The sequence below is a fragment of the Aulonocara sp. 'chitande type north' Nkhata Bay genome, linkage group LG1 (assembly GCF_057382095.1).
Source record: "Aulonocara sp. 'chitande type north' Nkhata Bay isolate Kocher_YH1m ecotype deep benthic linkage group LG1, A_spYH_male_GT1.1, whole genome shotgun sequence".
In the NCBI taxonomy this organism is placed as follows: Eukaryota; Metazoa; Chordata; class Actinopteri; order Cichliformes; family Cichlidae; genus Aulonocara; species Aulonocara sp. 'chitande type north' Nkhata Bay.
In genome coordinates, this window is record NC_141344.1 from 30386854 (window position 1) to 30615760 (window position 228907).

A 228907-nucleotide genomic window follows, 5' to 3' on the forward strand; every position below is an offset into this window, starting at 1 on the left:
ACATATTGCATTTATTTACAATTAAAGACACACAGAGCAGAAAGTGTGTTACTGTTTTACATCCACAGACACAAGAAAAGAAGCAGGCAACATGAGGTCAAGTTATGGCAATTTTATTTGTGTATTTCAGTACATGTATTTAGATTAGTTTTTAAAAGACAAACAAACGTCCCAAGAAGAAGGATGGGGTGAAAGAAAGGTGGAGAGAGGAGGAAGAAACTATTGATGTCCTCAAACGCGATGCTGCTGGGTCAGTTCTTTCTCAGCAGTCTGCTCCAGAATCCCCTCCTGTCCTCGGCTTGCTTTTCTTTTGCCTTCAGTTCTTTTAAGGTTTTGTTGAGCTGCTCCTCGGCATCTTTAAATTTTTCTTTCAGCTGCTGTTTGGCCAGTTTCACTTTGTGTTTGAGGAGCTCTTTAGCTTCCTTTTTGTGCTTTTGTATTTCTTTAAGTGCGTCTTTGCAGTCTTTCTTGGTCACCACAGAGCCAGTCATTTCTTTCATGAATGCCTTCACCTCAATTTTCTCTTCTGCAAGTTCTTCTTGCACTTTCATCAGTTCCTTCTTCATGTTTTGAGTGTAACTCTTTGTATCTTCCATTTCTTTCTTTGCTTCCTGTATTTTAATTTTCTCTTTCTCCAACACTTTTTGAGCTTCCAACAATTCTTTCTTCATATTTTCAATCTCATTTTCTGCCTCATGTTTACGTTTTTTCTCCTCTTGAAGTTGTTGCTTTACATGCAGTAATTCCTTTCTTAGTTTTTCAGCTTCAGCCATTACATTTGCAGCTTCTTGTGTTGCCAACTGCATTTTCCTTTTTCCCTCTTCAAAAGCTTCCTGCACCTCCTGTAATTCCTGTATCACATTTCCTGCCTCCTTCATTGCAGTTAGATATTTATTTTTGGCTTCTTGTGCTGTGGTTTTCTCTTCCTCCAATGCTTTTTGAGCTTCCAACAGTTCTTTCTTCATGTTTTCATTCTCATTTTCTGCCTGTTGTTTTCCCATTTTCTCTCCTTTAACTTTGAGACCCACATGCAGTAATTCCTGCAATACTACCTCAGTTTCAAACTTTGAATTTTTAGCTTCTCCTCTTGATTTTTCTGCCTCTTCTTTTAATTTGACATTTTCAGCCTGTATCATTTCAAATTCTTCTTGCAGGTTAATCAGCTGTACTGAATTGTGAGGTGAAGCACTCGCCGATCCTCTTCTCGTTCTCCCTTGATTCATTTTGGCCTTTTAAACAAAGGAACCAACGTTTTGTAGAGGAGTGAAGTGAAGTTTTTGATGTTTTCTTCGTCAACTGTCGTTTGTCCTGCACAGAGATGCTGCTGTAGATGTGTCTCTAGCTGTGTCTGGATACAATGAACAATGCTGTAACTAAGTGCTTGTGTTGCACAGTTCTACTAAACATTCCATTCCATGCATGCTCCGCCCACATGGTCAGGAATGTCAGGTGCTGCATCACCAAATGCTGCTCCCGTTGCCTAGCAATAACAGCTGTTTACCTTTTGGGGTCTGGTTCATTATTTAATAAAGAAAACATGTCCAAGTATTGGGTGCTGAGGCTCAGCGCATATTCTAGCCTGCTGTGTGGGTGGGCAGCTAGAAATCACTGGTGGGCAACATGAGTGAGGAGAAAACTGGAGCAGCCAAGCAGGGAGCTGCAGGTTGCTGGTTTGAGTCTCTGTTCAGATGCTGGTGTCTCCTCTCTCTGAGATGTCTGCAAACGGTCCCAGATAAAACAATAAGGATAATAAACAAACACGTGACTAAAATAACAATTATGACTCTGATGTGTTTCATGTGTAGCAGGATGGCCTCTATACAGCAGTCGCTGCAAGCATCCACATCGCCACACTTACTTTTCTTTAAGCAGGCGTGCTGGGCTCCTCCTAAGGGAAGTTTGAAACTTCATTTCCTTCATGCTGGTGAACTTTTTACCAAATATTTTCATCAAACCTTCTCCATCACTGACAGGGATTGTTTGGATCTTCACACATCTCCACCAACCCTAAAAAATGAGTCTCACTTTGCTCATATAATGCCAGGAGTGTCTCCATATTTCACAAAAGTCTATGCAAACATGTAACAGTATCCCATATTCATAGAAATATTATTGATATTATAACAAAAGCTGTCACCAACACAATTGTCCCAAGTGCTTTTTTATTAGTTATTGCAAATGCTTGATTGCAGTTCTTGCTAGATGACAAAACCACTTATTAGGTTTAGAAGGAAATGACTTTTTCTACATGAGGTAAAGTTGGAGAGCTGTTTCCCCAAACTAAACGAAATCATCATTTAAAAAACTACAATCTGTATTTACTCTGAACATCTGTGTTAACATTTGAAATTGGAGACATGTAAGTGTAACAAACATGTTAAAACATAAGAAATCAGGAAGGGGCATGTATAGGAATTTCTTTTACTTATGTATTAATCACATTATTTTATTGTATGATACCTTGGTGCCACTGGATTTTAACATGTCTCACACTCACACAGTAAGACAAATGGTGGGGGTCTAGTAGGGAAGTTGGAGGAAGCAGACAACTCCACAGGAAGAGTCTTTTGTCTCTTTGAGGACTCTGGTAGGTAGCAAGGGAGTGTGAAAGGAAGTTTTTTGCACTGCATTTTAAAATGAAAACATATTGCATTTATTTACAATTAAAGACACAGAGCAGAAAGTGTGTTACTGTTTTACATCCACAGACACAAGAAAAGAAGCAGGCAACATGAGGTCAAGTTATGGCAATTTTATTTGTGTATTTCAGTACATGTATTTAGATTAGTTTTTAAAAGACAAACAAACGTCCCAAGAAGAAGGATGGGGTGAAAGAAAGGTGGAGAGAGGAGGAAGAAACTATTGATGTCCTCAAACTCGATGCTGCTGGATCAGTTCTTTCTCAGCAGTCTGCTCCAGAATCCCCTCCTGTCCTCGGCTTGCTTTTCTTTTGCCTTCAGTTCTTTTAAGGTTTTGTTGAGCTGCTCCTCGGCATCTTTAAATTTTTCTTTCAGCTGCTGTTTGGCGAGTTTCACTTTGTGTTTGAGGAGCTCTTTAGCTTCCTTTTTGTGCTTTTGTATTTCTTTAAGTGCGTCTTTGCAGTCTTTCTTGGTCACCACAGAGCCAGTCATTTCTTTCATGAATGCCTTCACCTCAATTTTCTCTTCTGCAAGTTCTTCTTGCACTTTCATCAGTTCCTTCTTCATGTTTTGAGTGTAACTCTTTGTATCTTCCATTTCTTTCTTTGCTTCCTGTATTTTAATTTTCTCTTTCTCCAACACTTTTTGAGCTTCCAACAATTCTTTCTTCATATTTTCAATCTCATTTTCTGCCTCATGTTTACGTTTTTTCTCCTCTTGAAGTTGTTGCTTTACATGCAGTAATTCCTTTCTTAGTTTTTCAGCTTCAGCCATTACATTTGCAGCTTCTTGTGTTGCCAACTGCATTTTCCTTTTTCCCTCTTCAAAAGCTTCCTGCACCTCCTGTAATTCCTGAATCACATTTCCTGCCTCCTTCATTGCAGTTAGATATTTATTTTTGGCTTCTTGTGCTGTGGTTTTCTCTTCCTCCAATGCTTTTTGAGCTTCCAACAGTTCTTTCTTCATGTTTTCATTCTCATTTTCTGCCTGTTGTTTTCCCATTTTCTCTCCTTTAACTTTGAGACCCACATGCAGTAATTCCTGCAATACTACCTCAGTTTCAAACTTTGAATTTTTAGCTTCTCCTCTTGATTTTTCTGCCTCTTCTTTTAATTTGACATTTTCAGCCTGTATCATTTCAAATTCTTCTTGCAGGTTAATCAGCTGTACTGAATTGTGAGGTGAAGCACTCGCCGATCCTCTTCTCGTTCTCCCTTGATTCATTTTGGCCTTTTAAACAAAGGAACCAACGTTTTGTAGAGGAGTGAAGTGAAGTTTTTGATGTTTTCTTCGTCAACTGTCGTTTGTCTTGCACAGAGATGCTGCTGTAGATGTGTCTCTAGCTGTGTCTGGATACAATGAACAATGCTGTAACTAAGTGCTTGTGTTGCACAGTTCTACTAAACATTCCATTCCATGCATGCTCCGCCCACATGGTCAGGAATGTCAGGTGCTGCATCACCAAATGCTGCTCCCGTTGCCTAGCAATAACAGCTGTTTACCTTTTGGGGTCTGGTTCATTATTTAATAAAGAAAACATGTCCAAGTATTGGGTGCTGAGGCTCAGCGCATATTCTAGCCTGCTGTGTGGGTGGGCAGCTAGAAATCACTGGTGGGCAACATGAGTGAGGAGAAAACTGGAGCAGCCAAGCAGGGAGCTGCAGGTTGCTGGTTTGAGTCTCTGTTCAGATGCTGGTGTCTCCTCTCTCTGAGATGTCTGCAAACGGTCCCAGATAAAACAATAAGGATAATAAACAAACACGTGACTAAAATAACAATTATGACTCTGATGTGTTTCATGTGTAGCAGGATGGCCTCTATACAGCAGTCGCTGCAAGCATCCACATCGCCACACTTACTTTTCTTTAAGCAGGCGTGCTGGGCTCCTCCTAAGGAAAGTTTGAAACTTCATTTCCTTCATGCTGGTGAACTTTTTACCAAATATTTTCATCAAACCTTCTCCATCACTGACAGGGATTGTTTGGATCTTCACACTCATCTCCACCAACCCTAAAAAATGAGTCTCACTTTGCTCATATAATGCCAGGAGTGTCTCCATATTTCACAAAAGTCTATGCAAACATGTAACAGTATCCCATATTCATAGAAATGTTATTGATATTATAACAAAAGCTGTCACCAACACAATTGTCCCAAGTGCTTTTTTATTAGTTATTGCAAATGCTTGATTGCAGTTCTTGCTAGATGACAAAACCACTTATTAGGTTTAGAAGGAAATGACTTTTTCTACATGAGGTAAAGTTGGAGAGCTGTTTCCCCAAACTAAATGAAATCATCATTTAAAAAACTACAATCTGTATTTACTCTGAACATCTGTGTTAACATTTGAAATTGGAGACATGTAAGTGTAACAAACATGTTAAAACATAAGAAATCAGGAAGGGGCATGTATAGGAATTTCTTTTACTTATGTATTAATCACATTATTTTATTGTATGATACCTTGGTGCCACTGGATTTTAACATGTCTCACACTCACACAGTAAGACAAATGGTGGGGGTCTAGTAGGGAAGTTGGAGGAAGCAGACAACTCCACAGGAAGAGTCTTTTGTCTCTTTGAGGACTCTGGTAGGTAGCAAGGGAGTGTGAAAGGAAGTTTTTTGCACTGCATTTTAAAATGAAAACATATTGCATTTATTTACAATTAAAGACACAGAGCAGAAAGTGTGTTACTGTTTTACATCCACAGACACAAGAAAAGAAGCAGGCAACATGAGGTCAAGTTATGGCAATTTTATTTGTGTATTTCAGTACATGTATTTAGATTAGTTTTTAAAAGACAAACAAACGTCCCAAGAAGAAGGATGGGGTGAAAGAAAGGTGGAGAGAGGAGGAAGAAACTATTGATCTCCTCAAACTCGATGCTGCTGGATCAGTTCTTTCTCAGCAGTCTGCTCCAGAATCCCCTCCTGTCCTCGGCTTGCTTTTCTTTTGCCTTCAGTTCTTTTAAGGTTTTGTTGAGCTGCTCCTCGGCATCTTTAAATTTTTCTTTCAGCTGCTGTTTGGCGAGTTTCACTTTGTGTTTGAGGAGCTCTTTAGCTTCCTTTTTGTGCTTTTGTATTTCTTTAAGTGCGTCTTTGCAGTCTTTCTTGGTCACCACAGAGCCAGTCATTTCTTTCATGAATGCCTTCACCTCAATTTTCTCTTCTGCAAGTTCTTCTTGCACTTTCATCAGTTCCTTCTTCATGTTTTGAGTGTAACTCTTTGTATCTTCCATTTCTTTCTTTGCTTCCTGTATTTTAATTTTCTCTTTCTCCAACACTTTTTGAGCTTCCAACAATTCTTTCTTCATATTTTCAATCTCATTTTCTGCCTCATGTTTACGTTTTTTCTCCTCTTGAAGTTGTTGCTTCACATGCAGTAGATCATTCCTCAGTATTTCAGCTTCAGCCATTACATTTGCAGCTTCTTGTGTTGCCAACTGCATTTTCCTTTTTCCCTCTTCAAAAGCTTCCTGCACCTCCTGTAATTCCTGTATCACATTTCCTGCCTCCTTCATTGCAGTTAGATATTTATTTTTGGCTTCTTGTGCTGTGGTTTTCTCTTCCTCCAATGCTTTTTGAGCTTCCAACAGTTCTTTCTTCATGTTTTCATTCTCATTTTCTGCCTGTTGTTTTCCCATTTTCTCTCCTTTAACTTTGAGACCCACATGCAGTAATTCCTGCAATACTACCTCAGTTTCAAACTTTGAATTTTTAGCTTCTCCTCTTGATTTTTCTGCCTCTTCTTTTAATTTGACATTTTCAGCCTGTATCATTTCAAATTCTTCTTGCAGGTTAATCAGCTGTACTGAATTGTGAGGTGAAGCACTCGCCGATCCTCTTCTCGTTCTCCCTTGATTCATTTTGGCCTTTTAAACAAAGGAACCAACGTTTTGTAGAGGAGTGAAGTGAAGTTTTTGATGTTTTCTTCGTCAACTGTCGTTTGTCCTGCACAGAGATGCTGCTGTAGATGTGTCTCTAGCTGTGTCTGGATACAATGAACAATGCTGGAACTAAGTGCTTGTGTTGCACAGTTCTACTAAACATTCCATTCCATGCATGCTCCGCCCACATGGTCAGGAATGTCAGGTGCTGCATCACCAAATGCTGCTCCCGTTGCCTAGCAATAACAGCTGTTTACCTTTTGGGGTCTGGTTCATTATTTAATAAAGAAAACATGTCCAAGTATTGGGTGCTGAGGCTCAGCGCATATTCTAGCCTGCTGTGTGGGTGGGCAGCTAGAAATCACTGGTGGGCAACATGAGTGAGGAGAAAACTGGAGCAGCCAAGCAGGGAGCTGCAGGTTGCTGGTTTGAGTCTCTGTTCAGATGCTGATGTCTCCTCTCTCTGAGATGTCTGCAAACGGTCCCAGATAAAACAATAAGGATAATAAACAAACACGTGACTAAAATAACAATTATGACTCTGATGTGTTTCATGTGTAGCAGGATGGCCTCTATACAGCAGTCGCTGCAAGCATCCACATCGCCACACTTACTTTTCTTTAAGCAGGCGTGCTGGGCTCCTCCTAAGGGAAGTTTGAAACTTCATTTCCTTCATGCTGGTGAACTTTTTACCAAATATTTTCATCAAACCTTCTCCATCACTGACAGGGATTGTTTGGATCTTCACACATCTCCACCAACCCTAAAAAATGAGTCTCACTTTGCTCATATAATGCCAGGAGTGTCTCCATATTTCACAAAAGTCTATGCAAACATGTAACAGTATCCCATATTCATAGAAATATTATTGATATTATAACAAAAGCTGTCACCAACACAATTGTCCCAAGTGCTTTTTTATTAGTTATTGCAAATGCTTGATTGCAGTTCTTGCTAGATGACAAAACCACTTATTAGGTTTAGAAGGAAATGACTTTTTCTACATGAGGTAAAGTTGGAGAGCTGTTTCCCCAAACTAAACGAAATCATCATTTAAAAAACTACAATCTGTATTTACTCTGAACATCTGTGTTAACATTTGAAATTGGAGACATGTAAGTGTAACAAACATGTTAAAACATAAGAAATCAGGAAGGGGCATGTATAGGAATTTCTTTTACTTATGTATTAATCACATTATTTTATTGTATGATACCTTGGTGCCACTGGATTTTAACATGTCTCACACTCACACAGTAAGACAAATGGTGGGGGTCTAGTAGGGAAGTTGGAGGAAGCAGACAACTCCACAGGAAGAGTCTTTTGTCTCTTTGAGGACTCTGGTAGGTAGCAAGGGAGTGTGAAAGGAAGTTTTTTGCACTGCATTTTAAAATGAAAACATATTGCATTTATTTACAATTAAAGACACACAGAGCAGAAAGTGTGTTACTGTTTTACATCCACAGACACAAGAAAAGAAGCAGGCAACATGAGGTCAAGTTATGGCAATTTTATTTGTGTATTTCAGTACATGTATTTAGATTAGTTTTTAAAAAACAAACGTCCCAAGAAGAAGGATGGGGTAAAAGAAAGGTGGAGAGAGGAGGAAGAAACTATTGATCTCCTCAAACTCGATGCTGCTGGATCAGTTCTTTCTCAGCAGTCTGCTCCAGAATCCCCTCCTGTCCTCGGCTTTCTTTTCTTTTGCCTTCAGTTCTTTTAAGGTTTTGTTGAGCTGCTCCTCGGCATCTTTAATTTTTTAACTGCAAAATGAACTGATGAAAACAGTACAAAGGTTAAAGTACCACATGTGCTGTACTGAAAGCTGCAGCGGTTTTATTGATAAAGTTAAAGACAAAAAAAAAACAAAAGGATTAATCACCCATGTAACTGTGTCACTATATATCAGCATTAACAGGACCTCAGTTTGTATCTCAGACCTGCACAGCTTCCATTTTAAACACTTGATGTACTCAGCTGCATAAAGAGCACGTTTGAGTTTCTCTAACACAATCAAATAAAACCTAATGAAGGTCAAAGGTCACAGTTTTCACAGTTTTTTGCAGATAGTGTGTTATTTACCATAAAGTGATTCAGAGTTATTTATACCAGAGTAACCAGAGAGGATCATATATTTTTAAATATATAACTTTCTACAGGACTGAATATAATATCGTTATGTAAAAGTCCGGAGCCTCTGGGGAGTATCCAAGTATTTATAACATTACACAAACCAAAGGTCTCCATCACAGTGCTCATGAAATGCTGGGTTTATCCATCTCCTGGGACGGGCCTACGGAGGAGTGCTGAAGATTTCCCTGTGAGGGAGCTGCTGGTGAAGATCATGAGTCCTGCTTGATCAATGCGATGAGCTTCAATGTTCCTGGTGTTTCTTAAATGATGCCTCTTTCAGTGGGTCAACAGAACTTCTGGCACAGGACAGCTGTGATGAAAGAAAGGGAAGAAGTTTCTCCAAACCTCTGGACCCAGGAAACCCAGCTTGGTCCTGATGGTCTCCCTCACTAGTTTCTCTCCAGGGTGAATGTAGCTGTTATACATAATATGGATTATTATTAAATAAAAAGAACAAATTAGACTACACTACTGAAACCTTCTGCTGCTGTTTTCAAAGTTTCCATGTTACTGGGCTGTAGAAATTTAAACAGTTTTAGATCCATTACACTCACAGTCTTAAATGTTAAAATCTCAAAGGACAGCATTATATTTTTGATATTAACAGTAACTCTGGGCTTCTGTGGCGTGTGTAGCCGATCTCATCGCTGTCTAAAATGGATTAAAAAAAAACAAAAGAAGTGCTGAATCCTTCAATAACACAGACTATTAGAGTAGCAGCTGTCTGTGTGAAGCACTTGCTGTAGGGTTGCGCCATGAATGTATTCAGCTGCCAACAAAAAGCAGGACTCAGTGCAGGCAACTGCCATGAGTCTGACGATGTTGGGGTGAGACAGTCTCCTAATAAAACAGAAACATCTCCGAATAAAAAACAAAAAAAAATCACATTTCACCACTGTCGCTAGCTAGAATGAATTAGCCAGACAAAAATAGTACTGATTTGGTTTCGTACAAAACTAGCTTTCCTTCTCTGATATGTAACTTTCACAACATAACCGCAACTTAATATAACACAACTGTGGCAGGCTGCATCCTCCTGAGGACCCGGCCTTCGCGGTCTACGTGGGCCAGGTCCTCAGAAGGTCGGGTAGGCTGGAAGTAAACGGCCGTGAAATTGGACGGTCTAGTTCTGATTAGCGTCACCGCTGTCTCGGTGGAGTTTAATAAACTCAGCCGTCTGCTCCTTGCTATCTAAAATATAACAGGACACTGGCGTAAATTCTCGACTGTCTCATACTTCTGTTTAGTCAGTTTTCTGTTTGACGTTTAGTCAGCTGTGTAAAAACCAAGGAGGAACCCACCCGGGGGATTAATAAAGTTTTATTTTATCTAATCTAATAACTTTAATCTCAGCCAAACCGATTTACTCACGAACAAACAAAACACTGAAAAAAGCCCAACAATAACATTTTTAGGTTGTCTAAGTGACTTATATATTACGTTTAACCCGAGCAGCGAAAGTCCGCGGTGATCTGAAAATGATGTGCCGGGAGTTGTGCCGTTCTCGGCGGCATCAGTGACCCTCGAGCTCCCGGCTAGCTATCGAGCTGGTGGGTAGCAGACGTCTCCGAAAACGTCAAAGCACTTTTGCAAATATGCGATATCTTGATAAACCGAGCAGATATTTGATGTTTGCACAGCTACTTTCTTGCCTGAAAATATGTTAAAAGTTTATTTTGTGACCCAGAAAGATTAGTAAGAGTAATTTTAAAACTTAGTAGCGGCCGCCATTGTTGGAAACTGGAGTTTGGCTGGGCCGCGCTATGAATTCTGGGATATGGTAGGCCACGAAGGACACACCCGACCCATCCTTCAAATTCGGGGAAAAGGAGGACGCATTTGTCGGCTGCATTCGGAGGAGTCTACGAATTTGGACAGCCTTCGGTGCGTCGCTATGACGTAATCGGTCTACAAATGCGGCCTCAGGAGGATGCAGCCCATGAATTTGGACACGACCAAAGTTAAACTTGGCTGTATCCCAATTCAGCGTCTGCAGCCTTAAAGGCCGCATTTTAAGGCCAATTACGTCACAGCGACACGACGAAGGCTGTCCCAATTCAAAGGCTGCTCGAAATGCGGTCCTCAAATGCGTCCTTCATTTCATTAAATTTTAAGGATGTGGCGGTGTAGACTTCATGGCCCAACATATCCCAGAATGCATAGCATGGCGGTGGGTGTGGATAATTTTGCCGGAAAAAAAACGGCGGAAGAGTGGCGGCCGAAGAGTAAACTTTTAAAAGTAAGTACCGAATATTATGTTACTTATTTATGTGCGAATGTTTAATAACGAAGAACATTAAAACATTACTGTTGGCCACATGTCGGCAAAGTTATGTGACATTAGCGATGTTTGTACTAACTTGGTTTTAAAGCCTTTACTTTAAAATATACGCCGTTCAATAGATGACCTTAATCTTACAGAGAATATGATGATTTCATGGATATTTAAATTAAGCACTGAGACAAATTTAGTAATGCCAACATATTAAAAGAACAATATTTGTCTCTCATATATATATATATATATATATATAACACAGTTATATATACTGTGTCAAAGAAAACTGTCTTTGAGTGAAGATTTAAGGTGACAGGAAATATAAATAATATAAATAAATGCAGCTTGAATCTTTACTGAAGCTCAGTATTTGAAATAGAGTTCATTCACTGCTGTAACAACTAATAATGATTGAAATTATAACTTTAATATTGGCCATATTATATTTACATTACTAAAGTGAGATGACTTTAGTCTCATGAACAACATTAGCTAATTGTTATTTACTAGGTAATCTTAAATGACTGTTCAGTACAGAAGTGAAGCCCAATAATCATGATTTCACAGTCAGCCTCAGATACTTATCAAATCAAAGCTCATGTACAAACAAACAAACAAATGAACAAAAGATTTTCTCCTTCATTTCTGTCAAACAAAGCTGTATGAAACGTTTCCAGCTGTTAGTGTCATGGTTGCTAGGCATCCAGGGCAGCGCGACGGAGGCTAGACCGTCCCATTTCACAAGCCTCTCACTTCCGGCCTTTAAGTACGCGGCTGCGCACTTTAAGGCTGCAGACCCTGAATTGGGATACAGCCCCTTGACCGTGTCCAAATTCATGGGCTGCATTCTCCTGAGGACCCGGCCTTCGCGGTCTACGTGGGCCAGGTCCTCAGAAGATCGGGTAGGCCGGAAGTAAACGGCCGTGAAATTGGACGGTCTAGCCTTCTGATTAGCGTCGCCGCTGTCTCGGTGGAGTTCTTGAGAACTGAGACCTGACAATTTTTTGTCTGATACCTGACAACTTTTTTCCTGACAACTGACACCTGACATTTTTTTGTCTGATACCTGACAACTTTTTTCCTGACAACTGACACCTGACATTTATTTGTCTGATACCTGACAACTTTTTTCCTGACAACTGAGACCTGACAATTTTTTTGTCTGATACCTGACAACTTTTTTCTTGAGACCTGACGATGTCCTAAAATGTACACCGTACTCCAGTCTCGGCTAGTTGTATCCCATTTTGGATGGAGAAGTAAATTGAAATCTCCTGCACATATACATGTACCAACACTTTCTGCGGCAATAAGACTGAATATCTCCTTAAAGAACCCTGTACTACTACCAGGGGGTGCATATATATTACACAGCGTGACGTCTTCCTGTTCCATTTTCCCTTTCACCAACACAAATCTTCCCTCTTTATCTTTATGTTCTCCAGTAAACTCAAAACCAACCTTGTTCGGTATCAGAATGGCCACTCCTCTTTTTTTGCCAGATCTATGTGAGGCATAATAAATATTTTTGAATCCCATTCTCTTCCACTTCTCATGTTCTTCCTTTGATATTGCGTTTCTTGTAGAAACGCAATATCAATTTTTTCCCTTTTTAGCTTTGAAACTATCTTACTCCTTATAATGGGATTCTTTATACCATTTACATTCAAAGACAATACCTTATAATACCGCATATGTTCTATGTATTTCCAACTTATTTTCCTGCACCAACATAACAATACTCCCAGCCCTCAGAACACATAATAAACACACATGAACAAAGACAGAACTTGTCTTAACCAAATAAACCAGGTCTTCCATAATGCTGGGCTTACACTGTGCGATTTTTTCAGTCGCGCGATTCAGCTCCTACTCAAACTGTACGGTTGACTCGCAGGGGTTAGAAGTTCATAGGTCACGATGCAGGGTCTCACACTATACGGCCCGATGCTCTGATGCAGTGGTCACACTGTGCGTCCATAAAATGAAGGTTATAACAGAAATTCTGTCGCTCGCTCTCCCTCTCTCTCTTTACTCACACAGACACACCACCAGAGATGGGCAGTAACGCGTTACTTGTAACGCGTTACTGTAATCTGATTACTTTTTTCAAGTAACGAGTAAAGTAAGGGATTACTATTGCAAAATCGGTAATTAGATTACCGTTACTTTCCCGTAGGAACGCTGCGTTACTGCGTTACTAAAACCGTGATTTTTTTTGCGAGAATGTCTCATGACAGTGACGTAAGCAAGTGCGACGTTGGTGACAGCAGCTGTGTGCAGATCAACAATGGATAATATATCGAGTGCGGGAGAGAGTATGAGCGTGCAGCGTTTAAAGTGTGGAAGTACTGACCTTACTTTGAGTTTGATTCCATAAAAAGTGACAAAAACATTAGCGTCCATCGTGCGTGGGAAGAAAACTTCTTTTTACAGCGAAAAAAAACCCTAAACTTCCGAGCAAGCACCGAGTAGCTACGACGTGATGGGAAACTCAGAGACACTCGCGCGGATTCTTCAACTGACCACAGCACACCTACACCAGGGTAACCCTCCGCCTACCCTGCTCCTGCTTTACAGGTGAAAATAGAGCAAAAGGACCGCTGAGTCTTTGACTTTATTTATTTTCTGCTGTGTTTTACTTGCATCTGTTTGAAAGAGTGAGTGAAAACAAAAAAAAAATTTTATTTTATGTGCTGGAATGTGCAGAAAATAGGTTTAAATGTTAAACTAATTTATTCAAGTCAGAGAATGTTGCATATAATTAAATGTTTTGCTTGATGCATAAAGTTAAAAGATTAAAACTGATAAAACAAGTTAAAAAAAGAGACTTTTCCATTTGATTACATTTTGTATGATGGATTATGTAGAAAAAGTAGAATTGGGCTGAAAGATCTATCACTTTATCACCTCTTCAGGTTGTAAATCGTGTTTTTAAAAAGTAACTAAGTAACTAAGTAATTAATTACTTTTGAAAATAAGTAATCAGTAAAGTAACGGGATTACTTTTTGGGGGGAGTAATCAGTAATTAATTACTGATTACTTTTTTCAAGTAACTTGACCAACACTGCACACCACCACCATCAACTTTGCTAAATTGCTAATGAAAAACATTGATCAGGCAGCTGTGATTGAGCAGCAATGTAAATCCAACTATTTTCATGGTTGTTGTGGTCGTGATAATTTTGTGAGGCCACATCGAAAAGGCTCGGATGAGCTTTCCAAAGTTCTACAAGTTGTGCCTCCATCGCTTGTGTCCAGATCACACGCTGCACTGCCATGCTGCGCCGTCTTTTTCGCTGACGTTTGTGTTTGCGCGTGCGCAGTGTGACAAACTGCGGTGACACCCGGTCGCGAGGTGACGACGGTCGCGAGGATTTCAAACAGGTTTGAAATCCTCGCGACCAAGCGATTGATGATCTGGAGCTGGTCGTGGGGTGTTAATCGCGTCTCGTTACCCCACGTATATTATACGATGCACGACGCACGATGAAGGCCAAAATCGGGCCGATCGCCAAAACGGTCGCACGACTCAAAAATCGGCTCAAAATCGGCCAAAAATCGCACAGTGTAAGCCCAGCATTAACAGCGAAACGGGGCCGGTGGGGCACAGGTGTTACTCCTCCGTGCGCTGGAAAACCTTCAGCTTTTCCCGTGCGCTCCCGCGTAGATCAGCGCGTCGCGGCCCAACCACGCTCGTCGGTAGCATACTGCTGATCATCTCCGCCGTAATGCCTTTGGGCTTTCTTATGGCCACCGGTCCCACCGTGTATCCGCGTCTTCTTAGATCCCCCGCAGCTTCCTCCGCGCTAATAAGACCATTCCCGAGTCAAAATGAACCCGTATTTTAGCAAGCGGGGTCTGGAACTGGATGGCGTTTTCTTTAAGTACTTTTTTAACCGGGCCGTACTCTTTTCTCTTCATTTGTATGTTTTCGGCATAGTCGTGATCAAAGAAAATCAATTTCTCCTTTATATATGCAGGCTTCTTCCATGCAGCGCGTAGGATTTGTTCTTTAATATTGAACTTTAAGAAGCGCACCACCGTTGATTGAGGGGGCGCCCCCGGCGGCAGCTGCACTCCCAGCGCCCGGTGAGCGCTCTCCATCCCTAGGTTCTTCTCGCTGCCCAAGTCCACGCCGTCCCCCAACTCCGATATCATCATGCTTTCCACATACCTTAGCATGGAGGTGCCTTCTATGTTCTCAGGGATGCCATATATCCGTATGTTATTACGGCGTGAGCGCCTCTCCAAATCCGTAACCTTCTCTTTGAGCTGCCTCTGGTTATCCAGCAGCTGAACAATGGCATCCCTCACTCCAATGTCCCATTTCTCCTTCCCTACCATGTTTCTTTCCATTTCTTCCAGACGTTTCCCCACCTCCTCGATCCTGCTTGTGGCGGCGGTAACCTGTTGATTTATCTCGTGTGTTAACTCGCTCATTTGGGCTTTCATGTCCTCTTTCTAACTTGTTCTCACGAGCGATCCTTCTTCATCTCTGCCTTAAGGTCTTGCATGTCCTCCGCCACTACTTCACTCACCACCTGTCTGAGGGGGCCTAGCGCTGATGTTGTGGCCTCTGCCGCCATCTTCTCGCCCTCTTGCTCGGAGCGTGTTTCATTTGTCTTACTCTCAAGTCGCGTTTCTAAGCTTCGGCCGGGGGCTCGTCCCTTCTTATTTTTATCTCCGCTCATTATTCTTGAGGGGAAAGTCGCTTTTAATGGATTATATTCTTGAATTGCGGATTATTTTAGCTATCGATGCAGGAGCTCCTGTTTATGCTGCTACTCTCGCCACCATGACACCGGAAGTCCCCCACTTTTAATTCTTAACATTTGTACTATTCTAAAAAATAAATAAATATAGGATTTAGATGATTTCCAAATTGTTGCATTTGTTTTATTTACATTTCATTCAGTTTCCAAATTTATTTGGGATAATTGTAATAACCCAATGAAAAGGTACGGAGCCAAAGAATGCAACAACACAAAGTGCAGTGAACACCTGCATGTTTTATATATTCACCAGACAGTTCATTTGGCTTGACATTTGGTGTTTTTAGTTAGTTTTTACTACAAAGTATTATATGTAAATGTTTCCATGGCTAATTGTCTTTTTTTGGAAAGTGTGGACAAACGCCAGGCAGGTTATGAACAAGGTGTGGTAGCAGGGTATAAAGGGCTCACAATTAACCAATTTGTTTGCTGGTTTGCTAGGAGAAGCCACTACTCTTCCATAGAGCGGCCATGTTGAGCTCGTAAATGAAAGCTTTGATAAATAAAAATAATAAAACTTGGGCTGTACTAAATCCTGTCTCTGCCTGCAGTGACTGGAGTCTTGATGCTCACTGACCATTTGACACAGAAGCATGATTAGTTGTTAACGAATAAGACCAAAAACAACGTTGCTTCATGGCACAAATCAAATGCAAATATAAAACGTGAAAATTAGAATAAGTGCAAAACTGTTCTAATATGGGGTTGTTGCTGTGGCATATAAAGCATGTTTTGATTGTAATTTATTTAATCAATAGCGTCAAAAACATAAACTAATCTATGGTAGCTTATTAGAGATTGTTAGCTAATTTTAGATTTCATTTTAGATTTTAGATTGGTGGGATCTCGCTAGCTGTGAGCCAAGGAGCTGATGTATTTTATTAATGTAGTTAATTTCCTATTCCCATTCCTGCTCTGGCTGAATTAGGTTGAACTCAAAACAGTCTGACCATCATTTATTTTTCACGCTTTTCTTTCTTTGAATAAAAGATTTTAAAGTAGTTTTTATTTTCTTACTTTGGTTTGTTCAGTCTCATGACTAGATGTAAACGGAAGACCATGAAACAATAACTAAACATGCACCTTATAAGGAGAATGGGACAATAAACAGAGGGAGAATGAAGACATAAATACACATCCAGGATAAGGAGGGGATGGAGAAACAGGCGGGAACACAGCTGGGACTAAACACACATAACGAGACAGAGAGGAAGCAAAACTGAATACACTAAACACAGGACAGAAGACTATCAAAATTCAACAGGAAACAAGAGGCACACACTGAGATACAGACTGACTAAACAGGGAGCAGGGGTAGCAAGAGGCACGACAGGGAAACAAATTAATAGACATGTGAGCTTGGCACAGTGACTTGGGAGACAAAAACACAGATACAAGATTTACTAAACACAAGAGAAGACTAGGCAGTGAGGGAGGGAGAACTATAATCACAAAGAACTGAAGGCAAACCGAAACACACTTTAGACGAAATAATAACGAAGAACCGAAAAACTACAACCTAACCAGAAACTAAATGATCAAATAAGAACACAAAAGTGCAAAAAAACAAAACAAAACACTAAATTTAGAATATTATTTCAGATGCAAAGCAATCCAAAACATAAACTCTGGATCACTGACTCAGGGCCATGACAAATAAAACCTCACAAGTTGAGGACTCACTGTCTTCCTACAGCCAAAAAAAGTGTTCAGTAGTAATCAGTAATAAATAATAAAATTATAAAAATTTGAGTTATAATACCAAATAATGATAATACTGATAAACTGTAATAACAGTGAATAAAAATCTTAATTACATCTCTGTTTTATTTGGAGTCATTGAAACCAGACTGGTGATGACTATACTTTATAGTCTTGTTATATACTTGTTTTACTAATAATACAGTCACTTCAGGCATAACCTTGATTGGCTCATGTACGATAATAACCTATGCCAGGTATGAGCCTATTCGGTGGAACCTGTCGATTTAAGCAACAGCTAAAGCTTGTGTATTTAAAGTTACTGCAAACCTGCCATCTAGTGATTGAACTCAAAAGTGCAACCAATCCGTATTTCACTGATAAAGGAGTGTTTAGTTTCACTAACACCCGCGTATAATTAAAGAAAGTTACAATTAAAGACAGATGATTTTACACAAGTGTTTTTCCCCCTCTTTCTTTATTTTACTTTTCTGTTTGGTCAGGTGGAACCTTTACACCACAGCATAAGTTGTTTCAGGACGGGATTCTGCCACGTACTCCCGGTAAACGCCAATGTTATGTGCGCATTTGTTTTTTTCGCCGACTGGAAACACGTTTATGCTATAAGTTTGTGCTTGACACGCCGGTCTCTTTGATTTAAACTTGAAGGTGTGGAGCCTGTCATCTGGTAAAAATGTCGGAGCAGTTGTTGCAGTGGTGTGTGGAACAGTTACATCACAAGTTTGGATTGGAGGCGGGTGAAGAAATCGTCCAGTAAGAAAATTTTACCTGCCTGTTATTACTGTCTGCCGTCTGGCTAATTGTAGCATCTGCAGATCAGCTAACTAGTAAGCTAGGCTGCGCTATGGTGTACTTATGTATGTATATGACGTGTCGTTGTCGTTTTTGATACAGCTAATTAATTGTGACACTACAGCTGTATGCCAGTGTATTGACTATTTAGTGGCTCACCGTGAACAAGCTGTTTTGGCTAAAAAGTCAGATTAAACCTTTTTCTACATGACAAGTGTCGAGTGGGACTTTGTGTCTTTATGTATTTTTATTTGTTTTAACTATTAAAAATCTACACACATGGTTTACGTGGTTTACATGGTTAGTGTATGTAAGCGAAACAGTGAACATAGTTTTCTGTTGAGAAATCATAACGTTTTTCATTTGGCAGGTAATAAGCAAATGATATGGACACTAAACCAAGCAAAGTTAGAGTCCACCCATCAGATCAACAGCCTGAAAGCTGATAGTTTATCATAAAGACAGAGATGAAGAACTGCATAAACGTGTACCCTAAAATAAGCAACTTTAACCAATTATATATGAAAAGCTTTTCGTGGACTAATATGGTAAATGGACTGGTATTTATATAGCTACAGTATATATTACTACAAGTTTCGTTCACCCAACCACACACACATTCGTACAAATGCTTTTTTTTTATACCTAAGCTCCTGATATATTAGCATACTTCTAAAATTACTGAAAGACACATATTTTAAAAGTAATTGATAATTAAATGACAGTTCGTCGCTATTTCTGGTCTTTTAAAATGTTAGGCAATGAATTTGTATAGAAACGTCAATAAATGAAGTTGTGGTGTTGTATTTCCAAGATATATTCTATCAATCGAGAAGGCTGAAGAGATTGAGGAATATGTGGGAGACCTCCTCCAGGGTACAGATGGGGAAAAGGGGCAGTTCATTAACGAGCTCCTCAGCAGATGGAAGAAGACTCAAAGACAGGCAGCAGATACCACAGGTCTTTTCATTCTCAAAGAATCTGTTTCATCACCAGGTAAGAAACAAATTTCATTCAGATAGACTACATAAAAGGAACTACAGTAAAAAAAAAACGCCTCAGTTGCTCTGAAACAACGTTGATGAAGGTAATTTTTAAAAATATTTTAGATGCACAAGATATGACCCGAGATACCCAGAAGAAATCTAAACGAAAAGGACGCAACAAACAGGAGGTGATGACCGTGAGCCAAGCAGAACCTGTGCCAGAAGCTGTAAAAACCCCCATTGATCTGATGAGGGTGAGTACAAATAATGCCACACTTTTGTTGTCTTCTCACCTGCTTTATGGAGATAATTTGTTACCAAATTGACAGAACTTATAAAATACCAGTCAGACGTTTGGACATGCCTACTCATCAGTGTGTGATTTTCTTCTTTCTTTTGTTTTATTTTAATTTAAAAAAAAATATTTTTTACATTGTAGAACAATATGGACATCAAACCTGTGAAGTAACTTAATATGGTAGTCAGATGGGATGGTGTGTCAATTCAGTGCATTCACAGCCTTTCACAATATCCATATCTAACAAAGACATAAAACTGCATTCATCAAAGCAACGGACGGATTTCCACTGGTGTAATATCCAGTTCAGTAATGAGCAGACTTCTAAAATTACTTGTAACTCTGTTTCTTGTTGTTTAAAGTAGTGGATTTTGCTTTTGCTATTCAGTCATGAAGGGCTGAGTCACAGACATGCTTCTTAATGTTTAATCATTTTTATCTTTTTATGGCCTGTTGATAGAATCTCGCTTATGGCATCCCAAATCCTGCTTTGAATAATTTAAAGTAAACTTTGTTTTCTCTTCATATATTCAGGTGATATTTCTGCGTTCTGATACAAAAAAGAATAAAAATAATAAAGAATCCTTAAAAAAAAAAAAAAAAAAGCGGGATCCAAACTTGTAACTGATATCAATATCATGTTTATTTGTACATGTCCTGTGCCATTTTTATTGTTGTGTTCATTTGTTAAACAGATGTCTTCCTTTCTACTTCTCTTCATTCAATTGTTCTTCAGGCCCAGGAAAATAGTAATACATCATCATCAAAGAAGAAAACAAAGTTTGTCAATCTCTACGCTAAAGAGGGTCAGGACAGGCTGGCTGTGTTACTCCCAGGTCGGCATGCTTGTGAATGCCTTGCCCAAAAGCACAAGCTTATTAACAACTGCATCACCTGTGGCCGTATTGTGTGTGAGCAAGAGGGCTCAGGACCCTGTTTCTTCTGTGGCAGCCTGGTACATATCACTTTAAGTCCTTAGATTGCGTTGTTGTTTTGGGGCTTTTTTTGTCATTCTTCTTGTGCTAAAAGTGTTTTCTGATTAAGGTCTGCACAAAAGAAGAACAGGAGATCCTCCAACGAGACTCCAACAAAAGCCAGAAACTAAGAAAGAAGCTCATGGGCGGTGAGGGTCTTAAGTAGTCAGGACTTATGAAAAGAAACTCTTTGAAAAGATCAACTGGTTTGATACTGTGAGTTTGTTTTTATTTTGGTGACAGACTTCGGAGAAAGAGAATATCTCTCACACCAAGAGGCCACGATGAAGGCTGGGCTGGAGAAAGCAATTCAGCACAAAGACAAACTGCTGGAATATGACAGAAATAGGTATCATAAAACACACAGTTAAGAAAAGAGCTTTACAAGAATGGATAGGTTTACTGCTCTGTGTGCAGTGTTTACACTTTAACAGGACATTTTGATTGCTGTTGAAGATAGTGATGAAAGTTGGTAATAACACTTCACTGCCTCCCTTTAACCCCAGTATCAGAAGAACACAGGTTCTGGATGACGAGTCTGATTACTTTGCCACTGAATCCAATCAGTGGTTGTCACCCAATGAGCGAGAGAAACTGAAGAAAAAGGAAGAGGAGCTGAGAGAGCTTCGCCATGCCTCTCGCAAAGACAGGAAGATCACACTTGACTTTGCTGGTAGACAAGTAATTGAAGAGGGAAACAACCTGAATGAGTATTACAACAAGTAAGATAATCTGACAGCACCTGAATCACAACAGCAATTCCAGATTTATGTTATGTGGTTGTGTTAAACAGCCAGACTTTCTGAAATGTTTCCAATAATTTGCAGGTTGGATGAGACCCTCAAGGCAATGAGCAATGAATCGGTGTCCAAATCACCAATGTATTCTGAAAGAAAGGGTGGACGGCAGGGCCTCAGAGATCTGGTGAATCCCAACATAATGCAATCTGCGCCAGAGGTAACTTGATCCATTCTGAACGTGGCATTTCTTCTTTAATCATTCTTCTTTAGTCATTTGTATTATTTTATAAATTCAAATGAAATATCAGTCAAATCCCTTGAGTTTGCTCTGCACTTTAACCCATCACAAAACAGTGAGCATTGAAACAGACTCTACTGATGTTTCTAACGAATGCCTATTTCAGTGGGTTGATGTTGGAGGGAGTGAAAGCCACAAGAAACCAATGGAGAAGGGAAAGAGTGCAATGGAGGACAAGGGAAGAGAAGAACGACACCGGTTGAGGCTCCAAGACAAAGAGCTGCAGGAGATGTCCGATGGCGGCTGGTGCCTCAGCATGCACCAACCGTGGGCCTCGCTACTGGTAAAGGGCATCAAGAGGTAAGGACTGTGCAGTGTGTGTGTGTGTGTGTGTTGTATATATGATAAACTCCTATAGACACTTGGGTTTTGGCAAAGTGTTGTAATATGTGACATTTTATGCGTGTATGCAGGGTAGAAGGACGAACGTGGTACACGTCACACCGTGGGCGACTTTGGATTGCAGCTGCAGCAAAGAAGCCCACCCCTCAAGAAATCGCAGAGGTGGAAGCTATGTATCGCCACATTTATAAAAAAGGTGCAGATGCTGTACAAAGGAATCATATTGTGAATACTAAAAATGTATTTCTGGTTTAAACAGATTTAAATATGGTGCTGCTGAAGATAGAAAAAAAGCTGCTACAAAATATAATGCATGGGTAATGCTTTCCTTGGCTCAGGAAAAAATTATATAGAAATATTTATGTTAAAAATGCCCCCAGTAGCTTTGTGTGGGCCCTCTTAAAGGCTGTTGTAACAACATTAGCGCTAGGTTTTGTAATAGCCCCTTTGGATCTTATTGCCAAGCTTTGGCCTTTCTCTGTGAAAGCTGTGAAAGGACATAGTGTCTTTAGGGCATATTTAATAAACTTTTTTATTGCACACAGTAAAGTATTTCTAGCAGAAAAGTATATTTGTTTAAATTTGCTAACAAGCACAACTTTCTTTTCATGGGCATGATAAAATGCTGTTAATAACATGTCATAATGGTATCATAATTTAGCGCTGATACAAGTAATATTAATGCTAAACTGGGCTCTGTCATGTTGCTGTCATAAAGTGATACTGATTGCTTTTAATTCCACACATTGTTGATTGAGTGATCCTGGTCTTATCTCCACAGGGCCCATGTTTCCTAAAGACTATCCCACTGGCTGCTTGCTGGGCTGCGTTAATGTGACTGACTGTCTATCTCAGCAGCAATTCAGGGAACAGGTTAGTGAAAGATGTACTTTTACAACCAAAAAAAAAACCAACCAAAAAGTGAAACTCTCAGGTTTCACTACTCTTAACGTTTTCCTTATGACCGATTGGTATTATGGGTTCTGTTTGAAGTCAGTCGTGGGTTCACAGAAACATGAAATGTCTGCAACTGGATTAAAGATGACAGCCTTCCTGTCATCATTTGTGCTTCGTTGTGATCTAAAGTAGTTGTACATTTTAAGTATAAATTAATTCACTTGAGAAAATGTCAATAAATTCTGGGTTTGTACATGAAAAAGGCCATATATAGGGTTTATGTATTTGTCCATGTGAGCCTTGGAGACAGTGTTAAAGTGACGCATCAAACACTTAACTTGTATTAAGTTAGAGACAAAGTTTTGTAATAAGTCTTTTCATTCAGAACTCTGTTAAATAATGACTCAGTTTCAGTTATAGCAAAAAACAGTAGTGGTTGTAAAAACATTGAGACTTCTCATTGTGTTTGAAATGCCCAGTGGATAATTTTGAGTAATAAGTATGATCTCAAGCTCTAGTCCTAGTATGTCAGTACTGTTTAGTGACTGTGTAGTTGGCTGTTCTGTGTAATTGTGAGTAATTTGGTGCAGTGCCACTTTCTGTCAGCAGAGAGCAGACTCCACCCTTTTCACAACACCTCCCTGCCAGTTTACAGTGTTACACTAGGGGCAGTATCCACCACAGAAACCAAATACAAGCTCTCGTTACACCAAAATACCTCCCACCAGAGTGGTGGTATGTACATTTTACAGTGGTACCAGTCTTTGTGTGTATTTCAGATATGTTCACAGGAGAAAGCGATTCTACTTGAAATGAAATCCCCACCCCTCTTAGCTCACACTGTTAGAGTGACTGCGAACATGTGATGTAGCAAATAATGCTGCTGCTCCATTAGTGCCATGGTCACTGTTGCCTTGTAGGACTAATAAACTGTTTACTTGAGCTTTTGCACCTAAATCAGTTGAATTAATTGCAGTGTTACCAGATATAAGCTGGAAAATGCACCCTACTTTCCATTACAGCATTATGTGGAAACAGAGTGGCTCTCCCCATTTGCTGTGAATGGAACACATTTAAACTTAATTGCATTGCCATCTTCATTTGGCTGTTTTGCCCCCGGCTTTGCAAGACACTGCTCGTCTCAAATCATTCTTTTAGAGACTATTAAATGTGTGTATTATATGTTATTATAACACTTCACCAAGGAACGTTGTGTTTTTTCCTTTAAATTTCCATCTTTAGGTACATGCCTTATTTGATTACATTAGTTACTTTTTATTCTGTACTCTACACCTCTACCTGGTATACTCCATATATATATCGTAACACACGGATACACTCGCATCCATGTAGAATAGTCTTGTTGAACTATTTAAGTGGGGGAATTCGTCAAATTCTACACATTGCATAAACATGCTCTCACCCAGCAAAGCTGCAAAACCTCTTGCACGTGTGCATACATGATCTTCTGCCATCTTTAGTGATAAACAAAAGCAGATCACATTTGGAAACTGCACAGTCTTAAAAAAAAGACTCATACACACAGAAAAGGCAATAATCTGCTTGTGGGTTGTTGTATTTCTGCACATCTCTGCATACACACACAGTATCTCCCTGCATAAAGGCAGTTGTTGTTTTGTTTTTTTCTGAGAAGCTGTGTTTTTGGTTGAAAGAAAAAAATAGCCTTAAAAATGTGTCCTGTTTCATGGTTGCATTCTGACTGCTGGGACCTGTAAATCTAAGGGCTTTCCCCTTTTGTACTCTGTCCTCATTCTCTCCTCCACCACTCATTCCACCCAGGGCTGTAAAATCATGTTTGCAGGCAGTGTGGCTGCCCTTTCATCCTGTGAAAGGGTGTGTGTATGTGTGTGTGTGTATGTGTGACCACTTGCACAGAGCAGCCATAAATAACACCCCCACCTCACACAAGGCCCCTCAGAAAAAAAGAAAGCAAGACACATGTAGAAAAAAAGTGAACCAACTAGAAAAGAATAGAAAAGAATAACAGCACCAAATGCCTAATGATGGTGCTGAACTGTTAGCTTTTGCCTATTGGAGTCGACATTTTGGAAAAAAGGAAAAGCCATTAATGGTTTAGCGTTTGAATCTTGATTCCTTTTGTGTAAGTAGAAGAGGGCATGTTGTGCTAGTGTATAGTAGCACATAGCTGCACTGCTGGGTTGGGAGAGTGGGTGAGGTGTAGGATTTACTGTCCTGTGCTGGCAGCTGTGGGTGGTTAAAAGGGGGGTGGTGAAGGACAGACAGCCATTATTCTTCAGGCTCTTCTAAATCTGTCTCTTCATGATGTATGAAATATTCAGGGAAAGTGGAATGTGGGAAGATCAGGAGAGCATGAGAGAAACACTACTGACTCACAGAAATGGAAAAAAATGTTTTTATTTTATTTAGCACAGGAGTCTTTATTTCTCTTAAGATAAGATAAGATAAGATAACTCTTTATTGTCATTGCACAGTCATACATAGTACAGTAGTACAATGAAATTGGAAAAACTGTCCTACGTCGGCACTACATATAACACAACACGACACGATATGACACATCACAACGTAACAAACAACACAACACAGTATATTAACTTAGTATAAAAAAGAAGAATAAGTGTATGTGTATTGCACACTGTTATTATTGCACATTAATTATTATTGCACCTTGTTATAAATATAAATATTATTGTTATTGTTTTAAACATTGTTACCTCCCCCTAAAAAGTCCAGGGAGGTATCCAGTCAGGTCAGCTATTTACATTGATCAGGGCTATTGCCCTGTTGTAAAAGCTGTCCTTGAGTCTATTTGTTCGGGACCTCAGCAGCCTGAACCTCCTGCCAGACGGCAGCAGCTTAAACACCCGGTGTCCTGGGTGTGTGCAGTCCCGTAGGATGCTGCGTGCCCTCTTGAGACAGCGAGTGCTGTACAGGTCCTTCAGGGAGGGAAGAGGATGTCCAATGATTTTTTGGGCCATGTTGATGACCCTCTGGAGTGCCTTTCTGTGTGCTTAAATGTCACTGATCGACGATTCTGTGTCATTGCACTCGTTCCTCTGTTGGGGCGCTATTGCACAACACCAAAACCCGGAAACCCTGCTGACAGACAGTGCAGAAAGACCACCTCAGGCAGAGCAGGATTTCCATCTGCTTGACTTGGACCAATTCTTTCCCTCATTAGAAACTGACTGGTGTATTGATCCGTTCTCCCTGTAATCTCTCACTCCTCCCAGCTTCCCATCCCCCCCTTAGTACTGATAATTGGCCAGCCATTATGATCTGTATTCTGTCTCTCCACTCCTACCCCCCAGTGCTCACTCAGCAATGGGTGGAGATGTATGCCTGACCTGCCTGCTGCAGAGGGGGGTTGGGATAGAGATGGGTATGTTACAGATTGAAAATGGGAATGTTTTTGCTGCAAAAGGCTAAGTGAGATAATTAAGCATCAACAGAGAGGTGCAGCCAATCTGAGCAGCTTTATAGGTGGTAAAAATGTTACAGATTCTTTATGTTGAGTAAAGCTGCTTTAAGTCAAAAGGAATTTCTCTTTTCTTTTTTCCCTTTTTTTTTTTTTTTTTTTACAACACATCCACATATGTGTTCTCTATCTCCACGAAAGCTTCTAGCACAGACAAAGGCACATCAGACCCCATGCAGAGCTTGAATCACACATCTACTTACTCCTGCAGTGAAAAAATTGATTGGATCAATCCACACTCTCATTTAAGGTCTGATTTGTTACCCTGTTTCAAAGACCAGATCACCAGCTGCAGAGATACATGTCTTAGTGAATACAAAAAAAAGGTCTTCATTCATATGATATGACTAAGAGGACAAGAAGTCAAAGTGGGCAATGTGTGTGAGGGAGGTTTGTACATGTATTATCTGAACAAAGAGCCCTACACATTTCCTGATGATAAAATATTAACATAGTAATCTGTAAGTTGCATCATTCTTTTTTTGCACAGTAATGGATTACTGTGGTATCTCAGATAAGCAAATGTTTTTGACCTCAGAACTGTTAACGGCTGGTATGTAACACATTTCCCAGCTCACGTACCTATCAGTTAAATGCATATTCGTGACATGACTCGAAACCAACTGTTAAAGTTTTTGTTTTGTTTTTTCTTTTGTCATTAATTCCACTTTAAGAGCAAAGAAATGTACCTTTATTTCACGAATGATTTATTTATTTTTGTTGTTAGACAAGAACAGGCTTTGATGTGTCACAGCAGGAATAACACAAGTTAAAATAATCAGGATGGTGGCTGAATTTCAGTTAGCTTCACTTTTAGGGTATTGATCTTGAGCATGCTCACTGTCACGCTTTCATTACTAGAATAAAGCAAATATTAATGTTAGAAGTTAACGATACTTTGCCGACATACTGAGTCAAAACTTACATTTGGGTTTTAAAAGGAAATGCAAGCACTGAAGTGAGTGCTAACTCAGGTGAAACTCTTATTTACAGCATAGCATGTAAAGATAAGAAGATTTTATATAAAAAGCAAGAATATAAAAGGATTTTCTTATGGTGTTCATCTGCTGCATGAATAGATATATATGTTATAGTATACCATCAGCATATATGTTTAGTTGACAACAGCGGCATATGCATATATTTATTGTTTGCATCTGAACACTAGTGAGAAAGTCAAAGAGCCATTATACCGCAATAATTAACAGTAATAAAAAAAAAAAAAGCACATACAAAATTAAGTAATTCTGGAATAACCCACTCAGCATGACACATATGACACAAAAACAAATCTAAAGTCGGAACGTGGTGTGAGCACTTTTTGACTAGCAGGTTCTTCCCAGCATCTTAGTTCTCCGGAGGATTTAGGCTGCCTCAGTGCCTTTGGCTTCTTCATGTAATCCCAGACTGACTCAGTGTTGATGAGATCAGGGCTCTGTGGGAACCATACCATCTGTTGCAGGACTCCTCGGTCTTCTTGTCACTGATAATTCTTTATGGCCCTCGCTGTGGTATGGTTGGGGTATTTGTCCTGCTGCAGACCTGCTGAGTTTAAGACGATCAGGTGTCTCTCTGAATATACTGCAGTACATCTTTTTCCCCCTTTTACTGAACATGGGTTGCTGAGTCAGATGCTTCACAGTTCAGATTTTACTGATCGCAGACTCATACTGCCAAAATAGCTGAGCGTTGTTCTATGTCTGCCTTTCCCGCTACCTTAATCTCATCTAATCTAATCTGCTGTGCATTGGTCAGTTAATAAAACGAGGCTTTAAGTTATTCTTCACTGTGGCTTCAAGCCTATTTTTGTGGAATTGTGTATGTAATCTTATTCTAGCTCAGTATATATATTATATATACTGCAGCTTGGTACATCTGTGCACACTAGCACATGTGAGATAACTGAAACCAGGCTTATACCACATCACACAGCTGCAAGGCTACAGCCACTTATCTGTTAAAAGAAGTGCTGGTTCCTGTGGAATTCCATTTGTGTAAGCTCTGCCTCTGACCTCCAGAGTGGAGCTCCTGTGCTTGTTAGGCCTGCTGGAAGCTCAAACTGATGCCTGCGTTTCCTTGTGTGGTAATGTGATATTTATATGCTGAAAGCCTTCCTGCCAGCATGCCACACACGCACATACACTCACACTCACAGGATATATTGGATGCATTCCAAAGGAAGGGAAGTCAGGCAATGCTGGTTTTTTTTTTTCATGCCCCTTTTCTCTGTAACATTGTGTGAATCCTTAGCAGTGGTTGCTTCCCTCTCTTCCTCCTCTCCTCCCCCCTGCATTATTCCATCCATATTTTTCCCTCTCTAACAGTATGTTTTACAGGTCAGTGCGGTGAAGTTGTGTGTGGATGCAGAGAATTCAGTTTACGCTCAGTAAACAGACATGCAAGCTCATACTCAATCATGCATCTTTGGGTCTTGCTTTTGCTCCCTGCCTCTTTCTGTGCAACCTCAGTCACACACTAACACGCTGACATTCCTCCCCTTCCTCCCTGTTCCTTGCTGGGCAGTTTGCCACGGCAGAGAGGTCAGACATCATGTGATTCTGCAGTGGTGTGTAGAATGCATTCAGCTCTGGGTCCCCAGGCACTGGATGACAACCAACCGAACCTCAGTCACAGGTTTTCCACAGCATGAAAAATACATAGAACCATCTGCCAGACTCGAAATGGCCTGATACACTGTTTAGAATTTCACTGCAGTCCACAGACCACTTAATTAAATGTCACACAGTTTCTACTGTTGGGGAAACTGCCTGTTAATACCCATTTATTATCTCTGCTTCTTCTCTATTTTGTTCTGCTCATTTAATAGGACTTGTTCCTCTCTCAGTATGCTGATCACAGGAACTCGGAACAATGATAAAGCCAATGCGAGAAATATTTCACGCAGCTCCCTTTTGATGGTTTGAAAGACAGCACCGTTGATGAAAATAAGTCAGAATCAAAGAGAGTAACTGAATATCAACTTACTTGAAGTCTTGAATGCAAAACAGGTTCAAATCCTTCTTTTCTCTTTAAAAATGGTGTGATGTGTTTTTGCTCTTTTAAGTCAGAGCTTTTCAACATATTTCTAATCCACAGCAGTCTTTTCCCTTTTTTGAAGAGATAAAATATCAGTGAAGTCCTAGTCGCTTCTAAACTGTAGTCTCCTGGAATATAAATGGTGAGGGTGTACTTAATTACATGGTTGTTTTTAATATATCAATGAAAATCCTCTGTGACCAACTTTGTCCTCAGTAACTGAAAAGCAAGCTCTGTTGGGTTGAGATCAGGTCCCTGATTTAGCCATTGAAAAATATCCAAATTTTTGGTTTGGGTCACTATTCGTTTGCTCTGTGAAGCTCTGTTAGATCAGTCTTGAAGCATCTGGCTGAATCTGAGCAGAGAGCATAGCCCTTACACTTCACAATTCATCCTGCTGCTTCTATCACCAGTCGCATCATCGATAAACACTAGTGACTCGGTTCCACTAGCAGTCATATATGCACATGCCCTTACATTGGTTCTGCCATGTTTGACAGATGATGTGTATATTTTTGATCATAAGCTGTTTCTTTCCTTCATATTTTTTCCTCCTGATCGTACTGTCACGGGTTAAGCTTGGTTTTTTCTGTATAAAAACGTTTTTTCTGGCAGTCTAATCTCACCTTCTTGTTCTTGAGTGCAGTTGGTGGTTTGGACCTTGTTGTAAACCCTTGGTATTTCCATTCATCGTGGTGTCTAATGGTTTAACAATGATTGCTTAACAATTTGAGTGTTCTTGACTTCATTAGATGCTTATTTATTAGTTTAGTTGTTTTCAGTGATCTTTCTGACACTTTGAATCAACTCCAGTTTCTCTATTTACATAAGGCGCACCAGATTATAAGGTGCACTGTCGATGAACGGGTCTGTTTTCATACATAAGGCGCATTAAGCGAAACAAAACAGTCAGATAAGTCAAACTTTACTCAACTCATTCTTCTTGCTTCCTCCACTTCCATACCATTGATTCATTAATGTTGAATTCTCTCGCAGCTGCTCTATTCCCATGTTTTTGCAGTATTTTAATAACTAACCTCGTATTGTGGATGGATTATCTGAGTTGTTCTCCTGACTGAAGTTTGGTCCGTTTACAGCATCCTGTCATGCGATTGCATTTGTCCTTAACCATCGGGAACCCTCACGTTAACTTTTATAGAGTGGAAAAAAGTTAGCGTTCATCCTCCAGCTTCACTGTGTTTGTTATGCTAACATAGCTGTGTAGCTAGCGATTACGTAGCACATCATTATATACCAGCTAGTCCAACTTCAGTAACCCTACAAAAGTCACTGCTGTTTAGTTTTCTGTCTTCATTTATGTTGGAAGTGATAGCAGAGCTGTACGTTTGAATTTCTTCAGAAATCTCTCAGTCAGAACATGGTACATCATGTTTAGGTGGAAACTAGCGAGCTAACTTCCTGCTAACTTCTAACTCTGTTAAATGTAATAAATTCTGTTTTCATGGATGCCTGGATGTTAAACTTAATTGTTACACCTGGTAAAGCAGCAACACTGATCATTTTATTAAAGATGAAAGAATTTAGACAGTTTTTAACTCTCAGTGATGCCGCAGTGTTGACTTTGGACGGAGTTTTGGACCCGGGTTACTCCGCGAGGCTCCTGACTACGGTAGCCGTAATGCTCTGACCATCCATCAAGCGGTGCGGCTTCATAGCTTACCAAAGTCGTACTAAAACATTTTTTGACAGATTTTTGAACACTGTGTACCACATAAAATCGGTTCAAGGTCAGGTAGCACAACCAGAATTCATACATAAAGGTGCCCTGGATTATAAGGTGCACCGTCGATTTTTGAGAAAATTTAAGAATTTTAAGCCTTAAAGTCTGAAAAATATGGTAATTTGTATTAGAAGAGTAAGGGAAGAGTCACAAGTTCCAGTGTCACAGGCTGGCAAGTGTCCATTTACCTTTGAGGCTCCTTGAGTGTAACAAGGTTCTAGGTCAAATTCAGTCACTTGACAGAAATCTGTTGTTTAAAAGATAAAATAAAATAACTGTTGCTATTTTTGACAAGTTGCATTTGCAAATCACTCATTTTGGCTCTGCAAACAGTTTTGAAATCTCAGCTGGAACAGAAACACCATTTTTGTTTTTACTTTATGAAGCAGTGTTCTGGCTCTCAGTTTGTACTCTCTTTGATAATGGCACCAACTGTGTTAAACAATGTTTGCATAAAACAAGACCTCGGTGGATGTTGATGTTGTGATCTGTTATTACCATTGCCGCAGGCAAACTTTACCCCCCATAATAAGCTTTAATGAAGCATAGACTCAATATGTTTGACATTTATCTCCCAACTCCACATCTGGTGTTTGTTGTTGATGCCCCAAAATCGCTCCTCATGAGGCCCGTGTCTGTGCCAATTTTCTGTTTTGGAATGGGAAAATGAATGAAGGTTGTGTGTTGTAGTCAGTAAGTACTTGTGCAAAGTCAGTGGGCGACCATGTTTCCCTGCTACGATATTATCAGGAATCGGAAGAGCTCTCAGTTTAATCATTATTCTTTATGCCTGTTCACATCCAAATGTGAGAACAGGCATTACTTCTCTCATTATGTCTAGCTGAGTTTGAGTGTTTTTGCCAACATTCCCCAGGCATGTCTATGCAATTCCTTCATGTCACACATGCCTGTGTGTGTGTTCACTTGAGAAAAGATCTTTATCCAGCCCAGCCCAACCCAGCGTCAGTATTAACACAAGTATCTCTTCTCAAGAGAGAACCAGAGAGACAGAGAGCGTGAGACTCTCTGCTGCTGCAGGGTCACTGATTACAAACTCAATTGTACTCCACTGGGCAATACGTCTGTTCGGCAACTTCCTGGTAGTGACAAGAGATAAATGGAAAGTAGGGGTGGGCATTTGTTTATTGTAAAAACAAATCAGTACTTACCCAGAGTTAATTTACAATGGCTTTCTCTGTCTGTTAAAACTGTCTCTTAAGTGTGGATATGATATTCATCGCATGAAGTAGGGATGATCTCATTTCAGTCGATCCAACCTCTGCCGTTTGCCATTTGGCTTCTCAGTTCAGCCATCCTTACAAAGCACAGTCACAGTACAGATAACATCTTTGCCACATGCCTGTTACACAGCGAGCTATTTTCAGACTTGGACTCGCTCCCATCTTGATGGAAATTGATTCTGTATCGGTCTGTACTGTTATGTTGGGTAACCACATCTAGGTTTTCTCCATGTGTCATCCGGAGTATTCGTCAGAATGTCTGTGACAGCTCATCTTTGGTGTATTTGTCTTTGGTGTGTTAATCTCACTCAATCAACATTTTAATTCCAAAACACAGGAACTGTGCTTTTGATATGAGGTGCTGTCGGTTTAAATGGCAGGAGGAGCGGGGTGATTATTTCCAATGAGGCTCTAGTGATATGTGCTGTGGGAGGCAGGGAGTTGATTGCCTGCCCCATACACACCACTAGGTACTCGTGTGTGATCAAGTAGAATTTACGTCAAACGTGACACGCCTTCGTGCTCAACTCATCGGCTTTCGGTTTTAAAGCCGACAACATAAAAGTACAGAATTTTCCTCATAATTTAGCCTTAGTAGCCACAGACACTATCTTATTTGAGAAGGTTTTTTAATAGAAAAAAAAGGCAGTTCACTTGTTAATAAAGCTATTATGCAGATAAAATGTGCATGGAGATTTCAGTTTTCCAGTGAAGCTTTCAAACTCAATTAAAGATCGGTTGGTTTCACTTAAAGTGGCCTGGATGCTATTGCAGTTGCTGTTGCAGAGGCCCAGGTTGTGCTTAACTGGACTCCTCTGTTAGTATTATTTTTTTGTGTAAACAAGATACTATAGCTAGTCATTGCATTAGGGGTGAAGGAAGATGAAGATGAAAGCATTGATAAAAAGTGTGAGTTTACTGATTCATGCAGTTTCTAATGGAGACATGAAAACAGGGGGGAAAAAAGTAGGCCCAGTGTCATGTTGTTTTATGTTTTTCTTGGTGAAAGAACTGAACAAATAAGATGTATAGTAGATAGATTTTTCTTAATATTTAAAAAAAAGAACAATCAAGGCTGGTGTCATATTAATATAACAAATTTCCCACGTGTGGGACCAATAAAGGTTGTCTTATCTTAATGAGTCATAGAAGTATGTTTGTGCTCTACAGTGTTACTGCTGGAATTATAGAGTGTAGTGAGCAATGGCAGTCAGACGTTTGTTTCTTTAAATCTAGTAACGCAAAACATAAATCTGTTTATGGCCAATCTAGAGGTCTACTTTGTGAGAAAATAACTATTTTCTGACACATGTACATTTAAAGAATGGTAAGTTACATGTAAACTGTTTCCTTGACTGGAGAGGTTTTATCACATTAAGCTCGTTTTAGAATTTGGCCAAAGGCCTTCATAGATTGATCTCCTGTTTCTGTATTTTAGCTTACATCAAGAAATAAATGTATTCTGCAGTACAATGGAAATCCAATATTCAGGAATTTGCAGTGTTACTCCACCGCCAGCCGGGACTGTTTCATTCTGCTGCCTTTTCCTATATTTAGTGATGCTTGTTGGCGCACCCACTCCACAAGCCCTTCTGCCATTGCTCAAGAAGCAAATATGACACGATTTGCTGTTGTTGGCCAACTGTGTGAAGTATTGATTTACATGTCAGACCATCCTTGGAATGTAACCGTTTTTGTGGTCATTGATGCAAGAATATGACGCAACATAATTACATTTTAATAGTGATGTTTTAAACAACACATGGTCTGTGCGGAGGCATGTTATCACCATGAGGAAAGAATCTTTTCTTCCATTTAAAAGATGACCTTTTTTCTAAGAGCTGTTTTGTCAAACTGTTTGAGTCTAGATGTAATAATATTGGAATTTCCAAGTTCCAAGTCCAAGTTCAACTTTATTGTCACTTCAACCATATACAGTTTAAAAATACACAGTGAGGCGAAACAACGTTCCTCCAGGAACCAAGGTGCTACAAGACAAGTTAGTGCAAAAAAATAATAATATATAATATATCTAGTAATAATATTGTGCAAAAGAGCATTTACAGGTTGGTGTGTGCGATGGTTTGGTGGTGTAGGTCAGTGTGTTTGCGCTTTGTGTTGGTTAGTCAGTCCAGTCTCAATGTTTTGAGGTATTTGAGTTAAGCTGAGTGATAATGTTAGTGTATGTGTGTGTGTGTGCGTGTTTATCAGTCAGTCCCTTTTTGCTGAGGAGACGGATGGCTTGTGGAAAAAAGCTGTTGCACAGTCTGGATGTGCGTGCCCGAATGCTTCGGTACCTTTTTCCAGATGGCAGGAGTGTAAAGAGTGTGTGAGAGGGGTGTGTCCGATCAGCCACAATGCTGGTGGCTTTGCGAATGCAGCGTGTGGTGTAGATGTCCTCAATAGAGGGTAGAGAGACCCCGATGATCTTCTCTGCTGTTCCCACTATCCGCTGTAGGGTCTTGCGGTCTGATATGGCACAGCTCCCAAACCAGACAGTGATGCAGCCGCTCAGGATGCTCTCAATAGTTCCTCTATAGAAGGTGGTCAGGATCGGTGGTGGAAGCCGGGCCTTTCTCAGTCTTCTCAGAAAGAAGAGACGCTGTTGGGCTTTCTTGTGCAGGGAGCTGGTGTTGAGGGACCAGCCGAGGTCCTTCTCCAGGTGTACACCCAGGAATTTGGTGCTGTCAACGATCTCCACAGAGGAGCCGTTGATGCTCAGCGGTGAGTGGTCGCCTCGTGTCCTCCTAAAGTCAACAACCATCTCTTTTGTCTTGTCAACATTCAGAGACAGGTTGTTGTCCTTACACCAGTCCGTTAGTCTCTGCACTTCCTCTCTGTACGCTGACTCGTCGTTCTTGCTAATGAGACCCACCACGGTCGTGTCATCAGCGAATTTAATGATGTGATTTGAACTGTGTGTTGCTACACAGTCATGAGTCAGCAGTGTGAACAGCAGAGGACTGAGCACACAGCCTTGTGGGGCCCCAGTGCTCAGTGTGGTGGTGCTGGAGGTGCAGTTCCCGATCCGTACTGACTGAGGCCTTCCGGTCAGAAAGTCCAGGATCCAGTTGCAGAGGGAGGTGTTCAGGCCTAACAGGCTCAGCTTTCCGATCAGTTGTTGGGGGATGATCGTGTTAAATGCTGAGCTGAAATCTATGTACAGCATTCGGACGTGTGAGTCCTTCTTGTCCAAGTGTGTCAGGGCAAGATGGAGTGCAGTGGAGATGGCGTCGTCCGTTGAGCGGTTATGGCGGTATGCAAATTGCATTGGGTCCAGTGAGGGGGGCAGCAGGGTCTTGATGTGTCTCATGACGAGCCGTTCGAAGCACTTCATGATGGTGGGTGTAAGTGCGATAGGGCGGTAGTCATTGAGACAGGACACAGAAGACTTCTTGGGCACGGGGACGATGGTGGTGGCCTTGAAGCACGTGGGGACAACGGCACTGCTCAGAGAGATGTTGAAGATGTCGGTGAGAACATTTGCCAGCTGATCAGCACATTCTCTGAGCACTCTGCCTGGGATGTTGTCTGGTCCAGCAGCTTTACGTGGATTGACTCTGCGTAGAGTTTTCCTCACCTCAGCTGTAGTGAGACACAGGACCTGGTCGTTCGGAGGAGGGGTGGTCTTCCTCGCCGCCACGTCGTTCTGCCTGTCGAACCGAGCATAGAAGTTGTTAAGCACATCTGGGAGGGAGCCGTCACTGTCACAGGCAGGTGGTGTCGTCCTGTAGTTAGCGATGGCTTGTAAGCCCTGCCACATGCGTCGTGTGTCGCCGCTGTCCTTAAAGTGGTTGTGGATTCTCTGGGCGTGTGCGCGCTTCGCCTCTCTGATGGCCCGAGAAAGTTCAGCCCTCGCTCTTCTAAGCGCCACCTTATCTCCCTCTTTGAAGGCAGAGTCTCGGGTCCTTAGAAGTGCACGCACTTCCGCAGTAATCCACGGTTTCTGGTTGGGTCGTGAGATGATGATCTTGGAGACAGTGACGTCATCGGTGCACTTGTTCCTAAAAGCTAAAAGGTTTGTGTCTGCTGTTCAAATAAAGATGCAGTTTTAATATTTAACAGAAAGTTGGATAATGCACAAGACAGAAAGTTATCGTCCGGATTTGTACTCAAATGTTTACTTTGTCTGGGAAAACATAGTTTTATCTAATATGTTTGAAGTTTAATCCATCATAAATAAGTGATATAAGAAGCTGGCATTTACATAGAACATTGTGTAGTCGCAAAGCTAAGTACTGACAAGGTCCTGTTGAGACTACAGAGAAAAGTTATGGCTCTTTGTTGATTTTCTGTTGTTTTTTCATACATTATCTCTGCCAGCCAAAATTGGTACCAGTTAGGCTATATCAAGAGCAGGGCTGGGAAGTAACCAAGTACAAATACTTCGTTTCTGTACTTAAATGGAGATTTCAGGTGTCTGTACTTTACTTTTGTATTTATTTTTCTGACAGCGTTTTTCTTTTGCTGTGTGCATTTTCACATAAATATCTTTTTGTTCCTTACATTTTCAAAACAGGCTAATTACGTTTGGCTTAAGACATTTGAGGGGAGTTGTTGTTTCACATCACTGCACGCTTTTAAACATCAAACCGATTTGAGCCTGAACAATAACACAGGAAAGGCAATCCTAATGGTGTATCAATCAATCGCATGCAAAGAGATGAAAGAGGCAAAACTTTGTAAGTTATGCATAATTTATATCGCCATAGTTACAGGTTAAAGTGGGCTGATGTTTTGTTTTGTTTTGTGTAGATGTCCATAAGCCATGGTACCGGTACTTCAGCATCTAGCTAGCCCTATGGAAAAGGAGTGAGAATAAAAGGAGTAAAGTTCTTAAAGTTTAAGTGACAGGTAATTTCAAATGTAACATTTCTATCAGCTCAACAAATATTAGCAAACGTACAAACTTTTTCTGTGCAGTCTGTCGCACACTGTGTCTGTTGATTTCTCTCTAAGATGTAAGAAAGACAGGACACGAGAGACGGGGAATAGAAAAGAGCTTATATTTAAAGATATTCAATTCAGTTCGGTTTTATTTATATAGCGCTAAATCACAACAACAGTCACAACAACAATAATACATACAGAGAAAAACCCAACAATCATATGACCCACTATGAGCAAGCACTTTGGCGACAGTGAGAAGGAAAAACTCCCTTTTAACAGGAAGGAAGCTCCGACAGAACCAGGCTCAGGGAGACTCAGCCATCTGCTGCGACCGGATATGGATTGCTCAGTGGTATTTGATAAACTGGGAATTTAAAGATTCATGTAAAGTCCTGGGTTTGTTTTCAACCAGATCTTGGCTTTGTATATGATGTGAAGTTATGATTTTTCATATTGTGAAACATCCTGCAAAACAAATTAATGTATACATAAATACTTTGTGCTATTTAAATTGGATTTTTCTCAACACAAAACCCCTCGAAGCAGTAGTTGTTGTGATTTGGTGCGACATAAATATAATTGAATTGGATTGAAATGGAGATTGCATGAAAATACTCTGCAGTGTAGTGCAGGATAAACAGGTTAGCTTGTTGTACTCTGATGGATTTAAAGTGAGAACAGCGTGTTGGTCTCGTTCAGAGTGTCTGATGTTCCATGGCCAGAGTTAGGTTACATAAAGTGTAGCAGAGATGAATTTCCATTTTAGCTAAAGAGGCTGAGAGTCAGTGACTGAATTCTAACTTCACACCAACTGTATACTGTCGAGTATAAAACCAGTAAACAGTATACTGGATGGATGGAAATCGGCCAAGACAACTCACGAAACATCTGTTTACATGTGGTTGAATTTAGATGCGTAAATCCACAAAGAGCAACAGCAGATCACATGAAAAAAGAACACTTGAATTGCCATCAGGATATAGTTTCAAGAAGGTCTGTAGGTGATAACTGTCCCTGTATTATTGTCAGCTGCTTATGTGCAATGCAGAAAAATGTATAGCAATTGCCTAATCTTTTTTTTTTTTTCTTTTTTTTTTTTTTTTTTTTCTATTAAAGCAAAAGATAATTCAATAATGCAAAGAAACCTAAAGTATTAATTCCATCTCTTAGCTGTATTTAACCACTCAAAAAATTTGGATTACTTGGAAAAGGCTGTAAAGATATAAATTGAAAAGGGGCTCCTATTCAGCACCCTTGTACCCTCCGTTAGAACATATCAGTCGGATCACCTTATCTATTGTACGGTATAGTACTAACCCATGGGCTTGGAGAAACCTAAAACATGCCTTTGATAAGAATCGAGGGTTCTTTTTGTGCTCCTTTCTCAAACCATGCTTACTGCCAGCTTTGAAGGAAGGAGGGAAGAGACAGTTGTTTCCCACAGAGGCTGAGTGAACACAGATGGCAGGGCTGCACCCCGACGTCAGAATATCAAAGCAAATATTCACCTCAAGAGACAGACGTGTTCATAAACTCCCCAGTTCTTCTCAATTTCCACATTATGAAATCAAATGCCCACTGTGAAGTGGTTTGTTACCTTACTTAAAATACAAGCATTTTTGCTGACAGCACCTGTGTAAAGGAGAGGTGGATTTGTGGCACCGATAAAAGGAGATTGTGGTGGAAAATAAGAAGTTTTAATGCCTTAGATTGCCTGGAATTTTTCTTTGAAGTCGAGGGTTGAAGGCAGACATAGTAATTGTCTCCAGGGGTTCGTGTGTGTGTGTGCGTGCGTGCATGTGTGTTTTAAAGGAAACCACCAAGTAGAAGCGCTTGCCATGAGGTTGTCTGATAATTATAACATCCACTTTTTCCATGTTTGGTACTTGCAGCTTCTTAACTGCACTGTTAAATGCATTGTTTTGTATCTCCACTATATTTTTCACTGCACATTTGAAATAACTCTATTTTTCAGTATTGCCAGAGTCCAGCAGTCATCAAACAGAAGCTTGACTATGAGTAAAAGAGAGGACCCTTTTTCTTGGAAAGTTCCAGCAGTTTGTATTTTTGAGTCTAAAAGGCTTTGACTGTTGTGAGACAGTCTTGTTTTCCTCTTGCCCAAAGGCCTCCGCAGGAGGTGAAGTCATAAACAAGGCTGGGAAAGTGGAACTGGGCTAAGTGAGGAAGTCTGTGTGAATCTCACTGCAAAAACACATGACTTCACTACACCTGTCAGCACTGGAACTGGCTGAAAAGCCTAATGTGCAGCTTGCCCTTTACCAACATTTTTATTTGCAGAGCTGAGGTATTTGCTTATGAGTCACAAAGGTAGAAAATTGATAAATACCTTTTGCTCCTTAGTCCTTATGGGAAATTTCAATACTGTGAAATTTCAGTACTGGGCTGGTGACACCTTGAAGTTATTTGCATGAAAATAAAAAATGAGTTACTGACTGGCTGAGTTGATTCTTGAGTCAAAACCACAAAACCACACAATTAATATAGTAAAACCGTGCATAGACTTTTGGGTAGAATTGAGATATAGCCCATTTTGCCGCTGCATCTTACTTCCCCAGTCATGGGCTAAATGCAGTTTAATTCACTCTCAGAGTGCTGGAGTTAGGCTTTGTCTGGGTTTACGATGCATTTTCTGTCCAGTGATGACAAAAATATGTTGGCTGCCCCAGGTTTAATGGAATTTCACAGTAACGCTGATGGTTTGATTAGAATTGAAAATGAATTTTAACTTAATTTATGGCAAAGTGCAATCTTATGTCTGACCCTGCATATCTCGTGAAACCGGAAGTATTTTTTTAGGGTTTTTTTTTTTTTTTAGTTGAACACTGACTGACACGGGGGCAGTAATTGGAAAATCGTGGCCTTGGTGCCGAGCTTCTAATAATGAGACATGTCTCTTGCGTTGAGGATATTAATAATGTAAAAAAATTCAGGAGCCAGTGTTGGACACTCCTGGATAATTAATGTTCACTCTCTAACTTGACACCAGTTGATTCTGTAGGTGAAGGAGTATGCTAAATTTTTAATCATCACCATGCAACTCTGTGCCTAAGCTCCACTGAAAGAGACTAAATGAGCTGCAGTAGCTGGTATCGGTTTGGGTTATGAGCAAGTACGATCTTAATCCTGTGTTTTGCACAAGCTGAGGGCTTCTCGTTTTAGTCTTGACAAAGGTTTGAGAATTATTGTTCTGTAAGCAAAGGTAAAAACATTGATCGTTATAAGGTGTCAGTTCATAGATTAACTTGCAAGCTGTTCAGTTGATCACATTATTTCCTCTTAAAACAACTCTTACATGGTTTTAACATAGCTGAAAGGATTTGCTGCTGGTACAAGTTAAGTAGTTGAAACCTGGGTATATTTGTCATTGGTAAAAAAGTAAACAAAAAAAAATTTAATTAATTAATTAATGACAGTTATACGTTTATCAAAATAGTTGCTGACAGCCAACTGGGATTTATTGGAAAAAATGGTGGCTGAGAGTCAAAAAGACAACTGAAATGTATGATGTCTGCAAAGAGGCCACAGGCTACACTTACATGTGCTGTGCAATTTGGCCGCTAGCCAAACTCTGGTAGAGCTGTTTACATGTACCCTTGATACCATGCAGCTGAGTGACTTTGTTACCATGAATAAACCAGTTAACACAATATTCCTATCCACCTGAGCTGTTTAGCCCACAAATGGCTGACCTGCAGCTCCTCCCCTTTGTGAGTGTGGACGCTTCATCTCTTTGCTCTTGAATGCTTTGCTTCTTATATTGATTTTTATTGATTTTTATGCTGATTTTTTCCCTTTTTTCCGTGTGAGCTTACCTGCGATAACTTCTGGACACTTGTAGATCATTAGGACTAGAGTGTTCTTAACAGAAACAGCAACATTTTATGGTTACCTTGTCCTCAGCGCTCCGTGTGTCTGTGGCCTAGACACAGCTGAAGCCTGATTACAGCATCTGGGCACCGAGCAGCCTCAATAGCCTGGAAAGGTGCTAACCGCTAGGCTAACTAGCAACAAGATGCCTTCCCTCTCCACAGATGACTACCACAGCCTCCTGCAGAAGATTGCAGTACTGGAGACAAAAATTCATCGCTTAGAAGTAAACGTGGAGGTAAATGGACTGTGTGGAAATGAAACAACCTTGCCTTTGATTCAAAACAATGGCGATGAGCAAGCTAGTACACAGCTAAGGAGCACAGATAACATGACCAAGAAAGTAGACTCTGTGCATTATTATAAATCCTCAAGTGATAATCTCCCCTTAGACTGTCTTGGTGCAAAACCAAGACATAAATCATGTCTCCTGGAAGGGGGAGGACGTATCACAGGCAGGGCACAGCGAGCTGAAATCTCTGAAACCGACTGGCCTTCACTTCCTACGAGACAGAGAAGCTCTTCTACCCCTATATACGGGAGGAAACAGGACTGGACAACCGTGAATAGGAAGGTTAACAACAAACCTCCAAAACAACTGAATGTGAAACTGCAGAACAGATTTGCTCCACTATCAAAGGACCCTGGATCTATATCGGACAACCATCCATCTAAAAGCAGCGAAATAAGGTCTGAAAATCTGTTGAAAAGTGAAAGGCCACAGGGAAAGCTAAAGGCTAGGCCTGAAACTCTGATTGTGGGTGACTCTGCCGTAAAGGATGTACAAAGGATGTGCGGTAAGAACACTAAAGTCCTCTGCTTTCCTAACGATATGGTCAACAACCTGAAGGAGAGAATTCTTCAAATTGCAGATGAATATCCAACTGTGACAAACATTGTTCTGCATACAGGGTCAAACGATGTGTCCAAACAACAGTCGGAGGTTCTGAAACGGGACTTTACTGGATTATTAAATACTGTAAACTCTCTGAATGCAGCTGTATTCATCAGTGGACCTGTACCGCCGGTCAGAGGAGGAGACGAGAGATTCAGCAGGTTGTTTACACTGAATAAATGGCTTATATCAGCATGTGCTGACCACTCAGTGCACTTTATCGACAACTTTAATATTTTTTGGGAACGCAGGCATCTGTTCAAAGCAAATGGATTTAATTTTAACAAGTCAGGGGTGAAACTGTTCACCTCCAACTTGTTTTATTCCATACGTCATCCATCCGTGCTTGGTGCCAAGGCTGAGATAAACGAGGAGTTATCTCATAAAGAGGAACAAACAGTACTCCAAGAACAGACAAAGCCCAGCAGAAACCTTGAGGAGGAGCTCCATTTGCCCCCACCCGGGAAGAGCCTCAGAAAGGAGAGACATCCATGGCATCTGAGGAAGAGCCTCAGAAAGGAGAGACATCTAAGGCAAGAAGAGGGGTCCCTATTTGCCTCCAACTCTCTCAACAACACCAACGACCAGGACAAGGGACCACGACCTTCCCCAGTCCCCCAAACCCCTGACAGGCCATCACCCTCCTCCCCCTCCCTTTCTCCCTCCTCCCCACACCTGAAATTCACTGAGGAGATGATGGAGCGGGTCAATGCTGGGCTCAGATCTACCCCCCGTCCCAATCCCTTTTTGTCCCCCATAAACCCCCCACCAGAGCGGCCAAAGGTTTGCCATCGAGCCCCACCCTCAACAGAGCAATCGAAGTCACATTGCCCAGCCTCGCCCCCCTTAGTTCCTCTTCATGCCCTGTCTCCGCAGTCTGATGCGTGATGTGTGAAGGGTCCGGGCTGTGAGGATTATGGCAGTGATGACTTTTCCCAGGAGAAGCTGGGACCCTGTTTACTAGAAGGTTTTAAAATTTCTGTACTTTTAGGTGACAGGAGACATGTGGCCTGGTCAAAACACAGAGAGCTGCACTCTAAAAGATCTTTAAATATAGTAAACATACCTTGTGTGCCACAGACTGCTCCCAAACACGAGGGGACAAGTAATACCTCTAAAACACTTAAGTTGGCTTTATTAAACATTAGATCTCTAGCTGGGAAAACATTTTTAATTAATGATTTAATCACTGAGCACAGCCTTGATTTTATGTTTTTAACTGAAACTTGGTTGGACCAAAGTAACAGTGGAGCTGTTGTCATCGAGACGACCCCTCCTAACTACAGTTTTATCAGTGAGGTCAGGGCGAGCAGGAGAGGAGGAGGGGTTGCTGTCTTATTTAATGAATCATTTCAATGTAAGCAGCTATCTCCTGGAAGTTTTCAGTCTTTTGAATATGTGGCTTTACAGCTGAAGGCCCCATCCAAAGTTGTGTTTCTTAATGTTTACAGGCCTCCCAAATACTGCACAGACTTTTTTAATGACCTCAGTGAACTGCTGTCTGTGATCTGTGTTGATTTTGACTGTGTAATTATTGCTGGGGATTTTAACATTCATGTGGACAACCCTCAGGACAAAGGGACTAAAGACCTGAGTAACACTCTGGGCAACTTTGGGCTGACTCAGCATGTAACAGAGGCCACACATAATAGAGGACACACTCTTGACCTACTGATCTCCAAAGGCCTGAGCATTTCAAAGGTTACTGTGTCTGATGTGGGCCTGTCTGATCATTACTGTGTTTTCTTTGAAAGTAAAATCTCAGCCCACACAAATATATCAACAACAGTGATCACAAAACGGTGTATAACTGAACACAGTAGTGCAATTTTTAACCAGGTCTTCCCATTAACACCTGACCTGCCCAGAGGGTCAGTCAATGAGCTCGTCAATAGCTTCAATGCTAACATGTTAAATGTAATGGACACTATTGCTCCCATTAAGGTGAAGGTTATCTCTGGAAGGAAAAAGTCTCCATGGAGAAACTCCACACTGGTGAAAAAAGAAAAAAGAGAGTGTAGGAAAGCTGAGCGCAGATGGAGAAAAACAAACCTCCAGGTTCATTATGACATTTATAAAGAGAAACTTCACAATTATAATTTACAACTGAGGAATGCAAGGAGGTCCTACTTCTCTGACATCATCACTAAAAACAGCCATAATGCTCGGGTCTTATTTTCTACAGTTGACAGGCTAACAAACCCTCCTGTGTCAGTGGCAGCTGAACTTCATTCGACCATGGCCTGCAATGACTTTGCCAAATTCTTCACTGAAAAAATCCAAAAAATTAGACAAGCAATTGGTACATCAACAGCAGATCCAGGATATGTACTGTGTCCACCAAAAAACTGTTTAAACACCATGAAACAGTTTCAACCTATTAACAGCAAAGACCTGGAGGACATCTTAGGTCAACTGAACTCCTCCTCCTGCTGTTTAGATGTCCTGCCAACAAGTTTTTTCAAAAAGGTCTCAAAGACTTTAGAGTCAGACCTGTTACAGATCGTCAACTTTTCTTTATTATCAGGTGTGTTTCCAGAATCACTAAAAACTGCTGTAATCAAACCTATACTGAAAAAGGACAATCTTGACAAGACACAAATGAACAACTACAGGCCGATCTCAAATCTCCCGTTTTTAAGTAAGATCATTGAAAAAGCAGTTTCTCAACAGCTCAGTTACTTCTTAAAACAGAATAATTGCTACGATGCCTTCCAGTCAGGTTTTAGACAGAACCACAGCACTGAAACCGCTCTGACCAAAGTGTTTAATGACATATGTCTGAATACAGACAGTGGAAAAATGTCAGTCCTAGTTTTACTGGATCTCAGTGCAGCATTTGATACAGTTGACCACAACATATTACTCAAACGACTGGAGAACTGGACAGGTCTTTCAGGAACTGTACTAAACTGGTTCAAAACATACGTAGAAAACAGGAAATACTTTGTATCAATAGGTAACTTCACATCTGAGCAGACAAGTATCACATGTGGAGTTCCCCAAGGTTCCATCTTGGGACCCCTTCTGTTTAACATCTACATGCTCCCACTGGCACAGATTATAAACAACAACAAAATAAACTATCACAGCTATGCAGATGACACACAAATATATATCACAATGTCACCAGGAGACCGAGGCCCTGTACAGGCTCTTGGTAAATGCATTGAGGAAATCAATGACTGGTTGTGCCACAATTTTCTCCAGCTAAACAAAAACAAAACTGAGGTAATAGTCCTTGGCGCCAAAGAAAAACGATTACAGGTCACCAGAGAACTTCAATCTATACATCTAAAAACCACAAACCAGGCGAGAAATTTGGGTGTAGTGATGGATGCAGACCTAAACTTAGAAAAACACATTAAGACAATAACAAAGTCAGCTTACTATCACCTCAAGAATATATCAAGGATAAAAGATCTGATGTCTCAACAGGACCTGGAAAAACTAGTCCATGCATTCATCTTTAGTAGGCTTGATTACTGTAACAGCATCTTTACAGGTCTACCTAAAAAATCAGTCAGACAACTACAGCTCATTCAGAACTCTGCTGCTCGAGTCCTCACTAAGACCAAAAAAGTGGACCACATCAGTCCAGCTCTGAGGTTCTTACACTGGCTGCCTGTCCGTCAGAGGATAGACTTTAAAGTTCTGATGCTGGCCTATAAAGCTCTGAATGGTTTAGGACCAAAATACATCAATGACCTCCTGACCCAGTATGAACCATCCAGATCCCTCAGGTCATCTGGATCCGGTCTTTTATCAGTTCCCAGAGTCAGAACCAGACACGGAGAAGCTGCATTCAGCTTTTATGCTCCTTATATCTGGAACAAACTCCCAGAAAGCCTCAGATCAGCTGAAACACTCAGTTTATTTAAATCCAGGTTGAAGACTCACCTGTTCTCAGCTGCATTTGAATAAAGCACCAAATCCACACTTTAAGCTTAAATTTCAAAACTTACATTTAACTACTGATTTTATCTACTGTTCTGATTTTATCTGTTTTGATTTTATATACTGTTTTGTTTGTTTGTTTGTTTGTTTGTTAATTAGTTAGTTAGGTTATTTGCTTGTTTTAATCAATTTTAAATCATGCTTTTTATTTGTTCTTGTTTCTAATGTCTCTGTAAAGCACTTTGAATCACCTTGTTGTTGAATTGTGCTATACAAATAAACTTGCCTTGCCTTGCCTTGCCTAATGTCTATTGATGTAGCCACTAAATACAAAAAGCCAGCTTTTTAATGCAATAACATCTGTTATTATATTTGATGCATTAATAAGTTTGCATAAGTGAATATCAGAACTGATGTACAGGAAGGAAGAGCTGTAAATACAAAATGCTTGGTGTGTGAACTGTAGTTCTCATTGTGAAGGCTGCATTGATACATTTTTATATTTATAAGGAACATTTAAGACATGTGCACTTATTGCTGTTTTTCACTTTCAAACAGAAAAGCTGTTTCATTCATTCCAGTCAACACCTCTTTGTTGCTCTTTCATCATTTTAAGTTTCTCTTAATGAAACTCAACACTTCCTGCAGATGTTTAACAGTAAATGTGATGTGAAAATATTTTTTTCTCCTCAACTGCTGGAAGGTTTTTAATGTCAAACAGATGAAGGCGCGACTTTGAATTAACAGCAAACGACAGATGGTGGCAAATCAGAAAACGTGGAGGATCCCTGCTAAACTACCGGAGTCGTTTTTTGTAAATATTAAAATCGTCTCAGTCTTTGACGGCAGCAGCAGCTAAACAGCCGCACCTCATTGCTGGTGCTTTACTTCAACAGTGATGTAGATCTTTGCTGAAACTGCTGTTGGGTGACTTTTTAGTTTGATGTTCTAGCATTTTTTGTGAAGCGCTTTGTGATATTTATCTTGGAAGGTTCTGTGGAAATAAAATTTTACTAGACTGACATTTTCTGAAGTTGCCCTTTGTCACAGGAGATGGTTCATGTCCGCTACATTCTCACTGGTAGAAATTCGCATTCTACTTTGGTTAAGGATGCTGCCTAAATAGTGTGCAGAAGGCAGGACGCATAACTTGTTCACTGTGAAATGATAAAACCATTACATCTGTACTGTGGAGGTGGTGGGTAAGGAACAACAAATGCCCAATGTCCATCCACCTCCTATAAAAAAAGTAATATCTAGAGAACTTCAGGGCTGAAATGCCCTGAAAAGGGGTCTTTTCATGTTTAACGTAGTTGGATGCGCTTGTGAAAAGAAAGACTTAACCTCGATATAACTGGGGTTTAACTTAAACTTTAACGTTGCATAAACTATCACATCAACTTCAACTTGTCAGCCCTGCGAACGACCACTGCACCTGGCTCAAACAGTCTCTCCTCCACAGATTCCTCATTTATAAAGTGATCTATGAACCCTAACATTATGGCTAATAGGTGTAGTCTCCCATATCAATGCAGCTTGCCAATATTGAAGAACCATTTACTACCTAAGAGGCAAAGAGTGAAAGCATGTTCTTGGTTTTTAACATTAAATTTATTGTTGTAGACAGGGGCAGTACAAAAGTGACCTCCTGCAGACTGCTTTTAAGCTTACATGTACTTGGTTGCCATTTGATTAATTGGTTCTGTCACACACAAGCGCTAAAACTTTACCTTTAAACACCTATTTTTTAAATACAGCTCCCTGGACAGTGTTAAATCTGGTATAGATGTTTATACGTGTGTCTAATTCATGTAATGTTTCATATCCAATCTAGAATTCACTATCAAATTAAACATGTTCTGTCGACTTGTGAACTAATAAATAGAAGAAAATATCAAGGGCCATTTTCTGCTGAGCTGATTATTCAAACACAGAAGAGAAAAGCGATGTGTGAACATCTTTAGGGCTTCATACCTTCGATGACAATCTTGCCAACACAAATAAGGCTGCATGCCAACTTTGCGGGGAGAAAAAAAACAGGTTACCTTACTATGACAACAAAAGTCTATGCTCATGAGTTTGCCACCCAGTTTATTGGCAGTGGAGCGGAAATTAGTGCATTTCTGCATAGAGAAATGGAGCATTGCCAGCTTTTCAGTCTTATCTGAGCACCTATTGTTCTCAGTTGTTAGAAGCTTGTAAAGAAAAATTCCATTCATCGCTGATAAATCAGATTTACAGGCACTGCTATGCAGCTCATCAGTTACAGATTTTAGGATAGAGACAGAAGTAGAGTCACATTGTAAAAGTCCAAGTAGCACCAATCTCAGTGATTGCTTATTGATAGATCCTTTAAAATTATTTTGAATTTATCACATTTATGTGGTTTTTTTTTTCTTCATTAATGAACTTTTTGAAACAGAAATGTAACAAGACGGCATGAAAACAAATTGGCACCGCTCATGATGTCATTCAGTTAAAGCAGGAAAATGTACAATTGTGTGTCTGTGTTTGTGCAGTCATGTCTGTGCATTTTGTTGTCTTTGAATGTCTGTGCTGCCTGCATGTGCTCTGTTCCTGTGTTGTTCGGCGATGGAAAAACAAATAACACACTTAGTGCGTGTAAAAGGCTGAAAAGCAGTTTGAGTACAAGTTTCCTCGGGGCAGCTGCATTTGTTGGCGGGTTAATGAATGCCAGAAACATGCTTGTGTTGTTTGGGGAACACAATAGATTAAAGAACGATTGGCAAAGGATTGCTGTTGCATACAGTTCCCAACAACACCCTTTCACCTCCCACATGTAGCCCATAGCTCAGAGACAACCCATCTGTTTCTGCATTCCCAGGGTGAAACCAGCCTTGACAGAACTGGCTAAGCAGTATTTCAAAAGTGTCCTCTCAGGGAAGACGCAGTTGGTTTTGTGTCGTTCCCTATCTATCAGAGTCTCCGCCTCTGTATTCTTATTATCTGTCTTTCTTCCCGAATCGTATTCCTCATTTTTACTCTCTGGTCCCCCCCCTTCCCATTCCCCTTATTCCACCCTCCTCATTTTTAAAAGCCACATGCTCCCAGCCCGTCTGGCTCAGTTGCACCCTGCCAATGAAGGGCTTTTTATTGGGCTGAGATTGAGTGCAGCCAAGCAGGGCCTGGCTAGGGCTGAGGTAGGGGCCAGCCTCGCAGTCCCCCAACCCCTCCCCCTTTCACTGCACAGCCCACTCCACATGCCTGTTCTGGTCTGGCCCTGTCGCCCAGAAGGAGATTACTTGTCTCTGCTGCCCTTAATTGCCGACAGCAGCTGAAAAGAGCCAGAGAGAGGGAGAGAGACATTGTAGAAAGAGGAGAGGGAACAGTGTTGGCTTGTTGAGCTGTTACTTGACAAGCTTGGGCTTAAAGGTTTGTGTTCCTGCTGTCAAATCCTGACTCTGTTTTAGCTGTTTTTATTAAGATGGATGTTGTTTACTTAAATACCGATGCTAGCTCATGGTATTAGGACTGTATTTTGAATAAATAGTACAGTATATCGAACGCAGATGACTTGTTGAGGAAGGAAAGCTGATAAAGTACGCATGTGAAATATAAAACTCATAAACCTCAGTCCATGTTACATTAATATAAAGATGTGTGGTAAGAGCAGTGGGGTCACCGTGTCCTCTCACTGCCCTCTAAGCCAGTGTTATTCTTTTATGGCCAAAGGCTTCCTTCCAGCAGACCCTTTTTACTTTTTCCAATGAACTTGTGAATTTCATATTATTGCACTTGGTTATTGTTGAATCCCCTCCGGCTTGATCCCAGCAAATTAAATAGTGGGCAGTTTATTGAACTGGCAGTCTCTGAAGAGGCTGTGATGCTTTATGAATTTTTCACCTCTTCATTTTGCTGTTTAGTATGTTGTATCAGCCTTCATTCAGCTGTGCTCCTGTTAAATATTTTGAGTCCATATTTGCAGCATGTTGCCTGCTTAACTCCCACACATCGCACTTCAGCATGTACTTCCAAAGCATTGCAGTATGTCTAGCTTGCAAATACAAAGGTGTGTGTGTGTGTGTGTGTGTGTGTGTGTGTGTGTGTGTGTGTGTGTGTGTGTGTTAAGGAACTCTTGGTTGCCTTCTGTGTGCTCTACGTAAAAGCCATCTTTTACCTAATTCAAAAAAAGCATATTTCTAATAGTAGAAAATTGTCTCAATGGAGAGCAATCCCCTGTTTCCATTATATTTGTCAAAAAGCAACTCTGGACATCATCTGTTTAAGCAGTTAAATGTAAAACTGCCATCAGGAAACATCTGAGGGGGAGAGTGTGGTTGCTGGCTGTTGCTAATTAAGAAAAAAGTGTATGATGCTGTACTGAAAGTGTCCTTGTGATTATTTTGGTTGCTAACAGGTTGCCATGGATTGCCCGTAGCGTGGAAAATGCAGACTTGTCTACAACCAGTAACCTGATAATCGCAGAGAACTAGAGAAACAGTGAACATGCAACTTTTATTTTGAAGGTGAAATTTCTCACTCTCTGGCTTGGTTCACAGCTTTACATTTTACAAACATTGCTTAGTGTTTACAGACAACATTGTGTGCTGTCAACTACTAACCACAACGCTCGCAAGAAAGTATTCTGTGCACTACCAGTTTTTCTCAGCAACCACTACCAACTCGTTCGCAAGGGTAAAATATGCATTCCTAACCAGAGGTTGCCAGCTGTCATCAACTGGTCTCTAGGTCTATGTAACTCATGCTTTTGCCTGCAAACTATTGGGCGAAGATGTATATAGAAGGATTTAGGAATTACTTGCTGTGTTGTACCACTTGCTCAAGAAGCTTGTGCTTTAATTTTGGTGGGTACAATTCTAGTATTTCATAATTCTGTGACTTAGCAGTGCCAATATCTGTGTGTGGGTAACACCATATAGTTTATGAATGCAGGTGGCTATCAAAGCTTGCTAACCTTAGCTGATATCTTAACAACCTGTCATCCAGATATTATCATTTGTGTCTCCAAAAAAAGAAAAACCAAACATGGCATCAGTTAAGGATACAAAATGTGGAGTCCAGAACCTTCTGGGTTATTAACATCACACCAGAAAACTTTCTTCCATGTTGAACACATTAAGCAAAGCAAAATGGCTGCAGTTAGTAGCTTCAAATGAACTGTGAAGATGTGAGAGTGACATCATTCTTGTCTCTGAGGGGGAAAAAAATAATAAGTACATTTCCCAAAATGTCAAGCTGTTGCTCTAAGAGTGCTAACCAGATGATTGAATTATGCACACTCAGTCTGATCCACAGCTAGGACAGTGGAGCTGCACTTTTGTTGAAACACTGGCAAGAATTATCATCAGTTGTCACGCCGACAAGGTCGAGGTGTGTTTGCATCCACCTTTTCAAAGCAGCGTGGAACGCAGCCATGCAGCGGACGTGCACTCCGTGCGACGTTTGTGACAGAGCGGAAGCGTTTTGTCTCACGATTGAGTAAGCCAAGTAAATTAGAGATCAACTAGTGATACACAATTCGAGCTGAGGCATTTGAATGCAGCTGTACACACAGGCCCTCAGATCTCTCCCCATGTCGAACACATTAGGCAGTCTACCCAGAATGCCCAAGGGCTGTAAGCATGACCTACCATACTAACAAACTGACTCACTAACAAACGAGTGTGCCACTGCGAGGTCACGTGACAGTCATCCACGGTTTTTTCGTGTAAATTCACTTAACAGTTTCCTAATTCAATACCTGTGTTTAACTTTAATTGTATTTGTAAGCAGGTCCACTCAGACTACATTAGATCCTTCCTGATGAATATGGAGGGCTTTAGAAAACCTTCTTGTCACACAACCACAACGTTTCGTGCCCTTTTGATTAACGTGGAATGGAAACAATTAAGTGGGGGAGGTAGTGAGGCAAAGCAGCACATTCAACAGCTTTAAATGCTAATTAGCTAATGGAGGATGAAAGAGCAGGCAACTGGCAGGGTCTCACATGAGCACACTCGAGCACTGGCTGCAGCTAGGCTCGTTTCATCTGAATTCAGACCACCACCATTTTGTTTCCTTGAGTACAACTGACAATACAGCCATCTTGTGTAACGAGAGATTTCTCTTCTTTTTTTTTTCCGTAATGATCTTAAATGCCTCTGTGCTTCTTTCTTCCTTTTGAATCTTCTCTTATTCCCAATTTTTATCTCTCACTTCTTAGTTGTGATATATTCTTCTTTTATCTGCCACGTCTTATGTAATTATTCGAAGATCACAGAATATTCTCACAGGCGTTGAAGTCAAGTATAGTTTTTCTTTTATGTGCTTCTTATGCTGCAGGCAGCCCACTTATACACAGAGATAACTCTTTTCACTTGTGGCCCAAGTCACATTGTTCATCATGCTGTTAAAGTGATTTTTTTTTTTTAGATTATTGCTCCTTGTAGTCTTACTCAGACAAAAAAGAGCAGCGTGCCTGCACAGTACTTTGCATCTGCTGTGTGAGAAAGTGGTGTGTTAACAATGTTAGAATAGCGAGGAAGACTACCTTTCACAGGCTCCATTATTGAAGGATTTTGAAGCTTGTTTTCCTGTTAATGTGATAATGACCACTGCAAGCATGATGAATGCGCTCTCTTTCTTCTATACAGTTTTATTTTTGTCTTTGTAGCAGCATTTCACAAAAGTGATCTCAAGGAACTTTGTATTGTTGGTAAAAAGCTGCAGTATTAAGCCATTTTCACACATGCAGTGCAGCCATGAAAGTCTTGCAGAAATAACCTGATGAACACAAATGTTTAATGTAGCTCCGTCAGACATTAAACGGCCTTTAACCTGCCAAGTTCGTAGTCCGTGTAACTGATGTGCACAGATGAGAGCGTGCCTCTAGGCTAAAGTCTGTTGTGTTTGCAGCTAGTGAGTGGTTGTCCTGTGTTCTGCCTCCTGCACTCTACCCAGGCAGCTCTGTCGCCTAGACTTAATGGATTTTGCAAGTATAAAAGTGTAAAGTGAGGGAAGGGTGTGTAAAAGGCTCTTCTTATGTTTCAAGGGTTTTAATGTGTTTAAGAATCATTTCTTGAATTTTTTAAAATTGGCGTAAATATTGGACTTGGAGGAGCTAGTTAGAGTGATTTGTTTTCTGATGTTCACAAATGTCAAAGGGAACAAAATTATGAAGTTAAAAGTTTCATGTCCAAATAGTTTCGTACATGCAATAACACTATAACTAAAACTAAACAACAAAAGGAATATGAAAACCCAAAAAACTGACAATACTGATTTTTGGTGCCTTTTGTTTTCACATGGACGATTCAACCATAAAGCTTTAATTGTAATTGGTCTCCTCAATGGAACCATTACAGGAAAATAGTTTGGCAGGATTTAACTGAGACTAAGAAGAAGTTTCCTTTGGCTGCTGCTTACTTCCTGATATAACAGTGTCTCTTCCCAGTCTCAAAACAGGGATCTTCCATGTGTTAGGTGAGTGTGTTAACCACTACTGGTAGGGAAATGTTGCTTACTTTGATCCCGTCATAGACAGTAAAAAAATTAATTTTAAAAGTGTGTGGGCCCACCTACAAATTTTCATTGATTGTTTGTTCACAGTCAGACCCTCCTCTCCTCATCATATTCAGTTTTTTGATCACCAAGATGGCGATGGCTGAAGCGCTTATCTCAAGGCCTAAGAACACAATTTCAGAAACCCAGGAGTGACATCACTGTAGCTACGTCCATCTTTTAAACCCCACTTAGTAAGGTTGTTGCATGAGCGTAGGGAACGCCTAACTTCAGAACTCAGCTGTATCGAAGGATATGATGAAGTCCAACTGTGCAGCGTTTGAAGTTTTTGCTCTTTTAATTTGTTATATAACTATTTGTGGTTGTGTGCAAAGTGATGTATGGGCAGACTCTAATTGGAGGACTGTTTTCTAAATCTTCTAAAGTAGAAAGATGGAGTTTGGAAAACAGTCCTGGTCCAGTAGCCAAATTACACATTAGTGATGTATTTCAATTTCCCTAAGAATGATGATTTACAACCATCCTATATCCACTATTTAATATTCCATATTAAGGAACCGTAGGTATTTTATATATAGAGATTTTTTTTAATGAAAATTGCTCATTATTATTTATTAATATAATTTATTATCATTTGGTTTTGTTTTATTTTTCTGTATGCTTCACATTTAAGTTTACTAGTTCACACCACAAGACCAAGACGTTCTGAATGTGCCTAAGCCATCCCATAAACAAATCAAAGAAATGAGCTCCAACACCTGTGCTTCTGGTAGTGAAGGAACGTCTTTGGCACACAGGAATAAGCTACCAACAATTTCCATTGTTGGTTTTGATGTATCTCCAACCTCGTCCCCTCGTTCCCTCCGCCTTGTTTAAAACCTGCAAAATTACAGATAATTTTGTTCAAGGACAGTCAGGAGAATTTTCCAATGGGGGAATCTAATTTAATTGGAATCACTGTGTCATTTGCCATAGGAAGGGAGCAATCAAGGGGCTCTTTCAGGAGTGTTTACATATTTTATCACTCAGCCGTGAGTGAGATTCAAGTCGACATGGGGTTTAATCAGAAATAAGCATCTCTATCATCTGTCCTCAGTTTGCAGGGACCTTACAGATAGGTTGCAGACTCTGTTGATTTCCTTTAAAAGCCCCAAATTTGTCACAACCTTCAGTGCTCCTTTGAGGGAGATAGAGAGGCTGTGAATAAGAGAGGGGGGGAGGAAAAAGCATGCTGTCATGAAAAGAGCTGCTTCCTGGCTGGCTAGATGCAATCATGGGCACTATCTGATAGTGCTGGAGGAAATTGGATGAGCTGAGAACTGTTGGCTGCCTGTGATGGGAAAGATGACTCCTTTGTCACTGTGTCAGTCAATTCCCTACTCTCACCTGAGAGACTAATCAATAACAGAGGGAGAGAGAGAGGTTTTCTCTTGTCTCTTGGCCTCTGTATGCTGTGGGCTGCTGTCACTTATAGGCTGTAAAACGCCCACTCTTACACAGGAATGTGAGACAGATAAATATGTTATAGGTGTGTTTTAAATTCGATGCATTTCTGTAGATGTGGAAGAATGTGTTTGATTTTGAAATTCGAATTATTCCTTGTTCTCCTTATTAATAAATGAACACAAACATTGTATACATGTTCCTTTCTTTCTTTCTTTTTTTAAATTGATATTCATTATTTTCTGTTGAATAGTATGTGCACACAACACTGCGTCTGAAAAAGGAATTTCTTACCGGTTGTCATATATTTTGAGTCGTCTTTACTGCTCACAAGTGCTGCAGCTGCTCTCATTAGCGACTGCATCATTAGTTGTGCAATTATAGTGCATAAGACCCAGCGAGACTCATAACTATCAGTTGCTGTCAGGCCCGTAGTATTACATCAGGCACGGAGGACAGTTTGCACGACGTAGGCGTATAAACAGGGACTCGCTGAATGATTCATAACTGTAACGCTGTCATGAGCGCCAACATATTTTCTGTGCACAGTATTGACATGCTAGTCCTGTGTAAGACGATGCTAAACTGTTCTTTTCATTATCCCTCCCCCCACCATCCCTGCAGTTCCCTGATACCTGTGAGGAGTCTGCTTCTCCATTCGTCTTCATCTGCACCAACCCCCAGGAGTTGCTCGTGAAATTCCCCATGAAAGGGAAGCACAAGATCTGTAAGTCCTGCTTCTTTCATGTCCGGGGAAGTGGAGTGGATGAAATTAGCCTGAGCTAACTAAGAATTGCTTTCTTTTTTTCTTCTTCTTCTCCTTTTTAAAAAAAAATCATCTTTAGTATGTATGTTTACACCTATTCATAAAAAAGACAGGTGAAAGTGATAATGCTACACAATTCACAACTACTATATTGTCATTAATAAAAACAAAATTACACACATGGACACAAAGCTCTCACACACACACACACACGCAGTTTCTCTCTGAGAGCCATCTGTAAAGACAGGATTTTGCTGTCAGGTTGCCTGGGGGACTAACTAGGTCTGGATGTGCAATGTTGTTGCTGTATTGTGTGATTTATAAGAGAGCTCAAACACATTTTCCCTCTGCTGCCATAGCTGCTACTGCAAAAATGATGTACCTGCAAGCTCCTTTGTTAATATTTCTAAACCCTCTAAAGACTTGAGAGGATTGTTTATGCAGCTGTGCCTCTCTCAGATCGTTTGATATCGACGGAGAATTCTTTTTGAGATTCTTGAGGTAAAATGTAGCAGGAGCCATGACACCCCCCCCCCCCCCCCCCCCTTTTCCCTACAAAACTGGATATGATCGCCTTGTCTCGGTTTTTGTGAACATAATGAGCAGTTAAAAATGGCTTTGGAGGTGTAGCTCAGACCTGAACATCAAAGGATTAAATGAAATTCTTGTTAAGTAGGATGTCAGCAGGTCTTAAAGAAATTATTACTGGTCTGGAGGGTTTTAAAAGTCTACTTTTTGTACTGAGTACTTTTAAAGCTCTTTTTTGGGGGTTGTTTTGTTTGTCTTTCACAATTCCGCACTTTCCTGCCACGTGAAGTGGAAAAAGGCTCGTGTACGCCTGTTCTTTTATTTTAATTTTCACATTTCAGTGAACCTAAACTGATGCTCTTGAATAAAAGGTCGAAACGTGCTGACACGTTGTTATAGGCTTGCTGATGTAGACGCAGATTGGAAAATCTGGTTCTGCATTATTTAAACTGACTGTAGGTTGTTGTTTATGAATCAGCAGTTTTCTTTTTATTGGTGAATAAATAAATATGGCTTTGTTAAAGTTCCCTGCTGGAAATTATAACCACTAATAGATTTCATTTTCTTAATTTTAACGGTACCTGGAGCCAAGTTTTTTTCCTGCTACAGCTGCATGCACACATTTGTGAACAGTCTGAAATTGCTAATAAAATATAACCTGAGCTTCGTCCAAGAAGATACGAAACCAAACTCAGAAGACAGTCATGACAAAATGGCCAAAGCATGTCAGGACTTGGATTTAGAGATTTGTATAATGTAGATATTTCCTGCACAAAAGTGAGGAGGAATATTTGTCCTAAAAATCTTTCAGTTCATCGATATTTTTGGGACGTCTTGATTGAACAGACCTCTTTGGGTCATGCTGCAGTTTTTTTTTCTGGTTTTATTCTGCCGAGGTTTGTTCTCAGCTTCATCCCATCTTACTACCTTGAATTTCCCTCTGCTGCTCAACACAAATGTGACTGTTTTCCATTAGAAAGATGTCTTCAGCAGCTGCCAGCAACTTGTTGAGGTCTTTTGCTTGCCCCAGTTTCCTTTAATGGCCTTTTTGCATGCTGTTAACAGTATTTGACTCAAGCAACTTTTGCTCCAAGCTGTGCTTTATTCAGAGAAAAAGCAGCCTGCGTCTTTTCCATTTTATTTGTTCCGTCCTTAACATCCGTCACTGGATGTGTGTGTCAAACACTGAACGTCGCAGGTCTGAATAATAATCCATCACCACATCCTGCTTCTTACAGAAGACACACACTTTAGCAAGCCCTTAACCTGTGCTCTGTTTTAAGACGTTACGATTCTGTTACCCATAAAGAAATGTCTATTAGGTTAATTTTATGTCGTCATGTCTTTACCTGCTGAGATATTTGACAGTGTAATAGTCTGTCGTCAAGGTCCCTTCCTGCTTTGTTCCAGCCAACGCCTAATTTGCGATATCTAGACTATCTAAACAGTCACAGATGTTTGATGACTGTTTAGTCCAGGAACATTAGCACACTTGATCTGCCTTATCTCAAATCATTTTCAAAGACCCAATAAGTTATTTACATTAATATAACCTAAAAGGGGCACAAACATCAGGTAGTATCAAATAATGTCAAATAACAAAATGTAAGTACACAAAAGTTATTTCATCGTTTACAAGATCACTTTACCTCTCTCCTAATTACATTTTCTCCTTGTTTGCAACACAGAGTATTAAAGCCACACATTACTGGCTCATGTTATACTCAGTGTAACAAGATGCTCCCAGCTGTGCATGTTAGCTCAGTATTTTAAATTGGTTATCTTGACCTACACAGTCCCACTTGTGTTATCCTTCTGTCACCAGCTAGCTTTTCACTCTGCCGTGCTCTTGCTCTCTCGCCCCTTCTTCTACCTCAATTCCCACCACATCTCACGGGTCAGGTCATTGCCGCTCATCTTAGTCGGCGGGGTTTAGCACTAGTATTTTTATTTTTTTGCTCCTCAAGCAGTTTACGCTGACAAGATCTGCTTGTCACTGTTATTGCCGGCTATGTCACACCTCATCACAATGAGCAAGAAAAGGGATGAACAGCTTTTCAAACAGCAGTGCTGCTGCTGTCTTACATAATGGTTAAAAATTATTTCTAATAAACTATAATGTGCTGCAATGTGTCATTCTGTATATAAAAATGAATTGTTGAAACTGATGGATGGACTCTGCTATCAGTACTGTGGAAATATAGCTTGAATGAATGTCAGCCAGCTTGCAAAGGCTGCTTTTCTTTCTAAAGATTCCCATTTTTTAGGAATTAACTGCTGAAATTTTCTGCCAGGCTCTGTTAGGGTTTATGTTGAAATATATGTGCAACATCTATAGTCCCTTTCATGGAAACAGTAGTGATCCCATCCTATTAAGACAGCTAAAACAATTAAATATTATCATCTTATTGCCGTACAGGATTTTTTCACCAGGCAGTGGTCATTTAGTTCTTCGTCATTTTTGTGCTCTTGCCTACATTTCATGTGATTAAAATGCTGATATTTGTCATATCTGCAGGCCACATGGCAAAAGCTAGGGCAAGCCTAGCATATCCAAATACTGTACACAGGAACGATATTGGATACGATAGCCGATACCCAAATCAGAGATTGAGATCGAATCGAATTCTGCCCTTTTCTGCAGCCAGTTGCATTACTTGGTATGTGATGGCAATACGAGATGCAAACTCAGTTGATTAGTCATTACCCTGCGGAGGAGTCTGTGACATTTAAAATGATGTACAGTCAAGACTCACTCATGTAATAAGGGATGTGCATTAAGGTTTATGGTCACATCCTGTGTACATTTGTATCTGTATGTGTGCGTCTTTGTGAGCTGAAGGTCCGTTTGGGTTTTGAAAGCTATTTGACTCTGTGACATGAATCCAGATTTCCTTCTCCTATACCTCATGTAGATAACCTTCTCTCCCCTATGTTTTTTCTAAGCCTGACATCCTCTGAAGTGGCTACGTACACAGCGCTGGAAAAGTAAAACACAGACCATATGCCGCTCTACTTAAGACATTTAACCATACAATGCTTGATAAATCTAATATTAACTGACAGGGGCTTGTCTTAAACACTTACATAAAATAACCCAGACGTAAACAAGGTAAAGGATGTGAAAAGCAATCATAATGTTCACTGGGTCATAACAGCTGGCTGTATTTCAGCATTATAAAAAGAAATAGAACAAATGCCACTGAACAGTTTATTATCTCGTAGCACTCAAGGATCCATGCAGGAAATCTGTGTTCCTGCAACTGAACCTCAAGTCAGTTGGATTCATCACAAATAGCCACCAAACAAGACTGATTTAAGAATCGTAGGTGCTGTAGCCTGCTGGAGATCTGAACTATTAGTCTGCCTGCTTTCATGCACAGGTAGTTTGTGCCCTTTATTATCTTAAACTCTCCATCACGTCTTATATTGTCAGATATATTGACTGGACTGCCTGAAGCTGCTACTTGAGTTTTTGCAGAACAAAGTAATGAGATACAGGGTTGACCTTCCTATTATGATGCATCCAAAAATGTAAAATTCAGTTGCTTTCAAGCAGGAGTACATTCCCAGTGTAACGCTCCATGAGTGAATCACATGGCTTTAAGCCTTTGTCTAAGAGTTCTCAAATAAGAGAAAAAAATGTACAAGCATTCCTATATTCATCTGACTTGAGCAATGATTTAGAAGTGCAACAGTTGAGGATCAGTGTACAGAATCATTCATTAGCTCCAGGCAGCGAATGCCTTGTGTTTCCATCTTGCATTAATTTGCTTGCTTCAAAGAACCGCTGGCTGATTGTGCTACAGTGTGTATTTGTTCTACTGGGATTCTTGGACTTTTATTCAGCATACTATACAGTACTGTGCAAAAGTATTTAGCCACCCCTCATTCCTTTGTACTTTGGTTTAAAGAAGCAAAATATATAGTATTTATATTGCATTGGTCTTGAGCAGTAGCTCTCAAGGCTTTCTGAAGGTGTTTCAGTTATTCTTTGGACATTGGCTGCTCTTTCACTTCATTTTCAGTCAGTAATTTTTTGTTTTTCCACTTAACACTGACCTATGAATCATTCAAACTTGAAATAGACATCTAACTAAAGTACGATTCACTGTTGTGTCTGCAAATAACAGGCAACTAACAACAAACCAATTTTAATTTCTGTCTTTAGGCACTGATGCAAAAACACATAATTTGTTCCCATTTCTTTTGTTGAGTCAATGAAAAAAAATAAAACAGTTTGACAGGCTTAAAATGGTATTTTTGGTCTAACAGGATGAACACTTGACATGTCTCAGCAGGGTGTCCTTTAAACAATTGGACGAACTGGACAAAAGAATTGGCGACGTAAAAACTATTAACAGCATATGAACAATATCTAAAAGTCATGTCCTTAAAAATTATGGAACAATCCAGCAAAGACCTGACACGGGACCTGAGACATGCATCTGGCTCTGGAGTTGATCTATCTATTGAAGCCTCATCAGAAATTATGAACACAGATGATCCACCATAAAATACCATCTGAAAAGATGGCATTGGTTCCCAAACAAACTGCCAATGCAGTAAAAATATACCTGATAGTGTCCCACTGTTTGTTTTTCTCTCAGTCCTGGATTGGCCTCCCCAGAGCACCGTTGAAGCGGTATCGGATCTTCTTGACAGAGGGCAGAACAAAAGGCAGCCATACAAAGAAGAGCTTTTAATGTCCTACAAGAAGCCTGGAGAACTATTCCTGAAGACTACTTAAACTTAAATACTCAAATATTAACTTTTAAGCTTGCTGGAACTGTATAAACTTTGTTTTTGTGTTATGTCCCACATGTTTCCCTTTTTCTAGCAAAATATATGAATTGAGGGAAGGTTCCAGTCTTTTGCTTAGTATTGTATGATGGAAATAATTCATTTGCACATAAGCTACATATGCAAATGAATCTCTGTAACCACATGCAGTGTTTTGGACAGTACAGAACCAAAATGCAATTGTTCCTTATTAGAGATGTAAATAATAGTCCTTTAACAGCTTTTAAAGAGCTCTTCATTCACTTTCCACTGAACATAGAGTAACTTGTGAACATATGACTCCACTGAGTACTTTGTGAACAAAGCTTATCTTCTGCTGCACAGATTAGTCACACTGATGGCTCTCCAGCAGATACAATAGAGCTCTCTTTTGTTCAGGTTTCTCACGACAAGAAAGGAAGTCAAGGGTATAATTGCCAAGATGAGAAATTCAGCTTCGACACCAGGTCACGATGGAATCTCAAGTAGTGTAATTCATTGACATATATAATCTGAAAATCGCTGGAAACTGGAGTCTTTTTTTCCCCCCGAGGACCTCAAGGTTGACAGTGTAGTTCTTCTTTAAGCCTGAAGTGCCGCCAACATTTTCTTTCATCTTTTTTAAAAGCCCTCTAAATAGTTGGAAAGCATAATATCACAGCATTACTTTTATGCTGACATTATACAATAAAGCAATTTCGCCAAAGTATTTAGTAATATTTTTCTCTCCAGTGGACCATTGATAGAAACTATGATAAAGATGTTAACTTAAATTGTTGAATGCTGATGAAAACATGCACTCTTGAGAGATGTTATTAATAATTATAATACCACTGTTAGTTATGCCTTTGCCTTTCCTTATGAGAAACAACCTTCTCATAAGGAAAAATCAGTGGTTTTCCAGTGATCGCACTGAATTCTTTCCAGTTGATTGACAAATAGTTGCATCTGATCACCAGACAGATTGCTAACACGCTGTAATCAGTGCAACTTGTCCATAAACTGTCTGTTTGCAGACAAGCTGACCTGGTATTTGCATTATTATTGCAAACTATTTTTTTAAGCAATCCTTTCAAAGGCAGTGAGCTTGTAAGGCTATTTCCTGTCTGAAGAATTGTGCTTGCAGCACAATGTCAAGCCACCGGTTTCCCTAGATTGGATGTAGCACTAGATCCTATTGGATGTCTCGAGTAACTCGTGGTTTCAGATAAGCTTACATTAATCACTCTTGGAAAGGTCTAACTTGGTATTTCTTTGTCAGCAGGGAAAATTAAATTACTTGAACACACGTGCTGTAAAACACTGCTCGGATAATGATTAGTCCATCAGTTTACCTCTGCCAAAAACACAGGTTATTGTTTATTCCTTTTCTCTCCCGTGTTGCCTTTTATTTTAGAAGAAAACACAACACAGTTGAGGCTTCTCAGTTTACTCTGCCTGTAATCAGTTGGGTTTTTTATGCAGAGGACTTTCCATTCGTAGTAAGTTAATACAGCTCAGCTGCACCAGTGTTGTTGCTGAGATTATAAGTTTAACTACTATTTTACTTCTGATATTCAGTTAAGTGAATTGTATTAGAGATGGTACTTCGATTAACAGTGTATGTAACACTATCCCACAGAAACGCATAATATCCCAGTAACACACAGACGGTACTTTGTTGTGTAGTAGCTCCATTGCATGTTTATCATATGATTTGTCTCCAGGTTGCTCTGTAAAAAATGCAGAACCTATTAAGTACTCTTGAGGGAATTGCTTAAAGCAAAGAAATCCATATTTACATGTTCTGTGTAACAGCCACAAGCCCGGGGACTACACATCAAAAATACACATTTCTCATTATTTATTTGCTAAACATTCAACATCTCACTTCCTGCTCTTCTTTCAGTGTGATTATAATTTTCTGTGTGCATACATTATTGAGCTCTTGCAATATGTATAGCCCATAATCACTCAGTATGGAAATCACACAACATATACCCTGAGAAAATACTGCATCTTAATTTTGTTCTACTAACCATCAGCTACACTGTTACCTTGTGATTACTGTTTTTGTTTTAAGTGTGAAATCACTGCACCATGGGATTGCAAATTACCTAACAAATGTCCATCTTTTCTCTTGAGATAGTCGTGATTTTCTCTTTTTTTCTCTCTTCTGTTTCTCCCTTGTGCTGTTCTTCTTCTTCTGTCATCCACTGCTGGGAGACAGAAAGAGGTTAGAGCAACGGAAGTCCTTTTTTGGTTATTTATTCATGGATTTTCCATTTAATATTCATGCCTTTCTCAGGACTATCTGGGTGCAGAAGAGAATTTGCTGCCTCGGAGGCTGCAGGGGCCAAAAATCGGGTTTCAGCTCCAATGAGCCCAGCAGATGAAGGGGAAAAAAAGAGAGAGAAGGAGATAGAGAGGGAATGAGCAAGTGGGGTTTCATGTGTTCTCTAGTAAATGAGAGGCAGGCCTTGAAGGTGACAGGCTGTGTTTATTACTGATCTGTCAGCCGGTTAATGGGGAGAGTAGAGGAGAAGAGAGAGGAGGGAGCTGAGCTGCTGAGTAGAGACCAGAGCACACAGACATGGGAGCCAGAGAGAGCCCCAAGCAATAAACTTTGCCATGCTAGATCTGCTTGTCCTTACAGATTCAGTAACAACACTCCTGCATGCTAAATTAGGAACTGTAAATAACTGAATGAATAACAATGTGTTTTTGCATTGTTTTAAAATTGGGATGTTTCAGTAAAGTAAATGAACACTGGCAGAAAGCTCTGCGATCAGTCGTTTCCAGACTATACTTAGTCAAGACTTTACACACAGAGGAATGTGTTAGCTGGCATCCAAGTCAGTATGAAGAATGAAGCATGGCCTTCTTTTTTTACTTGTGTTGGGAAAGGATTACGCGTTTTTTCTTTGCTCGTCTAAACTCACCTGACCTCCACGTATGTTTGACATGTAGGTCTGCACTGAGTTTGGTGAGCATCTTTTGCCACCTCTTAACTTTATGAGCTTTCAGGGATTGATTGTTATGCTTGTTATGCACATTATGATATTACAAAAGCCTAACAGACTACAGTGATAGTGATGGGAGATTTTACCTAAAATCCATATTACAGTGATGTAACCGTTACATAATTCACTACAAAATGGGTTTTAATGTGTATATTTTTACATTTTTACAGTGCAATAAGAAAACAAAATTGACTTTGAGCCCAACTAAGTATTTATTTATTTACATTTTGGCTTAGTATCTTAAATAGATTTGTTTTACACCCCAGTTAACAAAGGTTATGAGGATACACTAACTGGGCACGATAAGGCAGCTACAGTAGTTGCAGATTGGCTGACTGCCTGCGTGAAAGATTTAATTTATTGAATATATCGACATGAGTAAAATTAGGTCGGTTAGAAAGTCATAATGTTGATTAATGGAGTTATTTGATTAATTGCCCAGCCCCAGTGAAAAGAGCGAGCGATTCGTCTTGGTGCTGACAGGATATTGAAAGGATGTCTTTACATTTTGAGACACGATATGTTGAATATTTTTTTACTATGTTTGTTTCCCTTCACTGAGTTGAGTAAGGGAAAAGATGCTTTGAAGTAGAAGCCAGATCTTTGTTTGGAAAATTAACTAAGAGCGTATTTTAAAAAAAAAAAAACATTTTTAAATATTGTGTAGCCCCAGCAGGACATGCTTTGCCTCGGAGCTTTGTAGCATTTGATTGCAGTTGAGCTCAGAGGTTTTATCAGCTGCCCTTCGTAATGAAACCTTCTGGCTTTATATTTTACTAAAGGGTGAAAAGGCAGTGTAAAGAAATTGCTCTTTGTTGTAACAAGAGATTTGTCTTTTCTTATCTTAACAAGCATTGTTGCCTTTATCAGACGCCGTTACAAAATACATATCAGTCAGCATTTGACGTGCTACTGCTGTCTTTAATGTCACGTCGCTGTGTGTGCAGCATCCTTTCTGTACAATTCATATGGCTGTTTTTTTTTGCTACTGTTATTTTAATCTTTACAGTGAATGTGTGAACACACCATATGTGGCACTGGTTTGAACAGCTTGTATCCTTGTCTGTGTGATAAAGGCATTTGAATATACTGCACTGTGTCCTTCATCGAGATGCATCGAGTAGTTATAGATTATCTCTGGATCAAGTTCTGATGGTATCTGAGAGGGTGACACTTAAAAAAATTAGTTTTCTCATCAGGTACGTGGCAGGCGGGAGAGTAATACTTGTACCTTACACTCAATTCCAAATTAGAGGTTTTGTAACCAAATTATTTTAATGCTACAAATAGTCTTCACTTTTTTCCAGGCGAGAAGGGAAAAAAAAAATTATTTTTTCACATGGCTGCTTGGCTCATCACACAGTTGGTTTCAATCTTACCTGCGGCTTACAGAGAACACAGCTAATTATTTATGCACAGTCTACCCAGATCCAGGGTTTCAAACACGCGGCTACTCATCGACTTAACAAAGCAGCAAACTCAACACACTTTCTTCTGTGTCTCCATTCGTGTGCAGCATTTATATTACTTGGTGAACACACTATACATTAATAGCACCTTTTTCTAGCTGCATTGTAAATATATAACACTCTAGTACAGATTACTTATTGTGAAATGTATAATTCAAAAGACCGGTTTAAAACATCTGGCCTTCTTCTCCATTTAAGCTCCACCTTTATGTTGTGTGCCCTCAGTTTTGTGTTTTCATTCCCACATTTCAATCGGTGTCAGCACGGTGGGGGATGGGGGGTAGAGTGCAGATAGATGTGTTTTGCGATGTAATCAATGTCCTTGATTAGTGAGCGATTACTCCCGTGTGTGTGTGTGTGTGTGTGTGTGTGTGTGTGTGTGTGTGTGTGTGTGTGTGTGTGTGTGTGCATGAGCAGGTATGTGCACGCACATTTGGCTCTGTGTTTGTGTTGAAGTAATTACGAGCGGTCTGCTAGTTAGCAAGACTGCAGTTGGGCTGCGGCCCTGATTTTGTTTATTTGTCAGTTAAGGAACTAAAGATCAATGGGTGGATTATTTGCACAGTTCGAATAGCTGATCGAGGTGAGGATGTTAAACTAGACATGGCCAATAAGCTGTTGGTGAGTGTTTACCTACCCAGCTATGTGTTTTTACATTTTGATGTTGCCATTTCGGTCAAAGAAAACATTTGAAGAAATGAGTTTGAACATAACAGGAACTGTAATAACGCTGTCTAAAATTAGAGCTGATCCATTTTATCTTAGCCAGTTAGTAATGTATCATAAATCATGAATAATTAATGAGTGTATTCAGCTGTTTGCCGATGTTGACCTTGCTTCACAATAACAGCATCAACAGTGAACATTCAGCTGTGCGAGATGTGGTCAAATTAAGCTTGTTTGATTGGGGTCACTGTAAAGGGAGAGTCAAGGGAAATCAGTTTTAGTTCAATTATTTAAATATATATATATATTTAAAACTCAACACTCCCCTTTAAGCAAGCATTTGGCTACAGTAGGAAGGAAAAACTCCCTTTTCACTTAAAGGAACCTCCAGTAGAACCAGCTCAGGGAGGGGCAGCCATCTGCTGCGACCAGCTGGGGGTGAGGGGCTGAAGACGGGATAAAAGACCCACTTTGGAAAAGAGCCAGAGATTAATAATAACTACTGATAATCTAATGATTGCAGAGTGGTGTATAAACACGTCGTAATCTCATCAATGAAGTAGCCTGAAAACATTTAAAATTCTACTTTATTAAACTTCCCTTTTTGAGGTGATGAAACTCAATATATATTTAATAACTTGAGCCATTTTTAAAAATAAGCCCCACATAAAAGTATATTTTCAGACTACTTTTTTATTAATGATCTACTTTAACATTAATATTATAGCATCCAAATGTGGTGTGTCAGGGAACTTCCTGGCATGCAGTAGAAAATTATGGATGTTAGCTAGAATATTATGCATGCTCTCTGATACTGATCTGTACTGTGCCGGTCCCATTATGCTGGCAGTTCAAATGCTGACTGTGTGTTTTATTTCCCCTTCATGTCAGAATAGCAAAGCTGTAACGCTATCAGCGAATTGGGTAGCGGGATTAACTGTCAATCTGCTAAATGAAGAAAGGAAAGATCTCTGAAGTATTGCTGATGGTTGTCAAGAGTCAGTAATCACTCCTAATAAGGCTCTATGCATGAATAATGATTCCATTTAAATAGCTGTAATTGCGTATTCACTTTAAGATGTTAGTTAGGTTACTCGTGCCTGTCTGAAGTAATGGAATTACAGGGATACTTCGTTTTTGTGTAATTAAAAAAAATCTAAGCACTTCAATTCACGTATAAGTGTAGGTCCAAATGCACATATAGCATATAATTTACCCATTTCCTTAATTGCTTTTTCCAGTTTAGGTTGCAGGGAGGCTGGATCCTATCCCAGCTATCAAGGGTAAAAGGTGGGGTACACCCTGGACAGGTCAACAGTCTATGATAGGGCTAACACAGAGAGACAAACAGTCATTCACACCCACGCCCACAACTCCAGCCAATTTAGAGTCATCAGTTAACCTAACAGGCATGTTTTTAGACATGTTTTTAGACTGTGGGAGGAAGCTGGAGAATCAGAAGAGAACCCACCCAGACGCAGGGAGAACATGCAATCCGACTTCGACTCATGCCAAATTCTGGAGGTTTGCTATGTACGGAATTTCAGACTTATGAAATCCATTTTGTTAAGAGGTTTTTATATTGTCAAATAAATGAATGCATAAAAAACGGAATGTACTTTTTAAGAGTAAACTGTATGTGTTATTAAATGTTTATATAATAGTCTTACAGCAGCGTTAATATCCTGGGTCTCCCTGCAGCACTTTGTAGCCAGATGTTATTATATTGTTATGTTTATGTTAGGCGGCCTTGAGAGAAATATTGCGTTACCTATTAATGTAAAGACAGACTTGTGAAAAGCACAGTGGTATTAGTGTAAACACTGACACTCTGCTGCTACAGAGCTATCAACATTTCTTTCAAAGCACATCTTAACTAATGTGATCATCTGACTGCGCTTGCGAGAAAACATCAGCAGCGGTAATTCCCCTCAGAGGCGGCTGTCAGCTTTCCATCATCTGTCACTGTTTTCACTTTGCCTGTTTTCGAAAAAGCATTTGATTCTTGTAGTTTTCCTCTCGCTCTGAAAAGAAGCAGACAGATGTAATAGCCATTAGCCTCGGGGAGAGACGGCACAGATGTGTCAACAAGGCTTGACTTTTACAGTCCAAGTGAAGTCTGAGCAAACAGTGGCTGTGTAGAGGCCTGTGTGGTTGAGCAGTGATCCAGGGACACGGTTGCACGCCGTTGCCCCGGGACTCCAAACAGACCGTGACTCTAGCTCTCATTATAAGAGTGGGTCAGACCACCCCAGTACGGAAAATAAATAATGCAGGGGAAAACCTGAGTGCTGCCACCTCATGACAACATCGATACAACCTCGTCCTTCACGGAGAAGTGCTTCAGCTCTTTATATACTCCTGCTGTGAGCGGTATTTTTATACTCTCTGCATTTTGCTGCTTCTGAGAGCGTTTATTTTCTGATTATCATCACACCTAACTAATTTGTTGTGTCTATGAAACAACACTTAGAATTTCCTCACGTCCTAATTGATATTTTGAGCTTGCTTAAACTGCGTAACCCCAAAACACACAGTCTAAAATTGCATATTGCAAAGAGAAGAAGCAAATTTGTAATTTACTAGCTGGAGTAATGCAGTTGTTGCTTATTATTATTTTTTGTTAATCGATTCATTGTTTTAAGCTCTGGTATCAGCATGTGTCTGCTATTTGGCAGATCTAAATATCTGTCTTATATTATCTAAATCCGCTCATTTCATCTTCTCATTCTTTCTCATGGCCTCCAAAAATCCTTCAAAAAAGGAAAAAATATCCAATTCTCTATCTTAATTTGATCTCAATTTCCTGTAGCTGTTGCAATGCAAAGTCTAAGATGAAAGAGTTGAAATTCTAATTAAGCTGTAATGGCAGCAGCAAGTTGATATCTTTCCTCCTTCTACATTTCTCCCTAGTCAGTCCTCACCCTCCATGTATGTTTAGCTTGATCTCTTCAAATTTATTTCCTACTTTGTAACCAGAGGCAAGAGCCCTTGACTCGCTGCCCCCACAGCCGCAGCCAAGGCAGCCATTTAAGTTGTGATTAAAAATTAATGGTTGAGTGAGAGGCAGCAGAGAGGGAACAGGGGAGGGCAGAGAAAGAAAGACACAATACTTGAGCATGAGGATCGGCTTTGGAGAGGGGAACAAGCCCGAGCTGCAGCTGCTCCCTGATAGAGGGCTGCAAGGTCTTCTCACAACTCTGCTGTGTTTAACTGCTCTGCTCACACCCCACCATGAATATTGCATTACCGCACTATAGGGCTCCTTGTGTTACCCCCACTGAGTGCTGAGCAGTTGCGGCCACGGTGCAGAAGCATCCGAGTCGAGCCGGCCCCCACTGCGAGAGGGGCCTCCACATTTTGTTAGACACACCACACAAACCAGACCAGCTTTCACGCCACATAATTGGCAGACTGATTCAGAGAGAACCCTGCCTCATTACATGTCACAAGCAATTATAATAAGTGCAGAGACAGAAATATTTGCTGACATTTAAAACCATTGTTACTGTTTTCCTTTGCCGTCAGATCTTTGATGAAGCTTGGGGTTTTTTCCATTAGTATTATTTCTAGTGACTGAGCAAAGGAAAGCAGAGATTTCAGGAAACGCCAACATTCAGCAGCCGTAGTTATTGAAAATGGTTTTATCGTGAAATGTTTTAGCTCTCTGTTAAAAGAGAGCTTTCTGAGCAAGGTCAGTGAAATAAAGGGCAATCAACTGGAGCCTTGGCTAGCAATCTTGGTGCACCAATCTTTCTCTCTGGCCATTTCTTTAAAAGCTAAACAGAAATACCATGGGACCACATGGGGTCCTGACCTTGACTACACCAGATGATGAGTAGTGACACTTACATCAGGGCCTGGCCTTTTCTTCCTTCTGGCCTCGTTTTCAATACCGTTTCATTACAGCAGTTCTCAGAGTGCATTACCCACTAGTACATGAGCTCACTTCAGCACAGCCAGTGTTTTTCCTGTGCAGTATAGCCTCTTTAGGATTGCAGCTCATAGTGTTTAAAATATAATATTTATATATCCACAGTAGTATACAAAAGCCTTGACCCATATATTTTACCAAGAAAATAGGAAATAGTATGTGGAAATATAATATTTAAGACAAAAACAGAGTTTGTACAATTCGAACAAGCTTCAAAGTCACTATTTAGTAGAATCTTTTTTCTTCAACACAGCTCGAACTCTTATTCAATTTTCTTGTCATTTCTTTAAGTTCTCTTCAGGATTAGTTTACCAGGCTTCTTGATTGGCATTCAAAGCTCTTCTTTTGATGTTGTCTGCCTTTTTATTCTTTTTTAATAATGTTACATTATTGGGGAGGCCAATCCATGACTAATAGTGTTCCATTGTCTACCGAGGTATACTTTTACTGCACTGGCAGGGTGTTTTAGATCATTATCATGCTGATAAATGAAGGCGTTGCCAATCAGACAATTCCAATTTGGTATTGCACTTGGATCAAAGTCTGTTAGCTTTTGTCTGCTTTCATAATTGCATCAATTTTGACAACATCCCCAACGCCACTGTCTAAAATGCAACCCAATGGCAGAGCCTCCACTGTGTTTTACAGATGGACGTAGATGCTCACTGTTGTACTTGTCTTGATCTTCACCATAAATACATAAAATGAGAGTTTGAACCAGAAATGTGACCTCTGGATTCACTACCCCAAAGGACATATTGGCATTGATTTTCATTCAAGGTCTTGTATTTTTTTTTGGGGGGGGGGGGGCATACCGGAGCTTTTTCTCCATGTTTCATTTTCACTGAGACCAACAGTAGATACAACTGAAGGGTTAGATGTATCTCTTAGGTCCTGTGTCAATTTTTTTTTTCATTTTTTAAGGACATAACCTTTAGATACTAATCTAGTATAGGTAGCTTTTAGGCCTGCAGCTTCTTTTTCTTTTAGTGTTTTTGTTTTAGCTAATAGCGCTTTAGGAATCAACTTGGTGGTGCAACAATACTATTTTGTGTCTGTCAAACTGCATGATCTTTTTTTAGATTCAGCTAAAGAAATGGGAACAAATTTCATGTTTTTGTGACAATCTGCAAGCAACAAAGTGACTAAAGATACACCACAACAGTAGTTCTTCCTTTGAGTTAGGTGACTGTTTTATGCCTGAATTATTCGTAGGTGGGTGTTAAGTTGCTTAACAAAGACTTTCTTCTGAAAATGGTCACGTACAACAACAACATCGTTGAAGAACTATTGCTCAAGACCAGAAATGAGGGGTGGTTCAAAACTTTTAGTAGTAGTGTGATGCATGTGCGTATCTCCAAATAGATAACCAGCACTGGCTCTGGTTACCTCTGACCTTGATATTGTACTTCTGACAGTTAGAGATATCTTTACTTTTCGAGGTTCGTGTGTTTCGAGGAGTACACACAGCAAAACAGGCACTCAGTGGTAAGTAGAGAAAATAATACAACCTTAAATAACAGCGGAGACTCTCAGTCAGCGACGATGAAAAGTCCATATAAGGTAGGTGTATAACATAAAAACCAAAGTGTTCTTTTTGTTTTTGTCTGACAGCAGAGGAAGTGTCAATAAACAGGTTATAGGCTGCATTCCAACTTACCTTTTTATCTTGTTGGTGTCTTTTATTGTCGCTTTTGTTTTGTCTGCTTAATGTATTCAACTCCCACATCTATTGATTCCTTTTGTGTGTTGCTTGTACAGTTGTATTAACCCTAATAGCTGCTAGAATTTCTTTTTCAGGCATATTCATATGGCAGCTAAACATGAGCATCTTACAGGAATAACGCTTTCAAGTCTTTGAGTCTTTTCTCCCAGAGAAATAGGCTCCTGCTCTCAGGCGATGTTCTCTGGCACCGTAGCATAAAATATTGTTCTTTTCTCGATCGTAAATCAATAATGTGACTTTGAAAATGTGTTTAAATCATTATGTACTCGTGAAAGAAGTTCTAAATTGTCTGTAAATATTAGAGAACATCAGACTAAATCCTCCACTCTGTAGAAGTCGTTTGTTACGTAATCTCACTGCGAGCGCTGGTGCATCTTTCTTTTATTGTTGTGCAGAAAAGCAGTGTACAGAAAGGTGTCTAATCTCAGCAAGATTGAGGTATGGCACCAGTGAAAGTGGATGTCATCTCAGACTGTCAAGTCTAAGGTGTAATCAGATTTGTAAGATGCTCTTCCCACCTCCTCCTCGTTGTCACCCACCTTCTTGTTGCTACACTCTGTTCCTTCATTCCTTTCCACACTTCTTACATAATTTGTTAATTCTGTCCCATTTCCTCTGCTGCTGCTGCCATCGCTGTTCTTGCTCTAGGTGCTATTTGCAATGCTAATGAGGCGAGGCAGCAAGAAATGGTTTGTGGGGAAAAGAAGCTGCCTGGAAACACGGTGCAGTGGTGTTATGGCTCACTATGCCACACAGGCAATATTCTCTTGGCAATATATTATTGCATACATGTTGTCATCATGTAAATTTTTACTAGATCTCATCGCATGATATGAGAGTGGTCACCAAATCTACAACCTCTTGAGTGATCAGTTTTGTAATGAGGTGTGGAAGTGCAGTACCAACGTTTTGTTTATGCAACACAAGAAATAATGGCTCATTGAAAACTCCAGCATACATCCATAATCTAAATTATTAATAATGGGAATGATTTCTCAGTCTTAAAATTGGTTGATAGTTTATTCAGGGAGACTAAAGTATGCCCGTTTATAATGAGAAGAAATCTCTACAGTGTCCTTGGTGTCTGCTGGAATAAGTAAGGTAAAGAATCGCTCCATTGGCAAGTTTAGCAGCTTTGTATTCCCATCCATCCGTTACTGTGAATGAATGAAGTCCAGGCTCTAACCTAAATTTTACGCCTTTCTGTTCCCATCATTGTGGCGTGCCAGACGAGCAAGCAAGGAACCACTGGTTAATTTCAACCCATGTCACCACCAGGCACCTTTCAGTAGTGAGCTCCCCACTTATCTGCCTCGTGTCTGCGTGATTGAAATTACAGTCATGGCAGCAGCAAATGCAAGTAAATGGATTATTGAGCAACTGTAAGTGGCTCACTCTACTGAGCTGGCTGTGTGTGCGCTCTCTGGCCAGACATGAAAAATCTAACAATGGCAATCTGCTGCATGTTCCAGAGTACAGAGGATACTTCTTTTGTGTGTGTTTCAAATCTCACACACAGATAGATAGATAGGTAGTAGGGGTGCAACTCGTATCGATATTGAACCGTTCGATACAGTGCTTTCGGTTCGGTACGCATATGTATCGAACAATACAACATTTGTAATTTATTTTATCAACTTTCCTTCTGACGATGCTGTCTGTGTTGAGAGCTCAGTGGATCTGCGTTCGACTACTCCGCCTAGGCTGCACTGTCGAGCGCAGATCCACTGAGCGCAGCGCAAGCTAGCGAGATAGAAGCTAAGCTCGTTGCAACATGGCAAATTGAACCTCCCCCACCCTCATTCAGATCTGGACTTGGGAACTATTTTGGTCTTCATGTGACGTATGACCCTGAAGGTAAGCGCGTCATGGACAAAAGTAAAACAGTATGTCGGATGTGCCACGCAATGCTCAATTACATTGATGGGAACTACTGCGTTAGCGCAGTTTGCTCGCTAATGTGTTGACGCAGTCCAGCCCCACGCACGGGGCGATCCGTGGTAGCTCGTTAACGGAGATTTGCAGTGTTGTGGCGTTAACGTCATTTCAGATTAACGCTGACAGCACTAGTGGGAACACAACGAATATGACTGCACATTTACTCCGACATCATCCTAGTACAAAGACAAGTGGAAGCAGACAAAAAAGTTTCGGGTGTGTTCATTGTGGTGGGGCCAGGTTTCACAATGAACTCACCCGAAACTCTGGCTGATTGGGACCCACACCCAGTTTCACACCTTGGCTCAGGCGATTAGAGGATCATCAGGGGGTCCTTTTGTCCCTCTGTGGGGGGTTACTCCCACTAGGTTTATATCTGGGACTCTCCACCATTTGACCTTAGAACTGAAGAAGCTTCTCGGATGAGAGGTGAAACGTCTTCAAGCAACTTAAAGAAGTCCAGACGCTTTTCTTTGCAAGCTCCTTTGAATTCTGTGTATCGTTGCACCCCTTATAAATAAATAAATAAATAAATAGATAGAGAAACATTGTTCTTAGATAGAGAAACATTGTTCTTTCTTAGGACCGTGATTGGACAGTAAAATGATGTTCCACTTGTACTCTCCCAAACCAGTACTAAAGTTACAGCTGGTTACAGAGATAAATCACTTGAAAGCCCTCAATGAATCAGTGAAGCACCACATAAGACTGTAAAAGATGCTTCTGCCAAACTGTGCTTGTGCATTTCAAATGAGCCATATTTGAGATAGGGATGCACTGATACAGCTTTTTCCACTTCTGATCTAATGCAGATACATTTACTCATACTGACTGTAGCTCTGATACGTTTTAAATGAGTAAGCTGTAGTCCTCACTGTGCCTGGACGTCATTCTTTATGTGGAAAGCAATATCAGACTTTACTTAGACATCATTTTCATGACTTTATAAGGTAAAATAAATACATCCAAGAACACAATTTTACTGAACTGGTATTTATTTATAAGATTATAAATTATGACGTGACAAAATGAATTAAAAATAAGCTAATGTATTCACTGGATTTATATCCACTAGTGTCATTTCAGCCCAGTGTGAGTTTTTAGACCATAGCTGTTATTTACAGTAACGCTAGGTTCTCCTTTTCCTCTCAGTGTGAGTGCACGCATCTCCTTTTACTCCATACTGAGCACACACAAAGCATGTGAACTCCATGATTTCATGAATAAAGAATCCCAATATAAGGGATAATAGCAGCATACCATTTCCCTGGGAACATAACTTCTTCCACAGGAGCTATACACTGTGATATATATTGTTTGCTGTTGGTGAATAACATAAACACTAACTGTCGAGGGAAAAGTCAAGGGACTAAGTATCGCATTGGAATACTATCTAATAAACTTTCAACACTTGTTTTGTTGGGCTCCATGATTATGGCCCTAATGAGTCTCACAATTATTTTAATCAGTATTGGGATCAGAATCAGATCGAGAATTATTCGTCACCATTGTTGACTTTGGTAACAAAAAGATGTTTATTGCTTTTCAATTTTGTTGCATAAATGTGTTTTTAACGTAGCGTTACTCGTACAGACTAGTCCAGGAGACTTGGAGATGCACGCCGCAGGGAACAGCTATGATTGGAGCATGCAGGCACGTGTTCGGGCACTGATTTATGAAGCGCTTGGTTTGCTTTCGCTTTGCGGTCTTTTGGTGGAGCACGCATTTTTAACATCACTCGATCACGTTCGTTTTACTGTGGAAAGCCGAAATTGTGATCAAGATTTCAATCGATTCATTGTGCAGCCCTGCTTTATTGCACCCAGATGCTGCGTGTGTGTGTTTTACATCAGTGTGGTGTTTAGTTTATCTGTTAGACTTGTTCATGTCAGTTTAAATGTTAAAAACTGTCAACAATCTCACTTTTGGCAAAGCCAGTATATCATTTTTGTTGATCTGACCAAATTGTCTTATCTCATTTTTTTGTTCTTTCTTTGATTGTTGTGTAGGGCTTAAAAACAAAAGTGTAATGAACTGGATGTTTGTACTGGGTACGCTAGAACGAGAGAGGAAAGGAGGGAGATAGTGGCAGTGAGGGTACGATGGTACATTTACATTATTGTAGCAGCGAGTGGATTATGGTCTGCGGACTGCGCTTGAAAGGAGGATTAATCTTACCCCTTTTTCTGAAGAATAACAGAGTAAAAAGACTATTGATTTTGCTTGTATTTGATTATATTTGCCTTCAAGCCTCCTTGGACTCGCACAGCTTGATCGATGTCAGTTTTGTTTCTGTATGCGTCGTGCACGACTCCGGGGGTGCTTTCATTGCCTGTGGTGTGTCTGTGGAGTAATGTGAGTTTCTCTTCTATGCTGTTAGTTTGTCATTAAACCTACGATGGTGGTTTTTCTCTTCATTTATTCAGTCAAAATTAGAGTCAGCAAACTGTTGCTTATACACATCCAGCAGTTATCAAAGCACTTTGCCATTCATGTGGAAATGCTCCGGTCTCCCAGGGGTACTCTGTTTTTGAAATGGCTGTCTCCACTATGTTCCCTAGCTTGTCACTTAATCTGCTGGCCTGTCATTTGATGGATAATATAGAGTATACAGTGGGTTTTAAATCTTTTTTTCTAACACCTAGGACTGGAAATTATGAATAAACTGAAACTAAAGTCACTAGACAGCGTAATAGGCAGCTGAATCTACTGGAACTGATGGGCCATAAGTACAGGTGACCCATTTCAAATGGTTTTCACATTTTCATCTGACACCTTTTCAATAAAAACATTCAATAAAATATCAAGCTTAGTCACTTGAAATTGTGGCTACATTTAATATGAAGATCTAACACTGTGATATAATATATTAGAGAAAAAGTATAACAGATTCCCTTTGAGCATTTGGAGCCCTAATAGTAGGCATTTATCATTTAATGTGTCTTCTTTTTTCTTTTTTTGTGATATTGATGTGTATGTGTATCATGCTAGTTGAAAAATTGCTGCTTGCAATGGTGTAAAAAAATGAGTAGAAAGGAAATAAAAGATGGAATATGTGAACGTGTTCTAGTCTTCAGAAAGATCTTTCTAACATAATGAATGTCAGGGTCCTGGGTCTCCTGACCCAGCGTTTTAGTTCTTTGTGATTTTTGTATTATTGTACTTGGTGTGAGTTTCTAGTTTCGATCCCTTGCCCTTCATGTTTCTCTGTGTCCCCTCTGTTCTGTGTAAGTCTGTGTCTGCATGTTTGAGTTCCCCTCTGTGTCTCTCGGTTCTTAGAGTCCTCTGCCTTATGGTTTATGTCTCTGTTTTTCTTAGTTGCTGTCTCCACTGTGTCAAGTTCGCGTCTCTGTGTGATCCTTCCTGTTTTACTTTGTAGGTCCGTGTCTTATGTGAATGTGTCCTGCTTTGCTTGTCTCATCAGTTCTAATTTCCCCCAGCTGTGCCCTCCTTCTGTGTCTCATTCTCCTCGTTACTTCCCAGTGTATTTAGTCCCTGTGTTTCTCTGAGTCAGTGTTGCGTCGTACCCTCAACAAGCTGTGTGTGTTTTGCCTCCGTGTTACCAGTGTTTTGTTTCCAGCTCTAGCTCCAGTTCAGTATTTCTGCTTCAGTGTTTTAGTCCACCAGCGTTTTTGTTGTCCTTTGGTGAGTTTAGTTTAGTAAGAGGTTTTCCCAGCAATAAAGCTGCGCTTTAAGTTGAACTTCTGTGTCTGAGTCCTGCATTTTGGATCCACCACTCCTGCTTGCCTGCCTGCCACACAGCCAACCATGACAGAACGACGCAACCATCAAATGGATCCGGCGGACTCACGGTCTCAGTATCTCGCGCAGTTGTGGAATTACTGCCGGGAGGTAATCCACGCTGAGGACACCCCCAAGAGACTCCTTCAGGTGGTCTTTTTCGACAACTTTTTGTCTTCCACCCTCTGCACAGCTGGTTTTTTGGACATTAACGGATTAAAACAATTAATAACAGCTCTGAGAGCCAGGATTTGCTTCGAACTGTTTGGCATGGGCGGTCCAGGCAAGGTAGAGTCAGCTACCCTCCTGGAAGCCCTCGCTGCCTGGTATTCTCAGCATCAGCATCTGTTCCCATCAAGCTTTATCACTAAATCATTCCATCCTCCCTTAAGAGAGGGACTGCATCCTCGTTGCCTTCACCCCAGTACACCAGTGTCACCTGTGTCTCCAGCAGCTCAGCTCCCAGTGTCGCCTGCTCAGCAGCCACTCTCGGCTCAGGCTCCTGTGTCGCCTCTGTGTCAGCCAGTGGCCTCCATGACTGCTGGCTTAGTGATGACTTCTGCTGGAGGGTCCGAGGGACCGCTCCGGCCTTCGTCTCTAGTCTCCGCTGGAGGGTCCGAGGGACCGCTCCGGCCTTCGTCTCCTGTCTCCGCTGGAGGGTACGAGGGACCGCTCCAGTTTTCGTCTCATGTCTCCGCTGGAGGGTCCGAGGGACCACTCCAGCCCTTGCTTCATGCCACGTCAGCTGGAGGGCCCGAGGAGCCCGTCCAGCCTCATGCCACGTCAGCTGGAGGGCCCGAGGATCCCGTCCAGCCTCATGCCACGTCAGTTGGAGGGCCCGAGGAGCCCGTCCAGCCTCCTGCTGCAGCTTCATCATCCTCGTCTGGTCCAGCTTCATCATCCTCGTCTGGTCCAGCTTCATCATCCTCGTCTGGTCCAGCTTCATCATCCTCGTCTGGTCCAGCTTCATCCGAGTCTTCGTCCTCGTCTGGTCCAGCCTCATCAGAGCCTTCAGCCTCGCCAGGCCCAGCCTCATCAGAGCCTTCAGCCTCGCCAGGCCCAGCCTCCGTGTCTTCATCCACGCCTGGTCCAGCTTCTGCCTGTGCCCCGCCTGGTCCTTCCCCGTCTGGTCCTGCCCCGTCTGGTCCTGTGTCCACCGGGCCTCAGCCAGTATGCTTGACACTGGAGCGCCGCCGCTGCCTTCCGCGCGGCCGGCCCCCTGAACTGCTCCGTCGTCTCCTTCGTCGCCGCCGCTGCCTTCCGCGCGGTCGGCCCCCTGAACTGCTCCGTCGTCTCCTTCGTCGCCGCCATTGGCTTCCGCACGGCCGGCCCCCTGACCTGTTTGGACTCCTGTGCTGTCGGCCCCCTGGCCGGCCCCCTGAACTCTTCTGTTTTGGCCTCCTGTGCTGTCGGCCCCCTGGCCGGCCCCCTGAACTCTTCTGTTTTGGACTCCTGTGCTGTCGGCCCCCTGGCCGGCCCCCTGAATTGTTCTTTTTTTTGGGCTCGTGTTTTGTTTTGGGGCTTTCTTGTGCTTTGGTGTTTTTGTTTCGTGTGCTCTCCTTCTGTGTCTCATTCTCCTCGTTACTTCCCAGTGTATTTAGTCCCTGTGTTTCTCTGAGTCAGTGTTGCGTCGTACCCTCAACAAGCTGTGTGTGTTTTGCCTCCGTGTTACCAGTGTTTTGTTTCCAGCTCTAGCTCCAGTTCAGTATTTCTGCTTCAGTGTTTTAGTCCACCAGCGTTTTTGTTGTCCTTTGGTGAGTTTAGTTTAGTAAGAGGTTTTCCCAGCAATAAAGCTGCGCTTTAAGTTGAACTTCTGTGTCTGAGTCCTGCATTTTGGATCTACCACTCCTGCTTGCCTGCCTGCCACACAGCCAACCATGACAATGAAAGCGCCAGCAAATACGTGACTAAGCTTTTATTAACCTCTAAATAATCTTCCATGCTTCCATATTGGGTGATTTAATCAAATGTCAGTCCAGAAATGAAAAATATTTCATTTATTGTGCTGTGGGACCAAGAACACCTAAACACGTGGATGGTTAAGGGGAGTTTGTGGTTTAGAAAACTCCAATAAAATGTATATTGCTTGATGATAGCGGAGGCAAATATGGAAAGATGTATGATTTGAGATTTGAGTCAGCTTCTAGTAGAAACAGTGGCAGTGAGGTCTCTTAAGCTTACAGGAGTAGGGAAGGAAGTGACTTTTTTTCTCTCGCTTCAACTGGCTCTGCAGCTTTTCACTGTATGAGCTTTTAAGTCTTTATCGCTCTCTTTCTCTCTCTGCCTCTTCACACTTCGCCTGAGAGCACCTGAGCTTTTAGGAAAGGACACATATATATATATACACTCTCACAGACACACAAAAGACATACACACCAACTCCAGCTGAGCTCCCCTGCTTATAGTGGTGTTACGACTGCATCTTCCTCCTTCAGCTGTGGAAATAGCCTGATTACTGATGGCTGGGAATGGATTTGACCCAACACCGTCAGGTTGGCTACTGAAAAATATCAGTCAATATAATGTTGTTAAACTACATCTTTATGTCTTGTCTTTCCTTCTATATATATGGACACATTTGGAGCAGTTTTTCCAGTTCTAAGCAGTGATGCCAAGCTTAGTTAGCAAGTTGCATCCATACACTTTTTTGATACACTGCACAGATAATCCCTAAACAAATAAAAAAATTAGAATTTTACTCACTAAAGATAGACCACAGATCTTCTTTTTTAAATTGCTGTTGGTGCTGTTAAGAACAAAACAAGCCTTATTACTTTATAGAAAATGTAATTAAAAATGCTCCAAAAGAAAACAACACTGCAAACATTGAACATGGTAGAGAGGAGGGGTACCAACGCCTATAGCTAACTACCAGCCTTTTCGAAACATTAGTCAACTAAAGCTGCCGCACACCTGAAACCGATAACTTTGACCTTTTAGTACAACTGAAATTAGTAATTTATCTAAAAAAGAAACATGGAGCCAGTCTGGAGTGGCTATTTCAGGAACTGGTGTGTTTTGTGTTTTTAACCCTGATGGTTGGTGTTTTCCTTTCATGGTGATGTGCACCAACTGCCCCTTACTGATGTTTGTTTTGTCATTTTTGTGGATTCACTTTGACACCAACAGCAAAATTCAAAACCTGACGTTCTGATTAGAAAGGCTGGTCTTAATTAGGTTTTGTATTTTGTGTATTTTAATAAAGGAGGTCCTAACTATATAAGCCCAAATCATTAAAAAAAAAATTCACTGAAGTATGCTTCAGTGTAGGAAATAAAAGAAGAATTGCCAGAGCATATGTGACAAAGACTGCTTCTGAAACCATTTCCTCCTCTGCTGTCTGCACTCACATCAAACAGAGCTGCTTCCTCAAAGGTCAAAATCAGCTTTGCATCGCCTTGCTACTGTGAAATCTTTCCCTTTTTATTTTATGGTTTAGTTACGTTAAAGCAAATGTGAAACAGTGTCAGATTCACAGAGCAGCCAAAACAGAAGGGCAAGAGTTCTCTGAAAACTTAAACGTATATGTGTGAGTTCACACAGCTTAACAGTTTTGACAGATGACACTGAACGAAATGATCACAGAAGGCTGAAATAATACAGCATTTTATTATAGACTGATAAAATGTATGAAGTTCAGTGAGGACATGTGAACTAGAATATTGGCACACAAATTGATTCAATAGTGGCTGAGCTGTAAAACTAGGGGAATCTCATAGGAGAAAAATAGAAGCGCATGATTGAAATAGTCTGATTTTTAGATTTGTCGCTTGCTAGTCCAGCCTTACACCCAGTCGTTCTCTCATCTGCACCCAATTCCCTCAAACACGCTGCTTCTTCTTCCTGCTAATTATCGAGTGCACTGCCTTATTCCTCTAGCAGCTTGTTAAGCTCTCCAGGAGCACAGTTGACCCACTTTACATGCAGACCTGTAGGCTAAAGCCCCGCTGATTACTCCTTTTTTCTCTTTCCTAGTGAGCTCCACAACACTCTATATATTAGACACAAAACCTGCATTTGAGGTACAAAAAAGAAAAAAAACTGCAAGGGGAAAGCGCAATGATATATAGCCATATTGTTCATAGCAGAGCAGGTTTGTTACAGTGTGCTGTAGACATAAAAATAACAAGAGAAAAAAAAGGCACAAGCACTCTGTTTGTAAGTGCTTGTGCCAAATGCTTCTGTAATAAATCACTGCAAAAAAAAAACCTTAATGCTGAGGTGCAATGGATGAGGGACAATTATACCATGCCCTGTTTTTTCTTTTCACAATGCATTTTTAGGGTAGCAGATAGGGCTGTTCGATATAACGATATATATCGGATGATGATATAAAAACGTCTATCGTTTCATTTTACGCTATCGTTTGTTTTGTGCTGTCGCAAAATAAACTGTTTACGGCAATAATTTTTCATCGTTTTGATGGTCACTGTAGTGGCTATATTAATTTCCTAAAGTTCTCTCTTTCTCTTATATTTTATGTAACCACACTACAGATGGACAAGCGCCTGTTTTTATGTGTTGTCGTTAGCAACAACGACGGTAAAACCATCACGTGTCCGCTTGTTTATTTTCCACATAAACCTTTCACAATAAAGCTCAAGATCCTGTTGAGACTTTTCAAAATAAACTGAATCACATGAAAGAGTATGCAGAATATGATGATGAGAAGCAAAAAAGGAGCCGTCAGGTGCTAAAACATAAACCTTAGACTCAAACGTTAGAACAGGCTTTTCCCCGCAGCATGCCGTGTAATAAATACTCACAAAGAAAACGGCGGCCTTTACAACTTATGTCTAAAAATGTGTAGTTTAAAGCATCGCTAAAACACTCGACTCCAGATACACGATGCCCAGCTGGAAACACTTCACCTTACCCAAGATTCACAGAATTTACAAAAAATGTAAAAGATTTTGTGATTTATATCGTTATCGGCTGATAGATGTTTTATATCGGGTTATGAGATTTTGGTCATATCGCACAGCCCTAGTAGCAAATATTTTATGATACTGTAGAACAAATTAAGTTAAACTCTGGTGATTCATAGCTAAGATTTGAGGCCAGTTCATGGTTTCCAAGTCCTCGAGCTTCTGCGGGTTCGCAAAAAGAGAATTTCTTATTTGCTGAAGTAAAAAGGTCTTGGGATGTCCCAAAATCTGTGACTGCAAAGGCTTGGCAGCTCAACAAACCACTAGAAAAAGCCCACTGGATGCTCATTTCACGTGCTGTATGTTTACTGTATGTTCTGTGTCCCATTTGAAGCTCTTATTTAGACCACCTCCAACTTGTTGCCTTCCTGTTTTATGTGTACTCGCCTGCATACACATATACCACTGTAGAGCAATAGAAGTGTCTGCGATCATTCACCAGCATGCAATAAACATGCACTGGCCTTTAATTTAGTTTCCACTTCAGTTATGATGCACAACCCAGTGGATGAAGCAGCTGTGATCCTGCTGGGAACTGAACTAAATAAAGGTGCCATAGAAAAGGTCTAACGCTGCCTGTAGTTGATTCATCCACCATCGAAGTGTTTTATTCATGAAAGCATTAACGTAAGTCAAATCTGTCGTTCAGTTTTAATAAAGACTCTTCATTCTTCAATGTAAGCAGTAATTATCTTGTGATGGACATGAACCTAAATTGTATTTATAGACATTAAATTTCTGTGGCCACACGGGCATTAAAAGTAACTGAACTAAATCACAAATGTGACATTTTTATGGCTGGAGACACACCCTTTACCCAAAACACATTTGTGGCTGTATTGCACTGCTTTGATCCAAGTGTGGCATTCCACTGTTTAAATGTTGAGCTTTCATTCCAAATAACAAGTCTATCATTTTGCATATTTGCTGTAGTGAAACAAATTGCTTCAAACTTTGGTGCCTGACACCATTTAGTTGGGTAAGATACATCTCAAATGGCAACTAATCTCTGATATATATATATATATATATATATATATATATATATATATATATATATATATACACACATACATACACACATATGTATATGTATATATGTATATGTGTATGTGTATATATGTATGTATATATATATGTGTGTATATGTGTATATATAAGTGTATGTATGTGTGTGTGTGTGTGTGTGTGTATATGTGTGTGTGTATATATATATGTGTGTGTATGTATTAGGGGTGGGGGAAAAAATCGATACTGTGTAGTATCGTGATATTTTGTTTGCTAATAATGTATCGATACAGGGACAGCAGAAATCGATATTTTGTTACAAAAAAGTTTTTGTGGACTGGAACATGCTCTAACTTCAGAGCATGTTGATCCTTTTTCTGAGCAAGAATCCTGACACTGTCCAAATGTGTTTAACTTTTTTTTGGCAGCAATAAACATGTTTTATTTTAATTAAGTTTAAAACTTTTTTATTTAATATAAAATTATATTTTGTTTTCATTTACTTTCAAATTCTTCAGTTGCTAGTATGTATGTGTATATATATGTATGTATATATATATATGTGTGTATATATATGTATATGTGTATATATGTATATGTATATGTATATATACATATATACATGTATATATTAGGGGTGCGACGATACACAAAATTCACGGTTCGGTTCGGTTCGATACTTTGGTGTCACAGTTCGATATTTTTTCGATACAAAAAAAAATGTTCATGCCTTTTTAATTTGTCATTTATTAAAATTATAAATATATATTTTAACTCAAAAGTACAGTTTTTAAATTTAATGTTGCTGAAACAACAAAGTAATAAAAAAATAAATCTATCTGATCGAGAAATCACTCATCTTTGGAAAAGAGAGTTTATTACAGAGAAATGGCTCTTTCCAAAATAAAAGCTGTACTATACGCTTCTTCTGGGCTATATTCTCAGCAGCATATTAAACATATCAGGTCCCCATAAGGAGAATCATGTGCTAACGGCTGTCTAAATGACTCGGGTAAAGTTTGTAGCATGCGTGCTTGTTGTTTTTGTCTGCTTCCACTTGTCTTTGCACTAGGATGATGTCAGAGTAAATGTGCAGTCATATTCGTTGTGTTCCCACTAGTGCTGTCAGCGTTAATCTTGTTGAAATGATGTTAACGCCACAACACGGCAAATCTCCGTTAACGAGCTACCGCGGATCGCCCCGTGCATGGGGCTGGACGGCCAACACATTAACGAGCTAACTGCGCTAACACACTAGTTCCCACCAATGTAATTGAGCATTGCGTGGCACATCCAACATACTGTTTTACTTTAGTCCATGACGCGCTTACCTTCAGGGTCATACGTCACATTAAAACCAAAAGAGTTCCAAACGCCAGATCTGAATTAGGGTGGAGGAGGTTCAATTTGCTATGTTGCAACGACAGCTTAACTTCTGTCTCGCTAGCTTGCCCTGCGCTCAGTGAATCTGCGTTCGATTACTCCGCCTAGGCTGCACTGTCGAGTGCAGATCCACTGAGCTCTCAACACAGACAGCATCGTCAGAAGGAAAGTTGATAAAATAAATTAAAAATTTTGTATTGTTCGATACATATGCATACCGAACCGAAAGCACTGTATCGAACGGTTCAATATCAATACGAGTATCGTTGCACCCCTAGTATGTATGTACAAACACACACACACACACACACACACACGTATGTATGTGTTGTTCACACTAGAAATTAGATATTAGATTTCAAAAGACAAAAAAAAATCTAAAGTAAAGCACAGGCAGCCCATTTGAATTCGAGCTAATCTCTTGTACTCCCCTTCCTTTGCCACTAACTGCATCAATATTTACACATCAAAGTAAACAGAGACAACAGTGCATCTTATTAGCACTGTGAAGTAAATATTAGTGTGCCCATCATGCTCGGCTCAGGCACAATAAAGCCTGGAATATTCAGCAGCAATTATAAAAATGCTTGCTCTGCTGATGCTGCCCGAAGTCCCGTCTCAATGACGCTTCCTTTCTGAAGGTTACACCGTGTCCAGTGGAACTGAGGATCCCCCATTAACACCGCTCCCTGTAAACGCATCGAGTCGTTTTGAAAATTTCCATCATTAGCCTTACCTCCTCTGTGCCTCCCCACCCCCACTCTTAAAGAAAGAAAAAAAATCAATAGCATCTGCTACCCTACAGTTAAGCCTGCTTCGTTGCTGAAGGAGACAAACTGAGGGGGAGCTAAATTGATTAAGTATCCGTCTATTTTTAGAGATGATCCTCAGTTTGTCCACGTTGATGAGACAGTAAAATATAAAAGATGATAAATGCATTCACACTCAGGATTTCTGTATAGGTCATTATTTGCTGTAACTTTGCGATAAAATAAACATGAGCGTGTAACCCGTGCCTGCCGCAGCTTTTGAAATGATGATGAAACGGTGTCGGCACGCCTGGTGTCTGTTCACTGAGCGTTTGTCACATGTCTGCAGTGCTTGTGGGTAATTAGCATGTGACACGGAACATTGCTAAACTAACAAATGATGCAAATAACAGAGCTAATTTCGTGTTGTGGCATATTTGCCATAATTATCGACTCCGCCCACCTCTGCAGCCACCCGTGCGCTACTGAAATGTTAGACCCTTTAAGTATAATCATCATACATGTGACAGCAATCTGTTAATCAGCAAAGGGCTCTTACTTCCTTCAACCCTGTGTGCTCCCTCTCTCAGCTGCCTCTCAGTTTATTTGCTCTCCATATGTTTGAAGTGTTCCTTTGCATGAATTGCAGAGGGAAACAGTGGTGGAGGAAATGTTTGTATATTTACCATATGTTCAAATAACACCACACATTTCCCCTCACTGTTGGGAGACGTTGGGGCCACGATATTAATGAATCTTGCACAGAATATGTGCACACCTTATTTTTGCACCACTGTGTGGATATATTTATTTTTGGATGGATTTGCCGGCGTGCCGAGTGTCAGCCTGCACACGTGAAAATAACGTAGCTCAATTTCCATTTTTATGAACAAGCCTCTGTCAGGGAGACTGATGGAGAGAGATCTGCTGGATCAATGTCATTCTGCCTCAGGCATGCCAGGGAGCTTGTCCACTTCTTTAGACTGTCTTCAGCATAGTCTCACACACACAAGTACTTACACCTTGATATTCATACTCCCATTTTTCACAAGTTCACATTCTTCTCTCGCTATCTCTAGCACGTGTGACAGGTCCATACGCAATTTCTCAGCTGCGTAGACACTCAGCTGTAACCTTGAGTTGAATGATCGGTTTAACCAGACTGGAGGGATTCCTGATATTAGAGATGGGCGCTCGAGCTCAGTCGTGAAATGAGTTCAAACTTGACGCTAAAGCGTTTGTAGATAAATGCGACTAACAGGGTTGGTCGCATTTAAAGCCTCAACTGTTGTTGTTATTGTCAGAACTTCTCCTCTCACCCACACATTAACACACACATGCACCAGTTGGTGCAGGCTTTTGTCCAAAGTAGTAAGAATTATGTGCAGTGGGAGTGTGAAGCACCAACCCTGGCAGCGCCTGTGCTCTTCTCTCCCATTTGAGCCGTGCAGCACCACATGGAGCACACAGATAGATAAATCCTCGAGCGGTGTAAGATTAATCAGAGAATGATGGTGGCTGTTAGACAATGTCAGGCAAATAAAATGTGTTCCCCTGATTCTTGTTGATGGCAGTGCAAGAGCACAACTTGCCAAATTAAATCCCCTCCAGGCTCTTTTTGATAAACAGCATGAAGATAGTCTGGCAAAGTGTTAGGTCTTTGAAATTGTCTGTCAAAAGAAATAATTCATCCCCGTCAAATGTCTTGTCTCAGACATTTGAAGCAGAGGGTTTTGTTCCACTCACCTACTGAGGATTTTAAGTATTTGAAAGACGTCAAGTGTGCTGCAAAGAGCTTCATGCTAAACATTATGCAGATATCATATAATCCTGTGAAAGGACCCCGGAGACACATAGTGTGATACTACAAATAAAAAACATAAGGATATTAGGTGTAAAGCTCAGCAGCTAATGCACAGCCTATTTGCCCATATTGCAAAAAAAAAAACTATAATGGTATACATGTTACTAAATTATTTAGTATAGTGCATTAACATATCTATTATCCGAGCAAAATCAATAATGTACTTGTGTTCTCTCTGTCCATTTGCTCCTTGTTGTTGGTCAAATCCTCCTCAGTCAGAAGAGAAACACAAGATTCATAAATGGTGCAGATTTATGGAACCTCTAAGACTGAACCCTAACCCTGCTCTGAGAAAAAGTAATGAAAATTAGAAAAGGTAATTACTTGTTCTGCAAAAACATTGTTTAATGAACTTAGAAGAACTTGTTTTCTTTAAGTGCAAGGCTAGCTCTTCATCCCTTTATTCTACACAAAGCTGATTTTAGAGATACTGCACAAGCATGAGATTGACATCAGTGTTATCATCAAACTCTTGGAAAGAAAGCCAAGCGTCATGCCCCCCAAAAATGGCTTAATATACCGATATGTATACAGAGTATAGCTCCGTCTGTCTATTTATACAGTGAAGGAAATTGCATTTGTGGGTTGAGCCTCTGTTACCCCAGGTGCAGACAATCAGGTGCCTGATTAGCACTTTTTAGCGATGAGCCCACATTCTGCCTACAGCAGCTGGATCACAGGGTTAAAGTGTGAACAAGATACCGAGCTCAGAACAAAAGGTAGTAGCAGAATAAAATGTTTGGCAACGGCAAGTTCTTCATGGGTGTAACCCACATACTCAACTCTGCTGCTCAACCCACAAATGCAATTTACTTTACACCATATATATATATAGATATATATATCTATATAGATATATATAAACACATTGGTGTATATATATGAATAGTTATGTCTCTGAGTGGCAGCAGTGAATGGCCTGCCTCACCGGTTCCTTTCCCTAGAGATGAGTCTTGTACTTGAACTGACTGTTAAACAACAGGCACTACTGTACATCACTGTGCAGGAACAAAGCAATGCACAAAGCTTCCCATCTCCTGACCTTAAATCTAGTGTGTGTGTGTGTGTGTGTGTGTGTGTGTGTGTGTGTGTGTGTGTGTGTGTGTGTGTGTGTGTGATTGTGTTCCTTCCACCGTGTATCAGAGTATGTGAGGAGAGAGTGCCTGCAGGGGTGTCAGCGGAGGTTTAAGATATTCAGCTTGCTGTCAGCACCGACACATTTCTCCCTCTGCACCGCTGCACAGATATGCAAATCCAGCCTCCTCAGAATGCAGAGCACCAGATCAGCTTCAATTTATTCCATTCTGCTCTCTCTGCACTCACCCTCCCTCCTTCCCTCTCCGCTCTCGCCCCTGTCTCTTTCTCTCCCCGTCTCCTCCTCTTTCTAGCTGTCTCCATTCTGTCTTTGGTTTTCTGTTTGGTCTTCTGTTCATGGCATATGCCCTCAGTGAGGAATTGAGGGGGGATTTATTCTGAGCAGCTTCCAGCCTAAGCTTGATGCAAAGAAGCACATCATTCTTTCAATCTAGTACAACAAGAGGAGCCGGATTGCTTGATTGTGTGCGTTTAAGTACATATATTCTCACCTGTGCATGCATGCTTGGATATGTATGTTTTAGCGTTAACGACTGTGAGCGTTGTGCGCATGCAGCAATCTACCTCTCTTTCGCTTAGTTAATTACCAGCAATATAACAGCAGTGGCCTACATTGCAAGTGGTGAAACACAATTAGTCAGTTGCCAAGCCGCTCTCAAAAAGGCTATCTCACCAACACACAGTGTCATCAGTAATCTAGTCTCAGCATAATCTAAATGCCAATGTCTATCCTCTGTGATCCATCCCCATCCCGCACTACATTTACATTCTAATTAGATGTGGCCAAGGCCGCTTTATAAGGACCCTCTTTAATAACATGGCTGTATTCACCTTTTCAGAGTCCCATTGCGGCTGTAGAAAAGTAGGCTACACTTTATATTTTGTCCCTTTGACATTGTGGCTAGTGAGGATTTAAGTAGCTTTTCAAAGCCCTTGGCACATGAGTGTGTGTAGCCTGACAAGAGGTTTTCGTGTCTCTAGAGCATGAATTATAAAAAGAATTGTAAGAAATGTAGATTTGGTGTCAGCGCAGGCATAAAATGATAAGACTATACACATCGGCTCCATTTTGTCCATAATTAGGCATAAAGAACATTTAATTGTAGTCCCTGCAGAATCAGTTATATTATTTATTTAAGTAAGTTCTTGACTCTTCTTTCTAATAATGCCAACAAATTTAAACTGGAATTAAAGATTTCATTAGTAATCTGCTGGAAGCTCATTTTTAAATTCGGTGATTCATTTCTTGACCCATTAAAAGTTGTTTAAATGTTAAAAATCTTTATATGAAAGCAAAACATAGCATTTTCTCCTTTGCAAAAAACAAAAGAGAAAAACAGGTTTGCATATTTTCCACAGTTTTTCTTTCTCACATGAAAGTATACAACGAGAAATAGTACACTTAAGTCATAGTCGGAGGTAAAAGACTAAATATTTAGCAGCTTTTTAAAAAAAAATACATCAGTGATTGCTTTGCTTACAAGTTATTTCAAATTGTCCAAAAAACATTATTTTAAGTTATACATACATCAGATATAATAAGATTTTTTAAAGTTGGGGGGAAAACTCCCAAAAACCAAATTCTTTGGTTTGTTTGAGATCGTGGTAGCACTTGGCACCGTATTTTCACGTCAGTTTAAATAGTGTAGGTTAGATAAACTCCCAGTCTTCTCTCAGCTTCAGTCTGGGGCTTTAAGAGAAACATGGAGCCTTTTAGACACATAATTGTGTTATCCTTAAATTAACACTGTCTGTTAATGTTGCAGACGGGCAGGACTTGATAACATTTGCTGCCCTGCTCCAACATTAGTGATGATTATACCGACAGCTAATGTGGCTACTGGGGTAATTGCTAAAAGTTAAATGGCTAATGTTAATGTGAGTGCCGGCCAGGTTAACACTGATGAAAACTCTTCAATACTTCATTGTTGTTGAGACAGGAGCTTTACTGACCTCTGAAATTCCTCCTCCAGTGCTGCCAGTGTTATGAACATTAACTACTTAATTTATTAGTGAGGCAAGGTGCGTGGCTCTCTGTCTGCAGCAGTGTCATGTGAAGTTGTGTGTCAGCTGGAAGAGGCGACGACAGCACTGTTTGTATCGATGTTGATGTGAATGAGTATCTAATCCAATCGATTAGTGTTCAAGCTTCACTTTTTCTTTCACACTATTCGAAAAAACTAACTTTAACATTTAACCAGTGAGTCATCAAAACATAAACTGGGGTTGATCTAATCAGTAATTCAACAAATTGTTTCCCTTTTTTGCTAAAACGAAAAATCTCAAAGAAACATCTGAATCCATTCACTGTATCAGTCTGGCCTGCTTTCACTGTTAGCATTTAGGTGTTTTTTAGCAGCTCTTTTAATATGAAAATTGTCCTTCCTAATTTGCTGAGACTTGACAGCTGTTTAAACAACGCGCGGTGACAGGGCTTTCAGAGTGTTTGGATATAGCTGCCTGTGTTGGTGTTCTGGTGACAACGCATTGCTCTAACAAGAGAATTTGATAGAAGCTAATGTGAAAAGAATAAAACATCTTCTGGATGACTGCCCTCATTTTCACTCTTGTAAATGCTCTCTCAACAGTGGCAAGCCTGATTTCCATTTTGAGCTGGCAATAGGTGCTTTCACCAGCTGTGGGAGAAGATTGGTGGTTTTCCTTCTTAACTGTATTTCTAATTACAAAAGTCATGTTTAAAAATGAACAGCAATGTCCTTCTTGGCTTTGAAGTCAAATTATTCGACACACATCACAGCTCGTTTTGAACCAGTTGAAATGTGATGTTAGTGTCTTCTGAACAGCACAAACGGTAAGAGGAATTTCTGCTCTCGTCAATTAGTGAATCATAATTTTGAAGTGCTGTCATTTTTCCAAATCGCTATTACACTTTGTTTTACTTTCTTAAAGCGACAGACCACTCATTACCTGTCCTTATCTGGTGTAGCGGACATGACTATGAAGCTGCAATACAATAATAATAATATGTCATATTGGGGCATTTGCAGGTAATGACCAGCAGTGTTTTTATCTATTCAGTACTTCATTACACTTTGATACTCCTGTTATTTAAGTTTGGAAATCGTGATCACTGTCTTCAATTTAAATATGATATATATATATATATATATATATATATATATATATATATATATAATATAGTCTGTATTACAATATGACTTCTTTGACTTTATTAGTACAGAAATGCATTTCTTTTGTATTTCTGTAAGCCTTCACATGTCAACAGCAACCGGGCTTAGCTTTCTACATGTAAAGGCTTAATCAAAGGTGGAAACATTCACAACCTATAAAAGGTGTTTGTAACTTTAAGAAACTGATTTGGTTTTTAATTCAGCTATAAGAAAAATGGGTGGTCCAATATGGCTTCTAAATTCTTCGTTAGGTCTAATATGACCTTTATAGATTACAGTGTATAGTGATACAGTGGAAATGGAAATAAACAACAGAGAATAATTATCTTCACATAATACATCTCATATAGCTCATGGTGTACCGTATTTTTCAGACTATAAGGCACATTTAAAATCCTTTAATTTTCTCAGAAATCGACAGTGTGCCTCATTTATGAATTCTGGTTGTGCTTACTGACCTCGAACCGATTTTATGTGGGACACAGCGCTCACAAATTTGTCAAAAAATGTTTTAGTACGACTTCGGTAAGCTATGAAGCTGCACCGCTTGATGGATTGTCAGAGCATTACAGCTACCGTAGTCAGGAGCCTCGCGGAGTAATCTGAGTCCTAAACTCCGTCCGCTTCAGGTCCCAAAGTCAAACGAACACTGCGGCATCACTGAGAGTTAAAAACTGTCTAAATTCTTTCATCTTTAATACAATTATCAGTGTTGCTGCTTTACCAGGTGTAACAATTAAGTTTAACATCCAGGCATCCATGAAAACAGAATTTATTACATTTAACAGAGTTAGAAGTTAGCGGGTAGTTAGCTCGCTAGTTTCCACCTAAACATGATATAGCATGTTCTGACTGAGAGACTTCTGAAAAAATTCAAACGTACAGCTCTGCTATCACTTCCAACATAAATGAAGACAGAAAACTAAACAGCAGTGACTTTTGTAGGGTTACTGAAGTTGGACTAGCTGGTATATAATGATGTGCTACGTAATCGCTAGCTATACAGCTATGTTAGCATAGCAGACCCATTCATAGACAGCGCGCCTTATAATCTGGTACGCCTTATGGTCCGAAAAATAAGGTATTCTTTAATTTAACCAGTTGAACCAGTCTGTCAATTTAAATATATAATGAGTAGCTTCGATAAAATTCTAACTGTGGCTCTTTCTTGTAAAGCACAAAGCCAAAATGGTAAAGTTGGTTCAAGTGAGTAAATTTGAAACTCTAATTTGTTTAAGCTGCATCTCAGGGTCTTTAATTTTCTCTGGGATTTTAGTCGAAGATTAAAGAAGACGTTAATGCTTAGACACAGTTCTGTGGGGGAATGCTAAATAGATACATAAAACACAGTGAGCCCCTGTCAGTGATCTTACAATTTATTTATACTTCAAACAAGAAGTGACACAGTCTGCAGAATTCATTTTATTTTCTTCTGCGGCACTCATGTTGTCTCCAGCTGACTTTCCTTTGTTTCCTCTTGCGAATGAGAATCAGAACCCTGTGGCCCTGACAATATTATCTACTTGAAAGGAACACATAATAAAACCATATGCTTTATTTTACACCACATAAAACCTCAATAAAGCTCACTCCAAAAGGCAAAACGAAGTGATTAAAAAATCGAAATGGAATTGGTCGAAATTTTTTCCAAAGCTTTCGTTACCAAATTCAGAGCTGTGTTTGCAGACTCCTTTGTCTGTTGGTGATTAAAGGAAATAAGTTATTGTGAAGTAATTCTCAATAACAAACAGCTCTGCAGCAGGCACAAACTTACACTGCCCACACATGCTAATCTGTGACGGTCTGATGGTGTTTTCTGGAGGAACCTGCTCAATCTTTTGTGGCACATTAGCCAGCCAGCTCTCAGAAAGTAACAAACCTCATTACAGGCTCCCCTGTAATTGTGCTTGAAAAACCGGCATTATTATTTCTTTGAAACCAGCGGCGTTAAACTAACGACGCGTCAGTTAGACAGGTCAGGCGTCAGCAGCGCTGTGGCAAAGTAGGACATGTAATGCACGCCTTCCAGAAGGAACATCCATCTGCTCATTCACTTTTATCAGCAGGATATGAGGTGTGAGCAAATACCAAACAAAACAGTAAAATTCTGGAGAAAGAAAAACACTCCTCTGAATCTCTTCTTGTTCTTAACAATTTGCCATTTGGTGTGAAAGACAGTTGCAAAGTTTGTAAAAGGAAAAATGAACAAGATGAACTTCATTAATGCGTAAGCTGTTACAACACATGTTTGGTTGCTCAAAATTCCTTTGCAGTCACTTTTTCTTGTTCTGTTTTGTGACAGTAAAAGGTGAAGAAGAGCTTTTATATCTTTTATCGAAGAAGTGTAAAACATTTTTAGAGGCGTTCGTAAATTGTCATACCAGCACACCAGATTCATCACCTGAGCTATTTCTTTATTTTGATTTAAGCTACATCCACACAGGGAACAGTTTGCTACTCGTGCATCGCTTTGAAGGTGACTGTCAGCTCCCACTGGACTTTCCAGGCTCCAGTTGCCTAGGTAACCCTGTAACATACCACACTACCTTGTCATATGTCAATCAGTGATATCCTTCGCTGTCATTGGTAGTCACTTCAATCGCTCACCTTGAAGCTGATAACAGATTAGCTTACACGCCCCTAGTGTTCTTTTTATGTTTTTCATGTGTGTTTGCCACTTCACTTACTTTTTGTTTACTTTTGTTTGTGTGGATGCAGCTAAGTGTAAAAAAATGTGTAGTAGTCTCAGGCAGATATAGAAGTTTTCAACTTTGAGAATATATATTTTTTCCACGGCAGTATCGCCTGCAAGGCATCAAATTAAACATTATTTTCATCAAATGTGGAAGAGCAAAAAATTAGTGAATGTTAATTTCCTGAGCTAATTTGGCTCCAAGCAATTCCTGAAACTTTTATCATCTGTCTCCAGAGGTTTGAATAGATGCAGGGAATTTGAAATTCTTTGTCTGACAGGATTTAAGCTCGGCTCTACTGGTTGTCCAGTTTATCAGAAGATTAAGCTACATTTTGGACGTTCTTTATCATTTGTCTTTGCTGTGTGAATGTAGACGAACGGGGAAGGAAAAACAATCACTAGAACCACGATTACATAAATGATGCGTCTAATGAGAAGCTTGGAACAGGTTGGAACATGTTATAAGATTAGATCAAGATAAGATTAACTTTATTTATCCCCAAAATTGGGAAGTTATTGCGTCACATCAGGCTAACTATTAAACATATCATATTACAAAAAAGCAGACAGCGACTTGGATGAGGAGGAACCAGGTCATATGAATGACACACTAACAAGCAGAATGAGAGAAGATCAATGAGATTTAAAGCACAGGGAACAGCTGATTGGCTCATCAACGGCAAGCAAGAACACAACTAGACCAGAGTGATGATAATAGTTTGATGTAAAGTAAAATTATTAGAAATACATTCACGAAATGTAACTAATTTCTGCCATTAGTAAAACTTTAGGAACAATTCCTTTGTGCTACAACAATATTCATATATCATAATCGCACATTCCCGAGCATTTCTCTTTACTTGCTAACAGTTACATGAACCTTTTTGAGCTAACGGGTCTAAAGCAAGGACAAGAATGTGTTAAAATTAATAAATGTATTCCTAAGATCTAAGCACACACATTTAGCAGGCTGTTTATGCGCACTGTTTTCTTATAAAGATAGCACTCATTGTATGCTAACGTGCTAAAAAGGTAACTGGCTTTCAGAGCTCCTCAGACTCCTCAGATTGAAGTTACCCTGTGATACATGCGTATCCAGTCATTTGCCCTTTTCCTAATAATTTCCAGGGACAGCTTCTTAAGAGTTTTTTGTGTAAATGTCTTATAAAACGTTGCCTTGCAAAATTTGTACTTGATCTTGTAAATTAGTAAATTATAAAGTCTTTATTAGGGACTATATCAGTGTTGGCGATCTGTATTTAAAAAAAAAGAGGCCTCACTTTTTCCTTGTTGGAGGAGAAAACAGCTGCTATTGAAAAGGCGATGTTTTTGTACTTAATTCAGTGTGAAGTTTTTAACTATGATATCACCTTAATTTGAAAAGACGTTAAAGTGAAATGTGAAATATGCAGCATTGATGATGAGTACTCTTTGTCGGACAACCCTGAAAGCTGTGAAAACTGAACCATGGTCTCGTTTTCACACGCGGGATCGCCTCCGTTGTGTAATCAATATGTAGACTGTGTGGCACAATTGTGTCAATGTTACTTCAAGCTCACACTGTTAGACTGATTACTCCCAATGGGCCTCTTTCCCTAAAAGTAATGACACTTTTGTATTGTTCAGTTTTGGGGGTGGGTTAAAACTTGCCATTATTACAGATGTTTGTGTAGACGTCTGCAGAGACTCCACCTCTGTCTCAGTTTAGTTTAGCTCATTTTTGCTGAGTTGTAGTTTGTTTGAAGCAAAATTCTGCTATAAGACATTTTCCAAAGGCCAGGAGAGTCAACAGATGTCTTATCTCCCGATGCAGCCCTTTAACGACGAAGATGTTAGGATTCAGCACTTTCAGTTTTTGTCTGCTTATCTTGAAGTTTGAACTGTTAACCTGTGGGGCCAGACGGATGCCGTTCCAACCGTCTACTTTCAGTTTGTCAGAGGATGTCTTCATCACTCAGTTTGTAACGTTGAGAAACTGACAGTCATGCTCGCTTTCCGCAGAAGCTAGCCAGGTTTGTGTTTGAGTAAAAATGGGAAGAGCTCCAAACTGTTTTTATTTTTTTCCTCCAAATTCCTCACATTGCTGCTTTTGCTACTGTTTATGTTTGCAGGTGAACTGTAACACTTTTTTCAGTGCCGGCAGCGACTGAGTTGTTCTGCTTTCAGAAAAGAAGCAGGAGAAGTGAGACTGAAATTGAAAACAATTTCCGAACAAAACCAGGACTGATGTGCAGCGATATTCAGGTTCCCCCTTCATCTTTTTACTTTAGGTTTCTGTATCAGAGTGACACAGCTGGTAGTACACAGACATCCGTCTTTGTTCTGTCAAATGCAAGAAATTGGAATTTAGACTCACCTTACAATGGCAATCAGTTTTTACCCTGCAGCTTTAAAAATTAATATAAACTTAAGAGCTCTAACATGAGGGAATGCTCAGTATTTATTTGTTTTGCTTGAAATGTTAATGGAGCTGTGTGATTGTGGATGACTAAGACTGGCCACTGGCAAGTTTGAAAATTAACTGGCAACACTCTAAGTCTCCCTGTTTGGGGCCATGTATGTGCTTAATAAGCAGCTTTTTAGTGCTTATCAATGTGCAGCATTTCATATGAAAACATATGTTGTACTATCAGTAAGTGTATTTCATCTCTAATCTTATGAATGAACATTTACAGTACTGTGCAAAAGTCTTAAGTCACCATTCATTCCTTTATATTTTGCTTGGAGGACGTACAGCGTATAAGGAAAAGCAAAGTTTGTACATTGATTTTGAAAGTCAGCATTCATTCTCTAACAAAGCCTGAACACACTCCTGATTACTGTGGATCATTGCCACATTGAAAAATGAAGGGGCTGTTTGATAAGATCCCCAAAACCACTGCCTGAAATGCAGACCTGAACCATTACAGAGCCTCCACCATGTTTTACAGATAGCTGTATATACTCACTGTTGTACCTTCAGACATATTGAAGATGATTTAAATCAAATTTGGATTCATCACCCCATAAGACCCCATTGTCTCTTTTGGCCCAGATCTTGTCTAATTCAGGGTATTTTCTCCCTGTTTCCCTTCTATAAAGCCAACCTGAGGTCCTTTGTGATGATTAGATGGATAAGATGAAGGGCCAGATGTACCTCTCAAGTCTGTCAGGTCTTTCCGCTTTCTTAAGGACATGACTTTCAGAAACTGTTTACTGTTCTGCTATAGATATATATTTTTAGGCCTCCCACTTCTGTTTTTTCCACAGTACTGTATGTCTACTTATAACCAGACTCTATACATGTACATGGTGCTTATGAGTTCCAGACTGGGGTTTTTAAAGACATACAAAATTGTATTACAGCAAGATCGCGAAATTATTTAAACTCTTTATTTATACTTGTTCTTACAATTGAAACTACAGCACAACATTGAAGAAGAAAAGGTAAATGGAGCAGTAACAGAGTCTGAGCTCTGTTTTGTGTGGGATTTTCGAAACACCGATATGAATGAGCTATCATCATGTCCTCACTACATTCTCCCACCAACCAGCAGCACCTTTGCTGTCCCTGCCTTGTCAGACACTGGTTCTCTAGCGAGTTGTGACGAACTGTCATGTGCGTGACTAAACCGGCTCAGCAGCCCGCTGTTGGTTGGAGAAATCACTCAGCCATTACGGCCCCTCAGTTTCTGTGAAAACAGCTTCAGGCAGGAGATTTGGACAGACCAAGAGATAGAGAGAGACTGTTTTCACTGCAGTGGGAAGCATGGTTGATGCGTCTCCCTAACCCCTTGCAAACAGCATGCCAACACAAGTCTGAAACAGCACCTTCTCTATCCACTTGTAAATTCACCAGCTCGGCAGCACAGGAAGGGAATGTAAATTAGGTGTGACTAACAGCAAGATGGGAATCCAGGCAGTTTTTCCCCTCCTCTCTTGCTGTTCTCCCCTGGCTACTGAGGGCTTTGTACACATCCACTTTCCTGCAGTGCTGCAGGCTGTCAGCTTGGTTTCACATGCAGAATGACTTGAGCTGGAGGTGCATAAGCTGAGGCCAGATATGGTAAAGAAGATAAAAGGGCAGATCTGCTGAACTGGAGTAGCATGAAAAAGGCTACAGGATTTGTGATTAATTGGGTGCCCTTTTTCTCCTTCTTCAAAAGCCACTGGACCAGCGTCATACTTACTGAGATATGGGAAACACCACTGCCATTTTTGACTTCCCTAAAACATTTGAGCTTTGTTAACCAGCTCAAATCATTTATGTGTGATGCAAAACCCAAAAATCAGCCAAAGATGCAGTCAAAGAAAAACAGCCAGGCAATGACGGAATTATAACAACCAGATTGAAAACTATTAAAAAAAATAATGTTCATTGATTACTTTCTGGTGCGTGAGTGCACTTACAGGCTGCACTATTTTGGCCCAAATCATTGAGCAACAAACCATTTCAGTGATCAAGCAAAAATCCCCTCTCAGTGCAGGCAGACGCAAGTTTGCCCCTCGTAGCGATGCTGGTGACTTTTCCTTTTTCATATCTATGTTGTTTGATTGTGATCAAACAACAGTTTCTCGTAAACCCAGTGCAGTTCTTATCTGGCACTGTTTATCCATTTGCTAAACCACGATAATTTAAAGGAAAGACACAGTTTGACATCTTCAAGTTAAAAATTGAAAGAAAAATTAGGACTTTTTTTGTCATGTTAGTCTAGAAGTTTTTAACTCTTTGATAACATAAAGTAATAAAGGAGAATTTTGGACTTTACCCTGGATAACGCATTGGTACCTCGCACATGTTCAAATCACCTTGCGAGGCAGCTGGATTCGATCACATAGATCACAAGAGAGTCCTTCATCCCAAGGCTCTAGCTCTGTGTTTGTGGCTGAAACCCGGTCAGTACAGTCCAGTCAGCTTTCAGTGAGGAACTAGTGGTCAGTCAGTTCAGCCATGTTTTAGGCGCAACAGCAGATAAAAAGGTTCCTCCAACCATCTATTATTGTAACTTGCATTTGGCTGCAAATGACTTTATGTGGGAACATCTTACAAAAATGATATCAATTGGCTAATGATAAACTTCATAGAGTTCAAAGTTACTCAAACTTTTGGATTATTTTTGATTTTCCTGGCTTCCCGCGTCGTCTGGTTTATTTCGTTGACGTCTCGCGTCAGGGTAACATTCAAAAAGAGGGCTGGGACTTTTTATCTTGCATAAAGTGACTTAACAAATGGGTTACTACTAACGAGTTCAGCAACATTTAAGCTCTTCAAATGGTCCTCTAAGAAGCTAGATTTAAAAAAAATCCAGTTTAAAAATTGTATTTTTGTTTTATCCTTTGTGCTGAAAACATACAAAACTGTGACTCAGAAACAAAGATTAATATCCAACCATGATTTCTGTGTACAGTCACAGCCCCGCTCTCCAAGCACTATGCCTGTCATAGACTCTGCACTGGTTATGGTGAGATCCCAGTGGGGAGGAGATACTGTTGAAGGTGTTATATTCAATCACAGCGCTGATGGTTTTCCACTTTCCTTTTCAGCGGTGTCATCGTTTGTAGGCATAAAGTAATTTCCTCTTGTCAAACTGTCTTCATAAGGTGTGTCAACATGTGGTTAATGTGTATATGCATAGCTGTTCTAAGGTTTATTATTCAGGTGCACTGGGATCTGTGTGTAATAAAAAGACACAATAAGAATACCAAAATCAGCCTTTTTTTTTCTATCTTTGAGTGCGTAGGCAGTTACTCTCACAGAAAGAGAAACAGCAACCAGCCAATTATTCTTGCGATTATTATTGCAAGGGAGCGGATGGGCCTGCATGTTATTGATGTCAGGAAGGATGTCAATGGACCTCCATTTCAATCCAATAAATACTCTTTGCACTGCTGCCCCTGGATTTTCAAGGGGGGTTATGCAAGAGTGCTTTCCATCGACGGTGAGCCGCGTTCTCCCATTGCGCGTAATGGGAATAGTATGCACGCAGTCATATTTGTTAATACGTAAGGAAAGTATCCAAGTGCGGTGCGTATCTGTCTTTCTGGCACAGTATGTTTTACAGGGCTGATGATGGAGCTGGCCCTCTGCAGACAATCGGTGCTTATTTTATGGCCTCCTCCCCAGCTGCAGCGTGTGGGCAATAAACCTTTCTCCCGCAATCTCCAAACAGTGCAGCAATCAATGGGAAATTATCTCAGCCAATCGATGGGCCAGGCTTTCTGTTCCTCCCTCTGTCTACCTCTCCTGCTGTCCTCCTGTATGTATCCCCTTTCCCCCGTACACCCACCCTCCCCCCACACTTCTCCTCCTCATCCCTTCTGTCTCATTTTTGCTGTGTCTCTGTTTTTTCCACCCACTCCCTCTCCCCCAGCCCCCACCCCCCCAGCCCCCTCTCACTTGCATTTCCTCTAGCTCTCTCAGCTCTGCTGCGCCTATTTTGAAATGCGACAGCTCAGCAGCTCCATTAACAAAAGTCGCCTTCACACATGGAGCATGTCACATTACCGGACTGACTTTCCTGTTGAATATGAGAGTCGAACTTGTTGTGAAGCCCAGCGTCTGTGCTCCTTGTTGCCGTCCTTGGTTTTCTGTGCCCAGTTGCATAAAACGATGTTATTTTTCCATATTTCGCTTCAGGGTGTATTTTAATAGGTTTACAAAATTGCCACTTCTCAAACTCTCAGACTAAGTACCAAGTGGTTTCCAACAGCTAGTCTAAAAGCAAAGTAAATACCGAAGGGTCAAAGAGTTTTTAGTTTTTTTAGACTTTATTCTTCAGATTAACTCTTGAAGGTACTGATGAAAAAATAACTTTTTGAAAAGGCTGAACTGAACAAAAGAAACAGCTTTCATTTTCCTGATTTTATAATCACTATATTTATGTAGGACAGCATGGGGGCAAGGTGATTAGCACTGTTGAAGGCCCTGGGTTCAAATCCACCACCACGCTAGGTGTAGAGCTGTTCTCCCTGTGTCTGCGTGGGTTGTCTCCGGGTACCCCGGCTTCATCCCACAGTCCAAAGAGGTGAGGTGAATTGGTGTTCCTAATTGCCCATAGGTGTAAATGGTTGTGTGTCTGTCTTGGTGCATTCCCGAATAAGGTGAAAATTCTGAGTTCCCAGTCGGAAATCTTTTGTGGAACTCAACTTGGAAAGTCGAGTGGGAAATCCGAGTAGACCATCATACCCTGAGTTAGCAATCCAAGATGCTGACACTGAATGTAAACAGTAATCTTTGGATCTGTACTCCCACTGCTGTGTATTTTCGACTGACTTGATAAGTCACTGAACACACTGACCAAGCTTGATCCGTGAATGCGTTTTTTTAAGCACAAAATAGAAGTATATGCTGTGTTGCTAGGGTTACGTGCATGGCCCTACCTTGCCAAGAACCAAAACAAGTCCTGGAAAGCACCAACTCTGGAATGACGTCATCTTGAGTCCCAACATCTGAGTTCCGACTTATCTAGAACGCATCACCTGGGTTAGCCCCGCGACGGACTGGTAACCTAGCCAAGGTGAACCCTTCCTCTCGCCCTGAGGTAGCTGGGATAAATATAAATATATTTGGATATATTTATATTAACACAAGATCAAATGAAGAGCTCTCCTCAGCTCTACAGAGCTTTTCTTTGATATCTTTCCCTAAGAGTTTTGGTTTTCTCTCACCTTCTCTTATCAGAGGTTCTATCACAGCACTCTACTGTGCTCAGAGAAAAGGCTTTTGAAAACAGATTTAAGCTGTTTGGCACATCCATTTTCACACAAACTCTGGAGAATATTGGGAGAATCGCAGCATTACATTTCTAAAAGTAAATTTTCAGCGCTGCTTCAGACTCATTCTTACTGAGAATTCTCCTTTTGGGTGAGCCGAGGCGACTGTGGACACAGCGTGTGCAAGATGAAGCACAAAATACACCCATTCACCACGAACTGTCTAGTTAGGTGAAGTGTTCTCTCGTGAGCACAATTTGACATCGCAGACTGTGAGCTTGGTGGTTAAAGCTGTTTACAGGTCTGAAATTGTCTTTGGTAAGTGGAACATAGCAGAGCATTTATCAGCCAAAGGGCTGGATGGACTCAAAAACAAAGTGAAGATTGAATTGACAGTGACCAGGTGCCTGTATTTGTAGTAAATGCTAATCCTTCTCCGTGTCTGCTGGAGGTGAGGTGTGAATAGGACCTGTTTGCCAACACATTCACCATAACACCTTCAGGAGGTGATATGTCAATGCCGCGTTGTCACCTTGTTGCACTGAACTCAGGTGGCTTAAAGATTCATTAATAGATCCTCCCGAAGTTGAGACCTTAAGACGATCTCTGCAGCTTAAGTGTCACGTAAAGAAGCCCACATTTTCTGAATTAAACTGAGTATTGGAGCTTTTTTGAATAACCTGCCGTCTTCGACCTACTACTGGTTGACTCAACTGTTCACAAAATAAATTAAAATGCAGCACACTGGCTGTCCTTAAAATTGCATAACTAGTCATTTTATAAGGAAACCCAATGCTTCCCACAGATTGACCTCTTTGGGGTGCGGTTGGGTGGTTTGTGTTCATCAGGCTTCCAGATATTTGGAGTCAGCCAGCATCGCTCCATCTTTGGTTTTAGATGAATTAACACAGGTTGGAAAACTGTTGTTGTAGGCAAAGAGTTTTAATCAGCTTGAATAACTCTGCCTCGTCTCTTCTGTTAGTGTGCTACGTGCTCTGCTCCATCCCTCCCCCTCTCATACACAGTGACAGCCATAGACTGAAGTCTTTGGACAGCAGAGGAGAGAAATTAGCATGACTATGCAGTACTGTGAAAAAGGTTTGAGTCACCCCTCGTTCTAAACTTTTTGCTAGGAAAATGGGAAGTAATTGAGGTGCAGTTATTTTTTTGAAATGTGGAAACATGCATGCTAATGCAGCATATAACACAAAAACAGAGCTTGTACAAATTTAACAAGCTCGAAATTCAGTATTTGGTGACAGCCTGAGCTCTTTTAAGCTAGCTTTCTTTAAGTAGTGTTCAGGGATATTTCTCCGGGCTTCTTGAAGGACATTTAAAGCTCTTCGTTGGATGTTGGCTGCCTCTTGTTGTGCTCTCTGTCAAGATGATCCCACACTGCTTCAAAAAAGTTGAGGTCCGGGCTCTGGGGAGGCCGATCCAAAAAGACTGATAGTCTTTGTATGATTTTTAATGCTATGGCAGTGTGTTTAGCATCATTGTCATACTGAAAAATGAAGCTTTTGTCAATCATATGCTTTCCATTCTGCATTCATAATTACATAAATTACATAAATTTTGACAAGATCGCCAACACTACTGGCTGAAATGTAGCCTAAACCATGACAGAGCCTCCATCAAGCGTTATTTACTGTTGTTACTGTTGTTCCTCTCTCTGATCTGAATTTAAAAAAATAAAATAAAATTCTTTTGCTTAGTTGTCTGCCATGTAAAGACACAACACTGGTCCAAAGAAGCAATTTGAAAGACTTTCAGAAAGCCTGGAGAACTGTATGTGTTTTTCATTATGACTAACAGGATTTTATGACCTATCACTTTTAGAGGGTGTCAGGGTGGGGGCTTTGTTTTTACGTCAGGTTGCCATTGTCACCGAGACAAAGTAACATGGACAGTCTAGTTAACGAATGCTTCAAGTGCTTGTTTCGATATCATGTTTGTTTCAGTAAAAATATACACAAATGTCACTGTGTCAAATTGCCAGTGGCGATTTTTCCTCGATTTTGATCCCAGCTGTCACTCACACAGCACTAAAAGGAAGTTTTTGTGATTTTGTTTTGTTTTTTTAAAGGCTGAACAAGTCAGAGAAGTTGAAGTGCTAGAGAACCCTTCAGGGAAAATAAAGTCTGCTTACGCTGGCACAACACCGCTCTGACTTCAGCTCTTCGGAGTTCAGCTGCCATCTCGATATTTTATGGTTTAGTCATTGCGCTCTTAACATCTAATATTTATTTTCCTCCTAAAATACATGCTACAATATAACCACTCTTAGACCTCGTCTGCTGGATGGCTCAGAAAAGCCTTTTTAACTTAGGCTGCGTTTCTGTGTGGGTGAATGTATCATTACAGTAATCTTGGATAACCTTTTGGCAGCACTCACCTAACAAAATTCCAGGGGTGTTTCCACACCTAAGCAGCACTCGCTCCTGGCAGAACAGACACACACTGACAGCCATTCAGAGAGGTTTGGAAATGGTGAGCAAACAGCACTTCTCCTTAACACCTTATTTATGCTGCTACTACCCACAGAGTTCAGCCATAACATGACAACATGAAAAGAAAGCATAAGTGACAACCACCGCCCCTGCCTGTCACACTTGTATAATTTTTTCCCCCTGCCTCAGCCACCGGGTGGGGGGAAAGCAGTTAATGTCGTAGTTTGACAAACAGGAGGCTTGTGTGAGGCTGAGAGACGCCGGGTTATTATTTGCTTCGCAGTAAGAGACGGGGTCAACAAGGGGTATGGAAAACCGGCAGAGGTTGTCCTGTGCAGAATAGGGACAGAGCAGTAGACCGCGGGCTGTAATAGAGAAATTCTGAATGTGATGAAAATTCGGAATGCCGCTCTGACAGACAACAAGTTGCACTCACGATAGATTAGGAGGTCAGCTCCGGTCAATGGCTGCGAGAGTTTTTGTTTACGCGCCATAGCTACAGGCATTGGTATAAATAGCAACTCGATAAAATCCCTCTTCAACATTCTCAGCTGTTTCATCGGTGTAAACAGTCGCAGCAGAGGTTCCCATGAGTTTGGTGAGCAACAAGTTGTAACCGTGGATCTACAACAAAAGCGGCTGCCTGTGTATGGTTTTACAAATAGAAGAGCATTAATCAGCAAGTTTGTGCAGGTGCTGCTTCAACTACCAAATCCAAAAGATTACCAAGAAATCCTTCACTGATGCATTCTTGGCAGATTGGAAGACATGCACAGACATAAATTTGTAATATTTATTTGTTACTACTGACTTTTCATATTTCCTGATTTCCATTGACTTCCTGCTATTCTGTTTGCTACTGATATAAATTCTGTCTTTCTGCTGGAGATAAGACTGTTTGTGCAGATGGACTTAAGCCAAGCTGGGTGTTAGAGGTGTCGCACAAGGATCAATATTAGCCTCCTTACTTTTTACTGCACACATAAATAACTTTTATTTTTCTGCACACTGCAGTATCCAGTTTGTATGCCGACTGTTATGGCAGTGAGGATACAGGAGTTGTAGAACAAAATCAACTAAACCAAGCTAGTGCTGCAGGATCAGCTCAACTAATTGCATAACAACAACATGATAATGAAAATTTCCATTAAATTGTCAGATGATGTGGTTCTCCAGGCTCATCCCGTTATTTTCCTCTAAGCTCCTCTTGGGCTATCTTAGGCCTGACTTAGCTGTTGTAGAGCCTACGATGCAGCCTTGCTAATTGGCCGCTCCTAGTTGTGGTCTTTTTCTTTCTGGTTCTTACTGTCTCTCTAAAAATGCAAAACCTGTGAAGGCGTAAATGCACAGAAGGAAATGACACTGCTGAGCAGGTGAACCACAGTAGTTTTGCTGGCAGTGTCGACCTGACATGTAGTTACTCGGGATTTGCACGTCAGGTTACTACCCGAAGAAGTCTGAATTAGTCATCAGATGAAAAGATCTTGTGCCAGAGTTGGCCAGGCTTTTTTTTAATGTAATTTAGCAAAGTCTAATCAGTCCTACCTGTCCTTGAGAGCTGTGCATATTGAGGTGAACCCTCAGTATTTACATCCTGACGCCTCGTCATGATTGTACACCAGGGCAATGATACGAATCGCTTCTTCTCTTTCTGACGTGTGATGTGAAGGAGGTTTTCTTAACTGAGGAACCAGTAATATGACCATGCACACCAGTGGTTTTGCGCTCTAGTGAGCCTCAACTTTTCACTTTACATTCGAAAGATCCCCACTTTGAGACCAGGAGGAGACACAAACAAGCTAGTGTGATCAAGACCATATAAATGTTAGGGTTGCATCAGGAAAGACATCCAGTGCTTAAAAAAAAAATCTCTGTTATACATCCAGATGCTCATCCACTATGGCGACCGCTTGGAAAATAATGGAGCAGAGCTGAAAGTACCTTCTTCTGTTCACCTGATCGTTTGGAAACTCCAGAAGTTTTCTGCTTGTTTTTTAATTGTTTTTTGTTTTTTAGCGTTGTGACGATTTCTGTCAAGAGGGCCGATCTTGATCTTTAACCTACACAGGGTTTAACTGTCCAATGAGCCTTTAAAAATTATGAGACTATACAAAGTGGCTTTAATTCTAAACAGTTATTACAATGTTTATATTAAACCAATTGAATTAAAGCGTGACTGGTTCATTTTAAATGCACTGTGGTTGTGAAAGAGAGGATTATAGGAAACTCCTTTACATTTCAGGTAGTGTTAGATCCATACACGTACTCCTTTTTATCAGCTTTGTGTGTTTAGCCATCGTTGCTGTTGAATTATACTGAATCCAAATCAGGGCTGTATATGTATATTAAAAGGCTGTGGGCTAATCTCTCTTTGTCAGTGAATAAAAGGTCTCCTTGGTCTTTTTTCCTCATCATCTCACTGCCTCCGTCTCTCTCTCGGCTTGTCTTTGTGCATCTACCCGAGTCCGCCTGTAATCAGCAGGCCTTGAGCTCTCAGAAAGGTCACCCTGTCCCTTTGATGGTGTTTTGATTCATCCCTTCCTCTTTTCTCCACTCCCACCCTTCCCTTTCACCCCCATTTTTTTCTCACAGGGAAACTGGAGAGCCACTACCACCAGGGTGCCAAGAAGGGACTGGTCCCATCAGCTGCAGATTGACTGTAAAGGAGAAGCTGAAGAGGTCAAAAAAACCAACTTCTTTCCCCCCACCGCTATTTTTGCCAGGAGTTTCCAGAGCTGACATATTATTAGTATCAGTTTGGTCTTTTTTTGAATTCCTGGTATTTGTATTTAATTAATCAATCCTGGTTAATTGTATAGAATACAAAATTGTACGATTACAACTTTTGTGAATGCATAAATAATTTTCTTTCTTGTTTTAATTAAAGAACGCATTTGGCAAAATGGAAAAAGACTCTTTTGAAATGTTTCAATGATGCCATTTTCTCAGGGTGCAAGAGATCATTTTCTTTTTTTAATGTTTTTATTAACCTGTCTGGTTAAATGAGGTGACAGGGGAAAAATGAGTTCAGCTTTATTTTTAGTTGAGAGCATAATAACCACAGGAGAAATGCGGTTCATCTCTTCTCAACAGAAGCAAGCCTGTCATTACCCTTCTCACACCTAAAGCCTCATCTAGACCAACAATAGCAGTGTTAAAAAAAACACACATACACAGAGCCCTCTCATTAATTTCAATGAAGCCGTTTCATTGGCACAGCAGGAGGAAAGGCAGAAAAATTGATCATGTTCCTGCAGCGTGATCTAACATCACCCAGCAACACACTGATTAGACTAATCAAATATACAGCTGGTCCACGCGCTGTAAACTTGAGCATTGTGTCAGTTACTTTGTTTCCCCCGCAGTCTTTAAATGCACAGAGAGAGTTATTGCTGCCGCGATAACCTTTCAGAGTCCCTCCTCAACCCTAAACCGCCGTCTGATAAGCCCTCAGACTCGGCAACTCATTCAGCTGCTCGGATGGTATTTCGTCTCCTCTGCCGTACCTGCAGCAACATGCCCGCATGGAGGAAAACCCTTGGAAGCAGGGGTATTTTCAGTCATAACACCACAGATTAGCTGGCCTGTGTCTGTGCTCCCAGCTCACCACACGACTTTAAACTAGTTTTTAAAGATTTTTCCCCAAAGTCAACACCTTTTTTTTTTTCCTTTTCAGTTGATTGAACGATAAAGGTAAGAATTTCTCGTGGATCTGGTCCGTCGCACATCTTCTCTTGCTTTAAAAAAGAAAAACACCAAATCTCCAGCGAGCCTTCCAGACCTGCATGCTCAGACAACTACCACTGAAATCATTTGTTGAGTTTATATTCAGGCACACATAAAGTCTTTGACACCTCTGTCATTAAGTGCTGCTGTGACAGGCTCTGATTGATATTTCTGACATGCACATTTCTACCTGCTCTTGAGCTGCTGCGTGTTTACTTCCTTGTAAATGTGTTGAGTGGCTCTTTGACTAAGCTGTTTCTTGCCCTGGGGCGTATTTCACCGTGAAAAGCATAGCATGAATCACCAACACACACACACACCCATCCCGAGTTGTTATGTTTTCGCCTGTGCCTGGCATTGTAATTCTCCGTTGATTAGCTTAGATTTACTCTTGTTTGAGTTGCAGATTAGCTACAACTCTCTGCTCCACTTCATTCAGAACGAGGAGGCATAATTGCACCAACCCTCCCAGTAATCTCCCACCCGGAGAATGTAAGAGGCCTCTTTTGTAAAGTTTCTCAATAGGTGTTTTTTCAAGAGAGGTTGCTTAAGAATTTACTATATTCATCCTGCAGTGAATCAACGATGACAGCTACTTGCCCTGTGGGTGGCCTTTTCTTCTGTCTTCGGGATCGGGGACATTTCTTCGGATGAGAACAGACATCCAAGTTCACATAAACAAGGGCTCTGTGCTGCTACGCTGCACAATTAAGCGCATGCAGTTTTTACTAAGCCTCTTTAGATAAACACCATGAGATCATATGCTGTTGGTTTTTCGTGCACAAAAGATGATGCGATGTGTGGAGGAAATGCTCGAGGTGATCCATTTTATATAGTAAACCTGACACGAAGTCGGAGCCACGGTGAACTGCAACAGATGAAAGTGCTGGCAGCAAATCATCCGGATTTTAAAGTGTCTGTAAAGTGTTTTTTCTCAAAGCATTTCTAAACATGCTAGTTTTCTCTAGAAAGCGTGACTTATTTCTATTTCCACACAATCACAAAACTATTTTAGTGAGTGGGAGTGGGGGTGGGGGGGGGGGGGTGTCAAGAACTGGAGAAAAGTATCATCAAGAAATTCAAAGAACAGACAAAACCAGACAGAAGCAAAAAGTTTCAAAGATCCTTGATAAAAAAAAAAGACTAATGATACCCCAGAACCCTGAACGGGACTGAACTGTGAGGTTGCATACCAAGAAAAACTTCTACAGAAGAGACCCCCTCAAGCAACTTGAACATAATTCAAAATACAAGTATGCTGAGGACAACCTGGAGAAAGATTTTGCGTACTGGAAGCTCATCCTTTGGTCAGATGAGACGACACTAGAGCTGTTTTGCCACAGAGAGGCTGTTTGTGTTTGAAATAAAAAGGGAGCGGTGAACAATGCAAAGAGCATCATCGAAGCGAAACGTGGTGGGGGTGTTATGATGTGGGAGTGTTTCAGTGCATCTGGAACTGGGAATCTCGTCAAGGTGGAAGGAATCATGAATAAAGAAGGATATGTGAGATTCTGAAAGAAAACCACAAGTTTCAGCAACAAAACTGTGTCTGTGTTGTCGCTTTGTCTTCCAACACGACACTGACCCCCAACATGTGTCACTCCTGGTCAAGAGCTACCACCAGAAAACCAAAGTGAATGTTATTGACCGGACTGTCAAAGACACAGGTTCATACCAGACCATTGAATTTGGAGGAGATTGAGAGATTCGCCAAATAAGAACGGGCTGGGATTGCACAGGAGATGTGTGTCTGACTTTTGTCACACATGCGTATCCTTGTGGTTGTTTCCTAGCTAAGAGGATACACAAATGACTGTTAGCATCAGGGGAGTTAATCATTTTGTCTCTGGTAGTTTTTGTGAAATTATTTTGTTTTCAAAGTAACATAATGTCAGTGATTCAGCTTCTTCATCACACACCAACCACCCTGCTGTTAATTCTGCTGGTGAACAAGGGAGAGGAACTAATCAGAGTAGATGAAGCAATATAACAAGCATGGCATCATCCAATTTTGAGCACCACCTGTTTCAGAAGCAGGAACTCCAAGTACAATTCCTGCCACCCTCCAACTTTGATCCGTTTAGCTGAAGTTATAAATTAAATTAGACATAAATAGGATAACCTGTTTATTTGTCATTAGGGCTGAAATGATGCCCAACTGAATTTTCTAAATGAAAAGAAATGTAATTGACTCCTTTCCAACAGCATGCCCTCCTCACCGTCGAGCCAAGTTTCCAGTTGTAGAAGCAGCAGGACCTTTGTGTGCTTGCTGAGAGACTGATTGGTCTGAGGGCACAGGGTCCCATCCTCCACCGCCACCCCCATCCCCACAGGCCTGGAAGAGGAATTAGTGCTTCGCAGCACTTCAGAAGAGGTGGTGGCAGGCTGGGGAACAATACAAACCCGGTAACAGCTTATGGCTCATCCATCTCATAATCTGTCATGGATCGCTGCCTGTCAAGCCATGGTGGTTGTACAAAAGGAAATTTTGAGGAATGAGTGGGTCAATATTTGCTCATTTAAGACAGCTTGACCGCAAAATCTGACGCAATGGTCGCTCGTTACTTCAAAAACATCCTGGGATTTAAGACGGTGTTTTCATCTCAAGCCATCAGGACTTTCAAATGGTTTGTGTGTGACTTGAGAAGCCAGATGCCACTTGAAGATAGATCTGTAAGCTTAATTTAGCACATTTGATGGTAGGGGAATTATGTTTGGAGGGAGTTTAGCTAGGTGTTTCCAGCTCCACTAAGCCAACTCAGCTGTAGCATCGTATTTACTGTGCAGCCACTGAACTTCTCATTTAACTCTTGGCATTTCCCAAACTGCTGCACTATTAATTTCTATAGCTCATACCCACTTGTTCACAGTCCTCACAGCTTTTTTTGTTGTTGCATGAAATCCCATTCCTTCATCACAACTGATGTTGATGCATAAACTAAAAGAGCACAATTGCTATCTTTTCCATTCAGTGTAGAATCTACATAGTCCACAGATCTAAGGTTGGGCCCCATTGGAGGAGGGAAGGCGCATGAGTCTTTTGAAAGCTTATATTCCCTCAAGGGCAGTGAGAAATACACACAGTGGGAGCGATAAGAAGTGGATCTCTTTATGTGACCACAGCTCAAGAAGAGCTATGACCTGCTTGCACCTTAAAAGATGGGCCACCGTAAATGTTCATATCAGATCTATAAATTACCTTCTCCACAAATAATCCTGATCGGAGAAATAAATAAATAAAAGAAACTATCTCAGATTCCGAAAGCCTGCTGACCTGACTTCCAGGATTCACAAAGGGAGTGCAGTTGCATCAGTTCAATTAAAAATGGATTTCCCATCACAAACGGCTTTCAATTGCTGGCCATTTCTAAAGATCCACTGATAAGAGGTCAATTTAATCCCTGACCTTTGACCTTGCTGTGCTCCTGAATGAGATGGTATCTGTAGTGACACAAATGGAGTAGGTGATACTTAAAATTATGGCCATGTTGATTTTTCTCAAAGTCAATCCGACAGAAGCGCCGAGGGAAATTGCTCCAAAACTCCAAACTAAACAGACTCTGGGGTCTTTAAATCAGAATAAAATGCCCACCTACAGAATCCCCCACCAAGAAGTCTTCACAGCTTTTGGGTCTTATTAATTCACATAATGCCACACTGTAGACATTACTGTAGACCGTCTATCTTCATGGCCTCCTCTGTCAGGAGGATTAAATCTCTGAACATAGTGATTTGTAAAGCCTTAGACTCTTGAATATGTAAAATAGTCCCTTCCAGGCTTCTGTTTTCTCAGGAGCAAGCACTGTAACAGATACATAACATGATTACTCTGGATTAACTATTTGCATATTGCTATATGATAGACAATAAATACAAACACTTTTTTTGCCAACAGCTTGTTTGTATAAAGAGTTGCAGATGTGTGAGAAAACTGCTGCCATTTGAGGACACGAAAGATTAAAACTTTTAGGAAGGGGGGGAAAAAAATCGACTGTCTTCTAATCATCAAACTGACAATAAAGCTTTTGTTCTCAGTCTCTTACATGCAAAGATGTCTTTTGCAAATGCCTCATGACTGTGGTATGATTTCTGTTTGACTAATTGGGTCAAACCCCAAGTTTGTCCCAAATTAGATGCTTCATACAAATTTAGAACATGCAGTAAAAGATGTCATTGCTTTCATGCTTGATCTCATTTTGCTTGTCAGAGGAGGGGTGCGTTGCTATGAGCGCAATCTAGACAAAAGAGTACATCTTTAACAGTCTGAACCCCCACCCCACAGTTTCCTTTGATTGAGCCTTTTTATGCATTATTTAGGTCATGTATTTGACCTGAGATTAGTCTAGGAAGCAGATTGGTCTTACAACTTTGCTTTAAAATAATCTCCCCAGCATAATATATCTCATATTACTTTACTGACGTCTATGTTCATTATGTTGATTAATTCTTGGCTCTTAAGTGACCTTATATTCAACAAGGGTGATTTCTCCTCGTCTTAATGTACTTTGTTGTCTGCATGACTCCAATCCATTACACGACCTTCGCTGATGGCTACAACCAGACAAGTCAGGTCATCAAATCCCAACAACTGCAACTCATCTTCTGTCCGTCTCATTCTCTCGCAACGCGGGGTTCGCTCATTCACTGCTTCCTGTGAAAAAGAGGAGTGTACATAACGCTGTAACACTTTATAATACAGCCCCCAACTAAAAGCATAATTACCCTGTAATTCAATGGCATTTCAATGTACTTTATGTGAAATAAGAAAGTAAATATATTTACCTACAAACACTTAAAGGTAGGTAAACTAGAAAAAGAGTTTCACAAGTTTTACAGGAAACAAAGAAATGATTATACTGTAAATAATTTTAAGTACTGCCAAATTTCTTGGTAGTTTTGCTGAAAAACAAACTATATTTCCCCATCTTGTGTTGTTATAGTAATACTGTAATAGTGGTATTACAGAGGAAAAGAAACATTCCTTTCCTGTGCAGTCCTTTAAAAGTTATGTTTGAACTGTGAAAGAAAAAATATAAAGTTAGATTTACATAAGGTCACACAAGTCCGCAAAATGTGATGGCGTTTATTTTTTCATGTAACTTGGTGAGACTGAGAGTCCTTTTTCATATTTGGATTGTACAAAAGATTAATAACACAATATCCACCCTGCACATCAATATAATTAATATTAAATAAAGATGTAAAAGGGAAAGCTCCATAATACAGCCTGCCCCTTGAAAAGTACAGCGTATTTATAAAGTAAGGTGTCGAAATATAGTTTGTTTATATGTAAAGTTAGCATAGAAGGCACCTTAAGGACAAAGGTCAGTCTTTCAAGGACGCCCGTTTTGGACTGAGAAGACAGAAGGTTTGAAAGAGGAGTAAAGGAGACCATCTATGTCCACCGTGAACGACCATCATTAAACAGAGGTGTCGGCTTACGACATCAGCTATGAGCCACCTGCAATGCAGTCCTGAAATCCCTTCCCAGGGGTTTCAACCCCCATTCACACCTTGCCTCAGGTAACCTCAATAGTTTACGTGATAGTGGGGTGGGGTAAGGTCTAACAGAGGTTTCACCTGTCTGCCCGGGTGATGGGGATGACCCACGGCTTTTTTGACACCTCAGCTTACGCGACTACTCACAAGATCAATAGTAGGTTAACGACCCTCAGGACCACCTCCAAAGAAGACGGCCTCCTCTAGAGGTTTATTACACGGGACTGAAAAAGCCTCTTGGATTCCTCCTTTTCCAAGCTGTGAAGGCTACCACGACCTGGATGACCAAGCGCCTACACAGACAGAAAGAATGGATGGTTCTAAAGAGCTCGCTGAGTTGGAAGATGGTGCTGTAATAGGATATCACCATTACAGCAAGTCAATTTGTAACGTTTCTTCACTTGTCGATGTTCCACCATCAGCTGTAAGTGGTGTAATTCCATACCGGAAGTGTTTAGGAACCACAGGAACTCGGACACAAAGTGGCACATCATGTAGGGTTACAGAGCGGGGTCACCAACTGCTAAGGCCCATTGTACATAAAAGTCACTAATACTCTGGTGACTCAGTAAGTGCAGGGTTTCAAATGTCATTAACATCAGCACAAAAACTGTGCACTGGGAGCTTCATGGCACTGGTTACTATGACGGGAGCAGATCCTGTAGGTGTAACATGCTTTTGTCCATATAGTTTATATGGGTACAGATAGAGAAAATATTATGCATACACTTAGAGGCATAAAACTGTGGACTAGAGCACTTTTTTGTAGTCTTGCCTATGGCTAATTACAGCCATTTTTACACTAGACCCAATCTCCGACCTTTGTGGGGCTAATATCCTCAAAGAAGAAGCTGGTGTGCTGATGGACGCAGCAGATTGCTGTCCCTCCCTGAGCCTGGGTCCTGTTTAAAGCACTTTCTCTATTATTGTTGGAATATAAAGAGCTTTGAGGTGACTGGTGTTGTGATTGGTGCTATCTAAATAAAACTGAATTGACTTGGATTAATAAAAACTCTCACCATTCCCGCCATCGCCATTTTCATTTGGTGCTAATATTTTTTAAGTGGTACTAAACACAAAGTACAGTCAAAGACGATGGGATTGTAATGGTTTCGTGAGGAATTTAATTGTAAACCAAATGAAAGATTTCAACAATGATGGCGCTGAAAAACAAGGTTATTACCCTTCATTCTCAAGGGGGGAACGAATGCCTGCATGTAACAGATTCTTGTAACATTTCAGTCAAAGAAAACAATAAACAAGTTAATGTCATGCACTAGAAAAAAAAAATCAATCTGAGCAGATGTAAATGTAACAAGATTAAATCAGCAGTGTTAACAGTACATGTCACATTTGTATCTTTACATTTAGACTTAATCTGTTCAAAACACAAGATGTTATGTAAAAAACATTAAGCTGAGATACCTTGCAATTTAAAAGATGTATTGTTAGCACAAACATTAATGATGGGACATTTCAGTCTGGAGCAAAGTGAGGACTAAAATGTGAAAGCATTAATGTGTATGACAAAAACAGTCCATTCAGTAGGCTTTGCCTTTTTAATTTAGGTAAGGACGATACATTTTTATTTTCTGTGACTGTGTTATTTCATGTCATTTTATTCTGTTGCATCAGTTTCTTCAACAAGGCTGTTAGCTGATATGGATTTTCAAACATGTGCTAAAGAACAAGTTTCTTACAGATGGGCTTTGGGGCTTTACAGTTTCTTTTATAGAGTAATGGAAAGATGATCACATGAATCAAGCCAGCCCCTCTGTGATTCCACATGGCTGGCTGATTAACCCCTCTTCACTGATGGAAAACACATGGCGTCCACACAGCTTGTTCATTTCAGGTTTTAGCTGGTGTGACGCTAAGCAGCGAGAGCACTTGGTTTGGAGCCATACAGCCTTGAAGGGCAGCCTTCATCAGAAAGCTGTCCCCCTCCGGTCCCCACTGGCCACTGACTGTTATTTAGCTTTCCAATGGAGGCTGGCTGTTCCCTCGGGAGAGCAAGAGTGTGCCTGCCAGCAGGAATGCATTGGAGGCAATAGAGGAAGATGGAGGATGGTAAGTAGCTGCTGCCGCTGTGTTTCCCTCTGTGTGAAAATGAGTCCATTAATTCAGCCCCCTCCCCTGCCTCTCTCCGAGCCCTCCCTGTGCCTGTTGTCTCTGTTTGTTAGCGAGATGATTCCTTCTGTCATGTCAAAGGCAACATTATCATATTCTTGTTGCCTGGGAAACCAGCACTGAGCGAGACAACGACTTAAAGCCTTCGTGGTGTTTGAAGCTGGTACACATGAAAGGTTATCCGTGGATCTGGGAGAACTGGATTCATGACATGTCCAAGGGTCTTATTGTTGGAATCTTTTCCTTTGCCAGCTTAATGTTTTCTGAGAAACTCCCCGTCAGTTGTTGTTATAGATTCACTTCAGCAAAATCTGAACCCAGCTGGCAGTCACTAAGGTAACATGTCCAATTTGCCTCAAGCGTGAAGATCAAGTTTTTGCCTCCGTGTTGCTTTCTTGTGTAGAATCACAGTTTTTACAGATTTAAAAGTGTTGTCATTCAACAAAATGCACATTTGGTTCCCCTTTTTTAAAACCGAGTTAGAGTACATTCATCATGATGCGTCAGTGCTGCCACTTTCTAACGACAAAACATCCCTATGGGCTTGTACAGGTTGAATAAGTCACATACTAAGTGTATTTGATCATTTATAAGCCAGTTACGTGAACATTTGGGTTGCCAGGTTGTGACAAATCCCTTTGGTCAGTGTTTACCCCTGTCCAGACTCCAGAGTAACACCTGCTTTATTGTTTTAGGTAAGCTCTTTAGTTCATCAGGTAGACCGCTCCACTGAACTGTTCAGCCACTTTCCTTCTGGAAAAGGCTGGTAGGGAAAATATGAACAATACTGCACTTTTTAAACATGTAACATTCCAGGGCAGACCAGGATTACTCTAAAAACCATTTATCAGTTTCCCCCCTGCAGATCTGATGGCTTATTACACGGTGATGAATCCATATGTGACTGCCTAATAATAATAATTACTAATTCCCTAATGAATTTTTTATACACAATTAATTCAGTTTTTTTTACATGGTCACTCCAAGCTCCGTTAATAAGTGTTGGTATGTGTATGTGTGTTATTACTCTTTAACAGGCTAAGTGTGATTTAGTAGTTTTTAGAACAACGTTTACCAGCAAAATCTTGAAGTAATAATTTTTTGAACTACTTAATCAGTGTCTCATATTGTTGTCAAGAAAGTTTGGTCCATTTTTCTCTACAATGTCCCTTTAATTCACTGAGTTTGTGGGCTTGTTTTCACCATGTGTTTGACAGTTAGTATGAGGTGTTTCTGTTGATTTGGTATTTGCTAAATATGCCGCTGTTCATTACTGAAAAACTCTGGTCTGGATACTGTTTGAAACATGTTTTACACATTTAACATGCTAACTGAGGTCTCTAGAGGCTGAAATGTACCACCTGGATCCCCCTCCCCCGTTTTTACAATTTCCCTGAGCATTGTAGGGTCTGACCTTGTGATGAATTTGCTAGGACGTCATACTACTTAGAAAATCGTATCTACACACACCTGAACCCCTCAGACCAGCAAACTGCTAAAACATCTGCGCTTAAAGAGGCAGTCGGATTTGCTGATGATTACTTCAAGTACATTTGATTGGCAGTACTTGTTTGAGACTGACCCTCTTAATTCCTACGGAAGCAGTAAGGGGAGCTAGAGTCCTGTCACACGACTGATTTAAAAATATACCTATGATGTTGACCTTTTGATAGGCCAAGAGTAACTGGCATATTTTTCGGAGTGTACTGACAATATCATTAGTTGTGTCTTATAAACACATGATGAAGGCCAGACAATTTATGTCTGACTTCCCATTATCACACAGTCATCAACAAATCATCATCATCAGATTATTAGCATTTCACACAAAAAAGTGGTCTATTGTCTACTGTTTGGTATTTTCTAATGTTTTAGACACTTTTATGTGAAGGCATTATTTAAAATATTTTTAATGTCAAATCACATCATTTTTAAAAAAAATGAAGAGTCACTTAAGTGAGTAAACTACAGACAATTTATGGAGGATTATTGGTGTCTTTTCTGGATCATGGAAGGCTGCATTTAACATTTTGATGTTTTGGGCTGCTAGTTGCATTTGGTAATTGTGCTCTGTCCTACATTTAACAATAAATCTGAAATCGGTGTTATTTATAGGAAAGCAGTATTATTTATAGATAGCTTAAAGAAGCCTTACTCCATTATAAGAACTGAGAGAGGAGAAGATTGAACCTATGACCTCAGTATTTTTTAAAATCCTGGCTACGGCCCTGTCTCTGTGTAAAAACCACAGCAGCGGCTAGAACTGAAAACTAACACACACACACACACACACACACACACACACACACACACACACACACAGAGACAGTCACAGTCCAGGCTGGTTAATCCAGTTCCATGCATTGTACCTGACGTATCCCAGTCCATTCCGAGAGGAACTTCTCTATCCTGGATTTCCTAATCGCTGCTGCTGGTTGGCTACATTGTATCAGTTCCCACACGAAGAACCAGCACGGCGCTCATCCAGAGACGGTGAATACGGAGGAATTAACCTGGATTGAAAGCTATTTGCTGTGGGAATAATTGACAGAGGGTCGCTGGAGAGGACCGGACTTGTGTCTGGCTTGAGACGGCACCGATAAAAATGCGCTCGGGACTCGGCTGTTTACGCTGTGGACGGTATCTCGAAGTGTGATGGCAGAAGTCCAGTGAATCGCTGGCCTCCCCTCCTCTCTTGTGTTGGATGTCTTGGGGAGTGCGCTGCCACTGCTTTCTGGTGCTTCAGATTTTTTTTAGAGGTTTTCTTATAAGTAAAGCATAATTACCGTTGATTTGTTCTTTTTATGGAGCATACACCACCATGGGCAGACCACGGTTTGGAATAGGAGTGTCTAGCTAAGTCGGTAAGTAAGTACATTTTTTTTCTTCTTTTTTTCTTCTTATTGTTGATAGTGCTACGAGTCGTTAGCCATTTAACGTTAGCCTTGTGTGCATGGCAAGCTGGCTAGCTTTACGTTATGTAGCCAACACAGCATGCAGCAGCAAGCAAGCTAGCCAAGGCTGACTGCACTCTGAGCTCATTGTTTGTCTGCCAGAGAGCTAACGTTACACTTAGATTAGCTCATTACACCGAGCTAAGTTAGCTCTATCTGCTTCTTGAACTTCAGCTAACGTGTGAAAGTGAAGCTGGTACCGTAACCGTTAAAGCACTGCTAACAGATTCTTTAAGTTGAGCTCACGGGTCGTGACAGTTACCCTCGGGGACTGCAATATTTATTAGCCCCAGAATACACTTGGCTGACTTCACTAATAGTTTTTGTTTTTAAACGACCCCCCCCCCCCCCCATGTTTGGAGATAAAATATGGATCTGGGCAGATTTGAAGCTGCAAATTCCGCCAGTGAAGTGACCACAGTGTTTCCCAATCTGGGTACCGGGGACTCCCAGGGGGTCTCGTTAGTGAATTGCGAGGGGCACTTAAGTAGACATGAAAATGAAAGCCTGATCTTTTAACGTGCTACTAGTGATGATTTAGAGCAGAGTGTGAGGATCTGTGTGAATCTGTTTGAAACCACACGTATACTGGTGTTAACACACACACACACACACACACACACACACACACACACACACACACACACACAGAGCAGTGTAAACAAGTGCTACAACTCTTGTTACAGGTTGTGGCTTCAGACAAAGTGCTCTGTATTACAGCTAAAAATTTTACAAAATGGTGGATCATGTTAATATGTAGCTATGGTAAGGACTTCCATGGAACCCCCCCCCCCCCCCCCCCCCCGAAAAAAAAAACAAACTAAAACTAAAAAAACTAAACAAGTCACGTTTTGTCAGCTCATGTTCTTGGGGGTGTCCCATCTCAGTGAATTGAGTCATTCAGCTCAAGCACAAGATTTCCTTTTTAACAAGACCACTGTGGGCTAACCCTGTGCTCTACCCCATGGTCTGTGCTGCTCCATGGACTGTAACAGGACCACATTAAAGACTAGCAAAGTAGTCTCAGTCTAGTACTTAGCTGCAGGTTAAAGTGTTCAACATATTCATTAGTCAAGATACAAGACTGCAGTAGTGTTAAATGTATTTTTATTTATATATATCTCAAAAATGCTCCAGTGTGCAGAATTTTATTATTTTTTTTTTTAACAGCATGGGTTCATTGGGAAAAAGTGAGACATGGTTTTAATTGTTGTGCAAGCTTGCAACATAAACGTGTCACAGGCTTTGCACAATCCTGCTTAATGTGTACGATGACCTAGTGCTGGCAGTCAATTAAATATGATTTGTTGAGGACATTTGTCATTTGTATTGCACATTTCTGTTTTTGCAAGCACAACCGCTAAGTGCTTACAATACAACACTCAAGGTCTTCCATGTGGCATGCCTAAGTGTAAGGATATCTGGCGTGGGTGGATGATCTCGCAATGAGATATTTGCAAGCGGTTGCAGAACCCCAAACTTCAGATATTATTACAGAGTACTCGAGGTAGATGGATAAGTAGGTGAAGCTGATGTCATTTTCCAATAATAGGTTATGAGATTGAAGTACAGAAATGAAACAAACTACAATTTGTCCACCATGAAGCCTTAACAATTTAAATTTAGTGATAGAAGTAACTATCTTCTTACTTTAAGAGCGAAATGCTGTCTGAGCCATCGACTGTACCATCCACCCAAGCCGTAAATGAGGTGAAACCAATGCAAATGAGTGGAATGAGTGGTTCTTTTGTTAATGAAATGTATTTGTTTACACAAAACTACTATAGTTGACAGTAACTGAATACTCAATCATTAAACATGTCACTGGTTTCTCAAGAGCCTCAGGCATTCCTGGCTAATGCTTCATTTACTATTAAATCAGGTTGGATACATTGTCTCGCGAAAACTCTGGACACCATTTGAAGACACTTTTCTGCACTGTAATATTAAGCTACTTTGGAATAATGTGCATGAAGCGTTTGTTCCCTATTCGGCAATGTGGGACGTGTTGGAAGTTGTTTGAGTCCAGGCCAGTCTGCAGCAGACCTGTGGTTTTCTCATACCAGCTTTTTGGCATAGAGGTGTAAGAGTTCCTCATTTAAGACTTGGTATGCAGTCATTAAGGCCTGACGGGACTTAATGATTTCAAGTGACTTATGTGAAATAATGTCAAGTCAATAGAAATTCACGCACGTGACCCAAGGCAGCATAAAATGCATTCGTTCTGAGGTTTAGTGACGGTTCATATTATTTTCAGTGCAACTAGCCAAATAACCTATATCAGAGCGGGCAGCAAAAGGATCACCTTAACCAGACTAACATTAATTTGCTAGTGGTTCCAATAAATGATTGAGGTCTTTTACGCTTGCTGGAAGAGTGTTTGGTCACTACGTATTATTACCGACTTGTTTTGTATTGATTTCTTTTTGAACACTTTGTTTTACCTAGAGGTTTATTACTCATTCTTCTCATGTCTTTGTCACATTGAAATCAATACAAAAGACGGTAATATAACAGTGTTAAGCCCAGAGGATTTGCCCTGAAATTGAATTCATACATGTGAAAGCACTGGTGTCCCTTTTAATAATAGCAATGTTTCCACAGAGCAAACATGTCCTTTGCTATTTTTTCTTTTGGTGGACAAAATTGAGCAATTTCACTGTAAGGCATAGAGCTGGCATAGCTTTCATTCCAGCTCAGTACCTTTTCAAAGGCAGTTCCTCTCCATCTGATTACCTTTTCTTTTTTTCTTTTTTTTTTAAGTAGTAATTTGTTTTAATCATTATAAGGGTGTTAGGATCCTTGTTATAGCATGGCAGATAGATTTTATACAGTCTGACAGACCATAGCTTGTGAAGTGACTGAACACGAGAGCAACGCCACTTGAGGAAATTCCCATTTCCTTATTCAACAGTATGATGTCCTTGATAACTCAGCTGCTGGTATGTAATGTTTTTAAAGGACAGCAACTGGCTGTAAAAGTTACTAATGTACGTGATGGCACTGGGCTTTGGCTCAGATTTGTTTTGCGTTAACTGTGACCAGCCTTTCACCTTTTTAAAAATCTGTTGTGCCTCAGACTATATACCAAAGAAACACTGTGCAAGAAGAGCATTAAAAGTGTTTGTTTTGAGGTCCAGGGCATTAGATTAGTCCAGGACAAGGGGATTATGTTGGCTTTGTAAGGCTGCCGTCATGTTGTGGCCACACACCAGCTGATAGCAAACTCAGAAAGGATTTAACCTATATCCTCAAAGGTAGCTGGTCATTTGAAGGCTTACGGTGCCTTTTATTTTCAAACCACTTGAATTAAGCCTTTTTTACAGGTGCACATATATCCACATATTCAATTATACTCCTGGGTTTTACATTAGCAATGAAATGGATCATGAGGAATGAGACTCATATGGATTCCAGTTCCCTTTGTGAAGTGGCGAGTGCTTTAATGCAGTTAGTGTCAATAGGCAGGTTGTGATTAGATGAAAATCTTTGTACTTTAAAACATACATGCAGCGTTTCTCCAAGGTTAAGATTCTTTTGAAGCGATCCACTCTGAGTGATGGGGGGATGGGCTTATTGAAGCACTGCAGGGAAGCTCTAACATGGAACGCTTGAGTGCCTTCAGAAAAACAGCATTACCTACATGACCTGACCTCCAAATTGTAGTCAGTAATTGTTAATGCAATATAGCACTTGGTTAAAATAGCTACTTACCTACCTACCATAGTGCATACTGTGTTCCATTGGAACAGCTAACCTGCAGAGGTGCAGCTTTCGCTATTTCCTTTGCATGTGCACACAGTTGAAAAGGAGTGAGGGAGACACCTGGGACTTCATTTCACACTTCTAGCATGAAGAGAAAGTAGCATATGCTTTGGTAACCCAATATGTTCTGATGGCATATTTAAATCCTTTTTTTGGGGGGACAACAACTTAAGAAAACGGTTGATTGTTTATATTTTTAGCCTGTGCCGCTGTGTGTTGCACACTTGGCTACCTGTGAATTTTGACTATGCTGTATCTGCTTGTAACAGCTGACTAGGTCTGCAGTGAGTTCAGACTTTGATTAAACAGTTCCTGTAATCAATCAAGTGCTCCGTGGAGTGTCCTGTCTTGTTTTCGTAGCTTGTGGAAAGACAGGTGGGTGGACGGTTCAGAAGTGCTTATGTAATTTCCATCATCTTTCGATATGAACATGACTGTCGAGATTATAATGTAAAAGGCCGCGGCAAGGCTTAAAAGCTGCGCTACACCTGAAAACTGCGAAATATTACTGAAATGCGTAATTATGTAATGCAATTATTAAAATGGTGGGTTTTTTTTGTGTTTTTGTTTATTTTTTTATTTGCTTGTTCAAGCATAGTAAATGCAGGACAATGGAAACTGACAGTCAGAATAGATGGCAATATTTATTGAGCCATCCATTGTGTGGGTGGGCTAGGGAAGCTTGTAGTGGGGGGAAAATGTGCCTCATCTGGCCCCCAAAATAGATTTTATATATGAAAACTGATTGTGGGATGTTGCCGCCGTCTCTATTTCCTGAGGCTACCATTTTGTTGACAAAGTTGAGGATGTGACAATTGTCGTGCGGGCTGTAATGTTGTATCAGAATATGCAGCTCTGCTTCAGGTTTTGCAGCTTTCATTGGATTTCTCACTTGTGAATTGCCCATTACAGCGGGGGAGGGGGGGGGGCACTTTGAATGCTTGTTGCACAGCTGCTGTTTTGCCAGAAACCAGTGATCCATCTTTTCCTGGGATGTGAGCCCAGGTTACACTCAAGTCTCTCCCACACAGGCTATAAAGATATTGTCAGCTTTTGTGGCGCAGCACAGACTTGAGTGCTGCAGAAATGCTGTCTCATTTGCTTTTGGTTTGAAGTATCGTCCCGTGTGATTGTAGAAAGGAAAGCCACAGCAATTATGGGGGTCGATTCAAAAGGATAGTTGTGTTTCTGTTATTACAAAACCTTTGGGGTTTTTTACCACACCATTGCATTTAGTGCTGCCTTCACTCCTCCATTCATAAGCAGTGTGACCTCATTAATCAGTGGTGCATCACTTGTTCCTGACAGTGGTTATCTTTTCGCTGCTACATGCACATCTATAAATGGTTGATTAAAATAGTAAAGAAAATGCTACAATATAATATTATTTTTTTTCTAAGTTGCTCTACAGAACATACAGCGTATCCATTTTTTGACGCGAAGCAATTATGTCTTTCCCAGATATAAGCTCGCTTTTAGCTGTAGGAATGTCATGGTCTTTTATGAAGATATGTTTTTGAGTTGAGCTTAGTGTAGAGCAAGAAAGGTCTTTGAAGTAATGCGCGGGAATTCCTCAGAGCACATCAATAGTGTAGCGTGGTGGCAGTGAGTGGGAGGCTCTATCCCTGTTGCCCTAATCATACAGCAGAATCCACTGTCATCTGTAGAATCAAAGAGAAACTGTTGTCGCTCTCAGATGACACCAGCCTTGCTTGTTATATTGATGAGTAAATGAGAGAACATCCACAATTGCTGCAGTCTAATGTGAAAAACACGGATGATCAATTGGAACGGCAACCACTTTCAAAGAGCACCATTTCCTTCGTCAGTCTAAAACTGTGCAAGTGTTAACAGAGATCTACTATCCTGTTTCATCCCTCTGCCCGGGCATGCATGGAAACAGATGTATAGAGTTTTAATGTTGTTTTAGTTTGAAACGCATTCCCATCAAAGCGGCTTCGGTTTAAAGCCCACCAAAGGGTTGTCGTTCGAGGTGCACGGCGATCATGTCCAGTTCCTTTTTACTGTGCATGGATAAAGAATTAACTGGGATTAAAGGCTGTAGTTGTTTGATTTTTGCAGGGCTCAATATATCATGGGGCTAGTTTAGTAGGCATTATGTATTTTCAGCTGTTCAGTAATGAAAACATCACTGAAGAATTTAGTGCTGGATCTTCGAGCAACAGTAATAGGCCAGGTTTTTATTTTTGCTTTAAATTGTACAGTGATTTGAGATGTGCTTTACACTTGCGTTATCGGATAGAACAAACTGGAAATGGATGTATTGCAGATTTATTGGTGTTGGTGTAAATGTTTAATGTGTTGATATGAATTGTTTTTTCTTTGATAGAATTTAATACAAAAAGATGATGAGTTAATTTAGAAACGTGTATTATTAGACAGCTTGTTGATTAGAAAAGTTTAATGTAGTAGTTAAAAATTTAAAAGGAGCTTTCTTGTGCTAATTGACCGATATCACTGTTGAAAACCTTTGTTGTCTAATGGCTCTGTAACACTAGAATAAAAAATTAGGAAAGCTGGCTTCTTGGTCAGTGGAGTCCAAAATCTTAGTGAATCCATTGACCTGGTTTGCTACTGGTGACGGATTTCAAGTACTTGTGGCGACCACTTTCTGCCAGGGTCGCCTTTGGGGAGGGAACCTGTTCACAAAAATTTGTGTTTTGATTCAGACTGACTGCAATCACTCTGAGATTAGCAGAGGTTTGGGAATAAATGCTGTCCAATTTATAGACACAAATCAATTGCCAAAAAATTCGCAATTGATCGGAGTCAGTCTGTGCCGATGAGTTGCTTATCTGTGATGCATTGTTTTGCAATAGGAGACGGCGCTCAACTGGTTGTCATCTAGTTGCGAAGTGGTTGTAATCTGGTTATATTCTCATATAAAAGCAAGGTTGCCAAACATCTATCATTTTGTAGTTAAGCCCCGCCCTGCCATAACTACTACATCATTATTCAGGGGGAATTTCCAGTCTTGACTGGACTTTGTTTAATGTGATTTCTTTGTGTATGTAAACAGCAACAGATTTGCGATTGTTACAGATTTCTTACAGTGATTCACTATATTATCGTAAAGAGATTTCATGTAATTGCCAGCTTCACCCTATTTAATCACAAACTGATAACAAACTGGTTCTGTTTCATTGCTGTTTTATCACCATCTTGACACACCAAAGTCGCTTTGAATAGTGGTTACAAACCTAGTCTCCATCTTTGAAGCAGTTCATTGCACAGAGACCCAGTCATTTTTATTTTTTGGTGCTACAGTCTCCCTCCACTGTTTTCTCTAGTGTCACTGTAGCATAAAAGTCAGTATCAGCATTGGTTCCAAAAACCCAGTATCAGATGGGCTTTACAAAAAAATCCCAATGAAATCAACCAATCTTCTATACAACAGTCAGCTTTGGCACGTAGTTACAGGAAATCTTATTTGGGGCCTCAGGCTTCAACAGTACTAGTTGTTTGGTTACCCTGGGTGACCACATTTGGATCACTTCCAACTATTTTGTGTAGTCTGCTGGCAGTTTTTGTTAACTGGCACACTGATTCTTATGTCCTTTTTCTACCTAGGCCAACCAGATTGGGGCTGTTGTGTGCTGTTGTCAAAATATGCTTAGGTCTATGATAATAATCAAAACACAAAACAAGTAATGAACAAACATCAAACAAAAACAAAGGGGAAATCAGATCTGCAACATTGTGTTGGTTAGCAACATTATTTTGCGCTATGGGAAATTTATAATGAGACTCTTTGGCTGATAATAAGTTTATCAAAAAGATAATCACCAGATTACTTTGTGTAACCAAAAAATCTGACGGAAAGCACCACAAAATGCAAATGAATTAAAATACTAAGGCCAGAAATCAGGAAATTTAAATCTAATCAGCCTGCAGGAAGTCATTATTATCTGTCCCTGTTCATTTTTCCAATTAATCTGACAAGACGCTGGAACAAATTCACTTATTTGGACAGCAAATGTAGGTCTTACCCCGATAAAACTGTGTTATGCGATTTCACAAACGATCAAGGAAGATCAGTGGAGAAACCCGGTTACTCTCAAGAGTAGAGATCCTATTTAAGGTCGAGATTGTGGGCAGAGAAAGCAGTTAATCAAAAACACGCAAATGGAGCAGCACTCGTGCATAGTCTCGCAAGTAGTAGCTCTTGTGGCTTTAACATTAGTGGTTTGAACTGTCCTGACTGGTTTGCAAAAAAATATGGGTGTGTAATGTTTCAGTCAGCTGCTTAGGGCAGATTTATGCCTTTGGATTAAGATGCAGCAGTGTGAGGTTAACACAGGCTGTAAAGGGTTCATGGGAGTAATGGAACAGCTTAGTCTTCACCATCATTTTCTATTTCTTTGAGAATGTAAACAACATGGACATATTTGCTCTTTCTTTTTTTTTTTTTTTTTTTAAATCACGTAAGCACAGCATAGCAAATACATGAAGGTAAATGATATTACTTGGTTGGGAAATAAATACACAGCATGGCACAAAAATGTACAACACATCCATCTAGTGAGGTAGCAATGCCACGACAGCCAACGGGTTAAAATCCTACGCTGAACCATAAATCACTTCCCACGCCGTAGGCATCTACAAACAGGAGCAGAGAAACAACTCGCCAGAGAAGCATAAATTCAGCTTTAGTGTTATTAGTAGCGAAATGAAATATTAGGATGCTCCAACGTGTGAATATATCGGACTAAATATACTGCAGCTAAAAAAGAGCACACATGGTCTGCATATTGTGTGATTGGTTGTTTTAGCTTTTACTTGTAACATACAGTAATCTGCCGGAGAAAGCCTGTTTGCTTTGCATTTTAATTTGGCAGCCGCTATAAAAGAAAATTGATGATGCTGGGGAAAAGGGAGAACAAACAGGCATGGGGAATAGGAGAGGTAGATGGAGAATTGAAGGAGAATCATTTGCATTGGTGACAACACGAGGACAAAGCAAGCAAACCTCAGCTCTTATACTTTTCTAAGTGATGGTGCGTTTGAGCTCCGACATAGCTGAGTTGCATTTTTGGAGGCGGAAACACATTTCCTTTAATGGATGACCAAGTGGTCACGGTGGCAGCAAATGTGTAAACAAGGATGTCAAATGTCCAAATAAGGCGAATGTATTTAAACTCGCGTTCTAAAGGAAAGCTGGTCTAGACCTCTGTCACATGGTCCAGCATGGAAGATGCACTGTAGCTCCAAATATTAAAAACTATATTAAACAGTATTGTTTAAGGTTAATACACAGTGAAAAGTGGGACCACTCGTTAGCTATAACCTATTATAGGTATTGTGTAATAGACAAGTCAAAGAAAATGATTTAATGTAGCTATTTTCCCCATTACAGAAATGCAGCATAGAATGCATTTCTTACCTCGCATACGATTTCCAGCACTGCAAACATTGGTGGTGATAGAGTGTGCACCTTAGGCCTTACTGTCAGATGTTACTGCCCACGTTTCTGTGTGTGTTTTTATGAGCAGTTGCGTTGTGAGTCTTTATGCTTCAAGTACAAAGTTAAAGTGCCCTTTAAAACAGAGGCAGCCTATTAATTTTCCCCAAGGAGCCACATGAAAAACTGGGACTGTTGTGGAGGGCCACGCCAATAAGCTTATAAGAGATACAATTAATATTAAGCAGAACTTAGTGTAGCCTGTTGGTCCCAGTTTCTCATTTGGCCCTTTGGGGAAATTGATTGCCCACTCCTGATTTAAGATGTGATTTTTACATAGTGTGCTGCAGATAATTTGTCAGCAATAGATTCCACGCTGTCAAAACCAGTTCTCTGATCGAGAGTGAATTGGGTCCAAATTATTGCTTACTCTTGATTCTTGTCATTTTTTGCACATGACACTTGTGTCTCTGAGGGACAGATCAGTGCAGCATTGATTGTGGGTAGCCACCATGTTAGAGTGACAATGCCATTTGAAGCCTCGCTTGTTGACTCGGCCCCTGTTAGGCAGCTGCTGGAAGAGAGGCAGGCAGTTATTTGAGGTTAATGGTTGTCCTCAGCCTTTCTCTAGTTGGACATTCACATGGCAACACCACAACTGTCTATGGTACAAACAGTAGTGCAGTGTATTAGTCACTCACCACTGGCCTGCTGTTTTCTCATAGTTGGACTTTTGACACTCTGTAGGAGCGGTTATGCCAGTGTTCACTGTGGTGCTGTTGTTGCTTTATTACTGATTTCTATTGTTCAGTCATCCTCAGTGTAGTAGGTTAATAGAAGATTCCTCGTGGAATAAACTAGTATAAAAGCCTGAAAGGTCCAGAGAATTTGCGAGTAGATACCATTAACTTGACTGAATGCACTGTGTGCAGATGGGTATTTCACTTTTCACTAAGAATTTGTTGGAATCCTGCCTGGTGAGCTGCCCGTGCAGGAATGCATGTAATAAACAGTCGACAAAAGACTCTAGGGAAAAAAGTAGTGTCTTTATCTTTTCTGCTGCACACACACACAGACACAGAGAGCAGTGTTATTCAGGGACTTTCTGCTCTTTAGCCCGAGGCCATGTTCCTTTCACATCTCTTCCTTCTCCCTCATTTGTCAGTCAGTATTTAAGTTAATAAAACAAGCTTATTTTAGCTCGCACATTTCAGCTCCTTTTTCAGTTTACATTCTGGGTCGAGGAGGAAAACCTTAATATTGATTGATGGGGAAATATCATATATCGGCTATTCAAAATAATACTTTAACATTTCAGTCGGTGCAAAGCGCTTCAGCACTGTCTCTCACTGGTATATGCATACTACACCTGATTTAAAAAAAAAAAAAAAAAAATAGTAAGACATTATAATTTTGCATTCTTACTTGTGCACCTTTTCTCTTGTGCTTTTTTCCTAAAGTTTTCTCAGTTTCAACCTGAAACCTTGATTTTTATCTTTAAAATGTTGGGAAAATACACAATGTTCATTATTAGTGATCTGAAATTAGTGATCTCAGGCATCTCTGTGTAGAATTTGTGGATCGGTGTTTTGTGGATGGCTTCCAACTACTGCTCCGTCCTTACAGGCACCTCGCTTGACGTGTCAAACTAAGAAAGTCCAAAGTCCATGAGGCTCTGCTGCAGGAGTGTTCTTCCAGAATGATAATTGTGACATCTTAAAATGAGGGTCCAGATTCTCTCTTAAGTAGTAAACCACGTTGAGATCTGGTGACCATGATGGTCATAGCATGTCAATCACATCATTTTGCCACCTATTGAATATTCAGTGAGACCTCGTGCTCTCTCAGTGAGGCATTGTTATCTTGGAAGAGACCACTCCCATTTGGATAAAGTGTTTCATAACAGGATAAAAGGTAATGAGGGTTAGCCCACACGTCTACATTGTGATGAGTGACTCATCACTTTTTTCCTGTTCTCTATAAACCATTCTCATGCCTATGGTTTTTGCAACACTAAACACACTTGTGTAATGAGAGGGTTAAGCCCTTCAACCCTCATCTTGAAATCCCTCTGTATGTAATTGTTATTCGACTGTTGTTACTGACAGTATGATTGTGCCCTGCATTGGAATTTTCAGCCAACTGAGAAAGAGTTGGTCCGTTGTTTTTTGGTACTTGCTGCATAGTCATCAGATATTCGCTGTTGGCAATATTTACCCAAACATATTTACCCAAGTTTTCCATAGATGTAAATGCAGATGCAATTTCCTGCCAGTCTGTGACTAAAGCTCCTCCCCGCCATTTTACTGAAACTGAAGTCTTGCAGATTAGCAATTGCAAGTTTACATGAAAGTGTTTGTGGTAGCTGTGATTTCTGTGTACTGACTGTCCTCTGATTTAAAAGTGTGAAAAAGGAAATGTGCAGCCTTAGTGCGTGCAGTATTGTCTAAGTCAAGAAATCAGTCAGTGATCTAAATTTGATGACTGACTAAAGCCTGACAGCAGATACTCGGAGTAAAGTCTCAAAGCGAGGAGGAGCTTGATCGTATCACTTTGACTAACCACCTCAAGCTTCAGCCCTGCTTTGTTTGATTAAATTAGCCATTCTTCTTTGCTTTACTACAGCTAAATAATCAAAAAGAATAAATTGTGTGTGTTTTCTGAAACACCTTTTCTTGAATTTAGTGGAAAATGTCATGATGTCAAGTAAATTTGTGAGGGAGAATTCGTGAGGTCATATGGAAAGATACCCAAGGTGCTAAGGGAATCCAGCTACACTAGGTTAAGTAATAATATGTTGAAGCTGGTCTCTGTTGATGTTCCAAACAAAGTTCTTATAAGGATGTCAGCCACTCTGTAGCCAACACTTAACAGGAAGTTATTTTAAGCTTAGAAGACAAAGACAATACCTTGACGTGTCTGTGAAGGTTCTCAGTCATCCAGGTCATCGTAGTCAAAGGAGCTTGCAAAAGAAAAGCGTCTGGACAATACCTTGACTTTCTCTTGTCAGTGGGACATAAAAAAGAATCACCAGACAAATTTGGTCAAAACAGATTAAAAGGTTTCGGTAGTGTGTACACAATGTTTAACCAGAGGTAAATGAAAAATACACTGGCCTTATTGTGACAGCATAGCTGGCACAAAGCTTTTGGGTAGTAGGGACCATCATCTGTGACATTACAGAGTTTTTATTGCGTATTTGTTTTGTAGTGTTTCTTATTCTCGCCTTAAAGGTTAGATTAATGTGTGGGGGTAGGTATTAGTTCATGTAGTTCACATCTGTGTATGCACTGTGATCATTTTATTTATAGAGCACTAACCACCATGGTTTGACTCTGGGTTTAACAACATATTTATAGTTTAGTATATGGAAACATTAAGTTTCCACAGGTCATGTGCATGACTTGTGTGCCTTATTGACATCACCCCACTTTGAAAGCTGCTGCTACAAGAAATTAAATATAGAATTAAGATGCTTTGTTGTCCTAAAGGATTGCTGGGTGTATCCAGTGTATATCCAATGCTAAAGGAGATGATAAAGAAAGCACTGAATGACCTCTCCTTGCATTTTGAGATTTCAGCCAGCTCTTAGAGATTTCACTTATATATTTCAGGGTCATTTCACTCAGTGGGCAGACTCCCTAAGCAAAATAAAAAAAAGAAGAAGATAAAAGGCTGATTTCCTACTGCTAAAGCCTGGGTTGTTTATTTTCAACAGCTCACTGACTCAAGTTTAAGACCATCTCTAAAAAGCCAACAAGGTGCTGAAAAGAAAATGCCCATTAAACAGAAATCATACCCCATCATGTCGAAAGCAACTGAGCACAAGTGAAAATGATATTGAGGAAAAGGGCTGATGTCTGTGTGCTTACCAGTAGATGTTATTAAGTTGTATGGACTAGTCCTCTTGATAAATGTTATTAAAATACTGAAATGCTGGTGCTCTTGGATACACTTTCTATCATTTGGCCTTGTGTGCATTTCTCTACTGAGCTCCTGTTTAAGTATTTATGGTATTTGGATTAAAAACACTGCCAATCAGGAAGTTGCTTCCACTTAATGTTTGTTTACTTTTTTTTTGGTTTTGAATATGTCTATTTTTGAACCTCTGTTGATGGACGTGGATCTTTTGGTACCTAGTATGACAAAATGTCATCTTTTTCCACTTTGATTGTCATGTAGGAACACTATGTTGACAGCAAAGTAAGACAGATAGTCAAGACCAGACATTAAATTCAGCACAGCAAACACGTAACGCGAACATACCCTGAGGTTTTCATTTTACCAACATCGCATATCTTACTTTGGTGGGGTTGTAGATGTCGACCTAAAGTCAACACAAAGCACTTCAAGAGCTCTCTTATCTACACTTGTTATTCTCTTTCGTCTGAATAATTTAGTTTCGTTTAATGAGTTTGTGCTCTACCATTGCAATAAGCATTAGTAAACCAGTTTCATTTAGAAATTATTCAAGTGATAGCAGTCAAAAAAGATATGTCTAGATTGCACTTGATTTTGTCTAGTTTGTGTTTGATGTACTCGATAATGTTGCTAAGCAGCTCTTTGTAATGTACTACTTGATCCTTTTTATCTCACAGTCTTGCTGAGTGGTTGTCACTTGCCAACAGTCTGTCTGTAACCAAATTAGTTTAGGCTTGATAAGACTACCAGAGCTGTGGAATGAAATTTCATACTCTTTGTTGAATTATCTTGAACCCCTATAGAAAGAAGACCGTTTTGTGTCAAGGGGAACCTCTTCATCAGCTCTAACTGATATTACCACAGAAGTTATTGCTATGGTCCCTTCTGTTTCAGTGTTTAAACAGCTCAGATGCTAAATATACTGTTGCATTGTAATGCAGATGGCACCATCTTTTTTTTCTGTTTTGGCTTAAAGGGCTCCATCGAGTGTTTTAAGTCTCACTACCTTGTGGAGGAATGTAATGTTGTCGAAGTCAATCATCATTACCACAGAGGAGATGTTACTCTTAAACAAGGCAGTTTGTCCTGCAGTATTAACATTCTAATTTTACCGCTTTGTCCTTGTTCGTGCAGTCTGTGTAGCTCTTTGAAGACTGATAAACAAAGCTGTGATTGGTTTTATTTTTTATTTTTTCCACTGACATTTTAAGATATTGGAAACAATTCCACCATGAGTGTTGTGCACATTTTTAATAAAAGGAGAAAATAGCCTAGATGTCTTTGTGCAGCTGTTCTCATTGACTTGTTAGTGTTGGGGATTGAACAGATATATCAGCTGTTGGTGATTCAGAGTTCGCAGCTGGTAGTTTTTAGGCGTTAGAAGATTTTACATGTGTGTTATAAAAAGAATTGAAAGTTGAATTGGGCTGCTTTATTTTATTAACTGTTTAGATTATATTGTTCTACCACAAAGTGCTGGTTAGTGGAACATATCACTCAACCCTGTTCTATATGAGGCTTAATGCTAAGTAGTTATTTTTAATGAAATGCAGAGTATTGGTTTAGTGTGTTCTTTTAAGTCATAAGATGTTCTTTCTATCTTTCACTGCTAAATAGGTGATAAAGCCCCTGGTGTGGTATTTGTGACGACGTTCCACTTTCATGTTGGTGTGCAGAGATGACAGGCTAGATGAATACTTGTCATCTTGAAGTGTTCCTGTGCCCCACGCGCAAACATATAGATGGATGCAGTAATGTATTACTAAAAATTCCTTAGCAATATCAACCCTAAAGTCTCTCCACTGGGAGATTGCGCAGTCAGTGTGCCTATTGTGCAGCTGGCCATGGATGCAAAGAAGAGTGCCATAGTAGATGCCGCGACTGCCGCTACATCAGCTTCCATTGAGACAGAGTGCCTCAATTATAGAACGGAGAGAGCAGAGATAATTAGAAGTGTTTTGAGAATCTTAGAGACTAGCGTTGGTAATTCAGAAATCATGGCATAGTGGAATGGCTCGGCATGTTAATGGAGTTGCTCTTGTTTCTGCTCGAGTCCTCTTTGAGCAGAGGAAAAATCAATATGGCTCTTTGTCAGTGTTTTAGGATTGGGGGTTTCTTACTCTCTTGCCAACGTGTGCGTGTTCTTTTCGCTCTCTGCATCAGCTCTAACCACAGACAAGCCACAGTGTGAGTATTTATTTCTTCTCTTAGGTGAGTCTAATTTCCTTTTAAAGTACCCACCACTCTTTGACTACTTGACAAAATTCAGATGATCTTTTAGTGCATTTTTATTGATGTTTTCTTTGCCATGAATAGCGGTGAATAGTGTTAACACTGTGCTGAGGTTATTTCTAAGAGCATTTCACTAATACTTTGTGACAGGCAGAAGAATTTGATTTACTGGGGCAAGCATTTCCGTTATCAAATGACCGTAAACGCACTTGATGTTCTGTAGCTTTGAATCATCTGAGGCATATGTTTATTTCGAATAGTTCAAGCCTGATATTTATCTCAATTTGATTACAATTCACGCAGAGTTGCCTTAATCTGTCAAGTACTTAAACCTCCAGATCAAGGCTTTATTCTTTCTTTTAATCTATTGATATCACTATCAAAGGAGGGGGAGGGGCGTAAGCTGTAAAAATGCAGCACCTTATAAAAATTAAAGTAGTTGTTAGCCCCGTCTGTTGTGCCATTTTTCATTTCTTTAATCTGGCAGCTTTTGTTGTGCAGAGCGATCATCTCAAAATGCTTTGTTTAAGCATACAACATAATTACAGAGGCTTCACTAGGCAAGTAGATTTTTGTATAGCCCCCAGCTGAATCCGTTGGCAGTTACCATTTCCCCACTATTAGACATGTCACTTCAAGATGTCATCTTTTTCCATCCATGACATTTCCCCTATTACTGCAGTCATCTGCCTTAAATAGATACTACTAACAATAAGGTTTTATAATTAAGGAATTTGGTTTCTTCTTGTAACAGTTGCTTGAAACGTTTGTACTGTTACTGATATGAGTGATTGTCACTGAAGTTAGACTGATTTGTAAAGTTACAACAATGCAGAACTGGCATGATGTTCTGTTGGTTTGGTTATCAGCTGTGAGCTAGACACTCAGAAGTCCATTCACATTTCCTTCTGGAACAAAAATGCAAGAGCTTTAGCGAGGCACACGTTGGAACGGTTTGACAACGCACCAGTGCAGAGTTGGTCTTCAAAGCAGGGCGAACACTATGCCAATTTTATTAATCATGCAGGATGTATTAACTCGCTGCCAGAATCTGCTGTTTGTGTGGTCACAGAAAAATAAGCCTGCCACACATGGAACTTACAATGAGAGTGAACACTAAGCCTGGTCAGTTTTGTCCCAGTAATAATGGATCACTTAAGTTAATTATGAATGTGTTGCTCTTGTCGGTATATTTTGTGATATGCCAAATATTCAACTTTCCTCAAGTGCTTATTAACAAAGACTTAATCTGACTGGTGGCAACATATTTGCATGTCTGCATTCATCAATCAGACAGTAATTATTAGGAAACCTTCAAAATCTCTCTGGGAGTGATTGCAGTCAGTCCAAGTCAGACTGGGAAGGGTTGTTTCAGGTGACCTGTGCAATCATCTTGCAGAAGTGGTCATAAATAAAAGGTTCAATAGTTTTAAATGATTTTTTTCCTCCATGTTTTGCTCTGACATCTACAATAAGTCGCAGCAAAAATAAAATGTTGTCTCCTGGAATCTGCAAAGGCTTGTCTTGGTTTTTGTGCACGCTTTAATACACCTGCTCGGATACGGTGCTGAGAGGGTGTAATGTCAAGACGTCAGTTTCCTAATGCATCTAACCTTTTCTGTGAGCAAATAGTTTAAATGTCAGTGTAGTTGATCACATAATAGATTTTATTTATTTAATATTTCAAAACAGTCTGTGGGGCAGCAGAGGTAAATATTTGTAGTCGAGTTTAACATTTACGTTGGCATTTCAGCTGTGATCAAATGATGACTGCGTTGCCTTATTTGTCCACCTTAGTGTTTATGTACTGATGTGACATTGATGCAAGATGTAAAAGAGTGTTACTTCTGTTCTGTCACCTAACCCATTTTACTGGAACACTACTGTGGACAATATACCTTTTAAAGCGGCGTTGTGTAAGAGCTTTAAGTTTTGCTGCCCAACAGCAGCTCTTCTACATCTGGTTTGGTCTGAGTCATTGTTCTGCCAGTCCAGAAATCGTGGAAGACTACTGCAGAAAAGACTGGAAGACTTTATATTAAGAGGTTATAGAGTGTTGAGTATAATGTATTAACTCATTCACTGCCAGCCATTTTCAAATCAGGTAACTCCCCACTGCCCCACTGGGTTTTTGAGCATTTTCACTCATTTTTGAAGAGCCACAGAAAACTGTGTGTTATGATCATATAAACGCTGAACCTACCAAAATGAAGAACAGACTCTCTTCTTTCATCCAAAAAAAAAGCTTGTTTCTACCATTTTCCATTCTTTAGTAATCAGCTGTAGAAGAGAGGTGGGTTCCACCAAAAATGCCTGTTTTGACCAAAAAAAGGGAGAAAACGAGCTTTTTGTGAAAAATACATTTCAAGCAGAAAAGTGCCTTTGACACTAATATTTCTTGCTTTGTGACACCTCTAACATATAAAATAGTTTTTCACTTCTATAAAACAGAAATAACACTGAGAAAGGTTATGTTTTATCAAAACAATTTATTTACAAATATATGAAAAAATCAAATTCACTGACAAGCTGCCCGAGGTTGTATTCTGGCCCCTCCCATTGAAAAACGTAATTGACGTCTATAGACGTCAATGGCAGTGAATGAGTTAATTAAAAAAAATCAACCTTTTAGAAATGGGAGATTGTAAAATTTATCTTCACTCATATGGAAGGCAGCTGTCTAGTGAGCCTCCATTTGCTTAGCATTGTGAGTTACTGTTGTTGGCCTCTTTACTGCTCAAGATGCTGGCTGACCCACAGACTCCTGATTCCCATCACTTTGATTGGCTGCTAGTGTTTATTTTTTGATAATCAGCTCAAGCACACAATCCAATTACACAGAGGTTAGTTTGTGAATGCGCGCCCTGAGTGAAATTAAGAAGATCTGAGAACATCTGTAGGCGTTGGGTTTTAACCCCCCCACCTCCACCCCTCTGCCCAAAGTATCCATAATGACATTTTACAAGACAAAGTAAGCATTCAAGTTGGTCTTCTTTTGTCATGTTGGGCTTCTACTAGCAGTTAAAGCCATAAGATTTGGGTTTTTTTTTTAACACGCCGCAGACATCTAAACAAGGCATGTGAATATGTGACATATCACACCAATCAGGGCTGAATACATCCGGTTAAACGGTTGGGTTTCCCTACTATTATGACAACAGTTTTTTAAACAATTCCCAGATCAAATGGACAAACAAAACTGTGCTTGATGTTCTCTACTGTTTGTTACCACATTCGTTACAGCAAATGGTGGAGACAGCATAGTCAAGTCAAAAATCAAGTTTAACTCTGGTTAATAACAGTTACATTTGTTACTGTTACTGCTGTCTGAAGATCCTCGAGTAAAAAAATAAAAAGAGTCTTACACAACCACAGTGCACTAAATTGCCATCTGAACAAACTAGAATGAAGATCTGGCAGATCTTTCTGAACCTACCTGGATATTAAGAATTTATTATATTTATAGCTTTATATACCCGGCCAGTAGCTAAGCCTTGAATATGGAAAGATTAGAGAATGCCAATGCTGAAGTGGACTTTATATTCAGCATTGAATAATTAGTATTTGTTTATTTACACAAGGCAAACTGTCATTGCAATACTAAATTATGTTATTGCAAATCAAAGATTTTCCCTCGGATGTGAAGCTAGCCAGGAGCATCGACATCACTAATAAGTGGACCTATACATTCTGTGATATGGGGGGCAGCCAATTACCATTACCATTATTTTTGCACTGGATTTATGTGCCATTGTTTGGTTTAATAATAATTTAGAAGAAGTAAGCATGCAAATGAGTGTTTATTTGCTATACTCTGCTTCTGTGTTACAGTACAATCAATTTCAGCCATAAGCTAAACAGCACAGTGGTGTTGCTAGGCAGAATATTAGGAACAGATTCTAAGGGAGCCTTGTTACTGTTTATCTTATTTCCCAGTATTCTTTTTCTTTTCTTTTTTTTTCCTGTCATGGACAAATTATTTCTGCCTATTTCAGAGAATGGTCAGCTGTTTCCGAATATATGTAAACCTTGACACAGTTTTTGTTCAAATGTAACTGCAGTTACAATGTGTGGCCCATCCGTTTTGCTCTTTTGCCATCAGAATTATTGTCTAAAGGCGAAGAAAGATGCCCAACGGATTTACTTTACCAAATGGACCATCCCAGCCTTGCTGTAATGGTCTATTTGATTCACCTTTTATTGTTTATTTTATTTTATTTTCACTTTGCTAAACACGGGACAGACTTGACTGGGGAAAAGGGTTGAGCCCTCCATGGAAGATGCTCCTGGAGGGCTCAACCTGAGGGCTCCCATTCTTTCTTTTTTTTTTCAAGAGCCAAATGTTGTTGGTTAGCTGACTCAGAACCTTTTTTGTGCACAGGTAGCGGTTATTCCTCCATTATATCTTGATCAGCTGAGCAGTGAGAGGGTCTGTAGTTTATTCCAGCTGTGGATTTTTCTGTGAGTCAGCATTGTGCAATCAAAGGAACTGCAAAACCCAAACTGCAGGCACAACATTAAAGGTGACCAGTTAAAAGTTTGGGGGTTTTTTTCAGAGAGAGAGAGAGAGAGAGAGCTTGGGCTTGGCAGTATATAGAGACCTGGCCATTAGATGAAGGGAACAGTGGTGCATGATCACAGGAGCCTTTGCAAAGGAAACAAAATTGCTTTCATAGCATGCAGTCAGGTGAAGACAACTCTCCAGGAGGTTGGCATATCATTATCTAAGCATAGCATAAAGGGAAGACTTCACAAAAAGAACTGCAGAGGGTTTACCTTAAGGTACAAACCAAGAGCCGAAAGACCAGATTAGACTGGACATGGCTTCCAGCGGTACTGGGTCACTGGTGTTTATTGATGGTGTGACAGATGACAAAAGCAGTGGGATAATCCAGAGTGTACAAAGAAAATACTGTCTGTTTAGATTCAGCCAAACGTAGCAAACTAGATGGGACGCTACTTCACAGTACAGATGGAAACTGACCCAAAACACTGTGTAAGCAATCCGGGCGCTTTTGAAGGTAATGAAGTGGAATATTCTTCAATAGGAAGTCAGTCACTTGATCACAATCTAGTGGAACATGCATCTCGCCTGTTGGAGATAAATTAAATACAAAAAGACACCTGAACTAAAACACACAAAATAAAGGCAGTTAAAAGAAACCTCAGAATAATGTTGGTTTCAGAGTAAAGGCAGTCCTCAATTGTGATTCCTTCCATTTGTTTAATTATATTTGAGCAGCTAAAAGTGGGTTCAGCAGTCATTTTAAATGGAGCTAGTTGCTGGAGACTTTTTCCATTAAAGGAAACATCTTGTTATTGAACTACTGCTGCACAATAGAAGAAGCAGGCAAGAAGTTACAAACCATCAAATTAACGATAGCACAATTGGAAGACTGCAATCCAGAAACATATGGAGCAGCCAAAGCATGTGAAAGTCAAACAACGCTAAATGTAAAAGGGGAAAAGCAAAACATTGTGTTCAATCAATGGAAAAAAAGAGAGAGTTCTAATGTAATATAGATTAACACACTGTTACACACCCAGATCACTCAGATTCCTTCTCTTAATTCATTTTAGTTTCCACAATACTGTAAAAGTAATATGCATACACATTTTGATGCTCCCTTGTTTTGGGTCATTATGCTCACTGCATTTTGTTCACCTGTTATACAATTTGAAACTGAGAATTAAAGCGGCAATATGAGCAATTTTAGGATGTGGATAGTGGAGCTGAGTTTTTTTCAGTTTTGTTTGTTTTTTGTCAGCTACACGAATGAAATATGAAGTGAATGCGCATGGTGCATTTTCCTAGCACAAGTGCTACTGGATATCCCTCACTGTTCAAACATTCAGTGCTTGATATAGAGAGTCACAGCTATGCAGGGAATGCATTTGAGATTTTGCAGGTGTTCTTCTCTGTGAGATATGGTAAACCAAATCTCTCCTCCAGCCCTGCACGACAATTTAGAGCAACTCTGGAGAAACATCTTTCAGTCCTTAATAAGATGTGGTGCACTGAGTTCAGGATGAGGTAATAATCATTATGACTAAGTATGCACCTCAATTAAAAAAAAGGAAAAGAAACCATTATAGCATTATATAAGCTTTTTTTATTGTTATTATACCAGGAGCTGCAACAAACGATGCCCTGGGCCCCACTGGTAGTGCTATTAAATATGTGTTTATCATGGGATGCAATAATCTAAATGAATGGGTTTTCGTTGCCATGTGTCTCAAGGATCTCTGGGTTTGTGATAGTAGGATACAGTAAGAAGGTTCCTAGCAGAGATAATCATGCTTAATTTAAGGGCACGTCTCATTTATACCTTAGCTGAGTCCTTATCTGGCTGTCTGTGCTATCAAACAATAATTACCTGCTCTGACTTTTGATTTAAAATGTGTGACGTCCATTGCCGGCTATTTTTGTCAGATTTTGGAGAATTACCCTCATTTGAGCCCTTAATAGTGCAGTCATATTTTCTCTGTCAGGTACAGGTGGTAATAATAGAGTCACTTGTCATATTTCCCATTGTGTCTGTGTGTTATTTTTCACCTTTCCATTGTATTGCTTCTGTCTGCTACACTTGGTAAGCAAAAAAAGGGAAAATGAGGCTGGCCGGTGCCTCAGTAGTCATTTTCAGAGCCTTGTTTACAGACACATACTCTAGCAGTCACATGTAGAAAAACCACATTATGTCAAATCTGAATTAGCTGTGTTCCACATGAAATAATCCAGAAATCACAACCCGCTGTCCTTTTTCTACACTCTCAAGGCTAAATCACCCCTACATGGCCTCGAATAGATAGCTGAATGAAACTGGATCTGTGAAGAGAAGAGAAAAAAAAAAGGGGGTGGGAGGAGGCTGGGGGTGCAAGCACTGTGGGAGTTACACAGCCTGCATGCCTTTCACTCAATGGGCCACTCTTTGGGACATTTCCTCAGTGCAGCTTTTTCAAAAGGGGCTTGCACTGCAGCTCCAGCAAAAGGGGCAGTACAGTGGGTCAACTGCCACTAGAGTTACAACCTCTCTTTTGTCGAGGTGTTGGACAAATTAGACCTCACAACTGTTTACCCAGTCATATAGGGACAGCTGCATCACTCCGCCCCTCCAAAACCTGCCACTGATGGTCGTTCCTTTGGGGAGCCATCTGTGAGGAGTAAGCAGCGATCAAATGATTGCTCAACAGTTTTACCTCCGTCACTGCTGGGGGTGATCATTTAACAGAACGAGATGTGTGTATTGTGTGATCCAGCTGTGATGTTTCCACTGTTTTTCTTGATGGAGCTAAGTCAGGGTACATGTTAAAATGAGCTGGTAGGTGTAAGTGTGCACCAGCATCTGTGCTGCATCCTTTAGATTTTTTTCCCCCCTGAGGAGGGTGTAACTGAACTTTATAAATATAGTCTTGTGTGGGTATGTGTCATAACTGGATAATTTGGTATAAAGAATAATTCTTTGAGCTCTTCCATTATAGAAACATTTATTTCATTTAATTGTACTACCAGCAGTAATGAGGCAGAAAATATGCTAATATCGCCATGTAATCTCTTTGGGTGCTGTCACAGTTCTTGGTGGATGCCACAGGATTCAAATGAGCCAAATACACATGAGTAGAAGTCCAACATTCAGATGTGAATTTTAATTATATTGGTTTGTGGTTTTTAAAAAAAGTCTGCATTATAAATTTATAGGTTTTATGAATAAAGTAAAAGTAAAATGCTTTCTTGCCATTTATTTTTTTTAACTGGCAGAGTTTGATATCTCTAGTAACACACTGTGAATGATGTCCTTGATTTTCATCAGTTCTTGACTCACCTTTATAGAAGCACTGTTTAATACCAGTTGTTCATTTACGCATTGATTGATTGATTGATTGTGAAAAAGGTTTGCTGAATCCGTATAGCAAATTTTATTCTGGATTTTAATCAAATTTTCTTTTTACATTTTTACTCCACTACTACTACTACTTGCATTTACAATATACATAAATTTTCACAGAACATCCCATGCAACATTTACATCTGTTTGCTACACGACATATTGCTGCCGACCAAACTGCAGTTGTTGCAGTTTGCATCTCAGCGACACATTTACATTTCTGAGAAGGTTAGGTCCAAGCTAATTTGACTGGCAGATAATTAGATGTAGCTGAAGCATAATTTTACTATGAAATGTAGCAGAAAATGAAAGCTAATCATTTTGTAGACCCACCTGACCGTAAATAGTTGTAGCAATAAGCATCAAATTTAAAGGAGCACTTTAAGCAGGAATAGATGTTTGGGACATAAGCATGAAATTCAACATTATATTATAATGATTATAATATTTGACTTCCTCTGAGGATATATTTTTATGTGATACAATACTAAGATATTTTAATAGCCTATAATATGTAAACACAATCTGTATGAACTCATCATTATTTACTTCTATTATTAGCATTGTTTTATTTCTGTTATTTTACACATATCTCCATTCATTACATTAGTATTACTACATAGCTTCAACTTCATGCTGACCTTAAGTTGTGTTTCTGCACCTTAGTTTTAGTCACTATTGTTAATCACCATTTTCATATAAATGTAGTCATACATAGCCCCTATATACCTGTTGCTAATACTGAGCTAATGGCAAGTTATTACTTTAGTGTCAAAATACAACTACCTAACTGTAAAACTGTGTGAAGCTGTGCATTGGTTAATTACACGGAGACATCGTTGTACTTTACAAAGCTCCTAGCAGACTTTCAGTGTTTCTTATAGTAAATAATAACCTCTTTTCACAGTCGCCCACTCACAACAAGCACGCTAACAGCTTGATTTTCACATTGAGCTCACATCTTTTTTTTTTTCTGAAACTCCAGAGGAAAAAACAAGAACCAAAAACTTGTATCTTTATACAAAAAGATTTATATAACTATCTTACCTTTTTCAAACCCAGATTTGAGTTCTGTTTTGAGAAAAGAATTTTTAAACATTCTTTTCTGACCATTTTGTTCTGCAGTATGTCCACAAATGGATACAGCTAAGATCTGTTCAAGAATGTCATATTTATTTGCCCAAAGATATATAAAAGTGATGACCTTTAGGCTACATTGTGTAAGCAAATACAACAAACTGGTGTTCTCCTGAGACGTACACTGGTTCATTCATGCTTTTAAGCTCCTCTGTTAGTTCAAGATTACCATTGTACTATTGAGTTGAAAAGGCACGGCTTCATAAACCATGCTGGGGAGTGTGAGGCCAGCTACTTCTTATTTATCAGCAGTGGCACTATCAGCAGTGGCTTGTGAAAAGAGAGCCAGTCATTCAGAACAGTGGGGCCACCTTGGCTGTCAAGGCAGGATTTAGGCTACATTTCCCATGGTTGCCATGACGACTGTGGGAAGTGATTATGAAGAGAGGGTTTCGAGCAGCGCTGTCACACCAGTGGGTATTACCATAGTGGTTTGCACGGTGATCATCAGAGAATTACTGGCTCATGATCAAACGATTTTTTTTTTTTTTTTTTTTTTGTATCCACTGTTATTTTTGTGTCTGAAATATGAGATTAATGTATGTGTTTTCTTGCTTCTGTTTTTTCTAGGGTAAAATGTGGTTAAATGGGACAGGAACAAGTAGACCGTGAGGATTCTCTAACCCTTGCCCCTGTGTCCCAACCGTCTAAGAGGGTGTCGGACCTCACTGAGGCAATCCTGGGCCGTTGGCACTAAAATGTCCCTAAGTGGTGGCACTGCAGGCGGGAAAGGTGTGGACTCTAATGCGGTGGACACTTACGACAGCGGGGATGAGTGGGATATCGGTGTTGGAAATCTGATTATTGACCTTGACGCTGACTTAGAGAAGGACAAACTTGAGATGTCTGGCACCAAGGACGGTATGGCGGCACCACCAAGTGCAGTTGCGGCATTGCCTGACAACATCAGGTTTGTTAGTCCAGTGTCTGGCTCTCAAGGCAAGGAAAGTAAATCCAAATACAAGCGCAGTAAGAACTCTAAAGACAATAATAACAAAGCTTCAGCTGGAGATGGGGGTAAAAAAGAAACTACAGGGCGGACTCAAGGGGAGCCAACAGGCACAGCAGCAAGTGCAGCAGCTGCTGGCAACAATTCCACCTCTGGGAAGAACATGGAAAAAGTGGGAAAAGCCTCCAGAGGTGTTCTCGGCGGTAAAAAAGAGAAAGACGGGGCTAGTGGGAAAAGCAAGAAGGACAAAACAGATGGCGCCCCTGTCGTTGCAATAGGTGTCACAGAGAAGGACGTTGTCTCTCAAGCCCAGGTTGCTTTGGGAAATAGTCGTAACGCATCCTTTGAGAACACGCAATCAGCAGACTTGGCAGATGCCAATCAAATGGGGAATATTGCACTTGAACCTGTTGGGATAGTACCAGCACTGACTACAAAAACTGAACCAGAGGAGGTGGAGAATGGTAATGGAGAATGCAAGACGTTAAAGAAGGTAAAAAATGAAAAGGTACGTTTTCCTTTATTTTTGGTTTTAACTTTGCACATATCTGTTTGGCATCACTGGATTGGGTTATATTTGTCCTTGTGAAAAGAATTTTTTAATTTCTCGTTTTAGCGAAATGTACCTTTGACATTAAATAAGTTGTTTTTATTCATTAGTCTCCTAGAAAAAACAAACATATTGGCATACATGTTTTTTTTTTATCCTAACTAAAGCCTGCTAAATTTGACAATATTTTCTATTTCTATCGAAATCTGTGTTGGCAAGAAGAATGCTCGCCTTGTTTATAAGGTGAAAAGTATCTTTGAAACAGCACTGGCTTTATTTATCATAGAGAAATAAAAACAGTAGTGCTTAATACTGTAGACTTCTGGAAATTGTGCTCATAAGGGCCTGTTGCTTTCTGCAGGCTTGGAAATGTACATTCCCCAAAGCAGTCTGACATGTGATGCAGAAGAAAAGACCAACTGCTGATTTCTCTTTTATTACCATGCGATGAGAAAGGGTACCCTTGATGTATAAGATGCTGAGTCCAGCTACAGGAAATGGCCCACACAGCAGTGTTTTTTTCCCCCCTGTTCTTGAAAGCAGGATTGATAATTGCCTGCTTATTTTAAATGGTTATTCCATGTTAAAAATAAATGCCAACAAGCCTCAGTTGAAATCAAAGGTATTATGTGCTTCACATGAGCCAGTAAAGTACCAGTGGCTGACTAAAATGTAATGCACACTGTCACGCAAAACCATAACATAATCCCTGTGAAGTGAAGTAAATGTCAAAATTTCTTCTTCGTTTTTTTATTATTCGCACAATTTCAACGCTGACATTGTCATACAGGAACAATATAAAGATCCGTGTAGCTATTCACCCACACTTATCTTGTTCACTCATAGAGTTGATCTATCACTGTCTCTATTGTATGCCTCATAGCAGCCTTTTCATGCTCTTGCAGTATAAAAGACAGCAGAGCAGGGAGGTGCTGAGGACTGTTTTTGTCTGTCATCGTGTTCCATTCTTAATCCCACAAGCCCCAGCAATGCCTGGTGGAGCAGTGTGTGGGGGAGGGAGCTGGTGCAAAGCACGCCTTCATCGTTTTTCCTGCTGCTCTGAAAGTGGCATGGGGGATGGGCTGTAAGGAAGCCTGTTTGATTCCTTAAATCCAGGACACCCAGACATGAGCACAAGCTGTAGAGCTGTCGAGTGCCGCGAAAGGAAATTTCAATGTGAATTCTGTAATTGCGATGTATTTCGAATGAAAAGGTTTCGTGAATTGGTTCACTGCGCTGAATAAAGGAGAGGGGTCACAACTGCTTTTAAATATCGATCTTGATTAAATGTATCCATGAAAGTGTGATGGTGGAGGAAAGAAAGGGATGTGATTGCGTTGCTGCATTCATCAGTTTTGGCTTGAAGAGCTGTTTCATTTGGTGTCCAATGTTTAATGGATGTGTTTTTAAAAACCACACACATCAAAAGTGCATTTACCTCAAAGAATAAAATCAAACAAAAGCTGCTTTCAGCCCTGCTCTTCAGCCCCGAGCTTTTCTAGGACTTAACCGATAGAGACACAAATGTGTGACGCCGCCTGACTGGAAATTAGCCAGCCTTTAACCTGCTAGCTCTCTTAATACAAAGTTGTTTTGGATTGATGTGTGAATAGCACAGCTAATATAATAACTGTAAAATAACCATTAGTGATTACTAGTTCAAACACATTTGAAGTAGGCTACAACCTGCTGTTTGTTACATGTAAGTAAGGACCACTTCAAGGAATATTTTATTCGCTTTTTAAATATTTTTTTTAAATGTATTTATTTTATTGATTTCCTTTTGTTAAATAGCTCAAGTTTGCACTCACTGGTCAACTCATTAGGGACACCATCTGTTCCTAATGCCTGATTTACAGCTTTGCGTTAAATGTACATGTCGCAGTGATGCAGACCTCGACAGTTGCGATAGGTCTGTTTGGCAGTAGAAATGTTGCCATGGGCGGCATGATGGTGCACTGATTATCAGTGTTCTGCACAGCAAGGAAGTTCCTGATTCCTGCAGAGCTTGCGTGTTCTATTCAATTCAGTTTTATTTATACAGCGCCAAATCACAACAACAGTCGCCTCAAGGTGCTTTATATTGTATGGTAGACCCTACAGTAATACATATAGTGAAAACCCCAGCAATCATGTGACCCCCTATGAGCAAGCACTTTGGCGACAGTGAGAAGGAAAAACTCCCTTTTAACGGGAAGAAACCTCTGGCAGAATCAGGCTCAGAGAGGGGCGGGGCCAGCTGCGCGATCAGTTGGGGTTAGAGAAGGAATACAGGACAAAAGACATGCTGTGGAAGAGAGACAGAGATTAATAACAGGTATGATTCAATGCAGAGAGAGGTCTAATAACAGAGGTCTTCCTGTACCTACATGGATTTCCTTTGGGCAGTCTACCTAAAATCCAAAGGCATTCATTACCGTGTATGCGAGATAAATAAAGTGCTTAAAATATAAAGAAGAAAGCTGTGTATAAATGTATAATTAATTTGAGTGGGAAGATTAGAAAAGTGCTAGATAAATGCTAGTGCATTCCTTTCCATTGTATGTGGTGTAAACACCACAAGTATTGATTAGCACTAGGAGATCAAGCTTGAACATTATATTGTGCATTAGTTTTTATTCTGTTAGTGTAGACAATTATGCCTTTCTCATTTTCATGGCTCATAATCAATCCTTATGTAGACATAGAGTTGGTTTTGAAATCTTTTCTCTTTACTGGCTTTCAGTAAACCTAACTGTTGATCAAGTACCTCAGAGATGTGTGGTTCGTGTGCAGTAACTTTTGTGTTGGTGGTACCTGTGAAAAAGTATCCACGCAGATGCCAGAATGCCAAATACCCCAGCAAACATTGCCCAGAGCGTTGCAACGCGTGTGCTGATTTTTCTTCTTCTCATAGCGCATCCTGCTCCATTTTTTCCCCCATGTAATTGAAACGCATGGTACAGGTCATCTACACAAAATCCTGCACGCAAATGCAAGTAAAAAAGGTTTACCACAGCATAGAAACCATTTGTAACACCCAGGAACTGAAAGACCTGATTAGACCTGACCTTTGCCACAAAATGACTCGTAATAGCCCAGGATCCGAAGCGTACATCCTCTCTCAAATATGGTGAATAACGTATTATAGCATGGGCAAATATAGCAGCTAATGGAAACTAATAGGACGGCACTTAACTGTACAGATGGATAATGACCTGAAACATAACAGCCAACGCAACCTGAGAGCTTCTTTGGCAGAGAAACTGAATGATATTAAATGGCTGCTCCAGTCCCCAGACCTCAGCCCAGATAAGCATGGTTTTCACTAACTGAAGACTAAACCAAAGGCAGGAAGTTGTAGAAACAAGCAGCGAGTGAAGCTGGATTCTGTAAATGTCTGGCAAAACGTTTTTTGGCAGTCACTGAGAAGTATTAAAAACAGTGCTTAGATTTATAATCACATTGGTTTGTCCATAATTCCATAAATCACATCTTGATTGCTTCATTTCAAATCCACTGTGGTGGTGCACAGAGGCAAAATTGGAAATAGTGTCAACTGTCCAAATATTTACAGACTTGAGTGAATTTTGGATGCTGTTTTTGTTTTTTCATCGTACACAAGCCAATTTCACCAGCTTTCAGCGTCCACTGACGACATTTGTTTTACTGCCTGTGAAATTGATACTAAATCTGATGGGGGGGGGAAATATGTGAAAAACGACCACTGAACTGACTCACAACTCCCCTTAGTCATCACAAGTACTTGCTTATCCGCCTTCTGCACACTGTTATTTAATGCCTTCCCTTTTTACCTAATCACATCCAGAAGCTTTACAGGGTAATATGGCATTTGTATCAAAGTCTGAATGCTTTTTGTATATAAATGTTATGCTTGAATGTGTATATTATGTAGAGTTTAACCATAGAGCAGATTCTTAGGAAGCAAATTTGGATATTTGTCAGCCTAGTTACAGCTTGTCTGAAAGATCTAGTTTAAAAGATCTTGTATGGCTTATCCAAGCATTAATCAGTATCTGTCTCACTAGTAATCTTGTTCTCCATGGCAGAGGTGTAATAGCTTGGCTTCATTGCCTATGTCCTAAGTTAAAGGTCCCCAAAGCCTTCTCTTTGTCTACTTCCTTTGTACAAGCGCTAACTACCTCTGAGTGTGTCTCACTCTCCCACCTCTCATTATACAAACCTAGAGGAGTGAGGCATTCGTCAGCTTCCTCGATGTGCCACCGACCTTGATAAATGGAGCAGCTCTCATGGAAAATTACATAGGCAATGCTACTTTGAAACGTGGGCAGAAAAGGGAAAGACTGCACTTGAATGAAAGAGCCCTGAATACAGCTCTGCATTCCTGTTGATGTCCAGCTCGGTGAGTTCAGGGATATCATGAGAAGAAAGGCAGAGTTCTTTCTCTTTGCCTGTGCCTGATGGACTGTTGCTCTTGTGTTACGACTCATTCCTTTTGAGTAGTGCCAGGGATTTTAAAGGCTGTGGAACAGAAGGAGGACTGTGATTTATTTTGAGAAGGGGTACGAATTACACCAACAGGCTCATTGCAAAAAGAGCCTGTTAACTTACCCGTTAATGTTCTGGTAAAGCCAATTGTGTATGTATGAGGAGAATTAATCCTTTGTTAACAGAATAATTCCCTTTTCTGTCCTGTGAAAAAGTGCAACTGTGCATCGTGCTGTTCTTTATTTTCCCCGTTTTTTCAGAAGCGTTTTCACGTGCAGGATTGAATGCTACAGGAGCTTTAAATACTTCGATTTACAGTGTGGTTACGTGACAGATCTTGTGAACTAATTATTACCTTGCACTGCTCAGCTGACTAATCTGTCTCAACTTAAGATGTTTTCACACATGAACTACAGAGAATTTTGGGAGAATTGGGTCAGGGAATTGTCCACAGTCTTTACTAGCATGTAGCATATAATAGGAGATGGTCTGCTTTATTTGTGCCCTTATTACTGGAAATACTGTTTAGTTTAGGCAAGGGAGTTGCTTGTTTAAAGCCGGAGGAGACAGGACACCCACCCACTGTGAATTTACCAGACAATTACCTGCGACGTTCTCACTCGGGTGCTCTAAGACATCACAGACTTTGAACTAGGGAAGTGGCAGGTTAAAGATGGTTTAATTTCTACATTGACTGCATGATCTCAGTTGGGTAGTGTCTCAAGACGTTTATGGGTTCAGTCTATGTTTGTAAAGCAGTTACAGTAAAGAAAGCAGGAAGCAGCTAGCCAGAAACTTGGCATATCTCAACATGGCGTGCAATTTCATCTTAAAAATATGAGGAAACTGGATGGGGGACGGGCAGAGGCAGACCTAAAAAAAAAAAAAACATTATCTGCTGCAGATGAAGAGTGTCTGAAAGTAATGTCCATAAGAAAAGGAAAAAAAATCCAGAATGAGTTCAAATTGCCATTTATATAGGGAGGAGGTCAGGAGAGGCGCACAGAAGTATCTCCAGCCATCTGTCATGGTTTCAGCCAGTGGTCTTGAGTGATCACGTCAAAGCTGATGGAATAGTGCCATCAGATTTTGATCTACCATGTGGAAAGAATCTAATAAGCAACAGCTTCATTTATCAGCATGACAGTGATCTAAAACATACTGCCAGTGCAGTTAAAAAGACCCATTTCCATTAGTACCTTCTTGGATCGACTTGCCACAACTCGCCACCACTTGACTCGGATCGAATGGTTTTCCATTACAATTGAATACCACCAAATTGTTTTTTGTATTCATTTCCCTCTTTGCCGGGTTTCAAAAATGGCGGTTTTGAGTTTCGTGAACGAGACAAACTCATTACTCAGCGAGCGACGCCACTGACCAGCCAATCGGTGGCATGCAGTCTAACAACATCACATTTTAGCACCTGCTCGTATCGCTTGGAACCCCGACCGAGCAGGTACTATATTAGCACCTGGTACCAGGTACTGTCACCTAATGAGAAACCCTGAAAACCGTGGTGAACCGTGCTCAGTCGATCCAATTAGGTACTAGTGAAAAAGGGGCTAAAGTATAGATGGAAAAACATTACTGAAGCAGTGTGAGAACAGAACAAAAAGGCAGCCAACATCCAAAGAAGAGCTCTGAATGTCCTTCAAGAAGCCTGGAGAACTGTTCCTGAAAGAAATCACAACAAAGCTGAATAAGAGAGTTCAGCCTGTATTGATAAATAAAGGTGGCCATGCCAAGTACTGACTATCAAACACTACATATTTCTATATATTGCTTAGCAAAATATAAAGAAATGACTCTGTTTAATCATCGGCCTTAACCGTGCCTTTGTTCTCAGTAAAATGATAGGTCATGTTTTTCCTCATCTATTTGAGTGATATATAAAATGTATGCTCTGGAAAAAAAAAAAATCAAATTCACATTCAGACTCTGTAGTCACAACTGGTTTTACATCCAGCACAATCATATGAGTAATGTTGGAGTCTACAGAAACTTTCACAGTATGTCGTAGTATGGAGCAGCTTTAGTTCATTGTGCTGTGATTCCTGCTCACTCTCTTTGTCTGTCTCAAGCATGCAGCCTCAGGGAGTCCCTTGCTACAACAGGAAGAAACCATTTGACCATTAATTGTTTTCTGTGTGTGCCGTTAGCTGCGGCCTTCATTGTCACATGTAATGCTTTGAGCTTGTTGGCAAAACAAAGCACAAGACTGCCTAAAAAATCAAGGAAGTACATAATGAACTTGTAGAAGTTTTAAACTAGAATGAATGTTTGTTTTTTTGTTTTTTAAGAAATTGAAAGCCCCACAGATTTAATTTTACATAGTTTCACATCCATGTCCTGGGGAAATTCCTTTTTGCTGCAGACTATGATGAATACCAGGCATACCACACATGTTCAAGGCTTACTGTATACGATCCTTTTCTGACATACCAGTGAAAATTAAAAACCTAGTATATCTCAGAATGACTAGTGCAGTCACAGCAATGCAAAAAACTACAGCAAAACACACGTAATGTGTTTTTTGATGTGTAGGCATTCAATATTTTAACCTTAAAACACTGCAACAGGATTTTAAATGTATATTTACTTTTACACCTAACAGCTAGTATTTTACTGTTTCCTTTAGCATACTTATGAGATTAGCAGACTAGAGCAGTTGTTAGTAGATACTGAGGACGGATACTAAGATGAAAATAAATTTCCATCTCAAGCTGCCACAAAACTTCCACACAGCTTCCAAGATTGTTGGCTCACTCTTGTCATTTGATACAAACCCAAAAACCTGCCAAGCAATTTCAATCTTTTTAGGCATCCAAATTGTTTGCACTTGTGGTATTTTTTTTTCTCCTTCTGCTGAAAAGTCTTCATCTTTCCAAATCACTTCAAGTGTCTTACATGATGTACATTGGACCTCAGTGTAATATGATTTATGTGGAGTGATTTTTAAAATATATTACACTGTTTTTTTTGGGAGTTGTTTAAGTGTTATCTCAAAAACCTCCTTGGAGTAGTTTCTTTATCGTATTTTCATCACAATGAGCATCTGTAGGGCCTGTCTGAGCAGATATAGTTTTACTTCTGCTATGCATCACTGAGTCTGAACATTGCTATATGTGTTGCTCATCATCTGTAACCCAAGAAGACTGCATTAGAGAATTGTCACTGCGCAAGCCAGCATGCATAAACGATTCTTCCACACCAGACCACTGATTCACATATTTAGCTAGGAGAAGAATGCTGTAGCCCACAAAGTTTATAGTCATGTTACACAGGAAATCCTTGTCGAGAGGGACCGCAGACTTTCTGTTTGGAAATATTTGATACTGGAAAGTCTTTTCCAATTCACAAAAACAGTCTGTGTTCACCTTGACCTTAGTGAGTGTTGAGTTTGATTTGTGTCCCATCTGTGTGCTTACTGAACGCTGTTGGGATTTGTTGTCACTTTTGATATTCAGGATGGGGAAAGACTGACTTTACCGTAAGCGCAATCAGGAGTAAAGAAGACTTTGAAAGAGTCGTGGTTGTTCTTTGTAGATCAGATTCTTTAAAAATGAGCCACACCGGCAGGTTTTCATCAGGTTTTTTCAGGTTCTTTTTCTGTCTGCAAAGTGCTCTGTTTGGGTCATTTGTATGGTCGTGTTGAACCAGGAGATTTATAGATACCTGTCCCAAAGGAATTATAGTAAGGTATACAAGTGCAGGGAGCAGTGGATAGTCTGGATAGACAAAAATGTACTTTCTGTACATTTCTGACCAGGAGATTGTTACAGTGTGTGCAGGCGAAAAGAGCTTTAGCTTTAGTTTGGGTAAATGTATTTAGCATCAGGTTAATTGGGGAAAAAAAGGTTCTGTTTGTTTGTTTTTTATTTTGTTTGTTTAAAAAGAGAACTCTTTCTCTCTGACACAGTGCAGCACAACCTTAAAAACTTCATTAAGAATTAATGTGAATGTTTGCCACAGGGAGATGAAACATGTGAGGAGTACTTCAGCAAAAAGCAATCACAGATGTGTCAAACAAAGCCCCTATCACGCTTTGTCTCTTCTTTCCCTGTCTTTCTCTTCCCTAAGCTTTCTAAGAGGTGTGTTGTGCTGCGTCTGGATCAGCTTGCTGTGAGGGAAGTGTGTGTGTGTGTGTGTGTGTGTGTTGGGGGAGGGGGGGATGGGTAGCTAAGGCTTGTACAACTAATTCAGCTCATGAAAGACTTATGCAGCAAGAGCAGCTGTCTTCCATTGTCGGCCTGCAAATTTCCAGCGTGCCTCATTTCGCCTCTCAATGCGTGAGTAGCAAGAGAGAGCCCAGGAGGGGAGAACAGAGAGGAAATAAACCAAAATAAGAATTGGGGGGGGGGGAACACAAGCAGGCAAAGAGGAGGCAAAAAGTTTCATTGCACCGACTCGGTGTATACTCAGTTCTGGGTTTCTCTATTAAAATGTCGAGGGGTGAGCTGTGGTGCCATGGTCTAATAATAAACCATGAACCTATTCAGACCCAAGCGTGCAGTATGTAGACAGATAAAAAAAGGGCTCTGCTGTGGTGAAGAGGGCATATGAGGGGTAAGAGGAGGAGGCGTTGGTGGTGGTGGGGTTGAAGAACTGCCTGAGATTAGCAGAGGGGGGAGGGAGGGGGGGCTGAACGGTGTTATGAATGGATAGAGTCTTTAACTCCACAGCTCACTGAATACTTTGTCACAGGCTGCTGCGGCTGTATGTGGAATGAGAGGAACTGGCTGAGAGTTCTCGGATTCCTGAATCCTTGAGGCATGTGGTCTGATTAGCAGAACAAAACCCACACAGTGGGGAGGAGCAGACGTGGCTCCCCCACCACCGCCGCCCCATCTTCCTTCGACAGGAATTTTCTCCCAATGAGGAAAAAGGTGGCTCGCAAGTTTGTACCGACTCGCTGTGTTTGTGGAAGAGTTTGCAGACTATGTTTGGGGATTTCTCATTTGTTTCAGAAGGCTTTGTTTCTCTGCAGCCTCTATTGTTTTGACCACGTGAAAAGAATTTTCACCTTCAAGTCATTGTTCTATTGTCGTCCGCCCCTCATATTTGGTGAAGTTCGTTAAAATGATTATCAATAGCGAAACAGGTTTGACCATGAAGCACATTTGATGAGAAAGTAGTACAGGAGATTAGCTGCTTGTGGAACGTTTTTAGTGTGACAAAGAGGAAGTTAACAGCAAGGCAATGTTTGAGCAGGAGTGTTTATAGAGAGGATTACTTGCTTCTTGCCACCCCCCCTCCCCCTCCCCTTTACTCTCTTAAAGGGATTGTTTGCAGGCAGTTTGTTAAACGAAACGAGTGCAGGGGGTTCACGTTTTCTGCTGTGAAATTCTTCACCACATTGCATCATCCCCTTGTTGCCATGTCTCAGAAGTTCAGATTGCCCATGCAACCGTTAACTTTTCACTTAACCACTTTTTCCGAAGGCAAGACGTTTAATAGCACATTGTGGTTACACATGAGATCCAGAAAAATCTAACGTTTATGAGGGTTTATCGATTTTTATATCGACTCTGACCGATATAGGATTTATAAGACAGATACTGATATTTAGTGATTTTAAAAGTTCAGTGTATTGGCTAACACATAAAATATAAACATGTTTCCCTGATATATATATATATATATATATATATATATATATATATAGTAATTTATGAGTCCTTACTAAGATAACATGACAGTGAGGTTTAAAAGTAATATTGTTTTATTGTCACAACAAGTTGCAGATGACCTGTTTTACACTCTGCGTGGATCAGCTTGTTGTTGCAACATAAATACTCAGAAAGTGCTTGAAAGACAGTCATAAATGCTATTATCAATAGATTGGCACATGCATAATATTGGCTGTTATATAAGCCCTGCTAAGATATTAGTCGGGTTCTAGTTGAGAGGAATTAAGTATGCAGCGACCCATTTGAATAGACTGATGTTGCTGTGTTTTAAAATCATCACAATATGATGCCTCGCTCCCCTTCTTTTCGGGTTATCTTCTTCTGTTAGACTACATAAACCAACAGCCAGCTGTTACAGAGTAACTAGCACAGTCAGGAAGATACACTCGACCCAGAAAGTAGTGTAATTTCTTCCCATATTAAAAGCGATTTGGAAAGAAGAGACAGTCGGAATTTATTTATTTTTACATATTAAAGCTCGCTACTGTTTAGACAAGTCAGACTCATAACACAGCTCTCCATACTGACTGTGTGATTATCTGTAATTGTCCTAAAAATACCACTCGACTGGTTGAATACCCTTTTGGGAAAACAAGTATGCACGATTGGTATGGCATGCTTGTACTGTTTAAGTTTTGGGGTGCAGTTTTTTCAGAGTCTTATTTAGCGACGCAGAAGTATTCTCTGTTATTTCTGTCAATAAACCCCATAAAGCCATTAATACGATTTGTTCATAAAGCATTATTGTCTCAAACTCTGTTTCTGTCCAGCTCTGGTCAGAATAAGCCATTTTCTATCGCACTGACACAAGACACATGCCATTGGACTAAATGTTTATGTTTGGGTGTGTAAGATATTTATGTCGTTACAGTCTCTCCTCTTAGTGTCAACTCTGGTTGCGCTCACGTAGGCTTGTCATTTTACATTCTGTTGTAAACCCTCGCAGAGGTAGACAAGTGAGCAAATACACATAATGGCTAATCCATTTTCCTATCTGTCAGATGATGTTGTTTGGGGGCGTTGGATTGTTTTCTCACTGAGGAGCTTCTCCCGGTTTATCCGTCTCCTTACATTTTGCTGGATGTCAAAAGGCTATCTGCCCAAAATAGAGCAGCAGTTGACATTTCAGCACGAGAAATCGGAGAAGCCAGTCAGATCGTGTGCTTGCCCTCCTCTGTGCAACGTCGTGCCTGAGAGCCAAACGGAGAGGTCAGCCTCGAGAGCAAAGCTTTTATACGAGCCTTTCTCTAATCCAGTGACTGTCATGCCCATTTTAATCATAATTGAATATGGTCTGTTTAAAATAACAGCTTCTTGTATATCAGTATAGAAGTCTTTTGATTTCATCTGCGAGAAGTATACTTTGGAGGTTTGGTGCGTTGTGCGTGCGAGTGTGCGTGCGTGCGTGCATGCTTCCAAGCTTGGAAGTACAGATCTGAGATGAAAGGATTTTCTTTCCCATTCTAATCCACACAGACAGCTAGGCCCTTGTGATTATTCCCGCCCCCTTCTCCACACTCATCTCTTTGAATACTGGGCCTTTCTAATTCACCCTAAAAAGGGTTTCAAAAGGGGATTATACTGCTGATAGAAATTAAAGGGAGAACACGTCCGTCCTTTAGGACCAATGTCAAACATTTAGGGGTTAACAGATTCCTTGCACCATACATATTGAAATGATTTTGGAACTGGTTTATATTTAGCATTGTTTTAAAATACTAAACTAATGATGTAATGTTTCAGTGTTACTAGCTGTTAGTGAAAAATTCCCAGAATCTGGAAATACATGTACTTGTCTTTATAGGTGTAGAAGACTCAGTTGTACGGAGAAATAAGACTGTCAGTATAGTTGATTCAGGAGTCGTCGTTATGTTCTGGCAAATTTGAAGAGTATATTTTTGTTCAGCAACAAAAGGAGTACGATGTCAGTGTTGAACACATGAAGATTTAAATATGAGGTAAAGTATCTTGTGGCTCACTGACCTGGGTCTCACGCCAACAACTTAATCTATGTCACCTCTAAAGCTCTTAAATCCTCACCCTGGCCTAATGCTCTTTAAGAGAGAGCCATAAACAAACAAACTATATGTGCATTAATTGTGCAAACACGGCTGGGTTGTACTGTTCTCCTGCCCTAACTGTAGTCTTGCTTTGCTGCCAAGTCCATCCAACCTTGATGGCATGTAACTATTTGACTTTGGCATCAAATTGTCAGTCACTGTTTGTGTGACATTTTAAATTTATGTAGCTGGCAGAAGGGCCAGAGGAAGGGGCAAGGCCATTAAAATAACACTATATAGTATATATATATTTTAAAAGTTCTAATAAAGTTGTAACCATTTAAAAGCAGCTGTAAGTTACAAGTGACTCAAAAGTACATGTTCACCTCAGGGAATATTTAGTGTTATACAAGAGTTATAGTGACAAAGTCTGGCTTTACTGGATGGGGGACTATTTAAAAAGAATTTATAGACTGAAGTTTAAATAAATATTACATTTGGCACTTTATACCTTTTTAATATTTTCTGCAAGTTTACTCTTGCATTCGCATTCTTTCTCCAGAAAGTCTTCTCAATTTTGTGCACCTGCATTCCAGACTTCGGCAACCTTTGTCTTATAAATTACTTGAATGTCCATGATTTACTATATTAAAAACCTTAAATGCCATCAGTGATAAATGTAGGTTGTCCTCTGGTTATGCCTCTCTCCAACGACTGGCTGTGTGCCAGTGGCTTTTATAGTCTCCAGTGTATGATGGTTTGATTTTCTCATGCTGTTTCCTTTCCTTAAACAAGAGTACCACATGCATCAAAGTCACCCCTGCCACAGCAGAGTCCTCTTATGAATGCTGATACGCTCACTAGAGACTGCATCAGTGTCCTTGAATACAGAAGAATTGCATTATCTTTTGTAGGAAGAGAAAGGGTCCCCTGTCAAAACGTTGTTCATCCTATCTTGCCGTGCTCTTCTCCCATCCTTATTCCACATCTGTTTGGTTAGCAGTCTGTTTCATTCATATAATATATTTATACTTGAGTCACAGGTAAGACTGTGATACTGGTGGCGCGGTACGTCTGGAAATAATTCACCCACCATAAACAATGAACTTTTAGGAATCTTACCATTGGCTGATACACAGGAAAGCCTTATTCTGCCCGGGGTCAGCACACTCATTTATACAGAAAGGCATTTTATTGTCCCCAAAACACAAAAAAGGAATGTGTGTGGACAAGGAGGAAACAAGAACCACCTGGAAAAAACGCAGTCGGACGCAAGGGAAAACATGCAGCCTCCACAACTGCCCTGCGTGCTCGAAACCCTTATTTGTTTTGCTGGAAACCATGGCGGTTCCACCATGTAACAACAAATGTAATGTCATCAGGCAAAACACAACTTTAATCTGATGCAACCATTTTTCAGCAATGAAATGCTGTGTCATTTGGCAGTTAATCAGATATGTGCACATGCAGACTACTAAACTGTACTTTTTACACAACTGAGCTGCATGATGAAATGTTGCATCGTTGAGATTCACTGAATACTTGATCGATCAAGTCACATTGTCTTTCTTGCAAACAGCTTCCTTTTAGATTAGTGTTGCACCATTTGAGGAGGAAACATTTGAGGAGGAAAACATAGACTTTGCTTGTCACTTGAAAACAGGTCACAGTAAAGATGTCTTGTTAATTTGTAGATCTCACAAGATCCTATATTAATAGGGATCTGAATTAGGGCTGCACGATTTTGCATAAAATGAGAATCACGATTTTTTTTGCTTAGAATTGAGATCACGATTCTCTTTTCCAGTATAAATATTTATTGCACTTATTAGCTGCACATCAACTTCGTAACAGTTGAGACTGAACATAAAAACAATAAATGAACATAAAAACAACAAATGTCTCACGTTTTGTTGTTGCCGCAAAATGTTGTACTGCTTGAAATTCCGTCTCCACCGTTGCTCGACGCTGCGTGTATAGAGCAGGTAGTGCAACAATAGAAAAATAGTTGCGGGACGGCACTGTGTAGCGTTTGTCTAGGGTGTTGATCATTTTCCTAAATCCCTCGTTTTGCACAGTGTTGATGATATCTTTGGTCAGGTGATAAGTGATAGCCTCCGTAATTTCTTTGTGCCTGCGGGAGTTCGACGGGTATAGGGAAGCGCTGTATAAGGTTCCCGTTATTGATGTTTGGGTGGTTGACCGGGACGGATTTTCTCCTGTCACTTTCTCGTCATCCCTGACGTGTTCTCCGTTGTTTTTTCCCTGCTAATTTTAGCATCACACGGCACAGCTTCTGTATCACGTGGTATAAGGCTCCGCCCTTGTCATTTGTTGAGCAGGAAGAGTGAGCGCTTGTTTTCATGCAGATTACGTCCCGGATCAAAATGCGGTACAATCGTCGTCGTCTTTTCTCTCTCTCTCTCTTTTTTTTTTTTTTTTTTAAATCGTTGTCATTTGGAAATGAGATCGCACATAAGTATGAATCGAGATCGCGATTTTCTAACGATTAATCGTGCAGCCCTAATCTGAATGCAATGGAGCCATCGCTTTTCCACTATACCAGTTTCAATGCATTCTGGGAAGCCATGTTTATATCATCTTACAGCTTCTTTTGACGTATTTGTGCTGTGGCACAGTGCTCTCAACTACCCTGCTCCTTTTTGTGTTTTTTCTTAGAGGATTTGGTGAGCACATTGGCAAACCATTGCAAATTTCATACATCTTAAGCATTTCTTTTTACCTGGTGAATACAAGAACAGCAACCTTTTTCTTTTTGGTCTGTTTTTGGTCTCTACCAAATCCTGTGGGAAATTCCTGGTTCCTTAGCTGCTAAATGCTCCACTATATCCACCAGATGGTTTCTACCTGTAGCTTTCTGTCTTCTGTTTGATGCTGAACAGCTACTGTACAGTAAGTTTTTAAAAGTGAAAACACCAGCCTGCTGGGGGAAAAAACAGTCTTATGACAGCTTTGTTAATGAGCTGCAAGTTATTAGAAAGCTAATCAAGCTACAGATTTAGGCGATGATCCATCTGTGTGGGTGATCCTTTTTTATAATTAATGTTGTTTTCAGTGTCAGTTGTTTCACTTCTAATAAAACAATGATTAAATGTAAAATCTCTTTATACATGGGGTATTTTTTGACCTCATCTGTAGTCCTCCTTGTTGCATATTAGGATGCCATAAATCAAGCCAGAAAGACATTTAGCTGGTTTCTCCATTTATCAAATGGTGCTTTATTGAGACACAGAGTTCGTGAGCCATTCAGGGCTTCTTGTGTTAAAAATGTATTATTATTCTACTCCATATTTTTCCATGGCACCAAATGGACAGCTGTCTAAATAAGCACAATTTATACGACAGTTAAACAATTCTAAGTGCATTTCTTCTACACCGCACAATCTTAAAAGGTCCTTAAAAGGTTTAAGTTTGTTGGTGTGGTAGCAAGAAAAGAGAATGTGTGATCGGATCAATAAAGGTAAAGTTAATATGGAAATGAGCTCCTGATTGTTGTGGAGGCTGGGGAGTTGTATAGTCCTTGACTCGCACATTCAATTATGTTTTGTCCATCTGGAAGTCTAATTACATTCAGTCCTGTCCATTAACCTCATGTATCCTTGAAGAGTGACAGATTTTGATGTTAAATCCAGTTATTTATGTTGTCTTTCACAATTAATGTTGTTCTTTTTTTTAGTAGCTACATTTTTTTTGTAAAAGTCCTGGGAGTTTGTTTTGTGCTGAATGCGGCTTTTAATATACAAAAAATATAATGTCTGAATTGACTGACTTTGTACAAGCTGTGCATGACCATTAGACTACATGAGCTGGTGTGTTTCATGGTCTAATTTAGATGAATTCCAAATCTGTTACCTCAGTGTATCCATGTCATTTTGCAGACCAGTGTATATACAGTGTATTAGTTCTACAGTTGTTGGCTGCAGAGTTTTACTGTTCTTTGACGAGGTCCAAAGTTGGCATGGAAAAACCATCAGTGACTCGTCAGTGGAGGGTTTTTTCTTTTTGAAGAATTTTAAATATGTACTTTTGTTTAATTATTAATTTCGATCTCATCTCTCTCTGGTGTTGACCATGAAATATTAAGCATCAAAGATTCAAACTACATTAGAAATACTTGAAAAGCTTATAAAGGCCAAATATAGCATAAAAAACAGCACTTTGCCTGGTGTCCTTTGGCTGACATATGTAGGAAAAAGTAAAGTTTTCTGATTTTTATTAAATTACTCATTTAGATTAGAATCCAAACCCTTTTCCGACACAGGGTGCATCACATCCCAGACTTTATCTATTAAGTCCAGCTTTAGTCAGAATTAACTGGGGAGTGGTGCCTTCTTTATCTTTAGAATATCCTTGCAGTTCTTCAAAACAATCATCTTGTAGTGAGTTGAGCAACTTGTAAAGAGATGTGCGCAGCCGTATCTTAGCTATGCTTCATGCAGGTCAGACTACATGTTGAAAGTGATTAGGGATGGGTATCGTTTAGGTTTTATCCGATACCGGTGCCAAATCGGTACTTTTGAAACTGTGCCGGTGCTCAAACGGTGCTCAAACCGGTGCTTAAAGAATGGAGAACACAAAATTGGTCCAAAAACCTCTCATGTTCAGCTGGTTTTTGTAAAAAGATAACAATGTTAGCCTTTTCTGCAGCTATGGGGCATATATGGTATCACTATTGGCTGGAAGCAGTGCTTAAACAATGGAAAAAACACAAACTTTGTCCAAAAACCTCTCATGTTTAGCCGTTTCCCTCTTTTTCTTTGGTCATTTTAGCCTTTTTGGCCAGGGTGAAGGGAGTATCTGCCATCAAACAAGAAGACAGCCGCATGTAGCTATGATGATGTTTGCTAGTTCACCTTACCTGCATTAATGTAATAACGTGGTTAGCCTACTCAACGTAAATTACACACGAACAACATTAAGCTACTCACACAGAGAAGAACGGCTGCTGCTGCCATCATCATCCTCATCATTTCTGCTACACTGGCAGGGCTAGGGGCCAGGACTCTCCTCTTCGTGTTTTTGGGGATGTTGCTAACTCCGGGTCTGATAACAGGCACCACACCCGCAGTAGATGCGCTCGGTGTGAGGTCTCGCAGCAAGCTATCAAATACAGCGCATTTCTTGGCTTTAAAAAAAAAAAAAAAACCGCTATGCATTGCCAGGTGTTTCATCGGATTTGAGGTGTTACCTCCTTTGACAGTATCACAGTATCAGCTTAAAGCACTTGTTGCAGGCTGCTGAGTTTGCATATTTTGCTGTGAAGTACAGCCAGACTTTTGACCGCTTCGCCTTGGACATTTTTAATCTGTAGCTCTGCTCTAAAAGAACGTACGTACCTGGACCCGCCTACTATCCTCGGAAACGTAAAATGATTGGCTAGAAGTGTATCACAGCTCAGGAAAAAAAAGCACCGAAATAAAGCACCGAAATGTGCGCTGCTTTTCGGTCTGGTTACTACCGTTTATGTCAGAACCGGACACCGGTACCCATCCCTAAAAGTGATGCATAAATCTGTATGTAAAGTTACCGTAGCAACTTTTCCAGAAAAGTGACGAAGGTGGTTATTTGTAGGTTGAAGCCAACACATTCAGGTGCTACCAGATTAACTGGAAGGAACGTGCACAGATACATGGAGTACATAAGTCACACTGTGTTAAAAGGTATTTAACTCACGCCTCCGCCTCTTAAGATTGTCAGTATGAGAGCAAGTCCTCAGGATAAATAAAGATGGAGGTATCATCTGTGTTTATGGACAGCAGCTGCAGACAGGGCGGAGGGAGGGTGGAGGGGAGGACTACAATGATTGCACTGACTGTTTATTTTTATCAGGGCATTAGCAGATTAGGCACTCAAACTAACAAGGTCATCAAACTGATGGCTGAGAGTAGCAGACCTCTGCTAAGCGGCTGGCCGAGAGGGGAGATTTGGTGCGATATAGTGGGTTTCACTTTACTCGTGCTCTCTGGCCATCACCAGGGACTGACTTTATTAGTGCTTTTAATGATCTGAAGGGCACAGAGATATAATTTGTTTAGAGATTCCCTACAAGCAACCGCGGTGCAAAAGCTTTACTGTATTGTGCTGACACATTGCCACATGTTGTTAAGTGTCTTAGAAACATTCGAGGGGTCAGTCTGCTTTTGTTGTAATGTTATAGGGCATCTACTGAGTAGCTTTAAACCTTTTCAGACAGCTTTCTGAATGATTTGCTAAAGAAGATTTCATTTGGTGTTTAATTCCTGAAAAGGTTTCTCACTTAACTCTCTAGATAATACCAAAGGCTTTTCCGAACTATAAATATCAAAACAGCTCACAGACGTGCTGTGATAATAAACAGTCGGGGTAACCTCCCCTGCTATCCTCTTCCACTCGCCTGCATTTTCAGCAATTTCCCCCTCTCCCCAGTGCCGAAATGTTGTGTGATGCGAGCTATAACAGTCATTGTCCCTAAGGTGTATTAAGGTGCAGAAGTCTATAGGGTTCTGAGGCTGTGGTGCAGGAACTATTGGCACTCGGTTACAGTGCACATCATCGTCCATTAAGATAGACATGGTTCAATGGGGCAGCAAGCATTAGAGGTCAATCAGAGTAGCAAGCCCTTCTTAAAGTAGCAGCACGAGTGCAGTTTGAGCACTCTTTGCCAAGCAGAGCACAAAACACTCCTTCTGGTGTACAGATTCTTTCTACTCCTACAGTATGACCTTTTACACCTTTATTATCTACTTTTTTAGCTGAGCTCTCTATCCCAAAGGTGTATTAAGGCACTGTATTTTTTTTTTTTTTTTTTTTTTTTTTAGAGAGCCAATGGATTTTAGGAGCGTGTTGATAAGCTCCCAAAGGTTCTCTACTGACTGCTGTGTAGCTACCTTGAGTATTTGTGTAGAATATTGCAAAATTCAGCCTAATGTATCACCTCGTATTGTAACTTTCTTTATGACAGGTCTGCGGTGTACCAAGTGTAATCTTCAATTGTTTTTGTTTGTCAGTATAAGTAGCATAAGATAATGGAAAGCAATTTAGCATATCCCCTATTGTTTTTCTTCTCTCTTTTTTTAACTGTAAAGTGTAGTTATTGATGTGTGGCTTAGGATTGTCTTTCTAGTGTTTGGGGAAGACACCACCCACAGCAAAGCATCAACACAAGGGAAACAGAGACTAACAGAACATCTATAAATAGTTTGAGGTTAGGGGCTCTGGGGAAATCTCACAGCCTGAATAACAACTTGTTTTCCTTGTATAATATGTGGAACTAGTAGTATGCCTTTTGCTACTTAACTGGATTGTATGTCTAGGAGCATTTATTTTTGCTCAGCCTAATGCATGCTGCATTTGAGCATTTGAAAGCAGGATAGTAAGTACCCAAAGCTAGCGTTTTGGTCACAGCTTTCAACATTGTGCTGAGTTGTAAACATTATATTACAAGTACACTGCACAGGTTGCTAGCTTCTCTTTCTTTTTTTCCTTTTTTTTTTCCCTTTCTGGGCTGATCTCACAAGCTTGTGTTTGGCCAGAGGCTGACTCATTGGTATTTGGGTGGGAATCTCGGTGGCTGAGCTGTTGATGACAGCCTCTCAGTTTGTTGTCAGGTTTCCCTTTGCTGTGAGATAAGATTTATGACTATGGAGAGGGTTGGTGAGAGAGAAATCCTCGTAGGCTCAGCTTAGCTTATCTGGATTTCTGCTCCCAGCACAGCTTCTCTCGCTGTCGGGCGCAAGTGGATGACCTTGACAAGAATGTGGCTTATTTTTGTAATAGATACTGTTGTTGTCAATTGACCTATGGTCAGAACGAGGGGGATGGGAAAAGAGAAAAAGGAAAAAGAGATGATAGTTTTAATCTGCCCACATATTTACAGTGTTGCAACAGAAATGAATAGCAGTAGAGTTACTCATTTAATCAACTGTTAACAGAAACGGGAAATAACAGGTGGATCAAAGAATAAAATGCTTGTTAGAAGTCATGCTGGTACAGTATGCGGCACTACAGAGAGCTTAAAACATCTTCCATTTACTAGGATAGCCTAATATCACATATCATTTATTTGCCTCAAGGAGCTTTCCACTTTGTAGAGGATACAACAACATTAATATCCTCAATAAGTTGAGTTATTAAGTGTTGCTCATAATCTAGCCACAAACGACTGATTTAGAAACCACAGATGATCTTATGAAACAACCAGCCTAACAAAGAGAATAGTTTTTGTTGTATAGTGGACAATAGTTGCATTTTACCCGGCCATAGGCATTCAAAACATTTGGCTGTAGTAAACATAAAGGGATATTCAGGTTACCCTGCCTCTACATGAGGGCTTTCATTCCTCATACCAGCCCGCCCCACTTATGCACATAACCCAACCCCCACCACGTCCTCTAACAAACAATACCAGACCTAGGCTCAATGCAGCTAGCTGAACCAGAGAAGAGACGAAGGAATTAGGTTGACAAGGTCAAGCTGAACCAAGACAAGAGGATGTTAGCCATTCAATCAACTAAGCATCTGGCCCGCCTGAGAAATCTCTGAACTAAATGGGTACAAATGATTCCCCCACAGGGATGTAACAGTTCAGACAAAAAGATTGTGTCCTCATTACAGTGCAGTTGGACAATCGTTAGATCCTTAAAAGGTGGCTCCTCATTTTAATTTCCGCTTGTTATCCTAAATTGTTGTCCAAAGCATGACCCAAGGCTTTAATGTAGACTCGACATATTTAGACCACATGATCAACAGATCAGTTATATGTTTTTATATTTTCTGCCTGTTTAGACAATCGGATAGCATTTGGCTAGTCAACATAACACAGTCTTCAAGATAGCTTGTACTAAAGAAGTAAGGAGCCACAACCCTGTGGTGTTATACGGCAGCTGATCACAGTGTTAAATGGATAAGACTTTTTCCTCTGTGTGACTTTGCTTTTGTGAACAAATTAGGCCACTGCTTCATAAGTGAGCAAATTGGTAAGCTCTACTTATCCTGGCTCAGTCCTCTACCCTGCGGTCCCTATGTGCCTTCTGTCTTTTTATATCACTTTTACTTGCCGTCATGTAGCTGGTAGCAGTGGGAACAGTCTCCTGACTAATGTATGTTGTCCTTTCATCAGTGAGTGCAGATGTCTCCACAGGTAAGCCTCTCATGCTCTCACAAGAGGTTTCTCTCTGACAAAGCTTTGCATGCCTTTTTTTTCAGTATAATCAAAGGCCTTGGTAAAATAGTAGCTCTGATTTGCAGCATACAGCTATAATTTGTCACACTGAAAAGATGTTAAATTTGATTACCACTGAAATTTATACAAATGCGAAAGCATTACATGTCATTCTAATAGCTGAGCTGTATTTCACAGCTGTGGACGAGGGCTTTGAGATGAAAGTCGACTCGGTGCTGCATATGAAGCTGGTGCCTTTAAAGACATTTTTCATGTTTATGACTCGTCTTTAACAGTTCCCAAATGTGGCAGCGTTGCATCATAAAAAACGAGCCGTAATATTAAGTGTTAAAATCTGGGCTTGCTTGGATCGGACCTCGAATCACATTTTCTTTGAGATGTTTACAAATAAAATGTTTGGAAAAAGGAGTCTGTTTTCTTTTTAGGCTTCTAAGCTGAAAACAAATGAAGTCCAGCTTCATTCCTCTAGTGTGCCGTATATTTAAAAAAATGATGTCACTTCTGTGCAAGGTGCAGGGCTGTAATGTTAAGGAGTCATATGGCAAGACAATAACTGTTTAGACTGAGTTCCTGGCTCACTCATTATAGCGCCAAAGAGCTTGTAGGTCATGGGTGACCGACTTCATCGCAGCTTTGTTTCCTCTCTGTATTATTTATGCGTGGTTAGTTTTTCCTGAAAGCGCAATTAGCAGCTAAAACTGAGAAGAGTTGCCTAGAAACTGAGTGGCTTTTGCCAGCTGGTGGTCTACAATAGATGTCAGATGTTCCTGTTTGTGTTTTCTCTCTCAGTTTCTGCGATTCATCTGAGCTTCAAAGAGAATGACAGTGTGGTTTTAGAAAAGGAATTAGTCCAGTGTGCAGTGTTTGAAAACAATTGGATAGACCTTCAGGACTTGAAAGGGAATCCAGTCATTTTATGTGTCTTTTTCTTTTGTTGGTATGTGTGTCTCCTGGCTGTTTTTGAACAATTTAGTAATCTAATTAGATGAGGCTTGAGGATTTGTTTTCAATTGTGGCTTAATGCTGATAGCCATGTTACTTCAATGATCTCAGTAATGCAACTCGCTCTCTAAAAGCCGCCCAGCGACGGTATGCTGATCATTAGACTTCGTATACCCGTCGTCTTGATTGGTTAGAATTTAAATGCTGCTGTTCTTAAATTCATTATGTTTCGATTCGACAATGCTGCGCAGATTACATGTCCCAGTGGAGGAGCGTAATCTCGACTGGCCTTCGACCTCAGTAACTCACCAAAGATGTTGACAGGCTTTGCCCCTGGAGTCAAAAAGAATTACATAGTTGAAGCCGGCTCACTTAACTTCGCCAAGCTGAGAAGTCAGCAAAGACTCCTTTTTTTTTTTACTTAATGGTTCATTGTCAGAAAGAATTACATGTTCTTCTTTCAAGACAGATTTTTTTCTCTCCCTTTCTTTTGATGTCGAAAATGATGTTTTATTTCTACTGCTTTAGTAGGCTGGAAATTCTTGGGGGTTATATACATCAGTCACTGTTGGTGACTTTAGGTCTCAACGTATTCACCAACAGCATTTGTAACTATGCACACGTTATCTCGCTTACTACTTTCCACTTTCAGAGAATAATTCAAGTTTCTAAAATGATACCCCAGTAATGATGCTATCATGTTATACCAGTTCAAAACTCAATATGTTGCTAGGATACATCATGATATCTGCTAGAAGTGAAGAAGAGGGGGCAAAGTCCCAAAAGGCAAAAAGAACGTCTTGTGTATTTAGTCTGTGCTTCGAGATGTCAGCGTTTGTGTATTATCATTATTCTCAATTTTAATAACGTGTCATTTAAATTAATTAGCTCTCTGCTCTCCCCCACTGTCTGTGTGGTTTGCCAATTTCCCACTCTAGGTCAGTTAACTTAATTTGACTTTGCCCTCATTCATTTGGTAAAAATATCATCACAAAGAGTCATAAAGTAGTGATTCTGATTGGTAAAGTTGGGGAGGTGGGCCGTGGGGGTCCCTTGACCATTAATAAAATAATGAGATTTGTCACCAGTGTACCAATCAGGTATCACAAGAGGAGGTGATGCTGTGTATTACCATATCAATATTTTTCTCCCGCCTTCACTTTTCGCACAACGGTCTCCTTGGGTTGGTGTAACACAGGCCAGCTGGCATAAACAAAATTGCAGCAGTGCGGCTTTCACTTCTTCTGAAGCACTGCTGCTAATGTTAGGACAGAGAATGAGAGACACTAGGGAGTTTGTTTCCCTCTTCCAGCATGAACAGAAAGTAATATCTACTTCACTAAGTCATTGTTAAGCTAGCTGACATACTATCTACTGTAATATACTGAACATAAGTGAATTTTTCCTAAATAACTACAGTACGTGGTAATAAAATTGACCACTTCCTTTTTCTTTTTTTTTTTAAACTTTAAAATTCTACTAATGATTTCAGGTTGCTGCTTTGTGTAAAAACAGTTAATTACTAACAAGATATGTCAGCTGACTGTATGTTTACTGCTTATTTCTAAGAATTATGTAAAAAAAATTTTTTAAATCATCTACATTTCTGTCAATGTTAATCAACCTCCCACTGACACAATCTGCTTGCATTTCTTTCCTCTTTCTTTTGTTGTGTGCAGTACCTACTCATAAAGCTTTTATAAAGGTTTTTTTGTTTTTGTTTTTTTTTAAAGAGGGATACGATAACCCACTCCTGCCATCAGTCCACATGATTCAGTATTCACAATCTCGCCTGACTCAAAGACCCTGCTTCTAACGAGGGTTACGCTGCTTGTGTTTTCTCGCAGACACTTAGGAAGAAAAATCGCCAACAAAGTAAATTGTGTGATTTAGCTGTCAAGCACATTGAACTGTTGTTGCACACATGATTCTCTGTGACCTGCTTGTACAAGTGGGACAGTAATGGCAAAAAAACATTAACAGATGTTTTTGTGTGTACAAAGAGACATTTGACTAGGCTTATATTGATTGAGTATATTGACAATTAGCTAAAGTGTATGGATTTGAAGACGTCTTTTTTTTTATACACAACAGCCTGCAATCTGTAAAATCCTTCCTACGTCTTCTCCCAGCTGACTGTATATCATATTTAGCTTGGTCCGCTGTTACGATCTGCTGCCATTTATTCATTCCCGTGTGCATCAGCAGTGTCTGTGACCCTCATTTTAGCAAACTGCCTAACAGAATGGGGAAAAAGCATGTTAATGACAGCAGCTGCAACATGACAGCTTTATTGACCTTTTAAAGGAAATGTTAAAAGAGAAAGTTACCCATCGGCCCTATCTCCCACTGGAGCTGATCAGATCCTTTCTCACTGGCTGCTGTCAGTGATCATAAGTTAAAATGAAAATACAGGCTGTCCTTGTAGCAACTTTAACGTTACTGTCACTGGGGCATTTTAAAGGATCTCACAGTCGGGGGTTGTAGCTGTTTTACTTGCACTCAAGTGTCTACAGTTATAATAGTCAAGTGTGTGTGTGTGTGTGTGTGTGTGTGTGTGCCTCATCACCGATTATAGCCAAGACAACTTAGTCACTATAATACTGCAGTGTAATCCTTTTAATAATCGCCGCCCAAGCTCAGTGCTCAGTTTTTTTAATCCCAACTCTGATAAACAAGTTAAAGCTGAAGTTAAATGCGTCCAGTTAAAAGTGCAGCAAGCATCCATCTGCCACAGCTGATTTATTGTGTGAACACTGGAAATCCAGGCAGAGTTCCCCTTAAGTCAGCACTCTTGAAATATGCACAAGAGCAGTCCTGGATTTTGGGGATTTTTGCCAGCGAGTTAAACATTATTATTGCCAGTTTTGGCTTTCTTGTAGAGCTGGCACAAGGTTTGAGTTAAGAAAAGGTTTGCGTGACACTTGAGCGTTGTGGTTTTTTTAGGAGAGATTTCCAAATCCTTCTGTGAAGTCTAGCAAGGAGGGAAGAAATCATAGAATTTAGCATTGGCTGAGAGTCGGGTAGAGCCTTGTAATCTGGCAAGTTATGTAGTTCGGTTGCATGTGGGGTTTTTTAAAAGGCTGGACACAGGGCATTTCAGTGTGTGGTTTTGCATTCTCCAGCCTCAGAGAGAAAGTACTTTTGTTCACTCATCCATAGACAGAACCTGGAAGTGGAGAATTATATTCATGCACTTTCAAAACTGCTCCAGTTTCCACTGTGATTCTGCTTTTTTTGTTTAAAAAAATACAGTTACCTAGTAAATGTTTTTTTTATTTTTATTATATAGTTGCATTATACAGAGTGGCTCATCACCTGCTGTATGTTTCTGACAGTTGAAATGAAATACTTTCCCTCCCCTGCTTGGTAACAGAAAAAAATTAAGCCAAAACTCATCTCAGCAAGGTTTTACTTAATCTGAAAATATAGCACGAGACTGTGGAATTAGAGCAGGGCGATATGGCCAAAAATATTTATCACGATATATATTTGAAAATTTGCGATAACGATATAACCGACGATATAATTGATGCGAGACAAAATACAACTCCACAACATTACTAGCGCAAAAAGACAACCTTCCATTTATTTTCACTTAAACAAGAAGCTGGTTTTTATGTACATTAAAGCTTTATAAAAATGTAACAGTGCAAATGCAAATTCCTTGCTGAAAGTTTAACCAAAAGGCATTTCCAGTAGAAATGGGCTGACATATCCTGAGCATAACCATGTATAATATCCACTGAAGTTAAAAAGAGGTGCTTTGCAACATTAAACTGCAGTGTGCAGTACGCATTTTTCGGACCATAAGGTGCACGGGATTATAAGGCACATTAAGCGAAACAAAGCAGTCAGATAAATCAAACTTTATTAAACTCATTCTTCTTGCTTCCTCCACTTCTGTACCATTGATTCATTAATGTTGAATTCTCTGGCAGCTGCTCTATTCCCATGTTGTTGCAGTATATTAATGACTAACCTCGTATTGTGGATGGATTATCTCAGTTGTTCTCCTGACTGAAGTTTGGTCCGTTTACAGCATCCTGCCATGCGATTGCATTTGTCTCTAACCATGAAGAACCTTCACGTTAACTTTTATAAGTGGAAAAGTGTTAGTGTTCGTCCTCCAGCTTCACTGTTTATGTTATGCTAACATAGCTGTGTCGCTAGCGATCACGTAGCACATCATTATATACCAGCTAGCCCAACTTCAGTAACCCTACAAACGTCACTGCTGTTTAGTTTCCTGTCTTCATTTATGTTGGAAGTGATAGCAGAGCTGTACGTTTGATTTTTTTCAGAAATCTCTCAGTCAGAACATGCAATATCATGCTTAGGTAACTAGCGAAACTAGCGAGCTAACTTCCGCTAGCTTCCTGCTAACTTCTAACTCCGTTAAATGTAATAACTTTTGTTTTCATGGATGCCTGGAAGTTAAACTTTATAGTTACACCTGGTAAAGCAGCAATGCTGATCATTTTATTAAAGATGAAAGAATTTAGTCAGTTTTTAACTCTAAGTGATGCTGCAGTGTTGTTTGACCTGAAGAATACGGAGTTTAGGACCCAGATTACTCCCAGATTTAAGAGCATCTTAGTCCGACAAATACGACAATAACAACGGCCGCTTGCATGTTCTGCAAAAAATGTGCTTTGTCGTGTATCTGACGGACAAACACCAAACCAGTTCCACATCACGGAAGTTGCACCATTTTTACAAACCAATTCTGGTTCATCTGTTTCACTCAACAATCGGCCATGTGCGTATGAAAACAAAGGCACTGCGCATGCGCGTTTTACTCCCATTCTATCGCGATATTTCATTTTCCTATCGTTGCCTAACATTATACCGGTATTACCGTGAACGGTATAATATGGCCCAGCCCTATGTGGAATTCAAGTTCATTAATGGAAATTATAATTGTTCTGGGAATCACCAGCAGTCAGTGTTCTTCATACAAATAATTAGAGAGGTACAATGATTAAAAGGCTTCTGATACTCCTAGAAACCAGGGGAATCCTTGAACCCCACTCTGCTGTGACACTCAACCTGCGTTTTCCATAATTCATTACTAGAGCCTTTCATTAGCCTCCTATAACTCAACACATGCACAAATGCACGTCGTTTTAGCTAAAATAATGTTGTTTTCAAATATGTAGAAAAATATGAAGAGAAGAAGGCTACAATCATTATTACTTGTTAAATTGAAAAGGATTAATTGGACATTTGTATTCCAGAATAATGGTTTGCAGGACTTGTATGCAATATAGCAAAGGTGGGTCAGTCTGTATGAGTAAATAATTAATAATGAAGTGGCTGATTAAAGCACATGTCCCACGAACTGTTTTATCAGTCATTTTTACTGCAGGTTTTAATTGTGTGGACCTCATAGTAGTTTCATTGCGATAAGCCGGTTATTGCCAGACCATAATGTGGTCGACTAGCTTTGGCCAGAAATGTATCCAAGATGTCAGCTCCTAAATTGTGGACACAGTTTAGGAGCAGTTTGAGAGTTGAGTCCGTAGGCCGTGCATGAACCTGTTTATCACCTTTCACCGTTTGCTGTCACTCTGAGGGAGGGTTTATTGTGCGGTCTTGTCTGCAGCCCTGTGCGTCTCCATAAGGCCTGAGAACAGCGTGCGGTGACAGCTTGGGTGATTACCTGTCCTGTCTCATTGTCTCAGTTGGCCTGCAGCTTGGCCACATCATGCATCAGAAACTGACACACAGTGATTACTATGTCGTTAGCCCTGAGAGTCTGTCGCTCTCTGCACTCATTAATTTGCTCTTCCTCTGAGCACTGGGAGAAATGGACTATCCACGCTGATTTCACTAAACCATGAAATATAAAGCTTCTATGATGACATGTCTTGAGCTAATGTTAGATTTCATTGAAGACTGTTTGGTTTTTAAAGCACTCGATTCACAACAGAGCGCGAGTCTTTATTTTGTGATTGATGCACTTCACACAGAATAATTCATAGTGTGCATTAGGGCTGGGCGATAGTCCTCAAATCAAAATCACGATTAATAGAATGTTTTACCCCGATTTCAATTAATAAACAGTTATTGTTACACACGCATCATAGTCCTCATAGTTCACTATGTTTGTACTGTATACTCAACTGCAAATGCTAGGATACTTTTTAGCTAATATGATGCACTCCTGGTGGTGGTATTACCTTCGGTCACTAAAGCAATTTTTAGCACAGCTTTCTGCTTTCTGTTTAATGTTGTCTTTATTGATGCCAAAAATGTATCCGAACAACAGACACAGCTTTTTTTTATTTGGCACAAACGGCTGGAGTTGTTCCAACTGGCTCAATGTTTGACTTTCATTCAATGATGTTTCCGTGTCGCGGACTGAATGGGAAAGAGTCACGTGACAACTCTTTGTAGTATGTTTTAAAGGGGATAGTATATAATGGGGCAAATATTAATAGAGTTTAAAAACAACGCCAGCAAGATTCCATCAATTTGAGGCTCTGAATGTTGGTTCATTTTCTATTAATTGTCCAGCCCTAGTTTATATTTTAAAAGTCCCCCTTAAAGGCACAGAGACATGGGGAAATGAAAATGCTAATGGTTTTAATTCATGTTTGGCACAGATTTTTCAGTGTTTTTTGTGAGGCGAGTTATAAAAGCAGTTCAACTGTGATAGCCCAAAATGCAAAAAAGCAGAAAAACATAGTGGCATTTGCAGTAATTGAGCATCATGGTGGTTTTGGATGTAACCCCCTCATTTCATGAAGCATTGCTGGCTGTGAAAAGCTCTACCTAAGTAAAGTGGTGCTTTGAACAGCATTCAGAGCATGATCAGTGTTGAGAAGGCATTATATTGTTTACCGTGGTGAACACTGTTTAGCACGGTAATATTCGATTTGAACAAATGCAACATTTGCGTGGTACCATGGTAATATCAGCAGCAAATGTAACTGGATAAAAAGCATCGATGTGGCTCATGTCATTACTGTTGCGGGTACTTGTTTGAAAAATTACACTAAAGTAGGATTCATCATCTGGAAACGATAAATGTTGGTTTTGTGCTCGTCCCTTTAGTAGAGTTTAGTTTCCCAACACTTCAGCTGTTTCATTCTCAGATAAAATGGTGGACGGACATCCCTAAGATGTAAGCGGTAACTTCACCATCTGCAGCACCGACTTGTTGTAGTTCTCTACATCGTTTTCAGCTCGGAGCAGTAAGTAGATTAGAACAATTATTTAAAGGGTGTACAGGCTTATAATCCAACGTGTCAATTGTTGTTTTGTCTTCTAAGTCTAATAGGATCCAGCATTGGCAGCATATTCCCAAGCACTGAGTGGTTTATGCCCAATTAATAAATGTGCGGTGCTGGCTGCGGCGTGGCATTCCTCCTGCAGTTCAGTGCTAATGATTTGGAGCGCTTTAATGTCGACTACCTTGAATAAAGAGCGCTAAGCTTGGTGTCACTCCGGCCCTTAAATCACCATCACTCTTCCTCTGTGCCTCTTTCCCACCTACACATTTTTCAGCCTGCAGTTCTCTCTTCCCCTCAGATGTTCTCATCGGCTCCCTCCCTTGCTGTCCTTTTCATTTTCCTTCTCCGTGTCGGCCCACTGTCTCTTCATTACTGTCACAGAGTGTCAGAACAGGTGGAATCAATTACTGACCCCGAGCAGCCCACTCCTTTGCCACAACTAGCTCTTTAATTGAGGAAATTAATGAGTGATCAGTCTGCGAGATGATTTGGTGTCACGAGCGTCGCTTCGCAGTGTGCGAGGGAGGAAAGCTCGGGGAGGGATTGTTTGGCCGACCTCGTATAACAAATACGGTCCTTTTCAGATTTCCACTTCTGCCTTCCCTGCCTGCTAATCACCACTGAAGCGAGGAAAAACACAGCAGTGCATTGCTAACTGCTGCATCACGCTTTCTGTAACCAAGCTAGCTTTTAAAGTCCACTGAAATACCAGAATGTCCTCGATGCATTCAGCGCTTTGTTCACTTCCTCTCATTGTGGCATCCGCTGGTCTGAGACTCAACATCTGGCCCGTATCTGTTTAGAGAGTGGTTCTGAAGTGTGTTTCTATTTCTCTGAACCTCCACTTCTTCCTTCACAGATGGAATCTCCTGTCTCCACGCCAGCTCCACCCCCCCTCCACCTCCTGGCCACAGTAGGCAACAGTGAGATTGCCTCACCATGCGAGCAGATAATGGTGCGCACACGCTCGGTGGCGGTGAACACATCAGACGTGGCCCTGTCTACCGAACCGGAGTGCTTGGGGCCCTGTGAGCCTGGAACCAGTGTCAATCTTGAAGGCATAGTGTGGCAGGAAACTGAAGACGGTAAGTGGAGCAGTTTAACGTGCTGCTTTGTAAATCTCTTCCCTTTAAAACAAATAAGCTGTGGATTGTGGAGTTAAAGAAAATAGGTAAAAACATATGGGATAGGTTTTCTTTCTTCCTTTTATTTACAAAGCCAGAGCAGCTATGTGTTTGCATATTAACATCAAAGAGCTATTGGTTTTTCAAAGCTTTAGTGAATCTTCTGTCATTTAAAAAAAATCATCTTGCTGTCATTACTGTACATATTTGCCTCCTAAAATGTAATTGGATATGCTCAGACAGCCTCAGGAAATGGTTGTTGTTGGTGGTACTAATGCGTGCTTTACCAGCGCACATGCTGCGTAATATTGCCAAGAAGAATAGTAGTTGGCAGGCAGTTCTTAGGTGGCCTTGATTTCTTTGTTTTTGTTCGGGAGGGGGGGGGATATTTTTCTTTTTTTCTTAGTACGCAGACAGAAGTTTGTTGCACAGAGATATCTGTTCTGCAGCAACATGCCTCAAACACAAAGCACTTTTTCTTTTTTCCTTTGTTTTTTTTTTGTTTTCCGCAAGCCTGCCAGTTGGGAAAATAGTGGGCTCCTTTTCTGCAGTGCAGTCCGAGGGAAATCTTATACACTCTGAGTTTTCCTCCCTTTGATCGAAAACCTCATACAGCTCATTTAATTTTAAGATGTATCACTATCACACCATCAGGTTCTGCTGGTTCTGAAGAACTGCCCCCCCCCACCCCCCACTTTATTTTTTTTCCTTTTGTGGATGTGAAATAATGCAAACACCTAATCTTCAAAGCAGCTTGCTCTCAGTCTCTCTGCGGGCATGCTGAGTACAAATCGCCCACACATCCACAGAGCTGTTTGTTGGTTCGCTTGGAGGAACCAAACAGGGAAAAAAAGGTCCCTGCCTCATCAACATTCCCAAAGCACAGTCCCTGCTATTGAGTGGCTTTTCTCCCCTCTCTTTCCTCTTTTTTTTTTTTTTTGATTTTTGCTCTGTACTGCAGCTCTTTTCTGTTACCAAGCATCCAGCCAGTCGCCCCTTGACTCTTGTTTCCAAGCAAACTGAGAGAGAGCGAGTGCAAGGCAAGGGGGTTATGGCAGGGTGGGGGTGGTGGTGCGGCTGCGAGGGGGAGGGGTGGACAAGGCTACTTCTGTTAGTGACACAAACATGGCTCCGAGCCAGCACCAGTACTATGTTTGCGCTCCCTCATTCTCTGCCTCCCACGGAGCGGTTGAGCCTCCCTCTCTCGAGCGCGCACGCCCTGCCCCCTTCCCTTTCCCCAACTGAGCCTGTCCTTTGCCTGCACTCCGCTCTCTCAAAGCTGCTATTTTGGCTGAAAGAGGTAGTGGTTTGGCCTGATGGATCTGTGTTTTCTTCTGACTCTACTCTATCTGGCTCAGTGGGGAGGATGTTGGTGGGAGCTTTGAGTGGTTTTAAAAGCGGCGTGGTGGAGAGTAGCCGGTTGGAGGGCGGTTTGGGCAGACAGCAGGTGTAGCGCACAGGTTGTTGTGGCTATCAGAGCTGTAGACACCAGCAGGTTTTCGAGGCATCAACCCACTTCCTTTGCTTTGAAGCCATTTTTTTTAATTAAAAAAAGAAAACAAAAAAACTTAAAGGTAGAAGATCAGGTGAATATCATATAAAGGATAAAGCAACGAGTTTGATAAAAATAGAGTGGCCCTGTAGTTGTCTCTTGCGCACTCTTTTTGGTATTTTAGAAATGTATTACATTCTTTGAAGACAGCAGCTTGTTCACTGCTGACTGACCCGGCCCCAGCTGGTGTGTTTTTAAGAGAGAGCTGCGAGCTGTGGCTGAAATGCGCGCCGTTTCTGAACCTTTGCTTGGTGTTAAATTGACAGATATGCAGTAAACCTTCAGTGTAGCAGAGATAATAGGGGTGAATCTGGGCTGGGTCTTGCAATGAGACATTTCTCAATATCCCCCATTGTACTGTGCACACTACATTAAACGACACAAAGACGCGTGTTGCTTCTACATCATTTTAATGGTACGAGCCACCCTCACCCCCTCGACAGCCCACTGGCTAGTTTTAAAATGAAAGAGACCCAGATGCCGCTTACATCAAACTGCTGTTCAGCTGCGTTTCCCCTAAGAGAACGTGGACTTCTTGCACCGTGTGGCAGCCGAACAAATGAGAACCAAATGAGGGAATCAGGCGAATCCAGGCAGAGTACCAGGGAAGAGGCAACAAAACTGAGGCCCCAAAGACGTAGCAGAGGCATTCTGATTAGCAGTGAAGTTGAGCAGTCTCCCCCCACCCAACACACACACACACTTCTCTGCATGACAGAGAGCTGTTTAGGCATGCGCTGCGTGTGTGTGTGTGCATGCATGCGCGTGCATTTCATTTGGCATGCCATCCAACAGCTGCTTCATCACCTCCGCCTTTCTGCCTTGTGGGAGTAAATGAACAACAGGCTCCCAGTAATTGTCTGTGCCTCACCCAAGTCAACATGTGCCAGTGAAAGAAACGGATGAGGAGGAAGCAAGCAACAAAATGTGATTACAGGAGCTGCACCTTTAGGTCAGCGGTGACAAGAATCTTGGCTGATGAGGGCCGGGTAAATTTTTCATCCCGCGTAATGTGAGCTCAGATGTAGCCGGATCTGGATTATGACTGGATCTAAACGGAAGCCTTAATGTAACTTGGATTTCAAAGTGACCAAAGTAACCCACTGTGGCTTTAAAAAAGCACCCTTTACTGCATTTAGGACACACAGGATGAAAATAAATGGATAATATGTGATAAAGTGAGTCTGTGTCATGCTGTCAGTCTGGGGGTGAGTGAAGTGTAGACAGGAGGAAGGCAGAAACGCAGAGCCGTGGTATTTTAAGGCCCGGCACTGACACAAATCCCCTCGGCGCAGACGAGGCAGTAGCAGCTCCCAGGGTCGTGTCGGCAGAGCAATGGGCCAACCCCTCCCAGGCTTAGCATGCTGATACCTCCAAATGCCATCTCTAAAATGCTGGAGAAGTTGCTCTTGAAACGCAGCCCAGAACGCCTTGGCTCCTGCCCCAGGGCAGAGGGAACACAGAAGGGGGGGCCCTTTGGCCAAACACCGCAGCTCCATGCCAGTGCCAGTGTGGCATTCAAACACACCAACCCTCCAGTACACAGCAGGCTATTCCCCAAGCTGGTCCCACAGCTTCTTGAGCTGCCTAATAGAGAAATAATACAGGCTGCTTGTGATAAATGTTTGTCTCTTGGATTATTTATGCAGCGCACATGATTGCAGCATTGCGAGCATTGGCTTTAGCACAGAAGTTAAAAGCCGTTTGGCATCTTCATGGAATGGAGGTCAGTGTGAAACGGAGATTTCTGTATAAACATTTGAGAGATGCCTTTTTTCCCCTCTCCTTTATTTCTCCGACCCTGTCAGAGAGTTGAAAAGGGGAATATTGTATGAAAGGAGTACTTGGCTCTATAGTTAACTTGCCAGTTATGCTTCCTTGCTCCTTTGAAGACACCTGTCAGTGGCCTCATTGAAATGTTTTTACAAAGGCGAGCGGTGGCCGCTCTCCGTGAACCCACCTTAGAGGCTGTCCTTGAAATGAGAGCGAACGTTGTCAGGAGGCCTGTAGCTGTCTGCCAGGCCAATGAGCAAGAAGGACACGGAGTGAAAAATCAATCAGAGAAGACCAACTTCTGTTAGCACTAAAGGCTCCTTTCAGAGAAAAGTGTAGAAACGATACTTATTTTTCTTTCTGCAGCCCCCATGCAGTACATTTTCATTTGCCAGTTCCTTAGTCACTTCAGTTTCCAATCCACCCAGCCAATCTTTACCCTCATCAGTGTTCACTGTGCAGTAGTGGAAGTGGCCAATTTCCAGGGGAAAAAAGGGAAAGAAAATAACACTCCCATATTTAAAGAATTTGCCAGTTTTCCTAAATATGCTGTTGAAACAACACTCAGGGAACTTTAGCCATCGATGGCTCGTCATTGTCTGACGGAGCAGGCTCGTCTTGTTAGTCGCTAATTTAGTCCCCCGGTGGTGTTAACAAGATGGCGCCCACGTGTGAACCCAAATCTCTAAAGAGAGAGATGCTGGTAACGGCTCCTATTCTTACTGGCTGACAACTGCATTTTTTTAAGCACTTAAAACCGTCTTGAGTCGTAAATCGTGTGCCTGGAGGAATTGAAGGCTTCGCCACTGGCTGTCATAAGATATCATGTTTGCTATATACACATCAAGGAGAACTTGAGTAACACGCCTTTGGCAGGCCCGTATCTTAATCTCAACACCATCTCCTTTAAGGCAAAACACCAGAGGAGTTGTTTTAAGGGTGACTGTTTTTTAATGGTGGCATTTAAGGAAGCTGGGATTGTCTTCATACACATTATTTCCAGTAATAACTGCAGTTGGTAAAGATGTCAATTTTCTCCCTTCCTCTGGCTGTTACAAGCTTTGCTTGTTTGTGATCTGCTCATCTACTCCCTCTGCAAGAGTAAACATGCATAGCTGCTTGGTTTTTTCCCCCCCTTCTTAGGGAGGAAGAACCTGCTGCATGTGTCTGATAATGTCTAGCTGTGTGGAAAGCATACTAATGCAACCCTCCCTTGCCTCTCAGTGCTGTGAGAGAATTGACCTTCTCACAGGCTGTTATTCTTGTCTGTCGAGAGCGACTTCTCACTTTTACCTCTCGCGAACCGGAGGCTGAACTTTTCAGAGGACTCACTTGAATTCTCTGAAATCTAAAATAAAATCATCAAACGTAGCCTCGTCTGAACCGCTAGTCATCTGTAACTTTTTCTTCTCAGCTTAATGTCAGCAACTTTTTTTTCTCTCCCTTTTTCTTGTAACAGGGCTTACGACTGCAAAGTTTACAGTGTTCAGTTTCTTCTTTGCCAGGAGCTTATTGCACAGAGGATAGTAGAGATGCACAGAATTGACATGAATGTGTTTATGGTGTTTGCTTGTTATGGACAAAATAGCAGATGTAAGAGGGTCAGTTCAACTGTGACTGCCACTGACCTCTCGCATTTCAGGAATGAGGAAGTGTCCCAACTCCTTTATTTAGTGTTTAAACTTCCTGTTTACAGTTGCATGGTTGTAGTCATTGCAGGTCAGACTGGGATAGCTGGATGGAAATGAGACTAAGGTCTCCCAGATCTGTACCGAGGTCAGATTATATTTACATATTGTATTCATGGTCACGTCTGGTTACAGCACATTAGGTTTTGTTTTTATTATGTCACACTGGACTGTGGGTGAAACAGGCCAGGAAAGTGAAAAGAGGCTGGTTCACTGGTTGTTGGTGAAGATTATAGATTAATATTCAGCTGAGGATGTGCTTACACAATGAAGCATTGCAATAGTTGTTAGTTGCCTTTAGAAATACTGGACAGTTAAAAAACTGGATCACTCGGTTGAAGAAAGCATGAATCTTTTCATAAGGAGAGGCTTCTGGCGGTGACCTTGTGACGAGATGCAAACTTTAATGCTGTCCCCTTCGGGAGAGTTGTAATATTAGCTATAGCTTCCAGTTTCTTTTGGTTGGCAGATGCAGTTCAGTAAAGAGAAAATGTTTCCTGCATGGAGTTGGCACACAACAGGGTTGGGGAAATGGTGATTTTTCAGAGAGACATGGCTGCTGAGTTGTTCTTCTCTTCTGTTTTTTTTGATGTGTTGAGCACCACAAGGCAAGCATCATCGAGTTCCATTATATTCAAGAGAAGGCAGGCATCTCTACAGCCCAGTATGTCCCAAACTGGACAAGTCACCCCTAAATATTGATGGATTCTGGATGGATCAATTATACTGTAGCCCCCCCCCCCAAAAGAATGTGTCAGTTTGTATGTTTCAGTGTTTCAGACAAATCCTACAGTTGTTCCCAAATTGCTGTTTGCCCAGCATTTAATGCAAAGGTCAGCCTTAGGAGATTTTGCTCTGACACTGACACAAATGGACAAGCTCGACTTCGTTTTATGAGCCGCACCATGAAAACGGGCTGTTGGAAATGCACTCCCGACACTTGAATGCTCAAACACTTAATTTGTCAAGGTTACAGTTATTGCTCGCGGCAGCACACAGCTATCTTTTATCTTCTCTCCGTAATGAACACTGGCATTTTCTCTCATTGTTCTCACTTTCTTGTCTTCATGCAACCTTGATAAATGGTGCTTTTACTGCACAGAAAATGGTGAATGTTCTTTTTTTTTCTTTGTTTTTTTTGAAGTTCTACATATTTGTATCCAACTGTTTGAAAAGGTGATAATTGCAAGTGCTGGTAATTGTTCACATAAGTATTATTTTTATTTTTTTTTAGGGATTGCCTGGCTTTTAAACTGAAATTCCTTTCACACACTTAGACAAACAGAACCCTTTAATTTGGTGTTTTGGGAGGGGAGTCGTATAACATCGCACCCAGTCATTACATTTTCAAAGATAACAAAGGCATTTTGACAAGGTCAGTCAGTGAAAATGCCGTTAACCCCATTGGATTCCTGTTGAGATGGGGCAAAGCAGGGGTCAGCCAGTGAACCCGTGGCCCTCGCAGATTTCACCAGCAGCAGAGGACCTGATATTTTGGCCCCACTGAGGCCTAATGAAATGTGTTAAGTGGTGAGGAAGGGAGTTTGAAGGCAGGGGTAGGGCATGGTGGACACCATTGCAGCACACAAGCTAAGCAAAGCAAACGGGAAAGTTTGGCGCTTCAGTCGGGGTTCTGTTTGTTGTTCAATAGCATTGAAAGGAAATGAGTGGTGAAATTACAGGTCAATTCCTCTCATTAATGTGGATTTCACTCTGCCATCCTGAGTGACCCTATTAAGGTTGACAGGGGGAGGGAGGGGAGTAAGAGGGGGAATTGCAGGAAACCATGTTTGCTCCACATAATTTCAGACCCTTTTCTTCCACCACACAGCAAGCCTCCCTTTGAAAACAAATCCCAAGTGAACTGCAGTTTCAAAGTGCAAGTTGTATTTTTTTGATCTTTGAACACCAGTCTTGTTTCTTCCCTCGAGACAAATCCAGTGAAGGAAAGAAGGGGGGGGGGAATTGTTGGCCCACACAAACACTCATCTGTAACTCTGTGTGTGTGTAAACAAATGATCACGCATGGAAAGTTCTCCTTGTGTAATTTGCTTTCTGCCACAGGGAAATTTGTTTGGGTTGTTATGTCGAGGGCTTTCCGTGTTTAGACAGACATGACATTGACATCTTTGTCCTAACGGCTTCAAAATGATTCCAAGGATGAAAGTGTGCAGATAAATTCAAACAGCTTTTCAGTTCCAGCTTTGAAACCTGATCTTGTTACATACCCTTGGGCATATTTTTGATATGGCTAACAAATTCAGTGGATTTCGAAACCCCTGTCAAAACTTTGAGTAGCTGAGTTAAAATTACGCAATGTAAAGTGTAATAAATGTTAAGCATTAAAATGAAAGCATGAAGCATCAGATTTTTTTAATAACCTGCATAAATATAAATTTTCTCAAAGATGGAATAGTTGTGCAATCAGCTACTCATGCCATCAATATACAATAACGGTTGCTTAATGAAGTGTAAATGTCATCTACTCGGTAGTGCAGGAAGAATTTAGAGTGTTGCTCATAAAGTATCATCTACAGTAAATAATTACCAGGACGGAAGAAATTTTGAAACATTTGCAAGATGACAGTTGTGTAATAGAATTTTTAATCCTTGTTGCTTTTAGTATGGGGCAAACCAAGCTTTGTTTATCTCTGACACACTGATACTGTGGAGCTTGCAACTTTACTTACCAAGCTCTGATACAACTACTGAAGTGTCAGCACTGAAAACGTATACCAGTACTCCCCATGATGAGGAGTGAATTTTAATTACTTAGTAAGCAGGTAATACTGTGTCTAATTGATGCACAACATACACACGTAAAGTCTTTTTTTCCTCTTATTTTGATAAATGTTTCAGCACAACTTGTTTAAATGTCCTTGAGGTGTCCCAGATAACATTCAAGGAACTACGTTATTAGCATTCAGAGTAGGTTAGAAGCAGATATCTGAGCTGACCCAGAAGCCAAGGACCGCTGACAGGATTACAGGGTTGCTTGGCTTCAGCATGGGAAAGCAGCCAAAAGGAAGGTACCTCTGTGGGGGAAAAGAGACAACAGCAAACATGGATTATACAAAAGGTCACTGTCACTGACTCTGAACTATTGGAGTACAATACACTAATGTGCAAAAGTCTTAAGCCACCCTTCATTTCTTTATATTTTACTTCCAAGTAGCCAGATATAATTGTTTTGGTGTGATTTTGAGCAATAGATCTTTCAAAGTTTTTCTTTGGGCACTGGCTACTTTTTTATTCATTTTCAGTCTAGTCATTGTAACTAATCATTGTTAGAGGAATGTTTGTTTTTTTAGTTAGCCACTTAACAGTGACCTATTCAGGCAGTAAAAAGTCGCCTAACTAAAGGAATGACAGATAACTTGGCAAAGATTTTTTTTAATTTTAATATCCTTAGATACTTTGTAAGTAGCAGTCCGTAAAAATCAAACAAAACTTGTTTTCATTTCTTTTTAGAATGTATGAAAAATGTTAAAGATAACAGTGTACAATACATAAAATAGTACTTTTTGCACCAACAAGATGATTTTCAAAGAGCTATTAGCTGAAAACTTGGAATATCTCAATGTGGTGTTCAGTGAGTCCTTAAACAAATCTGAGGAAACGGACAAGAGGAGGACTAAATAAGCAGCAGGCCTAAAAAAATTATCTGCATGTTGTACAATATCTGAAAGCCATGTTTTTAAGAAATAGGGAGGAAAAATGCAGTAAAGACCTGACATAGGACTTGAGAGATGCATCTGGCCTTTCTACTGTTAACTGAAGTCTCATCAGAAATTATCCCAATTAGAGCTGGGCGATATGAGATTTTTTCATATCACGATATGTTTTTTTCATTTCAGGCGATAACGATATCTATCACGATATAAGCCAAATAACTATATTTGTAAGATTTAAATGTGCCGTTGCTCACAAGTAAAATGTGAAATAATCAGCAGCTTGTTTTTATTTAAATATTTATTTCCCATTATAAGTTCAACAGGGTAGATGTACTTAAGGAACATGAGACTTTTTCAGATAAATAAAGGCAAATATTGCAAACTACACAAAAGGCAGCTGCTAAAGCGTTTAAGTTTCAAAATAGAACAAACGAAACAGACTAAATTGTCAATTCCACTTAGAAACAAAATATTAATTCTAAAAATAAATCTTAGTTTGTTTTACAGAAGAACAGACAAAACTGACTAACTTTTGTCAATATCAAATAAACTGAGAACTAAAAGGAAATTCTCAATCTCTCCTTGTTGTATAGCTTAGCTTTTCAAACAGTTTTAACAGTTACTTTAGTCTGACAAAAGCCGAATGACGAATTAGCGCTTCCAGTCAGAGACTGAGGCTATGTCCACACGTACACGGGTATTTTTGAAAACTGAGATTTTCCGTTTTCGTTTTAAAAAATAATCCCGTCCACACATAAAGGCAGAAATGAAGGAAAACGCTGCTATGAACATGCCAAAGCAGCAGGTGGCGCTAGATTCCTAACCGTGCAGAAATGTTGGCCAATCAGAAGTCTAGAAGCCTCGGTGGGAAAAAGTAAACAAAGCTGGGGCATAGAAGCAGAACCGAGTCGTATGTGTGGACGGACAGTAACTGTGTGTATATGTAAGCATTTAAACACTGCAGAGAGTAGAATTAACAGTAACAGTATTGTAGAAATTAATTTCACCGAAACAATAACGCGGCGCACAGTGTGACGCATGCACCAGTTTATTGTATTTCCAGACTTGCTTTCGGCACAATTTACAGTGCACGCTACTCTGTTTTTTGTCAGACTTGAAATAGCCGAAATACCTTCACACTACGGAACTTCTATGGCTCTTCCGTTCGACAATCTCTCCGGCATTGGAACCATCATCTGTTTTCTCTTCGGTCACGCTCGGTTGATTTTTCTAGTCGGCACACTCATTTCCTCCATTACCCGCTGGCTGCTTCCCAAACAAACACACGTGCGGCTTGGCACTTGTGCTGTACGTAACAAGTCACGTGACGTGACGCTGCGGCTGTGATTGGTTCGGCTCTGCGCTACTTAATTTGGATTGGCTGACCTTTTTTTTTTTTTTTTTTTGAGGACAAGAGCGGCGAGGTCTATCGCGATAGCTTAATTTCTCTATCGAGTAAAAGTTATATCGCGATACATATCGTTATCGTTCTATCGCCCAGCTCTAATCCCAATGAAAGGGTGGCTGTCAAGAAGCCATTCTTTAGGAAGGGAAATAGGGAGAAACGGCCAGGTTATGCCAAATTACACAAGAACTCTACTGAAAATCTGTGTCAACAGGTCTAATGGAGTGATGAATGTAAATTTGGACATTTTTTATTTCAAATCAGTGTTACTATGTACAGAGGAGGTCAGAAGAGAGGTGAGTGTCTACAGCCACACACAGAGGAACACCTCAACATTACTGAAGTAGTGTTGGATCATCTTGACAAAGAACTGAACAAAAGGCAGCCAATATCCAAAGTAGAGCTGGTATTAAGAAATACCAAGAAAGCTTGCCTAAGAGAGTTCAGGCTGTGTTGAAGAGTAAAGGCGCATACAAAATATCGGCTTACCAGGGTCATACAATTAAAACTATCAAGTACCTTAGGCTTGATGTAGACTTCTGTGGGAAATCTGCATCCTAACCTTCTTAGTAACCAGAAACTCCTTTTATCTGGTGCACGTCAGGTTAAATACAAGGTCGTGACGTAGGGTTAAAATGGGGTTCTGGTAGATCTGATGTAGAAGTATAGTTCACGTGTTGCTGTGATATTGTTAATGATGCTGTTTGTCATCACTGAAGGAAGCATACAATGATAAACACATTCTTTATGACCCTCTGACACTTCCTGTTGCATCCCCAATAGATTTCCAGAATGTTTTGCATTTTATAGTATAATTAAGGTATCAATTGACCCTTTGCTCTGACCGCTCATAATATTTCTTTCCAATCAAATCGGCAAGCTATTTAGACTGCAAATGCAAATTGATCACGCCATCTATTCTCATCACCCGTCCTCCACTTTGCCTACACGAGGTTAAACATTTGAAACCCTACGCTGTGATCTGCTTTTCACTGGCTGTCACATGATAGCTGTAGCTGAGGGAAAGATGGGGAAATTCCTGAAGAAAATCTCATGCAAAACAGCCAGTGTCAAATAGATTGTGGCTTAAGATTTATTTTCCAACAAGACAGTGATGCTTATCACAAGATAAAATGCGGCGTGGAATTTCTTCAGAACAAGATTGTCAAAGACCTTGATAACTGAGCTCAGACCTGAGTTGTGATGGAAAACCTTTGTAGTGGCTCAAAAATGGTTTAAGAGATACCACTCATTCACTTTGATTGAGCTCGAGTAAATCTGTGTAAAGCTTAATATATGTGTCTCTTTCTCTTCCAGGCGGTCGTGTCAAAATTCTTATTGACTCAAGCAAATGGCAAAGAAATGTGTATCTGAAAATGCTTTTTTTCCCTTTTAAGTGTCTCAATCAGTGCTGCTGGCATTACTAACACTTAATTCCCTCTTAAGCTCATGCATTGTTCCAGCGACTGAAGACACAGTCAAACATAAAGACCAAATGCTAATTTTAAATCATTTAACAACTCGTAGTGTAATTTCTAAACCCTTCTCTAGAGAACGCCGGGAAGGCTATATCCTGCAGATCATGAAAGGCCACTCATTCATTTGCCCTGCCTTGATTTACATCCTGCCACGACCAGCTGCCAGAGCCATTTTGTGCTGGAGTGTTTGGAGAGCTTAGGGGGGTGGGGAGAGGGTGCTGTTGAAGGCGTTTCAGAAAGGGTCTGGGTTCTTTTAATGTGACAGAAATCTGAACTGGAGAACCTCTCTTTACGCAACACACAGACACACACACAAATGACATTTGCAGTTGGATCTTGCCTGGACCCAACATTCATGCTTTTGAGCCATAGATTGAAGGAAGAGACTTGTAGCCAAGTGTCAGCAGGTTCCTGTAAACATATATAAATGCCTTATACACTCGCTGCTTTATGCCAGAGGCAGCAAGAGAAAAATGAGGTCTGAACTGTGACTTGAACTGTGTGTGTGTGTGGGAGGGGAAAAGATTGTAAGCCAGGGATGGTTATACCATTGAAAAGAGGAAATGAGGGTGAGGGTGAAGGAGAGAGGGAAAATGGGGTGAGCAAGAGAGGTTTCCTAAGCTAATAAAATGTTCGGAGGGATGGAAGCTGCCAGCCAGCATTCCTGTGCCATTAGATAAGTTAGCTCACTGCAGCCTCCAGTTTCTCTGCAGTGCTGAAGTGGCAAGCTGAGGTCACCAGCAGAGAGAGAGGGGGGATGGTGTGGGCAATAAATTCAGAATGTGTTTGTGCACAGTCGTTGCTCCTGAACCACTGTAGCCGTTTGGTTGATGATTCACTTCTGAATTTACGGGTCAAATCTTCGGATTATCCTTCGTTTGCCTGCCGTCGCAGCGTCCATTTAAAACGACCTTCAACAGGAGCCGCCGTGTGGAATGTGGCTTGAATTAATATGAAACGTACTCCCGCAGTTAAACATCCACGTACAAGGATTTTAGTTAATGCAATCTTAAATGAATCTTAATTTTATCTCTAATGTTAGAATCTCTCATTTTAGACTGTAAAACGTGAGCTCAGGTGTCACACTTAGCACAAGTGGGATCGTGTAGCTCACACCGAATGCTACAGTATTCACATGAGCCAAATAGGCAACGCAGAAGCTTCTAAGTGTGACAGATTGCTGGAATGCCACTGAAGTCAAGTAGCTTTCTTTGCACATTGTCAGAAAGAGCCATCCTCACTGAAATCTGTTGAGCCCAGGAGCTTGTTGCTTGTTTTTCATAAGCTGTGGTACTGCCTCTACATTCTCTCCAAGGTTGTAAATTTTTGGGCTACAAAGCGAGATAGAAGTTTTGCCGAAAATATTTGCATCTAAGTAATTGTCCCTCAGGGAACTCTCTTGTACTTTGAGATGGCTTATTTAAATCGAATGGGTGTTGTGTGAGTATTTCCCGGTAAAATCTATGCGATCGTTCTCAGCGAGACCTGCTGCAAGTGTCTATTTTTACAGGTTTTACAATACCGACTGCAGCTGAGTCTGTTCCAAGTCATTTAGAAGATATCAGTCAGTCTTGCCCCCACGGCTTTACTGTGTGAAGAAGATTAAAAAAAGGATCCTTTGAATTGTAAAACTGTCTTCCATATGACACCCTTTAGCGAAGATTAACACAGTGCATTATGGCTGTAGCATCATTTTCCTTACATTTTGCTGTTATGTAGGGACTTCGCAGTAAAATATTCTGTTTGGTATATGAGCTGTATTTTATCCACTTCCTTTAATATATTCTAATAGGTGGTGTAAGATAAATATGTAAATCTTTGATCCTTTGTTTTACAGGCATGCTAGTGGTCAATGTTACTTGGAGAAACAAGACATATGTGGGCACCCTGTTGGACTGTACACGGCATGACTGGGCTCCCCCGAGGTAAGATGCATGGCTCTGTGCAATTCTTTATTATTATTATTATTAGAGAAAGCAGGGTTTGCATACTATTACTTTTACTCTCCAACATTTGGTGCTCGGCCTCTTAACCCTTTCATATTCTGTTTGATATAAATGTGCTGTAGCAGAGTCAGGCTTGAGGATATAAAACCTAATGCATCAACTTGCCATTGGACCTACAAGTACATGTTAGTCCTTACGTTGAGCCTGGAGAAACAGGATTCATTAGCAAACAGCTGATGTCCCAGGAGGCAGTAGTAGAAGATACAAAGATACTCTAATTAGCCAGATTGCAGAATCCACTCAGTGAACTGACAGCTTTTCCTCAACGCTATAACGTTCTTTATCACAACGGCTGCAATTTCTTAGATCACTGTTATGTGGGTGGTAGCATGAGGTGTTGTTGTAATTTCTGGGTATTTGCCTTTGTTATGCAAAATACACAGTGTGTGGATTGTACCAGGCACACTCGCTTTCATTTGAAACACCTGCACTGTATCTAAATGTAAATATAAATCTATATTTGAAATGCATGGTTAAGTGCAACAGAAAAAAATCTAATGAAATCAAGGATAAACCAGTGCTAATGGAAAACAAGAAGAGGCTGTATAATACTAATGTATCACAGTATATTACAATAATGCTCAGTACATGTTGTTTGCTGTGCTGCATTTGGACTGAGATAATCTTGCATTTGCAGCACGACCACATTAGGGACAAGCCATGAATAAATCAGAAAGCCTTTAACAGACTGAATGTAAACTTGGGCTTGTAATGTGTCTAAATTCCAGTACCAGTCAGTCTACCGATATATTCACATCCCCTGCTGAGGTTGAAATTTTTTTGGAGAGACTTGCAGGGGAAGCTGTGAGTCATACCAGCCCTGTGTCTGACTTTGTCACAGACTGCTAACCTTCACTGCCGTGCTGAAGATAATTGCATTACTGTTATGGAGAGATAAGGCCAAACTGCTATTTTAAGTATTTGAATGACTGCGTGTTTTGATTACCAAAGCAGCTCGAATGTTCATGGCTGTCTTTTCCAATGTTGCTTACATGTCTTTCATTAGGAATGTCATGTTGCTTTGTTTAAAGTGCTTACTCACTTGTTCAGCACCAAATATCAAGTTTATTATGTTACAAGAGGAAAAAGAGGGGGACAATAGTGTATCTATTTTAGTATGAGTGACATTGTTTATTGTAACTTTAACTCTCCGCCATTATTGTCCGTGCCAATAAAGTTATTACCGATGGGACTAGATAACCTTGTATATGACATTGCAAGTGAAAATATAAACAAGTCATCCTCATAATAGTTTTAATATTGGTCTGGCCAAGCACAACCCTACAGCTTGTTTGTGGAGAGATTAAAAAAGAACAAAAAAGAAAGCTTTAAAACCATTGCTTTAAAGGTCCTTAGAGAGCATTACAGTTGCCAGAAACTGACCCTTTTTTCCTAGTAATGAGGGCAACAGCGGTTTGCCTTCCAGATACAAGTGTATTTATCATAAAATCATTTGTGACATCTTAATTACACACGGGTGATTTCCATTAAGCGAAAACAACTGACTGCACCGCTGATGAGATTTGTCATTTTTCTTGACAGGCTGTTCTTGTCATAAAGCCAATTATATTTAGAGTAATTTAATGGTGTGAAATAATAAAATGAAAGTTGAATGAGGTATTGATTGAAGTAGTATTATTAGGTTTCCACAATGTTAATTTTCAAAAATCATTAGTCAAATTTCCTCTATATTATGTACCATAATGTTGATAATTGGCACTTGACAATACAAATCTAAATGCGATCTTTTAACACTGTTGCAGGTTTTGTGAATCCCCTACAAGTGATCTGGAGATGAGGAATGGTCGCGGTCGGGGTAAACGAATGAGACCGAATAGCAACACTCCTCTCAACGAAAACAGCAACTCATCAGACAGCAAGGGCACCACCAATAATAAGACACGCGCAGCCTCTAACAGCAAGGGTCGGAGGGGCAGTCAGACACCATCAGAGCGCCGTACCCCACCAAACAGCAACACCGAGGACATCAAGGCCAGTCCCTCTTCAGCCGGAAAACGAAAGACCAAGCCAACCTCAGACATGGAACCCAATTCCAGTTCAGAGGACACAAAAGGCAACAAACGCATGCGGACAAATTCCAACAGTGGAGGGGTGGGACCTACAGGCCTTCCTATCCCTTCTATTAAGACTGAGCCACTTCCACCTCCCCTCGATCGTAGCTGCCCTTCCCCTGTTCTTATTGACTGCCCACACCCTAACTGCAACAAAAAGTACAAGCACATTAACGGTCTCAAGTACCACCAAGCCCGCGCTCACAATGATGATGACATTAAGTTGGACTTAGATGGTGACAGCGAATATGGGGAGGACTCAACTCTCCATCCTGAACCAGGAAACTGTAATGGAGCATCTATCTCTCAGAAAGGATGCCTGTCTCCAGCACGTTCAGCCACTCCAAAAGGCAGGAACTTTGATGCTCAAAGTCCTTCTCCATCTCCTGGCAAGTTTGGTTCAAAACAGAGTAAAAAGAAAATTGCTGAAACGGATGCTGAAACAGGCGGTACACCGATGGATGGGTGTGAGGATGGGCCTTGCCTCACAGATGAGGCTAGTAACGATGGTATAGATGATAAGAGAGGATCGGAGAAGTCTAAAAAGGCTAACACAAGTGCAAAAACAGATAAGAAAAACTTGAAGTCACCACGGCCAATTGGCCCTGGCCCAACAGCAACCCAGCAGATTTACTCTTTTCCTCCTGGAAACCCAAATTCTTCCCCGGGGCTTACCCAAATGATGCAAGGAATCCCTAAGAGTCCCCAAATGAAAGGCACACAGCCTAAACCCCCTGCCATTGGAGATCCTGCCTCCAGTAGCTCCAAAGACAAGAAGAAGAAAGACAAAAAGAAAAAAGATGGTGGAAAGGAAGCTGATAGCCCCAAGCCTCCAGGAAAGGGAGGAAAACTGGAGGAAGGAAAGCTTCCGTACTCAGAGCCTTGCGATCAGGGGAGTAAGGGGGAAGGGCTTCTTAACGGCTCGTCAGAAACTCATCAAAGTCGCTTGGCCAGTATAAAGGCTGAAGCTGACAAGATTTACAGCTTTTCTGACAACGCCCCAAGCCCATCCATTGGTGTTGCCAGTCGAATAGATGGTAGTGGGATTCCACAGACTCTCACGCCACTTCACGTAGTGAACCAGAATGGTGCTGACAACTCTTCAGTCAAAACCAACAGCCCAGCATATTCAGACATTTCAGATGCTGGTGAAGATGGTGAAGGGAAACTAGAAGCTGTTAAAGTCAGGACAGAGGACCAAGCCATCAGGGAAAGTGTCAAAAAGGCACTGTTTCCAAATCAGACACCCAACAAAGATTCTCCTTACTATCCTGGGTATGACACTTATTACTCACCCAATTATGTCAACCCCAGTCCTGGTGGGCCCAATCCAGGTACAACAGCTGCCGAAGGTCAGGTAAAGATTAAAAGGGATGATGAGCAGGATCAAGTTGAGGAAAAAGTCAAGGTTGAGGTTCATGAAGATCGCAAACCTGACAGCACTGCTCCTGCACAACAGCAGCAGCAACCCTCAGTCATCCAACAGCGATCTAACATGTACATGCAGCCTCTGTACTACAACCAGTATGCTTACGTCCCTCCGTACGCATACCATCCTGATCAAGCCTACCTGATGAGCACCAACCCAGCCTACCGGCAACCGTATGAGGAACGCCAGCGACAGATGGCTGAGCAGCATCGTGCTGCTGAGAAGAAGTCAGATGTGGCCATGAAAGAGCGAGAATCTTCCATGAAGGATGAGTGGAAACAAAAAAGCCTGATGCCGCCAAGCCTTTCCAAAACCCCAAGTCAGTCAGACCTTGGAAAGGCGCAGCAGCAACCAAGCAAATCCAGGGATTCCCCCTCTGAGCCGACCTCCAAATCCATGGGAACCATAAAGGGGGAGGACTCAAAGTCCCAACAACCCGAGGGACTAAAGATGAAGCTGACTGAAGGAGGTCACCATGGAAAGGAAGATCCCAAGCAAGCACTTGAATCCAGAGGTCAGGCAGGGCTGGAGCAGGCCATGTGGTTCAGACAGGTAAGTAGCAGTCCAGTTCAACAGTGCTACAATATGTTTGTAAAACTGTTTTGATAATGCTTTGTGAGGTATGCACCACTCTAGTATGGTGATAGTGATTTTACATGACTTGGAGCTTCTTTTCTGCCCCTAGCAGTACCCTGAGAGCCAGAAGTCTCAAGCAGAAGATGAGCACCAGCAACAACATGCTCGATGGAAAGACCGGGAACATGATCGTAAATTGAAGGATGAAAGGCCCAGGCCCAAGGACAGTCAAAGTGGGCCCAAGGAGGACAGCAAAGAGAGCAGTGATCCCAGAATCACTTCTGAAGATCATCGTGCTATGAGCAAAGACTCTCGTTCTAATCCCCACATGCAGTTCTCATCACCACTAGCACAGCACCAAGGCTACATGCCCTACATGCATGGTTACCCCTACGGACAAGGCTATGACCCCAACCACCCTGGATACAGGGGAATGCCTTCGGTCATGATGCCGAATTACCCAGGTATGACCTTGGATTTCTTCCAAATACAAGCAATTATGAAATGTAGCATGAAAAAATGAGAATTTTTGCTTGTTTACTTTGTGATAATGCAGTTTATATAAAGATTGTTGGCTGAATCTGTGAGGGTTTCTGATTAGTTTATTCTTCTTCTTTTCCATCATAAAAACAGCACTTTTTGTGTTGTTTCACTGGTAATTGTGGTAATATTTAATAGGTTCATGAAATAATTGCAGTCCTTTGGTACAGTTTGTTAGAAATGAAGCATGGCAATGGAGTAATTTTCAAGGCAATTACATGATTTAAGTCAAAGAATGATTCTACTCCCTAAGAGGCTATCAATAAAATTACATGTGTTGAAAATGGTGTAGAGTGGGGAAAAATTGCATTCACTTGATTTTGCAGGATTGCTTGCACTTATAAATACTAGTAGCATGGTTGAATTTGTGTTAATCCACACATTCCTGGAGGATCTGATGTAAATAGCCCAAATATTAGTCTTTATGTAGAGTAAATAAGAGTAGTGTTTTTATACCAACCTGGATGTCAGTGAAGAATACGGATGAGAATTGATAAGAATTTAGCGATTCTGATTCTATTATTGATTGTCTTTTGGGTTCTCATTCGCTCTGTTTTTAGAGTCGCCACCAAAATTACATTCATGCAAATGTATTGCATGCTGTGGGTCAAATGTTTGTGCGTTTTTGTTGAAGCTTTTACTCTCATTGCTGTGATCAGTGTTGGAGTCGTGACTCAAAGTCATTATTACATTTTATTTCTTAAAAGTAATGCACTACATTACTTAATTACTCCCAGAGAAAAAGTAATTTGTTATACTATTCGTTACATTACTTTAATGTCACTCTGTAAAATAGTTGAAACCCACCGTTTTATAATCACCATTTAACAAAATAAACCTGAGGCTACAACCCCACACACCAATGAGAACATGGACCTCTAAGACCTTTCTCTTAGTAAAAAAACAAAGCTGACCGCACAAAGCACAGAGGAAAACCAGCACAAAAAGCAATCACCGCACTGATTCTGCTTTGGCAAGTGCAAGAACCAATAACTGGGATCGATAGGGAATAGCCAGACTAACAATTCCAAGGAATTGGTCTACTGAGAACTAGTTTTCTATGAAAACCGGTTCTCGATTCCCATCCCTAGTGAAGAGATATGTGAGCTGTGCAACTAAGTGGTTAGTTACCAATGTGTAACTATTACTTTGTAATCTTAACAGTATTTATCTTAATTTTGTATTCCATATAAACCTGAATATGTGGATCACTAATCTTCTTTGTCACTCTCAGGTTCTTATCTACCTGGAGGTTATCCCTTTTCCCCATATGGGAGTAAAATTGCCGGAACCGAGGAAGGCAGTGACAAATCTCGTGCTAGCCCTACTGTCACCAAAACGGCAACAGACTCGAAAGCCCTGGACAACCTACATCTGCATACCAGCCAGTACAAGAGCAAATCCCCCACAGTAGGTGACAAGCCACCCCACGACAGGGAAAGAGAGCAGGACAGGGGAGCTTCGGGAGACAGGGATCGGGAGAGGGAGCGAGATGTGGACCGACCGCGATCCTCACCCTCCCAGCGGATCATGCCCTCTCACCACCACCTGGGATATCCCCTGCAATATGACCTGTCCTACGCCACAGGTAAATCAGTCATCCCATTTCACTGTAGATACAATGTTCACTTCTTTCAGATGCAGCAGACTGTTAGAGTAAATTAAACATGTGACCATCGGGTCTTCTAAAAACGAGCATAAGAAGGAAATATACTTTAACTGCTTGTCAGCCATCAAGCAGCAACCCCTTCCTTGTACCCACCACCAGCAACCGACAGGGAGGCAAAACACAAGCCTACCGAGAGCAGCATTTTCAAACAAATGCAGGTGGCAGATAATGTGCGTCACACAGCAGCTCATCTTAAAAAAGCTCAGGCAGCAAGTTAGGAGTACGTGCAGAGATGTAGAATGTCATTTAAAAGTAAAACTGTATGTTTCTTTGTCATGGCTTTATATGTCATGGCTTCCAGAAAGATGCAGCAACCTGTAAAAAAAACAAAACAAAAAAAACAAAGCCCTCACTTCTCTGTTGCAATCTAGTCAAATATGCAGCACTTTTAGCCTCTCAGCTCATCCATTCCTAAGTAGGTCCTCTGAGGACAACTGGATCATGGTGTTGATAATAGAGATGTTGAATGAGCCCAAGACACAAGTCCACTGCAGACTGCACTGACATCTAGTGGCAGCTCAGTCAAATTACAGTGAATTTGACAAATGCCTCTGTTCTTCCATTGCAAATGTGTTGCCTGTATTAACATTAAGTACAGTTTTAACAAAAAGTTTTGATGTTAAATGTTTGTATCAAGCTTCTTTAGGATGGAGTCACTGTTAAATGGGCGACCGTGGCTCAGGGGGTTGGGAATCGCATCTGTAACCGGAAGGTCGCCGGTTCAATCCCTGGGCCCTCTGTCCTGGTCGTTGTGTCCTTGGGCAAGACACTTTACCCTACTTGCCTACTGGTGTTGGCCAGAGGGGCCGATGGCGCGATATGGCAGCCTCGCTTCTGTCAGTCTGCCCCAGGGCAGCTGTGGCTACAACCGTAGCTTGCCTCCACCAGTGTATGAATGTGAGAGTGAATGAATAGTGGTATTGTAAAGCGCTTTGGGTGCCTAGAAAAGCGCTATATAAATCCAATCCATTATCATTATTATTATTAAATTGTATCACATTAACTCACAAGTGTTTCTACTATTTTGTCCACCTCACTTATATAAATAAGATACCTAATGCATAATGCACCAGAGTTAAACAGCACCACAAATTACAGCCTTTGTGATCAGCAAAACCTCAAGTAGAACTGAGTTACAGATGCGTGTAAAGTATTTTCTCCACACACTTTTTTTAAAATTGAAATATGTGTAAATAAATAATTCTTTTCTTTGTATCCTTCACAGGAAAACCTGACCGTCACACCTCAACCCTGCAAAGATTCATATGACTGGATCACATGAGAACAAGATCTCCCGGGTGTTACCTTTTAGACATCAGTTGAATGGTGTTTCTATCTATATTTTTTAGTTCTTCTGTCCCAAGGAAAGGCAGACTGTTGTTGCTGTTGTTGTTGTTTTTTTTTCTCCCTCCCCCTCCTCTCGTTAAAGACCCCAAATTCTCCAAACCTTGGTCTGTACCAGAACTGATAATATAACCCAGGTTCAAAGCCATCACTCTGCCCTGTCACGCAGAGGAAACACCAACCCGCTGATTATCTAGTCTTTGCACTGTCAACAAATGCAATGCAAAAAGAGACTATTGGACTGCCAGAACAGCTTTTTGTTGTTGTTTTTTGTTGTTGTTGTATTTTTCTCCTTGGACTGCATTGTTTCTTGTTTTGTTCTTGTTTTCTTTTTTTTGTCACATGCAGAAAGAAATTGGCAGGGGATTTTAGGAAGTTGGGTGGCTGATGGGAAAGAGGGGTCAAACTAAATTAAAGACTGTTTAAAAAGAAAAGAAAAAAAGAAAAATGATTTAACGTTGAAATTGTTTTCAACTCTGTCTTTGGCTTCTCGTATGCCATGAAACAACAGTATATCCTTAACTTGACAAATTGTTGGCTATATTTCGTGGGGAGAGGGAATATGGCAGAAGCTGCTTTCATCAGAGACTTGAGAGCCTGAGACTGAAGTTTTTGTTTTTTTGTTTTCAACTTTCCATCATCGTTTCCCCATCCTCCTCGAACCCTCACGTCGTGTTTCAGGGATGATGTCGTCATGTTCTGCGAAGGGACCGCGTACACCTCAACGGAGAATAAACACTATTCATGTTTCCTTCACTTCTGCTCCATATCATTGCGTTCATCTTCGAATGTGTCTGATGCTGGTATCGGTCCGTCATCTTTTCCTCACACCGCAAAGGGGTCGCCTCCGTTTTTGCCACTCACTCAAACAGTGAAGCCACATTAGCGAGCAATCCGTTCACGGGACGCTCCGTCGTCACGCTCATCGGGTTGCTGGTGTGTGTTCTGGTGTTTTTGGTTTTTTTTGTTTTACTGTAAGATTGTGCTTCTTCAAGCTTGTCAAGTTTTGATTGTTTCCTGTAAACAATGTGAAAGTTCACCCATGTATTTTTCTGCTGTAATATAGACTTTTATCCTACTTTTATGTGCATAAATGTTTATATTTATCCCAGCACGCAACTGCTTAAAAAACTGTTAAATAGCTTTCACTGCTGCGTTTACCATTATGCGCTCAGATGGTCACTGTTGCTGTGGAGTTCCTGAACGTCTTGTGTGCTTCTTTATTTGCCCCCACAGGCTTTGCTTGACCTTAAACTTGGTTCACATCTCCACTCATCCTAACCGAGCAATGCGCAGGTTGATTCATTATAGACTTCTGAATTGCTGTCTTCCAGCTCCAAAAACAACAGTTCACGAGTTATTTCCGGGACTTCTTCAAATTTGGCCGCTCTCCCCTTCAGGGTCATTCCCTGGTGCACTTCTGGGCTGCTTTCTGCAATGCTTCTGATTTTACAACATTTAACATTAGGACACCATGAATTCCTGTCTCAGTAAGGAGTTCTACTGTAGCATGCTGAGGTGGAAATAGCATAACCTGCTCTGGCACCCAGCGCAATCCCTTGTTGAGAAGATTTGGCTCCCTGCAGCTTTTTCTACTTCCCCCAAAATAAAAATCAAGTCAAAGGGTGACTATTTTAACACATCGGTGAAGACCGCACGGGCACAAGTCTGAGCAGGAAATAAAGAAATGAATAAAAAGCAGCCATGCTAAAAGCCCTGCAGTGCTGTACAACAACATGACCTTGATGGGGAGATCAGGCAGAGTTTCACAGGTGAAGTCTTCAAACTCTGTGGTTGTACGTTGCAGTGACAACAAACTGGAACAAAATCAAATGTCATTTTTAGGTTAATATCCAGTGTGAAAAGGCTTAAAATTTCTCTTGGTGCTTCGCTTGCTCATGTGGCTTCACCTTAACACACATCCACCTCAGATTCTTTTTTAGCTTGTGTGTATATATATACACACACACACACGGTTTTTTGTTTTGTTTTTTTAACTAGCAGCTAGCTTTGGATTAGTCTAAAAGTGAGCAAATGAGTCTGATGCCTCTGACAGTAGTTTTAATTGTTACGTTGTTGCCTATGCTGGAAGGTCAGTTTATTAGCACATTAAACAGAAGAAAACTATTAAAAATCCAGCTGTTACTCTTACAAGCATGAACCAATCAGATGTTCCACAAAACAAAACCAGAAGTGTGAGCCAGTCAAAATGTGGAGCAACACGAACATCGTAAACTAAAGCGAAACGGGAGTCGGGAGGCTCAAAGCTGCCCAATGAGCTCTCTGCTTTCCTTTCAACCTCTTAACACGTGGTCCCCTTCTTCTTTTTAATTTGCAGACGTGTCCTCTTGTACCAGAGTTCCCTCTTGGCTTTATAGTACAGTTCTCTTATACCTCAGGGGTTGTAAGTGAAATTCTATACACATGCTACTTGCATAGATTTGAGAGGGATTCGGTTTCTCTGTGTTGGGGGAGGGGCACATTATCCACTCTAGGCTGGATTTGATGTGCTGGTTCATTCAGGATAGGGCATTGTTAAAGGTTCAATGTGGGCTGTGGCTTATGAGCAGTCTTAATGTTCCTCTAAAGGATTATAATCTGAGTGGAATATTGACCATGTTGTCATTAAATCTAATTTTATTGATTTTTTTCTTCCTATTTTTTTTTGGGGGGGGGGGGTCTATACTTTTAATGTTCCTATTGTTGTCGTTTCTGTTTCTCTCAGTAAATACTCTACATGGTCAAATCCCTAAACCACCAGTTAACGTTGTGTCTAACACCCTCTGACGTCGGATGTTAGCTGCTTGTTGAGACACTATTCAGTTACCAAACTGCATCACTTCATTCTGAGGTTCTTGGACATTCCAAGTAAATAAGTTGCCAGTGCCCCGTCTAATGGAGGCTTGCGAGGACGGTATATATTTTGACTTTTTACGCATTTTCAAGAAGAATGGCTGACATGAGTAAGCTGAATGTGGTGGTGTTTGACGTGTACTTAAATCTGTAAGGGTAATCTAGGCAGCTGTGATGTTGTCATTAAAAGTCAGTGGGTTTTTAGTACCAGCAGGCTGCATACAGTACATATAGTTTTATCAAACAATGGTTGTGACAAGTGCATTTGTTCTCTCTCTGAGAGTAGTAATGTTATCTCAGTAGTAAGCAAAGCCCAGTGAAAATCATATATACTAAAGTGTATGAAAAAGCCAGAAAAGTAATGTTTTGCTATCAACATATTGGAAAGTGCTTGGCTCTTGTATTTTGCAGGACTGTATTTGTTTCATGGTGAAGAGTATATTTATTGGCCAGCAGTTGTCTCAATTGGTGCCTAGTTGAACATTCTCCTGTGAAAATGCAGAGACACTCGCTCGTTTGTCCTTTCCCGACCCCGCCCACTGTCACGCAAACCGCCGCCAACCCGAACCCCATTCCCACACACCCCTTTTCCCAAAAGTACCACTTCTGGTGCTTGCAAGGATGTTTACAATGTCTTCATTTTCTTTCTGTTTGAGAAATTCAGATCTCTGTCCCCTCTCCTCATTTCTCCCTCCCTTCAGGAGTTTGTGTAAAGTGTACATTACCATGGTTCTTTTTTATACAATACTCTGTAACTTGCCTTTGTAAATTTGGGCTGGAAAAAAATAAATCTTTTTATGAGACAATCTGTCTTGGGAACTGTTTAATGGCTCGTGCTTGGTGGGTGCTGTAGATTTAAGCTGATAATACAGTTAAAATGGTTTTGTATTTATTGTTTACCGCCCAGGGACAAGGTTGACTGTAACGCAGCGTTCCAGCAAAATTCCTTTTCAACCTTGAAAGTCACATCATCGGAACAGGTTTCCTTTTGTCATTTTTACCAAGTCTTATTTCAGATGAGAGTCAACCCAATAGGTCACGTAATATTTATATCCCATCACAAAACACAGAAAGTCCCCAGCATGTGTATGGCAAGTGTTTGAATTTGCACGTAAATTGATTTTCCCATCCTGGGAGAAAGAAGTCTAAAAGTCTGAAAAACCTCTTAGCCTGCAGAAACTGCACCATGGCACACAGCCACATGAGTGCAGTGTCTCTAAAGAGACCACAGTCTGTCTCAGTGGGATCAAATGTCAGATTTTTGCCTCTTTCTGAGTTTTACAGCTGACTCGCTTGCACTGCATGCTTGAGGAGCATACATACATTTAACTGGAATATATGTTATGCTCCTCTGGGAAACACTTGCAAGCTGTCAACAGTTGAGTCTGTTGAGAGCGTCACTTTGCATATGTGCACACAGTGCTCAAACTTTATCTGCATCTGGTGCGACATCCATTCGTATCAGGCAGTTGGGATATTTTTAGCTGCCCCTAATGCCCCTGAACTGACAGTACACTCTATGCAATAGCATAATGCAACATCAGTGACAGAGAGTGATTAGGCCGGGGATGATTTTGGTGAGTGTAAATGTGAAATCTGATTATCCTCCATGCTCTCAGCTCTGCAGAGGGAGGAGGGCTGGAACTAGAGAGAGTGAGGCTGGAGGAGAGATTCAGAGGGAAGGAGGGGTTAAGTTACCAATGTGCTGAGCCAATGGCTTTTCCACAGAGCAGCTGGCTGGCATCAGGGCAGGACAGGCCGCTCAGAGGAAGGATACCTTGAGGACGACTCACACCCGCTAACTGTAGGACATTAAAGGTGACTTCTAGGAGGTGTTCATGGGATGCACTATCTACGCAGCCAGCCCTAAGGCCCTGCCAGCCGACGAGGCCCCAGGCCAGGACAGATACTATCCGGTCCCCCACTACCGCCACCCTCATGGTAACTGCAGTCAGAGGATAGCAGCCAGCAGAGCCAGGTCAGTGAACAGCACACAGGAAGTGTTTTTAGGATGGTTACACATTCAAGAACGCATCCCATCCATGCATACATTACAAAAAGAAAAAAAAGATCACTGTTTTAAACAGCAGTAGGAAATCAGTTTTCAATTTAGGTGTTTTTGCTTCTGCTTTGAAACGTGAATGGCAGAGGAGAAGCAGGGATGAAGGGATCACCACAAATGTGTCAGCAGTTCAAGTTATGACATGTCTATGATAAGTCAATTAGTCATCACTGACACCACAAAATGTGTGATTCAGGGTTTATTTGTGCGGCACTGTCAACTTAAAACGACCCAACTCAGTAGCAGTGTTTGGACTGCGATTTCAAAAGTTAAACTCCTCAGTGCAACATCCTCTCTGGAAAGTGTCTCAGTTTGACCTTAGAGCTCGGACTCAGAGCACTTAATGCACACAGACAGCTTGATGCTTGAACCTTTACTGTTTGTACATGTGCACAGAAAGACGAGGGACAGCGGCTAAACCCCTTCAAACATCCTTAAACGATTCTCCTTTAAATCTTCCACTTGATGGTTTTGCACCAGATGACACATTTGTTGCTTCCATATGAGTGCAAAACATCTGCAATGTAACAAGGCAGCCATTACATGTCAGTTATTGGTCGTTTACTATGAATGTAAGTCTGAAACAGCAGTCTGATAATTTGCAGATGATACAATGATACGCTGAATAATCTTTACAAAGTTATTTAAAAATACTTCTGAGATGTAATTATCTTTTTATTTTATTCCATGGATAACGTGGCCAATAACTAAGAGCTGAGACATTGCCTCTGAGTAACGCTTTATAAGGACATTATACACTTTTAAACTCCTCAGCTGGAAACGGAAACATGTTGTTAACGTATAAAAGATAGAATGAAAGTCACGACCCCTCCCCCAGTTAAAAAAAACTATCTAACTAGTTTGATCTTTTACGTCATGTTTTTAATTTCCGTTATCTCTGCACGTGCAAATGAACGAGCCGCGCTGTTCTGAGCGTCTGCGAGGGGAAAAAATAGCCACCGTGTAATCCCCGGCTGCTGTAAACAGTTAGCTAATAGGTAAGCTCAACCCACCTCACACTCGGACTCACTTGTGAAGACGCTGCAGCTCAGCCCTATTTCCCTGCTTAAGCTTTAATTATTGTGGCGGGAAACTGGGTGCTTTTGTTAGTTTGTCGTGGAAAAGCATAAAATAAAAAAATGAATTTGACGAGAAACACCACTAAGACCTGAAGAATTTAGTGGAGCTACTGGAAAACAACAGAGGAAAAAGCGACAGCAGCCTCTGAGCTACAGGTAGGAAACCTTATGTAAATCAAGCTAGCGAGAAAAAAACAGCAATGCTTCCGGAAATGACTTTAAAAAAAAATGCACCCGTGATGCCTTTAGGGATTTACTGAGGAATTTAGAGATGTCGATGGTCTGTATGAATAGTTGCTGGTCGTGGAGTTTACCAAAATTTACTTTTTTTGTTGTGTTTTAGTGCCCCTTATAGCCTACTGCATGTCTATTTGTATTCTAAATTTGAACGCTTTCTGCTTTTATTTTGAAGGGCCCCGGTTATTCAGATATTGTCTTGTTTAGCTTCACGTCGTTGCTGCTTTCGGGAATACTGTAAAAGCGGCGTTTATTCCAAGTCAGGCGCTGAACATGCGGATATACTTCACGAATATAATGTGAAATCCTTGAAGTAGCCACTTAAATTGAAAAATATAAGTAAAATATGAAGTTATTTTCAAAACGTGTTTACAAGCCCATAATCATCATGTTTATTACTACTAAAACTGAAGGTGCTAGTGGCCTATCGATTTGCCACGGCATACCTACACTAAACAAATAAATTATTAAATGGGCTACTAACTAGAAGTAACTAGAAACCTTTCAACAAAGCTATTAATTTCCCCTTCCTCCTCTAATCCCATTAAACCAATCACTCTGCTCCATTAAGTCTTAGGTAAGATGGACTTTTGAAGGGTTGTACTGCTTTAAAAACATACTTCTGTCATCAAAGGTTGTTTTGAGGTACTTGCACAATGGGGAGGGTTTCTTTTTTCTTTGTCTGGTCTCAAGCAGTGTAGGCCAGAGTCCAAAGGCTGTACATGTGTTTCATAGACGGACTGATTCAAGGACACAAAGAAAACGAAAGAAAATAATAATTATCCCGTGCCATGTGATGCACCAAAGCTCTGCAAACAAATATCCCTTGGGTTAGCGTTTTTCATGAGTAAACTCTTGGTTGACTTGCTGTACATGAGAGAAAGCTCCTGCTGGCAGCTTCAATGTCCCTATAAGAGGAAGTCACCTTCAGCGTTTGTAGACACATTAAACCTTTTCTCCTGCATATCCACTGTAAACAACCCAGATGGTTTATTACTGACGCATCTAATCAGAGACAAAGTTCTTGGTTTAGTAGCCTCAAAAATGAACGTGACTTTAGATTGTAAAAGAAATTTGGAGGTATTTTCCTTGGTGCACTGGTCTACAAGGAAGCGAGAGGTGGAGAGAGCGCAGGGACGACCTCGGTGATGAGCAACCTTAACAAGATTAGAGTTTATTGGATTGAGGGATGTCTTGTGACAGCAAAAAATGTCCAGACACAAAGAAGGACATGGAAGAGGAGAGGTGAAGAGAAGAATGGCTTTCAACTGAAAAACATTCATGCAAGAAACAAAGAAAGTGAGACAGAAGGAATGAAAGTTGGCCTAAAGAAAGGCCAAAGGTTAGAAGAGACCCCAACCTTTAGTTTATACATGTGTGTATTGTCTTTATGAGCACTGGCGTAAGATGATAGGTGGGACGCTGCTTTGTTAGCTAAGTTTGAGGCTCAGTGTGTTTAATGAATGGGCCATGTATTGTTTGGCCTCATAATCGTGGTACAAACTCTAAGTTACAGCAGCGTTGACTCCCTGCCCAGCTCCAACAGCAGACTGAAGTATTCATCACAATGCATCACCCTGTTTTGTTGAGAAAAATGCAAAACTTATACTGTTGGAATATTTAGCCAGCTCTGTATTAATTATGTATTCATTCGTGGCTCCATGGGGACATCCAGCCATCTTTGTGGAGGCAGAGCACGGGTAGAAGAGGAAGCCTGTTAAATCATTTTATATGAACTGATTCTTATCTGAACCGCGTCATATAAAACTGAAAAGCAGCAAATTCGCTTTGTCATTATCTCATGAATTATGAGCTTTGAGAGCGTGTTCCTTCACATAAACAGACTACGTATTGAACTTTCTCATCAAAAACAGGAAGGATTCATTATCAGATAGCTTCGAATGATGCTCCTAGTCTTGAAATACTGTGACAGAGCTCACCAGGCTGCTTCTTTTTTCCAGCAGCATTGGAGTTTAACATAATGAATGAGTGTCTCACCTCTTATTTACCTAAGAAACTGGTCAGCCTGGTATATTTTGTTTCAGTTTGCTCTCCTGGATGACATGAACAGTCCAACTTTAATCAGAGGTTTAAGTGCGGGCAATAATTTTCCAGACAGACATGCTAATATAGCCAGATGACTGTGAGAAAATCACAGGTTGTGGTGTATTTGACGCAGCATTCATCGTCTACTTCCAGGAAACCCACTCAGACTAAATAAAACCTATTTTAGATGGCCTAAACATCCTCACGATCAAACTCACAGCGATATAAAGTTGGTTTATCTCAGGGCTGTTTGTCTTGGTCATTATGATGCATTTCTATAGATGTTTTATACAATGTCTAGACTGTAAGCCCGCAGCTTGTGAATGAGTTAGTCTTACCTCATGTGAAAAGCAAATGTGAAAAAGAATTGCAGCTGTTAGGTAAAAGGTCCATTTATCTATGTATCCACTGAGTCAAGTTTATCTCTTTGCAAGCTGATTTTCAGACTACAGCAAAATGAATTGAAACAATAACAGTGTGTATTTCTTTTCAAAGTAGGCCAAATAATATATAAAAACATTTAAATAAAGATGCAGAAACCTTCACTTTTTGCATTAAACTTCTTTGGGTTTTCACAGCACCATATCTCTTTGGAGTAACATTTACCCATATTTTGTAAAAAGCCTCTGTTCTGCAAATGCACAAGTCTCACACATTGGTTTTTTTCTTTTTAATTATTAAAATAAACACTGTTAAGTAAGCACTAATTCAAGTCCTTTATATGTTGATTCTGAAGGCAAGGCAAGGCAAATTTATTTGTATAGCACAATTCAACAACAAGGTGATTCAAAGTGCTTTACAGAGACATTAGAAACAAAAACAAATAAAAAGCATGATTTAAAATTGATTAAAACAAACAAACTAACTAACTAAACACACACATTTCACACCTGTTCGCGCGATCTGAACCCTTATCGTAAGGGGAGCTACCAGTCCTTCTGTGGACGAGCTAAAGAGGAAAAAGTGTACAAAAAGAAGTGAGATTTATGCAAATTCACGGTAATACAGCATCTGGGATCAAATACTGCTCCTGAATCCTTTAAACTCTGCTTAAAGACCCCACATATCCTATACTTATGTATTCAGCCTTTCACCTCCCATTTAGTCCTCTGTGATCACAGACAACAAGTCAGATGTAACCTCAAGCACCAGACAGACAGCTATTGTTTGAACAGGTCAGCGGCTGACGCAAAACTTCTGCCTTCTGGCCAATTAGAGATAATATACTGGAAACTGCATGCAGGAGCCATATCCATCAGCACCTGTAATTAAACCAGAGCAGGTGGTAAAGGCTTCCCCTCTCCCAGAGGTATAGCACAGGGCAAGCATGTGTTTGTGTGTGCATGTGTGAAAAAAAAGATGTGCAGGTGAGGGAGGAAACAAAATAGATGGGCTAGAGCTTTTCAGGTGAAGCTGTTATGTAGGAAAAGCACAAACACTACAAGGGTAAAACCTTTTTTTGTGTACCCAAAGACTACCAGACAGACTGTGGACTACTAGGACAATTAAAAAATGAATTACAATTTTATTTAAAAATATATCCAAATTGGGGAAAAAGGAAGTGAACACATTTCAAATGAATGTGATGTTGAACTTTGAGGCAAAGCAAACTGCAATCAAAATGAGTGAGATATAGTTACAGAGATCTTTATTCAGTCGGTGGGAATGAGAGCAAGGCAGTGCTGAAATTTCAAATTATACAATAGGTGTATAAAATAGGTGGGGGAATACATAAACACCCATTTCGACAAATATATATGTAAAGGTATATTAAAAAAATTATGATTCTACAATTATGCTGGTCATAGATAGACATAGGAACCTAGTGAATGCACAAACTGGAAAAAAGTCAAACGTAAAGGATAAAAAGTATTAATAAATAAAAGCTAAAATCTTTAAAAGTAACTAAAAGGTAAAATTTGTAGCTAAAAGTAGACCACTGACTTAATGGAAAGGATTAACAAATCAGCGGTGTCAGCTAAAAGTAGACAAATGTTAGGAGACAAACTATTGTGTGAATGCCTTTCAGCATTCACACAATTACGTTAGAGGCTGACGTAGCTCCCATGAAGCCATCCACTGGTTTCTGAAGTCCCACGCTGAAGCTGTAAGAAGGTTTTCACAGAAAAATACATTTGAAAAGATGCGCAGACTATGAAACCGCTAGTGGGGTTGTGAATTCCCCCACTGTACGACCAGGTTTTCACAAACCAGACATCATTTTTCATTCAATGTGATCCAAAATGAGTGACTGAGCCCATTAATTCAGGAGGAAAGTGTTTATCAAGGTCAAATCAGAAAGTTGCTTTCCTGTACACTTCTATGGGTCCGCAAGTCCACAGCAATTGCCATCTGGTGGTCTTCAGATAAAATGTAGGTTAAAGGCACTAATGCATTTTCTTAATTTGTCAGACCTCGAAGCTACTTCCATGTTTTATAGTGTCTATGGAAGTAATGTTTACCTGAAAGTCAGAGATAGTCACAGTCAGAACTGCTAACTGCTAAGGACTGTTATACTGTTGATGCACTGTTTTGTTATCACCTATTTAAAGTACTGGATAAACCCTTGGACTAGATGAAAGCCACTAGATGCTACTTTAAGTAGATTGCACCCTTAGTCACATGGTAGCTGCACATGTTTGATTTAGCAGTTTTTAATGCTAGAGGCCCTTCCTGACACAAAGCCTTGCAAGATGCAACACCCCCCCCCCCCCCCCCCCCCAAAAACAAACAAACAAAACAAACAAACAAAAAAAACCCACAGATTAACAAATCAAACTGTGAACCACTTGAAAGTCTGTAGTTTTAAAAGGTTGGGAAATATTTAACAGGTGAAGTCAACCAGATATGTGCAACAGATTTAAAGTTGAAATTGTAACTAAAAAGATTACATATGCAGGTAGGCATATAACAGCTGAAAGTTGATCAGACATTTCTGCTGAATCCACGCTTTACCGAGCCTGGTGTGAATCACGCTTTGCCCGGCTTGCTGTCAATCACAGCCTGCGAGGAGATATTGTTCTGAGCAGCTCACGCACAACCAATGGTCATATTCATGGCTTCTTCTTCTCCTTTTCTCATCCGAGAAAAATTAATTTCACGTCGCACGTGGCGCTGAAAAGTGTATAAAGTGTATTTTTAAAAATGTTTGAGTCAGCTCACAGCAGCAGATCAGGTCAGCCATCTGCACAACCTCTGGGGTGCTCTGCTTCATTGTAGACATCTGGGAGAGGGTACAAACTGACCCAGTTTACACAAGCACAAGCACACAGATTTATTTCGCTAAGTAGATATTTTTAATGTAGTGCCAGTGAGCTGCGTCAGACTTTGAATGTTGCATCACCTCTGTGTTGATTTTGAAGACAGAGTCCACTTGTTTGGCCCATAAAGTTTTTGGGAATAGCTCACTTTAAAGTCAAACACGGAGGCAAAAACAAACCATTTCTTTTACACGTCTACATGGAGATCGAGCAGAGAGGTTACCCGCTGTTAACACAGAGCTGTGTGTTTGTGTATCCAGGGCCAGGAGCATGACTGAGCAGCAGGAGCAGAGTGAAGAAATAGGCCTGCTTTCAACGCAGGACCTGGACCCCTCCAAGGACGACGACACACACGGCCACTTCAGGCAAAGCTTGCACACACAAACACACGCTGCTCCGCCACACTCTTTCCATGTTTTTTTTTTTTCATCCCACACACCATCTGTATCCTGTGCACGGTCACGGGTGTCAGCCCTAGGAGATTTATTTTCACAGCACTTATTTTGTGCTTTTATTTCAGCTGTATTTGATGTCAAACAATGGTCAAACACGCATACATAAGGATAAAGAGACTGCAGACAGGATGTTTTTTCTCTTCTCCCTTTAGGGTCTTGAAGAAGATATATGTGCTTGGGAGGCATGCTATAGTTATACTCGTAATAAAGTGCTTTAATCTAATGCATCATGCTTTTTGTGAGTATTCATATGGACATGTGTGTGCGTGCATCTGCAGATATACTGCATGTGTGTGTTGGTGTGTTATATAAGAAGGATTGAAGGCAGGAGCAATGTAATCTTGGGGGAATCTGCTCTGGGATGGGATTTAGCCCTGAGGTACGGACTCAGGGACTTGAACACTTTATGCACGTTAGCTTAAACTTGTAGCACCTCAATGAGCGGTGCGTCTATATTTGATCCACTTCCTGTGTGTAGCTCACTTCAATGCAGCTCTGTTCCAGCATGCAAATATTTACAGACTGTTTCTAAAAGATAGACTTACGCCGTGGCTCTAAAGTAAAGCCAGTGCAGAAGAGCCTCTGACTTCTCAGAATTTATAGAAATGTATGAGAAAATGACCTGAATTCCCCCTTCAATTAATACCTCAGTAGATACTAATGAGTTTATGAGCTCTGTTGCTGACTTTGAGACTTATTTAATACAACATGATATTAATTTAGTAAAACACAGTCCCATAAAGAATCAAATACTTGATAAAGCATGATTTTAGGCATGGCTACTTTTCGTTGTTGTTGTTTTGTTGTTAGTCCAACAGCTCTTTTGGTCTCAACTATAACTTTCATTTAGTGCCTAGCTCCGAACTGTTAAATGTTCGTGGTGCTAGACATTACCTGGTGTTTATCATTGTAAGTTGATTAAAAGTTAATAATAATTTAATGTAACTAAAGAAGTAATTGAACTTCTTTAGTTACATTCTGTAAAACCAAACGTTCAAAGGGGCTAAAAATCCACGAATTAGTAGATATTTACCCATCTAACCTCTTTTATTGTACAGAATCATTTGTTTGAATGCTCATACAGCTCATACAGATATATATTTTTAGTCATTTCAGTAATTGCTGCACCAGTAGTTTTTCTATTTCAGTTAAAATTAGCAAAAGCAAAAAAGGATTCAATTGAAAGCAAAGGATGAGTTATTTTATTATTTTATTACTGCACTATTGTAAAGCAGTGAGAATTCTTATTGATTGTAGTGTGCTCTACTGATTTCTGTGTGAAATATTTCAAATGAACGCAGATTTTCTCAGGACACGCAGGCAAAAAAATTCACGCGTTCTTTACTTTTCCCACTTGTGTGACCTTATTCATTTCCCACTCAGAACACTTTGATTTTAAACTCCCGATCATTCTCGTGGACACGTGTCATTTAGAGACGTATTCTCTCAGTGCTCCCAGTCCCAGTTTCCACTCCTCCAGCTAAATTATTGACTGCGAGTCCACTGCCACACTGGCCACCGATGGGAGGTGTTCGCCTTCTAATTTTAGGATTCAATTTAGGATTCTTTGAGCTTGTAATTAGTTTCACCATTTCGCCTCGCAGCCAAGGGCACTGTGACAGTCTAGTGCATGCATATACACACACGAACCCACGTGCCACAGGCAGCATTTTACTTTGTTTTTATTTCCAAACTTCAGAGGTGATGGTCGGGATCAGTCTTCTACCCCTGATCTATGAGAAAGTTGTTGCTGCTCAGTATATGTTGTGTGCAGGACAAATCCAACACATTTTGCTGCTGTTATTACTCTTTGTTTTTCCTGTATTCAGCACACACTGAACATTTGATGATTTCTTCCCGAGCCTGTGCATTTCAAACCCTCTGAACAATGCCCAAAATAAACACGAAGCAAAACTTTAGTGGAGCTGTCCATATCTGTATCATTCCAACGTGACCTTGTTTGTACTGTAAAAAATGCTTTATCTCAACACAAACCACATTCACAGCTATCCTGCAGTCATGTGGGAATGCCCAAAGCACTTTTGTCCCGATTTTTGCCCAAATTCACCTACAGTATTGATTAAAAGCTGGATCTGGTGGAAAAGAGAGAGTGAGAGGGAGACAGATGGAGATAGAATACTAGAGAGCTTACTAGTCCCCACAGACCCGCCTGTGTTTTTAATAATCACTCTCTTCTCTCCACCTGAGAGTGCAGAGCCACTGTGTAGCCTATTTATAGGCGGGAACCAGCAGGCAGGGAGGCAGAGCAGCACACATGCTCTGTTGTTCATAATGTGGTCACAAGATGATGGGGTGCCTGGAGGGGGAGGGGGCTTAATGAGGAAAACTGTGAATTTCACATCTAGTGCAAGCTACATTAAATAATGAAACATTTGAAAGGTTGAACAGAGGTTAGTTTGCTCATCTAATGGCCAAATTATGGCTCTTATTTAGCTTGGTTATGGTTTACTTATTATTTATTTTGGTCTCTACGTTTGTATTAATGACACTTAATTTTCACATATTTGGGTCATTAATTTCTTATGAAATTCACAGCATGTAACATTTTGTAAGTTAATGTACCTCACAATACAAGTAGATACTACAAAACAACACAATATATTAGTATAAATTCATTACATTTAAAATACAGATTATAAAGAGACAGTCTGGCTACTTGGATTCATTGTCAAAGACTGTATATAAAAGATGTGTGTCACAGACTGCTGTTTTTGAGCCTCAGCTTAGAGATTTCACCCGTAGGTGAAGCTTAGCATTTGGAGTTAAGAGATGCATTGGACACAGAATAATAAAACTTGATAATTTAATGCTATCAGAAAAATTCTTACTGTGGGATTCAACCACAGGGGAAGCTACTAACAGTCTTCTATGCAATCTAAAATTCATTTTGAAGCCAGTGAAGTCTATCCTCACTGGCCCTCAGAGAGAGTGCAGGTTAAAGACCCTTCTACAATAATCAACAATTATTTGGGTCACCTTTCATACAGTCTATGTACATGATTGGATGATGTCAATGTCTTGTTTTGTTTTTAAGCAGACACATAATATAAGTTGGCTGGTATTCAATTCAATTTTATTGATACAGTGCCAAATCAAAACAACAGTCACCTCAAGGCGCTTTATATTGTAAGGTAGACCCTAGAATAATACAACAGATATATCACTTTAAGGTCTGTGAGGTTTACAGGAGTACCAGCAGGAGACCTGGCAGTGCTGGAACAGCTTTGCTCTTGTGTAAACAACAGTGACAAGCTCGCACACACAAAGTCACACAGCCAGTAGGCTGACATAGCATTTATCAGACCCTCTGCTCTCTTATACTTTAAGCCTTCTTGGATATATAGGATTCATCTTTTCAACAACATTAATTTATCATCTTGAGTTGGCTCAGTTGTCACACAGATGGAGCTGTTTTCAGGTTTGCACTTCTTACTCAGAACTTTAAGCAAACACTGAAGAAAGGTGCAAACGATTACTGAGCTCACATTTCAGCATATCTGTCACCAAGACAACCGAGCAATCTGCCCACGGAGCAAGATCATGTCATGTGTGTCGAGTGGACTTTGACTTTTTCAAACCCCTGTAGGTTTATTTACAAATTTGAAGTTACATAACATGTGACCACCTTACATTTAAGCGAAGGAGTCATCACTTTGGTCCTTTAGCATTATTTTAGAGGCATCTTTCTGTCCTTTTTAAATCTCCCGTTCTTTCTCCAAACGATTTTATTGCTTTTTAAAAGTCTCACTCTCTAACATTTCAGTTGGTAGCGGCTAGCTTTAGCTTTGACATACACCTTAGCTATAATGATATTAAGATAAGATAAGAGGATAAGATAAAACTTTATTAATCCCTCGGGTGGGTTCCTCTGGGAAATTCGGTATCCAAAAGCACAGCACCGACAGAAGTTACAGAGTTACAGAATATTATATATACACACACACACACATATATAAATACAGAGACATATAATATAAATAAAATATACGAAGGGGATGAATAGGAATAAAAATAAAAATACAAGTGAATTGCACATTTCAAGTATTGAAATTGACTATTAACAAAAGGTATTGCACAGTGGGGTGAAGAGGCACTACAGCTTAGTTGTTCCCCCCTCCTTTGTCCTCCTCTCTCCCCTCCCTCTCCCCTCCAGAGAGGAGTTAAACAGTTTGATGGCGTGTGGGACAAAGGAGTTTTTAAGTCTGTTAGTTCTTGTCTTGGGGAGAAGCAACCTGTCACTGAACAGACTCTTCTGGTTGTTAATGGCCGTGTGCAGAGGATGCCCAGCATTGTCCATAATGTCCAGCAGTCTTTTTTAGTGTCCTTTTCTCTGCCACTGACACCAGAGTGTCCAGCTTCATGCCGACCACAGAGCTAGCCCTCCTGATCAGTTTCTCCAGCCTGGATGAGTCCTTCTTTGCTGTGCTGCTCCCCCAGCACACCACAGCATAGAAAAGTACTCCAGCAACCACTGACTGGTAAAACATCCTCAGGAGCTTCCTGCAGATGTTAAAAGACCTCAGTTGGCTTTGGGCTTTTTTACACAGGTGCTCTGTGTTGCATGACCAGTCCAGTTTGTTGTCCACCCACAGCCCGAGGTACTTGTACTTGTTGACCACCTCCACCTCCTCCCCCTCTATCTGAACCGGCAGTGGACCTTCTCTGGACCTCCCGAAGTCCACAACCAGTTCCTTAGTCTTTGAGGTGTTGAGTTGCAGGTGGTTTGTGTGATTATATTGTATTCTAATATTTTTTTTTAAAAAAGTCACGTGAGAAACATCTTTAAATACTCATTTTAGCAAATATTGAATCATACTGATCAGATTGATTTCTCCTGGTCTCATGGCTTTTTTCACATTACTTCGAGTACATAATATAATATTTAGTACTGCATTTTTCAGTTTTATCGAATATTTTTTCTGATGCTGGTGATTTTTAAATAAAGCTGTTTAACCTTAAATTGAACGGTGATGTAATTATCTTGGCGTCATCGTGACACGCACCCCGGCGGTCAGACTTTGTCATTCTCATCTCCACGGTGACAAAGAGCTGCATGGAAAAAACTACCAGAGTCAGAGAGAGTTGTTTAGGACAGAGGTCATGCTATCTTCTTACCCAGAGGAGCGTTTCTCCTCTGGGGGAGAGACGGGACACTGACAGCCCTGCTGCTATAAGGGCAACAGAGAGGGGGATTTTACATAAAAGCATCTCATTGTATAAAGTATAGGACGCTTCTCAAGGAGAATACAAAATGTGATGCTGAAGAAGTCATGTTGAGAAGTAGATTTTGTGTGTACGTAAAAAAGGTAAATAAGGCTGTTGGTAAAAGTAGTTAAAATACAGTTATAAATACAGTGACATCTATAAATATTTTGTGATCAGCCTGAAAATGATGGATTTGTACTGTATTTGTGTAAAAATAAGATTGACTAATAATTTATCTGACACTTGAAGGCTTCTTCATATTTTTAACAGTATGTTTTTACTCGTAATGTGAGAGCAATGACTTTGAGATGATGCAACAGACTTGTGCTCTATATGATGGAATATACCAAGTTTCACTTTCTGCCCTTCGTTTGAAGCCTCTTACTCTCGCACAGTGCAAGAAGTGGCTTCCACGGAGTGTGATAACTCATCACAGAGCACGCGAAGCTTCAATTTGGTTTGGCCAGAGCTCCTGATTTATCAGTATCTCCTTCAGCAGCGCTCTTTTCGTATCAGCGCTGCGTTACATCTTGCTGTGCTCGCTGTCAATCACCCAGCGCTCTCAGAAAACAGAGGAAGAAAGGCAAGTCTCTCAGAAAAGAAACCATCGAGAACACCCTGCCTTTTACTCTTTATTGTTGCATACATATCTTCTCCTTTTAAACCTCTTAACTGGAACAGCAGTATGTTTCAATGACATTTTCCTTAAAGGTCTGATTATACTGGATTTTATCTGCTGCGGGGAGGGTGTGTGTGTCTGCTTTAGCAAAAGATATGAGTATCATGCTGTGACATCTGCTGCAACACTCTGACTATTCCTCTTGAGGCAAGTTGGATGCCAGTTATATGTGTGTGTGCGTGTGTGCTCATCTACTATTAAAAGAGTGACACAGATAATCTCCTGACATGGCCACTTTTTGTGTTTGAACAGCTCAGTGTTTATCTTTATGTTGTTTTTTATGGCAGCCCACATCTCCCTCCATTTATGCTGATGATTAACTAACCATTTGTCACGATGACGATTTTTGCCTTGTTTAGCTCACGTGACGACATCAATCTGTCTTCAAGTGTTCTTATATTTTTTAAAACGAATGTTTTTAAACAGCACATTGAGATGAGCTGGCAATAGATGGCATGTCGGTATAACTAAGTGTATTTTTTTTTTTTTTATCACAGGTTTCAGCTGATTGAAGACCTGTCCTATGAAGATTTGAAGAAGTGTTACAGGGGCTCGGTGAGTCTGATCTCTTCTTTTTGCTCCTAACTGTGTCTGTGACTCAAGTCCAGTTAATTGTATTTTACTTTAAATACTCAATAAAAGTGGAACATCCTTTAAAACATTATTTTCTTTCTCTGTACTGCTAAATTAAATCTGAAAGCAGATAAATGCGCTCAGTCATTGAATCCTTTTTATTTCCTGTGGTTAAGATGATAAAGTTGAGAAACATTTGGACTCCTTCATTTTACGTTTGTACCAGATTCTTGCCCCATTAAAAGAGAATTTACAGCAACGTTGTCATCAGTGAGTAGAAATAATACAACCGCACCACAAACTAAACCGCATAATACCATTTGAACTACAAATTTGTCAACAAATCATCCCCCAGTAATGGTTGCAGCTTTCACGCAGTGGCATTTGAGCCCTCTGAATTACTGTAACCTACTGTAAGCTCCATAGTCCTGACGACAGGAGCTGCTCTAGCGTGAGCTATTAATAGAAAGACAAAAACAGGAGCAGCAGATAATAACAAACAGAGCACCTACAAGTTGAAGGAAAGATAGATGAGCTACAACGGGACACAAAAAAAGAAGAAACTTAATCTTGTGCTGGAGATAGCTAGAGGTGGAAGTGAGTCGAGCTGCGAGAGAGGAGGGTGGGGAATGAATGAGCTCTGTCGTGCATTCGGGGGAGGAAAATGGACGTTTTTTTCTTTGAACAAGGGAAGAATTTTAGGTGTGAGACACTGGCACTACAGACAAGATGCTGACAGAGGAGAAGAGGAAAGGTAAAGGCAGAAAAAGAGCAGACTTCAAGTGAGAGCAGTGAGGAGTACCAGTGTTTTTTTATAGATGAGGGCAGAGTGTGTGTATGTGTGTAAAGGAGAAGAGGGAGGGTGTCAGCTGGGTGCTGTAAAGTGTAGTGTCACTGGTGTATCTGAGGAAGAGAAAGACAACCTTGTAGTTGTGAAAGAGCTCAGTGGCTGTAAAAACCGAGGCGTCTGCAGCGCGTGTGTGTTGTGTGTGTGTAGGTCCGCACATTAGAGCCACGTGTGTGTTTGTAGGACGTGTTGACTAGAGGTAGTTGCACAGAGGCAGTCCTCTGTCACAGTACTGACCGACGACAGGGGAACAGTGTGTGTCTTGCAGCAGCTTGCTCCAGGCCTTGGATGTTCGCGAGTGTGTGTGTGAGTATGGTGCCAACGTGCTGAGCCTGGTGCAGAACTCGCGTCCTTTGAGGGAGAGGGTGGCGTCTGCGCCGAGCGGAGCCGGAGTGGCCGGTGGCGGCGGTGGTTCCGGTGCTGTGCAGGCAGGCCGGTCCGCCAAGGAGCTGCTCATGACTCTGCCCTGTCCCTCTGCACAGACTGTCAGCAAGTACAACTCGCAGTACCACAAACTGTTCCAGTGCGTGCCCAAGGATGAGATCCTCATGAAAGGTACTGTGTTTTTTACTCTGTTTGGCTCAAGCTGCTCATCTATAGTAACTGAAGTGAGTCAGTTAAGCAATCATCAGAATGAAAAAGATTAGTTTAATTGGTGGCTGTTATCACGTAAATGAATTGGAAATAAAATGTTTGGCGACCTTGAAGTTGCAACGAATGAGTCATTACGTGTTATTCATTAAAAAGGTAACTTAATCCATTTTATATTGTTCTTTTCTTTTATGTAACTCAACCTCGGGCTTTTCAGGTGCCTTTAAACATCTCCAACTCCTCCCTAACCACACCTTTAATCTTTTGTATATCGGGTAGAAAATAAGAAAATAGAAAATAAGATGTTTAGCGAGACGTAGCCGTACAGTTTGAAGGGATTTACTGACCGCCCAGCAGTCACGGCGTAGCCTCGGTGGCATCACACGCCTCTGCTCAGTCCTGACCAGAGCTGCAGCTTCACCCATCCGTCACCTCACAAACTAGAGCTGCATCAGAAGTCACTCATCCGTTCTTTCATTCATAGCTCCCTCTACTGAAACTCGATAGTGAGAATTAAATGGAGCTTCTTTTTTTTTTGCATTGTGTTTTTGTTGGCAGACATTAATGCGCATGCAGAGGGCGTGTACTTTACTTTTCAGGTTTTTAAGTAAAAATATTTTTAGTAGAACTATTTTTTTTACTATTAAGCTTTTTAAGGTTTTCTTCATCAAGTTTTACTGTTGTTAGAAGAGCTTTTGTCTCTTCTATCCTCAGTGTACTCCTGCGCTCTTCTTAGAGATATCCTCCTACAAGGCCGGCTATACATTTCCAGAAACTGGCTGTGTTTCTATGCCAACCTCTTCGGCAAGGACATCAAGGTACGAATGACTGGCAGACAGCTTAATAAATTTAAACCGACTGAGAAACTTGAACCGGGTTACTCCCTGTCAGAGTCTGACAAGCGGATCTGAAAAACGTACAAACTGATTGGACAAATTATTTGTCTGAAAATCAGTCAGGCTTACAGACTGAGGTGAAGTTTCACAGTCTTCTATAAAATACCTCTGTCTGTCTGTATGTGCGGTGAATTTATATACGAGGGCCAGTTAGACTTACTGAACCTTTAACCTTAATCAGCTATGTTATTCTCTCTTTGATGTTGTGCAGTGTACCTTTTCCTTCATTTCCTTGAAACCAAACCTCTCGTAACATTTCAGTGACAATAAGCTACTTATTCAGACTGCATTCCTCACATTCTGACTGAAATAAGACACGCTTCGTGTCCACTTTGAGCTTTCTCTGAGGGCTTTTCGTAGATGGATATTAGCTCTAACTTCCCTGCTACCATCTACTGAAATCACAAGGGTGTTATTTCCTTATCACCCCTGCTTTAAAAATCTATTTTTTTCCTTAGGTGGCCATCCCTGTCGTTTCTGTGAGGCTGGTGAAGAAGCACAAAACAGCAGGCCTCGTACCCAATGGCTTGGCTATCACCACAGACACCGGCCAGAAGGTAAACATTACAGTCACCATAAACTGAAATGCTCATGCTGATTAGCTCAGCAAGGGCGTTTTTTCCACTGAAGCTGAGATGGAAAAAAATAGAACGGTGCTATAGTTAGAAGCAGAGTGAAGTCCCAGCTTGCTAACACAAGAGAGCGAAAGGTTTTTCCACCATTACAGCAATGTTAAGATAACTTCCTGTCACACCAGATTTAACCTCTCATCAGGTGGTGCTTTCAAGGACAATTTGCACCTTTCAGCTCTTGCCCTGGCCCCAACAATGCGTGAATAATAATAGCTACATTAGCATCTAGTTAAATCTGGGTAATTCATCTTCAACTGCCAATTAGTACTGTGCAAAAAAAAGACCTATAAACACACTGAAGTCAGTGTGGCCCAGAGGGTGAAAAATGTTTTAATGAATTGTTCCACCAAATTAATTATTTGTGTGCACCGCGCATCGTGCTGAGGGAGAGAAGAGGGGCAAATTAACTCATTTTTAAAAGCATGATTTGCTCACTCGAAAGGAATGATAAAAAAAAATGGTGAACGCAAAAAATTCAAAGTTGTGATTCATAAAAAACCCACAGAAGTGGCAGCACTCTAGTAATTTACAACTGAACTCTATCATGTTGCCCTATATTTATAGAGTAATGTGGTCAAACATTAACTGTGCTGCGTTACATATAAACTACATATCAAGGTTAGAAATACTGTCAGCTGACAAGATAGAACGGAGATCGTTGTTTTCATTGTTGTCCTGTTTTAAAATGTTCTGCTATAAACCTAAATAGATAAAGACAGAGACAGATGTTTTGTTTGTTTGTTTGTTTGTTTTACAAGGAAATATTTTACTGAATATTCTTTCTAATTGGAGCAGACATATGTCCGCACACATATAGACAAAAGAGCAGCTTCCTCAGCATTATGAGAATCAAAAAGGTTAAAGCCATTCTGTCATTATACGACCTATATAATGCACCAAATCACAGAAGTATTCATTAAATATTCTAACAATGGATCTTCCCACTGTAAAAATCTGCCTACCAGGATATACAACCTCTGTCTTTACCTTCAGTTTCTTTCATTCTTTCTTTATTTCTCCTTACACTAACTCAGCTGATCAAATATATGTTTACATTCTTTGCGTGCTAAAATCCATTCCTACCAACTAAATGACCTCAGAAGATAAATCGTTGTTATATTTACATCACGTAGTGTGACTCACCGGACAGCACGTTAGTTTATAGCATCATCTTATTTAAGGAATTAAAGACACGCCTCTGTTGAAGCATGTGACAGACATAACATAATTAGTCGTGACTGTTTATCATCTTAAAAGCGACTGATAACGCACGCACGCACAGTGATTCAAATTTCCATCCAGGTCAAAGGAATATTGGTACGTGAGCCAAAATGAGATCAGAAAAGTCCAGGTGACTTCTAACAGATTTTTTACAATTCAGTAAAATCAGAATCGAAATATTTTTATGCTTGTCTGCAGCCATAAATGTACTGCATGCGGACTAACATCATAAGCATTAGTGTTATGGGGGAGGCAGGGGGAATGTGAAACAGAAATAATCTCTTATCTAAACTGAGGGTCTTCTCAAAATTGTAAATAGAAACCTTAACTGGCTGCATGGGTATACGCTGCTGTGTTGTTCTCAGGTGTTTACTGCACAGTAAAAATTATAATGATAAAGTTAACTGAATGTTTATTTCCCTGTTTCTCTTTTTTATGTTCTCAGTATGTATTTGTGTCTCTGCTATCAAGAGACAGTGTATATGACGTCCTCCGCAGGATCTGCACACACCTGCAGGTGACAGATGGAGGACACACACACACACACACACACATATAGAGCTACACTGCTAATTTAATTTGTCGTGGTGTACATGTTAGTTACAGAAGTGATCTGCTTTTCCTCTTCAGGTCAATGGGAAGAGTCTGAGCTTGAAGCAGTTCATGGAGGAGCCAACCTTATCCCTGGTCAGTGAGGACATGTCTTCCGCTGAGAGAAACCACTTTAAAAAAAAAACTGTTAAAAATCTTAAAACTGGAAAAATTAAAGCAAGTGTACCCCTGAAGTAGCTTGAAACACTGATCAGAGGGCTGACTAACCTTCCTACACAGACAGGATCAATACATCATTTTGTTGCAGCTGCAGCCTCACAGTGCATTATTCCCCGAGTCTGCAAGATGCTATCAAAGAGCTCTCTGAAGTCACCTTGTGTGTTTGTGTGCATGAACACACACACACACCACAGGTTACACTGCGACAGAACAGCTTTTGCATGAAGGAATAATTAAGTTGTGTTAACGTACTTGTCCTTGATCATACTCTAACCTGGACTGATAATAATCATGGAAACAGGGTGTTTGATTATCATGTCATCATACTATGGCAAAAGTGAAACATCCAAGAGCTTTTAAAAGTTTATACCTGCATTATTACCAAAACAAAATTATTTACACCCAGATTTCTTTCCCTTGCAACCTTACAGGCTTTGATCTAATTTAAGGCTTTTTACTTTCAAAGAGGCTTTACTATTAATAATATAATAACCATTTATTTAAAACCAGACGTGTGCTGACAGCTCATGTGTTGATCTGTTGTTCTCTTCCTCCTGTGCCACAGGATGACTTCCCAGCTCCAGACGTGTTCCCAGTGGTTGATGAATTCCCATCAGTGTTAAAGTGGAGAAGGAAACCCTCGGTCGTGTCTGTGTCCTCCTCCCTCCCCGACCTCCTGGGGAACTCAACCAGCAGCCTGAGTGCCACGGACACACCCTTCAAATCAGAGCAGCAACTCGAAGGTGATAAAACTAGATAATGATGCAGCGTTACATCATAGATACAAAGGTCAAGGCTTCACGCAAGGCCACGTAATCGCAGGGTCTTGTGAGTTTTGACTAATTGAGTTTTATGACGCAAAAAGAGGGAAGTAATCTCACAAGCGGGTTTTCAGTCTCCGTTTAAAAATAATAAATTATCTTTCTGTATAACACGTCCCAGTGGTAAAGGTACAGATTTTCACAGGAGTGCAGCATGGAAAGAAAATCTACTCCCAGCAGGGCAGTGGAATAAAGTGCCTGCATTATGCACTCTAAGAGTGAGTATTGTATTGTATCTTTATTTTAAACATTTTTAATTTGGGGGGAGTATAAAATTTTTAAGATGTAAGGAGGTGTTAATCTGTGAGGTTTAAGGGTAGGAGGAAGTCATTTTTAGTATGAGGTAAATTAACTTTGGAGAGACTGAAGACATGTTGTTACTGTGTGTTTTCTAAATGTCATTGATTTAGTAGAAGAAGACTAATCGATTAAACATTAATAGACACTGCTCAAAAAAATGAAAGCAACACTTTGAAAACATATCAGATCTCGATGGGGAAAAAGAATCTTCATGCTGGATATCTATAAAGATGGACTGGATGCCACATTGTTTGATGGGAATGAAAATGATCAGCCTATGGACGGCTGAATTCAAATATAACCCAAAAATCAAAGTGGAAAAAAATGTTGAAATTGATCTTGGATCTGGACCCGGGCATCACTGAGTTCCTGGACAGTCTGAGGTGCAACCTGGACAGAAACACAATGCCCCCGAGGTGCTTTATTGGATTTAGGCTTCCAAGAGTGGAAGCCAGTCAGCGTTGTCAATTCCTGCATCCTCTTGCCAGGAGGAACCCAGGACCCACTGCACCAGTGTAGGGTCTGACAGTGGGTCTAAGGATTTCATGCGATACCTAATGGCAGTCAGGTTGCCGTTGTCTGGCCAGTAGAAATCTGTGTGTCCCTTCATGGATATGCCTCCCCAGACCATCACTGACCCACCACCAATCAGTAATCCTGAACCATGTTACCATGTTTGCCAAATGCAAAACTAATGAAAAAACAGTCAGAAAAGATGAGTAGGGAAAAGAATCAATAAATATCCCAGAAGTTCGATTAAATTGATGCTATACTCTTATTAAATTGTTTTTTTTTTGAGCCACACTTATTTGCTGTTTAACATTTTAATTGTTATAGGTTTACATAAATCATCCCTTTGGATTTCAGTAACTTTAGGTAAATTTAGTCCTAAGAAGAAGTGATGCATACCTTGTTCCAATGTTGGTTTAAACTGGGAGGTATATAACTGCTTATAAAAAGTTTTAAAAGTATCATTAATAATTAAATTGTCATATTTAGGTAAACCAGATGAGTCTCTAACACATGGGATATTACAACCAGCACCCTTATTATGAAGAAGATTGGCCAGATAGTGGTTAGGTTTATTAGCAAACTCATATAACCTCTGCCTCATGAAGAAAAGAGATTTCTCAGCCTTTCTTGTCAATAGTGCCTCCAAAGCTGTTTTAACCACCTGAATTTCATTCCTTAATTGCTCTGAAGGTGATTCATTATGTTTAGCTTGCAGTTCGTGCAATTCCAGTTCCAATTTCCGTTGTTCCATCTGATTTTTCCGCTTCAGGCCTGCTGAATATGATATAATCAGTCCACGGGTGTAAGCCTTCAGGGTGTCCCAAAGCAGGCCTGGAGAAACTTCAGGGGTTGCATTGACCTTTAAAAAATGTTCAAGCTGATCATTTAAAAATATTTCGAATTTTGGGTCGTGAATCAAAAAAACATTTTAATTGTTAGTTGAATGCTGTGCAGACAGAACATGTGTGTGAGAGGGGGGCATTGAGAGAGTAATTGCTTTTGGATTGCAACGTTCCTCTTATGCAACAACACATTAAGCCTCAAATGGAGATTAAATCATTTGAGGGGCTTGTATTAAAAAGCTTTGGGCGGGTGCAGATTAAGTAGAGATTATGACGAGCAATGTCTGCCGTCCAAGTTGTGTGAGGACAGCTTCCGCGTTATCTGCTGAATATTGTTTCTGCATACTCTCCTCCAATAATGCTGCTCTCTATTAAATGTCAGATCAGCGTGAGCTTTTGTGTACGTTATTGTCACAGCTCGTCTGTGGAGTGGAAAGCTGGGATGTAAGTCAACACCTATATTACAATTGTTTTATCTCACTACAAAAACACACCACAGTGTAAAGAAGAAGAATGCACATAATAACAGAGCAGTATGGAGGCTGTGGTTCTGTATGACACAGACTGTTTGCACTGTTTACAGTGAATGAAGAAAAAGGTAGAAACAGAATTAGAGTATCTATTTATGACTCCTCAACTCTGGATATCGTTTTCAGGGAATATATGAAAGCACTGTAATTGCATATGAGTGGTAGACAGGCAGCAATATTTAAAGGGGACTATGTGGTACAGTCAACCACTATTAATGGTTTTATTATACTGTGTGTGTGTGTGTGTGTGTGTGTGTGTGTGTGTGTGTGTGTGTGTGTGTTACAGAGCGAGCTCTGCAGACAGACAGAGGTCTTTTATCTGAGCCAGTGGCAGAGTTGGGCCAGATGGAGTACCAGCTGCTCAAGTTCTTCACCCTGCTGTGAGTATACTGAGGAACATACAGACACCAACAACACCACCTTCATCTCCTCCAGGAGCTGACTCACAGCTACACACACGCACACACACACACACACACACACTAATGCAGAAATATAAATAGTGGATGATTGACTCATAGTGAACACAGGGGGTCAGAGCTGATAAAACACCTTTTATTTTGTATTTGTTCCACACAACAAGTTTCCTCCCATGAAACTTTTCTAAGATTTGTCTCTTATATAAATAAATCATTTATCTTTAGGACAGTATGTGCTCCTTCCACCACCTGGGAGACTGTGCATTATCCAGAAAGCATTAGGTCAATCTGCTAGCTGTTTATTATGTTGCTGACCCCTGTCCCCTGTCTGAATAAGAGGAAGAGACTAATCTCTCTGAGATATAACAGACTTATTCAGAAGTAGATAAATAGGTAAATCATCATGTTATTATCACTATGTAATAATGCAGAGTATATTTTAAAAACTACAGCTAAGTTATATTATATAAAAGTCCCAACATTTCATTTTATTATTATTATTATTATTATTGTATATGAATGACTGTGGCTGCATAATAAGAAAGAAAAGACATGATTTGTTACAGAATCAGTTCTTACTCTTCTTTAGGCTGAGTTGTTGCAGGACAGTGTAGCCAAATGCCGCCACCCAGTGTTCATCAAAAGCCATTACAGCCCTCATACTTTGTTACAAGACTCATTACTATCAGCAAAGATGACATACACTTTTAATTAGACCAACGGGTGCATCTTTTCTTCTGTCTTCAGTATTATTCTCCTCATCTTGTCATCGTGCTACTTGGCCTTCCGTGTGTGCAGTCTGGAGCAGCAGCTGTCTTTCCTTGGTAACCCAAATCTACCCCTGAGAGAAAGGTAAGTAACGTGGTGTCAGTGGCATCATCAGTGATTTAAATAATGTTAAACTGTGTAATATGGGTGCTGGTATGGCTCACCTGGTTAAATTTGCAACCACACTGCAGAGGACTGGGTTTAGCCCGACCTGTTATTCCCTGTTGCTCTATCCCTGCTGTTCTGTCTACGATTACAAACAAAAATAAAGGCTAAAAAAGTATAATCTGAATAATTATAACTGGAATTTGCAGAAATAAATAAAAAATATCAGCAATATTATTAAGTTATGATTATTATATTGTATTATTTTATGATATTCTTGTATTTTGTTAATTCTGTTTAGCAGGAACAGTACTGATTAATGCTGTGCAGTACTGCTGTATGTGGGAGCAGGTGTAAAGACTGATAAATAACAGCACATTTCTGGTGTCGGAGTCCACTACCAGGCTGCTTTCTCCTCATCTAGATAACCAACCGCTGTCTGCTGTGAGCCTCCAGACTGGCTGCTGTTTGCTCTCCTCCCGCCTCAGAGTCGACGATGCCCTTCTGCACAGATCCAGGACCTGCTTAGAGCCCAGAACAGACCAACCTCCGCACCAGCTGCACTGTGCAAAGGTGCAACAACAACCCAACTCCGGGCTCCTTATGGACTTTCCCACCAGGGAACGAGTTCCCAATCAGTGATCACTTCCAGACTATGCAAACAGACTGTCTATTTTTTTCTAAATATAAAGTAGCTTTTTACTTTAGATCATGATCCCAGGATCTGTCCCTCTCTCCGGCATTTCATCTTTAACCTGGTGACGCCTCAGTGTAAGGCGATCCTGAAATAGTGAGTAGATTACTGTTGAATCTGCTGTTTGTGGCACTCATCTTTTTTTTTAGTAGCTGAGCGATAATTCAACACATTAATTACTTGAAAAAAGACTGAGAATGAAGACGTCAGGCACGTTATGGGTGTAGCTTGCACATCTCACCATACTGTGACTGACAAAAACTGGACTGAACCAGATGTATTCTTCTTATTTAACCTCATTTTAAAGGATAAAACTAGTTACCACTATGCACTTTCTCTTAGTACAGGTCCACATGATTTCAGACGTATGTGACTATTTGAATCATTTTTCATGATATTTATGAAAAAAGGTAATGTTGCAAGCACAGACTGTTGACTGAATGAAGTTATACGTCATATAATTTGATAAAGTGGACACATCCCTTGTGGGTGTTAACTGTAATGTGAATGGGACGATTAGATGACATGCATCTCCTTTGTTTTTCATTGTATCACTAGTCAGCTGTGTGGCAGGTGTTCCCCAGGTTCTTTTATACGTTTCAAATGAAGAGTTAAGACTTAAAATAACACTGATGTGTCATATTGTTGGCTGATGATGAGTTTTCAGACATGTGACATGTAACCCTCAAGTCCTATTTTGTGAAATCCCTGTGAATTAAATTGGAAAACAGTGTAAATAAGCAAAAGAGAGAGAAAAAGTCTGTGGCTTTTACTTGTTTTCCCGTCAATTTGGGTGCCAAGACTTTTACTGTCTGGTTTTCCATGCTGTCATATTGGCACGGCATACACGACCACAAAAAGGCTGGACTCCAAGACCACTGCAAATTTCAGTAACCTCCACAGCTCAGGCTAAATTATAAAACTGGCCCACGATGTTGGCAGAAGCACTCGGCGCTTAATAAATTACATACGGTACGTTGGCCGAACATCACTGGCACGGGTTTTCTTTCTGATGAAATCAGTTTAAATTTAATAAATTGTCGCCGTTTTTCATGCGCTGAAAATGTCTACTTTGTAACATTTTAACTATGAAAAACAACCATGACTTTAGAAAAGAATACATGCCACATAGACATCCTCACTGAAAATCACGTGGTGCTCAATAAACTCAAGAAAGAGGTTTGTCATCCCGCACAGGAACCGTATGACCTTAGGGATGACGTGGGGCTCGATTCAGCTTTTAACTAAACCCAGAGCCAAACAGCAATGCGACAAATGTGTTGTTGATTAATGACGTGGAGCCCTCGTTACATGTTACCCTGAGGGTAAAGATTTGCTTATTTAAATACAAATATTCACTAAAGCTAGTCTGAGGAAGCAGAAAATCACAGGTGAGTAATTCAATTAGATTAAATTAATAAAAACGAAAACAGATAATAGATCTGCTTCTCTGGAGGAGCGCATTAAATGACAAATTCATCCATACAACAATCGGAGGGTTGGAGTCGATCCCAGGTAGTCCATTAAACTGAACCCTCGCATTCACACCTACAGTTGGTGATATCCAAGCTTCGTGCCTTTGGATTGTGGGAGGAAGCTGGAGCTCTGGAACAAACCCACAAACATGCATGGAGAACAAACTCCGCACGGAAACGTTCCAGTCGACTCGAGAAGCTTCTTGCTGTGAGGTGACGTCCAAACCACTGCAGCATCGTTCAGTTTGATTTCAAAGGCCATCTGCAGCCCAGACTGTCCTCTTAATGAGTCAGATCACAGTGCCCACAGAGTCGTACAGACATAATAAAAACATGTCAGTTGAATTGAGAAAAGTGAATAAGAGGGACTCGTTGCCTATGGGACTAATTGACCTTGTTGTACACTCAGAGTATAGTTAATATTTAAACCCAGCAATATTCAATGGCATGCTACATCATCAACAAAAAAACTACAGACCTCCTGTACACTGCTTTATGCACATGTCCCTCCTTAACAGCCTCACATTTGAAATTATGAATACTTGAACGCTGCAGTCGATGCTATTTTGTTTGTTGGTGCTGTTGTGGGTTTATACAGATCATAGACTGTATATAAAAGAAGGACGGATCCATGCCTCCAGACCAACTTTTGCCTCTGTAAGTAATATGAAGTTCATAGTAGGCAACAAGAGGCATCCTTCATCAATCATTTGTAATAGCACATTTAACAGGCTAATCATCAACATCTGTGTGTGTGTGTTACAGAGCAAGCTGTCGGTTTGAATTTTAAATAAAATCTCATGTTACTGCTCAAAGATGTGCATATGTGATTTCGGCAGAATTAGCAGAACTTTATCACAAGAAACTACACTGACATCTAGTGAACAAACAGAACAGAGCCCTAAACTCCACTCAGTGTCTGAAATTAAATACAGCCGCTCAGCAAAGAGTGAAAGCAGCATGAATTATTCAGTGCAAAACTTACTGATTTCATTTGGCGGACAACGTCTGTATTGACTCATTTTTGCTCCAGAATCACCCAAGAGTCAGTATAAATCACGGTAGAGCAAAATTCTCCCTGTCTTATAATGACAGTTTTCTGTAATATGGCTGGCACTCACATTACTGTGCAGTCACATTTCTTTCTGAGTAATTCTGGTGTGTGTCTGTGTGTCTGTGTTTCATGTAATAAGACCAAACTTAATATCTCAGTTCTTGAAAGTAAGACTGTCCTGTCCTATATTTTTAGTCAGTATATTTACACACCACACATGAAGTTTATGTTTTAATCAAGTAATATCTCAGATTTTTGGATTTAACAAGACTTTTTAAGGATCATAGATGAAAATAAATGTTTAAAAAGGCTGCAAGGCTCACTGTGACAGCTTGAAAAGGCAGATGAAAGTGATGTAACTGAAGAATTAACTTAAGGGGTGAAAAATAGAGAAAGACCTTCACAGATTTAGTCAATTACTTTAAAGCATTTTGCCTTCAGGCGAGGCCTTGCCCCAGGTGACTGCAACTACAGCCTAACTTAAAATATACTAGAATTCATGCCATTGAATTACATTTAAAGTTGTCCTGCTGTATGGATCAATGCCATGAACTACCAAAGTGAGCTTGGTATAACATACCTGCTTTGTGCAGCACTCAGTCTTCTGGAGATCTCAAGAGGCACAAAGAGCAGGAGTCAACCACTGTGTCACACCAGTGTGTGTGAGAGTGTGAAGACAGCTGGAGTAATGGGGGCAGGTTGAAGCAGATGGCTAGACAAGCTGTAGCTTCATCCATACCTCCAGGGAGCCATATTGTCTGTCCTGAAATGCTCTTCTGTTGACCTCTGACCTGTGCGGTGTGAAGGAGTGGGCTGACTGCGACGTCACGCTGATGTCCTCTGTTACACACGGCAAAATAGTCACATTGCTGGAAGTTTTCCAAGAAAATTACCTCAGTGGAGCATTGAATGCGTCTGTGTCTGCTGAAAGCACAAGTCTGTTACAGCTGCTATTTATGAAGTGAGAGGTGCTATATTTTAACTCCAAGACACCACAAATATTTCTTCTCCTCTCCTGGTACGAAATCTCTATGCAGCAGATAATTACAAGAGGCATACATCTTATCAAAACAATCTACAGTGAAACAATAAAATGATCTAGTTTGACAATTTTCATTGAAATGTTGTGCAAATGGTCTGCAAATAATGTAAAAAGTCTGCTAGGAAATTGCAGTGGAGGGAAATATTTACTCATGGTTGCATGGCTAGAGTTAAGCCTTATGTAAAATGCTTATTTACAAGTTTTTTTGTGGATTTAGAGCTCTACTTGAGAGCCTAAAATCAGTGCTTCCTCTGTGCCACAACATTTCATAGAGGTGTATTGGAAAACCTCTGATTAAAGCTTCCCTGCCAGTAAGCTACATGATAAACTATGTTTTGATTAAATGAGGTTGGCTGAGACCAAAGACACGCCTCTATGCTCTCAAACAGTTGGATAGCTTCACTATATTTATATATATGTATATGTATATTTTGATTGAGTGCTAAATATTCACACCCAGCAGCACAGCCACCAAGTCAGACTATAGATAGATAGATAGATAGATAGATAGATAGATAGATAGATAGATAGATAGATAGATAGATAGATAGATAGATAGATAGACAGATAGACAGATAGACAGATAGA

General features: G+C 40.5%; 3 protein-coding genes and 1 long non-coding RNA gene across 11 annotated transcripts; 3 read left to right on the plus strand and 1 right to left on the minus strand.

The window, feature by feature from the left end:
* The first annotated feature begins 17988 nt into the window (after positions 1-17988).
* On the plus strand, positions 17989-107229 carry trip4 (thyroid hormone receptor interactor 4). 2 transcript variants are annotated; one of them, XM_086293002.1, is made up of 13 exons: positions 17989-18188; positions 19042-19223; positions 19337-19467; positions 20248-20466; positions 20556-20634; positions 20729-20834; positions 20992-21207; positions 21313-21442; positions 21630-21823; positions 21937-22061; positions 22647-22738; positions 55381-55483; positions 106917-107229. In XM_086293002.1, the coding sequence occupies exons 1-13, from the start codon at positions 18109-18111 to the stop codon at positions 106979-106981; spliced, it is 1722 nt and encodes a 573-aa protein (XP_086149128.1). In that variant the 5' UTR covers positions 17989-18108; the 3' UTR covers positions 106982-107229. The 2 variants fall into 2 exon arrangements, with proteins under 2 accessions (XP_086149128.1, XP_086149137.1); XM_086293011.1 differs by lacking the exons at positions 55381-55483; positions 106917-107229 and adding an exon at positions 39127-39480.
* Positions 107230-112121: 4892 nt separating this feature from the next.
* Positions 112122-118889, minus strand: LOC147339342 (uncharacterized). Its single transcript, XR_015129138.1, has 3 exons — positions 118049-118889; positions 113697-113842; positions 112122-112701 (listed from the first exon to the last, which is right to left on the minus strand). It is a non-coding gene; the product is annotated as an uncharacterized LOC147339342 (long non-coding RNA).
* On the plus strand, positions 117987-199989 carry znf609b (zinc finger protein 609b). Of its 5 annotated transcripts, none has more exons than XM_086292980.1 (8): positions 117987-118543; positions 143564-144435; positions 174858-175083; positions 188530-188617; positions 190462-192751; positions 192885-193239; positions 194550-194903; positions 196210-199989. In XM_086292980.1, the coding sequence occupies exons 2-8, from the start codon at positions 143692-143694 to the stop codon at positions 196251-196253; spliced, it is 4101 nt and encodes a 1366-aa protein (XP_086149106.1). In that variant the 5' UTR covers positions 117987-118543; positions 143564-143691; the 3' UTR covers positions 196254-199989. The 5 variants fall into 5 exon arrangements, with proteins under 5 accessions (XP_086149106.1, XP_086149087.1, XP_086149096.1 ...); XM_086292961.1 differs by having other exon boundaries at positions 117991-118547; positions 143564-144450; XM_086292970.1 differs by having other exon boundaries at positions 117991-118543; positions 143564-144450; positions 192888-193239.
* An 858-nt stretch (positions 199990-200847) lies between these two features.
* Positions 200848-227011, plus strand: gramd2aa (GRAM domain containing 2Aa). Of its 3 annotated transcripts, none has more exons than XM_086293027.1 (12): positions 200850-201159; positions 208126-208230; positions 214723-214780; positions 215900-216200; positions 216951-217054; positions 217591-217689; positions 219431-219502; positions 219616-219672; positions 220322-220499; positions 223049-223142; positions 223929-224033; positions 224479-227011. In XM_086293027.1, exons 1-12 carry the CDS (start codon positions 201020-201022, stop codon positions 224480-224482), a joined length of 1317 nt encoding a protein of 438 aa, XP_086149153.1. In that variant the 5' UTR covers positions 200850-201019; the 3' UTR covers positions 224483-227011. The 3 variants fall into 3 exon arrangements, with proteins under 3 accessions (XP_086149162.1, XP_086149153.1, XP_086149169.1); XM_086293043.1 differs by having other exon boundaries at positions 200852-201159; positions 216128-216200; XM_086293036.1 differs by lacking the exon at positions 224479-227011 and having other exon boundaries at positions 200848-201159; positions 223929-224037.
* Positions 227012-228907: the final 1896 nt, after the last annotated feature.

What these genes read in the sequence shown, in the direction of transcription:
- trip4 (XM_086293002.1), top strand. Translation starts at nt 18,109, where the DNA reads ATGTCGGAGCAGTTGTTGCAGTGGTGTGTGGAACAGTTACATCACAAG. An exon ending in TAATGCAATCTGCGCCAGAG is followed by an intron (nt 21,443 to 21,629) that starts GTAACTTGATCC and finishes TGCCTATTTCAG; the next exon opens with TGGGTTGATGTTGGAGGGAG. An exon ending in TCGCCACATTTATAAAAAAG is followed by an intron (nt 22,062 to 22,646) that starts GTGCAGATGCTG and finishes TTATCTCCACAG; the next exon opens with GGCCCATGTTTCCTAAAGAC.
- znf609b (XM_086292961.1), top strand. Translation starts at nt 143,692, where the DNA reads ATGTCCCTAAGTGGTGGCACTGCAGGCGGGAAAGGTGTGGACTCTAAT. An exon ending in CATGACTGGGCTCCCCCGAG is followed by an intron (nt 188,618 to 190,461) that starts GTAAGATGCATG and finishes ACACTGTTGCAG; the next exon opens with GTTTTGTGAATCCCCTACAA. An exon ending in AGGCCATGTGGTTCAGACAG is followed by an intron (nt 192,752 to 192,884) that starts GTAAGTAGCAGT and finishes TTCTGCCCCTAG; the next exon opens with CAGTACCCTGAGAGCCAGAA.
- gramd2aa (XM_086293036.1), top strand. Translation starts at nt 201,020, where the DNA reads ATGGGATGCACTATCTACGCAGCCAGCCCTAAGGCCCTGCCAGCCGAC. An exon ending in AGAAGTGTTACAGGGGCTCG is followed by an intron (nt 214,781 to 215,899) that starts GTGAGTCTGATC and finishes ACAGGGGAACAG; the next exon opens with TGTGTGTCTTGCAGCAGCTT. An exon ending in AGGAGCCAACCTTATCCCTG is followed by an intron (nt 219,673 to 220,321) that starts GTCAGTGAGGAC and finishes CCTGTGCCACAG; the next exon opens with GATGACTTCCCAGCTCCAGA.